The following is a 249,834-nucleotide window of genomic DNA, read 5'->3' as shown; positions in this document are numbered from 1 at the left end:
TTTGGGTAAAATGAGTGACTTTCTAGGCCTCCCAGCTTCATTAAGGGCCAGAGCCTTGCCAAGTAGAGAAGCCGTGGTCAACCATTTGCGAGGCAGGAATCTGGACCTGCTCCCAGAATTCCCTTGGGAAGCTTTAAACACGCACATTTCTGGGATCTTCCAAATCCACTCATTCAGAAGCCCAGGGGTGGGACCCAGCAATGTGTATTTAACAAACTCCTTGATGTCAGGATGCACTGGGAACATTGAGTTAGGCTGCCAAGTGTGTGAAACAGAGATCCCAATGCACTGAGAGCTCCAGAAGAGTAGGAGAGGGGCATGCTGGGCAGTGCTGGTCCCAGGACCCAGGAAAGGGGACCACGGGGTCAAAGAACACACCAAGCTCCCAACCTCAGTGTCACAAGGGCTGCACCTGCAGAGCCCTCTTTGGGTTCATCTACTGGGAGCCTGGTAAGGATCACCTGGCATCACTAACAGCTGGAGGCTGCACTACCGGGAGGAGACCCAGAAGGCATGGTGCAGATGGGATACTTGTGCCAGTAAGGGTTCAGACTGCTTCAGAGGTTTGCGAAATTGAAACAGCTGAGACTCTTCTGAAAGACTCAGTAGAAAACCATGGAAAGTCAGGCATGCTGTGGTTGGAGTGGGGAGTGAGGGTCTCGACTCTAACCAGATCAAGTCCTCCTCGTCTCCACCTATCTAGGAGTCCTAAGATTCCTTGAAACAGGAAAACTCAGCCCAGTGGCTTGCAGAGTTCCCGAAAGTCCTACAATGCTAATAGGTTCAGGGAATGAAAGCCCATCAGACCCTCCTTGTCTCTCATGGAGAGGAGTCCTCAGGGCTCCTGGTTCCCAGGAGTGGCTCAGGCCTCTAGAGTAGGCAGTTCCCTTGGAGAAACCCTGGATTGTGTGCACAGGGGGATATGTTTCATAAAAGCAAAGTGCTAGGAACAACCTGGATGTCCATTGGTAGGAGTCAGCTAAAGAACCTCTGGTATGTCCACATGCTGGAATATGATGATGCAGTTGAAAATAATTAGCCTGGTCTTCAAGTCCTGCCAGGGAAATTTCTGTAAGACTGGTCTGTATACTATGACCATTTGTGGAAAGAACACAGCACAGTACATATTTTTCCTGGGGATATAAATACACATCTCACATCAAACCAGTAACAATGGTTACTTCTAGAGCAGGAAGAGGACACTTGGAAGCTGGGTATTCACGGGGGGGGGGGGGTGTTTAATCTTAGCTGAAACTTAACAAACAAAAAACCCCAAGGAATATATTTATGTATCACTTGTGGTCTCAAAGTTAACAGAAATGGGGGAAGCAGGGAGGGATCCTCCAAGCAGCTGGACTTGTTAGGGGGATACCAACACTGTTGGCCTTCACTAAGCCTTTAGGCTAGGTCCTGAGGAGACCCAGGGTGGTAGAGAATTTCCTCACTTATCCTGAGCACTTGTCAAGACCCTCAGCCTCACTTTCTGTGAGGAGCAAGTCAGCAACTCTAGCTGACAAGTGGGGCAGTTTGAGTCAACATCACCAACGTTGGGACAAACTGACCCCATGTCTCTCCTGATGTGAGACATGGATCCAGTCTGTCTGTCACCTGTGAAATTCCTGACCAAAACATATAAATCTAGCCAGGATGAAATAGACATGTCCCTGTCAAGGGACATTTTTCCAAATAACTAGTCAGAATGCCAACAGTGTCAAGGTCACAAAAGATTCAGAAAGGCAGAGAAGTGGCTCAGGGTTAAAGGATACTAATGAGATGTGGTAATCAGTGTTAGGTATGGTCCTAGAGTGGTCCTGAATCAGGAAACAAATTAGGTATAAAGGACACCTTGGGGATAACTGGCCACTTGTGAATATGGAGTGTGTGGATTAGAGAATAGTAGTCTCTCAGTGTTAAACTTTATAATTTGATTACATTAACCAAAATTTAAATTATATAAGAGTTTATCATTGTTCTTAAGAAGTACACACCAAACTATTCAGGGGTAATGGAAGAAATGGAGCTGAATTTGGGGATAGGTACCTTGTCAGGTGAAGTGAGGGATGAATCCACCAGGGGGCACTAGCACCCCATCTTTTCTCTGGCTTGTCAGCCTGATGGAGGCTCCTCGCCAGAGACTGGGCTTGTAGTTAATGATGGTGAGGTAATAATGTAATAACATTGATACATTGAGTAAACAGGAATAAAGAATATTTCTCCCTCTGTCAGCAAGGCACTCTTTCTCAGGGCTGTCTCTCTCAGCTACTTTCACCATTCCCATTTTACAGAGGAGGAATCTGAGGTCCAGAGAGGTAAGGAAACTCTACCATGATCACAGGATGGAAGTCCTTGATCCTTGAGACGCTGCAGCCTGAAGTCCCCATGGGAATCGTGCCTCCCAGGCCTGAGGCTGGGAATGAGCCCTGGCTTTGGGAGCTGAGACAGGCCATGTCCATGGGGCAGAGTGGCATAACTCCCTGAGCATGGCCCTGCCTGCCCCCTTGCAGGACCAGGCACTGGTGGTCCTGGGGAAATACTCCAGGCACTTAAAAGTATATTTATCCATGAATCTACAACAAAACTGAAAAAGTACAACAGGGCATAGTGTGGAACATAAGTCTCCTCCCAGCTCCTGACTCTTGTCCCCCAGATCACCTCTTTAGAAGAAATCACCACTGTCAATTTTGTGAATCTTTCTAGAAATTATTTTACATGTATGAGCAGCTAAGTACACACAGTCCCCTGCTGATGCACACTCTGCTTTTTCACATTTGGCACATTTGATTGCTCTTCCCAGCACCCTTGGAATGGAAGGGTGGGTGACCTGGAACACTGAGGACCTTCAAAATACATATGCAACTGCCAATCCCACAGAAGGGAAAAGGAGCTTGAGAGACTGCTGGGAACTGCTGCATACCCTGAGCTAGAAAACTTAGATGAAAGAGGCAAATGTGAGAGGTGCACACACACCAACACTGACTCAAGAAGAAATAGACAACCTATAACCTCTGTAACCTATGGAGACCTGTAACAAGTCAGGAGATTGAATGACTGATCAAAAAATGCCCAGCAAAAAAGCCTACTGCTGAGATGGCTTGAGTGGTGAATTCTGCCAAACATTTAAGGGAGAATTAGCACCAGTCCTCAAATTCTTAACAAAAATTTTGAAGAGAACACTTCCCACTTTCATTATATGAAGTCAGCATTACCCTGACATTAAAGCCAGACCCTACAAGAAAACTATAAACCAAGATCATTTATGAGTACAGATGCAAAAATCTCTTAAGAAAATGTAGAAAACCAAATTCAGCAACATACTAAAAGAATCATATGCTGTGATCAAATGGGTTTTTAACCCAGTAATGCAAAGGTGGTTCAACCAATGGGAATCAATCAAGAAAGTATACCTCATTAATTCAATAAAGGTGAAAAAAAAACACCTGATCATCTCAATGCAGAAAAAGGGTGTGACAAAATCCAACAACCTTTCATGATAAAAGTACTCACAGTCCTGGAAGGACTGATACAGGTCATTACGAAAAACAAGTAATGCCTTTATGAACAGTGGAAAATTGTCCTTAAGATCATGAATAAGACAAGGATGTCTACTTTCATCACTTCTATTCCAGAACTTCTATTCCATATAGTTCTGGAAATTCTAGCCAGAGCAAGAAAACAAAAGAGCATCCAATTTAGAAAGGAAAAAGTAATACTATCTCTATAAAGAGATGTCATGATCTTATATAGAGTAAACCCTAAAGAATCTATACGCACACAAAAAAGTATTAGAGCTAATAAACTCAGTAAAGTTGTAGAATACAAAATCAACATGCAAAATCAGTTAAATTTCTGTACACGAGTAATGAACAACTCAAAAAGGAAATTAAGAAAATAATTCTATTTATAAAACTATCAAAAATAAAATGGAAAGAAATAATTTCATCAAAGAGGTGAAAAGATGTACTGAAAGGTACAAAACATTGCTTAAGAAAATTAAAGAATACCTAAATAAATGGGATAATATACTGTTCATTGATTAGAAGATTTAATATTGTTAAGTTTTTAAAAAAATTTCCTTTATTCATATGTGCATACAATGTTTGGGTCATTTCTTCCCCCTTCCCCCACCCCCTCCCTTTCCCCCCCTACCCCCTCGCTACCAGGCAGAAACTATTTTGCTCTTATCTCTAATTTTGTTGAAGAGAGAGTATAAGCAATAATAGGAAAGACCAAAGGTTTTTGCTAGTTGAGATAAGGATAACTATACAGGGAGATTCCTCGCATTGCTGTCCTGTACATGTGTGTTACATTCTAAATTAATTCTTCTCGAACTAATCTTTTCTCTAGTTCCTGGTCCCCTTCTCCTATTGGCCTCTGTTGCTTTAAAGTTTCTGCATTAGTTCCTTTGCATTGAGGACATCAAATGCTATCTTGGTTTTTTTTTTGGGGGAGGGGAGGGGTTCTTGCCTATCCTCATACCTCCCTTGTGTGCTCTTGTTAAGATGTTAATATTGTTAAGATGATTTAATATTGTTTTGATTCAATGTAATCCTTATTAAAATCCCAACAGATTTTTTTTTCCAGAAATGACATATTCATATGGAATTTTAAGAAATCTAGAATGGCTAATCCTGAAAACAGAGTTGGAGGACTTTCTGCTTTAAAAATTTACTACAAGGGTACAGTAAGCAAAATGGGGCAGTATGGCATAGTTTAGCTATATAGACCATATGATAGAATTGAGAGCCCAAGAAATAAACCCTTATACTATTTTCATTTGTTTTTGACAAAGATGCTAGCTAAGACCATTCATTCACTGGGGGAAAGAATAGACTTTTCAACCAATGCCACTGTGAACCATGTATATCATGTGCAAAGGAAGCAACTGGACCTTTATCTTACAGTCTGTACAAAAAGACACTCAAAATGGATCAAAGACCTAAATGTAAGAGCTAAAGTATAAACTTAGAAGAAAACATAGATGCAAGTGTCTATGGTTTCTTACTTTTTTTTTCCTTTTTTATCTTTCTCACTTTTGCTTTTTCTCTTTCCCTCCCCCTCTATTCCCCTCCCCTCCCTCCCCTCCTCTCTCCTTCTCTCCTTCCTTCCCTCCCTTCCTTCTTTCTTAAATCCAAAGGCATTTTAGGATTTTTTTTTTAGAGGTACTGGGGTTTGAACTCAGGGCCCCACTCTTGCTAGGCAGGTGCTCTACCACTTAAGCCACTCCACCAGGGCCTTTTTGTGTATGCTGGGTATTTTCGAGATAGGGTCTTTCGAACTATTTTGCCTGGCCTGGCCTCAAACTGCGATCCTCCTGATCTCTGCCTCCTGAGTAGCTAGGATTACAGCTGTGAGCCACCATTGCCTGGCTCTTTCTTTTTTTAGACAAGGTCTTTCTATGTAGTCCAGGCTGGCTTTGAACTCTTGACCCTCCTCGTCAGCCTTCCGAATGCTGGGATTACAGGTGTGTACCACCGTGTTCAGTCTGGTAATGGTTTCTTAAATATGACACCAAAACCATAGGCAACAAAAGAAAAAATAAACTGCTTTTCCTTCAAATAATAATTAATAAACCTCTTGTGCATCAAATGACCTTGTCAAGAGAATGAAAAAGTACACAGAATGGGAGAAAATAGTTGTAATCATATGTCTAATAAAAGCTTATCATCCAAAATAGATAAAGAAAAACAACAACAAATGGGTAAACAAATCAATTAAAAAATGGGCAAAAAGGCTGGGTGTGGTGGCTCATGCCTGTTATCCAAGCTAGTCAGGAGGCAGAGATCAGGAGGATCGCAGTTCAAGGCCAGCCAGGGGAAAAAGTTAGTGAGATCCCATATCAACCAGGAATGATGACACCCATCTGTCATCCCAGTTAAGCAGGAGGCTGTAGGTAGGAGAATGGTGAACTGAGGCTGGCCCCGGGCAAAAACAAATGCTACTTGAAAACTAAAAAATAACTTAAACCAAAATGGGCTGTTGGCAAACAAATGGTTAAGTACCAGCCTCGCATGTGACTCCTAGTTCAAACCCCAGGACTGCCAAAAAAAAGTGAATGACTTGATATTTCTCCAATGGCAAATATGTGTGAGGAGTTGCTCACCATTAGTCATCAGGGAAATGCATGCAAACCAAAACCACTTCACACCTAGAACTTCTATTTTTTTTTTTTTTTGAGACAGGGTCTCACTGTGTAGACTAGGCTGGCCTTAAACTCAAGATCTTCCTGCCCCAGCTCCTGAGTGCTGGGATTACAGATATGTGCTACCATGCCCAGACCATAACTTTTTTTCTTTTTAAAGGAAAGTAAGTTTTGGCAAGGATTGAAGAAATCGGCAGATACTGCTGCCATCGAAAACTGGTGGTTCCTAAAAACAGTTTCCAACAGCCAGAAGCTGGAAACTACTCGAGTGTCCAAAAACAGATGAATGGATGAACAAAACGTGGCATATACATTCAGTGAATATAATTCAGTCAAAGTATGACGTTCTGATACATGGTACAACTTAAATTAAGCTTGAAGTCGTGCTAAGTGAAATACAAGATTCAGCTTCTATGAAATAGCTCTAGTAGGTAAATTCACAGAGAGAGGAAGTAGATGAGAGGTTAGCGAGCTCTGAGGGGAGAGGAAGGAAGGGGAGTTATTGCTTAATTGGTCCAGAGTTTCTGCTTGGGGTGATGGAAACCGCTGGAAAGAGATGGTGGTGACAGTTGTGACAGTTGCATAGGATTGTGAATGTGCTCAATGCCTCTGAATTGTACACTTCTCAGGGTTCAGTGATAAATTTTATGTTACATGTATTTTGCCACATAAAAATGCATATGCAGCATTCAAGGAAGCTTTATTTTCAAAATTGAGATGTAGCTAGGAGCATGGCTCAAGTGGTAAAGTGCCTGCCAGGCAAGCACGAGGCCCCGAGTTCAAACTCCAATATGACAAAAACAGAAATAAAAACTGAAATTGAGACATAACTCACACACGTAAAATAATGGTTTTGAGTGTATAATTCAGTGGCTATTTAGTAAATGCCCAAAGTTGTGCAATCCTCACCACTATCTAACTCCAGAATACCTCATCATCTCAGCAAGCCCGCCCAACATGAAACTGCTGTTTCTATGGATTGCTTATTTTGGAGACGTCACATAAATGGAATTTTACAAGTGGCCTTGGTGTCTGGTTTCTTTCACTTGGCATAATGTCAAAGTTCATCCATTTTGTAACACCTCTCTGTCTCTCTCATATATATACATATTGGTGGGACTGGGGTTTGAACTCAGGGCTTCATGCTTGCAAAGCAGGTGCTCTGCCACTTGAACCACACCTCCAGCCCATTTTGCTTTGGTTATTTTGGAGATGGGGGTTGTCCAAACTATTTGCCTGTGCTGGTCTCAAACTGTGATCCTCCTGATCTCAGCCTCTCAAGTAGCTAGGATTACAGAAGTGAGCCACCGACATCAGGCTCAAAACTTCATTTTTTAAAATGGTGGAATAGTAGTATGTCATGTTATGACATTGTAGGGCATAGTTTGTGTGCTCATTCATCAGCTGATGGACATTTGGGCTGTTCCCCTTTTTGGCTCCTGTAAATAGTGCTGCCATGAACATTCATGTGCAAGCATCTGTTTGATTTTTTGGGTATATACTTAGGAGGGGAGTTGCTGGGTCATAAGATAATTCCATGTTTAACTTTCTGAGGAGCACCACGCTGTGTTCCACGAGCAGTCAAATCAATTTGCCTTCCCACCAGCAATGCATGCAGGTTCTAATTTCTCTACATGCTCACCAAAACTTACTATTTTCCTTTTTTTTTCAATATGGCCATTCCAGTGGGTGTGAAGTGGTATCTGTTTGTGGTTTGGATTTTCATTTCCCCAATACCTAAAGGTGTTGGTCGTTTTTTGTATGTTTGTTGGTCATTGGTACTGCTCTTTGGACAAATTCTTTGTCTACTTGTGGATTGAGCTGTTTCTTTTTTTTTTTCAGTTGTAGAATTCTAAGAATTCTTTATGTATTCTGGATACTATAGAGTCTTATCAGACAGGTCATTTAGGTCTTTGATCCATTTTTAGTTCATTTTTGTATATGGTATGAGGTAGGGGTCCAAACTTTTCATGTGGATATCTAGTCTCAGCACTGTTCTTTCCCCTGTGAAAGAATTGTCATGGTGCCCTTGTCAAAAACAAATTGTATACTTAAGTAAGTACATAAATAAACTCTCAGTTCTGTTCCATTGATTTCTTTGTCTTCAAACCAGTTTCACACAGTCTTGATTATTGTAACTTTGTATTAAGTTTTGAAATTGGGAAATGTGAGTTCTCTAGAATTGTTCTTCCTTTTCGAGATGATTTTGAATATTTCAGGTTCCTTTCATTTCCATGTGAATTTTAGGGCCAACTTGTCAATTTCTGTCCAATGTTAGCTGGGATTTTGATAGGGAAAGTGATAAACCTATATTTCAATTTGGGGAGAATTGCCATCTTAACAATATCAAGTCTTCTGTTCCATGAACAGGGTATGCTTTTCCATTTGCTTATGCAACTGTTGTTTTCATGAGGCTTTGTAGTTTGCAGTGTCTGGGCTGGTTTTGATGTTTTTATAATCACATAGGAAATATTTAGAATGTAACAGGGCTGTGGGTAGAAATGAAATTGGAACTGAATTAGCTTGGAGAAATGTGAGCTGGGTCAAGTATGGTTTGGCCTCAGGGGCCTATCTGGAAAAAAGAGGGTTTGATTTTGGAGGCAGGGTTGGAATTTGCCATTCACCCTGCCCACACCTGCCCCATGGGACTCCAGAGGGGGAACAGGAAGTCAGGTGGGCAGGCTTGGATGAGAGTGAGAAGTCCACAGGTATGGGGGGAGTCCTAGGCTTGGGCTTTTCCTCTGGGAGCTTATTAGGGCAGCTGCTTATGATATGGGCAATGTGCTGCCTGGCCCCCGGGGCCCTGAGCTGTCCAGTTACTCACCGTTTCTCAGTGCCCAGCAGGGAAGGCCTCTGACAAACCACATGGCTAGAAAATGTCTGGACTGTCTATTCCTTTCCTGTTCATTCACCTGAATCCTCTCCATCCTTCAGGGCACTGCTCCAGAAAGCCGCATAGGCTTTGTTTTTATTTTTTATTTTTTCAGTCCTGGGGATGGAGCCCAGGGCCTCATGCATTCTTGGCAAGTGCTGTATCATTGAGTTACACCCCCAACTTCTTTGTGGTCCCTTCCTACTCCTGCTTCCAGGGGGATGCTTTCCCTCTCTCTGGTCTGTGTGGCTGAGAAGCCCCAGCTTTCAACATTGAGCTTAGATGGCCGATGTGGGACTCTGGAGCTCTCACTAAGTGATGAGCTTCCCAAGGGCTTCCAGCCCCATTAGGCTCCAAGCACAGGGTGGCTTTTGACTGCCTGGCAATGTCTGTGCCCTGTGGATGGATGATCAAACATGAGGCAAGATGTGAAAATCATGGCTGACCCCCTCTCCATACTCTATCCACACACCCTGGAAACTATGGGCCAGAGGTTCACCTGGTCAGTCTTGTAGCCTCAGAATCTGCCAGGCAATTATTAAACACTCAGGACCCAGGCCCTGATGCCCTAGATTCTGATTCAGGAGCTGTGGGAAGAGCCCAGGAATCTGTGTCACCACGTTCCCTGGGGGTTCTTTCTGTTGTATAGCCATGTGTAGGAGCTACTGGCTGGCAAGTCTTGGTCATTTTAGTCCAGGATGCTTGATGACAACTCCCCCAAACAGCTCTAGAAATCCCCTTCCTTCAAATATTTCCCTTCTCTTCTACTTGGGACATTCTGGAGGCCTATCAAACTCATAACCCTTAAATCTCTAACCTAGAAGAAACTTCCTGGCTTGCTTCTACATACTCTCTGATCACAGACACCCAGAGATGGTCATTACAAATACAGAAAGATAATATTAAAGAGTATGATGCAATAATACATAATATGTATTGCTTATATTATGTCTGTAATAGCATATGTTTACATGATCACATAGTATATATATTTATTACATATAGGTATATAAATAGATATAAGTATAGATTTATGAATTAATCAAGATATGGTAGAGCTGAGAAGGCCCAGTTAGTCTATTACTTCCTCTCTTCCCCATTTTATAGAGAGATACATTGGGGCCCAAGTGTATAGGTCATGGCGCTCAACTACCGAGAATCCTTGGCCTCCAGTCCCCACTCTCTTGGAAGTGAGCTCACCCAGATTTGTTTAGCCTTCTCTCCAGTGCTTAACTCTTGCTGTCTGCCCTGTTCATGGAGCTTATGGTTTAAGGAGGAGGCCAAGGGCAATGCTTACGGTCAGCCAGTCTCCTCTGGCCCCAGCTTGAATAAGGGCCAGAGCCATCTGCACAGCTGGAGTCACTTACCCAGCTGTTTATAGGTCTCTCCCTCTGGTGTTTATAGTTTTGCCTTTGGATCTGCTTTGAGTCCCCACTAATTGGAACAATACCCCAAGAGGCGACATGAAGTGATGGGGGCCATTGGATGGGAGTGGCAGGCTGGGCCTGTGGCCTGGCTTCTGCCTTGCTTTGTCCCAATGAGGACTATGGGCCTTTTACAAGGACACGGGAAGGACAGCAATATGGCACAAATTAAAATCGGGTGAGAAAACAGATACATATGGATAGGGAGACAGTGACCGCAAAGAAAAGGCTAAAAATACAGTCTACCATGACTGAGGCTCTTAGGATAGGCGAAAACGTGGACCACCACTTTCCTTTTAAGAATACATGTGTGTATATATATATATTAATCTCAAAAGTTAGAAATATCCATCGTGGAAAATTTAGAACACAGAGATGAATAAGAAAATATAAATGTTTATATTCCACCTTGATATAACCACTGTTCACATTGTAGGACTTTTCCTTTCTGTCTGATACATAAAGTTATTTTTTTGAAGAAAGGAGAATATGTGCTCTTATTTTACAAACCTCTTTATTTTTATTTATTTTTTGAGACAGGATCTTGCTATGTTTCCCATGTTGTCTGTAATTCGCCATCTTCCTGCCCTGGGTTCTGAGTGCTGGGATTATAGGCAAGTACCACCACACCCGGCCTGCAAACCTCTTTCTAATTGTAAAAAACCGAGAATATTTTTATATGCTATTAAACATTTTCTACTACATCAAATTATTTCATTTTTTTTTTTTTTTGGTGGAGATGCCGGGGAACGAATATTTCATTTTTTATTACAATACAAACTCATGTGTAAGACCTGCAGTCATTGTAGCAAAGTGCACAAAACCTAAAGTACAAGTGACCCCCATCCCCATTCCTGGGGCAATGCTTCAAACATTTTGGTGGATATCGCTCAGACATTCTTCTACACACATTGCAAACACACACACGTGGTCCAGCTGTGCCAAGGTTTATTGAAACGATCCCCTTACATTGGGCATTGAAGTTAGGTATGCGGCTGCAGCTGAAAACTCACAGGAGGCCAGTGGGAACCACTTGATACCAAGAGCAGATCCCAGCTTCTCCCATCAGTGCAACGTAATCAGCAATGTCCTCAACAACGTGCAGTAAATGCAGGAAGGCATTTCTTTATGAAACCTTGTTTGCTTTTTGGTCGTTTTATTTTACTTTCTTTTTTCTTTTTTTGGTGGCACTGGGCTTTGAACTCAGAGCCTTGCACTTATGAGCCAGATGCTCTACCACTTGAGCCACACCTTCAGCCCTTGTTTTACTCTTGATTCTTCTGCTTCAGCTTCCTGAGTGCTGGGATTACAGATGTGTGCCACCACACCTGACCCATGTTTGCTTTTGCTGTCATCATTATTATGTATGTGTGGCGATAGAAATTGAACCCAGGACCTTGCATATGCCAGGCAGGTTCTGTACCACTGAGCTGCATTCAGCATCCTGCTTTTATTTTTAAAATGAAATCCTTGGCCTCCATGCTCCACTCTCTTGGATGTGAGCTCATCTAGATTTGTTTAGCCTTCTCCCCAATTCTCTGACTCTTGGTGTCTGTCCTGTTCATGGAGCTCAGGGTTTAAGGAGTGATACACATTCATTGCAGACAATTCTAAAAATACAACTATAGCAGACCTAAGGCAATGAAAATCACCCATAACATGGAAGCAAACATTGCCCACATGTAGTGTGTTAAGGGGTCTTGGGCTGTGCCTCCCCCACTGTGCTCAGTGGCCAGTGTACCTCAACAGCACAGTGGTCCCCACTTGCCACCTCTGCCTCTTTTACAGAGCTGCCTGGAGGCTTTTCTCTTCCAACATAATATTTTACAGTCTACTTTTTTTTTTTTCACTTAGAGATACACTGTGACCATATCCTGGTATCACTGAATATCCTTCATGGAATTCAGTTTTATGAAGGTACCATACTTTAACTGTTGAATTTGTGGTTTGTTTTAGATTTTTGGTATCATAAACAAAGGCATGCTGAACATTTTTGTGGCTGAACCCTTGAGTATGTCCAGTTATTTCCACAGGGCGGAAATCACTGATCCATTATGCTAAGAGGCAAGGGAGTAGGGGAGACTGCCCCACACTCCTTGAGATGTACATGCCCAGTTCTCCGAGGGCAGCTCAGCTTAAGGGGCATTCCTGCTGTGTGTAAGATAGCAAGACAGCTTGTTCTTTACATGGCCCTCCAGAAACAATCTCTTGCAGAGCTCACAGACTCCTGAAAGTCAAAGAGCTAGGAATGAGCCTTCTTCCAGATAGCACCCAAAGTGACGTGCGTGTTAGAAGAAGAACACGAGAAAAGTCAGCATCCCATTCCCAGAAGCTCCTGTCTCTGCAGTGATGGATTCTCAATTTGGGACAATTCCCAGAAGCCCCTTGGCTCTGCTTCCAGAAGCAGGGGGGTAGATGTTCAAGAGCTCAGGGAACACAGAGGGGCCTAACCTAGTCTGAATCATCAGACTAGGCTGCACTTCCTCCCCAGTGACAGGACCCCCACCCTGGCCCAGTAAGGAGAGATGTGGCAGGGTTTGGGCTTTCCCAGACATACCCTCTCTCCCTTCCTGCTGCTCTCGAACACTCAGAAGCCCCTTCTCTACCAGGGTATGGGGTGTTGGGGTAAGGCAAGGAAGATTCAGGTCCTGGGTCCTTGCTCAGCCTGGGCCTGGGAAAGTTCTGTGGGCAGGAAAGGAGGTGGGGCAGGGATGTCAGTGAGCAAAACAGCCATGTCACTGGAGGCCTTCAGAGAAGGCACCCTCACCTTTCTCCTGCAGGCTTCCCTGTGTCGGCCCCCAGGTGAGACATGGTGCTCCCAGGACATGTTGGCAGGGCTGTTACCTGTGTGTGTAACTTCACAGCCCAGCTCTGCCTCCTCTGGCAGAGCTATGGCTTGGTTGCTTACCCTTTCTGAGTCATGATTTTGTGACATGTAATTGGTACCAGTAGTCAAAGGAGGAGGATTACTCGGGATGATGCATGGGGCACCAGAGCACCCAGGAGGTACTCAGCAGACAGTAGTTACCTCATCTGAAGCTCTGGCTACAGCAGAGGAGGGCAGTGGCCCATCCCTGGCTCACTCTGTCCTGATGCTCAGATGAGGCTCCTTGAAGAAGATCAGAGAATGGCAGAGGCTCAGGCCCTGGCACTGATGGAACCACTGATGTGGATGAAGCCTCCCTTCCCTCACAAATGCTACTCCAGCATCCTAGAGGCCAGCCCCTTGCTCCAACTAGGGTCCTCTCCCCTCTCTCAGTAAATCAAGCTTGTGAGTCCCCTGCCCCTGCCTCCAACAAGTTGGAACGGACTGTAGGTAGGTGCCAAGTGCTCCCTATGTGTCAAGTGTCATTTCATGGAGTTCTCAAAGTCTCATCTGGAGCTCTCTTACCCCATGTACCTAGGGTGGGGCCCAGACTCAGGTTTTGTGAGCTACCTCCACTCAGACTATGGGTGGCAGAGCCTGGACCCACCCCTGTCTGTCTGAACACAGACCCTGGCTCATAACTGTTGTGCTGTACTGTGCTGCCGCCCTCCCCACCCCAACACTTCAGTCTGGGTTCCCCAGCATGCCTCCCTGGCTGCCCCACCTGGTGCTCCCTGCCATTGAGGTGAGCCCTGTGGCTCTTGCACAAGGCACTATTCATCCAGGCGGGCTGCTGATTAAAACCATGTGTGGTGTGGCTGGCCAAGGTGGCGGCAGCTCCGGAAGCCAGGCCTGGCCTGTGGCCTGTGGGCTCTGGGAGGGCTGGAGGAAGGGGCTAGCTGACCCACAGGTTTACCAGGTTGGGAATGCTCTGGGACAGGACTGACCCCCAAACCATAGACACACACCAAGGGTACCCTGCGTGACTCTTGGGCTCAGGCTGAGAATGTGGGAGGCAGAGAAGCCCCTTCCAGGTAAGGGTGGAGAACCAGGCTTAGAATATCTTAGGACCTTGCAGGACTCTTTCCAAGGCTGCCTGGGAAGGGCAGGTCCTGCCAATAAGGTTAGGGAGGGGTGTGTACGTCTGTGAAATCTATGCAGGGTCTCCGGAGCCCTTGGCCTCATGATCCCTTCAGGACAAGTTTCCAAAGAGTGCCCTGGTGCAGTGGTTAATAGCCCAGGTTCTGGATGCTCCCAGAACAGAACTCCTGCTGTTTCCAAGCTGTGTTAGTAGAGGCAAGCTGCCCCCTGAGCCTTCTCCCTTCATTCACCCCTTGATGACTGAGGCCTGGTCAAAGTACCTGAACAAAGGTGGAGCCGAGTTGGCTGGCCTGGGTCTTGGATGCTCATGGCTGACTCTGCTGGTATACCAGTCCCAGTCCCCAACCGTGGCCCCCTGGCCCTGATCTCTGAGTTGTGGCCTGTTAGGAAGTGAGTAGTTGCTGACACATGGAGCATCTGGGTTTCTTCCAAGGCCCAAAGGTGTTAGTGCCGGTGAGCAGGGGAGCATTGGATCCCCAGCGTGAGAGGCGTAGCTGAATTAGCCACCCACCATCCAGGCCAAGAACAGAGTGTGGCATTGTTCACAGGGCCACCTCCCCTGGCACTGAGGCACCCACAGGAAGGGGTAGGCAGGTAGGCTAGACCACGGCAGGCATTGACCTCAGGGTTGGCTGAGGAGGGACCCTTCAGGTGATTACCTGGTCTCTCAGAAGGCACCCTGGTTGTCCAAGGAATGCAGGTTCTACTGGGCCACTCAGCCTGTAAGCCAAGAGTTTGAGTTTGGGTCCCGATGGAGCATCTCCCTCAGCAGCTACTCCCAAGGGTGGGACTAGCCCCTAAACAGGAGCTTCCTGGAGCCATGGTTCTTGGACTCTACCCTGTGCTCCAAGGCCAAGCCTTTCAAAATCCAGCCTGACAGAGCTCCACCTCTCCTAACAAAGGGTGAGGCTCAGGCCAGGGAGTTTGTGTGACCCACATAGCTCAGGAGTAACGCCTTCCGTTTGATGGGCCGCTGAGGTGAGTGGGGAACAAGCAGATGGTGGGAACAGCTGTCCATCTCCCTGCTGTGCAACTGTGGCAGCCCCCTGCCCACTCTGAGCCTCCACATCCTCTTGAGGCAGAGAACAACATTCCACCTACCATGACGACAGTAGGAAAGAGACCAGTGCAGAGCCTCCTGTGGTTAAGAGTATGCCCTGAAGGCAGTCTCTTTCAGACCCCAGCTCTTCCCTCTGCCAGCTTTGTGACCTTGGACATGTCATGTTCTTCTAGAAAAGAGAGTTTTAAAAAGCAACCTTCCTCAGGGGATTGTCAGGCAAACAAATCAGCTGTTAATGAGCTTGGACATTTGACATCTTTTGTGATGGTGCATTTTCTGTGTCAGCTGACCAGGCTGTAGCCCCAGGTCTTCAGTCAGCGCTAGTAAGGGAGATTACCTTACTACTAGTGGGTAGTCTGGATGGGCTGACTTAGTCAGTGAGAATCATAATTGGGCTTTTCCTTGAAGAGGGCAGTTTCTCTATGGGTGCCAACCTCAGGCCATGTTGTGCCCAAGAGTTCCAGCCTGTCTTCCTGGTGGCCTGCCAGGGTTCTCCAGAGAAGGGGAACTGGTAGGATGCGTGGGTGAGGGAGTGCGTGAGCTTCTATGTAGAGAAAGAAAGAGGTTTGCTGTAAGGAATTGGCTCATGTGATTATGGAGGCTGACCAGTGTCACGAGCAGCAGTTGGCAAGCAGGAGATCCAGAAGAGCCAGTGGTCCAAATGTGAGTCTAAAAGCTGGAGAACCAGGAGAACCGATGTTTTGGTTCCAATCTGAAGGCAGGAAAAAGCTGATATTCCAGTTCCAAGTCAGCCAGGCAGAGAGAATTCTTTTTTACTCCCAAGGGGTTTAGCCTTTTTGTATCTTCAACTGATTGGATGAGGCCCACACATGTAGTGGGCAATATGCTTTACTTAGTCCAGTGATTCAAGTGTTAATCCCACCCAAAAACATCCTGGAAACACCCAGGATAAGGTTTCACCAAATATCTGGGCATCCTGTGGCCCAGTCAGGTTGACTCATAAAATTGGCCATCATACCTCTGAATGAGGTCTCACATTTTTTGCCTGGGCTGGCCTGGACTTCAATCCTCTTATTTATACCTTCTACATAGCTGGGATGATAGGCGTGTGCCGCCATGCCCAGCTATTGTTTGAATGGGGTCCTGGTTAGTTTTTGCCCAGGCTGGCCTTGAAACTCCATCATCCAGATGTCTACCTTTTGAGTAACTGGGATTTACAAGTGTAAGCCATGGCACTTAGTCAGGTCTCTTAATAGGTTTGTCTTATTGGTTGTGTTTCTCTGACTGAATCCTGAATGGTACACATGGTAAGTTGCAGTAAGAAAAATAATTGTGATTATTATTTTCTTTGTGAATTTCCCAGTTGTGAGTCTGTACTTAGTAGGCCTGTGGCAAACACTAATGAGTCGTATCTTAGAAGGGAAACAGAAGTTATGGCAGCATTTTCTTCTACAACTCTAAAGGGGTCCAGGCAGCAAGGAGAAGCCCATTCCTAAGCCCTCAATATGAGCAGTCTCCCAGTCCCATGCAGACTCCCACCCCATAGCCAGGCTGGCTCCTCTGGGTGCCAAATGTGCAGAAGGAGAGCCATTTGTATGTCACCTATAACTAACTTGATTCTCACAATAACCCTCTGGGTGGCTACTATATGTCCCCCCATTTCACAGAAGGACAAACTAAGTCACAGGGAAGTTTGTTATATGCCCAAGATCCTACAGCTGAGAAGTGAAGTATCAGAGGCTCCACCAGAGCCTCTTTACCCTGCTGGCCCTGACAGCTGTGGTTTGTGCCTTTCAGAGAGTGAAGGAGGGTTTGGAGTAGCATTGATGGGTTCCTTCTGTTTTACCACTTTACAAGATTGAAGGGTGGATTTACTTGAGCTTTGATCTCAATTCAGATTCCAGCTTTGACTCTTGAATGTCTCATTCATCTTTTCATCCTGAGTACTTGACATGGAGTAGGCATTTGAGAAATATTAATTGTCACATCTTTCTTTCAGGTCCTCAGTTTTCTCGGTTTTATGGGGATCCTAATATAGTCATTATGTTAGTTAGCTTTTTGTTACTGTGACAAATATCTGGAAGAAACAATTTAAAAGGAGAAAAGATTTATCTTGGCTCATGGGTTTAGAGGTTTCAGTTCATCATGGCAGTAAGCAGAGCTACTCATGTTATAGCAGCCAGGAAGGAGAGGGAGAGGGAAAGGATGCCTTCTTCAGTGATATTTCTTCTTTTCCCCTTTTATTCCATCTGGGCCCTCAGCCTATGGGATGGTGCTGCCCATAGGGTCTTCTTCCCTTAGTTAACCCTCTCTGAAACATCCTCACAGACACACCCAGAGCTGTGCTTTACTGATATCCTAGGCATCTCTCAATTCAATCAGTTGACAAACAAGGTTAACTATCACAGTTCTTGAGCTTTTTGGGTACCAATAAATTGATTTCCTTCTTCCTCACCTTTCTTTCCTTCTTTGCCACTCAACTTGTATATACTCTCTTCTTTTCTCATACCCTCCCCATCCCCCATGGAGATGTGGGGAAGGAGAGGAACAGAAGCATTAGAAAGGAAGGGGAGGAAAAAGGGCCAAGACAAGGAAGCCTACTCTTGCCTCTTCTACTTAACATTGTCCTGGAGATTCTTCTCAGGGTGATTTGGCAAGAAAAAGAAATAAAGGGTATCCAGATTGGAAAGGAAACCATTAAGTTATCTCTGATCACAAATGACATGATCTTAGGATGAAAATCCTAAGGAATCCGCTGACTACTATTAGAAGAAGTTCAGCCAGATTGTAGGGTACAAGGTCAGCATGCACAAACCAGTTGTGTTTCTATACGTGCGCAATGAGCAATCAATCTGTAAAAAAATTCAATTAAGAAAATAATTCAATTTACAATAGCATCAAAAAGAACAAAATACACAGAAATAAATTTAACAAAAGAGGTACGGAACTTATACTCAGAAAGCTTTAGCTGTAGAAAGAAATTAAAGATCTAAATAAGTGGAAGAACATCAGATATTCATGGACTAGAAGACACATGAACACAGTAAAAATAACAACGCTACTCAAACTGATCAACAGGCTCAACACAATCTCTATCAAAATTCCAGCTGATTTCTTTGTTTAAATTAACCTGCTGACTCTGAAATTCATATGGAATTCCAAGGGAATCCAGAACAGCCAAAACAATTCTGAAAAAGAATAACGCAAGAGGTCTCACTTCCCATTTTCAAAAATTACTACAAAGCAACAAGTAATCGAGACAATATGGTGCCAGCACCTCAATGAACTAAAGGTGAGAGTCTGGAAATAAATCCATACATTTGGTCAACCGACTGTCAACCACGGTGCAAGAGCATTCGGTGAGGAAAAGATTAGTCTCTTCAACAAGAAGAGAAGGACAAGGACTTGGGTTGAGCATCAGGCAAGCCTGCCATTGTTTCGCTGTGACTCTGAGCAAGTTTTCTCATCTGTTAACACAGATAATGAGGACATGTAAGACACCTTATGTGAACTGCTTAGCAGCACCCGTCCCTTGGCAAGCCCATAGACAGGGCTGGCCAGCAAGGTGGAGATGTTGGTGTCAATGCTCTTCCAGGTCCCCACCCCCCACCCCCCCACCCCCGCCCTGGCATGGCTTTCTCCATGAAAAGGCAGGGCTGGTGGGGCTTGAGTGTGCAGACTGGGCTTGGCGGAGCTCTGTGGGTCGGTAATAAATGAACAGGAAAGGAGATTCCATTACGCAGGAATGTCTGGGAAGGGGGTGGGGAATGAGCCGGCTTCTCTCCCAGCACCAGCCAGCCTGCAGCCTTGATTGATGTGCCTTGCACCGCGGCAGGCAGCCTCGGGCCTGGCGGAAGGAGGCCCCTCGCTCACCCCTCCTGGAGTGAGGCCAGCAGCCAGATGTTCTTGGCCTTTGGGGAGAGAGGGTGGGGGCAGGGAAGGCCGGCCATGGGCCAGAGGGCAGCAACCCAGATGTTGGGCCTCTCTCCCGCCTCCTCAACAACTGGGCTCAGGTGACTTTCATTCTGTGGCTGACTTTGGCCAGTCGCTGTGACTCCCTGGGGACAGTGATTCTCACTTACCTTGTCCTGCTGGGTGCAGCATGGCCAGGAAAGAGCTTTCAGCCCCAAATAGAATATCCCACCTGCCCAGAGCGCTTGAGGTATTCTGGCCAGAACACAGAGAGAGATGTGACCAGGCCTGAGTTCCCTGGGGGTGGAGAGATCCAGGTGAGGCCTCTAGATCTGTGAATTGGGGAGTGAGTTTGAAGGCACCAAGAAGGTCCCACTGCAGGTGCCAAGGCAGACCCAAGGTGCATTGCCTCACAAGGTCTTCTTGAGCACTGTGGTTGTAGCTGAGAGTTGTGCAGCCCCATTTCTGGGACTTCCCATGATTTTAGAATTAAACACATAAAAACTAGAAGAGAAACACACACACACACACACACACACACACACACATACACACACACACAGAGAATGACCAAAAAAAGGAAAACTAAATTTCACCCCAAGAGTCACCAGGTAGGACTGGACAAGCAGCTCAGGGGTACAGTGCTTGCCTAGAATGTGCAAGGTCCTGGGTTCAGTTCCCAGCATCAAAACAAAACAAAACAACCCTAAAAGAGAGATTCTCCATGTAGAATGATTAGCTGTTAACGTCTTGGTATAAATTCTTCTATTATTTAGACTCCAGGCCTACACATATAAATCTTTAGGTACGCATAAAACATGGCTCATCATATCTGTCTAGCCTCACAGCCTGTCTCTGCTCCATGGGACCCCATGAACATTTGGTCAGGGTAGCAAATGCACATCTACGCCGAGCTTTTCAGAGCTTTCCGTTGTAGCTGCCCTATTGGTGGGATTTTACTGGTTTCCCAAATTGCCCTAAATGGATAAGGCAGCACAGACTCTTTGAACCTACATCTTTGAACACCTGCGATTACTTCTTAGGATAAAGTCCATGAAGTAAAACTACCCAGGCAAAGAGTTGGTTTGGGTCAACCAACAGCACTGGCACATGCAGGCCCAGCCCCCAGGGTCCCTCCCCTGTGGCCACAGTGGCACAGGTCTGCATGGTACCCAGAAGCACATCCTTTCCCCACAGAGCACCCTGAGGAATGGGGAAGTCCTGACTTGGAACTGAAGAGACTATGAATGAGTCCTGTCTGCACTTTCCCCCATCGGGACCTGGGCCAGCTAGCATCACATTCTTTTTGGTTCATGTAGTCTGCAAATGACTATACAGTCCTGCCTGCCTGTCAATGCCCAGGAGGAGTGTGGTGGGCCTGAGGGCAGCCCATTCATGTCATGAGCACTTACCTGACACATGGTCTGTGCAGTAATAGACCAGCTGACAGATACCTACAAGGGAAGAAAGCTATGCAGCCTAGCAGTGAACAGCTAAGGAAGACCTAGTCTTCTTCATTGGGGAAAAGAATGAGTGACAAAGCACCAGGAGCGGTGACACTCAGAGGAGGCTGGAGGAAAGGCTTGGACTTGGAGTAATTTCTCAAGGCTTCCTGGAAACCAAGAATCCTGCCAACTGCATGGGACAAGCACCTTTTGTGACATTTGCCTGCACACGCCACATACAACCCGCTGGTCAACTACTCCTTGTAGCTTTTCTCTGCTTCCCTCTGCTTTGCCCCCACCAACTGAAGCCTGCACTTCTATCACCCCACATGTCACCACATTCAGACACAATGACAATAGAAGGATACTTTTAATGACACATTCATTGATTTATTGAGCATTTACTAAGTGCCAGGCCTTTCCCAGGAATTGTTTAATCCTTCCATTGTTAGCTCCATCAGATGGAGGAGGTGAAGTCACTTGTCTAAGGTCACAGAGGTGCCGAGCAGGGGAGTCCTGCCCTGCCCTGCCCCGCCCACATACCACCCTTCACCCTGTCCTGTTCTTTCTCCCTGCCTGCTGCTTTCCTGCCCAGGTTCAGTGGTGTCCACCACATAACTTCCCCCACCATGCTTCACCCAGCCCTTGGTACATAGTCAGACAGACCTGGCTTGTTCAGATTCAGGCAGCTGGAGACGTAGTAAATCCAGGCTATAAACCACCGTCTTAGTTTCTTGTGTAGACCCAGTTTTTCCCAGACCCAAGCTTCTTAATTGGAAGGTGACAGCAGCAGCCACACATTCTCCGTGTTACTGAGGCTTTTCTCTTTCCCTCCCTTATCCTCCCGATCTCTCCCCTCTCTCTCCTCCTTTGCCCTCTCCAGCTAACTTCAAGGACCTACCTAAAGAGTGTCTTGCCCCTAGGTCAATGCTGGGGCTGAGGTAGGGAGGTGAGCCAGGCTCCCAACCTCAGTGACCAGCAGCTCATCCACTTACTTGAGGCCCAGAAGGAAGGGCTTCCTCAATGGCATTCAAGAACTGAGTGGCAGGGCCAGCAAATACCTATGCCTTTCTCTACCTGGCCAGGGCTTCATTTGGGAGCCAGCACAGGCACAGCAGGAGAACCAGGGATCTAAGCAGCATCTGCTGCCTTCCAGCTTCCTGGCTCAGATGGGGGATGCCAAGGAGTTCAGAGTTGTCCTGACACTGCATCAGGTCCTTATAGGTGCCAGGTGTTTTCTATGCATTCTCTTCCTTACTCTTCCCAACAACCCAACAAGTGGGCGCTATGACACCATCTTCTGCCATTTTCCACATAAGAAAACCCAGGCTCACAGCCAGCCGGCCCTCAAAGCTAAGTCTGTTTTCTTCAAATCCAAGCTCTTCAACCAGGATGCACTGCCTTGGCTGAGGGAGGGAGAGGCTGGGGCACCAATAGATGAGGGCTTTATCAAGGAGGTGGAAGGTGAGTGGGTCTTAAAAAGAATGGCCTCCCATCTTCACAGGGAGGTACTGTGGGAAGTGGACATGGTTTGAACCAACGTATGGAGGCACATGTGCCTGGAGATCCTAGAATCAACAAGAGGACATTGCAGCCTATGGTCTATGGCTGAGGGAGCCAGATGAGCTTCTGGAATCCTTCAATTCTTTTTCAAAGGAAGGTGCAACAAGTGGGTCTGGCCCAGGTACCCAGGTCTGCAGGTTCCTGGAAGACTCTGCCAGGGTTGTTCTCAGAGGAGCTGTAAGAGGCCCTTAACTGGGCAAAGGTCTCTTTGGCATCATAAACCAGGCCCCATGGAAGGAGGAGCTAAGAGAACCTTAGTAACTGTGCCACCCTCAGAGAGAGACACTGCTAAGAGTAGACACAGGTACTAGATTCAAGGTCCTTGGAACGCATCAACTTCAAGGCTCCTGGTGTATGAGGTGGCTGCAGTCTTGTGTGCCAGACCAGCAGAGGTGAGTCCGAGCACAGGCTGGGGGAAGGGGATGGAAAACAGATGGAAGAAAGGAAACCCCACTCTCACCGGTTTTCTCTCTGTAGGGTGGAGTGTCTGAGGCTGATACTGTGATGTGCTCAGTTAAATCCCCAAATCACAGAGGTTGACTCAATGATACTATAACAGAACCAGTAGATGATCCAGGCAGGTGCTTCCTACCATAGTCCATGGGCTCATTGTGCTTCATTTCTCCTCTTCTAGTTAGACACCGCCTCAACCTTCGGTACTCCCCCTCCAGGAAGTCTGTTTTCATGTCTGCCTTCCCCTCACCACACAAGGAGATGGGGCTGAACTCCTCCAGAATAGCCATTCTCTAGAGCTGGACTTCTTCTCCTCTCGTAGTCATGATTATACCTCACTTGTGGGATTATTTGATTGCTATTATGCCTCTTCTGGCCACAAGCTCTGAGAAAGCAGATGTGCCTGTCACTAGAGTATCCTCAGGTCCTGGTGTATAGTAAGAACATAAGAAACACCTTGAGCAAATGGGTAGGCTGATGGACAGATATCTGTACGTATGGATGTGTGGATAGATGGGTGGATGGGTAAGTGAGGATGGGTGAATGGTTTAGTGAAAGGATGTACAGCTGAATGGATAGGTGGATGACTAGATGGGTGGGTGGATGGATGAATTGAAGGGTAAATATGGAGTAGAACTTTAGAATGTTAGATTTGTTAGAATGTTAATAATCTTGAAAGTCTAGACTGCTAAAATCAGATATTGTTTATTACATTGTTAGAATAAAACATAGTCCAGAATCATAATCAGAAGGGACAATTACAGAGCTCAGCTCCCTCTTATCAGAGAGGAGCAGATATGCTTTGAGAAGTGAAGTTGACTTGTCCAAGGTTACATGGAAAATTAGATGATCTCAAGTCCCTGTTTTCTCACCACTGTGTTGAGCAGTGTTTGGGGATGGGGTCAAAACCACTTCTTTACAGCCTTGTCTCTCCTGGGTTTCTGTGTAATCTGGAACAAGTTACTAGGACTCGATTTTCTCTTTTAAAGAAAAGCTTGGATCTCTTCCAAGGTCAAAATGAAGCACTTCCTTTGCTTTTTTCTTTTTTGATGGGGCTGGGGTTTGAACTCCTCTACCACTTGAACCACACCTCCAGTCCATTTTGCTCTTGTTATTTTGGAGAGGGGGTCTTGCAAAATATTTGCCCGCTCTGACCTCAAACCACAATCCTCCTGATCTCATCCTCCTAAGTAGCTAGGGTTGCAGATGTGAGCCACTGGCATTCTTGAGAAGGCTCTTCACTGGGTTTGTCAGACCTGAGTCAGATACCCCTCCCCACACTTTTCTGAAAGCTTTGTGGAGCTGTCACCATGGACTCCAGGCCCAGGGCTGGAGTAAAGCCCAGGTGTGGGGTGGGAGGATCAGCCTCCATCTCTCCTTTGAGCCAGCCTGGCCCCTTGCTCTATCTCTGTGTGTGACTTTCCACTCTCGCGCCTGGGAGCAGTAGGTTGTGGAAGGGCCCCTTAGTGAGTTTCTGACTCCATATATACTGTGCCTAGAGCGTCCTTACTGCCCTGGACTCCTCTTGTCGCCTGAAACTGGGGGTGTGTGTTTGACCAGGGACAAACAAATGGGTTTGGGGCTGCTTGCATTCCATCTGTGTTGGAGTTGTGGGGTCATGCCACGTGACAGAGGTGGGGACTGGGGTGCAGGAAGGGGCAGAGATCGAGGAAGAGGCAGGCTGGCACTCCCAGAGGCCATAAAATCAGGTTGAAACCTTTGGACTTTATCCTTTACAGAGTAGAAAGCCATATTTTTAAAAAGGCTTTCATATGCTTTTGACATTTAAAAATTCCTATCACATGCTTGTTGTAAAAAAAAAAAAAAGCAAACAGTGTAATGGAGTATTTAGTAAAAATATAAATCCCCCTCTCTCCTGCCCAGTTCCCAGTTGAGAAGCAACCCAGTGGCAGCTCTTACATATCTTTAGAAAGCTATTGTGAGCTAAATTGATTCGCTGTATCATCCACCTCTCCTTTCCCTTTCATTTATTTATAAAGCTTTGTGGTGCTGGGGACCAAACCCATGCCCTTGTGGATACTAAGCAGGTGCTGTACTACTGCACTGCATTCCCAGCCCGTCCTTCTTTTAATAAGTGGTTCAAACACTCACAGATTCTGTCCAATGTATGCTCTAGAGATCATTTCTTAACAACACGTAGAGGTCTTTGTCACGCATTTTACCTTCATGTGCTGGCCTGCTGTTTGGACGTTCTGCACCTCATTACTCCGTCATCACTGCTGCACGTTGACATCATTTCTAGCCTTTTGCTTCCGCAACAGTCCTGCAATGATCATATCCTGGGGCATCTACCTTCAAGCATATAGAGTGGTACTTGTACTGGATGACTTTCTAGAACCAGTACTGCTGATCAAAGGGTGTGTGCATCAAATCCAGTAGATGTCACCAAATGTCACCTATATGGTCTGGTTAATTGCTGCTAATACATTTAGCAGGGGGTAGAAGGAGCAAATTATTGAATTAGGGCCACCCCACCCAATCTCAGGGTCTGAGATGGGATAAAGGATCTTCTTCTGGGGGGCTGGGGATTGAACTCAAGATATTGTGCATGCTTAGTATGTGATCCATCCTCAGCCCAAGGCTCTTCAAGTGAGTTCATTCTACATCTCTGTGAGCCCTTTCCAGACCACCAGCTCTGCTACTCTCTGTAGTGCTTTCTGGATCCTGGGGAAGAGGGGTCCAGCAGACAATTTTTTTTCCTTTTTTGGCTGTTGGGGAGGCCCTCATTCCCTCAGTCATACAAGGACCCGTGTCCCTCAGAGGTGGCTGCAAACAGCCTAGTGGGGAGAGGACGGGCTGCCAGCAGCTACGAGGGGCTGAGTTCAGCCAAAGCCCGCGGAGGGCTGCCAAGAGTTTCTTCTTTTCATTTTTCCAAGCCTTGTGCTTTGGGCTGAGTGCAGTGTCATCCTCATGTTTCCTATTACTCTACAAGGCTGTCTTCAAAGCACCAGCCGCACAGGCCCTTTGATGTCTGGGCCGAGCCAGCCTCCGCCTTGGGGAGACACATCTTTGCTGAGGATCAAGGGGTGCATACAGCCTGAGATGGTCCCCAGGCCTTTCCCTGATGTGTTCCCTGGCTTCACTCCAGCTGGGACCACAGGCTCCTGGAGGGGGCGGAGAGACTACCACAGCTTGAACAAGCTGAAAGTCCCTATGATGGAGCCTAGAAAGGGATGCAGCGACCCAAAGAGGGCAAGGGGCTGCTCCAGGTCACAGGGTGAGTTGGTGGAGCACCAAGCTATCAGGATGACACTGAGCCAGCAGTGTTTGTTACTCTTCATCTGTCAGTTTCCCTGCCTCTCTTCCTGGAACTCTTGGTGCTGACACCCTACAAGCTGAAGGTGGTGGTTATGTGTGAATGTCTGCAGTAACCCAGCCTAGGTTCAAATCCTGGGCTCTGTCCCTTATAACTATGTGACTCTGGACAAGTTGCTAACATGGACAAGCCTCAACTTGCTCCTCTCTGAAGAAGGATAATGGCAATTCCCACTTCGGAGGGTCCTTATGAGGTGAAATAAGATTCATGGGAGGTTCTGAGCAAGTGTTTCAGGTGTGGAGAATCAAAGAACAGTTTGTTATTGATGAATTAAAAATATGGAGTGGGGAGGAGGAGGGGCTGCACCCAACTGTTTTGCTATTGCACTCTCCATCCTGCCTGTCATGATCTGGGGAGGGACTGGGACCTTTGCTGCAATCAGAAAATTAGCTCCTTCTCTGCTTGCCATCCCCCCAGCCCTCCTGAACATCCCACCTCTAATTTCAAGGCTCTTGTGAGCCCCAGGTTTGAAGTGGCTGGGGAAGGATGAGGCAAAGGTGCCAGGGAAGGGGTGGGGGCAGGTGCTGTCTGGGCGGAAGGCCTGGTAGGTGGCGGCAGGCGCCTAGAGGACATGGTCCTGCAGCCCTGACTCCTAGAGGCAGCCAGAGTGGAAAGGACTGGTGGGGGTGGTTTCCTGGCAAAGCTGAAAAGGTTTGGATTTGACTTGGAAACGCATTGAGAAGTCTCTGGCGGCTGCCTCCTCAGAAACAGCCCCTGTGAAGTCGAGCCCGGGCCAGGGAGGCTGTTTTATGTAAAGGGGCTCAGGGGACCTCGGTGATGGGGAGCAGGCTGAAACCTCTCCCCCGCAATTGCAGCGCATGTAGCCGAGCCTCTGGCACTTTCTGCAGGCTTGCCAGGTCCAGAACCTGTGCATTCACTGTGAGGGACCAGGGCAGGAGAGGAAGGAACCCTGGAGCCCAGAGGGGCAAGTTGAAGAAGCACCTTCTCAGACAGCCCAAGTCTTGGTCCCCTGGGCTCCACCTTCCTGTTTTTTTGTTTTGTTTTGTTTTGTCATTTCCTTGTTTAGCCTGTGACATTACTCACATAACATTTTTCTTTAAATGGAGTTTTATATTGCTACTGTAAATGGAAGACTCATATATTATAACCATATAAGTAGAATACAATAAAAAAAAGAAACAATGTTATTAAATTTTGCCTAGCACCAGAGATTCCTACTCTCTGTGATAAAAAGAAAGATTAATAAATTGAGAGCTGTGTTGAAGACAGGCTAGCTTCGAACTAAGACTTGCTTTTCCATTAGACCTGCTAGACAAAATGCAAGATGCCCAGTTAAACTGAATAACAGATAAACAAGGAATAGTTTTTACTGTAAGTATACCCCAAATATTGTATAGGCTATACTTATACTGAAAAAATAGCTTATCTGAAATTTGAATTTCATGGGGCATTGTTATTTTTATTTGCTAAATCTGACAACCCTACTCTTTCATTCTTGGTGAATGAAAGTTTTTATAGTGATAATTTTCTCTTCCATGTGATGCCCCTATGCCACCAAAAAGAATTTTGAGAAAGCCAGTTCTGATTCAAGGTTGGAATTAGACCAATGGCTGTGGGATTTGGAGGTAGGGAAGGGCAGTCCAGCTGGGGGAAATTCTGAAAGGCTCCATGGAGGGGAAGGTGGCACTGAGCCCTAGAGGTCAGCTGGCCTGAGGGGCACAGAACAGCCCTCAGGGATAGGGCCTGACCCTGCTGAAAGAGGACAGAGAGCTTGTGTCTGAAGGACTGGTTTGTGAACTCTGTGTGTTTGCTCCAGTCACACCCTCTCAGATAGAAAAGGACTTTTGAGGACATCTCTTCTGACGTTTCAGTCCACCCCTGTCCACTTCCCAGAGTCTTGTCTTCAGTGGCTGGAAGGTCACCACCTTCCAAGGCTTCTTTCACCCCTGTGCAGCTTTGATTATGCGGAACCTCTTCCTTGCACTGGACAGAAATCTGCCTTCAGTAGTGTCTCTGTAGTCTTAGTGAACAGAGTGCTCCTCTTGATTAGGACTGTCCTTCCAAGAGTTACCACCTGTGCTGGTAGCCCACCAGGGTCTGAATAGACCCAGTTTTTTGAAGTGGCCTTCTTACAGCTTGGTCTCAGGGCCACGACTGGGGGCAGTGCTGCCTGGTGTGCTGATTTCAGGCAGGGAGTGAGAAGAGGCTGGCTGTGGACTATGCTGGGAGCCCAGGTCAGGACAGAACCAGGACAGGGAGGGAAGTTCCTTTCTTGTGATCCTCAGTCTGCAGGATTTTCAGGAGAAGCCCTGGAGTCCTGGGTTCTGTTTGCTTGCTTAGTCCCTAATTTACTGTGTGACTTCAGGCAAGTCTCCTTTCCTTTCCTCTATTTTACGTACTGTGAGCGGCTTGAGTTATTTCTACAGGTAAAACCATGTGTCTGTGCTGATTGGTTAGTGCTGGCTGGGATCTGTGATAGGAGGGATCCTGGGGCAGTGTCTGAGTTCAGAGGGAAAACAGCCAATGGCGATCTGGGAGCCAAATAGGTGCCAACTTTGGCAGTGCCTGGCTCTGGAATGACAAACAGGACAAGTACAGCAGGCAATGAAGTCAGACATGGAGCAAGAGATGTCCCTTGTTCCCCTGGTCCTGTCTTTTGCCAGCCTACAAACCATCACATGTGTTAACTCTTGCACTGCTACCCCCATGGCCAGAGGACAGAGGCACTCTGTGGAATCCTGTGCTCATGTCAAGACTCGTGGCCTAAGATGGCATGGAAGGCAGTGGGAGGACTGACTGGCTGTGGCTGGGATAAGACTGGGGTCTCTCTGCCAGGAAAGGTCTTTAGGAAGCAAAAATACAGGTCAGAGCCAGGACATGTCTGCCACACAGGGCTGGGAGGCTAGATGAGTGAGCGGAGCCCAAACTCTGAGCATCTCAGAGGGGTCACACTGAATCGTCACACTGGACAGAATCCCTGAAAGCCAGCCTGACTTTCCCCTGCCAGCGGACATGTTCGCTGGCTCTCTCTTTGCCCCTGATTCTGTTTCTATCTCCCTGTGATCTTTGTCAAGTCCCTTCCCCTCTCTCTCCCTTGCTTTCCCTAACTGTACAAGGAAGAATTCAGACAAGGGGTCACTAGAGGTTCTCCCAGGTCTCATATTTGTAGACTCCAAGTTCTCTATCAACATCACAAGCTTTTAGGCTTACAGACCTTTTCTATTTTTTCCTTTTAATTGACACCTAATTATACATATTTGTGAAGTAATAGTGTGATATTTCAGTGGGTGAATACGTTGTGTGATAATCAGAGCAGGTAATTGTCGTATCCATCTCCTCGAACCTTTATCATTTCTTTGTGCTGGAAATATTCAAAGTCCTCTCCTGTAGCTGTTTGGAAGTGTGCAACTAACTGTTGGCAACCACAGTCACACTGTGCTGCCCTGTCTGCCTTCCTATTGGTCTCTCCGCAACCTAGGGGACGGGGCATGGCAAGCACTGTTCCTCCAACATTTTTCAGGGATAAAATTGGGCTCAGCTGGGCCTGGTTGTACACGATTGTAATCTCAGCACTCAAAAAGCTGAGGCAGGAGGATGGCAAGTTCAAGGCCAATGTAGGGTTACATAGTGAGTTCTAGGCCAGCCTGACCTACATAGTAAGACCCTGTCTCAAAAACAAACAAATGAAAAAATCAGAGCTCAAGTTTGCTGCTGCACCCAGACATCTATCCATTGGCTGTAAGTTTGCAAGGGACTTCAGTGGGGCGCTGGCCGCTATGTAGGTGGGTTGGGCATGGAGGGACAGAATATGGGAGAAGCGGGGGGTGGGTTGGAACAGGCTTAACCACATCACTAACCTATTTTCTGTATGGACATTCATATAGGAGGTATTTGGAGGAAACAAATTTGTGTTTAAGAATGTTGACAGCTCTGTCCTGTTGCAGGACTTTCAGATGGGAGCTGAGACAGACCCTCTTCTGAGCTACACCTGTGCTGGGTCCTGTCGCTTTCCCTGGGGTTTAAGCAAGCACTTGATGTGTCTCATGGAAATGAAGAGGATTCACACATTTTGAGTTAGAGGCATTTAGTGTGTGATGGCATTGGGTGGAGGCTGAAAAGCTTCATAACATATAAGTTCATAACACAAAGTACAGAAATGTCAGCATCCAAAGTGATAATGTTGCAAAGATCTCTAGAAACCATCTGGTCCATTCTTCCTTCTATGGCCTTTAATGAAGAGAAACTGAGGCCCAGAGAAGGGAAGGAATTTGGCTTGTCACAGGGCATCAGTGACAGAGGCAGGACTAGAAGGTGAGTATCTTGACTCTCCTGACAGTGTTGGTGCAGGCCACTTTCTGGGGAGGCAGCGGGTGAGGGGACAGGAGAGGGGGAAGGAAGAGAGGGACTGGGCCTGAGGGCAGGCAGACAGAGGTATGTGGGGCTCAGCTGCCTGCTGATAAGAGACCCCCAGTGCCATTCCAGAGAGACACTTTATCAAGATATAATTTTTCCTGCTGCAGACATTATTTTCTTTCTTGTGCAGACTGTGCTGGCCTTCACGATAAGGCGCCTAGACATGTTCACACTAAGGCAGCCAAAACATGAGGCAGGAGGCAAAAAATTCCCTTCTTAATCTCCCCCCACCCTAGCCCACTCCCCCCGCCCATTTCCTCTCATTCTCTCCAAGTTCTCATGCCCCCCTCCCCCACAGCTGGCTGGCCTCTTCCTGCCTTCCAGTAAGTCAGCCCAAAGGAACCAGGAAGGTATGTGGCCCAGTGGAGGTCAAAGGAGAGAAATGTGAAAGGGCCTCCCCTGAGAATAGAGGACCAGGCCACAAGCTACCCACACTGTGTGAGGGCAGAGCGTGGCAGTGGGGACATGTTTAGAATCTTACACCTGAACATCCCCCTCCTTACTGCCCCCATAACCTCTGCAAATAGACTACAGACTTTCTGCTTTGGGGGCTTAAGCTAGAGGTGATTAGCATCTCCACACACTCTACTTCCTTACCCCCAACTCCTGGCCACATAATCCAGGGCTTGATGGGGATATCAGAGGTGGGGAGGTGAAGGCTACCCTGTCTACTTCCATCCAAAATTCCCCAGATTGAAGAGATTTGGCCAGGTGGGAGATGAGGGATCCTGACCCAACAAATCTATCCCTCCCTATGGGACTAGTCCCTTCTGCTCTCCTGACCTTAGTTTCCCCTTCTGCTCAACAAGGAGGTTGGACTCAGAGATCTTGGCCTTGAAATTCCCCCTTTGTTTTTTCCAGAAGATGATGTTCTTTTCCAAGCTTCCTGGGCACTATGTATTGGTGCCCTGCCCTGCTCTGTTCAAGAAGTCCATCCTTTCCTCCACATCTGGATGGAATTTACCTCCATCATAGTGAGCTGATCAGAACAGCTTTGTGTCCGAGGGGCCCTGCTGAAGGCTGCTCTGCCAGAGATGAGGGTTCCTAGCCTGGGACTTAGTCCGTCACAGCCCAAGTGCCTTCCTAAGGCCTCTGAGGAGATGAGGGTCTGGGAATCAGTGTCTTGCTTAGCAATGGCAGGGACCTTAGTAGGGCCTTCCATCTCCTATCTTAGATTAGGCCCCTACTCAAAGGCCAGGTCATATGATAGAGGCTCCGTCAAGTGCCAGCCAGAGCGGTGTCTCAAAGAGTGGTGAACCAACTGTCTCCATTCACATCCTGAACCCAGCAGGGGACCTTAATGGTCTGGCTGGCACTTGCAAGGCTGTGACAGTGAGGGTTTGGGAACTTGGTGCTATGCCTTTTTTGGGAAATCAAGATAATCTCTAATGTCTTCTTGTGGCTTCTGCTAAATTGGCTAGTGGGGGACAGTGGGATTAGGAGCTTCCTGTTGCTTAAAGCCTCCAAATAACACCTTTTTGTGTGTGTGGCACTTGGGGTTTGAACTCAGGTCTTCACACTTGCTAGGCAGGTGCTCTATTGCTTGATCCACTCTGCCAGCCCCACTTAAAGCCTCTTATTCTGAGCCTATCACTTAAGGCCTGCCTGCTTTCCTGGCTGTGGTACCTTTTTGTTCCTCCTCACTGAGCCCAGGAGTTCTGGGCCACAGGGCACTGTGCTGACCCACTAAACTTGGCATCGCTACAGTGATTTGTTGCCAAATCACAACTTGCTGGGTGACCACCAGGTTGCCTAAGGAGAGATGAACAAGCTCAGATCAGAAATATCAGGTAAAAACCCTTATGATCATCAGAAATGGAGTCATGCCTGTGAATACCCATTGCCTTCCAGGCGACATCCCACAATCATGGGTTCCACATGGGGGCAGGACAGGGCTTGTCAAACTGCACTATCTCCTTCCATCTGGGAATCCAACCAGATCCACTGTAGTGGTTAGCTCAGCACTTATTCACCAATGCTGGTTCAGAGCAAAGTACCCTGCTCAGCTCTGCTGAGGCTGAGGCTCCCTCCCTTAGGGGTCAATGCTGTCACTGGGAATATAAAACACTAAAAGCCAATGTTGAAATCCAGTGGCCATGCTTGGATACCAGCTATGACATAGGTGGGTGGGTGGGTGGGGCCTTTAAGCCAGCGGTTCAGCCTCCTCCCAGATTCAAATGGTTGTCAGAATGAGGAGACAATGCACAAGAGTTGGCGCTCCACTAACGGCAGTATTACTCCTATTTTATGAAATGCTAACATTAAGGCAATCATCTCTCACCTGGGAAAACTTCCTAATGCAGAACCCAGCCCAGAATTTATAGGAAGCCCCATTCCAGAAAGGCCTCTGAGCTTCTTAACAGAGAATTCCAGGTCTGTGGGCGGGGGGGAGGGAGAGCAGGCCAATGTGGCTAAAGGGTCTGGGTAGGGAACAAGGGGGAAGATGAGATGGGGAGTGGGTTCACAGGGTCTTGAATGTCTCCCTGTCCCATCAATGGGAGCTGCCTGGGGCAATGGGAGCTGCCATAAATTCACTCGTGGAGTATCAGGTTGGAGGGCTTCTTTAGCAAGCTGACTCTGGGGGGTGGATGCAGGTTCCATTGAGGGCCATGCATGGGCAAGGAGGCTAGTTAGGGCCTGTTGGGACTCAGACACAGCTTAATGTGAGGATCCATCTGCAGCATGAAATTCTAGACAGGGAAATCAGCACGTACAGGGCGAAGCCCCTCTCATATCCCTTTTTATCATGTGATCTTCATCACTTAGTGAAATGGTTATCTCCATTTCATCCCTGAGAAAAACCATATGCTTAGAAAAGATCTAACAGCTCATTAGTTGCAGGAGGAGGCTGAAAAGCCTGGTTTCCAGCTCTTGTGCCAGTGCCCTTTATCATGGAGGCTCTGGAGGATGCGTTGCCTGGGGGAAGGGGGAGAAAGGATAGTGAATAAATATAGGACAGTAAATGAAGAGGTACTCAGTGGTAACACGGTGCTGTGCAGTCTGAGGACCAGGGATGGGGACAAGCCATGAGTGAGCCGCAGGAAGGTGGCAATCACCAGCTCTGGAGTCAGGAGACCTTGGCTGAGGGCCCAGTCCTACCCCTCACCTCCAGTGTGGCCTGGAAGCAGGTGGACATCTGAGCCTCAGTGGCCCCCAGAAGGGATGACTGCAGTGCCTACTGTAAAGTGTTATCTGTGAAGGGTGCCTGAGCAGACGCCTGCAAAGATAGAGGCCATGATTGCTGTACTGGGAACATGAGAAAGTTATGGGCCTGTGTCACACTAACTATTGCAGGACTTGGCAATGGCAAGAACTCGGTCAATACTGTCAAAATAAATTTGCATTCATTATGGTCACAGTGCTAAATGAGTGGTTAGACAGTTGGTGAGAAGAGGCTGGATTCTAACAGGAGTGGGGAGCCAAGGCCACCTGTGGAGAATGACTAAGCACTGTTGGGGACACTGTGCAGCCTGGGAGAGAGCTGGTGTGACCAAAGTCACACCAACCAGCACAGGCTCTGAAGATCTATATTCAAGTTTCTATCCTGTTGTTATCTTCTGTGAGACTTCTGCCAAGGCCTGGTCCTCTCTGAATCTCTGTTTCTCTTCCCAGAGGACAGACAGATGGAGGGCACCAGAGGACTGGGAGCTGAGCTATTGGGGAGGGAGGCTCTTGCACCTGAGGCCTTGAGACCTGTTGGGATCTGCCGGCCTGAAGGGGATTTCCTGGGGCCGGCCCAGTTCCCAGCCTTGCTGACGTAGTCCTTGGATGGGTGCCCAGAGTTGAGGGGTGGGTACCCAGAGCAGCGCTCCAGTGGGAAAGACAGAGACGGGCACACTCCCAGCCCACAAGCTGGCCCTCCCTCTGGGCACTGGGGTCTCTCCACCTTTGCCCCTGAGGCAAGGAAGTGGGGGATTCCTCCTGTTGAAAGAAGAAGTACTTCCCCTTGGCCTAGGATCCTGATTTGTTTGCTGTGTGACCTCAGGCAAGTCCCTGCCCCTTTTGGGGGCCTTGGCCCCTGTTTCTGGAATGTGAAGGGCAAGATTTCCAAGGTCTTTTAGAACTCGGACACTCGGATCTGACAGGGGGTAGGGTCCTGGAAAAGGGAATTGGGATGGGGCTGGATTCCAGGGACTTGTTTCCTGTCCTAAAGCAGGAGGTATGGGTCAAGGTATAGATGTTGTGGGAGAAAAGGAGCCTCCAGGCCTCCAGGTGGCTTCAAGAGGGGCAAGGCAAACCTGAGGGTTTGGAAACATATTTATTTTAAAGTGTCCTGTGTCACTGGGGCGTTTTCTTTGGGTTTTGAAATGCTCCAGAAGTCGACACTCTGCATGTGTGTTTGCGGAACAGAATATGGGCTGTATTTATTCATCCTTTAGCCTGAGCCCTTAAAAATATAGACGGCTAATGTCTTCAGTATGTATGAAATATCCCATATGCTCGGAAACAAAAGGGGCTCTGTTATTAAAGTTTCATTTCCACACGCCCCCTCCCCTCCCTCCCGCCCGCCCCCTGACACCCTGCCCTCCTCCCATCCCGTTCAGCCTGCTGGAGACAGTGAGAGCGAAGAGGCAGGCGGGCAGGCAGGCGGCCGTGGATAGAGGCTGGGCATAGCTGGTCCCTGCTCCCGTGTGCGTGGAGTTCGGCTCCAGGTGAGAGGAGATGGTGAGGAAGGACAGCAGGGTCTTCCACGGGAGAGAGGCCTCTGGGCTTCCTGGGATGGCCAGTTGGGAATGAGGGCTTGAGGTGGCCCTTCTTGTGGACTCCTGTGGGGCTGGGGCCCTGGCAGGGCCCCACTGTCTGGGACGGAAATGCCCACTCTGCCGCTAACTGAAACCACATGTGTCTCCCAGGCAGCGGGACAAGGATGCCGCCAAGCCTGGGGCTTGGGACGGGGGTAGGAAAGATGCTGGCTGTCCCTGTAGTGGGCCCTGAAGTGGGTGAGGGGCTACATGGAAGGCTTGGGGTTGTCTGCATCTATGTAAGTGAGTGTGTCCTCTTGTGAGTGGATGTTTGCGTGGCTGCTGTGTGTGTGAGGGGCTGTGTGTACATGCCCATCTGCAGGTTGAGTGTATTCCTACTCGCAGGGCCAGTGTGGCCTCCCTCTTGGCCTCCTATGGCTTGAGTCCTGGGCAGACTCTTACCTGTCACTCACAGCATGGGAGTCTGTTGGCTTCCTCCTGGGGAGGAGCTGCTCTGGCCAAGTGGGTGGGGGGTCTCATCTGCTGGGCTCCCTTATGCCTATTGCCCTTCTTTGTGCCTTTTTTCTCCAGCCTGTTTCAGTCTTCTCACACCCGCACAACCTCTACCCACTTTCCAGAGGGAAGAACCAAGAAGTAGAGCAAGAGAATGATTATCCCTTCTCCACATCTGTTTTCCTATTCTTCAGAGGCATTTCCTGTCCTCCAGGAGCTTGGCATTATCCCCTATATCCCCGGAAGGTGAGGAAATCAAGCATCAGTGTGAAGACAGCTTGCTAGCGGCCATCAGGGAGGCTGTGGATCCATCAAGGGGTCAGGGGACCACTGGAAAAGGGCCCAGCCTTGGAGAAAGGCTGGGTCTATGTGCTCTGTGGCCCACCTGAGGGCCCAGGTGACCTGAGTCTGGGGACTAGATCTCTCCCTAAAGAACGGGTCTTTACTGGGAGCCAGCCTCCCCACTCTGGTGATGGTCCTGTCACTGCCTTGCTGAGGCTGTTGAACGGTCTGCTCCCGTCACCAGACTTTGGTTTTCCTGTCCTGATGATAGCAGGCTTGGGCCAGGATGGTGTTTCCAAAGTCTGGCGTGCATACCTCTGGTAGCTCATGGCACGGTGCCTGTGGGCCGCCTGTCTTCATCTTAACAAGGAATGAGTTACTTTTACCAACATTAGGGAAGATACACAAATAGCATAGCAAGCCAGTGAGAAGATATAAGTAACTGAACGAAAACTAGGGACCAAAGGAAGATCCTTCAGTTCCTGTTCTTTTGGGCATTGGGCTCTTTCTATGCAGCTGCCATTGCAAATGCTTTCAGGAGTGTTGGTTCTGGCTATCTACAGCCAAATGATGTGATCTGCTGTGTAGACTGTCTTCTGGTCCCCACAAATTAGCAGCTCTATAATTCTGTGATTACAGAGCAAAAAGCCCAGTTGCCATCTTGTGTGTGTGTGTGTGTGTGTGTGTGTGTGTGTGTGTGTGTGTGTGGTGTATGCTGTGTGGGAAGGGGCAGGGGATGGCCTGGGTAGAGCTGGGGAAAAGATCAGCCATGATGGAGGCTGGGTGCCCATGGTTAAAGCCAGGGAATTGGGGAAAGAGTGTCTTCTGAGTGGCATTTTCAGGTGCTTCATTGAGCTTCAGCCTTGCTGTGAGTTGCTGGGGTAGATGGGTGCTTCCACCTTTCTGGCCATTCAGCCCCAGCTCCCTGGCCACTTGGTTGCAATTTATCTGCTAATTCAGGACTGGTCCAAGTAGATTACTCTGGGAGGGTACAAGGGTTCTGAGAGTTCCCTGGCAGCACCCCAGTTACTTCTCTGAGGGGTACTCTTGAGGGTACGCGCCTCTGCCTTCCTGCACAATTAACTGTTGCTGTTATTTCGATTTGATCTCGCTTTCATGTGAATCTTCCCTGTGATTTGTCTCATCACCAGCTCTTGGGAAAGCCCTACTGTGCTCTTCTGCAGAAAGGGCAACTTCTGGGACTGTTCTTTCTTAGCTCATTCTCAAGTAGGTAGAGGGCTCCAAACTGTGGCTCAAAAATATGGACAGCTTCCAGCTCTTTACCCTCCCTGGCACTTTTCTCCCATGACCGTAGAAGTCATTGTCTTCTGAAGTCATCCTCTAGTCCTGCTCTTGGGTGAAGAAACAGCTTACTTCTAAGGGATTCTTATTTATATAGAAGTGCCTTCCCTAGGGGAAGAATGCTTTAAGCTTTGGAGTTGGGCTCCATGAAGCCAGGATGGTCCACATGGAGTTATACACACTCCTAAGGCCAGTTTCCTTGAAGGCCAGTGCCTGCCGTTTCAAACCCTAAGGAAGCAGCTGGTCAGGGTCAGGAGCACAGTCCCTGTTGGCAGAACTTAGCACATCTAACTGGCCTTCAGTGGCCTTGTGAATGCTGAACCACTAACAGCTGCACTGAAGGGCAAGGACAAACAGAGATCTGCTTCAGGATGTGCTGGGCAACCTGGAGATGTGCTGGAACCATTATGGAGATCAGCCTGGCTAGGGGGTGGAAGGAGACTCAGCTTAGTTGGGGAGGATACGAGCTGAAATTGTCACTCCTTCCCAAACACTGTCATGTAGACAGAAGGGCTGTTCCTGTTACTCTGGTTCACTTAAGTAAGTCAGCCTTGGTGGGCTGTCATTGGTTCAGATGGAGGCAGAAGATTCGTGTTCCACTTAGCTCACCCATCACAGTGATGCCCAGACTTGCCATGTCCTCACTTTCACCTTGATTTTTTTCCCTTGGATCTGGTAGAGGCTGTGTGGAAGTGGGAACAAAACAGTTTACCTGTAGAGTCACGCCCAGACTACTGGTGACATTTTCAACCTCGGGCAAGGAGAAAACAGAGGGTTGCTGTTGGGTTAGGAAAAAAGAAAAAAGATGAAGTCAGGTGAATCTGCACTCCACATCCTCCTGCAGCAGCTGTGGGAACTTGCCAGGTCTCTGTGTGTCTCTGGACTCCACTTTCCTGTTCTGTAAGATGGGACCTGTGCTGAGGTGACTGGACAAAAGAACTGGCACATACTGTGGGTGGCACTGGATGCAGAGTGACTCAAATGTGTCAGGCCATCAATAACTGTGTTGATTTAGGAGGGATGTCATCATCCTGTGATAGAGGAGAGAGCATCAGTTCTTTCCCAGGCTCTGTCCAGTACCAGCCCTGCCCCTCTGGCTCTAGGACTTTAAGCAGGTCACTGAACATAGTGGAGTCTCAGTTTCCTCATCTGAACACAGGGGCAGGAATAGTAATCTGCCTCTTGGGGAGTGGCTATAGAGGCTCCATGAATCCCCTGAAACTCCTGGTACATAGTAAGTGCTCAGTGAGTGGGGACTCCAGTGGCATAGGCCCTCAAGTCAATCCCCTCCAATAGTCCCTCTTGTCCCCTCTTGGTCTACAACCCTGAAAAACAGTAGAGCCAAGTGGCCAAAGGCTTCAAGAGTTCCTGGTGGAGCTCTCCCCCAGGGGTGGTCTCACATCTTGCCATAAGCACCACTTAACCCCTCCTACATCTGCCTTAAACCTCCTGGATGGCTGGTGGTCAGGACTGGTGCTCTTGGTTACTTTGAAAACAGAAATCATGGGATGGTTTCACACCTGAAGGACATTCAGAGGAATGGGGAGACTCTGAAGATTGAGAATGAGAGAGGGAGAGACTAGAGAGGTGGAGGCAGAGAGGGGAAGGGTACCCCTGGTGCATCCTTAGCAGGGCCTCTTTCCTTATTCCACTGGAAGCAGGAATGGGTTAAAGGAGAGCCGGAAAGGAGAGGAAGAATGCAAACAGTCAGGAGAGAGCCTGGAGCCAAGCTCACTGGGGTTGTTTGGTCTGGCTGAGCCACCCCCTGGGCCACTCCCAGGCTCTGCAGGCCTACTCCATCCCCACCACACACACACACACACACACACACACACACACACACACACACACTGACCAGCATGCACATCACACACAGAAACACACAAGGACACAAACATACAGCTACACACAGGCATACAAACAAACAAGCACAGATACATACATAGATGCACACACAGATACACACATAACCAGAGGACAGTCATATGTTCATACACACATACACAGATGCACATTAGGTACATGTGTATACACATGCATACACAGACTCATACAAGTAGATGTGCACATATACAAGCAACGCACATATACACATATAGATGCATACACAGACAGACATATGTACGCGCACAGACACATAGCAGCAAAACTGCAAGCTAAGTGGGTGTCAGGTAGGAGGGTTTCCATAGCTCCTCCTCCTCTCCCCCACCCCCAGCCAACCGCTGATATCAGATGAACCCCTCATACTGTACTAGTAACGTCTGCCATCATGTATGGAGCACTTACCATGTGCCAGGCTCTGCTCTCATCTCCTTCCTTATATTAACTTATTAAATCTCTATGATCCCCTAAGAGATGGGCACTATTAGCCCTGACTTGTGATGGAGAAACTGAGGCTCAGTGAGAGAGAGTAACTTGTATGATTGCACAGTCTGTTTGGTAGCCCCTTCTGAGTAGGCCACAAGAGTGCAGAGTCACTGACTGACTGCTCCCCCACTGTCTCTAAGACATTGGATTCTTGCTTTGGGCCTGGCACTGGAATAGGCTCCTCCCCTCTCCTCTGGCCAGGCCCTGTGCAGCCACAACAGGATTTCACCTTTCTCAGGCCCCGGGAGGGGAGTGATGTGCCCCCTGCCACAGAGCAGGACTGGATGTCTCCATTCATGCAGAGCTGAGGCTTTGGTGAAAAGCAGAGGCAGGGGGCAGGCTGGCCAAATCTTCAAACCTGCAGATGCGGACTCTGCACCATTAGCTTCCTCCCTCAGCATCTTCCTTCCCTCCACCTGCCTCACCCTGAGGCTGTGTCTCTCTCTTCCTGACCTCGCCTGCCCATCTGTTCCTCCAGCCAGTTATTGCCTCAGCAAGCCCGCCCTCAAGTTTCCTTAATAACAGTTTTGGATAGCTGTTGACAAAACATATTTCCCTTCCATTATTTTATTTCAGACTGCATATGTGATGGGGGAGGGGTTCATTAACTCCTTTTGATGGGCTGGAGTCTTGGCTCCACCTCTTACCGAGAGTTCTCACCAGCAGAGGGCCAAAATAACTAAGATATTTATCTGAGCTCCATTGGGCTCAGAATCCTGATTGCATAGGTGCAGAATGTGGGAGAGATGGCATAAAAGTCGTGGTTATACAGTGAGGTCTTTGTAGAGCACGTGCATGATAAAATCCAGCAGAGCTGTTGAAAGAAAACAACAACAAAACTAATCTGATGTTACTGTGTATTTATAAATGTAGAAGGACCCAGAATGTGGGACATGATGGTCTTGCCACGTTCTGTGTGAGAAACTGACAAAGTAGGCTGGCAGCAGGGAGGGTGAGGAGGAGGGCAAGGGTACGGGATAGTGGAAGTTTCTGAGATTAGCAAGGGGGAGAGAACAGAACAGAGAGAAGATGTGCTGTGAGCATCCTCAGTGGCACTGGTGGGAGGAGCTCCAGGAGGGAGGCTTCACTCTCTAGCAAAGGGGTTCTAGAGATGGGACAAATAAGCCGGCTCTAGGGAGATGTTCCTGGCACCACAGATGCACACGCTAGGTCTGGGTGCTCCAGAGAAGGGGGACTCACGAATAAGAGAGGGGCTGTAGTCTCTTCTGTGCCCAACATTGGACCACCTTGGGTCAGTGTCCCCTGACTCCTGACACTTGGTGTGAAAATGAAGGACATGTCTCAGGGAGACCTGGACATGTCCTCTCAGTTTCAGTCTCTCATGCTGCAGTGTCATCGCCTACCCCATCTCACTGTCTCTCAGGACCAGAACACAGGGTCTTGGATAGCAGAGAGCCACAGACCTACCAGAGTTGGGGAAACTCTTGGTGAGCACCTGCTTCAACCCATTCATTTTATGAAGGGGTAAACTGTGGCATGTGAGCAAGTCTTGCTTGGAGTCAATGGGTTAAAAGGAGGTGGAAGCCAGTCTCCAGGCCTGGACTCCTGTCTGCTCAATACACTAGATCAGGGATGGGCTGAAAACATGATTCCCCTAACAGAGAAACTTCCAGGAAGAAACAGCCCGCTCTTTCCCACTCCCCATGGTGTTCTTGTTGGAGATCCGTCCACATACACTTATCGAGCACCTGCTAGGTCCCTGCCAGGCATCAAAGTAGGTCTAGGGGCATAGTAGAGGAGGCAGTGACGATCCTTTCCTGTCCTGTCACCTTCAGAGTACACTTCATTTTCTGAAGTTACCTGGCATATTTCTTGGTCTCCTAGCTCGCTGCTCTCTCACCCTGCCCTCTTCTCCATCCTCCCAAGCCCAGGAGAGTGCCTGGACTCCCAGCTCTCAGAGAAGTCCTGGCTTATGGCAGGTATGCAGAAACTACTTGTTGAATGAATGAGTGGTAAGGAAAGCTGTCCCTGTAACAACTCAAGAGGAATGGAACGGCCACCAGGCACCTGGCATAGTGCCAAGAACTTCTCATTTCATCCCTACAATAATACCTAGGCAATGGTACTAATCATCGGCCCTTTTTACAGATGGGCAAATTGAGGCAAAGAGGCTGTGCAGCTTCTCACAGCCCTTTCACCTCCCACCTTATATGACGGACATTCAAGCCCCTGCCTCAGGCCCTCTGTCCCTGCTAGATTTACTGAAAACAGGAGCCACATCTGCTTTTCCACCATTCTCCTCATAACATCCTGCAGGACACAGACACAGGCTGGTGGCTCTGTAAGTGTCACATTCAGTAGGATGGTGTGAAGACTGGGGAAGGAAAAGGGCATATGAAGATAAAGGACCATTAGTGGAGTATACCAAACTGGGACAGATGCTGGCATTACCTGGTGCAGACGTGGGCTCCATTTTCAAAGACCCTCCCTCACCCGCAGCTGACGTTTGCACTCCCTCTAGAGATGACTGTTGAGGGCTTCCCAGGTTCCCACTGGTGATGGGAGCCCAGTACTTACTGAGGTATGTGATATAACAAACAAATCACTTAGCCCAGTGCCAAATAGTCCAAGGGTAGCTGATCTTTATTGAGTGCTTTGTGCAATGAACATTTAAATCCCCCACTGCAACCACGAGAAGTAGGTTCTATTATTATTCTTGTCTCCTCCTCCTCCTCCTCTTCTTCTTCTTCTTCTTCCTCTTCCTCTTCCTCTTCTCCCCCTCCCCTCCTCCTCCCCTTCCCCTTCCCTCCTACTCCCCTTCCTCCTGGTGGTACTAGGGCTTGAACTCAGGGCCTTGTGCTTGCTAGGCAGGTGTTCTACCACTTGAGCCACACTTCCACCCTTCTTTTTCTTTTCTTTTTAAAAACAGGGTCTCATGCCATAGCCCAGGCTGGTCTGAAACTCACAGTCCTTTCTCTACCTCTTGAGTGCTGGAATTTACAGGTGGGTGCCATCATGCCTGGCTCATATTATCCTAGTTAACTTAGGGACAGAGTCTTAGGTAATTTGCCCAAGTCTCTCAGCTGGTAAGCAGCAGACCAGAGTGCAATCTGAAGCCCAGGGTTGTGGCCTCAGAGGACATGCCCTCCTGACCTCTCTGCCAGGGTTGCCCATGGAAATATAATGTGAACACACATATGTAATGTAAGATTTCTAGCAGCCACACAAAGAAGGTAAAGAAGAAACCAGTGAAATCAATTTTAATAATGCATTTATTTAGAAACCAAATAGCATAATTTTAACATGCAAAGAATGTTTTTTAAAAACATTATTCATGAGACACTTTCCATTCTTTTTTTGGTACTAAGCCTTAGGCACATATTCTTTATTTACAGCACATCTCAATTCTAACTGGCCACATTTCCAGTGGTCAGAGGCACACGTGGCTAGTGACTGGCTGCACGTTGGACATCGAGGTTTGGTACTCTACTGCCTTTCAAGGGCTGACTGTGGAACATGCTAGGGCATAGCATGAATCTGATAAGTGTCAGCCACTAGGATGCTTATTTTTATCCCGAGTTGTTATTGATCCAGGAGGAAGCTGAGCCAAGGCCACAAGCCTTTGGCATAAACCTTGTACTTATGTCGCTATTTCTAATCCTCCAAGCCTGGGAGTTTGATGTCTTCCAGGCTTTGCCAACTTTGTGACTCTTTTACCCGTGGGTCAAGAAGAGCTGGCTCTAGGAGGGGAAGAAAGGCTGGCTGAGGCCCCTCCATCTCCCTGGCTGGCCAGCTGGGTACCACATGAAGCGAGGCCCCCCGGGGGCTCTATAATCCTGTCCCATCTGCTTTGGGGGACGTGGGCAACCGGGCTCACAGCTGCTCTCTTCCCAGGTTCCTGCATGCTTTCAGCTGGCTAGACCCCTAAACAGAACAAATGAAACCCACCATCCTTAACACACGTTTTGCATGAAACTCCATGAATTAATAAATGAAGCAGGGAGAAGGGTCTGTACTGCCTCCTCTAGGGTCTGGGGACAGCTAATGAATGCTTGCAAAGAGCAAACCTGTCTGCACATAGGAACCACTGGAAAGCATCAACAGATGCTCTGACCCGCAGAGGTTGGGATTGAATTTCTGTGGGATGTGGGTCGGGATATGGGACATGTAAAAGATTCTTGAGTGAATCTAATGTATAAACAAATTTGGGAACCATGTGCTACCCCTGGGGAGAGGGCATGTGCTCAGGAAGCCCTCACAGTAGCTATGATGCAGGCGTGGGTAGGGTTCTCACTACCGAGGAAAACATGGATGCTCATTGACGTAAGGGAACCAGCTCAGCCGGGACACAACGTGGTTGGGATTCACTGCCTGTGGCTTTAACCAGTGCTGTGCAGTACTTAACAACTAACTGGCTTCCTGGGGTTGTTGGGGGAGAAGACCTTGATTTGTAGCATCTGCTCATTTTTATGGTGGAACTACTCCCAGCATGGCCTATTTCAAGCTACCAACTGATGTCCCTGGGTGCAGAGGTGGGAAAAGATGCGTACCTTTGACTATGGAGTCAGTAGGGGTGTGGCTTCTATACCCAGCAGACCACTCTGCATGGAGAAGAAGGGTCGATCAGGTGGCAGGGAAGATAATTAGGAATGTTTAAACAAAATTTATACTGCAATGCTCCTTTTTCAAACTGGGTCTTTCCCTTTTTCCCTTTCTTCCCTTCTCTCCCTCCCTTCCTCCCTCCCTCCCTCCTTCCTTCCTTCCTTCCTTCCTTCCTTCCTTCCTTCCTTCCTTCCTTCCTTCTTTTCTTCCTTCCTTTATGGTACTGGACATTGAACCCAGTGTTCCATGCATGCTAGGCAAACACTTAACCACTGAGCTACATCCCCAACTTTGGTTCCTCCTGCTTGTGCCCTCAGGACAGGGTAAGGGTGGCCAGGAAGAACAGCCTTAGGGCCAGGAGCCTGACCTCACTTGGCTGTCACTGGCCAAGTGGCCTTCGGCAAATCTCTCCCTATCTGGGCCTCTGTTTCTCCTATAGCCAGAAACACACTAGACTGCATTTGGGACCTCTGGGTGTGGTTTCCCAGGCTGGTCTGGGACCTGCCACACACTGACAAGTCCCAGTCAGCCTTGACCCTGTATTTATAGCCATGACTTCAGCCTCTCCAGTACTGTTGGAGCTGGTTCCCTGGCCCAAATTTTTGTAAACCCAGCAGGGCAGAAATAGATGTGACATACAGGGGACTTAGCTGATTTTGTGAGCAGGCTGGATTAGGAGAGTCCATTTGGAACAGCTTGAGTTTCCCCCAGTGTCCTGGGTGACAGGATCCATAGGCAATCCAGAGCTGGAAGGGAATTTTGAGACCCCCCAAACCCAGCCCTGTGATTATACAGTGGGGGTCTCTGAGGCCCAGGAGTAGAGGGATATGACTAAGGTCACAGAGGGCTTGGAAACCATGGTCAGAATGAAGCATTTTGTTTTTTGTTTGGTTTTTTTTTTTGGCAGTACAAGGGTTTGAACTCAGGGGCTACACCTTGAGTCACTCCACCAGCCCTTGTTTGGGATAGCGTTTTTCAAGATGGGTCTTGCAAACTATTTGCCCAGGCTGGCTTCAAACTACAATCCTCCTGATCTCTGCCTCCTGAGTGGCTAGGATTATAGGTGTGAGCCACAGGTGCCTGGCTCGAATGAAGCATTCTTTTGTGCTGTGTGAAATGGCCTCTCTAGACCCTCAGAGATTCCCCAATGACCACCATAGGCACCTGCCAGGTTTCAGCTTCATTATTTCTCTACTCCGGCATCATGGGTAGAGACTCACTTTCTCCTAAGTCTCTGCTTCCTTACTTGTTAACAGGAAATAGTAGTAGGTGCTGGCCTTATACTGTCGTTGTAAGAAACAAACAAGATGGCAATGAACACAGTGGGCAGTACATGCCCAGCACACAGTTAGTGTTCGGTACCTGCTGGATCTTGTTCTTATTAAGCCCTCAGACATTGCTTACAAAAGAAAAAATTATAAGGATAATAGCAGCCTCTTCGTGAGCCCTTACACAAGTCATTGCATTTAATCCCCCCAACAACTATATGTTGTCATATTATCTTCAAAGTCATCATGTAGTGGGTGTGTCCCAGTATTCTGAAAGAAATCATTGGTAGGTGAAGTCATGCATTTATCTACCGCTTGTCAAAAATATCCTGTCCTAAATGGTAGACATATTCGTATTCATAGTGGAGTAAGAAGGGCCCAAAATGGTGAGTCACTGCATAATCAGAATATTACCATGAGAAAGACATCTCCCAGGATTTGGAGGGCTTCTGACCCTGAGTTTGCCACCTAATGTTGATTTTATGCTTTTTATAAGGGAATATGATAATTTAACACAATAGTGAACTTGAAATACAGATGCCATATAAAATAGAGGATGGCATCTGTCAGGGTTTCTCCCTGTTTCCTCTACCTCAAGGCCCTCTTTTCTGCTCAATTATTTTTCCATCCCATTTAGCACCATCTGATATGCTTTCTTATTTATTTATTATCTGTCCACCCCAACTAACATGTGAGCTCCACGTGGGCAGGGTTTCTCTTTTGTTCACTGTGTACCAGCCAGCGCTTAAAATAGTGGTGGCACACAGCAGGCGTTCGGTGAATTCGAGTTCAGTGAACAAATGAATAAATGAATGAGTCTCCATTCTGCCAAGAGGGCACCTGAAATTCAGTGAGATGAAGTGACTCATCCACAGTTACCCAGCCATCATGAGGCAGAACTGAGGCCTGGCTGGTGCTCATCTTTCTTGAGATCATGCAGCCTCTCACAGGTCCCTCATGCCAGGGCACCGCTCCCCACAAGCTTCACGTTATGCCCATACAACCTGGCCCCTTCTTCTCTTGGCACTGGGTGGGAATTGGGAAGTGGCGAGGACAACAGGAGGGAAAGAGGAGGAGTAGAAGGAAGACAGGTCACAGCAAGCTAGACCTCCAGACGTTGCTATAGAAGGCTGCTGAGAGCTGGGTACTGGTGGCTCATGCCTGTAATCCTAGTTACTCAGGAGTCAGAGATCAGAAGGATTGTGGTTTGAAGCCAGCCCAGGGCAAATAGTTTGAGAGACCCCCGTCTCAAAAAACGCTTCACAAAAATAGGGCTGGTGGAATGGCTCAAGGTGAAGGCCCTGAGTTCAAACCCCAGTATCACAAAAAAAGAAAAACAAATGAGCAAGCAAAAAAAAAAAAAGAGATGTAGCTTCAACCTTGGCTACTCCTGCTCCACCAACCACACTTCTCAAGGCCTTTTCCAGTTGGGGGAACTGAGACCCAGTGAAAGGAAGTGACTCTTCCAAGAACATATAGCAAGGCAATGACAAATGCTCAGTTCCCTCATGGCTGGCCCGGAAGTTCTGGAGTTTGTAAGGGTTTGGGATTCCCCTCATCCCCGCACCCTGTCTGGAACCCCTACCTTGGCTTCCATCCTCACCTGGAGAGAGGGGCACTAAGGAGGAAGACACTCTGAGCTCAGATGCCTGAGGACAGCACAAGCTGTCTTCACAATGGCAGGGAGAACTGTGCTCTAGACAGGCCAGATGCTACCCCTCATCCACCCTGAGGCTGACTGTGCTGCCAGACAGGGGAGGGTTGGTCAGGTTCACCCTGAGCCATCTGAACCTGCTCTGAGTTACTCCTTTCTCTAGGGTAACTCCATTTTGACCATAGGCTATGTATTGCAGTAACCTTAGTCACTCTACATTCAAGGCAATGTACCAGGTCATCTTTTTCCTTTATTCATTCATCATTTCATTCATTCATTCAATAAGTACTTATGCTACCCAGATAGTACAGGCTTGTGGATGAGAATGATGTTTGGAGCTAGTCTATCAGGATATGAACCCTGACTCAGATGCTTGTCAGCTGTGTGAGCCCAGTGGACCCTGTAAGCTCAACTGCCTTATCTGTGGAATGGGGATAAAAACAGCGTCTTCCTTCCAGCTGTGACGAGGATTAAATGAGTTATTCCATACTAAGTGTCTGGAACAGCACCTGACATAATAAACACCTCATGACCATCAGTTATTGTCACTGTTACTGTTTTAATGTGCCTGGAACTGTGCCAGCTGCTGAGGCAATTGTTCCAAAATGCTCCTCTCCCAAGGCTCCCTGCCTACCAGCCCTTGTTTCAGGTTCCCACCTTCAGCTCTGCCCTCATTGCTCTTGATCCCACTCCACAGAACAGGCCTTACAGTGGTTCCTCCACTCCTGTAGGGCTGCCCCTACATTTTCTCTTCAGCCAGCAGGAGCAAGTCCAGGCAGTTGAAGCCTGTTGTGATGGTCTGGCCCCTTTTTCTCTAAATCTTAGCTCCTTCTGCTTTTCCCTATGTGCCCCCAACCTCAGCCCATCTAGGCCCATGTGATTCTCTACATTCATCCCCAGTGGTCCTGCCTTCTTGCTTTCACTGGGCCTTGATAGATCACCTTCTCCATGAATCCCTCTTTCATTCCCCTCAGTCAAGAATCATGCAGTCTGCCTTTGAATCTGTATTTCTCTTTGTTCACAACTTTGCTTCTTTCTGTGAGCAATAGAGAGGTATGGAATGGTCTTGAGCAAGTGAGCAATACTTCGGAGTTGCACTTTAGGGAAATAGATCAGGCCCTATATAGTGTAGTGCAGGTGTGGGGAGGTCAGGCAGGAAGACATCTGGCAGAAATGCTTTTGAAAGAACGAGGGTCGAGTCTTTCTGAGCTACATCTGAACTCTCAACCTACTTCTCATCTTCTTCCTGTAGAATCAGGTGCTGTGAGCTGGGCATGGTGGTGCATGTCTATAATCTCAGCACTTGGGAAACAGGTGCAGTAGGATCACAGATTGGAGCCAGTCTGGGCTACATAGTGAGACTCTGTCTCAAAACAAAACCAAAACCAAAAACCAAACAACAACCACAAAAAACCCAGATTCTGTGATTTCCCTGGTACAACTCAGTGAGTTAATGGGAGAGTTACAAGGCGCCCCTGCCTTGATACCTGTCACATATCTTTGTATGCCCCGATGTTCAGCATCCCCTGTTCACCTTCCTCTGAAGCCACCAGCATGCTCTTTTAGCCTGTGAGAGGCTGGACTGTGCCTTCCACTCACTGCAGCCCGTGCACACCAAGCCCTGGGCCCTGAATGCCAGGTCCATCAAGTACCTGCAGCGCTCAGCAGGTGAGCTGCACACTGCAGTGCCTCCTCATTCCCTGCTGTGTAGAGCAATGAGTTTGTGTTTTTTCTATTAATCCCTACACAACCCTGGGAAGTAGGTTCTGTTTCAAGCCCTGTTTTGCAGTGAAACTAAAGCGCAAAAGAATAAGGGACTTGCCCAGGGTCAGAAGCCACTGGAGGTGGAGGTGGGGTAGAGGGTGGAATCAGAATTCGAATCCGGATCTGACTATAAGCCAGTGCCTGTCCTTCATCACATAGGCAGTAGCAGAAGGGATGTGAGGGTCCGGAGTCCACATGCCTGGACCCACCTATTTGGAAGCCAGCAATAGAAGGACCCTGGGGGATGTCTGGTCAGGTTCTCAGACAGTAGGGCATCTGAGGCTCAGCCAGGCTCTGGCGCTGGAGCTGAAGCATTTGGGAACCTGGGCTTCAGATCACGAGGGATGGCATAACCTGGACTCAGAGTTCCTGTCTGAGATGAGAACAATGGGCTCAGGGGGGTTATCAGCCCTGCCTGCCCAGGCTCAGAGCCTATGGCTAGATGGGGGATGTGGATGTGGGTGGAAATGGAGGACCCCTCCCATTTCTGCTGGGCAGTCCCACACACATGGGTCTGCCACCTGAGCTCAGCACACCCTGGGGCTGCAGGGTCCCTGGAGTCAGAGTCTGCAGCTGCTGAGAGCACTGGGTAAGGACACAGCAGCCTCTGTTCCTGTCTTGTTACCCCTCACCAATGACCCTGGGCCGGTGTTGGCCTCTCCAGCCTCAGGGTCCTTCCTGCCCCACTCACAGGAGTGTTAGGTAAAGGGCTCCACCTAACACCTAGTGGACCCTAGTAAAAGAAGCAGCCTTGTGGGTCTGGACCACGTGAGCATTCCAGGGCTCAAGCCTACCCAGCCCCTGCCCAAGCCCCCAGCTGGGTTGGGAGTCCTCTCTGCTAAGGAGGCAGCCTTGAATCGGAGGGCTCTTGCCAGCCCCTCCCTCCTGGCTTGGCAGCCTGAAGACAAGCCGCCAGCCAAAAATATTTGTGTGGGTGGCGGAAAGTTAACTTTTCCGCCTCTCTCTCCTTTCCTGGAAACCGTGGCCACCGTCAAATACAGCAAAACAGAAGCAGGGATAGAGTGAGGCGAGGCCCCCACGGGGAGTCAGAGAGCCCTGCCCCCTCCCTGCGCCCACTCCTTCTGCCTCCTGCCATCTGGCTGTGTTGGGGGGTGGGGGGGTGGCTCTGAGTGCTGAGAAGCATGGGATCCTGCAATGCCAGAGTCCAGTGGCCCCCTACAGCACCATCTGCCTCAACTGCGTTGTGCCCTGGGGAAACTGGCAACAGAGGGCAGGAGGCACCTGGCCAAGGTCACAGAATTCTGGTTAGAATTCTACTGGCCCTTAAGATCTTTGAAGCTCAAATAACAGAAACCTGGCAGTGCTGGTGACTGAGAAAGCTCCTGGAGAGAAGAGAGGGCCTGGGGCCTTCTGTTCTGTGTTCCTGGGTCCAGCCTTAGGGTCAAGGTGTCAGGAATAGGTGGGAGTCTCAGCCCTGTCACTTACTAGCTGTGCCACTTTACCTAACTGAGCCTGTTTCCTCACCTCTGAGATGGGATAAGGAGAAAGTACCTGTCCCATAGGGCGGTTGTGAGATTTTACCGCAATACCCTAGGATAAAGTAGGTGCTTAGTACCGTGAGTTCCCATTCATCCCCAAGCGTGAGGCTGGCTTCTTTCTCCTGACTTCCCTGCTGTTCTAACAGGTGCCTGGTTATCTTTCTGATCCTGAAGTATGTCTGTCTTTCCTCTGGTTGGCTCTGATTTGCCCTAGGGCCTGATAATGTGCTTATCTCTCTGCTCGCCTACCATACTCTCCTGGAACAGCTCCATCCAGAAGCCAGAGCCTCCACCCAGCCTGCTTTGCTGGGGGAGTGTCTGATCCCTGCCTGGGGCAGAGGCGTGAAAACTGCTGCTGAAATCAGCCCAGGCCCTGTGGTCATCTATGTCCACAGATTTCACTCCCCAGGATTCTTTTTTTTTTTGATGGTACTGGGGTTTGAACTCAGGGGGTTTTCCTTGCTAGGCAGGTGCTCTACCACTTGAGCCCACTCCTCCAGCTGTGGCTCAAGGATTCTTAATGGCTGTGGGTTGCCAAGTGTGCATGTGTGTTTCTCTCCCCATTTTGCAATAGGATTCATGAGATTCAGAGAGTTTGTACAGCTAAGTAGTGGTGGAATCAAGTCTTTAAACAAGACCTGTTTGTTCCAAGGTTTCCTCCCAAGCATACTTGGCCAAGGGTTCTAAGAGCTATCTGCCCAACCCAGGGGATCTGTCCATATCTACTCTATGTTGTCCCATAGGATTTCCAAACCTTTTCCCTCAGTGGGAACTCTCTCTCACGCTACGGGCCCCTACCCTTCCAGGGGGGATTGCTTATACCCTGGAAATCCAAAAATCAAAGTCATCTCCCTATCCCGCCGAACACCTGCTCCTTCCCATTTACTCCCGATCCCTATTCATACACTCTGTCGCCAGAGCTGGGAACCTATGCTGTATACCAAACTCACCCTCCCCCCAACCCAACACACCCACTCTCCACCTGCCTCCAAGCCCAGCCAGTTCTTCTGCCCAAGACTCTCTCACATCTATCCCCTCCTTCCATCCCTTATCGGGAAGCCTCCCCCTCCTGATTATCACCGTTCTTAACATTTATAAACAATCATACTATCATTATTATTGTTCTCATTATCATTCACAGCTCTCCCCACCAGATTTTAAAGTTTCATGAGCCACAGACGCGTATCTGCTTTATCCTCACTACATCCCAGGAGTTTTCACGGTATGTGAACTAGAATAGGGGCTTAAGAAACCTTTGTGGATTGAAAGAGAAGGCAACATGCACTAAGTTATGTCTCAGAGACTGCACAGTCCTCTGCAGGCACCTTCTCCCGTGATCCTCCATGTACCCTCAGGTGGAGTCTAAAATGCTTGGGATCAGATTTTAGAGGTTTTCAGATTTTTGGAATATTTGCATATACATAATGAGATATTTTGGGGATGGTATCTAAGTCTAAGCTCAAAACTAACTTATGTTTCACACATACCTTACACAATAGCCTGAATGGAACTTTACACAATATTTTTAAGTGTACTTATGTATTGACTGTGACCTATTCCATGAGGTCAGGTGTGGAATGTGGACTTGTGGTATCATGTTAGTGCTCAAAAATTTAGATATTGGAGTACTTTGTATTTTCAATTTTCATATTAGAGAGATTTAACCTTTATTACAATATCCATTTTACAGGTGAATAAGTGGAGGTTTAGAGACAGCTATGCAAGTGGCATAGCTGAGATTTGAACTCTGGTTCTGCGCCACACAAAAGCACACCATTGTTCTGGCTTTCACAACTTCCTCAGGGGAGCCCTGTCCCCAGTCTTGCGTCTCCACCCCACTTTTCTATAATTCCTGTGGTGTATGTACCTTTGGTAGGACGTGAGAGAATTTTTTTTCAAGGTGGAGCCTAGATAAGCATTTTTAAATAAATAGATATTTCTTTAATGTGTATTAGGAAAAAAATGACTTAGTACAATATACTTGTGGTTTTCCTGTAATTGTTGCTTAAGATACATCTAAAGTAAAACAGTTACTTATTTAAAGTGGATTGAAAAGAAAATATTAAGCAAATGAGTGTCAGGTAACATAAGGATATGGTGCAAGTCTAGGATGTTGAATGGTTGAAGCCTGGGAAACACTTCCCTGTGGAAGCATGAAAATTACCTCAAATCTCAGCTAGTTTTCAGGACCACCCAAGGATGGACAGGCCTCAGAAATTCAGTCCAGAACACTCAATGAGCTGTCTTGTGAGATGTTTCTTTTCTCCCTGTACAGAGAGATTGTCCTGAAGGGGCCTCATACACCAGAGGTCAAGAAGGGTTACGAAGGAGGTGTTGAGGGCCCACCACTTCACCCAGCACAGGAAGGACTTATCTTACACTCAGTCAAACCTCACTCCAACTCTGTGAATCAGCAGAGGAAGGTGGATCTGCAGAGAACCAGAGAAGATCCTCGAGAGGAATAGAGAGCAGTATTTGCAGGTCACACAGTAGGCCAGGTGCCATTCCTCAGAATCTCCAAGTACAGAAGCATCATGCTGGGTCCTCATTTTCCACAACCAACCCTCGGGCCCAGCGAAGGGAGGTCTGCCCCCTGCACCTTCCAGATCCCTGATGGCAACTACAGGTGTCTGGCTCTGGAGGCTGAAGAGAGCAGCAGTGAGGAGGGCCTGCAAGGAGAGGTGGGGCTCATGGACCTGGAAGAGGATGAGGTGACCAGCAGAAGCAGGGACAACTCTGCCTGCAGAACCATCCAAGAGACATCACAGCTAACCAGAGTCTTGAACATCCAGCCACCCAGCTGCTCTCAGGAGGCACGAGGTGGGGCCCAGCAAGACAATAGGGCCAGCCAGGACTGGGATGTGGTAAAGGCCCAGCAGGTGATGACAGCCAGCCTCAGCCCTGGCCCTGGACCCAGAGTGGCCCAGAAACCAGGTAAGCTTGTGTTTGTCCTCCCTAGAGTCACAGGAAACCCCATAGGTTCTTAAGCAGAGGGTCCTGAGAGTGTTTTCCCAAGATTCATGATAATCACCACAGGTCTGTGAGCATGCCCAGATCAACAGCTGTGGAGAGACAGGAGCGGCTGTTACATGTAATTCCAGCTGTTCCATATCTAACCCTGCTTCTTTCTCTGCCAAAGAGAGCACTTGAGAAGGCAGTGAGAGAAAGCCAGTATCATGCTTGGTTGAAAAAAAAAAAAAAACCTCATTTTCTCACTCTCATCTGCCCTTTAATCATTAGTGTGAAATTCCAAGCAACTAATGAGGACTTAATGTATGCAGCTCGGCTATTTGGGAATGCTGTGAATGCAACACGAAAGTAGTCTCTGCCCTCTTGGAGCTGGCAAGACAGAGGCTGAAGCCTTTGATCTAAGTTGACCCCAGTGGGGAAACTGGGACCCAGAGTGAGTGAGAGACTGCTGAGGTCACTTGGCATATTGGCAGCCCACCTAGGCCTCGGTTTCCCATCTGTTAGAGATGACAAAGGCAGAAGCCATGTTACCTGGGCTGCAGTGGGATCCAATGACAGCGTGTGGGGAGAACTCCGTGTGCGGCATGGCATGGTAGGAAGGAAGGATGGAGGATCATTTTCCCTGCAGGCGCGTGAGTCTGCAGAGCAGGGCGGGGCAGGGAAACCCACACTGAATCACCTCCGCACAGGCCCATGGAAACGCTGAAGTGGGTCCAGATGGGGAGGACGTGAGTCGGGCCATGCTTGGTGCAGGCAGGAGCTGCTGCCAGCAAGGCGTGCGGGGGACAGTTCTGGGAGGGCTTGTGCGTCAGGAAACTGAAGGAACACTTCATTTCTCTGCAGGCGTCACTGACACCCCTGCTGGCATCTTACCAGCCTTCCCTCCCACTCTGCTCCTTAAAGAATTCTCTCCAGGCCCTGATCACCCCTGTGGACTCAGTTCCCTCCCAGGCTTGGGTCACACAGGGAGCTGGGCAGCAGCAATGAGGAGCCTTCACCTCAGAGTCAGTCCAAACATAGGTGCCACAGAGCCAGAGGCCCCAGACATCTGTTGTCTCCCTTCACACAGGCCACAGCTGGGGGTCAGGAGGCAGGGTTGTGGGTCTGGACTAGCCAAGCCCTGGCAAGTTCCCCTGGTGAGTTTTGTGTTTTCTTTCTTTCTTTTTGATCTGTGAAAACAGAATAAAAACAGGAGCCATGTCTACCTCATATAGCTGTTGTGAACTTGTGGTGATGATCTGACCACAGTTTGGAAAATTTACAGTAACCTAGGTAGCTTATGAGAGATATTGAAGATAATTGAAATTATCGTCAGCTCAACAATATGACTACTATTTGTTGAGTCCTGTATATGAAGCCCACTGTGCTGGGAGCTTTCAGGTAGCACTTCATTTAATCTCACCACAACCTCCTGCCTCTCGGGCATAAGGTTATTATGTCCATTATCCAGTTGATGTGACAGCATGTCATTCTCCTGATTTTACCATAACCTTTCAGGACAGGTACACTTCTCCCCGTTTTACAGGTGAGGCACTTGGCCTGCAGATTTAAATAACGCTCGAAAGGTCGCATGGTCCTTGTGTAGGATTTAGGTTATGATTGTGGTTTTGCTCTGAACAATCTGACTCATTTCACTCTTTAATGCCCAGCTGGCTCTGGCCTAAGCAGTTTTAGGGACAAAGGGGACAGGAGTGATCTCAGGAGAATAGAATGGGCAGGGAAGACTTCTTGGAGGTAGAGGCAGAGACAGGAAAGAAGCTGATTGCAGGAAGTCACAATCTGGGAGGTCTTGGGTCAAAGCCACCATGGTCTTTCTGCTCCCTGGGAAGGGAGTGGCAGAGTTCCCTCCCTTTGCTTGAAATGCAGAGGGAAGAAGCCCATCGAGCTGCCAGGTTATTAGTGGATTAGGAATTCCTTTAAAAGCTTCCTCCTATTACCACCAGAGGGTTAGAAGCATCTTCAGATGATTACACCCATCCTTCCGCAATTATACCTGCCTCTCTGAAGTGTTCCCTGAAGTTTTAAGTATGGGACATGGCGTCTTCTGCCTTGGGCACTGCAGAGACCTTTATTTGGCACTAGTGGATACTGGTATCATGTCTCTAAGGCCTGTGTGCAGCTGAGCAGGGCAGGATGGGGTCCTCAGCAGTTTGGAAGGGGAAGGACCACAGAGAGCTGAGACGGCAGCAGCCTGAAGTTCAAGTTTCTTGCCACCAGCTGTTGCCACTTGGGAGAATATATATGGGAAGAAGAGTATAATATTGGAGTCATAATCAGACCGCCTCCAAACACTAACAGAGCCTCACACTATAGCTGTCCTCCCCACAAAGTCTCAGCTGATCACAGCTGGCAGGGCTCATTAACATTACTATATAGACAGAGACTGAAGCCCAAAGGGGACAAGCGACTGGTCCAAAGTCACACAGTAAATTGATGGCAAAACTCAAGGCTGAAACCCTGAGTTTCTGTCTTCTGGTTTTGCTGCCAGGCACTGTACTAAGTGTTTTGTATGGATGACTTCATTTCATCCTCGAAATAGCCCTATGAATTTCCTTCCTTCCTCCCTGCTTCCCTCCCTTCCTCCCTCCCTTCCTTCCTTCCTTCCTTCCTCCCTTCCTTTCTTCCTTCTTCCCTCCCTCCCTTTCTTCTTTCCTCCCTCCCTCCCTGCTTCCCTTTCTCCCTCCCTCCCTTCCTCCCTTTTTCCCTCCCTCCCTTCCTTCCTTCCTTCCTTCCTTCCTTCCATTTTCTTTCCTTCAGTATGGTGTAATTGAACTCAGGGCTTTGTGTGAGCTCTACCACTTGAGCCATGCCTCCAGTTCTTTTGCTTTTAGTTTGTTTTTCAGATAGGGTCTTATGCTAACTTTTCCCAGATTGGCCTTGGACCATGATCCTCCTACCTCTTCCTCCTGAGTAGCTGAGACCCCAGATGTGCACCAACAAGCCCAACTTGTTTTTGAGATAGGGTCTCACTAACTTTTGCCAGTGATCTTCCTATCTCTGCCTTCCAAGTACCTGGGATTACAGACCTGTACCACCACACTCAGTCTATAATTTTCTTATTTTTGTTTCACGGATGAGGAAACTAAGGCATAAAGAATTTAAGTAACTTGTTAAAGTCTCACAGTCTGTGGGTGGAGGACCTGAGGTTTGAACCCTGAGAAGTGTGGGCCCATGTTTTTAAACAACCTCTCTGCTGCCTCGTATCCATGGAGACAAGGCAGCAGGCTATGTTCTTCCACCCACCAGGGGCTGAAAAAGGTGTTCAGGCTCTGGGAGTAGTTGGGGATTGGGCTAAGCCACAGTCTCTTAGTTCAGATGTGCTGGGGAGACCTGGGACCTTCTGTGGCCCAGCTGCTCCATTACTCATGGCCATTTGTAATTGGGGCTGGGGGGAGCATCTAGAGGATTTGAAGGCCTTTCCAGCTGTAGTGGACACTGCTCTGAGACTTGGGAATGGCTTAGAACGGTGGTGTAGGTCTAGGATGTCAGATTAGCCTATCCTTGGCCACGTTCAATCTTGATTAGGCAGAGGAACCCACACTAGGGTTAAGAGCTTACAGTGGTCACTGGGCCACCACCAAGGCCCTTGGCCCCCAGGATTGTGAGAGAGACAGCAGACAGAGCAGGAAGCTGGGTAGAAAGCTGCTCACTGCCCTTCCCACTCCCCCACACTGCAGTGGCTGTAACAGGAGGGTGATGAGGAGGTGCATTGCTTAGTGGTTCACAGATACCCCACTGTGCACCCACACATAGACACCCATAAACACACCACACACACACACCATGACATGTGCACATCATGTTCTCATGCAAACATTTTCCCATGTATGAACTTACATATCTGCACACCTGCAATGGGTAGACACTGGTACACACCCTCTCAAAGGCCCCCTCATCCATCATATCTGTCACCTGTGCACACACAGCTCAGATTTACTTACAGCGCTACAGTCCTGCCTGAGAACACATAGCAGATGTGAACAATTTCTCATACACGCACATGGGTTCCCTCCCATATATACAGGTTAAAGGCATGCTCTTTTCTCCATTTTCTTTTGCTGCACACCCACACTTTGAAAGCTCTCTTGCATTCACATTCTGTCCTACAGACATATCCACTTTTGCACACCCACTGCTGCACACCTACATACAGATCGAACCACCTTCTCTCCTGCTTTCTTCCCCCCTCTCTTTCTCTTTCATACCCACCCACGCAGTAATCCTAGCCTCTCTCTCTTTCTCTCTCACCCACACAGTTTATTTCCTGGTTTCCCACAGGCTGGGCTGTAGTCATTTCCCCAAGCATGTGCACTCAGGATAAGCAGTCCCCTCCCTGCCTGGTGCCAGTCTGCAGGACCCCTCCCTGTCCCCCACCCTGCATAATTGGACAACAGCAGACACAAGCAGGGAATTCTCCAAAGCCTATGAGGCCAGGCAGAGGGATGGAGTGGCCAGAGAGGTTTTTCTCCTAGCCACCTGACCTCCTGTTCTGTGAACTCACCCACTGGGGGCAAGGAACATCACAAGGACACCTGTAGGTCTGTGTTTCAGAGGACCTTGAGTGAGGTGGGCATATGTTCACACATTTCTAACTAAACACAGCGGTTCTAGTGGACCCCCCTCTGGCTGAAGGGGTGAAAAATCCAGAGAAACTTCATGAAAACCCAGGTCAACATTCTCCTAAGTGCGGTCCCGACTCAAAATTGCTGGGGGTTTGGAGAGGCCTCCCCATAGCAGGAGTGCTGGAATGTAGGAATAAGGACTGTTAACAGCGTCTGCATGTGGCTTTGATGTACACTGACCCTTGACAAGCTCTGAAGAGCTCAGCACTAGCGGCATTTCCTTCAAGGAAAAGATGAGGAACCAAAGCCCCACGGAGGCCACACAGTATCAGTGCTCTTGTTAAATCATGAGTAAAGTCAGGGGACAGCAGCAGGCTGGTGGAAGGTGGCAACTCTCCTCAGCCCTTGTTTCCCCAAGTCCTACCACCCAGGGACAGTTACTCCAGTAACCGGGTCCAAAATGGGGGTGGGGGCTGGGCCTGAGGGGTACTGCATCTGGGATGGGAGATGGTGTCACGGAAGACAGACTCACAGAGAGTTTTTAAAGGGGATATTACTGGAAGGGACAGAGAAAAAAGTGGGAAATGAGATGGTGGCACTAAGAAACTGGGTGAGAAACAAAACCGACCAGACTGACAGACCTAGACATACAGAAAATGATGATGAAACGCAGAGGCAGGCGATCAGACAGCAGAAAGTGTGGCACAGAGAGAGGGAAGGGGGAAACGGGAACCCGACTGGAGTGAGCAGGCTGAGCCAGCGGAGGGAGGAGTCGCACCCCGAGGGCTGGGCTGGGCGGGGCGGGTGGGCTGGGCGGGGCGGGTGGGCTGGGCGGCGCTAGGGCCCCGGGGAGCGGGCGGCAGGAGAGCCACCCGCCCGCCTGCCCGGCGCTCGCATCTCCTGACTTCGGGTCCCAAGCAGCCCTCCGGGCGGTGGCGGCGACAAGGAAGGGGCTTCGGACGCGGAGCCGGCGCAGGGTGCGGGACAGGGGTGTGGGGATCTCGGGGCAGGGCGCACCGACGGACGCTGCCAGGTGTGCTGAGGCGGTGGCGCCCGGGAACTCGGGGACCGCGCGCAGCGGCTGGAGGTGAGTGGGGGGCGCTGGCCTGGCGGGGGTGCGGGCGCGTAGCGAGCCTCGCCCTCCCTACCTGCGCAGTTGCTGGCACCACCCTGGAAGAGTGGCACATCTGGGCTCCAGTTCCCCCATGCAGGGTGACCTTGGCCAAGATGCATCTACACCCTGGGCCTCAGTTTCCCCATCTGTACAGCGGAGGCTGGTGGGATCCCGGGACTCTCCAGCTTCTCTGGAGCGGGAGGACGCGGTGAGCAAGGAAAGCTAGTGTCCAGGACTAGCGCGAGGGCTGACGATCCAGCCCTCGCGCCTCTCTCCGCAAGCAGATCCGGAGGCGAGGCTGTCCCGAGGCCCAAGGATGGGCAACAGCCTGGGGTCTGCGCCCACCAGGCGGCTCTGGGAATGTCTGGCTGGCTTGATTCAAGAACCGGCGGGTGGGGCTCTGTCCGGGTGGACCCACATGGGCGCCTGTGGGGGAAGCAGAACAGCCTGTGCTGGGCCTGTGTCCCCACCTCCCGCGGGTGGGGCGACGGGACACCAGGGTCTGGCTGCAAGGGCCAGTGCTCAGGTATCCAAACCACCACACCGCTGGGATCACCAGGCCCAAGCACCAGTGGGGAAATCAAGGCCTTTCCTGAGTGCCTTAGGGGAGAGGGAAACTCCTAAGTTTTCTGTATCAAATGCTCACAACACCCCAACTATTGAACCTTTTGCTCCCAAAACGGGCTCAAAGTGGAGTGGAGGGTGGGGCTCATTTCCAACCACTACACTGCTGAGTGGGGGTGGGGGACTCTATCCAGGGCCCTGGCAAGAATCTGGGGAAAGGTCTCCCTTCCTCCCCCAATACCACCCCAAGTTATGGGCTTATTCTGGATGGGAGCAGGGACCCCTGTGCTCTGTGTCTGGGTTTTCTAGAAAGAACAAGAGCTGAGTGGGAAAGCAGTATGTGTCGGGCTCCCCATTCCCACCCTAATCTGAGTGGCAGGTAGCACCTTGCTGAGTGATCTTGGCACAAGCGCCCTGCTCTTTGGCTGCCCTGTGAGAGGATGGCAGGGTGGGCCCTGAATGGGTAACACCCTGGAGGCAGCAGTGCTGGTGGTGGTCCTAAGGACAGTCAGAGGGTGCAACTCCTGTTGCTTTGGAAACTGGAGGGTGGGATAAGGATGCTAATCAAAGGGCCAGGGGTACAGTGGGACAAGAGACTGGAATCCTACTGGCAGTGGCCTGTCCTGTCACTGACCTCAGGACTGGACCCCAGCCCATGTTGGGGAGCAGATCCACAAACTGAAACCCCCTGCCACTTACCATATTGCCTCCGGTGGTACGATGAGATCTCCCTCACAGGACTGAAAATGCCCTGCTTGCTTGGTAGGGGCATCCCCTGTCTTGGTCTCCACATGAAATCTTGGGCTGGTTCCTCTCTTTCTCTGTTCCTCAGTTTCTCTATTTGCATGAGAAGATGGACTAGGATCATTCAAGTTTAATATTTGAAGAACTCCTGTGCTTACCATCTTACAGACCCCACTTTTCAGACCTGTCCCACTTCACAAGTCATAGGCCAGCCCTCCAACTCCCCTCTTAGTTTAGCATTTACATTAAAGTGTGATTGGATCTGCGTTTACATGGTTAAGAGAAGGCCTTTAACTCTTTCCCTTCCTTCTCAGTCCTTGCCCTTCTATACTCTTCCACTGAGGTGAAAAAACAAAACAAAACAAAACAAAAAAAACCCCCAAACCTGTGGCATTCAGGTGCCTGGTTCCTGGCTTGCCTCTTCAGTCAGTATTTAATCTCCGATTTTCGAGTTATGAAGACTGATGAGACCAACAAGGGAAAGAGGTTTGCTCGGGGTGGTTCTATGGGTAGAAGGCAGCAGAGCCCTCTCTCCCAGGGAAAGAGTGACTCCTTGATATGTGGGAGGGGCACAGGTGGCCATGGAACATCTGGAAGGAGGGGAGAAGTAGGGCTTTTGTCTATCTCCCCTCTACCCCTAGTTGTTCCATCTCTAGGGTCCTACCTTACAGCTTCAGATGGTAGGCCAGGCTGGGGTCAGTTCACTTACTCCCCCTGCCAGGGCTATCCTTCCACAAAGCTGAACCCACCTCCCAGGCCCAGGGGCCTGGCCTGGGAGGCACCTTTTCCTTCAGGGCAGCTCCTAGGCTTCCAGACATGAGCTCATCAGAGCTACTGATGCCAGGAAGGGAGGGACTGAGGGGAAGCAGACAGGGCAGTGAAATGGGCAGTAAGGATCACAGTGCCCAGATTGGGGCACTGTGGACCCCTAGGGAAGTGGAGGGACACTGCTGGCAAAGAACTGCAGACTCTGGCCCAATGTAATGAGGAAGCAAGGGCAAGACAGACCACCAAAGGGTAAATGAGAGAGTACAGGGACAGGCCAAGTGTCTACACTGCAATGCTAGGCTGACCTCTGCCACCTGCTAGCTTGCTGCGTTACCTTGGGTGAATTCTTTACCCTTTTGGGACTTGTGTGTCCCTAGCTAGCAGTGGGGTGGGATGGGTGCTTAGAAACTAGGGTTATAGTAGTAAACAGGACAGCCATGTCCCTGCCCTCAAGGAGCTTGCATTTTAATTGAGGGGATAAAACAAGAAAACAGAAAACAAAGAAATCAGTGAGCTAATTTCAGATCCGTAAAGGTAGCATGAAAAAAAATGAACCCTGTGAAGATGGAGAGCAACTAGAGGGGCTACTCTGGGTGGCTAGGGACATTCTCTCTCAGGTGGCAACGGTGGAGAAGAATTTGAATGTTATTTAAAGGGTGGTCAGGGCTTCCTGGAGGAGGTATGAGCAGAACACGGCCCAGAGGAATGGGAGAGGTTTGGTTGGAATGGTGTTCCAGAAGATGGTAAATGGTCCACACTGGGGCATGGGAGGGGGTGTTGGTTGTAGGTTGCAGTTCCCCCACCGCTAGGAGGGTTTAAACAAAGGTCCTGAGATCTGGTCAGAGGGAAAGCTGGGCCTGCCTGAGTGTGTGTGTGTATAGAGCCCTTTGTGAACGGTCCCTGGACATTGGGGCTCAATTGCTACTCAGTGTGGCCAGAGGAGGAGTCAACATGCCACCAGCCCCTAGGCCCTGCAATTCCAGAGGCTTACAAAAAGCCCTCTCTTTGGAATGAAGTCTTTACCAACTGGCTGCTGCCTGACATTCCACCATACTGGCTTCATCTTTTCCACTTGGTGAGGCAGGCTGGTGTGCAACTGTGCTGATTGGGCCCTGCCTCTCTGGGCAGTGCAGGCGGAGCAAAAGTCAGTTTACCTCTGTGTCACCTGCTTCCTGCACAGTTCCCACACAGATGCTGTGGTTGGATCCTGGCTGACTCTACTCCTGGCTGGCTGGGAGATCTTACCACATATTATGTAACCTCTCTGGACTTTTTCCCCCTCATCTATAAAATAGAGGCAATAATAACCCTTGTATTGTACGAAAATGAAATGAATTGATGCTTAAAAAATGAAACACTACTTATTAGCAAGCTTTGTTAAAATAGCAAGCTGTTGAGGAGATGGCTTCTCTCCCAAGACTCCTCATATCTCTGTGTGAATTATTTTTTGGTTCTTGGTCAGGAGCAGGTTTTGATTGTGGAAGGAGGGGGACAGACTCAGTGGGAAGGGCCCTGGACTAAGCTTCAGGTCTTGGACAAATCATTTGCTTCCATTCTGAACTGCTACGAAATGGGCAGTAAGGATCTGAGATGCTCATGGATGTGAAAGAGCTAACAGACCCCCAAAACATTTGGTCCTATGGTGTCAAAGGTAGAGGAAGGGGCAACTAAATGAGCCCATGGATAGAACAGTGAGCTGAGACCCTTGCATGTAATCTTCTAGAATAAAATGACTTCAAGACTTAGAGTGCTTGATAATTTATTGTTTCTACTTTGTGCCCTGAGTGTTCTGAGTTCTTTACATGTCAACATATGTATTGGATAAGTCCTGTTATTATCACCCATTTTATAGATGGGAAACTGAGGCACAAAGTGATTGGTTAAGTGAGCTCCCAAGGTCACACAGCTTTAGATAAGTGCCAAGATGCAAACCCAGACAGTGGGGTCCAAAGACTGTGAACTTCTCTACTGCATAGCAGTCTTTTTTGCTTTAGATGGTGTGCCAGAGGCTCAGAGAGGCCAAGCCACTTACTCAAGAACACACAATATTTCTGTTTGATTCTCACCATCTCTGTCCCTCTGGTCTTGGAAGGAGGAACCTGACAAAGTCTGTGATCTAGGGCTCTGAGATCAGCATTTGAACCAGCTCAGAGTCTTTTCTTCCCTTTCCCTCTTCCCTGGGAGTAGGTCAGGGAGGATTAAGTGTGCCCTGTGGGCACCATGGACATGGGAGGCCCTGCCAGGGCCTCATGAGTGAGCATTGTTAATGTTGTAGAACTTGAGTGGATGCCAAGTGACTGAGTTGTAATACTCCCATAAAGTCTAGCATGCCCCCATCATTGTACAGATAAAGGAAACTGAGGCCAGAGATTCTAGATACCAGCCCCAGCTCATATAGACAGGGGGTAGCCCTTCATCCCTGAGCCTTCTGTCCTGCCTTCTGGGCTGTTTATCCTTGGGGCTCCATGAAGAGATGGGACTTAGAGTACCCTTCCATCCATCCCAAAGGTGGCCCTGGCCTGACCAGGACAAGACTGCTGATATAGGGCCCTTTGGGAGGACACATGGAGTTGGGGGAGGAGAGAGGACTGATTAAAAAATAGACTGTCACGCGCATGGGGAACAAGCATGCCACCCAGCCTGAGCCAGTTGGCTCCCCTGTGCCCAGCTGCCAGCCCCCACTCAAGTCCCCTGCTGGGGGCTCCACCCCCACCCCCACACTCTGGCTCTGTGCCTGAGTCTGAGTGCTCCCCAGCCACCCTCTTCTCTGCCTCCCCCTCTCTTGCCCAGCCTCTAGGCAGATGGTGCTCTCATTGAGCTTGGGTGGGCCTGAAGCTCAGCTGTTGGCTTCAAGCTGTGCCCGGGAGGTCTGGCATCATCACACACTGGCTGTGTGGCCTTGAGCGAGGCTCTGTCCCTCTCTGGGCGTCAAGCATTGTTGGACTGGTAATATCAGTGAAAGCTCTTTGCAGCTTTCAAAGCCTTTCCCAGGTTCCTTCTTTCATTGGGACCTGATGAGCAGTGCTGAGACCCCACTCAGAGAGGTGACGTGACCTTTGAAGGCTGCTCAGCTGGGGAATTGCAGAACAGAGTCCTGACCCAAATAATCTTGAAAATCTCAGTCTTGCGACTTCTGTGGTCTTGACGAGGTCACATGGAGCCGTGGAGAAGTTTTGCAGTGGGGATGTGAGCAGCGTTTATGCATCTCTTTCAGTCAACAAGTCTTTGTTGATCCCCAGTTATAGTCTAGGCATGGGGGCAGGGTCATGGCCAAGGTCCCTGCCTTGAGAGGACAGAGCAGCCTGATATTAAAACAAACACTGGTGGAATTACAAATCTAATGAGTTTGGAGGAGACGCTGAGGGTGCTGTGGCTGGGGAATGTGACCTCTGAGGACAGAGGAGCCTCCTTGAGACCTGTAAATAGATCCAAAGAATGAGAAGTGTGGTCAGAAAATCTCAGCTGAGGGGGTAAAGGAAGGAAGACTAACCAAAAGGAACAGCCAGTGCAAAGGCCCTGAGGTGAGAAAGTGCTTGACACCTTGTCTGAGCATGTGAAGGTGGGCCAATGTGGTGGAGTATAAGAGGGTGGGGCACCCCAGGGGAGTAGAGCTAGCCTGGAGACCCAAAGAACTTTACAGCACTTGCGGGGAAGGACAAACATCACTGGCAGTGATCAGGAGGCTGGCCGTGCTTCCTTTCTTCTCTCCCTTGGTTGCCTATCCTGATAGTGCTATCAGTGGCCCTCCACACTCCAGCCTCCTCATGGATGACTGTGTGCAGAGCACCGGGGGTCACCTCTTCCTCTGCCCATCGTTGTGTTTGCATCTTACTTGTTTTATCTGCAGTCACTCAAAGCCCTCTGAGGGCAAAGCCATGGGATGGTAGTCCACACTTACATTCTGAGCTAAGGAAAGGGCACATCCCTTTTCTTTGGACGTCGTGTTCTCCATCTGAGTAATAGGAAATATGCCAGTTTTTCTGTACTTAAAGTATGACCTGTGGATACAGTGCCATTGTCATTGGGAAACTTGCTAGAAATGTGAAATCTCAGGCCCCGCCCCACCCTCCTGAATCAGAATGTGCATTTTAACCACTGCCCTGGGTAGTGATCCCTATATATTTTAAAGTATGAGAAGCACTCTTCTAAGTCTGCTTTTTATTTTTTTGTGGTAGTGGGGTTTGAACTCAGGTCTTTGCTTACTAGGCAGGTGCTGTAACACTTAAGCCATGCCCCCAGTCATTTTTTGCTTTATTTTTCAGATAGTCTCACTAATTTTACCCTGACCTGCCTGTACTGTGATCCTCCTGTTCCTGCCTTCCCATAGGAAGACACTACTAACAGTCCACTGTCAGCCATTTTTAAACTTAAAAAAAAGTAATTAAGACCCATAGAATCTTCTTGCTCCAAAGTTTTCCGTGTAAAATACATAAGCGGGACCCATCCCAGGAGTGTGGAGGGGCGAGTTAGAGGCACAGGCATTGTTAGCGTGGGCATCAGGAGAGAAGGAGAAAATACAGACCGGTGGGAGGCGGATGTTCCCCAGCCTCTACCTTACTCCGGGAGAACTCCTGGCCAGGTGGCCTCTAAGAGTCTTTCTGCTTTGTCATTCAGGGTCCTCTGTCTTAGGAGTTTGGAAATGTGGGCTTGCAGGGAGGTTCCTGACAGGTCACAGCTCAATGACATCTTTACTGATTATCTCCATTGGGTGTCCTGTCCGCTTCCTTTTGGAATCTTTGAAACAGTAGCCACTGCTATTCTTAGCATGACAGTATGGTGAGGAGAGAACTACCAGTGCATTATTTATGCCTCTGAGTCAACAGGATTACATTCAGGGATCTGGGATATAGCCCTCCTAGTGTGGCCTTCCTCACTGCCATGGCAAGCACGTCTACTATGTGCAGAGCAGAGAGCAAGTTCCCCGTATTCATAGCCCATCCCGCTGGCCCTGCCATCCTGGCAGGAGAAAGTTGCTTTGGTGAAATCATTTCATTTTTTCCTTCATTCAGGACATATCTGTTGAACACATGTGAAGCAAGGTTCTTCCCTTCCCAAAGCTCACACATTACCAGAGAGTCATGGTGCCCCATCAGCACCCGATGCTGTCTCCCTTGCATGTGTGAGCTGATCAGTGCAACAAACCAGCAGGGTAGGAATCGGGAGACTCTTACAGAGGAGGAAATGAGATTCAGCAGATACAAGGCTTGCTAAAAGTCACAATAGCTCATGACCAGATTAAATTCTGATTGGCTAGATCAAATGACCATTTTAGATGAAATGGTAGCAGGTAGCACTAGGGCCCCTTGGGGATCCCCTGCACTGCTTAGTGGCAGCAGGGGGGAACCTTATGCTGGAAGGAAGTTAAATGATTGAGGTTGTCTATTCTTAATCCTGAGATGCTGAGGAAGTCATAAGTGTCAAGAGCTTTCATGAACCTAGAATGAAAGTCACTTACCCTGTGGGTTGGGAATCATATGGGGGTGAGTGGATCACGTCCTGAGGTGGCACATCTCACAAAGCTGGGCCGAGGTCTCTGGCTGGCAGCCAAAGACCTGTGTGCTGTGAGATCCTGGGCAGGTCCTCCGGCATTTATCTACTTCCATTTTCTAGACTGTAAAATGGCATGAAAATCCCATTCTACCTCTATTTCTGATAAAGAAAAGTGCCAGAAAAACTACAAAAGTGTTGTGCATATTCCAAGGATGGTTTGTAATTACTATATGTAATTGTGCAGATAAATTTATCTTATTACATGTGTATTGTCAACATTATGGAGCCTTGCTAGTTGCCAGACCACATCCCAAACACTTTCCTATGTGCTCACTATGAACATATGTATATGATCAGGTGCTGCAAAGGCCAGTGGGTCCCAGTCTGTGCCTCAGACCTCCTAAGGAAGCCTATGCGTATTTTGTGACCCCATGGGTTTCTAGGGCGGAACCCAGGAATTTGCATATTGAACACATTCCCTCAAGGATTCTGGGGCACCTGTAAGTTTCTGATGTGGGCAGGAGAGGGGAAGGGATTTGTGTGAGGTCCCACATGGAATAGATACCAGGCTGTGGCCTTAACTCAGGCCTCCTGCTCACAGTCTGGTCCTTTTTTCCTACTCTTCAGCTATCCCCAAGCACCCTAAAGGAATGGAGCTGGAATGACGATGATGATGAATGGCAATGCTGCTTGAAGCTGCTAGCTTGTCCAGTGCTGACCCGGGTATTTTAACCTGGCGTATGCCATTTAGTTGCTGTAGGAAAATGGGACATTCGCCACACATGATCCCCTGGGACACTTGAGTATCAGGTGGTAGATTTTAATGTACCTCTGAAAAAGGGAGACTATGAATACAGAGATACTGGAGACATGGATTTGAAACAGACCATCGGGGCACTTACCATTCTGCGGTAACAGGTGCTCTCAAGCTGAAGCGCTACCTACTAACGAAGTTACCTGAGACAGACACCCTCCCACAAGGTGTATCTGATGCAGGTACATACATGCCAGCCTGTCACATGAGCATCATATGGACACCTGCAGATGCTCCATGTCACATACTCTCCCGAGCTCTCTATGGAGTGCATGCGTGCCTGGGCATGGCCTGTCATGTGTTACACAGGTTTGAAGCAGGCAGTGCTTCTGTGCGTGGGTATGTGTGCAGAGGAGGATGTGCTGCTACCAGCTGGGGTCTCTCCAGCATCGTGTGTGTGTGTGTGTGTGTGTGTGTGTGTGTGTGTGTGAGAGAGAGAGAGAGAAATAGAGAGAGAGAGAGAGAGAGAGAGAAAGAATCCTCAAACCTGATAAGTACAGGACCTTAGTACTAGCTGCTCCTTTGCCAGGCCACTCTTCCTTACACAGTCCTATGCCTCACTCCCTCATCTTCTTCATTTCTTCACTCAGATATGCCTTCTCACTGCAGACAATTTTGGTTACCATATTTACCTTACCAAACCACTCCCTGCCCCATGTATTTCATATCTCCTGTGCCTGTTTAATTTTTCTCCATAACATTTACTCTCTGATTTATATGTATGTTTATTCCTTTTGCTTCCTATTAGCATGCAAAAAAGAGGTTTTCGTCTTCTTTTCTTCATGGCTGTGAACAGTGCCTGGCCCTTAATTGGTGTGCAATGAATATTGGCTAAATGAATGACTCCATGTACCATTTATACTTATTTTCTTTAAATTGTCTCATTTTGTTACTGAAATATCCACTCTAGCCTCTCCCTAAGCAGTAATATCCTCCAGATCACAGGTTTCACATTTGAAAGTTATGTAACTTTTTAAGATGTTAAATATTAGGGTGCCACCTGAAATCCTTTTGCTTTCACTAGAGGCGGGAGAGCACCATACTCTGGGACCCATTGGTCAATCCAATCCCCTCGTTGAACAGATGGGTAAACTGAGGCCCAAAGAGGTTCAGAGAATAGCCTAATGCTATTCAAATTGTGACAGGTCAGATACTGGAGCCAAATTTCCTGACCTCCAGGCTTCTTTAGTGGTTTGAGGGAAACAGGGAGGGCAGGACTGGATGACTCAGCCTCTCTTCTGGCAGGAGACTTCTCCTGCTGGAGGGGACCAGCCGTGCCAGATAATTGCTGTATGGCAGTCTGGGAGACACAGCGGGGTCAGAGCCTCCAGGACCCCACAGCCGTGGTGCCCTTCTGGCTACACAGCCAGCATGGGTTGCTTTCCGTCCTAGAAGCCTTGGATCTTCAGTTAGGGGGCGTAGGATTCAAATCCATTCTCTGCTGCAGCACAGTGGCTAGAGGTAGGGGTGCTGTGGCAGTGGGGTTGGGATTGGGGTTGGACTGTGTTTGACTGTGGGCAGAAGTGTGAGGCCCAGAGGGGACTGGTGAACAGAGGGAGAGATGGAGAGAAACAGTTAGAGCCCTAGCCTTTTAAGTCACACAGAGATGTCAATGGGCCAAAGATAAAACCCCCTTCAGGTATGTGCAGTGTTTTTTGCTTGATACTGTTCTGCATCTTATTTGCTCAGCTGTGTTTTACATCCTGGTTTTACTAGTGAGGAAGCTGAAACTCAGAAAAGGGAAGCGATTTACTAAATGTGACTGAATGGGGTGCCCTGCTGAGCAGTGGACAGGAGGCGAACAGGCTGCACCTTAGGGTGGGTTTGGTGAAGGAAGGCTGCCTGGGGGAAGAGCAAGCTGAATGGATATGGGAGTGGGGGGCAGGCCCTGGAACCTGCAGTTCACTCACTGGCCAATACCTTGGCGAATCCCCTTTCTGAGCCTCAGTTTCCTCATCTGTAAAGTGGAGATAAGGGACCTTCCTTATCCTCCCAGCTTGTGTAGATAAAATAAAACACAAAAATGATAATACTTCCAGGAGGAGCTCATTGCACATTGATGTGCCGAATAAGTAGCCCCTTGAGCAGTGAAAACAAGTGTGCCCCGCCCCTGGCAAGTTCACCATGGTGACCACTACCCACAGCCACCACTGAGAGATTCTAGCACCTTCTTTGGCAGATGTGAGCAGGTCTGTCCTCCCAGAGTTCCAGGTTGGCTCTGTGCCCCCTGGGAGAAGCAGCAGCTAATAGGTGTGTCGTCCCGGGAAGGGCTCCTGGCCCATGCTGTTTATCCCAGCATGTGAGCCTGCACTCCAGCGTGTTTGGGCCGTCATCATCATTCCTCCTGCGCTTTTCCTCCTGGGTTATTTATTTTTCTGTGTGGAAGGAATGTGGGGAATTTACCACAGGGCTGGCCTTCGTTTTCGGCTGCACAGCGGCCTCTTCTATATGAAGGAAGCTGCAGAGACAGATGGCAGATGACAGGAGAGGCAGAGGAGGTGGAAGGTCCCAGCTGGCTGTGGAGCCAGAGCAGTGGGGGTTATGTAACCACCCAGAGGCGCAGGGCAGAGCCTGTGGTGTGCCTGGTCCACAGCACATGCCTTGCTCCTGTGGAACCCCACCTGAATTACCCTATACAGCCTGGTGGGTGTGTTCCTTGGGCAAAGTTTCATTCTCTCCAGCTGGTCTTTGAGCCGTGGGGTTGGCTAGGGAAGTGGGGATTACCTTCAACCTTGAAGTGTCTATGAGCTGTCCTCATTGCTTGTCATATGTCCTCATTTCCACCTTTCAAGACCTAGAGTAAAGGCCATCCCCTCCAAGAAGCCTTCCAGATTACTTCATCCTCATTCATTTCTCTCTCAGGCTTTGTGTCCTCCTGGCACTTCATGGAACATTGTACCTCTCAGGTCATCTCCTTTTCCACCCACAGACTTACTGTTTTCTCTTTTGCTTTCCTCCCTTCCCTTAGGGACCATCCTCAAGATCTCTGATTTGGAATATATATGAATCCAGAATGTATCTTGGGGGATGAACAATGGAGCAAACGTGAAGGCTGAGGTTTTGAAATTTTTTTTTTTTTGGTGGGACTGGGGTTTGGACTCAGGGCTTCATGCTTGCAAAGCACGTGCTCTGTTGCTCAAGCTACACCTCCAATTCAAAGGCGGAAACTTTGGATGTGGGAAGCACATCCTTCAGTGATGGATTTAGTCAGAGTTTACTAAGCACCCCTTTCCCCGGCAATGGCCTCTGCTGGTCTGGGAGCACTTAGGGAGGATGGAGACAGGCCCTGGCCTCAGACTAGCACAGATAGCTAGGTCACATCTCTGTGCAGGGCCTAGAGTATGCCAGGCCCTGGGATGTGTGGTGGGGACTCAGAGATGGCTTAGGCTCATCCTGCCCCATAGAGCATGGGTTAGGGAGACCCCTCTTCCCTACTCTGGTTTGCCACCTTTTTGTCTCCTAGTTTATGTGTACAGTCCTTTCTGTACTCCCAAGGTTTTCAGAGGGAGGGAGAAGGGGTGACACAGTAGAAGGGGTCATGGAATATGCAGGCCAAGCTTACCAGGGCTGACTGGTAGTCAGGAGCCTGGACTCTGACCTTGGCCCTCTGTGGCTCCTCCAGCTTGCTGTCCACATCGGCCTGAACCTGCCTCTCTCCAGTTGTCATTTTGAAGTTTTTCAAATCTGCTTCTGGTAGACTAGTGATTTGGCCAGTAGACTGGGCAGAGGCATGCCATGACTGCTGGGTCCTGGCCAGTGAGCAGCTCAAACAGTGGTTGTGGCCTGCAGGAACAGCTGCCAGCCCAAGCTTCATCTTTTTTTTCTCCTCTCCCCCATCTCTGCCCTGCCCGATCCCCACCCTCTGCCAGCAGGAAGAAGCCAGGAGTTTTACCAGACTTGGCCTCTCCTGCTGTCTCCTCTGAGCCCCACTCCCTCTCTGAGGTCTCTGGATCAGGTTGGGCAGGAGAGGAGAACTGATCTAGGAGTCTAGATGGATTGACAAGGGCTTCATTGAAGAGGTAGCAGCTGGGCTGGATCAGGGACAGTGGTTGAGGAAAGTGAGTGGAGCCTTCCAAAGGAAAGACACTCCAGGCTTGGGACCAGTCAGCCTGTCTGGCTCCAACTCTGTTTTGCCCCTTGCCAACTGTGAGACCCAGAATGAGTAAGCTGTTCTTGACATCTCATTTTCCTTATCTCTGAAATGGCCATCAGGAAACCTCTTTTCTGAGTTGGTGTGAGGATAGAAGAAAGACACGGGCATCTAGTATGCCTGAAGTGTTGGCTTTTGTCACCCTCATGGAGGACTGAAGCAGTCCTCAAGGCTTTCGCAGTCTACAGTGGTGATGTGGGGAGGATAAGACCCAGACAAGGATTCCCATGAAGCAAAGCATTGAGGGGGACAGTGTGGACTATGCAGCAGACTCTGGGCCCAGCTGTGCCTCTGACTGACTGTGTGACCTTGAGCAAGTCACTCCCTCCTTTTGAGCGATCTGGTGCAAATAAAACATTGGGCAGATTGGGGGAGGGGAGGGAGTGCATACTCAGATTTGACTTCAGGACCTCATGCTTGCTAGGCAGGCCCTCTACTACTTGAGCCATATCCCAGTCTTTTTGCCTTAGCTAATTTTCAGATAGGGTCTTGTGCTAACTTTTTCCCAACCATTCTTGGACCTAGGTCCACCTATCTACTTCTGCCTTCCAAGTAGCTGGGATTACAGGTGTATACCTGATCAGTCTGACTCATCCCAAGCCTGGGGTGCCTTTTCTTCTGGAAGGTTCTACTCACTTTCCCCACCCACCATCCTGGATCCAGCCCAGCTGCCACCTCTTTCATGAAGGCTTAGTCAATCCATCCAGACTCCTAGATCAGTTGTCCTCTCCTGCCCAACCTAATCCAGAGGCCTCAGAGAGGGAGTGGGGCTCAGAGGAGACAGCAGGAGAGGCCAAGTCTGGTCATACTCTCGGCTTCTTCCTGCTAGCAGAGGATGGGGACCAGGCAAGGCAGAGATGCCTGCTAGGAAGGTTTTTTTGGGGAAGGGGGTAGCATTTGAACTAGGTGGGAGGCTGGGGGATGAGGACGTACAGAAAGGATGTGAAAGTTATGGGCAAGCCAGGCTCTAGGCAGGAACTTACCCAGCAGCAGTGGGAATCGTGGGCTTTTGAACTCCCTCACCACTGCCAAGGGCACAGGGAGAAGGGTGATGAGCCCTCCGGCAGACCCTGGTGCCAGGGGCTTTGAACACCAGGATGAGGAGGAATCTTCTTGATCCCCCATGTCCTGGGGAGACAGCACAGGGTTTTGATCAGGAGAAAAACACAATTGAAGCTGGGAGGGAGGATGGTGAATCTGGCTGCGTGGGGTGGGTTGATTGGCGGGGGAGAGACTGGGGGTGGAGAGGCCATTTAAAAGGCTGTTGCAAAATCAGTTTTCCTGATAAAGAGCCGGTTGAGTCATCTGTGGAGGAGCGGAGTCATATCCAGCTCTGTGTGCTGTCGAGGTGGGATTTTCCTCTCTTCCACAGCCAGGCAATTGGCTGCATTTCCCAGAGGCTTTGAGAACTGAGGCCTGCAGCCGAAGCCAGCAGGAGCATCCTGGGGAAGCTAGGCTGCAGGGAGGACCCAGCCAGAGTGGAGTGAGTAAGAGGAGCACTCGGTGCCTTTGGGGCTCGGGGGTGGGGGGGGGGTTTGTGTGTGACTCAGGGCATAAGGGCATCCCTTGTCTGGTCTGAGTTTTCCCTCTGGGCACCAGGGGAGAGGCATTTGGTGATGACTTCTGCCAGCCTGTTAGCAGTATGGCGAGGTCTGGGGCTCCCCACTCCTCATAGTCCTACCCACCTGACTGTTTATTGTTCTCCGGAAAGGAGGGCTGGAGGTCTGTGGGCCAAAGCCAGGCTGCACTTGCCATGTCTCCGGCATGGCGGGAGAACTCCCCAGGGTCTGGGCCTGTGTCATTTCCTCCTGTGTGTGTGTGTGAGGGGTGGGGAGAGGATGCAGGGCAGGAATGGCAAGGTAGCCAGGCCATTACTCAGCCCTCTTCATCTTCCTGCCCCAGCCAAGCCAGAGGTTGTGTAGCGGCCAGCCATTGGTTCCTTCCTGGCCCACCAGGGGGGCAGTTTACCTGTCCTGTTGCCAAGTCTCCTGGCTAGCCACAATGGAGTGCTTCACGCCATCTGTGTTCCTAATCCTGGCTCCCCATTCCACCTCATTCCTCAGGCCTGGACACTCCCATGACGGCAGCCGTAGCCGTGTGAAGAAGCATTTCCTTGAATTCTCCCTGTCCTGACCTTGTGCTCTGGCCTCCCTTCCCCTGCCCCACCTCCCTCCTTTGGATTCTTGGTCCAGACAGGCCTGGTGATGGGCAGAATAGGCAGCTGCCCACACAGGGTGATAGAGATGGGAGAAAAGGCTTGTCTTTGCCCAAGCAAAACTAGAACTGGGGAGTCTCATAAACCCTTACTTCATGACTCTCACTAATCTCTCACACACTATCAGTCATTTTTACCTTAGTAAGAATGAGTTCATCGGCTCTTTCCCTGAGAGGAAGAATGGAGATCAAGTATGAGTCGTAGGCAGCTAAGGGCATTGATCATGGATGAGAAAGCAAAGAGCCCTGCAGACCATCATCCAGGAGCTCTGGAGCCTTTCTTGATGCCCCTCCCTTCGCCTGGAAGGCAGAGTAGTTAGGTGTTAAGACTTTGCAGCCAGACTTCCTGACTTGATTCCCAGCTCTGCCACTTACAACTTATAGCAAGCACCCTAGGCCTGGGTTTCATCTACAGGATGGGAGAATTAACAGTATTCTCTTTTGCGCTTATTGTGAGGATGAACATAAAGTGACAGCATAAAGTGCAGAGCACGACACCAGGGCTGTGTGAAGTTGGGGCTTCACAACCTCCCTACCCTTTGCCATCTGCCCTGCTGGACCGAGTATCCTGACCCCAGGCAGTTCTTCCTGTGTCTGCCCTCATCTCCTGTCTCTTGTGAAGACAGCTTCAGGGCTGCCGATCCAACGTGCAAGGTGGGGTTATCACTTAGGGCAGGAATCGTGACCAGCGCAGGTGTAGGTCACAGCCAAAACATGAGCTGTAGGTGCCCTGTGGCTCTTGGCCACTTCTGTCTCTCTGATTCCAAGGACCACAATCTTAGCCCAGTTGCCATTGTTAGAGGTGGCAGCTCCCCAGCCTGAGGAATTTTAGGTGGTGCCCTGTGACAAGGGACATTGGAGTGCCTGTGGTTGGTCACAGGCACCCCAGCTTTGTTTGTGTAAGGTGGCAAAAATTATGGGGATTGTTGACCTGGGTCTGGTCCAAACCTCCTGCTGAATTCCTTTGCTGTGGAGTCACTGTGTGCTGGGGTGGGGGTGGGGGAGCTCTTGTAGGAGGGCAGAGCTCACTCCCCAGCCCCTTCTGCCTGTCCTCTTTCCCCAGAACAGGAACTTGGAGGGCAGGTCAGGCTCAGAGGAGTGGGAGAGGGTTATCTGCTGGGAGTCAGCAGACCTGGGTCCTGGCCACATCCTATTTTGTGACTCAGCTTATCTCTGAGGGGCCCTTCACACTCTGGCATTTAAAGATTTTCTAAATCCATGGCCTTTTAGCCAGCCTGGGAATGGGATTGATGCAGGGACATTGACAAGTCTGAGCACTTTCCTTTTTTTTGGCAGTACTGGGGTTTGAACTCAGGGCCTTGCACAAGCTTCTTAGGCAGGCGCTTACCACTTGAACCACTCCACCAGCCCTTGCAGGAGCCTTTTTCATGAGCATCTAGCTGTGGGAACCTGCTAGCCAAGAGGCTGGCACCCTGTGTAGTGAAGGAGAGCCAGGTATGAAACCAGCCAGCTCCACTCCTTTCCAGCTCTGTGATGTTGGGCAGTCCCCCTTATCTCTCTGGACCTTGATTTCTCATCAATAAAGCATGCACAGTAGCAGTTTGTGTTTTGTGGGGTTGTTGTGAGATTAAATACTTTGTGTGAAGTACATGTATAAGTATGCAGTAAGTGCCCAATCAATGTTAGTTACGATTGCTGCAGTTGTGTTCTAAGAAACTTTGGTGGGACTTTGTTGCATCGGATGTGATTTGTATCTATACATCTTTGCAGGGTTGTCAGGGTAAAAGGAGAAAGCCATTCATCTGTGTGGCCCCAGGAGGGAGAACCGCATTGAGAAATGGAAGGTGTGCTGGGCATGGTAGCTCACCCATGTACTCCCAGCTACTCGGGAGGCTGAGTTGGGGAAGATTGTGGTTGGAGCCCAGCTTGGGAAAATAGTTTGTGAGACCCCCATCTCCAAAATAACCAGAGCAAAGTGAACGGGGGTGTGGCTCAAGGGGTAGAGCCCTGAGTTCAAACCCCAGTCCCACCAAAAAACAAACAAGAACTGGAGGTTAATGTAAAGAGGGAGCACTTCATGGCAGAGGGATGAATACCAGTGGTAGGTAGAGCACTCATATCAGTGGGGTGTGTAAGCAGAGGCCTGTGTGCGGAATCGGACCCAGCGAGAACCCTGAGATTCTGGGGTTCTGTGACTTGGGGCCATACACTTCCCCATAACTCTGGGATCCCCTGCTGTGTTGTCTTTGGGACACTGATCTGTGCAGTGAGTCTCCTTTGCAGGGAACAGAGTGGGATCACCAATTGCCAGCTCTTCCCATGGTAGCATGAGTCCTCTGCTCCGTCCCTAGGGCTTAATGACAATAAGCCTTTGGCATTCATGACCTCATTATGGCCTCTCAGCCCTGACATCAAGTGCTTTTACCTCCCTTCTCAGCTGGGAAGAACTATGGCCCTGGGAGCTGCCATTGCTTGCCAAGGTCACACAGCTAGCCAGTGACAGCTTGGATTTGGTCCAGGAGGGCTGATTCTAAGCAGAGCAGAGGGGACAGGCACTGCATGGGCTGGCAGCTCCTCAGGGCCTCCTGTGTGGCTGGAGACCCCACTTGGTTCCCTTATGGGAGCAATCTAGCTAAGCCCTTCATTTTTTACAGATAAGGGTGACCTGGAAGGAGAGGAGGTGTCATGGTGGGTAGGGCAGGCTGTGTGCTGTGTTTCCAACACGTGGGGCAAAGTCAGACCTGATGGGGGAAGTGAAGGAACAGGTGGGGGCCAAAAAGCCTGTGGCTGCTTGGTCTGGATCTGATGTAGTTGCTGCGTGTCCTCTATTGGCTGAGTCCAGTGTGGGGATCAGTGGATTCCACCCTGGGCTACTCTCTGACCCTCAGTTTCCCCATCTATAAAGTGGGGTGGCAGTGGAATGAACCTTTATAAGGGCCCTTCTAGCTCTGAGAGTCCATGAATGCTGAGCCTGGCTGGCGGGATGCCTGGAAAGACTGTCCCAGGAGACTCATGTCACGGCCAGTGCTAATGAGGGCAAGGTAGGAGGAAGGCAGGGTCAGATTCCTCAAGAACTAATTAGCTTCTCACAACAGGGAGAGGGCCTGATGGAGAGAGGAATTTTCTCAGCCACTGACTAAGCTGGTAACCTTAGCCAAAGACTGATCTCTCCAGCTGCCTGTCAGTTTATTTGTTCATGCAGCCATTTGTTCATTCATTGTTCAACAAGCACAAATTGAACACTGCCTGTGTACCAGCTGGGCACTGTGGATAGAAAGAAAAATGGTGGAAACTAATACTGACCTGATCCCTGACCTCAGACTGAACTTGGATAATCCCACTGACCCTGTTTCCTACCCCTGCTTCTCAAAGGGACCTTGAGCATGAATCCTGGACTGACTCCAGCTTTGTCATCCTTAGCTGTGTGACCTTGGGCTGGTTACTTATGAGTCTCTGAATTTATTAGCAGGGGTTTACTCTTCTGTCAAATTGGGTCTTGTGATGCTATCTCCCAGTGCTCTTGTGAGGATAAAATGGAAGACTCAGTGTTCTAGCATAGTCACTGCTGAAATTAGCCCAACTTATTACTTTTCTAAAGTAATTCTAAAATGTGTGAATTTTAAAATTATTATTTTTCTTCTTCTTCTTTTTTTCTTTTGATGGGACTGGTGTCTGAACTCAGGGCTTTAAATTTGCCAGGTAGATGCTCTACTTTTGAGCCATGCCTCCAGTCTTCTGATGTGGTTATTTTGGAGATATAGTCTTGCTTTTTACTCAGGCTGGCCTGAACTGTAATCCTCCTGTTTTAAGCTTTCCATCACCCAGCTTTTTTCTGTTGAAATGAGGGGTCTCGTAAACTTTTTTGCCCAGAACTTTGACCTGTGACCTTCGAGATCTCAGCCTCCCAAGTAGCTAGGATTACAGGTGTGAGTCGCTGGTGCCCAGCATAAAAATGCCTATTTAATAAAAATGGGCCAGGTGCCAGTGGCTGAGTCTTGAGTTGTTCTCAAGACTCCATCTACAAAATAACCAGAGCAAAATGGACTGGAGGTGTGGCTTAAGCATGAAGCTCTGAGTTCAAACCCTAGTCCCACCAAAATTTTTTTAAAAATTTAATTAAAAAATAAATAATAAATAAATGAGAATAATAATGGCAAAAAAAAAAATTCAGGAGACATGTAGAAAATGACAACAGCAGTTTCCTGATTGTGATGTGGAGTAATTAGCAGCAAAGGGACACTTTTCACTGTATGGCTTTTTAATTTATAAATGTGGATGCATTACCTATTTTTAGTGGCAGCTCTCTATAAAATCAAAGCATTATTAAACAGTGAATTTGAAAGTATAAAGTATCTTAAGAAAGCCAGTAGAAAATGTTCTGGGGTTCATTTGTGCATTCACTGATCTTCACTGAGCACCCACGTTAGGCCAGGCACTATTCTGGGGGCTGGCATTAGTGTGCTAAATAGGTTGAACAAGGCCATTGCCCCCTTAGAGCTTCACTCTAGGTGAGGACCCAAATATAAATGAGGAATATAAAGAAGATCATTTCAATTTGTGGTGAATGCTGTGAGGATAGGAGAAGTGAGAATCACTCCAGAGAGGCAACATTCAAGCTGAGACCTGAGCAGCAAGAAGGAACCAACATGGAATGCCATCCAGGAAAACATTTTTCCAAGCAGAGGGAATAGCAAGTACAAGGGCCCCGGGGCAGGACTGAACTTGGCATTTTCAAGGAAAAGAGAGAAAGCCAGTGTGGCACAGCCTAGCAAGATTGGAGAAGGTTGGTGAGAGATGAGAGGGGGATGTAGCGGGCCTTGAGTTCTAGGGGGAGGTGTTCAGACTTAGTTTGGTGAAGTACTGTATCCTTCAAGAGCAGTCCAAATGAAGGGCCAGTTAATCTCGGAAAGCTAACCAGAGAATGCTTCACAGAAGTGGTGGCTAGACCATGAGCTGATTCTTGGATACCCTGAGTAAAGGTCAAATTCCAGGAGAAAAGATGATCATGGTGACCATCTGTATGTCTGCCTGTCTGTCTATGCACCCCTGTGGCACTGCATTCCCCTTTGCTAACCAGGCCTCTGTCCCTTCCCACAGCATTGGGCCGGAATACTAGTATCACTGAGAAGGATCTGAAAGAGGCCAAGGCGCGGAGCCAGCAGATCGCAGCCCAGCTCACCACCCCTCCCAGCTCCAACTCCCGTGGTGTCCAGCTCTTCAATAGGCGCCGGCAGAGGGTGAACGAGTTCACCTTGGAGAGCTGTGGCCAGAGGGGACTGAAGCCCAGCCAGGAGTCCCTCAGAGTGCACCCTGCAAGCCCCACAGGCCATGCACCAGGGCACAGCCTGAGTTCTTCCGCCCCGCCCAAGTCAGGTCCTACAAGAAACCCCAACTCCCAGAGTCTCAACAGAGGGCTCCCAGGCCACAGCATGGAGGGGTACTCAGAAGAGACCAGTTTGCTGCGGCACCTGGAGAAGGTGGCCAGTGAGGAGGAAGAAGTGCCATTGGTGGTTTACTTGAAGGAAAATGCAGCCCTGCTGACAGCCAATGGGCTCCACCTGTCCCAGAACCGTGAGGCCCAGAAGTCCCCACCAAGCCCTCCTGAAGCCGAGGTACACAGCCCAGATGCAGATGTGAATGAGAACCTTTCCTCACCTAGTGCCACACTCACCGAATCAGCTTCTAATAGCCATAGCAACCTGCCAGCCAATGATGTCAGTCAGAACCCCCCCACAACTGTCACTCCACAAAACCCACCACTTTCTGTGGCTCAACAGAATTCTTCTGAGACTCAGCACCCCACGAATGGCATAATGCCTGATTCCAAACCCAGCACACCGTGCGCTGATGGGCAACCCCAGGCTCCAGTGGTGGAGGAGATTAGGTCCAGTGTACTCCTAATCGATAAGGTATCAACTCCACCTGCTGTCACCAGCACCTTCTCCAGAGAAGCTACTCCCATCCCCAGCTCTGGGTCCCCAGCCTCAGAGTTCACGTCCAGCTCTCTGCTCATCGATGTCCATCCCAGCGCCCTGGTGACATCAGCAGAACAAGAGATGTCTGGGAGGGCACCTGCCACCACGCCCACCAAGGTGTACAGTGAAGTCCACTTCACATTGGCCAAGCCTCCATCGGTGGTCAACAGGACAGCCAGGCCTTTCGGGATCCAGGCACCCAGGGGCACTAGCCAGATGGAGCGGAGCCCCATGGTAGAGAGACGATGTCTCGGGGAGAAGGCTGCGGCCCTCCAGCCCTCCACCATGGCAGACAGGAGTCCCCGACCACAGAGACACGTAATGTCCCACAGCCCCATGGTGGAAAGGAGGCTGGTGGGGCAGCGAAGTCCAGCTTTGGAGAGACGCCCCTTGGGGAACTTCACTCCACCTCCCACCTATGCTGAGACCTTGTCCACGGCCCCCTTGGCTAACCGGGTTAGGGCTCCCCCCTCTTATTCTGCTCTGTACCCCAGCTCCGACCCCAAGCCTTCTTATGGGAAGGGCCAAGCAGTTCCTGCCAGCAAGACAGGCATTTTGGAGGAGTCGATGGCCCGCCGGGGTAGCCGGAAATCCATGTTCACCTTCGTGGAGAAGCCCAAGGTGACCCCGAATCCAGACCTGCTGGACCTGGTACAGACAGCCGACGAGAAGCGGAGGCAGAGGGACCAGGGGGAAGTGGGCGCAGAGGAGGAGCCCTTCGCCCTGGGGGCCGAGGCCTCCAACTTCCAGCAGGAGCCAACATCGCGGGGGAGGGCCAGCCCTGCAGCTGAGGAGGCTGTTCCCGAGTGGGCCTCCTGCCTCAAGTCGCCCCGCATCCAGGCCAAGCCGAAGCCCAAACCCAACCAGAACCTCTCAGAGGCCTCTGGGAAGGGGGCGGAGCTCTATGCCCGCCGCCAATCACGGATGGAGAAATATGTCATTGAGTCTTCAGGCCATGCTGAGCTGGCCCGCTGTCCTTCACCCACCATGTCTCTGCCTTCATCATGGAAATATTCCACTAATGCCCCCGGGGGCTTCCGAGTGGCATCGCTGAGCCCAGCGCGGACCCCGCCTGCTTCCCTCTACCATGGCTACCTGCCTGAGAACGGGGTCCTGCGCCCCGAGCCCACCAAGCAGCCACCATATCAGATGCGGCCCTCGCTGTTTGCCCTCTCGCCCATCAAGGAACCTGCCAAGGCCTCTCCACGCACTGCGTCATCCCGAGCTGCCTCATCACGCACTGCCTCCCCACGCGCTGCCTCCCCTGCCAAGCCAAGCTCCCTGGACCTGGTGCCCAGTTTGCCCAGGGCTGGCCTCCCGCCGTCTCCTGCCCTGCCTCGGCCCTCCCGCTCCTCACCCGGCCTCTACACCTCCCCTGGCCAGGATGGCCTCCAGCCCTCTGCTGTGAGCCCCACCTACAGCAGTGACGTCTCCCCAGTATCTCCCTCTCGGGCGTGGTCTCCCAGAGCCAAGCAGGCCCCCAGACCTTCCTTCTCCACCCGAAACGCCGGAATCGAGGCTCAGGTGTGGAAGCCTTCCTTCTGTTTCAAGTAATGGATCCCGCGGGGGCCCCACTACCTGTCATCTGATGGCCAGATGGACAGCAGACGTGGCAGAAAATGGCATGGGGTGTAGTGAGGAGAATGAGTCTATGGCTCAAGGTCTGGCGCTGCCACCAACTAGCTATGTGACCTTGGGCAAGTTGCCTTCCCTCTCTGAGCTGCAGCGGCCTATTGCCCCGATGATCAGGGAGCTTGGACTCCATGTCTGGGTGGGGAGGAGGATACTGGAGAAAGAACTCCTTCAGCAGGCTCTGATGCAGCTGAGGGAGCTTCCTCTGGCCATGTGAGCTGGAGGAATGCCAGCGTCTTGCTGGAGGACGGCCCCAAGGGGGTCCTATTGGGGCTTCTGGAGCAGACAGAGCCTGCCAGTGCCTGTGGAATCTGCCAGCCAAGAGTCTGCCTCCCTCATGGGCTCATGCTCCTGATATCTTTCTTCCTGCTGCTGGATTCTCACCTCCACGGGCCTGTCTCTTCCTCCTCTGCCCTTCTGGACACCATTTCCTCTTCACTGCTTCAGACAGCTTTGCCTTGCTCCACCTTTTCTCCTCTCCTGGGTCCTTCTGCTGAATGTGGATTTAGCAAACTATTACTGTCTGATGCTTCCCTTCTTGCCCTCTCTTCAGCTGCCTCCACACCTTCTTCAGGACCTGGCTCCACTTAGGAGATTCCTAGGCTCCTGGCTTGCCCTCACTGTTTGGGGGGTAAGGGGTGTCCCTGGAGATTCCTGAGAGAAGTTGGACCCCATAGATGGCTATACAGATGTGGATATGCTGTTAGGAGAAGGGCCCTTTAGTGATGTATTGATGGGTTGTTTGGCTTCCTCTTCAGAAGCCTGATTAAAAGAAGCCACCTCAGGGCCATGGTACAGGTTTCAGGGACAGAGGTAGGGAAGGAGGGCTCTGGTCTTATCTATACCTCCCACTTGCTGTGTGACTTTGGCCAAGTCACTTTCCCTCACTGGGCCTCAGTTTTCTCATTTATGCAGAAACCCTTCTAGTTGGATAATCTGCGAGGACTGAGCGTATAGGCTGGTGCTTTGAGAGAGATGCCTTGTAAGTGATGAGAGAGTCCCCTGAGAAGAAAGGAAAAGGGAATAGATTGAGGAAGGACAGATAGAGCTAGAGGTTTGTGAAGGTCACCTAGTGAGGTGTAGTTGGAATGAGCTGCTGCAGGAGGCCCAAGAATCAGAAGCCTGGGCTGAATAGCTCTGGCTCAGAATTGCCTAGAGGCAGTGTAAGTGTGGAGAGGACTGGGGCAGGGCACAGCTGTTTAGGGGAAAGCACAGAGGAGACCCTAGTGTTCTGAGGAGAAGTCTGAGACATAGACCTGCTTTCTAATAGCCTGACTGTAAGCTCTCTTTGGATCTCACTTTCCCCATTCATACAGTGAGGGTGTTAGGTCAGGTAGCCTGAGATTCTCCCATTCCCTTTGATGGGAAGCAGCCCCACCAGCTAGGCCTTGTGGGGGGTGAAAGAATACAGATGCAAGAGGCAGAATTCAGATGGAAGCTTCCCAAGACTGGGGGTGAGGACCACCCACTTCCTCTTTCCCAGCCCTATTTCTGGGCTCCCAGAGGGGCGAGGGTAGTGGAGGCGGTGCCCATGCTGGGCTGAGCCTGCAGTTTTCGTGAGCTCAGGGCCCGTCTCCATGGGAACAGGGGTGCCTTGTCAGTGAGCTCATTCCACACAGAAGAGGAGAATGCGTGGGGAGCTGTGAGCGAGATCAGCTTGTTCACACCAGGCCTTCCCAGAACAGAATGAGCCCCTGCCTGGGACCCCAGCCTCTTCAGCCCTGGAGGGCCAGCAGTGGAAGAGCCCACCCTCTGTCCTGCAGCTCCCAAGGCCAGGCTGAGCTCTTCCCCAACTTTGTTTTCTCTCCTGTTCTCAATACACTCTGCCTCAAATCCGTCTTGCTTCTTTCTTTCTTCTGCGCTGCTGCTGCTGCCTCTGATTCAGGTGTGGAAGTGAAGCGGGACTGCTTAGCTGCTATGTATGACAGTAAGATTGTGTCCCCACGTGCTGCTGTGTGTATCCCACACATGCTGTGTGTCTGGATCTGCCAGGGGACAGCCAAGTGCTGTCTTGGAAGCGAGGGCTGTTCTCTCTGTTCTCAAGGGAGGCACTCAGGGACCCCAAACCCCCAGGACAAATGACCTTCTTTCATTTTCATCTTCCCCCAGAGTCTGGCCAAGACCGGGGGCATGTGGGAAACCTGCTGGCCATAGGGCTAGGGTTGAGTTCTGTAATAGTGGAGTTGAAATGTCTTTCACCAGAGCGTTCACTTTCCAGTTCCCTCAGGTCCCCTCCCCTTCTTCCTATTACCTAAACTTAACTATTTCCCACATTCATCACTGCCACTGCCTGCCTCCCAAATGCACCAAGTTTGGAGAGAAAAAACTGCCAGATCGCACCTGGTTTCTGTGTGACTTTGCACATCCCTTCCTGTGTCTGGCCTCAGTTTCCCCTTCTTTGCAATGATGGGATTGCAGAAGGTGGTCTGGGAACTTCAGTTGGACACTGATAGTTCGTGGCTGACTCTGCTTTGCCCAAGCCTTCACCCCATAAACTCACCCTCGGGTGCTGCTGTGGGGCTGGGGCTGAGTTGACTGTGTAGTACTTTCTGAATTTTCACTCATTGCATTTTCAAGGAGTTCAGTGTGTATGGTGCATTGAGGTCTTCAGCAGAAAGTGAACAGTGCTGATTTTCTGAAGCCTTTTTTTGTTGCACACCCCTTTTTCCCCTCTCTCACATATAGAGTTAGTCCCCAGACATAGCATTTAGGATGAGGTCAGGCCTGGCCCACCTCCAAAAGATGATATGCTGCTCACCACTGCCCCCAACATTCCAACCCGTGCTTGAGCCATTCCATTTCATGGTCATGGCTGGATTCCATTACTCTTTTCACTTGTTGAATCCAGCAATCCCTGTGACCACTACAGGCAGAGGACAACACTTTAGATATTTTTAGACGGCTATCATAGCTCCCTCAGAGCTCTTGTCCCCACCTCCCTGCTTAGGGTAGAACTCTAGTTGGGTATTGGGCTCCCCTGACTTGGCATTTGGCCCCAAGACTTTGGTCTCAACCTTTAGTCCTTCATGTCTGGTCAAGAACAGGATCTCCCTCTAAGCTCTTCTCCCTAAGTTGTGGGGTCTGCCTCCCACAGGGGGCCTGACCCCAAGCTTCCTGGGATGTGTTGCAACCACAGAGCAGCTTGAGAGTGGTTCACATATACTCAACTCTGATCCTGAGAATAAAAGGGGGGTGTCTCACACTAAGCTTTTTTAACTTCCCTACTTGATGGTTGGGAGCTTAAATGTCCCCACAAGGTCTCTAAAGGTCACTGAAGCATTACCATCCCACAAAAATTTTCCTCTGCAACCTGTTGCATAATATTCCTCTTTAGGTTAAAGGGCTCTGATTCTGAGTCTGGGCTCATCTGGTAGCTGCCACATTCTGTTTGGAGAATACATTACCATCTGCCTCTATTGCTTCCTTTTGTTTGGGAGGAGCTGGATTCTTGATTGGTTGAATGGAAGACTGGCTTGTGATGGCAGATCACTGACTGGATGAAAAAAAGGATGGATGTTCTAGACTTTGATTGGGTAGTAGGTATTGAATGCAGAACTTAGGATAGATGGATGATTGATTGCTAGTGAACTTGGGTTGGTTTAGGAGTCCATGTAGATTGCTTATTGCTGACATCTGATTGGATGAACAGTTGGATGTTTCAGGAGATACATGCTAGGTATAGATTACCCATGCCCTCAATTTTCTTTATTTTGTGGTACTGGGGGTTGAACTCAGGGCCTTGCACTTGTTAGGTAAGCGCTCAACCAGCCATCCTCTTTCAAATCTGTTAAAACTGCTTAAACATGGTGTAGCCTTTGGACAGCAAACACACACACACACACACATTTCCTAGTGGGGCAGAATACACTGGGCAGTTATTTATACCCCCGAGATTCATCTTCATCATGAATTAGTGGGCATGATAATGCCAGCAATCTCACCAGCGCCTTGTAAAGAATCAGTGAGAGCTAAAGGATGAGAATGAACCTTGTAGACTGGAAAGTCCTTAAATAGGGAGGAAACCGGTATGGCAGTGTGCAGCAGAGGCGTGCTTTATAACCTCAAAGATGTTCACCATCTTGGTTTCTTAGAGCCATACTCCCTCCTATGCTGGCAAAAAGTGCAGTGAGGAGAGAATGCTGGCCAGAAAAAAGTGACCCAACTTCCTTTGTGTTTCCATCTGCCATTAGGAACTTTCTCCCTACTCAGGCACCAAAGAAAAAAAGTGAGGAGGTGACCGGTGCCAAACACAGAAGGGGTGAAAGGGTCTTTCACTAGGTTCAATCTTAAGAGTAGTAGTTAACAATTTTACATTTAAACCTTGGAATACATAATACACACATGATTTTTTTAAAAAACCCAAACATATAAAGTAGTACCTTAGAAAGCCTTGTTCCCACCCCCTGAGGCTGTATGCCTTGTGTGCCTGTTCTCTCCATTTCTTAACAGGTAACCACTTTGGTTACCTTCATGTTTATCCCTCCAGTCTCTATGGTAACCCATAGAGTGCACTACTGAGCACTTTCCTCCAAGGAATATGCGAACACACGCAATGCTCTTTTGTAAAAGAGTTATATCCATCCCTCACGACTTTATAGCGTATCAATTTTACAGAGGAAATGAGCCCGAGGGAATGATTGCTTGTCCACTTCACTCAGTAAATTGAGTCTGTCTCCAAAGCGAGTATTTTTAATCCAGAGTCATCTGCCTCGCTGTTAAGCGCAGGGGCTGACACCAGACAGCATAGGCTTTTTAAAGCTGAGTTTGTCACCTGCGTTTTATTGCGGGCACTACCTGACTGTCGTCAGTGCCTTACCGACTATGTATAATGGACAATACGACTAGGTCCCTTCCGAAACCCTGATACAGAGGACCCACCTCTAACACCTGCCCCCACCCTCTCTGCTTTCTCCCCAGGATCGCCAAGAGAGCCTGCCCACCTCCCCGCCCTGGACTCCGGGCGCATCCCGGCCCCCCAGCAGCCTGGACGGCTGGGTGAGCCCCGGGCCGTGGGAGCCAGGTTGCGGGAGCAGCATGAGCAGCCCGCCGCCGTTGCCGCCGCTACCGCCCATGTCCCCCTCGTGGAGCGAGCGCTCCGTGTCCCCGCTGCGCCCCGAAACCGAAGTACGCCCCCCGAGCCGCCAGCTGCAGGCGCTTCTGGCGCGCAACATTATCAATGCGGCCCGGCGCAAGAGCGCCTCCCCGCGGCCAACGGGCGCCGAGAGTCTTCGGCCCTTCTCTCCGCCGCGGGTGCCGCCGCCGCCGCCGCCGCCGCCGCGCATGCGCTCGCCGCAGCCCGCTCGCCCAGGCCCCGGGGCAGCGCGCGCCGCCGCGTTCTCCCCGATTCCCCGGAGCCCGCTGCCGCCCGGGCCCGCGTCCTGCCCCAGTACCCGCAGCCCGCAGGCCGCACCGCCCAGGTCTTTCCCCTACCGCCGCTCGCCCACAGACTCCGACGTGTCCCTTGACTCCGAGGACTCCGGGCTTAAGTCGCCTGGTATCCTAGGCTACAATATCTGTCCCCGCGGGTGGAACGGCAGCCTGAGGCTCAAGCGTGGCAGCCTCCCCACCGAGGCCTCCTGCACCACCTAAAGCTCCACGCGCAGCGCGGGAAGGCCGAGCCAGGAGAAGAGGCATCGGGCTTAGGGGACCCCAGCATCGAGACTCCGAGGGGATGACCTCAATGGACAGACCCAGAGATAGGGGTAAAGGGGAAGGAGAGCTCTGGGCTTGGGAATGGAGTAGCCACTCAAGCTCGGCTTCTAGCCCTTGCCGTTGTCATTTAATGTGTAACCCTGGGCAAGACCCTTTCTCCGTTTGCCTCTCAGCTTTTTCATCTGAGATGTGGCTTTGGCCAAGATAGTCTCCAAACGTCTAAATTTCCCTTCCATCATCACACACGTGCCTTGGAGGAGGCAGCTGTGCAAATGGCCCTTGGCATCTCAGGATTCCATGTTCCTTTCTCCCTCTGGGCTTTGCTCTCTGGAGTCTGGCACATGAGGGGTGTGTTCAGAAAAGCCTAGGCCATGTCCCAATCCCAGCCCCTGGCTTGACCATCCACCTCCTTGGCACCAAGTCCTAGGCAGGAGCAGCTGTTTTCCATTTCTTCTCAGACAAGCTCTATTTTTACCCAGTGACCTTTAGAGAGCTCTCCCAGGCCAGCTCAAGGTGCCCTGCTGGCCCCTGTGGAGAGAAGGGGCAGGAAGATTCTCCCCAGGCCATGTCATGTTGCTTTCCCCACCCCAGCTCAGGGTGTTTAGGGTATCTTCTCTGTAGCCAGAGAAGAGCACTGTAGGTTGATGATTCCACCAGGCCTAGAACCTGTGCCCCTTGCCCATCTATCCTTCTGGGCCTATTCATAGCAGGTTCTGGGTTCAAGTGGAGCTGGAAAGAGAAGAAATATAGAGCTACCCCTTGGCCTTACTTGACTGCCCTCAGTTTGGGTTTGCCTGTTTGGAAAGAGGGAGGCAAAGAATTCCTTGTTATGGAAAATGCAAGCCATGTCCAGGATGCATAGCGGAGATTCTAGCAGGGGATGGGATTGGCTTCAGTAACCTCTGAGGTCTTTTCTGGTCCAGCAACGCATTCCATAGTATTAGGAAGTGGGGAAGAGTGGGGGTGAAGAATTGTGGAGCTTGAATTCAGGGGCAAATGAGCTTAAGTAGGTGGGTGAAGGGTTAGGCCAGGTTGGCCTGTGTTTCTGGCTACCTATAAAGATTCTTCTTCTTCAGTTTCAGGTCCCAACCCCAGTGTCATACCATGCCCAGAAGAGTGGTCACTGTTCTGTCCATTTCTTTCCTATTGCACTGTGGCCTAGTTCATGCCTGTTGCCCAGTGATCTTGGGGAGCCTGGCTGGAGGCTCTAGATTATCCCTTAAACCTCAGTGACTCTGATTCCAATTCACAGGGGAGGGGGCTTGGGGAGGAATGTGGCTGAGCTCTGCAGTTTCCAGAGTTGGGGCATCACTGCAGGTGATGCCCCTGGAGGTTCAGAAAATCAGCATCAGAATATTCTGCAGAGGGAGGGGGAGAGGGGATGAAAGAGGGGGCTGGGACAGAGTTGGCATTGGATTAAATGTATGTAGGTAAAAAAATATCAGGATGGTGCCAAAAATATCAGGGACAGAGTATAATTTTGGATTTACCCACCCATCAGGGAGACCTGGAACCCTTGTGTAAGGCTAAGGAAAGCTAGGGCCAGGATGAGATAAAGTTAGGGTCGGGATGGCATGTTCTGGAATAAAAGAGTGATCCCAGAGGGTTCCTAGGGTCTAAGGATTGCAGATCAGGTCCTGTTGGTAGGAGTATGAGAGGGTACTCCACTTAGTTAATAACGAGTGACTACATTTACCAAGGCCCCTATCTGCTGCGGGGTCTCTTACAGCAAGGGAGACTGTGGCTAAGGGAGCCTCCCAGAAAAGACACACTGAATGCAGTGGCATGGAGGGTCCACTTCTACCTGCATTTTCCCAAAGAACCAGGAGGAGGCAGTCTTGGGAAGCTGCAGCTCTATCTCTGGCTGTGCTCTCACTATGACTGCCTTCTCCCCCACCCTCTTCTCTAACCCACTAGAGCTTGCCTGTGTCCTCACTCTTGGCTCCAGTAGAATCGAGCTCAATAAATGCTTCCTGCATTCTTCTGCTTCTGGTGTCATTTTTGGCTGATCTGAAGCCCTTCTTTTCTCTGTAAGCATGGGGAGAGTCCATAGAATGCTGGCTAGATGAGAATATCTGAGACACTTGGGCTGGGGGCTTGGGAATAAGCAGTCACGAGGAAAGATAGGGAATGATGGAAAAACTTGGGACCATAGAAGAGGTCCTTGGGTTGAAGCCTAGGTGTATCATTGACTAAGTGGCCTTGGGTAGCCCACTCCTCCAGGCCTCAGTTTCCCCACGTGTATGATGGAAGAGTTGGTCTAGGGAATGTCTCCAGGTGCTATTGCCCAGGCCTTGCCACATTGTTGCATTGTCTCTGGAGAGGGCAGGGCCAAGTTGGGTCAGGGACCAGTCTGTGGGGTGGCTTCCTCACAGAAAGTCAGTTCCAGGGTTGGAAGAGAAGCCACAGCGGAGGCCATGTCTTGAGTCTGGCAACCCTAATGAGACCAGAACTGAAACCACCAGTAGCCCTCTTCTCCTGATGGGGCAGCCTTTGCCCAGGGAAGGAGGCTGGGTCCCTGTTCCCAGATAAGAGCAAGCCTGTGCTGGGAACATTTTTGCCCACCTTCTCTAGGCACTCGAGCCCTGCAGAGACTGGGCAGAGGAACTTGAGAAGTGGGAAGCTGAGCTCAGGGTAGACCAGATCAGAGTGGAGGCTGCTGTCCTAACTGGATATCAGAAATGTGCCCTGGGACTGTCTGCATTCACACAGGTACCCCCCACCCCTGGCCCAGGGTGCCTCTGATCCTGTCATAACTTCAGCTACAAACCTCTCCTGAATGCAGTATCTAACTGCCTACTGGTGATCTTGCCCCAGTGCCAACACCTCAATCAAGTCATCCAGATGGAGCTTGGCATTGACCCCCACCCCACTTTGTTCCTTCCTTTGTGGGAGTCATGGGCTCCTTTCCCACCTCCCTCTTTCAATCCCTGGGGATTTTCAAGACCTGGGGATTCTTCAAGTGCCCCTCAATTACCTCTCCTCCTCTCTACCCCCCCAGCCCCTACCCCAGGCCAGTAGCTCCCATATCTCATTTGGCTACAATAAGTTCCTCCTGCCTCGAGTGTGGCCCCCTGCAAGTCTTTGGCAACCAGAGGTATTTTTGGAAAATACTAATCTGACCATTCCACTCCACCATCTGAATCTCTTCAGCAGCACTTTGTGGAACAGTTTCCTTTTGGAAAGCATGGGGGGCTCTTTCCCTGTTTACCTCAGCTCAGCACGGCCCACAACTCCCAGCTCTAGCCCTACCTGCCAGCATCTTTTTTTATTTTAATTTTTGGCAGCACTGAGTTTGAACTCAGGCTTGCTCTTGTTAGGCAGACAGACACTCTACCACTTCAGCCATTCCCCCAGCCCTTTTTTGCTTCATTGTTCAGGTGGGGTCTTGTGTTTTTGCCCAGCCAGTCTCAGATCATGATTCTCCTACCTGCACTACCTGAGTAGTTGGGATTACAGGCATGCACCACCATTCTGGGCCCTAGATCCTACCTCTTCACAGGTGATATATCTTCTGCCTGTAATGCCCTTGCCCCCCTCTGCCTGGTGACCTTTTACTTATCCTCCAAAGCCCAGTTCAAACACCTCCTCATCCTTCCCAGTCTCTAGACTGAGCTGGTCCCTGGCTCTCCCAGAGTATTTCCCATAATTACCTCATGAATACTTGCTTACTGGTCTGAATTTGAGCTGGCTGAGCAACTTGAGGTCAGAATCCTAGCTAATTTATTTTCAGTCCATGGAGAGAGGCTCAGAAAAAATAAGAAGGTAGAAAGAGGAAGGGGAGAGAGGGAGGAAAGGAGGAAGGGAAGAAGAAAGTAGGAGAGGAAGGAAGGAAGGTCAAGCAAACAATGTTGGGGAGCAATCCATTCATCCATCCATTCATGCATTCATTCATTCTACAAACATCTATTGAGTTCCAATCAGGCACCATTCCAGGCACTAAGGACAGAACATTTAATAAGCTGAAGTGGCCAGCAGTTGACTCAGTACTTCCAGGTGACTTTGGTGTATGCTTATGTGAATGTGTGTGTACCCGTGGGTGAAAGCCTTTCTGTTTGCAAGGGCCTGCTGCCGGGGCACCTGTCTTCCCCAGGGCCTGGTGCTTTTAGCATCTGGCCCTGGTTCCTGTTGCAGCCCGAAATAAGGCTGTGACCCACGGCAAGGCAAGAATGATGCTGTCAGCTGAAGCCAGAACTGGCTGTAGAGAACACCCTGCTCATTGACCGCTGAGACCGCCGACTGAGACAGACACTGTCTACACAACTTCCAGCTTTCCAACAGAGGTGTTAATCTTTGAGGGTCTGACACTCCTTCCTGCCCACTGTGGGCTCATCCTCACAGGTACGAGGATCCTAGGGGAGTTTGGGGGAGCTGTGTGGAGAAGGCAGAGGAGACTATGCAATTCCCAGGGCACCCCCACCTCCAGCAGAGGCAGAGCTCTGTAGAGGATCTGGGGAGATAGGGCTTCAGGGAAGCCTGGGTTCTGGGTTGGGAGGAGGAGAACTGTAAGATATAGGTCACTCTCCACTAAACAGGAAAGGAGGGAACATGCTTGAAGGTGGGGGGTAGGTCATGGCTCTCTGATTAGGACTTGAGGATCTCTGATTAGGACTTGGAGGGAGGAAAGCAGCTTCCTGCCTGTAAATCAGGGACCCTTCCCAGCACCTGTGAATTTCTCATCATCTCCTGACCCTTGCGGGAAAAGCACACAGATGCACTTGTGCTTACAAAGCATTAGGGTTCATGGATGACCGAAAGCCCATTATGGATGCCCAGCCCTCTTAAGTTAAGGGGAGGGAACTGAGGCATGGAGCTGGAAACCAACTTGTTCACACTTGCAGAGGAAGTCAAAGACACCAATCGGATTCAGGTTGTCCAGCTCAGTGCTGACCCAAAGCCCTATGTGGGTGTGGGTGATACAGATGGAGACTGTCTTCTGAAGGAGGGAGTATGGAAAAATCTGGAAACGAAGGAGAGGATCACTGGGATCTGGGGGAGGCAAGGAGCCCAATGGCTCTGCCTCCTCTCCTGATGAAAGATAGGGAAAGTGGACTGGGGACCTGCAGTGGTTCTCTGGGAGTTTGGAGGTTTATTTGTAAAGCTTCTCCAAGATTCCTGGAAAGTGCCATGAGATGGAAAAAGGGAATGGAGGATGAGGAAGAGCAAAGAAGGGGTGAGGGAGAAAAGAACATCATGAAAAGTAGCCCACAGGTGCGGAGACAGGAGGATGGGTGATACTTCTCTCAGCCTTGTTGAAGCAGGCCCAGGGCCAAGTGTTTGGGGCAGGAGAGAAGTGCCAGCATGCAGGCTTACCAGGGTATCCCCAGCTTGAACCATGCTTCCTCTTCCCCAACCTCTTTCTCCTCCTGGGTCAGAGGATGACAATCATACCTGAGACCCCATCTCCCCCATCCCTGATGCCCCAGGCATGGGGACAGGTCAACACCCATAGAATGTTTCTCTGGCAACATGGCCCCTGATTTGTGTGACCTCATGTGGCCTCAAGTACCTTCCTTTGCAAAGAGCCCTCAAAGGCCCTTTGGCTCAGAAAGCCCTTGCTGGTGACTCTGGGATGAGTCAAGGGTATTCAGGACTGGGACTGGGTGGATCAGGGGCTTGGAGGAGGTCTGGGGAGGGAGAGGTTTGGGAAGAAAGGGAGGCAGCCTGGGCCATTTGTGGGAATCTCTCCTCCACAGGATGATCCCCAAGGAGCCGAAGGAACCAGTGGTGGCTGTCATGGGGGACCTCACTGGACCAGGTAAGGTGGATCCAGCCTCTTCTCTTTGTTCTAGATTATGGCCATTCAGGCCTGCTGGCCCTGGGCCTGACAGAAGGTGTGCATCCCAGAGCAGCACTGACAGTGTCTGTGGAGCCTGCCACCTGGCTGGAATGCTTCTTGAGGCTTTGGAGGGGTCTTCCCTATGCCCATATACCCAGAAGCTGAAATTTGAGTGCCGAGACACTGGCTCTAAGACCACTCAGGTCCTCGCCCCACATAAGGCCTCACTTCTTCCTCAAATTGAGTTCTGAGGGCTCTGGTCCCAGATCCAGCCCCAACTGTGGTCACAGGCCCCCAGCACACTCACCTTTGCTCATTGTGACTGTAGGTCTCACTGAGGCCTCAGGACAGCCCTGGCAGCCCAGTTCCACAGCTAGAAGTTAAAGGGAGAGTGGGGAGGGGAGCAAGAACAGGCTACTCCGTTGGACTCAAACCATTTCACTTAAAAGTACACTTGTTTATTGCTTATACTCTCTCTTCAACAAAAGTAGAGATAAGGGCAAAATAGTTTCTGCCTGGTAGCGAGGGGGTAAGGGGGGAGAGGGAGGGTGTGGGGGGGTAAGGGAAGGGGTGGGGGGAAGGGGGTAGAAATGACCCAAACATTGTATGCACATATGAATAAAAGGAAAAAAAAAGTACACTTGTAGAGCTGGGAGCTGGTGGCTCACACCTGTGATACTAGCTTCTTGGGAAGTTGAGATCAGGAAGATCTTGGTTCAAGGCCAGCACAGGCAAATAGTCTGCAAGACCCCATTTCCAAAATAACCAGAGCAAAATGGGCTGAAGTATGGCTCAAGTGGTACAGTGCCTGCTTTGCAAGTGCAAAGCCCTGAGTTCAAGTCCCAGTCCCACCAAAAAAGCATGCTTGCATAATAAATAAAACACCTAAAATTCATGCTTATCAACTTTATAAGACCTCTTTGATATAATTTTGAAGTCTGTTTATTTGATTTGTGTTAGAACATTTCAAATATTTTAAAAATTAATTCAACTAAGCTGGGGATCTCAAAGGTTTATTGTGAATCACAGTGGTTCTGTGTGGTTGGTTAAAAATACAGATTCAAGGCAACTACCCCCCCAGGGACTCTGGTTTGAGGACTTGAAGTGGTGCCCACACATTTGCCTTTTGAACAAGTGCTGAAGTGACTGTGATGCAGGTGACAGTGAGCACGCACTGACAAATGCTGTCCAAGAGATCTTCTGCAGTTTGGCACCTTCAGCTTCCTAAGAAAGTCATTCATTAATTGTGTTGTATGGCTTTGTATGTGAGCTAGCCTTTTAATCTGTTTTACTTCTTGCTTCTTTTTGTTGCTCTCATGTTTCTTTTTTTATCTCTCCTCTTCCCTTTTTTGGTGCTGGGGATTGAACCCAGGGCCTCACACTAGCATGGCAAGTTCTGCCACTGTGTCACACCGTCATCACTATCCCCATGATTTTGTTGCTGAAATATGCAAACTGTGAGGTATCAATTCTTTAACTGGAAGAACTGGGCAGTGCATTCTCATTTCCCTTGTTTTGGTAATTAATTAAAGACTCCCAAATATTGACACACACCACTTAGGCCAGATGTAAAATATATAACTTGTTGATTATTGCTAAAGTACTAATTAAAGACAATTTTGAAATGAAAGAAAAGTAGGTAGGAAAAGTAAATCTCATGGTCTTGCCACCTAAAAACAAGTAAAGCAATAACAATCAAAGCACTTATCCTTATTCCTGGGTACTATGAGTAAGACGCTGTGCTAGGAGCTTTGGTGCCTTATGTCTGTTGAGCCTCACAATAACTGTAAGCTAGATGTTATGATCCCCATTCTTCAGATGAGAAAAACTGAGGCTTAGAGGAGCGAGTGACTTATCCAGGGAGAGAAGCAGGGTAGGACAGGGGAATTGTTGTCGTCAACATCTGGTAGGGTGTAGAGCTGGGGTTTGACTTGAGGTCTCTGTTTCTCCAGAGCTGTTTCTTCTATATGGTTATGCAAATAACAAATCCATTTACAAGATATTCAAGCAAAACACACGGGAATGACTTTGAAAGTGAAAGCTCCTCGTAATGGAACCATTTGGAGATAACCACTGTTAACATATTTGTTCAAATTCTTCTATTCATATGTAATACTTTTATAAAAGCACATGTACACGTGGGCTAAATACCATATACCATTTCTTCAGCTTGCTTCCTTCTTCACTTAGCAGCATGCCACAGACTTCTTTTCATCCTAGCATGATTTCTCTCACTGCCCCCTCCCCTCTGCATCCCCAGTGAACTGTTGTTGGGACGTGCCATAAATTATTTAACCAACTCCAATGGTGGTCGATGGCTCATCTTGGGTGGGAGTCTTAGAAGCAGAGCCTGAGCAGTCTTGTGCAAGTGACCTATTCGGGGAGAGAAGCAGAGTAGGACAGGGGAAATGCTAAGAGGGATGTGTGCTCAGCTCTAGTTCAAGTTCAGTCTGACCCTTTGTGGGGCAGGGGATGCTTGAGCATGAATTGTTCCACCCAATTCCTCCTGCCTGAGCAAGGGGACCTGAGGTAGCTTCCATCCTGAAGACATTGTGAACAGTTAGCCACTAATAGCATCCCAAGGCTGATCCCCTAATTTTCATAATTTTAAACCCCATGCAATAAACATCCTGTGTATATGTCTTTGGACGTGTTTATTCAACTCTTTCCCTTAGAATGAATTCCTAGAAATAGAATTAGTCAAGTAGGCTTACCTTTTTCTTAAAAAAAAAATTGAGTTCAGTTCATTTGCATAGTATTTGAGAATATCATGTGGGGATTTATTAAATATTTATGTATAAATAGTCTTTCATATTCTTGTTTTTCCTTGCCTTGGCAGTACTAGTGTTTTAACTCAGGGCCTTGTGCTTGTAGGCATGCACTCTACCACTTGAGCCATGCCCCATCCCTTTTTGTTTTAGTTATTTTTCAAATAGGGTCTCATAGTTATGCCCAGGCTGGAAGAGACCCAAGGCTCTCTAAGTTTTTGCCCAGGCTGGCCTTGAACTGCTGTTCAATCTCTGCCTCCCAAGTAGCTAGGATTACAGGTGTAAGCCAATGTATCTGGCTGGTCTTTCATATTCTTAAGAATTCAGTACACTTTCTTGTTAACAACAACAGAGTAAACAATTTCCAGTCCTTGTCCTTCCTACATCCCATAAGTAGTCAGTGTTAATATTTGGCATGATTCCTTGCAGATTTTTCCATGCATACACAGACATTAACTATTTTTAATAACACACAGATGGAATCTTAGAATACATATTCTTCTGTACTCTACCGCCTATACCTTTAACTTACAGTAGATTTTATTCTGTTCTTAGCATGTAGAAAGTGCTCTTTATATATTTGTTGACAGAATAGAAAAAAATCTACCTCCTTTTCTCAGGGGCTGTTCAGGATTCCATTGAATGGAATGACTGGCACCACCACCCCCCCGCCCCGCCCCCGCCCCGAGCCCTCCAGTCACGTCCATCTGCCCAGTCTGGCTGCTCTCCCATGCTGCTCTCCTGCATGACAACTCCTCAGTCACCACCATCTCCTCCCACATCTCCGTTCTCAGCTAATGCCCTTGCTTCCTGTTTCATGAAGAAAAGTGAAGCAGCTAATGGAGAACATCTGTAGACACCCTCTGAGGCATCTGTAAACTTACAGCTGTGCCCATGCTCCCAGCTTTCCTTCCTGAGAGGCTGGGTGGGCTCTTCATACCTGTCTGCTCCAACCCTGCCAGCTGGGCACTGAACACCCTGCTCTGCCCCTCCTCAGGCTCAAGGACATTCCTTGGACAAGTCTCCTCTTGCATTGCCAAGTGTCCTCTTGAGCCCTCAGCTCCTCTTGTACAAACCAGCCTCTCTTAGTCTTGGTCCCACTGCTGCTGCTGCTGCTGCAGTCCCTCAGGGCACAGCTCCTCCAAGCTCTAGCTGGTGCTTTTCTTCCCATCCTTTCTTTTTACCATTTTATTTTGCTGATCTCCAAACACAAACAAAAGTAGAGTACAAGTTCCCACTGTCCCTCCAGGGTTGGGGGGGACCTAGAGCTAAAACCAAAGAGCATGTCATTTTACGACCCCTCTGGGCTTCATGCTTGTTAGGAGGTGCTCTACCACTTGAGCTATGTTTCCAGCCTTTTTTACTTTAGTTATTTTTCAAATGCAAGTAGGGCCTTGCATTTTTACCCAGGGCCGGCCTCAGATCCAGATCTTCTCAATCTGTACTTCCCCAGTGACTCAGATTACAGGCCACTGGCGCCAGGCTCCAGCTTGTCTTATCTAGAGATTCAAGCAAGGGCCATAGTTCATATTTGGTTGCTATTTTTCTTAAATGTCTTTTAATTTAAGACAATCTCTCACACACATATTTTTTCCCCATGTTGTTCACTTGTTTAAAGAAACCAAACCAACTGCCATGTAGAATGTCCTGGCTTTGGCTCATAGCAATTAAACTTGTTCCCCTGTCCATTTTCTCTTGAACCCTCTCCAGTCAGACTTTCCCACCCAAATGCTCCCTAGAAACAGCTTTAGTGAAAATTAGCAATGACTCTGAGTTGTTAAATACGGCAGGCAGTTTTCAGCCCTCACCTGACTTAACATATCAGCAGCACTTGACTCAGTTGGTCCCTCTGTCATCCCTGAAATCTTTTGACATTTGGTTTCCAAGATACCACCCTCTTTAGATTTTCTCCTACTTCACTGGCTGCCTTTCCAGGGCCCAGAGCTAGTTCTCCTGTCTAAATACTGGAGGCTCCGCACTCAGTCTTTGGCTCTCCTTATCTATTCTCATTTCTTCCTGGCCTCATCTAGCCTACCAACTCAAAATACTATTTACAGAGCTGGCACAGTCACCTATCTGATTTTATTGTGTTTATCTTTTTTTTTTTTGCAGTGCTAGAGATTGAACCCAGGACCTTGTGCTTGCTAGGCAAGTGCTCTCCCACTGAACTACATACACACTGATGTTAGGGATGGACAATGCTGGCTCACATGTAACCCTTTCCTGCACAGTTCTCAGCATTCTGTCACTTCTGTCCTGCCAAAGGCTTCCTTTCTCAGTCATATGTGTTGGCAGGGAAGGCACAGAGGATGGGGATAGATCTCAAACTACTAAGGACAGTCATCCGTCCTGAAGATCCTCTAAACGGCTATAATGACTAATCCTAACTGTGAGAAAAGAAATAAATGAAATGTTCTCCATCATAAAATAACAACGAATCCCACTTACAAGCTTATGATGCCCCCCAATTTGATCCTCAGGTCAGTTTTCTTCCATTAGTAGTAGAGTCACACATTCAAGTTCTCCTCAGCAGCTCTACTTGGATGTCTACAAGACTCCTCAAACTAAATATGCCCAATTTTGAAGACAATTGGGAGAGTTTGAATATGGACTAGATATGCTAAATAAAACAAACATTTGTTTACTCAAAAAGGTGAAGCTTAATTGATGAAAGCAAATTCTGAAGCCTGATGCTATGAGTTCATTAAAGCTCACACATAAATATATAGTCACTGCAAAAGACAGGAAAGGACATACACTCTGGTGGTAAGAGTGCCAATCTCTAGGTGGTAGATAATGGTTTCACTTTTTTCTGCTTATGTCTATATTTTCTAACTTCAATATTTATGCTGGTTTTTAAAAATAATAATAAAAGACTTTCAAAATTAAAAAGGCACATTTCTAAGATCAAACTCCTGATCTTTCCCCAAATTGTCTCTTCCCTATCTTTGTGGCTGGCTGCTCCATCCTTCCAGTGGCTCAGGTCAGAAACCTTGTAGTCACCCTCAACTCATCCCTTGCTCTCATCCTATATTAGCCGTTTACTTTGAAAGAATGTCTAGAGTCTGGTCATTTCTCACTAACTTCACCTCTGTGGGCAAATTGCTGCCTGGGACAAACAGGGAATAAGTATGAATAGCCAAAGAACTTCTGAAACAGTGTTCAACTTCACGAAGTATCAAACACATGCCAATGAAACTCTTTGCCCATCAAATAGGTAAAGGCTCCAAAGAGTGATGACGCCCAGCATTGGCAAGTGGGGGGAGAAACAGGCATTCTCACATACGACATGCAGTGCTGTGATAGGTGCCAGGAGTGCATCAGGGAGTTGGGTAGCAAAAGCCCTCTCTGGCTTCTTCTGCAGTCCCTTCCCTGGATCTGGGGAAGAAGCTGAGTGTGCCCCAGGACCTGATGATAGAGGAGCTATCTCTGCGCAACAACCGGGGGTCCCTCCTTTTCCAGAAGAGGCAGCGCCGTGTGCAAAGGTTCACCTTTGAGTTGGAAGCTAGCCAGCGGGAGGTAAGACTCCATTGTGCTGACCAAGGGAGAGCCAGTGGTTAGCCTAAAGACAGGCTGAGGACCTCTGACCCTTGGAGAGTCCCTCATACTCCAGCTGGGGAGACTGTGATGCTCCCATCAGATTGAGCTCCTTCTTGCTTGAGAAGGGTTCTACCTTTAGGCACCTGTCCCAAGACACAAAACATAAAGCCAGGAGAGGAACTGTACAGGAACTGGACTCTGGCTCTTACCAAATATGGGAAAGAGTATCCATGTGCTCTGGGCTAAATTTGCAGCAGGCAGGATTTAGTTCAGACTACAGCTTGATCTAAGAGGGAAAATTCAAAATGTCTTTTGTTTTTCCCGCGGGAAGAAGGAAAGGAACATGGAGCAATCTGGTAAAGAAAGAAGGTATGAATGGTTAATTCCCAGGCGTTGAAAAGGCAGCAGGCAGTGTCAGGTTCTTCTAAAGAAATCAGAGCTATTGAATCCATACATCCCTCAATTTCTGGGCTACCTGGGAGGCAACTGAGGGTGACAGAAAAATAAGAATGGTAAAAAGTACCTGTGTAACATGCCCGAGACAGTGCTAGCATGAATCCTTACATAGAGCCCTGAGGTAGATCCTATCATCATTCCCACTTGAGAGACAAGAAAACTGAGGCTGGGGAACATTGGCCGTGGGCGGTAGGATTCTCTCTCCTGCCGCCTTCTTCTCTCTTTCCCCATTCTCCCCCATCTCCCATTAGGAGGACCCTGACCCCTTGCCCTCTGAACCATTCTGAAGTATATTTGCCCCGACAGATCCTGGCGGGAAGCGCCAAAGGCAAGGTGACTGGAGGAGTGGCGCCGGGGACCGGGACAGGGACGGTGAGCGTGGGAACCCCACGGAGCGGAGCTGCGGGAAGGGGCGGGGCAGCTGGGATGCGGCTTTGCAGCGCCTTTGAGCGTCACCATGTGTCCAGGTTATCAATGGCCCCGAGGGGCAGAACTACCGCTCAGAGCTCCACGTCTTCCCGGCCTCGCCTGGGAGCCCCGAGGCCGCCCACCTGGCAGCCGCCCCGGGACAGTGCGCGCGTAGCCCCAGCGCCTTGGCTCCAGGTGAGTGGCTGCCCTGAGTCCTGGGACCGGGGCTGCGGGATCCTGAGTGCAGGTGTGCGTGACGGTGGGACAGGACGAGCGCAACACACACACACACCCGACCCAAGCTCAGAGTCGCAGCAATGTGCCCAAGGTCGCACGTCAATTCAAGGTTCTTGCTCCAATCTCAGTTTCCTGGGAGCAATTTAGTCATCCCATTCCTCCACGCCTCTCCTAACGGGCTTTCCCCTCAATCTCGTCCACGGGTGGTGGGGGCTGGGGGAAGGGGCCGAGGCCTCCCTGCCGCCCGCCCTCCACGCCCGCTGCTGTGTCCCCAGGCTATGCCGAGCCACTGAAGGGCGTCCCGCCAGAGAAGTTCAACCACACCGCCATCCCCAAGGGCTACCGCTGTCCGTGGCAGGAGTTTGTCAGCTACCGGGACTACCAGATCGATGGCCGAAGTCACACCCCCAGCCTCCGCGACCGCCGAAATTTCAACAAGTAACGTCGGGCGGGGCTGGGCGGGCGGTGTGGGCGGAGCCTGAGGCTGGCGCGCGTTTCCCGCCGGGTGCGTGCCGGCGCCCCCACCTGGTGTGTGCTTATGGAGGTCTGGCTACAACAGTGCACCGGCGCCTAATAGATGCTCATTAAACGTGGGTGCAGTGAAGGGCGGCGAATGTGCCACACATCCTGCTGCGTCCCCTACACCAGGATGGGGCAGACAGCAGAGTCCTGCAAATGAAGAACAGAAGCTCAGGAATATGAATAACCTGCCCAAAGTTTAAGATGGAGGAGGAAGCAGCAGGGCTGAGATCCAAGGTTGAGTTTGTCTGACTTCATAGCTGGTATCTTGTTCTCCATCGCTGTTGTGGCCACCTCTGTGATGGATATCTCGATGTCCTTCCCTGGGTGGGGATCCCGGAGCTCACCAGTCCCAGGACCAGAAAGCTTCTCCTTACTTTCACCAGTAGTGTGAGGCAGGGGTGAGGGTCACTGAAAAGTGATAGTGTATGGCCTTAATGTGTACTTAAATGTAGACTTGAGGCCTGGCTATGTGACTTTTGGTCAGGTGACTTAACTTCTCAGAGACTACATTGTCTCACCTATAAAATCGAGTAGCATTTATATCATAAGGTTGCTATGGAGATGACATGGAAGCCATAGGCAAAGTTTCTGGCGAATAATAAGCTCTCAATAAACAGTATCTTCCTCTGGTACTACTATGATGATGACTACTACTATTTATGGACTGAAATGATTGGAAAAACTAACAGGGGTTGGAGAAGTTGAAAGGGATAAATTTAACATTTTGTCCTGTCAGCCCAAAAACAGACCATAGGAGTCCAGGCTGCAGCTTGGCTCTGGAGGAAGGCTCCTGCTGGGGACACATTTCTGTTGCAATTGGCTTCCTTGGTCCGATGCTATTCCTGAATATGTACTCTGGCTTAGGCTGATAAAATGAGGGCAAGGAGGATCCACAGAGAGGGGCCCGTGGTCCAGCTGTCCTGGCATTTGCTCAGATCACACATGGTGGCTGTCTGGCAAAGACAGATGGATACGTGCCAGGGTGAGGCCTGGAGATGAAGTCCTCTGAGGAAGGACCGAAGGATGGGGGTGGAGGCAATCAGCTTGAGAAAAGATGGCTCAGGAGGGATGTGACTGTCCCAAACAGCTAAGTATCCAGGGAGGGCCAAGATGGGAAGACTTGGGCCCAATAGGCTCTGTGTGAGCTGTGACCCATTGGCAGCTCCATCAGGCAGGACTGCCTGTCTCTCCTCCTGGGCCCTCAAACCCTGCCTGCTCAGCTATTTCAAATCCTCAACAGACATTCAGTCCAGGCAGCCAGTTCAGGACCTGTCTCCCACTCATGTCATGCCTTAAAATTACAGCAGAGGCCCATTCTTGCCAGTAGAAGGGAGAACCCTTCTAGGACAGAAGAAGCAACTGAAGCATGGAGAGGAGGAACAGTTCTGTTGGTGGCCAAACAAGGCTCAGAATCCAGGGGTCTGGTCTCCCAGTCAAGGGCCCAACTATGAGGCCTGCTTGGCTTGGCCACTGCCCAGCCTGGTCCTGCAGGGCCTGACTGCTGTGGTCAAAGCTGGGGTGGTCTAGGCAGCCACAATTTCCTGGCAGAATCTCAAGCCCTGTTGCAAGGTTTGCTTTTCTATCCTGAGGCAACTGCTTTTCTCTTTGTATTGGTCCCTGATAGAGGAAAAATGCTAGATGAGCAGTACTTTTTATTTTCTTTAAAATTAAAAAATATTAATGATGTAGCTCAGTATTAGAGCACTTGCCTAATATGCCAAGGCCTTGGTCTTGATACCCAGTCCTGCAAAACAAACAAACAAGTAAGTAAATAAATAAACATAGAAAATAAAAAGTATCGCTTCGATAGCACATATACTAAAATTGTAGTGGCACAGCAGAAATTAGCATGGCCCGGTGCAAGGATGACAGGAAAATTCGTGAAGCGTTCCATATTTAAAAATAAGTAAAGTCAGGTGGTGGCTCATGCTTGTAATCCTAGACGCAGGAAATAGAGATCAGGAGGATCACAGTTCGAAGCCAGCCCAGGCAAATAGTTCACAAAACCCTATCTCAAAAAACCTCATCACACACACACAAAGTGGGGCTGGTGAAGTGGTTGGAGGTGGGAGGTGTAGGCCCTGAGTTCAAGTCCCAGTTCTGCAAATAAATAAATAAATAAAAGAAAAATAAATACAAGAAAAAGTAGTTTACAATTATACATAGCCAGGCATTGGTGGTTTCTGCCTGTAAGTCTAACTACTTGGGAGAATAAGATCAGGAGGAAATGGCTCTAAGCCATGCTGTGCAAATAGTTCCCGAGACCCCATCTTCAAAATAACCAGAGAAAAATGGGCTGGAAATGTGGCTCAAGAGGTAGAGTGTCTGCTTTGCAAGTGTGAAGCCCTGAGTTCAAACCTTAGCTCTAGTTTTTTATTCATAAATAAAATGAATAAATACAATAAAAACCATACATTCTCTTTGAAAAGAAAATAGGCAACTACAAGTAAAGTCAGGGCCCCTTTGTTCACCATTCTCTAATCCAAGGTCCCTTCCCATAGGTAACAAGGTTGTCAGGATGGCCCTATGTGTTTTCAGAATATTTCTGCAGGCAGTGGCATATGTCTACAGTGCTTATGGCACTGTTTTGTGGGTGTGCACATGTGTTTTGATACTTCGCATTTTATTCTGTAACTTGCTTTTTTCATTCAACATTGTGCTTTCGAAATCTGCCACCCTAGCACATCTAGCTCTGTTTCCTTCCTTTGAACTGCTGTGTCATGTCCTGTCATGTGAGACACCATCTCTGTCTTGTGCATTCCTCTGCAGTGGGCGTAGGGACTGCTTCTGGCTTGTCACTAATGCACTGCTGAAGTCTGCTTGCTTGTGCATAGGTGCATGTGCCTGCCTTAGCCGCATGCTTACAGATGGAGTTGCTGGGTGACAAGAGGTCACACATTTTCAGGTTAGATCCTGCCAAGTTGTGCTCCAAAGTAGCAGCACTAATTTACCCTCTAATCAGCAGACTAGGAGCGGAAGTTTATTCCTGCCACCTCATTAACTTTGACCCATTATCAAATTCTTCCCTTTTGCCAGTCTTATAGGGGAAGTGTTGTACCCCTTCATTTCCCTGATTCTCAGTGCTCTTTCTAATCCTTTGTGCAGTGTGTGGGTACTTTGTTCTAAGGACAGGTGGCAAGAGTAAGGAAAACCTACCTCCAGTGCTGATGTCTTCTGGAGCTTCCTGAAGAGGAGCCTAGAGTTTTGCCTAGGACAAGACAATTCTGATCTGGAAACTTCACTCCTGCTCCATCCCCTTGAGGGGCAGGCTTGTGAAAGGGCAAAGCTGGAAATAATAGTACTATTATTTAATTATATGGAAGGGGATATTGAGGCCCAGAGAGAGGCAGGGAGGAGCCATGTGTGGTGACCTGCTGACATGGTCACTTACTGGTCTCCTATACAGACCACCTCTCCTGTTGCTCTTTCCCTAGGACCCCGGTGCCATTTGGAGGATCCCTTCTTGGGGAGACCATTCCCAGGGCAGGCACCCCCTTTGTGCCGGAGCCTTTCAGTGGCTTGGAACTCCTCCGCCTCAGACCCAACTTCAACAGGGTGGCCCAGGGCTGGGTCCGCAACCTCCCAGAGTCTGATGACCTGTAGTCCGATGGCCTGTAGTCCGATGGCCAGCCTGAAGCCTCAATTCCCCAGTCTCGAGACTCAGGTAACATCTGGAGCAAGACTTGTGGACTGAACTTCACAGTTTATGAAGAGCCTACACACAGGACATTATCGCAAAAGGTCTCAAAGATGACAAAGTTCAGTAGCCCCAAATGCAGATGTTCTTCAAATTACCTGGGGCATTGGTTCTAATATGGATTTCTGGCCTGTCTCAGACTTGCAGGGCTGGGAATCTATTAATAACCAGTGCTCCAGGTGGTTCCATGGTAACTTGCCCCCAGTGTGTGTCTTTAGTAATCATGCCCATGCATCTGTACCTCCCTGCTACTGTAGCTGACCCCATCCCCGCCATGGTGGCGAGCTCACTAGCAGCCCATTTCCTGTGGATCTCTCTGATAATTAGACAGGTTTTCCTTTACTCAGATGCAGTTAGTCTTCACCTATTCAAGATGTAAGCATTGGCTAAAAACCTACTATGTGCTAGACTCTCTACTAGGTCCAGGTCCCTAGGAGTAAAAGATGGTGGGGAAGAGAGATTTTTCAAGCAGTGAATCACCTTAATCTCCCTGAAGCCTGCTATGTCAGGGAGCAGAGGGAGGGGGTTCCTAACCCTGAGTGTGGGGTGGGATTCCAGAAGCTTCGCAGAGGATTTGAGTAGGACGTTGGAAGGAAAGATGATGTGGTGGGAGGGCATTTTTGGCAAGGTGGACTAGCATGTGCAGAGGTGTGGAAGTGAACCCAGGGGCAGGGTGTTTTGGAGAAAGGAAAAGCTGTTAAGAATCTCTGAGGTCCAGAGGTGGGGGCTTTATTGAGGAAGGGGAGAGGTTTTGGTGATGGCTTTGCTGGTTGTTGCATGGGGCACAGATCAGAGAGGAGCAATGCTGGAGGCCAGGAAGTCTGCAACGGGTGAGGCCTGCAATAGGGGACAGCCATGAGGATGGAAAGAAGGGACCACCCTGTGGAGGCACCTTACAGGATAGGTGCAAACTGGGGCACATATAAGGACTTCTTTCTCCCTCCATTCTGAGAAGGCCTATTAGTTCAAGTGGTGGTGTGGTGATAGTGGTGTGGGGGGCAATTGCTGCTTTTTATTAAGTGCCTCAGGGATTGGACTGGCAGAGCTTCTCTCCATATCCTATTCCTAATCCTTAGTACAACCTGAGAGAGTCTTGTCCCCATTTTACAGACATGGATATACAGGCTCATAAAGAGGGAGGTGAGTCAAAGGGGCAAGCTGTCTGATTCAGGGGATGTCTCTTTCCACTGCACTTGGTGTCAAAGCCACTGCCCACTCACTTTGGAATCAATGATCATGGCACAATGCTTTGGCATTTGAGTTGAAAAGTAGAGTTGGGGGCATCCAGTTGCATGGAATAGAGTCTAATTCCATTGCTGTGAGCTGGGGAGAATTTGAGCAAGTCATTTCACATGCCTGAACCTCTTTTTCTCCATCTGTAAGATGAGGATTAGTATAGGAGATATTATGGGGCTTTTGGGAGCACAGTGCAGGAAACATTCTTAAAAGGCTCAGTGTTAGGTTCTTGCAACCACTGCTTTTGGCTGCAATAGATGTTTTTACAGTGGCTGTGGCTTGAGAAGCAGGCTACTGGGCTGGCATTAGGGTGCCTGAAGGAAAGCATCTTGTCACTGCCAGATTCCCTTTGACAGGAATCCCTGATGCCAGGCTGGGTGGCACAGTGGTTACCCTTAACATTTTGCTCTGGTGTTTTTACTCCCCTTCAGGGTGCCAAGGGGCCAGAAGCCTGAAGTTTAGGATTACTTGCAGTTGGTGTATACTCTTGGATTTGGGGGATTTGTTTAAAGTCAGCTTTCCATAAGTTAAAAGTCAACCACTAAAGTGTCTAGAAAGTAGAAGAGAGGACTTGGATTGCCTGAGCTGGCTCTGTAGAGCTCTGGAAGGTAACTGCAACTGCCATGTACAGGAGAGAACCTGGGGGGATTTCCTGAACCAAAAGGTGGGTTCTTTTTCCTTTCTTTGGACAGTGTAACTTTTGCTGATGTAAAAAACAAAAACAAATGCTTACTATAAAAATAAAAAAGTGAGAAGTAAAATGTAAAAAGTATTTGCCAAACACAAACGCTCCAATTTCTGGGATTACGCACATGCCTGGTAGGCACATTATTCTTTTAATTAATTAAACTGAAGGTCATAGAAATCAAGCAATTTATCCAACATCAAACAGCTAATAAATCATAATGCAAGAACCATAATATGGGGCTTTTGGCTCTAAATCCAAGGCCTATGCTATAGCAACACAGCTGTAATGTATAGATTCTTCCCTCTCCTGCATTCTGCTCCATTCCTGCATACCAGGAGTAACCACTGGCAACAGTTTGGTCCTCCTACAATTGCAGAATTCTGTGAATAGATGAATATGAACATATAGACAGATAGGTACATTGGTATTTGTTTTCATGGAATCATACTACATGCATTGTTCTTTATTCAGTAAGGAAAATTTGGATCCAGAAAAAGCATGTAATTGGGGGACCTAACACCAACTTCCTTATATGAAACTTTGTACTTGTTTTTGTTCTTTATATAAGTGAAAAGTGCCAAGACTAGCCAAACATCAAGAAGCCTGGCATTAGATACAGCGACAGTGAACATGAATGAATCACACTACACCACATGAATCCATCTCAGAAATGTAACAGTAAAGAGGGGAGGGCAAGTAAATACATATTTGGTTACTGACACAAGGACTCACTTCATACAAAAGACAGAATAGTGGTAACTCTGGAGGAAGAAAGGTTTATGAATGTGAAAGGACACATAATTGTCGCTGGGTAACGGGAAGTTCTCTTCTAGGTCTGGGTGATTGCTATATAGGTGTTCACTTAAAAATACTTAAGTTGACTTTGTATGTGTTTCATGCACTTTTTTGTATATATTTTATCAAAATAATCTCTTATTTTATAGAAGTTAATGTTTGATTCCCAGCACTGCAAAAATGAGATTAAAAACAGATTAGGCACACTTGAAGAATTAGTGAACTAAAGGTGTCTACAATACATTACAGAGAGATGGAGAAATGAAAAATATGAGAGACAGCAGAATACAATAAAAAATGCTAACGCTTTCCAGCAATACTGGAAAACAATCTTCAAGGAGTATGACAGCTAATCTTGGTTGTCAACTTGTCTAGATCAAGGGATGCCTAGAGAACTGGTGACGCACACTTGGTGTGTCTGTGAGGGAGATTTTTACGTGGGTCGGTGAACTGAGTGAGTGGCAAAGAAACCCCCTTGCCCCGAATGTGGATGGGCTGAAAAAGAGGGAAACTTCTCTTACTTGTCTCCCTTCCTGAGTGGCATACACCCATTCTGTAAGTAGACAGTTCATATAGTAACACAGAATTGACTTCAGGTTTATAATGACCTGAACAAATCATTTTAAAGCTTTTAGTTACCATTTAGCAAGTTACCAGTTATCAACCATAACATGCCATGCTCTGCGTTAAGTGCTTTCTGTGCATTATTTACTTTCAAGCTCTCAACCAACTTTTAAGGTACTAAAAAGGCCGGGGATTTTTTTACCATCATAGAACAGATATAAAGATAAAAATCAAGATAGTCTAAAGATTTTTAAATTCACATTTGTAACTTGTTTTTGACTTCCATTGACCTCAAGTTCAACTACCAAAGAATAAAGAAAACAGAAATCCAGAAATAAGCCAACATTTGGAAAACTGACCCGTTTTAATCATTTAAAAACAAAAAATACAATACAACATCAAATTTCCTTTACCATCTACAATTCAGTTATATCCAAACATTCTAAGACCAGAGTCCCCTGCCCAGAAGCAGGGAATTACAAGACGCTGAAGACACACGAAGGTGAATGCTGAAGATCAGAGTCCAGCTGTAGGTCATAAGTCTTCCATTCAAACACACTCCAAGGCTCTTCCTTCAGTTTGTTAAAGTGTTTTATAGGAAGTTCTTTAAAACAATTTCATCTCAGACACCAGTTTCTTCAGTAATACACAGCTCCATAAATTTTTGTTTCCATCTGACTGACAGGAATAAAAAGTAATTTTTACTTTTGTTTTTTTCTGGTGGCATAGAGAGGTAAAACTGTCAAGATGCCTTTATAATTAAGGAGGAAAAGGAAAGAAAAGATCTGAGCTGTGTTGGGTGCTGGTTTCTGCTTATCTCTGAGGGTGTGACTTCAAGAGTTAAATCACACTTATGCCACTACAATGATTAGTATTAATTTTTTTAGATGATAAAAAAATTTCCAATAGACAATAAAAATGGTCAAAAGGTTTTTTTAACCACAGGTCAATTTTTGCGTCCCACCCAAAAAGATACAAAGTGAACATATTGGGATGGTAAAGCCGTTGGATATTCCAACTCACCCATCTGCTTGTTCCCCATACAGTTTTAAGAGGAACAGGCGTTAGGTTTTCTTAGTAATATTATAGTAGTAACCAGCTGTGTTCATGGCAGCTTATTTGAGGTCCACTGATCCTTTGAATATGTGTAGGGAAGCATGGCTATTATTCTCCAACTGCCTATATCTGAACACATTTAGCTACCATGGAAACTACAAAGAAAGGAAAAATATATTTATTCCAAGATTCATTTACTGGGATTTTTAAAGCGCCCTTTCTTCCACAGAGCCCTGAGTGGTGATACTGTGCTAGGGGCTGCTGTGCTTTCCAGCATGAGCTCCCATCCTCTGAGGGTCCTGAGAAGGATAGTGGATCGGTCCTGGAGCCCTCATGAAAGGAGGAGGTGGTCCCATTGGGTGGAACATGTGTGGCCCAAAACCTGCATATGGAAGAAAACAAATTTGTTAGGCTTGTAGTTCCCCTAACAACTTTCAAACCTCCAAATCTTTCTAAGACCAAAACCACCTACTTTTAAATCAAGACTGACATGGGTTTAAATAAATGTCAGTTCGTAAGACCTGCTTAGGGTATTTACCTATATTATTTCCTTGGTTTTAGAAACCTTCTACCTCAGTCCAAAAACCTCTCTCAGTCCTTCCACGGGACTCAGGGGACCTGCTAGTAAGACATGCGAGCCTCTGCTATGCATCAAACATACCAAATCATACCAGACAGGACTTGGTGAGGATGTGGGAGGAGAGGAAGAAAACAGGCCCCATAGCAAGAACCTGCCTGTCATCATTAACCTCAATGCTTGATAACAGAAAGAAGGGTGTTCAGGCTTTCTTCAAAAGTACAGGCTCTCAATCATGGAAAAAACTGGCTAAATGTGATTACCTTATACTACTTACAATCACTGACATTCTCTGGAGTAGTGCTATACAAAGTGCTAGTCCCTGAATTGTTTGCTATTGAACAATGAAAAGATAAGAGCTTGAGCCAAAATGTAACTCAATTACATGGCCAAGCACACTGTGTATTCATCTGACAGTTTTTTTTGTAACACGACTTTCTAATGAAGGAAATAGTTCACTAATTTACATGCTGGCACAAACTCCATATTTTGTAGATAGGTAATACTCTGTGAAATGACACCTGCTCACAGCCCACACTTTGAGCAATAGTGTTCTAGGGCATCAGTTAGGATTTAGTTTAGGGAAGGAAGCTGCTGCTATTGGTGGCAGGTCACTGTAGTCCAGTAACTTCCACCCTGATTATACATATACTCAGATCTTCAGAAAACTGGTGCCTGTTCTCTCATTGGCAGACGAGGAGAAAACTGAAATATCAGAAATCTCAATCTATCAGCTTCGCTTGTGCACTTCTAAAAGGAAAATGCAAAGGACTTGGCTGCCTTAGACAGAACGGTGCAGGACTTTCACAAGGATTTTTCTGGGCCAGGAAGGAAGGAAGTTACCTGGCGGTGGGGGTGGGGCAATTCCAGGGGGTGGTGGCAGGGCAATGTTCACCACTGCTGGAGGACCACTTGGGGGCAGGTTGAAGTAGTTGGCTGAGGCTTCTTCCTCTGCTGCAGGAGGAGGAGGAAGAGCTGGAGAAGAAAAAACAGCCAACACTCAGAGAAGACGGCAATCAGCAGCACTATTTCTACCATCTTTAAATCCAAGGAGGGCTTTCAGGGAGACAGAGCTGCTGCAGACCTGGTCTCTTCTAACAGACGAACCTCAGGGCAGACTGAGCTTCTGAATTTAGCCAGAAGTCTGCACTCACCTCCTGGCAGTCCTGGTACAGGTTCTAGCTTGATCCCAGAATCTGTAGTACCGTCCTTCTCTTTTTCTTTTCCTCTGGCTGCTTGGGATCTGGGAGACACACATGCACCAGGATATCAGCACCCTGTCCCATCTCTCTCACACCTCTGCTTGTCCCATTCCCCAAATGAAGCTCATTCACTCCTTGCCTCGTCTTCAGCAAACATCTTTTCCCATAAATGTCAAACTGCAGAGTGGTACAAGCAAAGGATTTGAAGGCAGAAGGATTTAGATTCAAAATTTGCTAGAGCTGTTGTCAGTACTAGAAGAGGCAATATATACGTGTGTACAAATATATGTGCTTATTTGGCTACTTAGAAGAACAAATGTGCTTGGCACACAGGAAGTGCTCCATAAATGGAGCTGTTGCTAGTAGCCTGCTCCTCCCTGGTTCCAAGATAGGAACATGTTCCTCTTTGAATTTAAAATTTAGGGCATTTTACCTCTCTTATACAATCATCAATTTCAATTTAAAATAGCTATTCTTCTGTTTTATCTTCTTCCCAGACAATCAGCCACCAAGGGCAGAATCTAGGTCTAATTCTATTATAAATCCTCAAAGCCACATTTCATACCCTTGCATTATACTTAGCCTATTAAGAGCTGGTATACAACAACAACAACAACAACAACAACAACAAATTATAGACCTTCAATGGAGATTATAACAAAACTGTGAATACATTTTCAAGGTAGTACTTTTCCAACATTCACAGGACTCAAGTACCAGATAGAGGAGATGTCTAAAGATATTTTAAAATACTTTACAGTTTTAAGCCTATTTATCAAGAACTCCCCATCTCCAGATTCCTTGAAAATATCAACAAAGGTATTTGAAATTGTCTCTTTCTACAAGAAGAAGGAATAAAAGGAATACAAATAGGTAAAGAAACTGTCAAAATATCCCTATTTGCAGACGACATCATCCTATACCTTAAAGACCCAAAAACCTCTACTCAAAAGCTCCTAGACACCATCAATAGCTATAGCAAGGTAGCAGGATATAAAATCAACATAGAAAAATCACTAGCATTTCTATACACTAATAATGAACAAACTGAGAAAGAATATATGAAAATAATTCCATTTGCAACAGCCTAAAAAAAAAAAATGAAATACCTAGGTGTAAGCTTAACAAAGGATGTGAACGACCTCTACAAGGAAAACTATAAACTTCTGAAGAAAGAGACTGAGGAAGACTATAGAAAGTGGAGCAATCTCCCATGCTCACAGATTGGTAGAATCAACATAGTAAAAATGTCGATGCTCCCAAAAGTAATCTACATGTTTAATGCAATTCCCATCAAAGTCCCAATGACATTCATCAAAGAGATTGAAAAATCTACCATTAAATTTATATGGAAACACAAGAGGCCACGAATAGCCAAGGCAATACTCAGTCAAAAGAACAATGCTGGAGGTATCACAATACCTGACTTCAAACTATATTACAAAGCAATAACAATAAAAACAGCATGGTACTGGCACAAAAACAGACATGAAGACCAGTGGAACAGAACAGAGGACCCGGATATGAAGCCACACAACTATAACCAACTTGTCTTTGACAAAGGCACAAAAATATACGATGGAGAAAAGACAGTCTCTTCAACAAAAACTGTTGGGAAAACTGGCTAGCAGTCTGCAAAACACTGAAACTAGATTCATGTTTATCACCCTATACCAATATTAACTCAAAATGGATCAAGGATCTTAATATCAGACCCCAAACTCTAAAGTTGGTACAGGAAAGAGTAGGAAATACCTTAGAATTAATAGGTATAGGCAAGAACTTTCTCAATGGAACCCTAGCAGCTCAGCAACTAAGAGAGAGCATAGATAAATGGAACTTCATAAAACTAAAAAGCTTCTGCTCAACAAAAGAAATGGTCTCTAAACTGAAGAGAACACCCACAGAGTGGGAGAAAATATTTGCCAGCTACGCATCAGACAAAGGACTGATAACCAGAACATAGGGGGAACTCAAAAAAACTAAATTCTCCCAAAATTAATGAACCAATAAAGAAATGGGCAAATGAACTAAACAGAACTTTCTCAAAAGAAGAAATTCAAATGGCCAAAAAACACATGGAAAAATGCTCACCATCTCTAGCAATAAAAGAAATGCAAGTTAAAACCACACTAAGATTCCACCTCACCCCTGTTAGAATAGCCATCATCAGCAACACCACCACCAACAGGTGTTGGCGAGGATGCGGGGGGAAAAAGGAACCCCCTTACACTGCTGGTGGGAATGTAAACTAGTACAACCATTCTGGAAAAAATGTGGAGGCTTCTTAAAAATCTAAACATTGATCTACCATATGATCCAGCAATACCACTCTTGGGGATATACCCAAAAGAATGTGACAGAGGTTACTCCAGAGGCACCTGCACACATGTTTATTTGTAGCTCTAGCCAAGTTATGGAAACAGCCAAGATGCCCCACTACTGACGAATGGATTAAGAAAATGTGGTATTTATACACAATGGAATTTTATGCAGCCATGAGGAAGAATGAAATGTTATCATTCGCAGGTAAATGGACGGAACTGGAGAACATCATTCTGAGTGAGGTTAGCCTGGCCCAAAAGACCAAAAATCGTATGTTCTCTCTCATATGTGGACATTAGATCAAGGGCAAACACAACAAGGGAACTGGACTTTGATCACATGATAAAGCGAGAACACACAAGGAAGGTATGAGGATAGGTAAAACACCCAAAAAACTAGATAGCATTTGTTGCCCTCAACGCAGAGAAACTAAAGCAGATACTTTAAAGCAACTGAGGCCAATAGGAGAAGGGGACCAGGAACTACAGAAAAGGTTAGTTCAAGAAGAATTAACCTAGAAGGTAACACACATGTACAGGAAAGCAATGCGAGTCAACTCCCTGTATAGCTATCCTTATCTCAACTAGCAAAAACCCTTGGTTCTTCTAATTATTGCTTATACTATCTCTTCAACAAAAGTAGAGATAAGGGCAAAATAGTTTCTGCCTTGTAGCGAGGAGTTAGGGGGGTTAAGGGAGGGAGTGGTGGGGGGAGGGGGGAGAAATGACCCAAACATTGTATGCACATATGAATATAATAAAAAAAAGGAAAAAAAAAAAAGAAATTGTCTCTTTCTTACCTTCCCCACTTCACATTGAGTCTACGGCCATTGACAATTAATTTATTAAAGGACTTCTCAGCAGCCACTTCTGCAGCCTGCCTCGTGGCAAACTGGATGAAAGCACACTGCTGTCTCTGTACAACTGTGATTGTCCGGATCTCTCCGAACTGGTAGAAGTGATTTCTGCAGGGACATAAGTATAGAAACACAGGTTAGCAACCCAGATGTGCCCTGGGGAATGAAAATGGATCATGAACTTGTTCTCCATGGTTATGTACTCAACTACCTATTGGTGTCTCCCATGTCTTGCCTTAATGTGGGTGTTGCTTATTGAAAGATGGAGAAAAATGAGTAAATAAAGGCTCTCCAACACTTTTCCTGTGGAAGAAAAGTTCCCTAAGGACCCTAAGTCCTAACTCCTACATAAGGCATTAGTAAACTTGAGGCACACGAAGCTAAGAATGTTTTGTTTTTTTGTGAGTCTCACTGTGTTGCTCAGGCTGATCTTGGAACACTTCTAGGCTCAAGAGATCCTCCTGTCCCAGCCTCCCAATTAGCTGAGACTACACATGTATGCCACCCTGCCTGGCTAAGAACCAAGAATGTATGAAAAAATATTTATGGGCTGGAGATGTAGTTCAGTGGTTGAGCACTTGTCTAGCATGTGTGAGGCCTTGGGTTCCATCCTCGGCATGACAAAAATAAATAAAATTAAGGTTAAAAGATAAAGACTAATAATACTGTTATGTGAGAAAGACTGTACCTGGCCTACAAAGCCTAAAATATTTACTCTTACTCTCCAGCATTGTGTGTGTGTGTGTGTGTCTGTGTGTGTTACTGGGGTTTTGAACTCATGGCCTTGAGTAGCACCTCCAGCCCTTTATGCTTTTAGCTATTTTTCAGAAGGGTTTTGCACTTTTTGCTTGGGTTAGCCAACCTGGGATCTTGATACTCCTACCTATACCTCCTACATAGCTCGGCTATCAGGCATGTGCTACCATACTGGGTTTATTTTTAAGATAGGGTCTTGCTAACTTTTTTGCCTGAGCTGGCCTCAAACTGTGATCCTTCCATCTCTGTCTCCCAAGCAGTTGGGATTACAGGTATGAACCACCAAGTTCAGTACTCTATAGTCTTTTATAGAAGGTCTGCTAAACCAGGCACCAGTGGCTCATGCCTGTAATCCCAGCTACTTGGGAGGCTCATGGTTCAATGCCAGCCTGGGCAAATAGTTAGGAAGACCCTATCTCCAAATTAATCAGAGAAAAATGGACTGGAGTTGTGGCTCAAGTGTGAAGCCACAAGTTCAAACTTCAGTTCCCCAACCCCCGCATCCCCCCCTCCCTGTAAAAAAAGAAAGTCTACTAGCCCCTAGGAATTACCTAGCGCACTTAGATAGGGCTGATGGACACAGGCTACCAAGGGTAGGAGTTTCTTCTCCCTGTTATCTCTTTGAAAGAGGTAATTTCCATTTCCTTTCTGTCCAGATGTTATATTTGCCAAAAATACAAGTCAAAAACAAACAAGCAAAAACCAAATTTTTCAAATACCAGTCTCTTTTAAAAAGCCAACAATTTAAAGCATACGTTTTAGAATCATAAAGCTCTCCTTCCCTTACATAGTTAATCGTACTTGGATGTGTGCCATCCTTTAAAAATTCTAATTGGCTAGTACATCCCATGTAGTTATGACCTTATGCGAGGATAGATAAGTACTATTGATGAACATTACTACTCTGGCATCGTAAAGGACAATTTTATAAAAGTGTGAGTCAGCATGATACCAAGTATAGGCTAGCTAAAGAAAAATGTACTTTACTTTGCCTTTGTTTTTGCAAAGCAAAACAAGCTGAAAGCAAAAAGAGCTCTTGAAATTATACCCACAAACCTGAGATCTGTCTCAGTAATAGTATCGCCCAGACCACCAACATATAGTGTGGTGATAGTCTTATCCTCTGGGGGGTCCAGACGAGGCATGGTTGAAGCCCGCTTTAGAAGCTTATCTGCTACAGGGTCATTGATTCCATAATACCGGTCTTTAATATTCTGATCTGCAAGGGGGTCATCAGGATCTGTAGGCTTCTCGTGTCTATGATTCATGAAAGAACAATGCGTAAAGGTAAAACGGGAAAAATGTTGGTATCACTCTATACTAGTTACATAGTGAAGCCCCAAATATATATATATCCTGAAATGCCTTTTAACTAGAAACATGTCCTTACCAAAATACTATCATCAAAATGGAGCTAATACCAAGAAATTTATTGTATCACACAGTCTTCCCAGCTTTCTAAAATCCATTTAAAAGGCTATTTAGTGCAAGATTTTCCTTAGAAAGAAATACTGACATCATCTACTCCAAAACAAAAAGGGACACATGGTTAACCCTCTCTGAGTCAATGGTTCTTAAAATATTTGAAGTCTTGCTTTCCACTGAGAATCTGATTAAAACTATGGACCTCACTCCAGAAAAAAGGCATATATTATTTTTTGGGTTAGGGGTTGGGAGAGGTTGAAGTTAACTCTCAGTTAAGAACTCTTAATCCAGATACCTGGCAGTCTTGACTGAAACATACACAGCCTTTAGAAGTCTGGCCTTGTTCTGACTTCAACTACACACTGAGATTCACGCCATTTATTTGGCAAGAGTGAAGACTTACTTCTCAGGCAGAGACTTTAAGGTTAGCATCTACATTATTTGGCAAAGCAATTTAGTTTCCCAAGGATCAGCTTTAAGAAGTATAATTTAATCAAGCTCTTCTAAACTGAATAGTTCTGTGACATGAGATACACTATATTAATTGCAAGAGCTTTAGATTTTAAAGCACAAATATTTTAAGCTAGCATTTCCCACTTTTTAGATAACTAATCATCATCTAAGCAAATACTGAAAGTGTAGCTCAGCTCTTACCTGTATGGACACTCCTCTCCTCTCTTACATTCTCCTTTCACCCAGAAGGAGCAAATGTGGGGCCGATTCCTTTTGTAGTAGGGTGTGGTCCGGGCTAGTTTAAGCAGCATGTCACTGGTGGATGTGGCTTTCCCCAGCATGCCAACTGGCCGTGTTCCATCAGAGTTAGAAATCTACATAAGGATGACAAATTTACAGATCATTGACTCATCAGGATTTTTAGCAAATACAAAAATACATAAATTGCAAAGCCCTGAGTTCAACCTCTCGCAACACATACACACTCATGGGCACACACACACAAAACTCCAGAACCCCACCCCTCCAAAATGACATGCAGAAAGTGGCAGCATACTTCTCTCTCCATATTTTGCGTGTAGTATTCTTTATTGACATCTGACTTTGGCATGTCATCTTTAAAAGATAATCCTGCATCACGAACCTGGATGGGCAGGCCTGTCACAAAGGAATGGAGAAAAACCTCAGATATATTTAAAAACATATCTGTATTGAATATGCAACACAGAATACAACATTACCCTTCCCTTCTCCTCTTTCCAACTTGATACCAGACACTTTACTAAATTTTTACTCAAACTCTTTAGCACCATCAGGTTAATACTGCTATATAGCATTCTAAGAAACTGTCCAAATCACTGAGCTGCCACGAAATTTGATGAAATTAGTGTTTTAGAAGATCTTATAAGGAAACATTTTATTGACAGACTTGACCTGTAAATTAATAATGTATCTAGCTTTTACTATAACAATTTATTTAAAATAAATGTACAAGTGGTTTATTTTTAGGCTGGTCCTATACATCCTATGGACAGTCATGTAAGGGCCACTGTATTCTAGGACCAGATTTCTCCTTAACAAATATACAAATAATATTAAACAATTTGTGGACAAGACCCTGATTAGCAGAGTAACTGTCTGAACTTAACATATATACATTTACACATTTTCCCTTTCTCTTTTATTATATAGAAACTCTTTTTGGTAAATTACTTTTTTCAAAAACACCCATAATTAAAAACAAAACATTCTCTGGATTTCTTCTACCATTTTCAGAAAGGTGACTGTTTTATCCTTACTGTACTTAAAGAGTATAGTGAAAGGATCCCACTTTAAGAATACTGGCCCAAGGAAGTTTGTGTACTGGAATATAATAAAATGGAAATCAAGTCCAAAAAAAAAAAAATCATTTCCTAACGGCTCTGAAACAGTAGCATTATTTCAGTCTAATAACACAGCTAAGACAAAAGCCGAATGCATAATTAAACTAGGTTTTTGGTTGAGATTGTGGAGAAGCTTTGGATCAAGAAGAAAGCCCAAGGCAAAGAAATTTCCTATCATAAGATTAATGCCTTTTACTTCACTTTGGGTAGAGATGGAGGTATAGGCCAGTTCTGATTATTTCTCAACTATTCCTTAAGTCCCTTCTATTGCTCAGAAAGACTGTAGAACAGCCTAGTTATGATCTTTTTCCTGGGTAAAGCAGACCACAGCAGATATTCCAAAGTGGGATTAGAACCAGAGACAGGGAGAGAAGTATGAGACAAAAGACTGGATTGTTGTTTATAGCACCTGCATACTTTTAGATATATTAGACATGGCAAACATACCATACTCCAGGTCTAAAAGGCAGGTCTGACAAACATTCTTCAATTTACTGCAGGTTTGGCACACTTCAGTCTTCTTGAAGCGCATTCGGACCCCAGGGCACCAGCGAAACACTGTGAATGGCCTGGCACAGATCTGAACACACAGCAAGAGCCACAGAGTGTTAATGATCCTGAAATGCACAATCAATCCAGATTTAATAACAATGGAGGATTCAAGAAAGGATCTCCAAATCTAAGATTCAGAAGACATCTTAGCAATCACCTAGTCCAAATGCCATCAGATGTTTCAATCCAATTTACTGTACCCTTTCCCAGTAGTTAAAAAACTGTATAGTTCACAAATGAAACATTTGAAAAGTTAGTCCTCCTACTCTAGAGGTAAGCATCACTAACAATTCAGCCCTTTATTTATTTATTTATTTATTTACTGATTGATTGGGAGGGAGGGAATCAGGAAATATCATATAATCTGAGAATTTTAATGACAGCTATGACTTTCTTCCTCAGCTGAAATGCTCACATGCATGGTCATACAACTTTAGCATACAACTCAGGTGTTTACTGTCAATTCACCTACATCAGGTTAAGAATTTCTATTTTAAAGGGGTCTTTTCTTACCTTCCACTATAAATAGTTACCAGCCAATAATACATCAACGGTATATGAAAGCTTGCAGCAATGACTTTTACCAAAGGGGGAGGGAGGAAGTAAAAAGAAATCATTACTTCTTGGTCAAGCACCAGTGGCTCACTCCTGTAATCCTAGCTATGTGGAAGGCTGAGATTGGGAGCACAGAAGTTTGAGGCCAGCCTGGACAAACAGTTTGTGAGAACCCCCCCCAAACCCCCTCATCTCCAAAACAACCAAAGCAAAATGGGTTAGAGGTGTGGCTCAAGTGCTAGAACGCCTGCTTTGTAAGTACAAAGCCCTGAGTTCAAACTCCAGTCTCACCACAAAAGAAAGAAAAGAAAAAAGAAATCATTACTTCTTAACAGAGATACTTACTTTACATTCTTTCCCATACTTTTCTTTGGTCTGAAATAAAAAAGAACTGAAGTTACAGGAACAATAACAACAACAAAAAACCCAGAAGTCTATTTTTTCCCATAAGAACAAAACAAGATATATCTTGAGATCCCTGACATTCTAAATTAGAAAAAAACAAACCAAACCATAATTAAACAACTTTATTTTTTTTGGGTGGGGGGACAGGGCAGGGTATATATTCTAACAACATATAGTGAGTTACAGCCTTGAGAATCTTTGGATCTAATACCACATAAGTAACTTTCCACAGTCACAACTCTTAGGTTCACTTATGGCTCCCAAGAACTAAAATTCCTAACATTTTCCAGTTCCCAAATCAGACAAGATGAAGCAATGACCAGTCCTTTTGACAAAGTGTGCTCACAGGGTAACTAGTCTATACTCACCCTGTGCTGATGTCCTGTATATATTAGACATTCTGTTCCCCAAAGCTATTCAAACATCTTGAATATTACAACATATAAAATACCTCTGAGACTGACCATAACAGCTCTAACCTAATCATTGCTGATTGTTGCAATTTTACTTGTATTTTTAAAGGACAAGGTGTACCTTACATTAAAGAGACTGACTACAAGGTGCAGTGGTTGAAAGGTATTTGACAAGGATTATCACTGAATTGCTAAGTGAGAGAGTAAGCATGACAGTACTCTGAAAATCGTCCTGCCCTCTGGGCTAATACAAGACAATACTTTCTTTTGATGGCTAACAAAAACACTAACAGAGGTGTGCAAGTACCACAGTATGAACAGAACATGAATGATATCTCCCGTTTAATATGCAATCACTCACCATTCGGATATAAGGGTTTTCTCCAAGACACGTCTGGCACAGGATGGGGAAGTCCTGGAGAAAATGGGAAATCTGGTTGAAGATCAAGCTCCGAAAACCCTGTCACCTCATCACTCTCCTGGGGGCGGGGGGAGGGCGGGGAGTGGGGACACAGGCCGGCAGGAACCCCAGGTCCAGCACGGGCCGCGTCGCGGGAGGGGGCGCTGTCTGCATTTCCGGCAGGCAGCGGTAGAATAGATAACCAGCTGGCCAAGGTTGGAGACAGCAGGGAGGGAAAGGGGGCTGGTCCCAGGACCCTGGCTAAACCCTCTTCCTCCAAGCCGCCGGAGGGCCGCTCTCCAGCCTCCTGCTCCCGCCTTGCTAGGCCGCAGCGCTGGCTCCTCCCCGGAATGCCCTCGACCGCGCCGCAGCCCTAGTCCTGCCCGCCCGCATGAGGCCCGCCTCGCCGCCTCCCGCCGTCCCCCTCCTGCCGGCGCACTCACCGCATCCTCCCAGTTCTGCCTGTTGTAGGTGTTGGAACCCAGAGAGGTCGCCATCTTGAGAGTCCCGAGGCAGCGGTAGCTTCCGAGTAGGGAAAGAAGACCGCCACAATCCCGTCAGGCCCTGGGGCTGGCGCCGGGCTCGTTTGACGTCTTATTTATGCGTCGAGTTCCTCCCCCGGGGTGGGGCCTCGTGCGTCATGACGCCGCCCGCTCTTGGAATGCTTTCGTTTAACCGTTGGGGTTCTGGTGTTCTACACTTTCTTGCTGCTTCTTTGGAGTCTGTCTACTCGGGATGGAAAGACCACAAGTACAGATGATTTATTTAAAAGTCGTGCGAAAGAACAAAGGGACAAGTAACGAATGAGGGGCTGGGGTTAAAGCAGCACTAGCCACTACTAAGCGCTTATTGTACGAATGGTGGGCGGACGTCTTGCAGTGCCAGTGTCTCATTTAATTCTCACAATAACCTCTCTGTAGAGTTGCCAGTTGGCAAACAGAATTATGAATTAAATTGAATTTGAGAGAAACAACGAATCATTTTTCAGTATAAATATATTTGGAACATACTTTATGCTGAAAGGATTCGCTATCAAAAATTCACATTTAACTAGGTGCCCTGTATTTTATCTCGCAACCCCGTCCCTTAGGCAAGTATGTTGATCCCTTCTTTATAGAAAAAGAAATTGAGGTTTAGAGAGATTAAGTAACCTATTCTTGGTGTGGAGCTTAAAAAAAATGGTGAAATCACCAATCCAAAGACATTATGTTTTTCCAGTTTCTGACTTAGGGATCAACACATAGTTTTTTTTCGTTTTTGGAACAACTCATAACCGTTCTGCCGAAATTTGTATTAGAACTTCTTTCTAATACCACCTTCATATTTGACTTAATCATTTACCAGCATACTTAACAGGTTTATTAAATTTCTCCATTTTAAAATGTTTATTGAAAGTATCATACAAGTTTACTTTTTGTATGAATTTTTACATTCACCACAAGTATAGAATAGAGCCATCATCCAAGGAGTTCCCTTGTGCCTGTAGACAATCCACTTATCTCCATACTCAGCCCACAGCAACCACAGGTTTGTGTTCTGTCCCTATTCAGAAGCTCCTGAGCTTGGTTTCCCAATAAACCCATTATGTGGGGTTTGGTCTATCTAGTCAGTAACTGATCAGGTTTGAATCTTGTTATTGTGATGATTGCCTCAATGCACCACAGATTTCATATCCTCTAGCATTGTTTTATGCGTTAGTTGGGCTGAAAAACTTTTCTCAAGTGTTCATGCTTCATCCTTGCCTATTGCATGGTAAGTCTCCTGTTTCCTTACCCAGACTCCAGCATGCTTGAGTCTTTAATAGGCCCTGTGTGCCTGGGCCTGAGGAGTGGTTGCTTTCTTAACATTCTTTCCCCTTTCCTGTAGCAGTTAAACTCTGACTTGTATCCGTGACTGGTTTTAAAGGGGAAAGAGTTCCTGTCCTTGCTGCAGTGGTAGGAAATTTTTTATGGTCTCGGTACAGAATTGTTGGTTCAGAACTGAATTTTGTTCCTCCCAGGGGAAGAGGTTTTTCTTACCTTGTCTCAATAATGGGTTGTTACCTGGGGAGACAGCATTTTGTTCTTGCTTCAGTGGCTCAGGCCCTTCACTCCTAAGACCAGGCAAGGAGGCAAAGTTTCATGCCTTTCCATATGCATGCCTCCTGTATTCCTCCAAACCAAGCAAGATTCTAGACCTCCCACCCTATGGAGGTTTTATAGAGAGCTTGTGAGTGTACACCGCTACCTCCCTTTATGGCTTGGGCTCCCAAGGTTTTATACTATCATGCTAGCTCTTATTTGGCCTTTAGCAATTCTTTAATATTTTAGTTGTCTTCCTCTTACCTGCTTGTATAGTGGCCAACATTCCTTACTCTCTTCTCTGCCACAGGTAAAGCAGGTATGTCTTCTCTCCTTAGATGTCTGTCTTCAGAATTTGAACTTTGTGACAGTTCTGCCGCATTAGCTCTCTGATGTTTATGATTTTGCCACCTGTCCACTTTTTGTTTTTGTTTGAGTAGGGTTGACACTCTGTAGATACCTGTGTCATAGCCAAAAATTTCTGTAGCACTCCACTCAAACCGTTTTTCTTAAATTTATGAGAAACATTTCTAACACTTCTGCAAATGGAAAATTGTATATGTTTAGATGTAGCCTTCAAAAGTACAAAGAAAATGGAAGTGTTATTTAGAAGTGATGTTGTTGTCTGTGAAAACATGTTAAAAAATGAGGCCATTTTAGATGTTATAAACATAATAGTACTGGTACTTTTTCCTTGACTTAATCAGAAGGGGAGGGGTGTGAGAATAAGAAAGAAACAACTTTCCCATTGTTTCTGTTCTATATTATTTAATGTTACTTTCATTTAACACTTAAAGTTGTTACTTTGTGTAAATGTTGCACAGTGAAATATACTCACTGTACTATTAATGTCCCTGACCACCAGAAAATGGTAAGAGTACAGTTGGGTTGCTTAATGACAGGGACACACTCTGAGAAATGCATTGCCAGGTGATTTCATCTTTGTGCAAGCGTAACAAACTTAAGATGGTCACAACTTCACTGGGCTATAAAATCTTAATATATATTGCTCATTAACTGAAAATGTCATATGATGTACATGGCTGAATTGCAACTCAGTAAACAACTTAGGTCTGAGTTTTAAAATTTGTTCTAGGTTGCTCTTTAAATGGAGTGTAAGAGAAACAAGAGCCTGGATTTGGCTCTGATCTGGAGTTTGCAATTCAGTAAAGGAATAGCTATGCACACGCACCTCAAGAATGCAAGGAAAACGGAGGTACCACCCCGGAGAGGTACAGTGTTGTGAGTTAAGATCACATTTAGGTGGGAGCAGAGAAGTAACCCTGATTGTGAAGATAGGGAGAGTATTTTAGGTGGAGAAAATACCACAAGAAAGCACAAATCAAGTAAGCAGGTGTTTGGCTTCTGACAAGAGGCATAGTATATATGGAAAAAATGGTATAAAATCATCTGCTACAAAGAAATGTGCTATCAAGCCATGATAACATGTGGAAGACCCTTTAATGCATATTACTAAGTCGAGAAGTTAGTCTGAGAAGTCTGCATACTGTCTGATTCCAATTATATCATTCAGGAAAAAAGAAAACTATGGAGACAGTAAAGGATACTAATCTTTGCCAGGGGTTTGGGATATGGAAGGGATGAAGCAGAACAGAGGATTTTAAGGGCAGTGAAACTATTCTGTATACTATAAAACTATTCTATACGATACTATCAGTTGTCATTTAAACCCAGGGAATGTGCCACATGAATGACTGCTAATTCAAACTATGGACTTTGGGTGATAATGTGTTATTATAGGCTCATCAGTTAGAACAGTGTACTACTGTGGTGCCATATGTCCATAGTGGGAAATCTCTGTGCTTTCCCGTCTGTTTTTTTGTGAACTGCTTTTGAAAAATTCTAACAGAAAATCAGGATCTATGTAAAGGAAAAAGATAGGGTGCTTACATTTGCTAGATGTTGTGGGCTTTGCAGATATAGCAATTTTAACATAGGCGTGGTGGTGCACACCTATAATCCCAGCTACTCAGGTGGTAGAGGTTGGAGGCTCATGAGTTTGAGGCTAGCTTGGGCAGCTAGAAGACCCTATCTCAAAAACAAAACAAAAAAACCCCAAAATACTCAAGGGGCCAGGGGCATAGCTCAAGTGGTAGAGTGCTTGTCTCGCAAGTGAGAGTCCCTGGGTTCAATCCTCAGACAGAATTGGGAAAAAAAAATTTCCGTCCTAGTGGAGCTTATGTTTCAGAAGGCTGAGTCAGAAAAGGAAGTAAGTGTACAGTATATTGGATGGTGATTAGTGCTGTGGTGGTAAAAGGGGGACAGGTAGAAAATGTGTTTAGAGGAAGGCAGTTGACATTAAGTGGGATGGTCAGGGAAGACATGAAGTTAGTATCTGAACCAAGACCTGACTGTGGTGAGGCCGTGAGCTGTGTCTCTGGGAGAGCTTTCTAAGTAAATGCCATGACAGGCAACCTGCCCAGGTGACTGAGGAAGAGCAGGGCAGCTACTGTGGCTAGGCTGGACTGGGTATGAGGAGGAATAAGATATGGATTTGGGGAGGTTGAGGTCAGGGAAGTTTCAGGTCCTCTAGGACCTTATACACACATGCTGGCAGAAGCCACTGATGTGATGTCCTTGAATAGGTAAGAGGATGAGACTGATGGTCAGAGGTGGGGCTGGTTTGGACAGGAACCCCATAAACAATTCATCTACAGCAACAAGAGGGAAGAGTTAGGTGGGTACAAGGCAAGATGGATCAATGTCTACTTGTGCAGGTTGTACCATTTTGTGTATTTGAAAGGATAACTTTGTAAGCAATAACCCAGGAGAAATAAGATGGTAGATATGTAACAGTTACATAATGATTCTGAGAACATGTATATAAAGAGCTCAGACAATCACTACCTATCTGATGTTACAGTGAACTGTAAACTGTAACCTGGTGTAACGTTTTAGCTTAGTTCATGTAAAGAAATAGAAGGGAAGGGGGAACAGACATATAATGGGAGAGGGTGAGCATGTTCAGCATACACTGTATGTATGTACAGAATCATCACAGTGAAATCCCCTTGTATTATTAGTGTATGTTAATTCAAAAATAAATGGAAGGGAAATCGCCAGTTGATTTGCACATTACTAACTTGCTTAATTAACTTCATGCTACTTCCAACCAGTATTTGTGAAATGAAATAAAAGACACTTAAGGTTTGTCTGCTTTATTTCACTACACTAAGCAATAAGGCAAAACAGAAACCTGTTATTCATAAAGATCAAGGAGTGCCTCTCATTCCCAAAAGGGACCAAAAGGATGTTTCTTCACAAATATTTACGACATTTAGTTTATTATGCCTATAATATGCACTATAAACAAAAGAAAACTTTGGTTGTGAATCAGATTACAAATCCAAATTAATTTAGCCTTAAAGTTTCCAAAAGTATAGTTTCAAGTGCTAAGGATGTCTAACTCCACTGCTGTAGTGTACTGACTAGCATTAAAAACCTTATACCTGATCTAATACAAAAAGGGTAACAGATACAATTCCTAATTCACCAGCTGCAGGTGTTGAACCATTTCTACAAGCACACATAATAACAGCTGCACTAAAACCTGTCTGAGGAAACATTAAACCAATGGCTCTGTTATTCTGTAAGTTAATTTGGCTTCTGATAAAAAAAAAAACAAATCTATGATCAAAAGTTTTTGTGTTTCAGTATCACACAGGAGTCATGAAACCCATTACTTCAACATTATTACTTTTAGGAACAAATATCAGTTATATGCCATAAAGGCATACAGCCATACAACTGTGTAGTCCACACAAATGTGTAAATGTACAAAGTTATTCTCTGCTCTCATGCCCATTTTCTCTACTGGCAAATATCAAACAGTGGTTTCACAGCAGGCTGTAGCAGGTAGTGAAATAAAAATGTCATACTCTATGGGGGTCACAAAAGGTTAAACCTTTCTACAATCTCCAAACATGTAATTATCTCCCTGCCCCAACTCCTAAGAGGCTACAACTTAGTTATTAACCACCATAATGTTAGAGATGAATTTTTTTTCCCTCACACTGCAGCACATATATTACTCTGTGGGAATATCACTTCATAAAATGGGCTTGAGAATAGTTTAGTGTCTTTCAAAAATTTTTGCTGGGCACTGGTGGCGCATGCCTGTAATCCTAGCTACTCAGGAGGCAGAGATCAGGAGGATTGCAGTTCAAAGTCAGTCCAGGCAAACAGTTCACGAGACCCTATCTCGAAAATACCCAATACAAAAAGGGCTGGTGGAGTGGCTCAAGGTGTAGGCCCTGAGTTCAAGTCCTGGCACCACACATATACACAAAAAAGTTTCTTAAATAGTTTCATCTTTCAAGTGAGCAAACAAGGACTGTGGTACTATCTATATTGTCGATTATATATCTGATTTTTTTTTGAACTAAAGACTTAAAACCGAGGTAAACAGGAAATTTTTCTTTCTTCCAAATCTGTTGGCCACTAACTTTTAAAGAGAAATGGTGCAGCTGGTGGTCTACTTTGTCAAGTTTCATGTTAGAAAACAACACAGAAATTAAGATTAGCAACTCAGCTCCAGTTGTATCCAAGTACAGCGTATCTGTCAGTAGGTCACCTGGCTACTGGCTACTGGTTCTGGGCTACTTGCTGAACTGTTGTAATTTACAATCAAAATGGTCTTACTTGATACACCATATGATAAAAAGTTTTGGACTCAAGAGAATATTTCCCCTTCAAATCAGTAGAACATTAGTTCAGATCATGCTAAAAAACATCTAACCTTTAAAATGTTTTCTGCATTCCAGAAGTGAACTTGTCCACTCAGGTTTTCTTTGGGCTTCTTTCAGGTCCCAAATACTCAGCACAAATTCTTGAGTTAAAGAGCAGAGCAGAGGAGAAGAGGTAGGGAGTAAGATATATGAAGACTGCCTCCCTGGCAGCATTAACCCCCCAAGTAGTGTGGCAATATTTAAAATGAATGGAATTTGATATGACATGTAATTACTTGCTTTACATATTCTTCCTAAAAGTTTGAGAATGTAAGAGCAAATAATAAATGTCCTGTATTCACTTAGAAGAGGGCAAATGAAAGTGCCTTAAGAATTTCACGTTTTCCCCATCATCACAAAACTGAAGACTCTGTGACAATTCTATTTTTCTGGCAAATGGAAATCTATGGCAAAATGAGAACCATAATGACAAGTGAAGGGATAGGTTTCAGACTGCTAGATTACATTTAATGGAATGCAGAAAGCAGTTGGTACATTGAGACCAGTACTGGATCATTAAGGGCAGGTCCACCTTTGGGTTGTTACTTTATGTTTTGTCTGTCAGACTGTGATCCTTTGTGAGGTCAGATGGAGAGACACATGGTCAGTTTCTTAGGTGGTAAATCTAATGCCACTCTGAGGAACAGCCATCCCCTTTACTGGGATGGAGCTATGTTGTTATTCAACATGCAGGGCTCAGAGAGGGAGACATGGGTATCAACAGAGGTGAGAGCAAGAGGAACAGCAGTTACCCTGTGTTCCCACTCCTGTGTTCCACTCCTGGGAACAGGATTCAGTAGTGCATGGGTACATCATTATAAACAAGGCCTAATGAAGCAGTGTCTTCCATATTTTAACATGGTTTGTGGTGATACAGTCACAGCTGGGATCTGTCCAGGGGAACCTTTTAAGGAAGAAGCGGGCCCAAGCTGAGTTCCACATGCTGGGTGAGCCAGATGACTTCTGTGCCCTGGTCACTTTCCTCAGTGGGGCGGATGGGGGCAGCCAGGTTTTTAAAATCATGCTTCATCTTGAAGCACACGGTCACTTCACCCTCCTCACGCTGTGGGGTAACTTTGATGAAAATGCCTACTTTGTTGGCTTTTCTGAAGGCTATAATGCTGTGGAAAGATATGCACAATATTAGGTAAATCACAAGTCAGCCAAACCACTAAGATTTAATGATTTAGTCATTTTATGGCACAATGGGAAATCTCTTATATAACCACCATCCTGTTTGTCAGCAATGAGTAGTTTCTCCAAAATATATTGATTTATTTTGTTAATATTATAAAAGTAAAATACTATCATAAAAATTTTAAGTTGGAAAAAGTTAACTCTTTCCCATTATTATGCTCATAAGCACACAGAGACAAACTGTAAACACTCTGGTGTGTTTATACATATTTTTCTATAAGCTTACACTTTCTGCTTTTTAACAGACAAAAATGAGACATGCTATTCTGTAGCATGATTTTCTTCACTCTGTTCATCATAAAACACCTTTCCATATTGGTGTATATAAATATATAAATCTTCCACATTCCATTTAATGGTTGTGTAGTATTCAATCATGAGTTTACCACAATTAGCATATACTGAGGTTGCTGCAAACATCCCTTTACATTTACCTTTGCATATATGTAGAAGCTTTCAAAAACAAATTCTCTGCTAGAGATCATCTGGGAGTGGGGGTCTTGAATACTACAGAATAACAAAACCAAGCAGCTGCCCTGGTGTTTCCTGAAGTTAACTGAAGTTTAGTAATCACTGAACTAATTTTATCTTTACCTTCACTCTATTTTTCCACTCCATCCCATGTTATCTCTTCTCTGTAAATATCCTGCTGTGGGAGCTTTTCATCTATTCTGTTAAAAAAACTTAACATGTTCCCTTTGTCAGCTTATTGAGCTATTGCTTTTCAGCTCCAAGCCCACCTTTCTCTTGCTTTGTGACATAGGAATTGTACTAAACCCACCTCTGCTCTGTAGGCTGGCTCCCTATCAGGTTCTGTCAATGGGGAACTCTAAAGGGAGACAAACCCGGAAGAAGAACTGCTTTGCTCTTCCCTTTCAGCTTGTTTAGTTTGTGATTTGCTTGGGCATCCATCACTCCAGCCATGTCTCTTCTCCCAGGAACTGCCACAATCCAGTTGCAGTGGTCCAGTTCTTGTATAACCAGTTGTATCATGCCACCCTCCTCTACCACCATGAGATGCCAGCACCAGGCATCTTCCTCACTTCCTAGGAGGTCTGAGTTTCACCTCCATGGGGCTCTTTCAAGTTTCTGAATTTTGATAGCTCTTTTCTTTATTTTTAATCAATTATTTTAATAGTACATTTTACAGGAAACAGTACAGTAATTTAACACATGTATACAATATATAATGATCAAATCAGGGTAGTAAGAATTCCCATCTCAAACAGTGTTTTTTTTAAATTAATTTATGGCAACACTGAGGTTTGAACTCAGGGCTTTGTACTTGGTAGGTAGGTGCCTTACCACTTGAGCCACACCTCCAGCCCTATTTTAGAAATTTTTTGATTTAACACATAATAACTGGTACATATGAATGAGGTACAGTGTGAGAGCTTAATACATGTGTACAAAGTGTAGACAAAATCAGGGTAATTAACACTTTCATTTCCTTAACATTACTTTGTTCAAATAATGGATGTAATTTCTGTTCTTAGACTAGATCCTAACGGATAGATCTCTTTACCTAAGGAAAAGCTTGCTTTTTTAACATCTTGATTTTTAAGTATGATAAAGTGAAGTTTATTAATTACCCTGAAGGGATGAGAGTGTGGGCAAATTCAGTGATAAATCTACAGGTACGGAATACTATTTCCTGTCAATTAGCCATTAAAATTATGCCCTCAGATGGAGCTACAGCTCGAGTGCAGGGCCCTGAGTTCAAATCCCAGTACCAACAAAAAAATCATGTATTCAAAAAATAAAATTAAATAAAATACTTGAGAAAACATATTTAAGTTAAAAAAAAAGGCTAAAAACTATTTGCAGAATGATTCTAATGATGGAAGAAATATCTGGAAGGACAGATAACAAAACAGTAATGATGCTTGTCTCTGTTGGTGGGATAATTTTATTTTCTTCTTCATGGTATTAGATATACTTCCCAAATTTATACAGTAATCATTTTTATAAACCAGAAAAATGTTATTTTTAAAAATCCAGATAAAACTGTTGAACAATACAAGGTATAGGGGGAAGGGTAAGGAAGAGTAACAGAGAGGGTTTGACTATTAAAGTAAAATATATTTACAGGTAAAATACCAAGGCAAACCCTAACGAACAATGAACACACACTTAAATAATGAAGGGCAGGAATGTAAAACAGGTCATGTTAAAAGAAGGTAATAGTGGGAGAAGGAGGGTAAATAAAGAGGGTAAAGAAGGGCGAACATGGTTGAGATACTGTCTATTCATGTATGAACATGGAGCACTGAAGACCTGTTGAAGTCATTTTAAGAAGGGGAGTAGGGGGAAGAAGGAGAATAATAGAAGAGATGAACCAAACCAGGGTACAATGAATGAATGAATGAATGAATGAATGAATAAATAAATGTCAGAACAAAACCCCCTGTATAACTATCATATAGTAGTAAAAACATTTAAAAAAAACCAAAAATCCAGATAAGAAAACAAATATGTAAGTGGTCATCCTAAATCAGCCAACTGTGGTTGAAAGGTCACAAAAAGCTCACTCACTCAGGATCATCCTGAAAGTCCTGGGGTTCTGCCAGTTCATCATATTCTGCTGCTGCATCCTTGCCAGCTAAAACAAGCTCTTTGGGAGGCACCACCACCTGGAGAATAGACAGGTCTGTTTCAGCAGGGATTAGTGTGTAGCAGGACATTCATTCAACATAATATGGCCAAGTATTACACTGATCAAGACATTCAGAAGTAAGCAGCAAGTTTCAGGACACATACAGCATCATTCTCCTTATGCAGAGTCTAAAAACATTGCCTAGCAATACAGATATTTCTAACAAAAAGATACGCACAAAGAAACTTATGGGAATGATAAAGTCAAGTGTTACTTCACTGAGGCTGTGATGGGGAATTCAACCAGAGAACATATGGCACTCCCATTTTATCTTTAATGTTTCTTTTCTCCTTTTCTTTGTTTCCTTTTCTAAGGGGATGAAGAGTACATTACTTTTTATATTTTCTGGACTATTTGAAACAGTTTATCAAAAGAAAACAAAAGAGTGAAACAACAGTACTAACATACTATTTTCTGACACAGGGACAACTATGGTCATGGAAAATAGTTACACATTTTTTTTTTCTTTTATTATTCACATCACATTCTTAAAACTTATTTTTATGTCAATTTGGCCTTAACTTTGCTATCTCAGAGGCTAACAGAAACAACAGCAACCACATTTCTGACTGCAGATACAAATATATCAGGAGTGGTGTAAAGAAAGAAAGACAGCAAATCTTTAAGCTGGATAGATGTACCAGGCACTTATTTCTGTCTCTGTCTTAACTGGAGCTGCTTATTTGTGTTATTTAAAAAAGGAATAAGGACAGATAAGTGTCATCTCTCTTTAGAGGTGATACTAGTTAGGTGAAATCATTAAAAACCAAAGGAAAAAAGAAAAAGATATGGAAATTCTCCAGTAATATATATTTATAATATTTATAATATATATAAATGAATTAAGTATATGTGTAATATAATTATATATATATATATTATGTTTAGTGATAAAAATAAATTTAGGAGGTGGAATCAGAACTTGCTGATTAAATATGGAAATGAGAGACACTGTGGAGTCATTCAAGCCAGGTCAAATGAAACCACTGAATGCAAAGCCCAGGGTCTGTCAGGATGACACAAAATGCCCCTACCTTAGCAGTGCTGTTGATATTATCAGGGTCCCCTTCCTCACACTCCAACAGAGTTACATGGGTAAGATTCTCCACTGGATTTGTAAGAGTCAGGAGAACCTGGCTCTCCTACAGAATAAGAAAAGCATCTCTTAGACATGTGCCATGCTGCTGTCAAGCAATATAACTACCATCTTAGCCACTATACCAGATATTTCATAAAATTCTCCCCCAATTACTCCAGAGCAAAGACACCTATCAATACTTCTGCATCACTGAGCCCTATTATCTCTACTAGGTTATATACTCTCTAGAGTTGCTATTTCACTGAAGAAAGGAGACAGAGCCGATAAAAAGGGTCAGTTACCAGATCCAGAAATTCTGAGGAATGTATATAAATATTATTTAAGTGACAGTTTAAAGTTTACAATTCTTGTCCCACTTAGGTTGGCACTGAGGAATAAAAAGAAACCCTTCATAAACAAAACACAGGAACCACTGGCTAGCCAGATATATTAACACAGAAAACCATGACACATCAAGACTGTAAAAATCTTTTAAGACTTTTTAGAAAAACATGGCAATTTGTCCTTATTTGGTACTCTCTGAGACTAGCAAAATACTCTTTCAAATGTTATTTGCTCTTGTTTGGTACTCTCTTGAAATCAGCAAAATATTCTTTCAAATGGAATAGGGACTAGATAAATGCTTTCATGACAGCATGAAAGGAAAAAGCTAAAGAGCTGCTGTAGAACAGTCCACGACTTATTAGGGTATGTGTGTCTACGTGGGAGGAAGTGGTATAGATGAGGAACCCAAGGAAGAGAGGAGCTGTGGTGAAGAAGAAATCTAGCTGATTCCTGGTACTGATGTATAGACACACATGAGACCATGGAGAATCTCTAGGCTGGAGAAGAGACAAAATTGTCTATGAAGTCCAACATCAGCTTTTCTTTTCCTCACCTATAATTCCACCTTTACAGACGTGCATCCTGTTTCTTCTTCTACAAACATTTTAAAGGTGATGATGGCAAGAATCCTAGCTTAAAGAAACTTAAAAGTCTTGATTTCGTTATCATTTCAAACTGTTTGCTTTGCTGTATCTTGCTCACTGTATCCCAGGCCAAATATATACACACAGTCACCCACTGATATACATGCATATATCACTGACCAGTCAATGCCTTTTGATAAAAAGCATGTACTAACCTTCATGTAGCGAAGGTTGGGAATTGACATGATTCTCACTTCTGGAATATAATTGCTACCAATAAATAAAAATATGCATTAATGTTCACAGAAGTCTCTTGAAATATTATTACTCTCTAAAAGCTAATATAACAAACAATTTATGTTAATTAAAAGATAAGAGAGAAGAAGAATTTTAAAGAATCATCACCACAGCATAAGACAAGATAAAACCAAAGTGGCAACAAGTTCTTTCTAACATCTTAGGTACAGTACCTATATGTGTACAGAGCGAGTTTAGAGCTATATGTTTGTGTATGTATCATGATATATGTTATCCTTACACATTTATTAGATATATTTATGGGGATCTTAATTGACTTGGTAATTCTAGAAGGCAAATGATTATAAAATCCAAGTCTCAATAATATATTGTTGGGCTGTAATCTATTCTTATAAACACTTGTATATCAGTGCCAGGAAATGTTCTAAGATTATTCCTAAACTTAGGTGTTTTATAATTGTAATGAACCACTAGTAACTTTCTACTTAATAATCAATATACTACATGTCACACTGTATCATCATATCCCTGCTACACTTTTTTTTGATGGGATTGGGGTTTGAACTCAGGGCTCTCGCCCGCAAAGTAGGCACTTGACTGCTTGAGCTACACCTCCAAGTCCATTTTGCTTTGGTTATTTTGGAGAAGGGGGTCTTGTGAACTATTTGCCTGGGTTGGCCTCGAACCATGTTCCTCTCAATCTCAGCCTCCCAAGAAGCTAAGATTATAGGTGTAGCCACTGGTGCCAGCCCTGAAACACTACTGATTATTCTTTTTTTTAAAAGATAAACTTTTATTTATTTATTTGTTTATTTTGAGGTACGTTATCCCCTTGTTGCCCAGGCTGGCCTCAAATTTGTGATCTTCCTCCCTCAGCCAACCAAGTGGCTGGAACCTCAGGTATAATCCAAACATCCTTGATTCTATGTCTATGATTTACCTCAAACTTCATGGTATATAACTAAGTTTAAAACCGGAACAGAACAGCAGGATCATTCTGACGCAATTTTTCTTTTCCTTTTTTAGGCCTAGAATAAATATACTTTACACTGGGAAAAAAAAACCCAAACACTAACTCCAAAATACTCACACAGCAACCAATTGGATTTTGAATTTGATAGATGTTGGATTAAATTCTGGCTTGCTCAAATTATGTTCACATTTCTAAAAAGAAACATACACGTATCAGAGGAAAACAAGAACATACATTGCTGATCTTTAGAGCTACTAAATTCAGAGGGATAGCATTTACTAGAATTTTGTGGTATTGTGCCATGTTTTGAAATAGAATATATACTACTGATAACTGAAATTTATAACAGATGATCCTTGGATTTCTGGATATATGCAACCGCACTACCAATTATTATAACCTTAAAAATTAATGAAATAACTACATACACTGAGTACTTACTGAACGTGCTGAACCATGTGCTCACTGGCTTCAATTGATTTGGCCATCACATGAGGCCATCACTATGAGGTTAGATGAAGGTACATAGCTGCTAATGCTCCCACTTTACAGGTGATTAAAATGGGATACCGGAAGGGTAAATAGCCTGTATAACTTCACAGAGTCAGTAAGAATGGAAGCTAGGATTTAAATCCAAGTAGTATAATTCTAGACTCCATGCTTTAAAATACAGTAACAATTGTTTGCTACTTTCTCTTTTTTTCTTTTTTTTGGGTGCTATTTACTAACTTTCCTAAAAACAAATCACACACATAACACATACAGCCACTACACGCTGGGCACTGGCGGCTCACGCCTGTAATCTTAGCTACTTGGGAGGATGAGATCAGGAGGATCATGGTCTGAGGCCAGCCTGAGCAAACAGTTTTGAGCCCCTATTTCCAAAATAACTACAGCAAAATGTAGTGGAGGTGTGGCTCAAGTGGCAGAGTACCTGCTTTGTAAGCACGTAGTCCTAAATTCAAACCCCAATTCCACCAAAAAACAAAACAATGTATTACATAAAACTGGTTAAGATTTTTTTATTTAACATTACAAAAATAGTGTCCACTGTAAAGATTACCATCACCTGTGTTCCCCCCTTGGTTCCTCTCCCTAGAGTGAACTATACACAGACAGGCTATTCACATAAAAGTATAAGCATTCACCATCTTTCTTTTATCACAATAATTCAAAAGGGAACATTTTATCCATTCTTTTGCCCTTTGCTTTTTTCACTTAACTTATCTTGGAACTCCATTCAAGCACACACAGGAGTCTCTCCATCCCATTGTAATGATTTCTGTAATTTCTTTAACTAGATACAAACTGATGGACATTTAGGAGATTTCCATGATTTTGCTACTACAAATAATGCAGCAATGAGTATTCTTGTACATGAATCACTTTCTAATGTCTAGCTGCATCAGTGAGATAGTTTCCTAAGAACAGATCAATGGGTGTATGCATTTATTACTTTGAGAAATACCAAACTGCTGAAGTCTGATTATGAAATGGCATCTCACAGCAGTTTTAATATACATTTCTGTGAGTACTCTGTAAGTTTGAATGAGTATCTTTTAGGTTTATTGGCTGAGATTTTTTTCCATCGTGACTTAGATATTATTATCTTATCTACTGGCTATTTTCATATTGAGTTTCTTTTGTTTTGAGACAAGATATTGCTATGCAACTCAGGCTGCCCTTGAACTCATGATCCTTCTGCCTCTGTCTCCTGGGTGCTGGGATTACAGGCGTGTACCACTGCACCTGGCTTTATATTGGGTTATCTTTTCCTTGCTGATTTGCTAAAGTTTGTTATATATTCTAGACATTAATCCTTTGTTAATTATATGCCTTACAAAGTACTCTTCTCACTCGATGACTTTTCATTTATTTATAGGTTTTCTTTAGGATAAGGGCAAAAATTTTACTTTTAATGTCAAAAATGTAATTTTTTACTTTATACTGTGTACTTATTTGTCTTATTTATGTACTATTCTCCTATATTTTATTCTAGAAGTTTTGCTTTTTGTATTTGCAATTTAAGTTTATAGTGTTCTTGAAATTGACTTTTGTGTAATGTGTGAGGTAGGGACTCAATTTTGTTTTTTTTCATAAAATTGTTTGACCAAGCAAAATTTAATAGTTCATTCTTTCCCAAATGACCTGCAATGCCAAATCTTCTTATATGCATGGATATGTTTCTGCTTTTCCTAATCTGTTCCAATAGCTGATTATATGAGCTATTATCACCAATTTTTTTTGTATTTACATGTCTGAATTTTTCTTCCTTTCTTACATAAAAAGTTATGTAACTGCCATGCATTTGTTTCTTGCACTTAAAAACATGTCTCATTAATACATCATTTTAAATAAATTTATAGTATACATTGTGTGTATACACTGTGATCTCTGTACACTTTTTCTTGGTGGTACTGGGGTTTGAACTCAGGGCCTCAAGCTTGCTAGGTAGGCACTCTATTACTTGAACCACTCTGCCAGTCCTTTTTTGTGTTGGGTTTTTTTGAGATAGAGTCTCATGAACTATTTGCATAGGGTGGCTTCAAACATTGGTCCTCTTGATCTCTGCCTCTTCAGTAGTTAGGATTATAGGCATTAGCTACCAGCACCCAGCAATCTCTGCACACTTTGGTTTGCATTTGTGGAAGTGCAGAGAAGACTACTAGAAGTGAGGTTGATAGGACAGAAGGTAACTGCTTTATTTTTGGTAGATATTATTATATTAAGGTGTATTATATAACAAGTGCTGAGATTATAGATAAGCATCATTACACCCATCTTACTTTGTTGCTACTTAAGGTAAATACTGAAATAATTAGGTTTAAATCTATCTTTCCACATGCTTTCTAGCTGAACCACCAATTCTATGTTCTTTTTCCTTTTTTTTTTTTTTTTTTTTGCTGCGCTTGGGTTTCTTTTTTTGACAGTACTGGGATTTGAACTCAGGCATTATGCTTGCTAGCCAGGCACTTGACAGCTTGAGCCATGCTCCTGGCCCTTTTTGCTCTGGTTCCTTTGAGATAGGGTCTTGCCTTTTGTGTAGGCTGTTCTGGACCCCAACCCTCCTATTTTTAGTTTTTCAGCATACCAGATTTTTCTGTTGAAATGGAGTTTCACAAACTTTTTTCCCAGGCTGGTCTGGAACTGTGATCCTCCTGATCTTAGGCTCTCAAATATTAGGGATGCAAGTGTGTACCACCATGTCCAGCTATTAAGATGGGGTCTTGCGAATTTTCTGCTTGAAGCCAGTTTGAAACCATGATCCTCCTGATCTCAGCCTCCAAAATACTGGCTTTGAACTCAGGGCCTGTGCCTGCCACAAGAGCCATGACCCCAGCCCATTTCTTTTTAAGAAGGGTTTTTATTATAGAAATTTTCTAACATACAAAAATACAGTTGGTATTATAAATTACTAGGTATTTGTCACCAAATTTCAACAGTTAGCAGCTTGTTAGCAAACAATGGCCAACCCTGCTTCTCTTACACACTCATTCATTCCTCATCCCTGATTATTTTGTGATATACATCATAAATTTTATCCATATATTTTTTGGCATGTATCTCCATGAAATAAATAAAAAATAACAATACTATTATTGTCCTTAAAAAAAGAACAATTCTTTAATAACATCAAAAATCCTGCCAGTGTTTAAATTTCTCCAAAGATTTCATAAATTTTTCTTTCCTTTTTTGCCTCTTCCTCTTCTCCTTCCTGTTCTCCCTGGGTCTCTTTCTTTCTGTGTTTTGTATGGATTAGCTCTACATAAAGGCTACATATTGCATTTGGTTGGTATACCTCTTAACTCTCTTTTAATCTAGAGTTGCATTATTGGGCAACATTAGCTGCTAGTGACCTGGTGATTTAAATGAATTAAAGATTCAGTGCCCTAGTCATATTTATTGCATTTCACGTGTTCAATAGCCACATATGACTAGTGGATTACATCCTATGCTGTTTAGACACAGTCACCATGGAAAGTTCTGTGGAATAGTATATCACTACAAAAGATTTCTTTTATATTTGTTTGTTTAGTTTATTTTTACAATTTATTTTTTGATGAAACACTGTGGTTTGTTCTATAGAATACTAAGGCCTGATTATGCTGGGTTTTTTTTCCTCTTAAGTTGCTTATTTTGTGTTAGTTTTTCACACCTCTCTACTTGCCTAAAAAGTATATACTCTTTTCACTGTTCTTTTAGGGACTAGCAGGTATGTATTTGACCTTCAGATACCTTAGTTATACCTCTGTAAAACAGGGATGACAACAGTACCTACCCTCCATAGGGTTATGAGGTTTGACTTTATAGTGAAAGCATTTAAAATAGTGCCCGGGCTCTGTTACAGTCTCTGTGCTTTTTATATTTACTACACTGGTCAGATAACAGGCAGGTTTACATTATTTTTGCTTTCCTTTTGTATAAACGGCAACTCTATGGGAAAGAACACTTACCCGGCAACGCAGGGACCGTTTGATCAGAAGATGCTTATGGCGAGGATACAGCTGTGAAGCACAGACTGGTTGGAAGTCAGGTTGTAAGAGGCGCTGCTGAAGGGTGGTGACTAGCGTAAAGGGCAGAAAGGCCAGGCTTAGTTCATAGGAACTTCAAAACCAGACTTACATGTGGGCAGCAACATGCCACCATGAACAGTGTTGTTCAAAAAAGTGTAATACAGAAATTTGACAGATAGTTTAAAGTTCTTTTGGGTAGTACTGGGGTTTGAATTCAGGACCTTGAGCTTGCTAGGCAGGTGCTCAACCACTTGAGCTATTCCACTAGCCCTTTTCGTGTTGACTACTTTTATGATAGGGTCTCACTTATGTCAGGTCGGCCTGGACTGTGTGCTCCTATTTGTGCTACCCTGTGTACCTGGGATGACAGGTGTGTATCACCATGTAGCCACTGGTTGAGATGGGGGTCTCAATAACTGGGTATCATTTGATCCATGATGCTCCCAATCTCTGCATCCTGAGTAGCTAGGATTATAGGTTTGAGCCACTGCACATGGTCTTATAAAGTTCTTTAAATAAATAATTATATCTACTTTATTTTCAGTGTATCATTTTACTACTAACTATTCCAGTAAACATCTCAAATCACAATGCATGTAACAAAGTAGAAGCAGATGTAGAATGTAAAAACTTACCCTCTGTTAAATTTACTGGTCTTGTGTAATAGTCTTCAGGTAGAGGTTCCACTTCATCCACAGCCTGAGCGGGCTCAATCTTTATCTCTTTCTGGTCCTCTCCTTCTTTAAGGCTAAAAGATAAAATGTAGTAACTTCCCAAGGATCCATCCAATTATCCTCTAAGGCCTATGATATCAATAACTGAAGTATTCCCCTATCACAGAATATTCACTCAGTTTTGGTCTTTTTGAAGTATAAGAATCTTTTTCCCTATTGGCAACTGTTTTCTTCCCTCTTTCTTTAAAAAAAAATCATATTCTTTAAGCATTCATTTTGATATCTGCTCTTCTCAAAGTCATTTCATGTCCAAACTTACGAAAGTCCAGCAAGGGTACTAATGGATGCACCAGCTCGTGGTCGCTGAAGCCTGGTTCCAAGACCATATTTGTCCTAAACAAAGTTCAGAAATTTCTGTTAGAAAGTCCATTTTATACATCCATTTATTGGAAGAAAGAATTTGGGGTGGAACAGCATGAGACGCTTAGGGAAATAAGCAAAAACAATAACAATAACAAAACAAAAACAAACCAAAATAAAACCAAAAAGCTACTTAAAAGCTACTTTTCATTGTTTTATTCTTAATAAAAGCACCCAGCATGAAGACTGAAACTACAGTGATACAGTAAAAGTGAGTTTTTACTACTGATCTAAAAATGTCCACGCTTTGGCTCAGGCAGGAGCTGTGCGGAGGGCCTAAGACACATGATGAATCTCATTCTGGAACACTGTGACTGCCTCCTAACTTCTTCAGGGTCAGCAAGAATCAGAAAAGAGAACTTACCACTACATGAATAGTATGTTGCTGTAGAGCCCCCAAATAGCAGCAGGTTGCAACAGAGACAAAAAAATGCAGCATAAGATAGAAGCAAACTCATACAGCAGGCAGGATATGGGAAAGGTGCAAGGATGAAGTGTTTAATTCAAATACTTCTCCTAAATATAATACACAGTAATGTATGTGCTGATTATACTGCTCGACAATTTGGAAAAACTCATTTCTTAGGTAAACGTACGTGTTATGCAAGTGTTAATGTTTTATTAAATTCAAATCTACATATTTTCATATGGACCCTACCAATCTTCAGGGTTTAATGCTTAACTCATTCTAATGTGGATGCAATATGACAAGTTATTTAACCTTCCTGGAAGGTAAATAAATAACTCTGCCACACAGAGTTATTGTAAGGATTAAATAAGATACTACTACTACTACTACTACTACTACTATATATATAATAATAATACTATAATACTATAAGATAATAATAATAATATTGTAAGGATTAAATAAGATAATACATATAAACTACTTAGCACAGTGCTCAACGTATTTATTAAATGTTAACTTGTTGGGACACAAGCAAGCACAAAGAAAACAAATTGTTCTGTGAGAGCAAAAACAAAAAAAACCTTAGGTGACAGTAACAAAAATTCAAAATCCTAATCTCTTACTTCTGTTCAGTATTATAAAAACTGGTAGAGAATGACATCCACAAATAATTACTATCAAAAATTCCTCTGGCATGTATCACAAATTATTTACTACACAGACACACACACACACACACACACACACACACACTGTGTAAAAGTCAGTGTTTTCATCCTGGAGAAATATGAAAAGGTGTTAAAAAAAATTATGATGACTAGAGCTGGGAAACAACTACTACCAGGTTGTCAAAGGCAGGCTATGTGGCTAATATGAATGAAAGCTACCACTTGCCCACATTCTTTTCAGATTGTAATATTTAAAAGCTGCAAGCAGAGTTTGACAGTGCCTAGAAAATTAAATAGTAGCTTTTTGGGGCAAATAATCAAAACAGAAAGGGAAGTGACAGAGAAAGAAACACAGCTCTCCTTACTAAAACACAAAGAATTTAAGTAGAACTAATGACACGGCCAAAGCATAAATGCTGGGGTTATACATCTACAATTCGAGAGACTTCTCTCCTACCCACCATTTAGGACTCCAGAACAGTGGCCACTTTCTCAAATGGTCACTGCCCCAGAAGTCTTGCAAACTCCTTTTTGTACCAAACCCTCACCGAAAAAGCCAGGGGCATATAATTTCTACGCCGTGCCAGTTTCTTGCGATCTCGTTCAACCTTTTCTTTCTGAGCAAGCTGCTGGTAATATTCAATCAACTTGTTCATCTGTAAGAAATCAAAGACTCAGTATTTAGTTCATGAAAAAGCTAACAGTGAATACATAAAATTAATCAATTATACCTACTAGAAACAAAATGAATAGAGAAGAGAAATTATTAAGGTGGGCAAGTTTGCCCTTTTTCTTTAAACAGATTTTTTCTTCATCATATGGTCTGTTTTCAGAGTTGAAAAATTAAGTTCAACAACAAGGAAGAAATGAGCAATGAAAAGACTTTGAAATTATATGCACTTTTACTTCATTACTTATTTCTCCTTAGAACTGCTCATAGTTCTTCTACAATACCACAGGACTACTTATTGCTAAGAATGTGACATTTCATATTCTGTTTTTCTCCCTCACTCGATCACACTTTTTAATTTTTAAACTATTTTTAATCATAAAAGAACCATGTTAATTTAAAAATCCAAGCAATATATAAAGAATAAAAAAACCCTCCTCTTTTTATCCTTTGTGCCTAAGTTGACCTCCACTCATCAGAGCATCCACTATTATCAGTTTATCATTGCATTTTTGTGTGTGGTGTGTGTGTGTGTGGTGCTGGGGTTTGAACTCAGGGCCTCATGCTTGCAAGGCAAGTGCTCTACCACTTGAGCCACTCCACCAGCTATTATCAGTTTAGATCTCTTTCTTACACATTTAGAAACACAAGTATATTTTACACACATTTTTAAACACCTGAATATAGACACACAACTTTATATATAACAATGCTTATCTTTTCATTTTTCATGTAAAAGGGAAAAAAATTACAAGTATCTTTTTCATTGTTTGGACTTCCCACCCAGCAGGAACACATCAGAAGTATCTTCTTCAGCTTTTTTTTTTTTTTTTTTTGGTGGCACTGGGGTTTGAACTCAGGGCCTCACACTGCTAGGCAGGTGCTCTACACTTGAGCCACTCCACCAGGCCTTAAGTACATTTTTCTTTTTACACCTTTTTTTTTTTTCTTTTTGGTTGGACTGAGGTTTGAACTCAGGGCTTCATGCTTGCAAAGTAGGCGCTCTACCACTTGAGTCACTCTACCAGTCATCCCATTCAGTACAAACAGATCAACCTTGTTCTTTCTAAAGGCTGCACCTTTTTGCACAGAACAGATATCCTATAAGGTATTTAACCATTTTCTACAACAGGACTTAAAGGGTCTTGTGGTGACACTCTTGTCCTCTCAATTCAGCAGCTTTTTTGGAACACTAATTAAACTGATCCTGTCATCTATCTTTTTGCTTAAAAACATTTAAAGTCTTCTCGTTTTACAAATCCTGCAGTCAGATCCCCAATCTTTTTCTCCATTAGCCTACTACCACACTCAACTGTAGCCTCATTCACTCTTTACCTACTGCATGTTTTGCTTTCTCCATTTACTAGCTCTTTGCATATGTTCTTCCCTTGCCTTGAATTCTTTCCCCTCTGTGCCCATCATCTCAGCTTTCAGCATAATATGCAGATGTGGACCTAACTAGTTGAAACTCCCCTCCGAGGAATGTTTGTATGACACAATTTCTCTCTTTCACATTACTTATCACACAATTTTTACTTTATCTGGAGGATGATTTCTTCCCCCGATCAGAGTCAAGCTCTGTAAGAGTATCCCTATTGTTCAGCACAGTCCTTGGCACATAGTTAAGTGCTCAATAAATGTTTGAGATTTTACACACACACACACATACACACACACACACACACACGTGTGCACGCGTGCACATGCACATTTGTGCATACATGCAAATATTTGAGAGTCCAGAAAGCAGATACAGGTAAGAGTTTAAGAAACCTGTAACAGGGCTGGAGGTGTGGCTCAAGTGGTAGAGCGCTTGCCTAGCAAGTGTGAGGCCCTGAGTTCAAATACTACTACTGCCAAAAAAAAAAAAAAATGAGTCAACTAAAGGGGAAAAGGAGATGTAGTTCAATGGTAGAGTGCATGCCCACCATGTACAAAGTCTTGGGTTTGATACCCAGTACCGCCAAAAAAAAAAAAAAAAAAAAAAAAAAAAAGCAAAGAAAAAGCTGGGCATGGTGGAACACATCTATAATCCAAACTACTTGGGAGGCCAAGGGAGGAGGGTCCTGAGGTCAAGGTTACCCTGGGCAAAGGTGGCAAGACTGTCTCAAAAACAAAATTACAAAACAAAAAATCAGCACTGTGGATGTAGCTCAAGTTGTAGAGTACCTGCCTAGCATGTGGAAGGCCCTGGGTTCAATCCCCAGTATCACCAAAAAGAAAAAAAAATCTGTACCAACAAACACATATGAGAAAAATCCACTTTCCCGGGCTCTTACCCAAGATATTTTTAGTATTTCTAATTTTTGTTGAAGTCATAGGTGAATAACTCTAAATTACTATTTAACTTGCACTTTGACGGAAAGTACATTGCTCATTTCTATAGCACTTACCACTGTTTCTTAGTTTATTCTAGTTCAAGGGATAAAAACATCAGCTATAATACATACTGCAGAGATCGAGTCATCATGAACTACTAAAGGACGCTCAAGTTGTGATCCTATAAACAACCACTACTGAGTCCAGGAATCTCTTCTAAGTTACTAAAGTGTTTCTGGGGTTAAAATATCTAAATATTTGTATTTTCAAGATTATTTGAGAACAAATGAAACCTTAATTTGTTGGTAGGTGTTTGATGAAAAAAATGTGTACCACGATGTCTGGCTTGCTCACTGAGATGGATGGCAAAAGATGCTAATTTTTTTCCAGGGCTGGCCTTGAACTTGTGATTCTCCTGATCTCTGAATCTTGAGCAGTTGGGATCACAGGCATGAGCCAGTACTCCTGGCCTTACACTTCGGTTTTTTATTAACTTAAGTCAACAGAAAAGAAGTGACAGTGTGATTTAACATCTTACAATGTGACGCACTTTCTATGTGTAACAGATAATAAAATACATATCATGGACGTCTAGGCATAGGTTATATCCACTGACAAAATGGAAGACCATTAGTCTTTTACTCTATCATTTTGTATTTCACTGTCTGTATTCTATTATCTTTTACTTACCCGTTGCGTGTAAGGGTTTTCTGGTTCTTGCCAACCACCACTAGCTAGAAAATAAAGGTTAAATAATAATTTTATTTTCATAAAAATAGGGATCTGTAGGTCATAAAACTTTAAAACATAACAGAATTTTCAAAAAATAATCCTAAAAATTTTAAAGACCATTATGCCCAAAATAACATTTGTTTTTTCTTCTTTTTCTTTTTGGTGGGAATGGCTTTGTGCTTATCTTGTGTTGAGAAAATGAAAAAGCAAGCCACAGACTAGGAGAAAAATATTTGTAAAACATATACATGGCAGATACTGATAATTAGAATACAGAACCCTTACAATTCAATAAAAAGGAACCAAAAGAAAAACAAAAGTTAAAAAATGGGCAAAAGATTTGCAGACACTTCACCCAAGATGCAATATGGGCAGGAAACCAACATATTAAGAAAACTAAAGCCATCATGAAGAACTACACGTGCACTAAAATGATTAAAAAAAAAAAAAGAATGACAGTATCAGGGACTAGAATGCTTCTACTTTTCTGGCTATGATCCAAAATTATACAGTCACTTTGGAAAATAATTTGGGAGCTTCTATTTAAGTTAAATATGCATTTACCTTATGACTCAGCAATTCCACTCCTACATATTTACTCAATAAAAAATGAAACCATGAATCTACACAAGGACTCATAGGCAAGTATTTATAACAGTTCTATTCATTTAGGCCAAAAATCAAAAACAAGCCACATAGCCATCAACTAGAGAATGAATGAACAAACTGTGGCATAGTCACACACTAGAAACAATGAAAAGAAACACTACTAAACAGGAACATGAGCAGGGTGTGGTGGTGCACACCTGTAATCCTAGCTTCATTGGGAGGCAGGAAGATCACAAGAGTTTGAGGCCATCCCTGGCAAAGTTAACAAGACACTATCTCAAAAACAACACAAAAAATAAAAGGTCTGGGGATATAGTTCAAGTGGTACAATGTCAAAGTGTCATAGAGCACTTGCCTAGCAAGTGCGAGATCCCAGGTTCAAATTCCAGTATTGCAAAATCAAACAAACATGGACAAACCTCAAAAGCATTATGCTAAAGTTAAAGGAGCTAAAACACAAAGAACAATGTACAATTCCAATTATACACATTCTAGAAATGACAAAATTAGACAGGCACAGTGGCTCAAGTCTGTAATCTTAGTTACTGGGAAGGAGGAAACTGGGAAGCAGGCAGTCTGACCCCAGCCCAGACAAAAAGTTTGTCATCTCAACCAATGGCTGGGTTTGGTGGCACACACCTGTCACCCCAAGCTATGTTGGGAAGCACAAGTAGGAGAAATTTATCTAAAAAATAACCAACACAAAAAGGGCTTGTGGAGTGGCACAAGTGGAAGAGTGAGTCCCTTCCTTGAAGTGTGAGGCCCTGTGCTTGACCCCCAGTAGCAAAAAAAAAAAAGAGAGAGAGAGAGAGAGAAAATTACAGTGATAGAAAGCCTACTGTGTAGTCAGGGTCATCTGGGGAAATGATGCATGTTATAGCTATAGGGGTGGTTACATGATTACACATTTGTCAAACATCATAGAATTCTACTCTTAAAATAGGTGAGCTTCATTATGTGTACATTGTATCTCAATAAAACCAAAGAAAGGGAAAAAGCCAATAATGAAATATCATTTCACACCACTGTAAAGAGCCCAAAATAGTAGGAACTACTAAGGATTTAGAGAAATGGGTAGTCTAGCAGGATCAAAAGTTGATAAACCAACTTATGATAGGTGATTTTACTTCTAGTTATAAAGAGGACTGCTTATTTTTGTGCCTTAGGAAACACACAAAAGAATATTTCTAGCAGTACCATTATTAGAAACAAAAAACTGTATCCATCAAGAGGGGACTAAATAACTACCCTGTTGTAAGGCATGCATAACTCAACTACGTATAAGAAACACAATGTTGGGAAAGAAAAGTGGTGGCAGGATACATATGTTCCCATCTACTTAAAACTGAAAAATACCATTTGTTAGAGGTTATACATAATTGTGGAGAAGTATAAAAACACACATGGACACTAGTAAACACTGAATTCAGGATTGTGACTATTACCTGGGGTGGTGGACAGAGAGGAAGAAGGATGCAGTAGGGTGAAGATTACATGAGTCCATAAAACTGTTTTGGTTATGTTTCATTTCTTAAGCTGGGTGTCAAGTACACAAATATATAATTTAGATAACAGTACAGTTTGAATCTGAAATGTCTCCCAGAAGCTCATGTGTTAAGTGTTTGGTTGTCAGCTGATGAGGCTTTTTGAAAGTGACTGGATAATGAGGGCTCTGACTTCATCAATGGATCAATCCATTGAATCATAACTTGATGAGACTTAGGAAGTGAGGTAGAGACTTAGGAAGTGAGGTCTAATTGGATTAAGTAGATCACTAGGGTATTTTGTCTCTGGCCACTTCCTGTCTGTCTCTGCTTCCCATCTCCATGAAGTGAGCAACTCTGGGTTACAAAATGCTTCCCACCACCCTGTTCTCCCTCACCATCAGCCCATGGATCCAAGGGAATCATGGACTGAAACCTCTGAAACTGTGAGCCAAAATACATCTTTCTTCCTTTAAACTGCTTCCCTCAGGTACTTGTTACCAAAAACTAACGTTAAAAAAAATGGTACTGAGAAGTGAGTGCACCCCACTACCTTATCATGTGGTTGAGAAGCCTTTGGAGTTGGTTTTTGGGAAGTCTGGAAAAGTTTGGAGATGCAGGCCAGAGAATCCCTGGAGTGTTATAGGCAGAGCTTAATCCCTGGTGGGAGGGAGTTTACAAGAACAGACTATGGAGAGGAATGCACAGAGTAAAGACTGTGCTCATGAGATTTCAGATGGGAACAAGAATTCTATGGGTAATTGAATCAGAGGCTATTGGTGTCACATTGTGGCAAACAACTTATGTACATTTTGTCCATGTCCTAAAACTTTGTGGGAGGCTGAGTTTAAAGGTGATAGATGAATTTATCTGGCAGAGGAAATATGCCTCGGGGACATCCTAGGAATTGAGAGACCTAATCCAGACTGATTTAAGACTCATCTAGACCCACACACCTTCTAGGACAATCTCTTGGTATTCTGCAATTCCTCCCTTTTGGAGGAATAAATCCCAGGAATCCAAATAGAAGTCTTAGTCTATTACTCTGTAAGTGAATACATTATGCCTTCTGGATTATGAGCCATTAAGATTAAAGAATTTATATTTCAGAATTTAAAAACCTACAATGGATTATAGAAACCTATCTCCTCTACGGTAGCTCAAGAGTAATAATTAAATACCAGAAGCTCTTAAACAATACAGATAATTTCTATTTCCTCCATGATATCATTGGTGTCTAAGAAGCCCTAAAACCACTTTCGTTAGACCTGTTTGCTTATTTATAAGTACTTACCCATAACAGTCAGATAAAACCTTGTAAGACCATTATGTCATTCTCGCAAATTGCTTTTTAGAATAAATTACAGTTCTAAAGAAGCAATTAGATAAAACAGTCAGACTTTGACTTAAGGCCCATGGCCTTACTTAATAGGAATGTACATCTATATTCATCAATTAATGAATAGTGTAATAAAAGGTATTATTTCAGCCATTTCTTGAAAGAGAAAAATGTTACCTTAAACAATGTAATTAAAGAGTTCATTTTTCTTTTGGGAAAAAGGTGTTTTTTTGTTTGTTTTGGTTCTTTGGGAGAAGGATTTTGGTTTTTTTTTGTTTCGTTTTGTTGAGATGGGATCTTACTATGTAACCCAGGCTGCCCTCAAACTCCTAATTTTCTTGTCTCAGCCCTCCAAGTACTAGGATTTTAAGTGTTTGCCACCATACCGAGCTTTTTTTTATTTATTTATTTTGGTGGGACTGGGGTTTGAACTCAAGGCTTCATGCTTGCAAAGCAGGCACTCTACCACTTCAGCCACACCTCCAGTGCATTTTTACTGTGGTTATTTTGGAGATGGGCTCTGGCAAACTATTTGCCCACGCTGGCCTTGAACCGTGATCCTCTCAATCTCAGCCTCCCAAGTAGCTAGGATCACAGGCATGAGCCACCAGCACCCAGCTCCCAGCTATTTTTAATTATATATGTTAGTTTTTCATTGCTGTGAAAAAACTCTTAGAGAAACAGTTTAAAGGAGGAAAGATATATTTTGGCTTATAGTTTCAGATTTCAGTTCATGGTCACCTGGCCCTATTGTTTCTGACCCATGGTGAAAGAGAACATTGTGTTGGAAAGAATGTGGCAGAGCAAAGTTGTTCACCTCATAGCAGCTGGGAAGCAGAGACAGACAAACAGGAAGGGGCCAGAGTCAAGATACCTTCAAAGGCAAGCCTCCAGTAACCTACTTCCTCCAACCAGGTTTCACCCCCTAAGCCTCCACCTCTCAAAAATGCCATCAAATTAGGACTCCGTTCACTGGAGTCTGAGTGCTCATGATCCCGGCATTTTCAAAAAGCTCCATCATCTGGCAACCAAGCCTTTAACACATGAGCCTTTAGAGGACATTTCACATTCAAGCCATAACTTTCTTTCCCTGACTTCTAAAGCTTCATATCCATCTCAACAGTACAGACTGCATTTAGCCCATCTCCAAGAGCCCTCAGAGTCTCAACACTTACCACATTGCTCAAAATTCCAAGTCCGAAGTCTCAGAAACTGAAGGCAAATTCTTAGCTTTGAGCTTCTAGGATGTAAAGACTTTCCCTTGAGAAAAGAAACAGTGTGGGGGAGGTGGGGGGGGAGAGGGGGGCTGCTAAAATATAGCCTAAGAAGGTGTTTCCCCAGGATTAGTTTCATTGTACTCAGAAAAATGGACTCTTTAATTACATTGTTTAAGGTAACATTTTTCTCTTTCAAGAAATGGCTGAAATAATACCTTTTATTACACTATTCATTAATTGATGAATATAGATGTACATTCCTATTAAGTAAGGCCATGGGGCCTTAAGTCAAAGTCTGACTGTTTTATCTAATTGCTTCTTTAGAACTGTAATTTATTCTAAAAAGCAATTTGTGAGAATGACATAATGGTCTTACAAGGTTTTATCTGACTGTTATGGGTAAGTACTTATAAATAAGCAAACAGATCTAACGAAAGTGGTTTTAGGGCTTCTTAGACACCAATGATATCATGGAGGAAATAGAAATTATCTGTATTGTTTAAGAGCTTCTGGTATTTAATATTACTCTTGAGCTACTGTAGAGGAGATAGGTTTCTATAATCCATTGTAGGTTTTTAAATTCTGAAATATAAATTCTTTAATCTTAATGGCTCATAATCCAGAAGGCATAATGTATTCACTTACAGAGTAATAGACTAAGACTTCCTGGGATTTATTTCTTTTACTTAATAAAAAGAAACAAAGCAAAAACACAGAAAGAAACCTGCTTGGGAGGCACATTATTATACCACTTGTAGACTATTTTTAACATTAAACTTAATTTCCTTGCAGACTCTAACAACTTACCTGCAATACTGACATCAACACACACAAACAAATATTTACTGGAAATCTAAAAGGATGTTATGGAATCTTTCCAGTATCAATCACAAGGGCTAGGGGTATAACTCAGTAGTAGAGTGTTTGTCATGTACATATGAGATCCTGGGTTTAATCCCCAACATTCCAAGAGAAAAAAAAACCACCACCACAAATCACATTTAAGTAAATATCAACCCACCAACATTCTTAAGGAATGGTGACCTACTTCACTTTTTGTTGTTGAAAAAAAGTATGTATCTTACCAACTCAATGTACAAAACCAGAAAAATAATCAAGAGCTCAAGTATTGTAAACCAAAAGGACACTCAACAGAACCAAGAATTAAAAATTTAACAGAGTTGAATTGAAAGAACTATCATACATGGTTGGGTTTGGTGGCTCACACCTGTAATCCCAACACACAGAAGGCTGAGGCAGGAAGATCATTAGTTTGAGGACATCCTGGAGTACATAGTGAGACTACTTCACAAAATTAAACAAGGAGGAAATTTCACCCATATTCACTTCCAAATTGTGTAAATAAGAATCTAAAGGAAGTTGTAGGCAATTTCTGTCTTCATTTTAGTTATGTCAATTGACATACAATGAATAACACTTTATGGGCTTCTCCATTTATTAAGCTATAATTTTTGTGAAAATTGAAACATGGGAATTTTTTGCAAGTCTAAAAGTTTTCAGAAAAATTAAACAGTGAAATTTCAGAAAGAACAAAGACAATGGAAAATAGTGATGTTAGTATTTATATAAAGCATAAATAAAAGCTCAGGATTTTGAACTGACTGTATAGTGTTTTCACTCTCTGATATTAACCATGGAGTACAGACAATATAAAAACAATGGAAGTTTTCTGACAAAGCTAAGCACAGTCTCTGCTTTGAAACCCTCATGATGGAGAAGTGGTCATTAAGTCCAAACACACAAAACTTTGTATGTTTTGTTGATAAACATATAAAAGTAATTTTTTTTTTAACATTTGGATGCTCTAGGATAGACACTTGGGTACAGAATTGCTGAGCAGAAGGATAAGAGCAATTTTAAAATTTAATATATGTTGTCAAACTGCTCTCCAAGATGGCAATGTATGAGGAGAATTATTATCCTATGTTGTAACAACAGGTGATATATCCAGATTTAAAAACGTTTGCCAAATAGATAAAACTTTAATTTGTACTTTCATAATGACTAGTGAAGTTGAATATAACATTTTGCATATTTTTTGACCATTGTATTTCTAACTATGAGAACTGTTGTTCATAGCCTTTGACAATTTTTCTTGAGTCTTTTTCTTATTGATTTATAAGGATTTCTCATTTTTGCTTAGTCTATCTTAAGTCTTTTAGATATGATCCAACTGTTTTTCTTTTTTTTTTTTTTTTTTCATTTTTCTTTTATTATTCATATGTGCATACAAGGCTTGGTTCATTTCTCCCCCCTGCCCCCACCCCCTCCCTTACCACCCACTCCACCCCCTCCCGCTCCCCCCCTCAATACCCAGCAGAAACTATTTTACCCTTATCTCTAATTTTGTTGTAGAGAGAGTATAAGCAACAATAGGAAGGAACAAGGGGTTTTGCTGGTTGAGATAAGGATAGCTATACAGGGCATTGACTCACATTGATTTCCTGTGCGTGGGTGTTACCTTCTAGGTTAATTCTTCTTCATCTAACCTTTTCTCTAGTTCCTGCCAACTGTTTTTCTTAGTTTATCACTTTTAATTTTGTCTCTGGTGTATTCTGACGTCAAGAATTTCTTGGGCTGGGGGTGCAGCTTAGTGGTAAAGTGAGTCAGACTTATAAAAGCTACTTTACCAATGCTAAGAAAACTAAATGGTATTAACTCTGTCTCAGAGGAAACACCATGGTCCACAACAGTGAGCATGTGAGTATACAGATGATTTAATGCCAACACATTCTGAATCTAAGTTCTATTGCTCTGACAGGTTACAGAAATAATACTGTGTGGCAATTAGAGCACTGACAGCTGCATAAAATCTCACGTTTAAGTGTACATCACTCACCTACAGATTTATCTGCCATGCCCACATCTCTAGACGTCCAACGACAAAACCCACAGGCCAAGTAATAGGCTTTCTTCATGGTGGTTTTGGCTGGGTCATCTGGAAGCTGTGTGGAGATGCTTGTTGCCCGGGTGGAGAGTGTGTGCATGCAGCCAGGACAGTCAAAGCAGTTGGCACATCTGTGACATGACAAACACAACCATCCATTCATTCAACAAATACTTACCAAACAACTACTATGTACCAAGACATTGTTCTAGAAGTTAGAAATTCAAGAGAACAAATAAAAGGAGTGACTTTTAAGAAAATAGAAATAAAAAAATATTCCTGGGGGCCTCATGTTAATTTTAACATTTAAAAAGTATTGTATGTTCATTATTTTCTAAAAAATATACCATTATTACCAAAAGTTGTGAAGAATTAGAGCCCAACCCAATCCTACCTCACTGAGGGAATCACTTTTAACAGGTGGAGTTTACGATTCCAGACTCTTTATACTTATGCAGGTCACAGAGATTTCTAACGAAAAGACAATTGTAATAGTTTATGTCTTTAGAGAGGACAGACCAACTGTATCATGGAAAACTGAGAATCAAAACTGGATTTGGAAAATAACCCTTCAACTGCTGTGACAGAGAGGTGAAAAAGATACCAAACAATGCTATCAAACTGTAATGGTTTAGAAGTGGTACACTTTCAGGGCTTTCTTTTCTCTCCTTAGATGCTACTCTTTTTAGCGCTGAGCTAACATTTCCCTTTTAGGGTCCTGGGCCCTGGTCTTTTAACTCTCCTGCTACCTGAAATTACCAAGATTTTACCTCAAGTCTTGTACCACTTCCATTATCTGTGATATTTTATCATCAAATCAGGGTAACAGTATTACCCACTACACAGAAATTCTTCAAGGATTAAATAATAAAATTAGTATGTGGAAATCATACAAAACAGCATTGGCTTATCAGGAGCCACTAGACAAATAGTGGTTCACATCCATGAAGATGTAGGGGTGTGACTGGTTGTACATTCACACAACCTAAAAACTAAATGGCATCCAGCAGAAATCACATCTAATGACTAGATCTTCTCCAGTAAAAAAAGGAACCAAGGCTTCTTTGAGAAATTGCTAATTCTAAGACTGAGGCAGAAATATACAAACAGTTTAGAGTACCTTACAGTACTGGTAAGAAAGTGCTCAAACTAATGAACAGAACAAGGCTACTCCCTTACCCCCAATGATAAGGGTATGTTAAAAGGTTTCAGGAGTAAGCTGAAAGAGCGCCCACTGACCAAAGCTGGAACACTGAGCATAAATAAATGAATAAATAAATAAGGCAGCATTGATTATAACCCAAAATACAAAATAAATATTTACGAGTCCACAGTCTTATAAGTAAATAATTAAGAAATAAATGGAGAAGAGAGGATGTTCCATGCAAAAAAAATTCTTAACAATTTATGTAGATAATTTTCGAAGACAGGGGAGCCTAACTCCCCACTCTTTCTATGTAGACTATGATGATTTTCTTTCTGAAGTGTACAGTTTAGAAAAGAAGGGGAAAAACCAGGTATGGCAGTATATGGCTGTAATCATAGCATGTGGGCGACTGAGGCAGGAGTTTGAGGCTATATAGCAAGATCCTGTCTCAAAAACCTGAGTGGGGGGGAAAGAGGATGGGGAACAAAAGGAATAACTTCACAGTGGAGAAATCTTATGACATTAGAGCCAGTCATTATAATCAAAGAAAAATTCACATTGATAAATCATACTGACAGCATTTACACCTGACTACGATGTGATGAGAGATGACATTTTACCTCTGTGGTCCTGCTCCCCAAAAAAGTCAGATGAGAAAAACATCATGCAAATACTAATTGAGGAACATTCTAGAGTATATGCCTTAAAACGTTCAAGGTCCAAAAACCCAAAGAAAGTCAAAGAAACTGTCCCAGCTATGAGAGCCTGAGTCCTGACTAGTATAAAGTAGTTTCTTTTCTTTTTAGTTTTGGTACTGGGGATTGAACTCAGGGCCTTGTGCTTGCTAGGCAAGCACTGTACCAACAGAGTCACGTCTCCAGTACGTTATGTGTTTTCTTTTTTTTGTTGTTCAATATGGAATGTTTCAGAAATTTACGTACCATCCTTGTGCAGGGCTATGCTGATCTTCTCTGTATCATTCCTATTTTAGTATATGTGCTGTTGAAATGAGCACCATTTGTGTGTTTTCTTACCAGCTATTTTTAAAAAAAGAGAGAAACTGGTCCTGTTCTTACCTATTCTTTTTAAGTTTGGCTTCAGCTGATGGCATATTTTCTAGGCAACTGGGACAGTAATGAGAGTCCACCTAGGAGGAAATAAATAAAAAATCACAGATAGAGAAGAGACTCAGTTTAACTTGTATAAATAGCAAACAGAGAATTTAAAATATATTACGCTTCAGCAGAAGGTGAGAAATCATTGATCCAGAAAAACACTTGGAGGTTTTCAGCTTAGGATTTATTCTTCAGTCACTTGTGGGTTTTTTTGCTTTTATTCCTCCAGGTTTTCTAAAATTCTTCTATTTGTCCTACCTGATAGTTCCTGTTCCCATTTGTTAGGATTTCATGTGTCAGATATGTCAAAAGTTGTCTATATGATAATTTAAAGTTTCCAAGAACTCTATAACCTAATGATAAAACCTAAATGATAAATTAATGAAATAGCACATATGTAAAACTGTGATCAAATATCTTCTTATTTAGTTTAGCATTATTTAACTATAACTTGACCACACTTTTAATTTTTAAGGGAGTTTTATTTATTTATTATTTTTTAAGGAAAGCATTCTACCACACCCCCAGTCATTTAAAGTTTTTTTTTTTAAGTTTTCTTGTTAGTAAAGTAACAGATTTGCTAAGCCTGAATTAATACTGACATAGTCAGCTACAGCCAACCAACTGGAGATTTTTAAATACCAAATTAAACTAATAGGATAATCTCTTTTAGCTAACTCAAAACAGTTTAAAAACTAAATTCACTGTATTTTTTTAAGGTCTGACTATTTTCTTTAATCTACATAGATCCTATTTGACAACTGTGGAACTCTAGTCACCTGCAAATGGAAAGACATTCACTAGAACATAAATACCATGCTAGAAACTGGCTTCTTTGTTCACCATCTGCTATAAACAGGACCAATTTGAAAAGATGAATAAAGGTGTTACTCAAAATAGAACAGTATTACTAATATTTGCACTGACATGTCATAAAAGGCAAATAATATAATTCATTTGTTCTTGTCATCTTTCCAAATTTTGCTTGTCCCTTCATCTATAGCTTCAGATTCAGGTTCTCCATTAGAATTCTCTGGACTGCTCCAGTCCTCAGTAGCTTCATCCTTCTCAGGCTCTAATGGCCAATCCATCACAGGTATACACCATATGTGAAAGATGCGGCCACAGACTCAATGTGCTAGCCCAAGAGGTTCTTAGAGACCATGGAAACTGAGCTCCCTAGTGCACACCACAGGAAATCTGGTCCAATAAGTTCTGGGGGTCAAACAGGAATAGGGAAACATCTAAAACAGAAAGGCAGCTTGCCTGTAATTCCAGCTACTTAGGAGGCAGAGATCAGGAGGATCAAGATCTGAAAAATAAACTAAAGCAATAAAGGGCAGGGGTGTTCTGGTTTAATAAAAGAGAAAGGATCTGCCAAGGAGATACACACAAAGTACTAATGGAGAATACAAGAAAAATTATATATAAACATGATATACATAAATATATAAGCATAAATATATGGCACACACTTTTCTTGTATTCTTGAACTGCTTTCCTTGACTATTCTTGGTACTTGAAAACTTTCTCCAATAATTACCAATGTGTAAAATGGTTTATAGAATAATGTGTAAAATGTGTTTTCACATGCATTTTAACAATCCAGAGACCTTTAGTAAAATTCTGAGGTTTAGATTCAGATCCCGATTCCCCTTCCCACCCCCAAATTACTTTCTGTGTGACCTCTGGCAAACACTCCGTATCTGTTTCCTCACCTGTAAATTTTTTTTTCTTTTTTAAAGCATTCACCTTTATTGTTTGGAAAGAGCAGTATGTAAAGTCCACGTCATTTAGCAAGTACTGAGTAAACCTATTACTACTGTAAGCTTTTTCTTCACTAGACTGTGAGTTAACTCACAGTAGGGTTTATGTCTTACTCATCTTAAAAGATTAAAATCCCTAAAGCTTACTGAATGAACAAATAGCGTCGAGTGCTGCAGAAGTTTGGGGGTTTTGTTTTTTGGCTTGTCTACTTCTGAGCAATCCACTTCCACGCTTGTGAAGGAAAGAAAGCACAAGTAGTCCAGGAGAAGCACCATAAATATAACTCTCTGAACTTCGTCAACGACAAAGTCTATCGTAAACGGTTTTAACTCACCCGCCCCAACCTCTTCCCTGCTGCAGGCCTTGGCATGAGCCAGGAAACAAGCCAAGCCTTATGGTGAGGGCCCAGTTTCTGGCAAGTAGGGGCAGAACTTCCAAGATGGGAGGGCCGTGAGTGAGAATGCCTGCCTCTCCTGCATCAGTCCTGGAAAGACGGTTATCTCGCCCCTCGAGCGGCATGCATTAGTCACCTGAAGCCCACCCAATTAGCAAGCCCCAGAGGAGACCAAGGGTCTAAAGTCAAATTTGTCCAACTAGAAGCAAGTCTAGAACAAGAAGATCAGATCAGCCCCACCCAGGGTCGCTTCTCTTTTCCAAGTTGACAGGTTATAAGCAAATTAAATCGCAGGCAGACTAAGTGACTGGAGACACAGCCAATCAGCAAGCTAGGAGAACGACTCCCCGCCTTCAACCGGCGGAACTTCCCCACGGCTCTCAGTGACTAGAGTGAACCTCCCCACCCCCAACACACATCCTCCCCATGAGACGGTTCCGTTACCTCGTGAGACACACATTCCAAAGACCTCAGCTCGCTACAATAGCGGCAGAAGTAAAGCTGCGACAGCGGGGCCCGAACCTTCTTTTCTCCCTGGACAAGATAGAGAACCCGTTCAGACTGCAGCAAAGACGCCATCTTGAAGAGGGAGGAGCCAAGGACCCTCCCGCCGCATCACGTGACCCAGAGCTGGCGGTTTCTTACCGCCTTCCCTACGCCTTTCTACGTAACTTTGACGTAAGTTTCCGACCAAGCGGAGCTTTGTGCAGAGGGTTGGGAGTCGGGGCGGGGGGGGGGGGGGAAAATGTCCAAGTGCGCATGCGCATCTGGGATCCCAGGTTATCTCTGATTTTCCGTGGGTCGCCTTGCATTTTAATGAATGTTGCTTGCTAGAACCCAGCTGAGTCCTTTCTGTTATTAAATTCAGACTCGCAGGCCAAATCCAAACAGGCTTAGTGCTCTTCTTTTCTTCCAGAAAGGAAGACTGCTCTTCTGTTTATTTACAGTGGCCTCCCTTTTACCTTCACCTTCCAGGCAGTTGGAAAATCTCAAAGGTACAGTTTCCAATAGAACTGGAAAGCTACAAATGAGACAAACATTGTCTCATTTAGTTTTCACAAAAGCTCCAAAGGGCAGGTGCTAGCATTATTTCTGGTTTTTCAGGACAGGAAGCCAAGGCTCAGAAAGTGCAGTGATTTTTATCTAAGGTTTCATAAATAGAGGTAGAGCCCTGTTCTGTATGACTCCAGGGCTTGCATGCATTACCCGATGTATAATGCCTCTAGCATGTTTTCTAATATGATGATGTTAGTGATGCCTTACATTTATATAATGATTTTCAATTTATACAGTGATTTCTTATATATCATCTCACGAATTATGTCACACTTTAGTAATTTAAGCCTGAAAGTCACTAAATTCCATTTACTCTGACTTCTTGTTTACCCAGCAACAGAATGGTACTTAGTTTCATAGATAGATTTTTCTCTTAGAAGAAAATATATTATCCAACTGACTTGGGAATGAATTCTTTGGCCTGATGGTTTACCAGTCATCCTCTGTTCAAATCTCTTTTCCTAATCTCCCATAGTAGAATGAAGTCCCAGAGCCTGCGGTTATAGAGAAGCTCAGACTTGAGCTGATCCCACGTGAAACAGACTTTTTAGAGGACTGGTTTTGAACAATTCATTGGACAATTAGGTAGTCCCTGGGATGTGACAGGTATTGGGGGAGAGAACCAGGGATAAATGAGACAGGGTTCTCCTCTCACAAGGCTCAGGGTATATGCCCCAGGGCAGTGTTTCTCAACTGTGGTTCTGGTTCACTTGCATAAGAATTACCATAGGGATTTAAAGTGGGAGATTATAAATGTAGAAGATTTTCAAGACCCAAATGGGAATTTCTAGGATGGAGCCCAGTAATTTAAATTTATAGCAAGTTTCCAGAATCCTATGCCCGCTAGCTTGTAGAAGTACTGCTTTAAAAAAAAGAAAAAATCTTTCGTTTAATTTGCTATATTTGGCCTTGAGACAGGGCCCGGAAAGCCTTGTCTCTGCTGCCTTTGCTCATTGCCTAGGAGGATGGCAGATGATCTGTGGCCAACGTGCTATGGAATGCGAAAAGCCTTCCGTAGTAGAAAACTAAAACACTTTATCTTTTGCCAGGCTTTTCTCCCCACCTCCAAGAGACTTGGATTCTATTCTTAATAATTCCAGTTCTACCAGACTGAAAGTTAGACTTGACATTGGAGATCTGTGTTTCAGTGCCAACCCTAGTCCCCAAGACCAAGCTCATCCCCAACCTTTTTATTGTTAACTATATAATTAATACTCAGGTACATGTTTGGGATATTTCTAGGAATTCACTTGACAAATGTGGAAGTATGTGTTTATATTCTGTGGGTAACCTTTGACTAATGTAGGGTGAGAATCTACAAATAAATATCTGTCTTCCTTCTTTCAGACATTTTCTGTGTTTCTGAGAGGGTTCCAGCAGGATCAAACCATCATGGCACACAATGGCTACCAGCTTGATAATGTAGCTTTGTATTGTTGTTTCACTCTTCCTGGCCATGAGCTGACTGTAGGTCACTGGGATCACTTCTTACTGTGGGCTCCCTGCCTTCAGGTTATTTCCAGCTCTGCTTTCTAAGGTGAGCTCAGGCTAACACAGAGACCAAAGAGTTGAACTGCCAGATCAAAGGGTAATCACATTTAACAAATATTGACACTACTTGTTAAAAGTTGGGTCAATTTACACTCTCATCTAAAGTGTATAAGACATCCATTTCCCTATTGTTTTGCCAACATGGAGTATTATTAAATCCGGGTTAATGTTTTGGTACTTTCTAGTTCTGCACTCTTAAAAAAGCCATTTACAACTCTGATTTTTTTTTCATAACATAAAGAATAATCCCTGTCTTGGTGAAAACAAAAATCCCCATAGCTGTGAAAGCACTTTGTAAACTATGAAGCACCAGACACATGTAAGAAATGGTTCCAATTATCCCAACTATGAAAAATCTACAGTAGTTTTCATTTCTCCCCAAAGACCTTCAGAGTAAATTCACAGCAACAACTGATAAAAAAAAAATTGGGAGGAGTTAAGCTTTGATCAAATGAGCTCCCACGACAAAGGCTTGGGTCCTGTGCATCTTCAGAGTCCTGGAATACTGCTCTGACCAACACTGGACATCTGCCAGGCTGCCTTCCCTGCTTGAAAGCTGCATTAATCACAGGTTGTGGTGCATTGATTCTGTAGTTCCAGCATAAAATCATAATATGGAAACAGAAGGGAAAGACAAAAACAGCCATCCATTCATCCTGCCCCTCCTGAAGCCCTGCCTAGGAAATGTGATGGTGGTGCTGTCTAAAGCCTATTTCCCAAATATTAACATGGGAAAGTGCTGCAGGCAAGCACTTTCTAGATTTCTAGGAAATCTTATCCATAGACTAAACTTTGAGTTTTTGTTATTATTATTATTTTACCACCTTGTTCTCTTTCCTCATATACCTACCTTTCCTATTGTAGTTACACCCTTACTTGAACCTACCTGCCCCAGCCAAAAGCCTGATTCTACCTTCTGAATTGCTTTAACCCATGCCTCTCTTCATTCTCACAGCCATTGCCTTACTTCAGAGTTGTATTGTTTTCCTTTTGGACTTACTTTAGCTAATCAACTATTGTCTGATTTGCTCTCTACAATGCGCCAGAGTGGTCTTTCTAAAAACAACATTTTGATCTTGATCCTTTTTTGCTATTGTTTGGCTTCCTTCAATGACTTGCATCACTTAGAGGACAAACAGCCCATGCCTTGGGATAGTAGATGAATTCCTCCAGAGTCTGGGACCTGCCTGGGTTTTTAGCTTCCTCACACTGCATTCGAGGCCTATCTAAGTGTTGCTGCCCCACTAACGAGAATATACAGTATCCTTTTATCTTTCAGAACCATGCACACGCAGTTCCTTAGACAGGAATAACCTTTTTATCTGCTTATTTTTGTCCTCTATGAAACTTTGTTAAACCTACAGCAAGGGAATTGACCATGCTTTCCTAGTTCCACAACTGTGTCCTATTAAAGCATCTCGCATACTGCATTATCCTCATTTAAAAAACAAATCTGTTTTCCTGCTACAGCATGGACTGTGTAGGGGCCTGGTCCAGAGTACAGTAAGTTTTGTTTGATAACTTATATCTGAGCATATTTATTTTATGCACATGTCACTGAATTTTCAAACATTATCTGGTAGGTATATATACAACCAACCCATGAGACAGGCACTATAATTATTAACTCAATTTTACAGGCAAGGAAACAGGCACAGAAATATAATTTGCCCAAGGTCATACTAATAGGTGTCAGAGTGAGCATTTGAATCCAGGCCATTTAATTATTCCATATCTTACTCTCTAACAAATTATGCCATAGCCAATGAGTTGGATTTTTTTTCTGTAGAGGACCAGATAGCAAATATTTTAAGTTTTGCAAGCCAAGGAAAAACAAGGACATTATGTACTTATGTAATCAGAAAGAAAACTTGTGTCCCATCCCTATGGATTGTTAATTTCCTGGTGGTGGGCAAACTTTGTGCTCAGTTGGAGAGAAACCAGTTGAAAGAGAAGGGCTAGGGACAAGTGGAAGAGGAAAGAGAGAGAGAGAGAGAGAGAGAGCGAGAGAGAGAGAGGTCAGTTTAACATTCTTCTTTGGTGACACTAGCTCCCAGCACCTTTCTATTCCTCCCAGATAGCCTAGCTGTCTCAACTTGGGCAGGCTGAGTTCCCATTGCTTGGTGACCTGCAGTCACCAACAGTGGAATTCTCAGTGTGTAGATGGCAATCAGCATGGGCAGTGGTGAGCCACAGGCCATGGGCAAAAGAGCAGAGGGAGGAACAGGCCCAAGAGGATGCCTAGCTTGGTTTCTGAGACTCACATGCCAACTTCTTCGGTGGTGGTTGCATGCTGCACAAAAAGAGGCATTGGTCAGATTTGGCTATGAGGTTGGCGTTTACTGATACCCTCCTGGTGTAGCAGGCTGGATATGATATGACTAAGAATCAATATCTACAAGCAAGATTCTAGTTCAACTTCTTTATTTTTCACATGGTTAAAATAAGGTGCAGAGACTCAAAGGGATTTGCCCATAGGTTTTCTCTCTCCTGATACAGCTTCCTACTTTGCAGTTCCATAAACATAGCTCCTCAATTCATACCACATCAGCAAATTCATGTCTGCAACAGAATAAGAAACTGGTTGTTATTTTTACAACACTTAAAAAGAAAAGAAAACGAATGCAAGGGAAGCTTGCATTCAAATACTAATGGATAGCTTATTCATTTTACTCTGGAAATTTGCAGAATGACCTCACTGCCACTTTGGACAACAAGAGTTTCACATCTCTCGAATGATCTCCTCTTGGCTTCAACAGGAGTTTCCCAAGCGTTCCTCAAACCTTGTCAAATCTCATCTTCTTTACTCTTCTCTGTGCTTGGTAGACTCACAGAAAGCTAATGTCAATTCTGTGTGATCCTGGGACAGACACTTCCTCTGTCTCTGCTGAGGTGGCAGGGAGCTGGGTTGAGCATCTTCTTTCAGTGGAAAATGACCTCAGGTTAACTGTTACCTAACAGCTGTTAGTGCCTCTCAAATGATAGATCACAGGGGGCAGCTCACAGGGGCCCACATTTTCTGTTCCACCTATCTTTTGAGCTCTCACTGACTCAAGGGACTATAGCTCTCAGTGAAATGAGGGTGAAAATAATGAAAGAGTAGACCAGAAGTGACTTTAAAGATAACTAGTACTTTCTTATTTTAAGATAGAAAGGAGTTAGAGATGAAGCTAGGGTTTGAACACAGGTCTTGGTTCCAAGTTTCTAGCTTTTGTTACACTTGGCTGGCTCTCCATCTCTACACAATTCACTACCCAACCTCAAAGTTTGCTTCTAGGGAACTACCCCAGTATACTGCTTGCTGGATGGAGTAAGAGAACCGAGGACTGAATTCCTGCCTAACTCAGTACCTGGCACAGAATAGGCATTCAGTAAGTGTTTATCAGAAAGGTTAATACTATCTTCAAATATCTGGAACTTGCTGGAAGATTGAATCCAGCAACTAAAACATTTTTTCTCTCTCTCCTTTTGTCTGTTTTTTGAGACAGGTCTTGCTATATAGCTCAAACTGGCCTTGAACTCATGATTCTCCACCCTCAGTTTCCCTAGGTTGCTCTACATGTCCATCAAAAGTTCTTTTTCTTTTTGATCTTTAAGCAATTCATTCTTTTAGAATGTAGAACAAGAAATGGAGAAAGGGGGAAAGCTTGAAATTTTAAACAGATTGACCAGGTAGGCCTCATGAGGCCAGATTTGAGAAAAGATTGAAGGAAGCCAGGAGAAAATTAAGCAAATATCTGGAGGATGGGCCTTATAGACAGAGGCTGATCAAAGTCTCGAAGGCCCAAAGGAGGAACAGCAGGGTGGCCAGGGGCTGTTAAGGAGAGAGCAAAGGGAGGACCCTCAGAAATGAGGCACAAGAGGTAATGGGCAGCTTATGTGGGATTTTGAAGGCATTTAAAGAACATTGGATATTGCTCTGTGGGGAATGGGAGCCAATGCATGATTTCAAGTAAAGCAATGACGTGACCTAACCTACATTTTGCAAGGTTCACTCTGGATGGTGTTTTGGGAATGGAGAGATAGGAAAGGATAGAGGCGGAGGTTGGCTACGAGATTGCTATAGTGATCCAGGCAAGAGGTGACAATGCTGTGGACTAGGGATTCTGCCATATTTTGAAGGTAGAACCTACAGGATTTCTCGAGTTAGCTTTGGGGGTCTTATGTACATAGACTGCTATGTGAAGGGTGCAGCTTAGAACCATACAACAGGGAGGCTGAGGTTGAGCCAGAGGCAATTTGTTTCAAGATTTGTCTGAATTTAATCATTGGGGATTTATTTCCTCAGAAATCACTACTAATAATATGTTTTGTCTTCCTGAGATAAAAAGTGCTAGGAAAGAACCAGGCACTTTTAGTTTGAGAGAAGGAGATGAAGCTGACTTGTTCAGTTTCTCATTTACTTTTTTCCAACTCAGAAAGCATTATGATTACCACACAGGAAAACATATTTCACAAGAGGTCCGGAGAAAGAGCCAGTCAGTTGCTAAACACATTAATCAGTTCTTCAGAGCTCCAACTCAGGCTGAGAAGGAGAAGCTGCAGTGCAAGAGCCCAACCCATTTGGGATGGTGCCAAGGGCTCTTCCAAACAAGCTTTGCTCCTTGCTGAGAGGGTAATATGAATTAATTAAAGTAAAGTGGGTAAAGCCTAGCACACCACCATTGCTTTGAAGGGATTTGTTATTAAGCCCCCATTGTGGTCCATCCCCCTGTTTTACAAGTAGAAAACAGGTTGTGAGATATCAGTGATTTGTCTAAAGTTATACTGGATCTCCAGATTTTTTTCTGGAGCACTAAGTTGACTTCTTTTGTTATTTTGGATGATTGGGATTTCCCATGTTGTCCAAATCCCTATCTGTTCATCATCGGTGTCTCCTTGCAGTTAATTTCTGTGAAGTCCTTTTTAGTGTTTCACCTGTCTCATCTGAAGAAATTTCTATCTTCACAGGGATTTTCAGTGGGATTTTGTTATTCATAAGCACCTGTGAAGCCAGCCTCCAAGTTGACCATTGGTGGTCTTTGCCTAGTAGTATTCACATCCTTGTGACTTGTAGCATACAATGTAAGATTAGGTATGACACTTTTAAGAATATGTTATAAGTATCTGTCATTCTTTGTTGGCATGCTCATGCTAGCATGAATGCATGCATGCATGTAAATACACACCACACACACACACACACACACACACACACACACACATTCACTTTCTTTTTCTCTTTTATCATCATCTCTTGTTTGGGAAAAGCCAGCTGCCATTTTATAAGCAGCTCATGGAGAAGCCTATGTGGTAGGAAGCTGAAGCCTCTGGCCGAGAGCCAGCAAGTGAGCTCTGAACTAAATTCTCCAGCTCTAGTATTAAGATAATTACAGACCTCGTTGATTGCCTGACTCAGTGTAAGTGACCTTGAGCTAGATTCACCCAGGACCCTCAGAAACTGTGGGATCATAAATTTTTAAAGCTTTTACAAAATTGGGTTATATTAATTGTTCAAAGAGGTTTCATTGTGATCTTTTCATACATGCATGTAATATACTTAGATTAAATTCACTCTATTACTCTTTTTAAATTTCCCTTCCTCTCTTTTTTGTAATTTTGTTTTAAGCTACTGACTTTTGGGATGCTCTGTGAAGCATGAGCAGGTAACTGACTAATGAACCCCCTTCCCTTTCAGCCTCAAAGCAATTTACCTGTGTTGTGCTATGTCCTTCTTCCATCTCTACCCCTTCCTCCATCCTTGTCATTACATTGTGCCCTCTCTGTGTATCCTCAAACTAACTATCCTGTCTGAGGTCAAACCCAGAAGTCATCAAACCTGCTAAATCAGTCACAGTGCCAACAGGAAACAGATGGTGGGCTAAAATTGACAATTTGAGAAAAGTTTGATGTAGAGACTGCTTGCAAAATTGTGGGTAGGGTGGAAGATAATCAAAAGCAGTATTGTAGTACTTCAGGACTAGGAAAGGTGAGGTGCAGGTTGGGGCATAGCTCAGTGGCAGAGTGTTTGCCTAGCACACTCAAGGCCATGCTTCAATCCCCAGTGTGTTTATGTGTGGGATACTGTTAACATGGCCTAAGACCTGAAGGGGCTGGAGAAGGAGCAGGGTCCAGTGACCCTGGGGACAAAGAGAGTTTGGAAAGCAGCCTCTTGGCAAGAGTTAGGACCTCTGGGTCCAGGCCACAGTCGGACCCATTCTGAAGGCAGAATGAAAAGTCCCTCAGCTCCTGCTGATGTTTCCCTTTTAGCTGAATGCAACAGGAAGTCCAACATCAAAGAAACCTATTGTTGTCTGGGTTCCCTCTAAAGCAGTCTGTAGGATGAAGGTTTAACCATAAGTCAGAGTAGTTGAGAGGTTAAGACTTGAGGAAGTGTTACTGGGAAGAGAAGGTGGCCAATCTAATTGTGCTGTCAAACAAACCATAATAGTGTGTCCACTGCAGCATAGGTCCATAGAGGAACTACGGGAAACAATGTAAACACACTCCCCAGAATTTATTCCACCAATAATAATTGGTGGCAGATTGGAGTAGTTGTACCCCAAACTCCTGGACTGTTTCTGGGCAGGGGTTAATTCTTGAATATATCTCAACTGTCAAACTGGCAGACAGCTGTTCTGCGGCTCTGGGAAAAACCCTCCAGCACAAAGGTGCATGATTTAGTAACTGAAAGTCTGTGAAGCACTGGAAAGGATAAGGCCCAAGGGAGTTAGGTGACGGTTGGCAGGGTCTGCTCTAGGGCCTGTTGGTAGAGGAAATACAGCAGGAGGGAAAGTGTGTGAGGGTGAATCTGGAGGCACAAGTAAAACTTAAGTGCATAGTTAAAGTAAATAAGTAAACTTGACTAAAATTTAATAACACTCAGTAGGCCTCAAAACAATTTTTTTTCTTTTAATTCTCACAATGACAATCCTTCACCTTCTACCACAACCATCATTCTAACTGTCTGATTCTGCCTATACATTGCGCATTCAGATTGTGTGCATGTGTATCTGACTGTGCAATATAGGTCAGGAAGGAGTCCATTTCACAGAGCAGAAAGCAGAGGCCCAGAGAGGCCTAACTTAGAGCCAGTCAGGTGCAGAACCAGTTCTGCCACTTCCTGACTGGGCAATCTTAGACAAGTTAACTTGTCCTCTTCAGGCCTCTTTTCTCATGTGTAAAATGACATTAAATAACTTCATGGCATTGTAGTATGGACTAAGAGGTATAATTCAAGAATGAATTATAGAACTGTTTTTAAAAGGAAATAAACTTTTATGAAAAATAATAAATGCAAGTGCTTTTATTACATATATTTTTTTCTTTATACCATGGTTTACTTCAAAAATTAGACTGGGTAAACTGAGATATGTGCCAGTAACAGTCTGTTATTCCCTTTTAGCTAAACAACTGTGTAATTGAACACTTTGGAATTAAGCCATGAGAATTGATTCAAATAATTTTAATCATGCTAATGAAACCACGTGACCATCCCTCCACTTCAAAGTTATAAAATGGAATCCTTCTGTTTCCTTTTTTTCCTTCCTGTCTGCTCAGCATCTTGTTTCATCTCAGTTCAACTGTGTTTGGAAAATCTTATCATTTTATCTGTCCTAATTGTTAATTTCTATTTTTTTTTTCTATTTTTTCCTTTTTTTTTTTTTTTCGGTGCTGGGGACGGAACTCAGGGCCTTGCACTTGCCAGGCAAGCGCTCTTCCACTGAGCTAAATCCCCAACCCCCTAACTGTTAATTTTATGAGCTCTTTTAGCTACCATAACAAGTTTTAATTAAAATTAAAATTCCTGCATGTAGTTTTCAGGCTAAAAACTTATTTCTTTTGAGAGTTAACAAGTGAGTGGAGCTTCTCTTCAAAGAGGAAATTTTATCCAAGAATCTATGGAACAAAAAGAACCTTGGGAATTTTCCAGGATGAAAAGGGGGCAGGGACCAGTAATCTCAGTAGTTCTAGTGCCCAGTGTCTTACTTTTTTGGAAGAACCGAGCTGTTTAGGGGACTACTGGGGGGGAGCTAATGTCTGAACGAGGACATATTTATCAGTGGGACAAGATGGATTGCCCCAGACAGAGAAGCTTTTAACTCATAATTGTAGCAATCTTGAGATCCTTGACCCTTGACTTTAAAATAATTTTGGAAGTCCAAGTAATTTTGGAGAATATCTAGTTCAACTTCTTTGTTTTCGTTTCTGGAGCCTAAAGACCTAGAAAGGGAAACATACTCACTTTAGGTCACATCGCAAACTAGGGACAAAGTCAGGACCAGAAGCTATGGTTTAGTACTGTTTGGTGCCACTATATTGTGCTAACGGCCCTGCAGCACTTCACCATCCCAATGGAATCCCTGTGCAACATCACTCTGATTGCATACCTCAGTGTTGGGGTGCACATGACATCCTAAGAAAGCCCATTCTGTCCATTTTCAGGGGCTTTCCTAGAAAATTCTTTCTTAAGGTAAGCTGAGATCTGCCTCTCCTCAACTGACACTCAAGACACGAGAAAAGAAAAAAAAGAAAAAAAAAAAAGACACGAGGTCTTCTCTTCTTGCTCCAGAACATACGTTAGAGGTTTTCTTAGCATCCCCACAGCCTACACCAGTCCCCCTGTCTTCAGACCAGACATCCTGTTTTCTTACAACTCTTTTTTCTTCTGGTTTTAGAAGCACTTTATATTCTAGATACCCCATCACTTAGTTAAGGTTTTCTTCAGATTGTGATGGACGGAAGGAGACATAGTGTAATGATTCATTTTATGTGTCAGTTTAGCTAGGCTGTAGTACCCAAGTTATTTGTCAAACATCTAGATGTTGCTGTGAAGGTATTTTTTAGATGAAATTAACATTTAAATTAGCAGGTTTTGAGTAAAGCAGATTACCCCTCATAAAGAGGCCAGGCCCCATCCAATCAGTTGAAAGCCTTACTTAAAAAATAGAGCTTCCCTGAGAAAGAAGGAACTCTGCCAGCAGACTACCTTTGGACTCTAGCTGTAATATCAGCTCTTCCTGGGTTTCTAGCCTGGTAGGCTACCCTATAGATTTTGAACTTGCCAGACTTTCTCATTCTCTTTTCTCTCTCTCTCTCTCTCTCTCTCTCTCTCTCTGTCTCTCCCCCTCCTCCCCACCTCCTTCCTTCCTCCCTCTCTTCTTCCCTCCCTTCCTCCCAAACCAAATATACACATATATCTTATTGGTCTGTTTCTCTGAAGAACTTTGGTTTAATATGCTGAGTTTTCAAGCGTACAACTTTGCCCTAGACACAACCCCAGAACTGGAAAGAGTGATTTTGAGTGACCTCTTCCTCTCAGTGTCCTATCATTAATTTATTTATCTATTCAAGGAATGGAGCATTTATTTTGCTCCCAAGTGCTGGTGAAAGAAAGGAAAATATTGCAACCAGCATTTGAAGTGTAAATAATCAGACTGTGTTCAAAATTGTTATGCAAAGAGATGTGGAATTTAGGCTCAGTAGTCAGACAGTCCTGGGTTTATGTTCTTGCTCTAATAATTGCCAGCTGGTGACCATGGGCCTCAGTTTCCCCATCTGTGAAAGGATATTTAATTTTTCCTTTAATTTTGGACAGGAAATAAAGATTTTACGTAATATGTAAATAAATAAATAAATATGAAAAAACTTACAGATGAGTGTGCTATTCATATATACTTTGTACAAAAATAAATATTATTAACCAGTTACATGCTCTTTTACGTTCATGATTTTACTTGGTCCTATTTCATCCTCACTAAAACTCCCTGCAGCAGGCATTAGCATTCACATTTTATGAAAGGAAAAACAGAAACTCATGGACATTAAATATTTTACCCAAGGCCACATTGTTAGTAAATGGCAGAACCAGTGTTCAAACTCAATTTTCAAAAATTCTGAACCACATAATCTTGCTTTACTTAGTTTTGTTTGAGGATTCTTGGCATTTGGGAAGAATAGCCTAAGTTCAAGAAATCTGGGATCTGTTTCAGCATTTATATTCTCTTCAGTTTGTTAAGGGATAATTTTCAAAATTATATATATATGAATATATATCACATTTATCAAAGGTTTTTTTAGATGTTTAGTGAAGGAATTAGTAGGATGATTAAAGTGGAAATAAAATTGATGAATTGCATGCAATATTGGTTAATGACCTATAGAGCACTAAAACTTAACCCCTGAGGTTATCTTTTCTATCAGAAATCATTTATATCTATATTGGAGAAACCAAACCAAACCAAACAAACCAAAATCCATTTGTACTATATTAAACTATCTGCAAGTTAATATCTGACTTTATGGGTTGTAAAATGTCTGGACCCTAATTAATAGTAAATTGTAAATCAAACAAAGGGCTGAAGAGTCAGATGGTCTTCAGCCCATGTGCTAGTATGATGTAGATAGGACAGCTAGTTTTCCTTCTAGATTATTTCCAAGTTCTGGATAATTTTTCTCAGCAGTCTATCATTATAACCACAAACTTCAAAAATTATGATTATTATTATTATTTTAGTCAAAATAAAATTTATTTTCTGATTTAGCATCACATTCCACTCTTTCCCCCATTAAAAGCAAAAGGAAATTTCTGTTCCAGAGAAGAGTTTGGAAACATGAAGAACTGTGCTTGAACTTTCAGAACTAAAGCAACCTGTGTAACTGCTGGCCCTGTTTTATCCTCATCACACACCCAGGATGGGGAGGTCAGATTCCGGGGCATCTGTGAAAGTCACAAGTCCTATCCCGTGTCTCCCAAAAGGATTTAACCCAGGTGGCTGGAAGCTTTGTCCACACTTGCTGTCTCCAGTGTTTATAAAAATCTCCCTTTGTTTTGCATATTTTGAAGACCTCTCTTGGCTGCCTCAAATTTTGCATCCATGTTCATAACAAGGTATGCTTTTATTTTGTTTTGGGGAATCTTTCCGCTGGGTGTACTTTTTTGGCAGGTACAGTTCCAGCTTCCAGTCTTTGCTTCAGTGATTATACCCAGTCAGAGAAACAGAACCCAGAAGAAAACAAAACCACTAAGAGATTTTATGCTATATCTATATCTATATCTATATTGTTCTTTCAGTTTTTAAAAAATATTTTATTTTTGAATTAGCATACATTAATAAAACCAGGGCATTTCATTGTGATAAATTCGTACATACATGCATGCAGTGTACTTTGAACAAGTTCATCCACCTCCATTATATTCCCATTTTCCCTCTGTCTTTCTCCCTTTTTCAACAGTGTTTGGTAGGTTTTATTATGCTGTCTTCATATATATTTGTATGTGTGTGCATATATACATATATATGTATATGTAACATACTTCAATCCTCTTCACCCTTCAGCATCCTTTTCTTCCCCCCTTCTCCATCACCCCCCTAGACAGTCCCCAATTTACATTCATGTCCCATTTTTATTATTATTATTATTATTATTATCATTATTGTTCTTTCAGTTTTGCTCCCAAAGGGAAAACCACACTGTCTGTCACTTCCACATTTCTTTACCTTGCTATCAGCAATTGGTGACACAGGGATCAGTAACTTCTCCAGTCTCAGATGTGTGGAGCAGAACCAATGTGAGATTTCTATGCTCCTTCCTGGCCATAGTGGAAACTGAATAGAAGATAAGAGTGATACTCAGATTTCTGTAAGCCTTGCTAAAAGTTTCAATTATGTTCTGAGGTTTACCTCTGGCTAAAGAATTCCTTTGATTTTGTTAGAAATTCTGTGCAAACAGTGTCAGCAGTCAGTTGAAAGACAAACCAAACCAAATGGTACTGGCTTGGTGGCCAGCATCAAAGCTCTGGCCAGAGCTCTGTGACTGTGTTGTTGATTACTGATTATATTGTCTCTCAGCACATTAGCAATATGACGGCCAATCAGGTAATACTGTTTTCCGATTTTTTATTTAAATCATGTATTAATGAAATAGATGCTGCAAAAATTATTTATGATCATAGGAATGATAATTTCACTTTCACTTGGTGTTATCTGGCTTGACTCATACCCACAGAAATCTTATTGTTATATGATTCTCAAGCCTTATGGTGCTGAGCAGCTGCCATAGCCAGCAAAGTTAACTTCTGCTCAGAAATCTCAAAAGGGATTAAAACTGGATTTTGATTTCACTGTCATTCCAGATATTTTCAACTTGTAATTATATTGAGACATGTCATGTACCATATATTCAATTTATTTATTTAAAGTATACAAGTCAATTCAATGAGTTTTAGTTTTTTCACAAGTTGTGCAACCATCATACCAATCAATTTCAGAAGATTTTCATTATGCCAGAAAGAAATCCCACACTCTTTAGACATTACCCCACATTCTCTTTACCACCTCCAGTCCTAGGAAATTATTAATCTTTTCTGGGTCTCTATTGATTTACCTGTTCTGTATAGTTCATATAAGTGGAATCATAGACTATGTTGTCCTTTGTGGATGGTTTCTTTCTTTACTTTTTTGTGGGATTAAGGTTTGAACTCAGCGTTTCATGCTTGCAAAGCAGGTTCTGTATCACTTGAACCACAACTCCAAGTCCATTTTTGCTATGGTTATTTTTGAGATGGGGTCTTCCGAACTATTTGCCTCATCTGGCCTCAGACCATGATCCTCCCCTTCTCAGCCTCCAAAGTAGCTAGGATTACAGGCATGAGCCACCAGTACCCAGAGATGTTTCTTTTATTTAGTGTAATAAATATGACACTAAGGTTGATCCATGTGGAAGCCTGAAATAGTACTTTATTTTTTTTCTGTGCTAGAGATCAAACCAGGACTTTTAGTATACTAGGCAAACATTCTACCATTGAGCTACAACCCCAGAACAGTACATATTTTTTATTGGGGGTAGTATTCCATTTTATGGTCATGAAGATATACTTCTGTTTTCTTACAGAGTTTTCTAGTTTTAGTTCTTGGATTGATTTTGAGTTAATTTTTTTATATGACATGTGGTAAGAGTCTAACTTTATCTCATGGATATCCAGTTGTCCCAGCATCACTTGTTGAAGGGACTACTTTTTCCCCACTTAATTATTTCGGTACCCTTGTAAATGAATTGACCATAAATGTGAGGTTTTATTCCTGAACTAATTCTATTTCATTGATCTGTGTGCCTGTCATTTTGCTAGTACCACACTGTTTTGATTATCTATAGCTTATAATAAATTTCAAACTTAGAAAGTGTGAATCCTCCAAGTTTGTTCTTTTTTAAAGATTATTTTGGCTACTTAGGGTTCCTTGAATTTTCATATAAATTTAATTTATAAGCTTGTCCATTTCTGCCAGGCAGTTAGGTTTTTGATAGAAATTATATTCGATTTGCATTTATTGAGATGGTCACGCTAGTTTTCTCCTTTATTCTATTGATGTGATATATTACATAGAGTTTTGACTATTAAGTCAACCTTGCATCCTGAGATAAGTCCAAGTTGATCAGATAATCTCACTTGGTCTATAACCCTTATGTAATTTCTGGATTCAATTTGTTAGCAGTTGTTGAGGAGTTTTGTGACTATATTTATAAGAGACATTGCTTTACAGTTTTCTTGTGATGCCTTTGTCTTCTTTTATTATAATTTTCTTTTTTAAAAATATTTTTTATTTTCTTATTATCATATTATTGAGAACTGGGTGTTCATTGTGACATTTACAAAAGTGCTTATAACATATTTGAGTTAGATTTACCCCCTCCATCATTCTCTTTATCCCTCTTCCCCCATTCTTAGAAGAGTTTCAACAGGTCTCATTTTTCAATTTTCATACATGAGTACACAATATTTCTACTATATTCACCCTCCTTCACCTTTCCTTATATCATCCCTCCTCCCACCAACCCCTAGACAGGACCTATTTTACCTTCCTGTCTTTATCTTCTTTGGTATCAGGATAATAGTGGCCTCACAAAATAAGCTGAGAAGTATTCACTTCTCTTCTGTGTTTTGGAAAAATTAATGATTCTTTTCACTTATTTATTTAATTTGTTAAACGCTTTTATTAGTACATATAGTTATACAGTTGGTTTCATTATTACATTTCCATATGTGTATACAGTGTACCCCTGTTTGGTTCATCCCCTTTTCCTCCTTTCCCTTCCTAACATGACTTTGCAGGTTTCAGTGTTCCATATTCAGGTGTAGAAAATGCATCAACAGTATTCACCTTCCTTTTCTCTTTCACTGTCTTCCCTTTTTTGATAGTACTGAAATTTAAACTCATGGCCTTGTACTTGCTAGTTGTACTCTACCAGTTGAGCCACTCCGCCAGCCCCAGTATTCACCTTCCTTTATTCTCTTCAGTTGGGATTAATTATTTTAAACTACTTGGTAGATTTACCAGTGAAGCCATCTGGTCCTGGACTTGTATTAGAGGGGTTTTTTGTTTTGTTTTGTTTTTGATTACCAATTCAACCTCTTTATTTTTAGGGGGTTATTCAGATTTTCTATTTATTCTTGAGTCAGTTTTGGTAGTTCATATCTTTCTAGGAATTTGTCCATTTCATCTAAGTTTTCTAATTTGTTGGCAAAGAGTTGTTCATAGTATTTCCTTGTAATTCTTTATATCTGAAAGGTCTGTAGTAATGTCCCATCTTCCATTTCTGACTTCTGTTTCACAAATTACTTTTAGTAATTTGGGCCTTTGTCTTTCTTGCTCTGTTCAGGTAAAGGCTAGTCAATTTTGTTTACCTTTTCAAAGAAATGATTTTGATTTTGTTGTTCTTGATTATTTTTATATTCTGTACTTTTGTTATTATCCATTCTAAGCCTTATTATTTCTTTCCCTCTGCTTGATTTTGGTTTAGTTTGCTCTTTTATTTTTCACTGTCTAAGGTAGTAGGTTAGGTTGTTTGATGTGAGATTTTTTTTAATGGAGACATTTATAGCTATTTTTCCTCTATGAATTTCTTCTATAGACTTTTGTATGTTGTGTCTTCATTTTCATCACTTTAAAGTACTTTCTAAGTTGGGTATGGTTGCTCACACTTGTAATCCCAGCACTCAGGAGGCTAAGGCAGGAGAATCATGATTTCAAGATCAACCTGGACTACACAGCAAAATCTTGACTCAAACAAATGAATAAATGAACAAACAAGCAAAAAGGTATTTTCTAATTTTGTTGGTGATTTCTTCTTTGAAGTACTAGTTATTTTAAAATAACTTCATTCTGTTAAAGTAAGGTTTCAGGTTATTTAAATTTACTGAGACTTGTTTGATGGACTGGCATATGTTCTATGTGCACATGAGAAGGATACGTTTTCTTCTGTTCTTGGGTGGAGTGTTCTGTAAATGAGTTTTAGGTCTGGCTTGTGCACAGTATTGTTCAATTCTCCTGTTTCTTTGTTGACCTTCTGCTTAGATATTCTATCTGATATTGAAAATGAGGTACTACAGATAATAGAATCTCTGACAATTATTGCTAAATTATTTATTTCTTCCCTCAAATCTATCAACCTTTGCTTTGTGTTACATTTTTCTCTGTTAAATGATTTGTTTTTAATTCTTACAGTGTTCTCCCATAGCATTGGGGGTTGAATACAGGAACTTGCACATGCTATGCTAGGCAAGTGAGGGTGAACTACACCCTCAGTCCCTGTTTTTTTGTTTTTTAAATAATAGGGTCTCACTATGTAGCTCAGGCGGCCTTCAAATTCACAATCCTCCTGCCTCCGCCTCCTGAGTGCCAGTATTATAGGTGCATGTCACCAAACCTGGCTGGGTATAACCCGTTGACATTGTAAAATGTACCTTTTTATTTCTATTTGTTTTATACACTATTTTTCTTGCTATGGATGTGGCTATTCCAGCTTTCTTATGGTTGCCACTTGCTTCATTTATACTTTTCCATTCCTTTACTTTCAATCTATTTGTACCTTTGAATCTAAAATGTGCCTTACATTACCAGGACACCACAGCCAAGAAATTCATTTCCATTAGGTCTTACATGCAGTACCTACAAGTGAAAGACTTCCTCTTTTCTCCAGGTCTCTACCATTTTCTAAAACATTGCTCATCTACCTGCAAGCGAACTTCCTTACTGTCTTATTAGCATAATCTTGGGACTTTATAAACTAAGGAACAGATACCAGACTAATGTCCTCAGACAGCTTTGTAGCCTTGCTTCTACATAAGAAGAACCATTCTTGTTCTTATTGGTTATGCAATTATAACTGATTAAATGACATTTATTCTCAAGTACAAAGCTCTGTGGAAGCTTTGATTGTGTAATAGATTTGTCCATTATATCCTGGTAAAGAGGAGAACAGATTCTTTGAATCTATTTATATAGCTACATAGCCAGGGACTCAGTAACAGTATTTACTCCTGAATTCTGAGGGGTCAGTGGGAACAGGTATCATTAAAAAATATTTCATTACAGTTTGCATAAGCATAGTTTGCTAAATTGAGGATTACAAATAGATCAAGAAGAAACTAAATAATTAAAAATGAAAGAAAAAAGGACTTCTTCCTCATGCACATCAGAAAACAATACAACAGGATTCCAAAACAAATAACCATGATTAGATTTCCCTTATTGGCTTATTAAGCTTATGTGATTTATTTGTGACTCACAAATCTACAGAGTACTTCCGTGGTCATTTGCTTCTGAACTAAAAGCCCTGGGCTAACAATTCTGATAAAATCCTGTGGGTTATTCTATAGATGTCTGCTGTGGTCAGTTAATGTTGAGAAGCCTGGCTCTATAAGTCTGTTCCAGTTTTGAGTACCCAGTGCAGTTCTTTCTGCCTAGGCACTGGGAGTGTCTGTCTTTGTTGAAGACTCTTTAGCTTATAACAGAGGTCTTCACGCAAGCATGGAAAGAAAGTAAAAGCCATCTGCTATGATTAAAACAAAGGTTCTATTATTTTATTGCAGTAGTCAACTATATTAGAAAAGGAGAGAAACATTCTCTGTTGGGTTATGGATTTTGTCAGCATTTCCTCAAGTGTAAGAGTGTACTGTAAACATGGGGACAATGACACATTTACTTTAAGAAGTAATATAAGAAAGATTAACTTTACTTTTTTGATTGGACAGCTTATTCCATTTTGAAGGCTCAATATATAATGCAATTCATACATTATTAAGCCAGTTAAAATATGAAACAATATCAAACATACCTAATTAATTTTAGCATCCTTTCTGCTTGTAAATGATACATTTTGTGTTATAAGGTTGAGATACTAAGCCTTCAGTAATTTATCCATTTAAGAAGGACCAAAGATGGTTTGGAATGTAAAAACACATGAATAATTACATCTTTCTAAATTCTGGAAACAAAGTTTTCTTTTCCCCAAGCTTCTCACCTTGTACCTTCAAGTTTTGTCTTTTCATGGTCTTACACATTTGGGCACATTTATTTGTTGACAAAATTGCTCATTTTTTTCCCTTGATAAATCAAACCACACTCATAATTGAGGTTGGGAAACATAGCATTCATGTTTTTTGCTACTTCAATTCTTAGCATAGTATCAATGATCCATACAAATCACAACTTTTAACAAATCAATGTACATTCCTCCTGTTTTCTCAAAGAAATAACTTTGGGAAGTAACTGAGGATGCTCTGAAATATGGAAGGATTTAGCTGGAAGCACAAATCAAAAGCAAGCTGGGCCTAGTGGTACACATTTGTCATCACAGCACTTAGGGGGCAGAGGCAGGAGGACTTCAAGTTTGAGGCCTTCCTGGCTACACAGCAAGACACTGTCTCAAAGAAAAGAGAAAGTTAAAAGTAATCATTATAAAACTTCCTATAGCCACACATCCCTTCTACATTTCTTAAGGTGACAAAATAGAACATATACATTAATGTAACACAAAGGTTTGTCTGCTCTAAACATAAAAATAAGGGACAAAGGTATGTGCAAACATTGGTGAGCACTGTTTTTGTAGTCTAACTTTCTAAGAGATAAATAAGCAAAATGGTATCAGTTTGTGAAACCATGAAGAACATAAAACAAGATGTGAATAGAGTGATGGAGGCTGTTTTATCATCAAGATAACACTTAATCTGTAGGTTCTAGATGGAAGTGCAATAAATAAAGATAATTTGTTTTCTTTAGGACTAGAATGTGAAGCTATTCAATGACTTTCTTTTTTTGACATAGTCTTACTATGTAGCCCAAGCCGGCCTCCAATTTGTGATTATCCTGCCTCCACTTTGCCAGTGTTGGGATTACAGGAGTGTAACACTATGACCAACCAATGAATAATTTTTAGTAGAGAGATACATGAATGAAATCTTTAGTCATGATAATTCTACCACACAGGAGGAATAGTTCTCATTTTACTATTTTACAAGCGAAGAAAATGAGACAATAATGATTCTTTAGCTATTGAGTGACAGACTCAGAAATTTGGTTTCCTAATTTCCAATTCAACATAACTTGTTATTCTTCACAACTAATAAATATACTTGTGTAACTGAAAAGAAAAAGTCTTGTGTATTTATGATTTAAAATCAGTTCAACTGAGGCAGCAGATGATGCTGTATGCTTCCTATAGGGCATTCAACTTTTTGTGGGGCTTAGTTTTTGGGTCTCAGAACGAATAAATATTAAAGATACTGATACCCTGCTAAGTGGAAAAGACACAAAGCCTTCCTGATGCTGGCTTTAGTCCTGGGGGTCTGCATTGTCTCCAAGGGAAGCCAACATTCATGGTAGGGCACATTCAGTTATCAGTTGTCCACTCAAATGACACCCCCCCAGTCCCATTCCATTAACCAGGGAATACTTTGTATTAAATTAAGATTGTCTTGTAACATATTTCCTGTTAAAGAAGAGTGTTGTCTTAAAGCATTCAGAATAGGGTTGTGCATATTTTTAGCACCCTGCATTTTCTCTTTTGGTCAAAACACGCTGTTGGGTGATAACACTTAAGAATTTTTGTTGAATCACTTCTCATGTCAACCCCTCTCATCCTCCTTGCCCTCCCTGTAAAAAATGGGTGTCTGGTAATGATGATTTGATGTCATTTCTGCTGATCTCATCCCTGAGTCAGAGGAAACAGTAGGGGGTAAGTTCAAGAACTACAACATATTATTGGCAGTCAAGAGAGCTAGAGGAATGAGAGTCTTCCCTTATGCCATTGATCTCAGAGGGGAGAAGGGGATTGCAGAGTTAGCATTGTCCTGTGTGGAAGTTGGACCATGAACAAAGAGGATGGGAAGCCGCTCAGAGGCATAATTCTAATAGGCCGCTGGTCACCGCGGACTTCACGTTATCACAAAATAAACAGGATGCTTAGAGGCTTATTATGCCAACCAACCAGCTTCACACTGTTCTTCTAAGTCAATCCTCAAGAGAGGGCTGAGTTCTCCCTTTACAGACAGAATGAACAGATCCTACACTCAGCACACTATAAAGCAGGAACCTTTCCTGGCTCCTCCATCCAAACCCACTTTCTGGATTTTCCTCTGTCTAGACAACAGCTGGAAAGGATCCTGCAGGACAGGTAGTAGACCAACCGTCTCAGTTTACAATACAGAGTAGAGACATCCCACCCACGCCACCCCCTGAGGCGAAATGTGTGCCACGCACATCACGAGTGTGTGGCACGGTGAAAAGGGGAACCCTAGACTCTTTGGTTTCTTTCCCTTGCAGGTTCCTTTTTCCCCAGCAGTCCGCGAGGGAGGCAGGGGAGGAGCTGGACATGGTTTGCGCGGAGGCTGGGGTCTCGGGCTTGCCTGGGGGAGGAGGGGAGCGGTCCCCAGCGGCCGCGCATTCCGGAGCCACCAGAGCGCGGCGCGCAGGGTGCTGAGCCACGCGTCCCAGACGCTCCTGCGCACTCCCGGGGCTCGGAGCAGCTGGGGCACGTTCCGGGCGCTGGCTGGGCTCAGATTCCAGGGCTGGGGGTCGTTTCCGGCTGCCGGATCCTGGGCGATCCTGGGGACTTGGAGAAGTTCCGACTTGCCCTTGCGCCGGGAACTTTCTCTCGACCCGCTGGGGGACCGCAGGGTTTCAAAGAAGAACCGCGGACTCGGGGTGAGTGCCGGCCATCGGGTGTTGCTTGTGGGGCACTGGTCGGGCGGACGTCTTCGGACTCGTCTAACTCTCGCGCTACCCCTACCCCAGTGCCCTTCCAACGCTTCTCTTTGTACCCTCGCAGCACTTCGGCGTTTATTTCCCCCCACTTTCTTCCCTTCCCTCCGGATCTCACCCCTAAGTTCCAGACACGTTCTGTTCACAATTTTGGGCCTCGAGAGGCCCGGGCTCCATGGGTGAGCCCCAGCCCGGTTGCACACCGGCTTCTCGGCTTTGCCTCTTTCTGCCTTCGGGAAGCGCGCCCCCTCCCCCAGCTGGCTTTGGAGCTCTTGGCTCCCCCGGCCCGACGTCTTTGAGCCCGGTCGCGCCACCACGCTGCGCTGGGTTTGAGTCTTTGCAGCATCCAGAAAGCAAGCTTGTTAGCAGAGCCCCACATAAAAGGCGCCAGGACTTTGGAGTTAGGATTGATGGGTTCTGGTCCTGGTTCTGTCCTATCCTGTTTTATCATCGTTTCTCTGAACCCGTTTCTCTGTCTGTGAAATAGATACAGAACGCAAATGCGAAAGGACATGTGAAAAGTGTATTGGAGAAAGGCCTTGCTCCCTTCTCCCGGCTGTCTGCTCCTTTTTTTTTTTTTTTTTTTGCAGTACTGGGGCTTGAACTCAGGGCCTACACCTTGAGCCACTCTACCAGCCGTTTTTTGGGTGGAGAGTTTTTTCGAGATAGGTCTTGCGAGCTATTTGCCGGGGCTGGCTTTCGGCCGCGATCCTCCTAATCTCTGCCTCCTGAGTAGCTAGGATTACAGGCGTGAGCCACTGGCTGTCTGCTCCTTTAGTTTTCCAATTGCTGATTCTTTTCCGCCGGGCTCTCCACCTCCATTCCTTGAGTGTAGGGACTGCGTATCTGTCTTCATCTCTCCACTTGGCACAGGGTCTGGCAAGCAGTAGGTGCACAATACATGCTTTGTGAGTGAAAGGATGAAAGGCATAAACCATAAAACCTGTGCCAGGGTTGTTCTGATTGAGTGGTTGGGCTGGGCTCCTGTTTATGCAGTTCCACTCTGTTTCTTTTATTTATTTATTTCCTTTATTGTGCTGGGTGGAGGTACATTGAGGCATTTACAAAGGTTCTTATAATGTATCAGATATATCATACTTGAATTCATCCCCTCCACCCTGATTGTTTCTTCCTGACTGGCAGAATCCTGTAGGCACCTGGAGGCTGATGGTTCTCCCCATTGTCTAGCCAATGGATACTCAACTCCTCACAGCTTCAGGATGCAATGGAAGCTACTCAGTCATTCACCCATCAGAACTTGCTGAAGCATCTGTGGTCTGTGGTACCACTGCAGAGGGTAAATAGATCAGAAGGAGTTGTGAGTGCCTCATTGGGTTGGGAGTGTGGTGAGGGGTGGGAAGAACAGTTCTTGGGGGGGGTCTGGAGAGCCTCTGAGTTACCACAATGGAGGCATTTCCCCTCTCTGGACCCTATCTGTGAAATGAGGAAGTAGGAGTAGGGCAGGTACATGTTTGTGGGTGAGCATGGCCTGCTGTTTGGATTGTACAAGGCACTCCCCAACTGTCTGAACACACAAGAGACAGCCCAGCTGAGCTTTTCAACATCACGTACTTCTGCGGTGAGAAACAAAAAAGCCATGAAATGTTCTCTGTTCCAGTGGAGACCTCCTGTTTCCACCCGTCCTGGGGCTGTGAGTCATACTGTGGGGTGACAAGTCATGATCCATCAAATCTCCCACAATGACCTCTCTGAACTGCCTCAGGCTTGATTGCACAAAGGGTCTGGGGATTCCCCTCTCTGGCCCAGCCAGAGAACTCAGTATGGAACTGTAGTCAGAGACTCAGAACTAATTAGAGATTCTAGAGGATGTGGTTGGGTCAGGCCAAGGGCCCAGGGAGTGACAGACCAAGGGATATTCGCAAACTCAAATGTTTTCCCTGCTGTATTCTGATTCTTCTCTTTAAAAAAAAAAAAATGCCCTGTTTCTTCTCTGTGAATCAAAACACACAAATGAAGGGGATATTTCCAAGGAAAGAGGATCTTTATTTTGCCACTATTGGCAATGCAAAGGTTCCCCTCCCCGCTTTATAGTTTATAGGAGTAAATGCTGGCATTACACATCACCACACCCAGACTGGCCAGGTATGCTGGACTAATAATCCTACTTGACATTAGTTGAGTGGTTACTGTGAGCCAGGCATAATTCTCACCATTTCACATGTATTCATTTAGTCTTTACCACATCCTATTAGGGAGGGGGTCATCATTCCCTCCATTTAATAGGCAAGGAACCTGAGCTCCAGAGAGAATAACTTACTCACAATCACACATAAAGTAAGTGGCAGAGTAAGGTGTGATCCCAAGCAGTCTGGCACCAGAGTCTCTCCTCTGATCTATATTAGAGTTTGGGAGAACTAGGGTTCAGATCTTATCTTATTTGCAGGATGGCCTGGGGGAAGTTAAGTGAAAAATTGACAGCCAGTATACTGGTGGATCACTAGGGACTCTAACCCTCTTACCTTCATTTAGAAGACAGAAGGGGTACCTCAAGAGAGAACACAGCATTAGAGGCAAAGCTTTAGGTAGCAAGGAAGGAGAAGAGGCCAGAGTTAGAAGTGCCTGGCAAAACAACGTCAAGCCAGATTCAAATTGTGCACTTTAAATTGCTTAGTTGTGTGTAGATAGAGCTTCCTTATTTTATTGATTTGTATTCTGATTGGCAGATTGGCAGGTGACCCACTATATAAGATTAGGAGAATGAAACAGAGGAGGGAGAAGGAGAAACAGAGAAAACTAAACTGGCTTTCCCAAATTAGTTTCAATTAATGATGACAAATATCTAACAAATACGTCACTACTCCTGATCCCTGCCCCAGGCAGACATCACCAATCAGTACTTTGCATCTCACCTCCCCAAGGTTCCCAAGTCCTAACTCAGTGTTCTGGAGAGCCTCTATCAATTGGTCCCGTTGCTTTCTTCTTGCTTTCCCAGGTTTCCCACTTCATTCCTCTGGGGTATGCCTTAGGAGGTATCTTAGAAAATACTTTGTGACTTTTTAAAGATTACTTTTCTCTTCATTTCACTTCTTCTTTTTGTTTCCTTTAATGGTCTTCAACCTGAGTCCATCATGGCACTCAGGCCAGAGCTGTGGGGAGGTAGAATATCTTCTAGAGTAAGCCAGACTCTCGGAAATCACCTTATCCATTCCTTCCAACTGACTGACAGCAAAACTGATGTCTAAACTGAGGTTTTCTCAGGATCACACCATGTATTCATCATCTAATGCAGCAGTAACAGTTTACCATGCTTAAATTTAAGGGCTTTAAAAATTTTTTATTTAGTTACAGTTCTGTAGGTCAGGGGCCAGTGTGGGTCCCACAAGAATAAATCAAAGTGTCATTAGACTGTTTTTCTTTCTGGAAGCTGTAGGGGAGAACTAGTTTCCTGCTTCAGTTGTTGGCAGAATTCACTTCCTTCAGTTGCAGGTCTAAGGTTACCATTTTCTTGCTGTAAATGGAGGACCATTCCCTGCCTTTGGTAACTGTTATACTCCTAGGCTGTCAACAACCATCCTCCATCCTAAAACCAACACCAGCAAATCAATCTTTCCCATGTCCTGTCTCTCTGACCCCCTCTTCCGCCTTCCTCTTCACTTTTAAGGTCTCATGTAAATGGGTTGGTTCCATTGGGTAATCCAGGGTAATCTCCTCATCTCAGAGTCCTTAACTTTATTTACATCTGCAAAATCTCTTTTGCCTGTGTTCTCATGACTCCGCCCTTTGAGTCATGCTTCCTTTTTCACATTCAAGGTTCTGGGGATCAGGACATGGACTTTTTTTGGGGGCCATTCTGCCTGCCACATGTGTGAGGCCCTCTTTGGGAGAGCAACTTGTTTTGGTTCACACAGTAAGATGGGGCTTAGCACCACCACTCCAGTGCTTCTGCAGCTCTTTCATAGAGCCTCCCTGAAGCTCTCTCACGCAATGTCTTTTGTCAGTTTAGTGCACTTCAAGCACGTTGTTACTTAGTCACTCGTAAATAACCATAGCCAATAGTGGCTTAAACAGGATGCTGTGGATTTGGCCTGGGTTTTCTCTTCTGCTGGCTCTCTGTTGGTTTTCAAGACTGATTGGCTACTCACATGCAGTCTACGTGCAGTCTCAAACAACTCTGGCTGCCTTTCTGATCTCTTTGAAATAAATATCCTAGTGTTTTTCCAGGCACAGAGGAGCAGACAGAAATTCAGGCAGGGAATAGGTCTTTAGCTCATTAGGAATTTTGGAGAAGATGGGTCAGTTGTGGTGAAATGAGAACAGAATGCTCCACAGGGACCTTGGGTCATCAGAGAAAAGCATCTATTTTGATTCATGTCATATTATTGATAGTTTGTGTGTCTTGTCCATTCCTTCCTCTGGCCTATTTCTTTGGAACAAAAGTCTCTGGTGAATGACTCCTTGCTGGGTTTGCAAATGTTTGAGGCTATCTATTACACAATGAAGGACAGCCATTTTAAGAGTAAATGTGAGGCTGGGATGGCCTCATACTGGACTTGGCATGGGAAACCTGTCTCCTCTTTCATCAGCCTCCCAGTCTCTGCCTGGTACAAACAGGGTGGACTAGGAAAGAAGTCTCCTATAATGCTTCTTGGATGTACAGAGTCCAGAAAAGGTGAAATCTGAGGATGTCATTTTATTTTGGAGATATGGTTGTGACTTTTAGGATTGTTTGGACTTCTGTAGGAGTCAGGGTTCTTTTTGGACACAGTCAGCAAACTAAACTATGAATTGAGCTCACATCTGAATTACCCAGTCTTCCCATATTCATCCCTTCATTGTTCTTACATTGTTGACATTTACCCTGATAGGTGTTGAGGATACAGCAACAGACAAAACCCAGGTTTCTGCTTTCATTTGCTTGCATTTGTGGGGTCAAAGGAACAGAACCTTAGCCTCTTGTGAATAAAAGCCAATGGAAACAAAAGTGACAAACTAATTTTAAATGTTAAAAGTGTACGAAGAAAACAAAACAAGAGATAAGAGACAAAGAATGGCTGGTGTGTGAGAGTAGTAGTTTAACAGGATGTGTCTGAAAAACTTCTAAGTGGTAACATTTCAGTTGAAGTCAAGGACAGTGAGATAATGGGCAGGGGGCCTTTTCCAAGCATTCTTAGCATTCTAAGAAGGGGGAACAGTAAGCTCAAAGATCTTCAAATGAGATCAGTTCTTGGGACACAGGTCATTAGGTGCCTTAAGCTGAAGGTAGCCACTGGGGCCCCTTCTTGGCACTTGGGCTACCCTTTCCAACTGTTCTGAATGTTCTGTTCTTAGCTGGCAATTCCAGCAGCTCCTTTTGAGAATGAAGCCTTAGAAAGGGTCCTGTAAAGTGAACAATAGTTGCAAACCCTGAGTGGAGGCCTGTGCCCTGAGACCATCAGCCTCATGGTTTCCTTTCTGCAGAATGCTTGAAGAGTCACACATCTTCAGATACCTTCAGCATCAGTGACTCAGAGCTCGTTCCAGCTGCCTCCTCTCTGGCCTTTGTGTCTGGTGGAAAGGAAACAGCAGTAGCACTCTATGCTCAGAGCTCTGGCAGTGCTGGACTAGGGCCATACCTACAGGATGCCACCTGCCTCTATCTGCCTTTTCTCCTACTTTGGGGTAATTAAGCTTGCCTGCTAGCAGGAAGTCATGTCTGGAGCAGTGAGCTCCTTGGTGGCAAACTAGTTGGATAACGTGTATTGGCAGTCTCTCAAACAATAACTGTTAGCTGCAGTTCAATGTGGAGGGTGTGGTGCTTCCAGTGGAAGGTCAAATCTGGAACAGACCATCAAAGGCCACTTACTTACGAAACTTACTGCTATGGTATTTTACACTGGATTCAGATCAGTCTTCGTTAGAGCAGTTGTAGCACCTTAATTAATAGTAGGGCCTCTGAACTCTTTTCTTGAGCTCTTTTTAAGACTTCTTGTTTTTTCTCTTCCTATGCTCGCTACCTCGGTTTAATTCTATGAAGCCCTTACTGCGTACCAGACATTGTCCTGAGTGCTTATCATGTTAGTCAGTTTTCTGTTACTATAACAAATACCCAAGGTAACAACTTATAAAGAGAAAAAGTTGATTTTGGCTCACAATTTTGTAGGTTCTAGTCCATGATTGACTGGCCCTGTTGCTTTTGGGTCTGTAGCAAAGAAGCACATCGTGGTGGGAATGACTGGTAGAAGAAGCTGCTCTCCTCCTGGCGGATAAGAATCAAAGAAACAGGAAGAGGAAGGGGCTTGGGTCTCTATCCCTTTCAGGGGCACACTCCCAGTGCCTCCCATTAGGTCTTCCCTTAGCACTAAGCTGAGGACTAAGGCTTTAACATGTGGGCCTTTGGGAGACATTTCAGAGATAAACGAAAGTGATATTTTATGACCTGTACTCATTTAACCTCACAGCATCCCAATGAAGTAGTTGCTATAGTTGTTATTATTATTATTATTATTATTTGACAAATGAGGAAATGGAAGCTCAAAGAGCTTAGCCTCTTGTGAAAGTTGTCAGGGCTACATATGTCTCAGCATATCATGTACTCTTCACTTCTAGGCTTTGTTGATGGTGTCTGTCCTGTGCAGCCTGCCTTTCTCCTCACTTCTTCCTTTTGCATTCCGGCTTATCTTTCCAAGCCCCCATAAAAGGCCCCCTTCTTTGTAAAATCTTCTATCTTACTTAGGCAAAACAAAGGAATACGGATTAATATCTTTTTGAGAACCTTTATGTTCTAGGAGTCTGCATATTTCTGAGATGTTTTGATATAGTGCTTTTAGTATTCCTCCTTCATGGACGAGATGATTGAGGGTTAGAGATTTTTAAATAATTTGGCCAGTCTCACCTCTTATGAGGGTAGAAGGCAGGATTCAAATCCAGATTCCTACCTCCAGAGTCTGTGTTCTTTCTACTTCCTCCCTCATTCCCACTTGTGATGGGTTTAATATCATCAGTGTAGTGCTTCTCTGCTTTTAGTGGTCTGAGTATTTTGCACGTCTCTGCAATTAGCGATTATAATTGAAGTCTCTTTCAGAAGGCCAAAAACTGTATCTCCATCTCCACAGATCCACTCCTCAACCTCCAGCGTTATTCACAGTGCCATACCATAAATGTTTACTAAATTAGATTGAATTGCTAACTGTACCATTTCAGACTTGTACAGTAGGAATAGGTCAGTTTAATCACTGTGCCGGTTGATTTAAAAAATCATTAATACGGGTTATCTGCCTTAGTCTGTTTTGTATCGCTATAACAATATCTGAGGCTGGGTAGTTGTGAAAAGAGAGGTTTGTTTAGGTCACTGCTCTAGAGATTGAAGAGCACTATATCGGCATCCATTTGGCCTCTGGTGAAGGCTTCGTGGTGGTGCAACTCATGGTGGAAAAGCAGAAAGGGAGGTATGTGTAAAAAACAGTCACATATGTGGGAGAACTTTGTTATATAATAACCCATTTTCATGGTGACTAACCCACTCTTTTGATGTGGAAATTAATCCCTCCAAGGGTGGTGCCCTGTGACCTAGTCACCTCTTACCAGGCTTTGTCACCTCTCAGTAGTGTTACATTTAAACCTTTGGGGGCAAACCATATCTAGACTACAGTATCATCCATCATCCTTGTTGCTAAAGTAAAGCCTTGTTGCCAAGGCTGGGATGCTAACAAACCAGCTGAAGGAGGGGATGATATTTGCTAGGAATTTCTAATCCTAAGAAGTATTAACATTTGTAGAGCATTTACTCTGTCAGTTGTGATTATCTCATATAATTCTCCTAGTCCTAGGCAGATGTTATTTTCCCATATTTGGTTTTGTTTTCAGCTGAGGAAGTTCAAGTAACTTATTTAAGGTTGCTCAGCCAAAAAGTGGGGGAGCCACATTTAAACACAAGTCCACTGGCCTCAGAGTCTGGGTTTTTAATACTGTTTTGCAGTGTGAATGTAAAGTGAAGGATCTCTTCACACGTTTCCTGTTTCTAAATATTCCTTCTACTCGGAAGAGTTTCCATGGCCTTATCAGAATATAAGATCTTGAAGATTTGTTGATTTTTAAAAAAAGTTTATTTAGTACCCACCATTGAGCCGAAGGAGTGTTCTGTACAGAAGCAGATATGGGCTGTGTTGGTAAAATCAGGGGTGGTCCAGAGTTGGAACAGAGGCACAGTTGTTTCTGTCATTCCTCTTCTAGTCCCTCATTCTGTATGCATGTGGACTTTTTCCCCCTATTGCTGGAATCTTTGCAAAAAGCAGGATTCTGTTGCCTTTCTTCTCTGATGTTCTTACCCATAGTGAGGAATAAATAACCTACAAGGTTTACTTATTATCATCTTTAGAAGATTTATTTGCATTTGGGATTTAACTCAAAGAGATGAAACCCAAAGGTGAGTTTACCAACAGTGATTCTGATAGAAACTTTCCTTCCTCCCTCTCTTCCTCCCTCCATCCCTCCCTTCCTCCCTTCCTTCTTTCCTGTCTATCTTGTGTGTTTGATGCTGGACAACCACCGGCCTCACCTTTTCTGAAGTTGCTCTGGACTGGAAGGAGCCTCATGTAGCAAAAACCACGGTCAAGAAATCTGCCTGGCTTTCACTGTCTATTTCTGTTTATTCCAGCACCACTCTACCACGTTCTCCAACTGGCTTCTCACTTGAGTCTCTCAACTCCCATCTCAAACAAAACAGTAGTGGAAGTCACCAGGCCCAAGTTCTCACCTCAGTTTTGCCATTGACTTAACTGTGTGTCCTTGGTAAAGTCTTTTCCTTTCTTTGACCACATTTCCCTCATGTGCAAAATGGATAGTAGCTTACATGGTGTAAACTGGGAAGTATCTAAATTCTGTGCAGATTTCTAGAACACCATTTGTTTTGTCTCTATAGAACCCAGAAGGATATAGTATTATAGTGTTAATTTTCTAGTGAAAATAGATAATTTCTATCGATAATAAAAAATTATCACAGACTTAGTGGTGTAAAACAATTGAGTATCTTACTGTTTCAACAGGTCAGGAGTCCTGCACATCTAAGCTGGGTCCTCTGATCAGTGTCTCACAAAGCTGCATTTGAGGTGCTGGCCACATTGCTTTCTTGTCTGCAAGATTAGCTAGGGAAGAATCTGCTTCAAAGCTCATCCAGATTGTTGGCAGAAGTTGTTTCCTTGCAGATGTAGAATTCATAGTGCCTTACTTTCTTCAAGGCCAGCAAGAGAGTCGCCCTTAAAGAAATACTTCTAAATGACTTTCAACTAAGTCCAAGATAATCTTTTTATTAATCCTAAAGTCATCTAGAACCTTACCCACAATGAGAACGAACAATTCTAAAGGTTTATTTATTCCCCTTTTCTTGAGCTTTATTTGAATCTGGGCCTTAAGCCAAAGGGATGAAGTACAAAGGGTGGAATTGTGTACAGTAGTGATTTTGACAGAAACTTAGATCACATCTGTAAAAGCCCTTCACCTGTGTTGTATATCTGGGGTGCACTGGGGAGCAGAGTTCATGGAGGCAATCTTAGATTTCTGTGTCAAAAATGCTTTCCAGTAATAGCCTATTTATAGTTGTACCTTGGAATATACTGGAATCAGATCCCTATTTTCTGAGTCTGGCTGAATAAATTCATTTATGAAATTCGTTCCAAAAGTTACCTGTTCCTAGACTAAACTATTCTACTTTGAGCTTACATTTTAAAAGCAATGTGTTGACTGTGCTTCTGTCCCTTGCCATCTAACACCCTACACTGCCTCAGGACTCTGACAGCAAGAAAGCCGTTATCAAACGTAGCCTCTCTACCTTGGATCTCAGAACATTGAACCAAAATAAACTTCTTATCTTTAAAATATAAAAAAAAATAATAAAAGCAATGTGTTATCATTCTTTTATTTTAATGTAGTAATTTTTTCACCATTATTACGTGAATATGTAGTTATGTGAATAAAGGAAACAATTTGATTTAAAACCACGTAAATGTCATCTTTTTATATCTAATTTATTTAATTAATTAATTTATTTTTTGCTGGGCTGGGGATCAAATGCAGGGTCTCACACAGGCTAGGCAAGTGTTGTACCACTGAGCTTACCACCTCTACCCCAGCCTTGTTTTTCTACTTGAAATCATATATTACAGAAAATCATTAATTTAGTAATTATGTTCATAGCTTATTTAAAAAACCTTTTATCAGTAGCTGAGAGAGATTTATTGTAACCTCACTATAATTGGATTTGACCATTTCTCCTTGTAATTCTGAGAGTAAGTCCATAAAAGTTAAAAATCATTTTATCTTTCTGGTTATACTTTTTGCCTAAAAGTTCCCCTTCTCTGATAGTAGGGTACCTCGACTAGCTTAAGTTAATTATGGCTGTGTCATTTTTTTTTCTTGTGCCTTTTATTTTAGCTTTTATAAGTGTCTGTGTCTCTTGTAAAAGATACAGATATACGTTTTGTTTTTTATTTTTATGTACTCTGAGTTTTTGTTATTTTGGGATTAAGTCTACCACCTTTCTATATGCTTTCTATTTGTCCTAAATATACCCTTTACTATTTTTCTTGATGAGTGCTCTGAAAATTACAATATGTATCCTTGACTTAACAAAGACTAATATTATTTATTGTTTTGCCCTTTCCCAAACAATGTAAGAAAGCCAAAATATTTTAACTCAGTTTCTTCTGCTATTTGTTATTCTACTGAATATTGTTTTTTCCGATATTTTTGGCTGAAAATGTCTTATTTCTCCATAATTCTTAGCAGTTATTCCTCCTCATCTTTTAAAAGATATCATTCTATTTTTTTTTTTAATCCTGTTGTTTCTGTTAAAAGTTGTCTGTTGTTGCTGGATTCAGTGCTTGTGCTTGTTGTCCCAGTTATTTAGGAAGTGAAGATGGAGAAGATGGAAGTTTGAGGCCAGCAAGAAGTTAGTGAGACTCCATCTCAACAAAAAAGTTGAATGTGGTGGTACATGCCTGTGATCCCTGCTACATGGGAATCATACATAGTAAGATAATAGTCTGAGACTAGGCAAAATGTGGGAGGTCCTTTAAAGCCAAAAGGGCCAAAGATAAGACTCAGTGGTAGAGAGCCTATCAAACACACAGGGCTGTGTTTAAACCCCCGTGTCCCAAAAAAAAAAAAAAAAAAGTTGATATTTGATACAAATGTTTCTCATTTGAAGTTGACTCACCATATTTTTCTTAATTTTTGAATTTCAGATTTATTACAATTTTCTTTACATGCTTCATTTATCTTTAGTCATGAATTTATGCCTTTACTCAGCTTTGAAAAATTCTCTGTTATTGTTTATTACAACTTTTTAGGGGACAGGTCTTGCTGTGTTACCCAGCCTGGCCTGGAACTCATGATCCTCCTCCCTCAGCCTTTCAGTGTTGGGATGATAGGCATGTGCCACCCTGTGTAGCTCTGTTTTTGTTTTTGCTCCATTCTCCTTTCCTTCTGGTGTCCTAATTACATGTGTATTGTATCCTGTTACTGTTTTCTCCATGTCCCTTATCCAGTTTTTAGTATTTTCCATCTTTTTGTTTCTTCTTCCTTCATTTTAGGTAGTTTTCCTGATCTAACCTTCAAGTCACTTCAGACTTCTACTATGTCTATTATGCTGTTAAACCTATCTCTTGAGTTTTAAATTCCTAATACTATCTGTTTTAGTTCTTACAGTTTGATTTGGCTCTTTAAAAAAATTTGATGTCTTTCTTGTAGTTTCAAGTTCCCTGTCAAAATTTACAATCTTGGATTTTGTTCCCCTAAACATAGTAAGCAAGGTTATTTAAAGTGTATGGTGAAAAAAAAAAAAAGTTTATGGTGTCTGATAACTCCAGTATCTAGAGTCATTGCAGATTTTTCTATTTTCTGCTGTTTCGGATGTTTTTATTTTTGGCATGTTGTCTTTTTTATGTTCCTGATTATTTTTGGTTATGTACTGATTATCATATTTGAGAAAAAAATGTTGAGGTTTATCATGATAATTTTACCTCCAGAGAGATGTATGTCTGCTTTTGCCCAGAACCTGGAGATACCAGAAATGTGAGCAACCTAAATTCAGTTTTAGGACTGTGATAATTCAGAGTGGGCTGCAGAGGTGTGGCTCAAGTGGTAGAGCACCTACACTCAAACCCCATTCCCACATATAACTTAAAAAACTGGCTGTGATCTCTGGGAGGACTGGAATATTTCCGGGTCACAGATCATCCTTAGCACTAAGGGTGCTCTTGAGGTTCCAGCTCAAAGTACAGAGACTTTACTGCTCTCACCCCGCTGTCTTGGCAATCTTGTGCTGCAAGGTTTGCTCCCTTAGTCTCTTCAGCCTGTTAGGAGCACTATTCACTCTCTGTTTTCCACTAGGGGAAACGCCGCCCTAAATGCCAGAATCACCTCTCTGGATTCGGCCTTCTCCCAGGTAGGGGGGCTGGCAGTTCTTTATTATTTTGTTAGTTCTCAGTACTTTTAGGCAGATACTTTACCTACTTTTCTAGTTGTCAGTAAAAGACTGATGCAATTGTCTATTTTGCCATTATCAGAATTCAAAGTTCTGATCTTTGTGAATTAAGTAATTTTCTAAAACTGAAAAGGCCTTGGGCCAAAACCAGTAAGAATCTGACCTGACTGAGAAGAGAGCTGTAGGTTTGGTATACTCCAAGCTCATTTGCCTGGGTCTGTGTAGGCTCTGACGTAGCTGTACCAGATCAGGAGACCTGAGTTTGAACGCCATTAATTTAACTTTGTGATTGCTGGCTGGTTAACTTCTCTCTGCTTTAGGGTACACAGCAGTAAAACAATATATCCCTCTTGATCTTGACCTGCACCACCAAGCTTTCCTACCCAGCCACCTTCAGGTTGATGTGGTTGTTCTCTGTGTCCACTCTTCCCCTTGGGCTTCTCCTCGGACATGGCTGTGGGTTGGTGGTAAGATGAGTAGCGGGAACAGGTGGCGCTGAAGTAGGCAAGTCATGCTGTCCTGCCTCCTATGCATTTTATTTATTTATGTATTTATTGCAGTACTATGGTTTGAACTCAGGGCCTTAAGCTTGTTAGGCAGGCACTCTATCACTTGAGCCGAGCAAGCTGAGGAAGGCCTACTGTGAGAGACAGGACTGTCTAAGTGACAGATTAGATTTAGGTTTGATGGGCAGCCAGTCTCTGTGGGAGACAGGCACTCCCACAGAGCTGGAGATGGAAGGTGAAGACCCCTTTGATTTGTTCCAACAGCAGACTGGAGGCACAGCTTCCTGAGGGACCCCATCTGCACTTCCTGTCACTGTCCCTGCATTTGCTACTGAGGGATGAGCGTGTGACCATACCAACCACAGAAGAGTCTGTGGGAGCCAAGAATAGTCTCTGAAATGATTCTCCTCTCTCTGAAGCACTTCGAGTACAACTCAAAACTGTATCTTCAGGGATGAGGCTACAGCTTAAGTCAGGCCAATCAGATTGTTTTCTTAGTTTAGGTAAAATGAATTGTGAGGTTTTGGGTTTGTTTTTGTTTTCATTTTGTTTCCTTCTTCTCCCCAAATATTTTTTTCTCCCAAACTTGGGACTGAATGCTAGCTGTCATTCTGTGGCTAGGTTCTAACTCCAGGTAGTGTCCTAAATACACAGAGAGCTCATGTTCACTGTAGGCATGTCTGTGGGACAGGTAAAGGAGCGGAATTCTATTTACTATTTGTCAAAGGCCCAGGATGGTAATATGCTAAATATTGCACATTGAAGCATTGTCAGGCAGATGGTAAAGTTAAAGGGAAAACACCAGATGTTTCTTCAAAGGTAAAAAAAAAAAACCAAATCCTTCAGTAATATGGTCTGAATGCTCCTGCTCTGGAGTGGGTTTCCCAGGGCCTGAGGTTCAGGATATCTTCCTCTACTTAGTACCTTGGGGTGGGTGGGTACATAGGCAGTGATTGGCACACCAAAACTCAGCTTTTTCCCTTTTCACAACATGGAAGAAAGTAATCACCACATTTCTCATTTGGTAATTGTATTGTGGTCTCAGATTTCTTCTAGTATTTGCTTCTGATGAACAATATGATCTCTCTAAGTATAATTGAATTCACAGTTATGTTTTTGTGTAAAAGAGCTACTTCAAAGTGTGGTTGCCAAAGAAGTCCACAGAAAGGTGACTTTGGGCTCTTACAGATTTGTGCTCCTTGCTTTCCAAATATGTACTGAAGCTGTGCTTTAGTATGGTGACTTCAGTTCTGTGAAATATTCTGGGGTCTATACCAATTAAAATGTGCATAGTTCTGCCTGTTGTCCTTCTGTAGGGATCTATTGCTGCTTGATGGCTGTTCCCTGCTTTTTATAGTCACCTGACAATGGCCTACCATTTCTTGCTTGCTTGAAACCTTGCAGAAAATGTTCTTGTTTCCTTTGTCTTGCTGTGCGGGCTCAGATGGAATGTTTGTTGGCTCTATTGTGTTCATTCACCAATTTGTACATTATTTGTTGTCCTTTACTACTGTAAACAGTAAATATAGTTTGGTATTCTTAAAAGAAAAAGAATATATCCCATATGGGATTACTGTGATGGTTTATTAAGTATGGGAGAAGATTAGGTAGTACCTAATATTTGTATTTGTTAAATACAAATAATACAAATTTGTTAAAAAAAATTTTTTTTTGTAAGACGGGGGCTTGAACTCAGGGTTTGCACTTGCAAAGTAGGCACTCTATCACTTGAGCCATCCCTCCAGCCCTTTTTGATCTAGTCATTTTGAAAATGGAGTCTCACCAACTATTTGCCTGGGCTAGCCTTGAACTGCAAACCTCCTGATCTCAGCTTCCCAAGTAACTAGGATTACAGGTGTGAGCCACCAGCACCTGGCTGACAATTAAAAAAAAAAAGTTTAAATAAATACAGTTTATTAAACAAATGTTTTGTGTGATCCTGTGTTTGAGGGAACTAGGATAGGGATACTTCACTTCTGTGCGATTCTTGGGAGTTAAAGAATCACAATGAGTAAGTAGTAGTATTCATAAGAGAGCATCTTGCTTTGTAGCAAGTCCTTGAAAAGTGAGTAAATGAATGAATATCCTGGGCAGAATTACTTGTTTTGATAGTATTCAACCAAAAATAGAAACAATATTGCCAGAGAGGAAAAATTTGCTTGCTGGGGAATCTCACTGCTGAAAGGTGAATAGGTGGCACTGGCTGTTTTCCTTAAATCCAATTATTCTGAAACTACTGATCTATGAGAAAATTTAATTTATGAAGTTTAGATAATTTTTCTTATAACTAGAAAATTTGCTATATGCTGATACTGACTGGAACATTGATTCTTTCTTTTGCAAAGGCACTTAGTTTCTTAACAAAAATAGTCTCAGCTGGGTGCTGGTAAGCTCATACCTGTAATCCTAGCTACTCAGGAGGCAGAGATCCAGATGGAGGCTGGAAGCCAAGCTGGGCAAATAGTTCCCGAGACCCTGTCTCCAAAAAAAACCCATTAAAAAAAAAAGGGCTGGTGGAGTGGCTCAAAGTGAAGGCCCTGAGTTCAAGCCCCAGTAACACACACACACACACACACACACACACACACACACACACACAAGAAAGAAAAGAAAGAAAAATAGTCCCAGAAGTAGAATGAGTAGGGCATCCATTCCCCATTTCCACCTGAAGGGGGTCAAGTCAAGTGGTAGATGGGACAGAGTTTCCATCTTTGAAAAAAGTACTTTTAACCCCCTCCTTTGGAGGAATTACATTTGTTAAAACCTTTACACTCGATCTTGTTAATGCATACAAAATTCAGTAGTCATTTTGGAGTTACTGAGTTTTCCATTAAATTGCTTTAGCCTTTGGACTTATGGGCAGCAACTCACAGAAGCAGTGGTACAGGGCCTGCCATCTGATGGGATGGAATATCCAGTACCAGTGGCTTCTCTGCTGGTGTGCTTAAGGAGGTGTTATTGCCAATCCTTACACAAACATATGTAGAACATATGTCGAAGTTTATTATTCATTAATGAGGTGACTAGCAGATAAAAGTGTGCCAGTTCAAAATGAGTTTAGGGCTGACTTCTGTTTTACTTCCCACGGTCAAAGAAACATCATATTCTTATCAGTGATAGGGTTAAATTTGTGACGTGAATGGTTGGGTTAAATTCCAACATGAACTATTAATCATAAATAACAAACAGTTTATCTGTGAAGCAAATGATAAGCAAATAGATCTTTGGCTATTAATTAGATGTGCCAAGATACAAGTTTTTATATAGTGATAAGGTGCCAAGGCACCCGGATGCCAAATGAGGTCAAACAGAAGTCAGCTGGCAGAGCTTAGAGTCTTACTTTTTTTCATGCGAAATTTTCTAGCATACAATTAAAGATGTTGAACATATTTACTTAGTTCTCACTTTGGGGACAAAGTTTTTCTTTCACAGCGTCTGTATCGCCTGTTACATAGGGAGGAACAGCCTGCCCACAGACACGTTTGAGGACTGAGAAGAGTGAAAGGGATGTAGAGTCCCTGTGCTCCGTGAGCCCGTGTGGCCAGCCTGGAACAGTAGCTCTGGAGGGGCCCTTGGAGAACATTGCTCAAGGACTCAGGGGAGGCCCAGCAGCTGTGCCAGACCAAGTAATCAGACACCAGAAAAATAAGTTGAAAAAGTTGTCTTCTCAGATATTTTCAGTTGGAAGAAGAAAACTACTTTAATTTCATGCCATGTAAATTCGGTGTGTTGTGGTTTAGTATTGCTTTTAGTTTGCAGTGCATATGTGGAGGGATGGGTACCCTAATTTCTGTGCTTAGGGTCTCTAATCATATTTATCCAGCCCTGCTGAGCAGACGTTAGGAGCACAACACCTTGCCTTTCTTCTTGTCTGTCTTTATCTGTTTTTGTGATTGGGGTGTTAAATACAGTTTCATTTGCATAAGAGTAAAATTGGTACAGTCTAGGACATAGGTTACAGGAAGTGTTTCATGTATTCATCTACTTGCTCTGTTTTGTTTGGTTTTAGTTAGAGGTAGTGTCATGGTCCAAGTATGTGTTTGAATGATTGTTCAGGAAGGGGGTAGGATTGAAAATGGTGGCGACCCTTTATTTCATACTATCTGTGAAATAGGAATGGCTCTAGCTTTTACTATTCCATGATTTGTGATTGTGGGTGAGCCCTGAGGCCTGAGTTCCTGTAAATGACAGGTTTTGCTTATGAAAATCAGTCAGGGAGATTATGTATCCTGGCATCTGAAGTCCCAGAGACTGTTTGATGTTAACAGGCTTACTGGAAGGGCTTTTGTGGGGTTCTTTTGGCCTAAGGCAGGCTGGTTGTTGATGCAATCGGAAGACCACAAGAATTATTTCTCCCACCCCTGTGCCTCTTTAACAGTTTGTGTCTCCTGTGACTCATGCTTCTGTGTGTCAGACCCTGGAGAAAGTGACTCCATCCCTGGCTGAATCAGGGCCAGCCTGTGCCTCTCTCCTCTGCAGGCCCCAGCCTGATTGATAAATCTGTGGCTCTTGGGAGCCTGGCCAGAGGCTGCCTTCATCTTGGAGCTTGCACAGTTCCAACCAGTGTGACCACACAGCACCTTAAATCTTAGTGCTAGGAAGAGTCTGAGAGACCTTAGAGACTGTTGAGTTCAGCAGCTCTCAAACCTGGCTGCACATTCCCATCTCCCGGGTGATGGGACAAAATGCACCTTTCCATCCTTTCTCCAGTCTTCTTCAGTAAGTCTGGATTGGGACCCAGAAATCAGGATAGAACTACTGTCCTATCCTATGGTGATTTACATTTACTATGGTATACATGGCATACATTTGGTGACCCTTGATCACTTCAGATCATAATTTTATTTAAAAAGTATACAAATATTTGCCATTTTTAATTCAGAGAATGATAAAGAAAATAAATCCCAAATCTCATTTTCTCCTCAACCTAGTTGGAGTGAAAGGACTAGACATGCAGTCCTCAATGGGGCTGTCTGAGAACCTCTTTAGAGGACCAAGTGGGGGGATGAGATATGAATCCCTTACTCCAAATTGACTGTTTCATGTTTGAAAAGTCATATGGTATAAAAACATGAAGAATGAAAAGCCAAACCTCTTATACCAGGTTCCCAAAAGATAACTATCATTAACCCTTTCTTGGGATTATTCTCAGAAACTATTTTTCATGAATAAGTCCTTTCCTAAATCTACTTAATTCTACAAAATCTGATCAAAGGAATCATCCTGTGTATACTTGTGTATCCCTTGCTTATTTTTTTCCACTTAAAATATTTGGAAGTTGCCAATGTCAGGCTCCTTTTTTTTTTTAATGGATTCTTTTAAAATAACTAGTACATAATTTATTTTTTTAAACTCAAATGCTTATCAGTTATTTCTCCTGTTTAATTGAAATATTGTACCGTTTGGCCAACATCTCTGTACCATATGCCTACTCCCCAGTCATCCTTTTATTCCCTGGTGGCTGAGGAATAGGGGGATGATACACTCCTCAAACACGGAGTCTGTGTGTGGTTCTCTTCTGATCTCTCTCCACCTTCTTACAAAGTTACCAGGATTCAGTCATGGGGGTTTCTCATCTGATCCTAATCTCCCCTCAAAGGCCCCACTTCTAAATACCACAGTAGGATTAACTTTCTGCCCTCTTAATATCTCATAGTAGGGATTAAATTAACACTTGAACCTGTAGAGGACACATTCAACTCATCTAAATCATGACATATGGATATACCCTACTTTATTTTACTATTTGTGGACACTTTTGTTGTGTTGGTTGATATAACAAAAGAAATGCAGTAAATGCTTATATATATATCTTGGGCACTCTACTTTGGATATGGTGAAAATACCTTATTTAGTAGCAACAGTGGGCATCCAGCCAAAAGAAGGAGAGAAGAAAAGCTGGTGATCAGATTAGAAAAGGAAACAGGACTGGAACTAAGAATTTTACTTGGGGTTTAGAGCACAGAATTATAGTTCTCAGATTCAGGTGAAACCAGAAAAGATTGTTTGTTATAGTCTCATGCCCTCTGGGCAGGAAATTTACTATATCTTTGGTTCTTAAGCTGTGGGCTGAGGTGCCCTGGGGAGCCAAAGTGAACTCACTGAGGAAAGAAGGTGGGCGTTGCATGATCTTAACATTTTTAACAGATTAGTGATAGTGGGCGTCTGTTTTTCAGACATGGTGAGAATTGCTAGATCAAGCTACTTTGTAGTTTAACGTTGTACCCACTACATTCCTTTTTGTGATGTTACATTTTATGAAGTTAAGCTTTTGATAGTTGCCATGGTATGGCAAGTACTGGACAAAAAAATGTGGAATAGGAAAAAAGGATGCATTGTCTAATCTTATTCCAAAGTTTGAAAAGTTGTCCAGTGATTGCATTTCATTAGTAAGAAACTGGCTAAGAATGAAATAATATTTTTGTCTTAATTTGTATATATTTTTCAACACCTACTAAATTGTTAGGACATAAATACTTATTAAATCGTTTCAGTTTAATTATGTAATTTACAGACTGCTAAATATTTCTTTTGGCCTAGGGTGCTGTGAAAAAATTACCAAGACACTAAGGTTGCTGTGAATCAAAAATCACAGGGAACAACTGATTTACATCCTTATCTATCTGAACTCTTTTAGCTGCAAGGGGAGACACCAAATGGATACTGGATTAAGCAGAAGCAAATTATTTTTGGCCTCTATGTCTGAACTATCCAAGATTATAGAAGGCATCAAACTTGGCTGGGTTCAGCTTACTCACATAAGCATCAAGGCTTCTTCTTTCTATGTCTAAGACATGCATATGAGCAAGATAGCCCTGTCCTTTTCAGATTCACATCCTTTCAATTTAACCATTCCAGCAAAAAGAATCCTCTTTTTCCAAGAGCTTGTACATATAAGTACTAGGGAGGACTTTGTTTGGCTAGCCTGGGTCACTTGCCTGTCCCTGAATGTGGTTATGGAGATTTGTAATGGGTAAGCCTAGGTCACAACTCCATTCTTGTGCTTAGTTGAGTGCCTCAAATAAACTACACAGAAAAGGTAGTTTCTCCTTAGAAAAGAGGGAGTTTTGTTACCAGGAGAATAAGAAACAGGGTACAAGACCAAAAACAATGAGTTTCTCATTGTTACCAGGGAAACAACCTTGTAGAAATAAAGCATGGAAGCTCTGGAGTTCCATCCATCTGGCTTCACTCCCTTGGTCAAGTTAATGACATCTTCATCTTTTAAGGCATTGACTCTTTGTCTGTAAAATGGGCGTAAGGGCCAAGAAGCAAAATCAGACAGTTATTAAAGTCCCTCCCTCATAGGGTTAGTGGTTGGAGGAGGACTGAATGAGTTGCACAGGCCTATAACAGAAAGCCCCTAGGAAAGGCAGCCACTACTATTCGTGTTCCAGGAACCTTAATGATCAAATAAAAGGGAAGTAGCTCAAGCTTTTGACTTGTGGAGGTTTTCTTCCAACTAAGGAGGCAGAGAAAGAGGGCACACCAAGCTGACTTTTCTTTTCTGTCTATTGCAGATTGAGTCAACATGGAGGCCATCAGCCACCCCTCTGTGGAAGTGGAGCTTCCCAAGCACATCCTGGATATCTGGGTCATTGTCCTTATCATCCTGGCCACCATTGTCATCATGACCTCCTTGTTGCTGTGTCCAGCCACTGCAGTCATCATCTATCGTATACGGACTCATCCAGTCCTCAATGGGGCTGTCTGAGAACCTCTTGAGAGGACCAAGTGGGGGATGAGGATATGAATCCCTTCCCTCAAACTGACTGTTCTTAGAAAAACAATAGGAAAGACTTTGGAGGTTGGACCTGTGTTTCACTTTTTATTCTGTGGCTGGCCAACTGTGAATTTTGTCAAGATAACTGAGTTCCAGGTTCTTTATTTTCAACTAGGGGTTCTGATCCCTTTCCTTCCTACCTCATGGGATTGTGAGAATCAAATGACTTAGTGGAGGTGAAAGCTGTTTGTGAACAGTGAAGCCACCACAGAGATGTGTATGTGTTATGCCAAGTGTTGAGAAGCTTTTTTTCTTTTTTTGCCCTACTGGGGCTTGAACTCGGGGCCTACACCTTGAGCCATTCCACCAGCCCTTTTTCTGTGATGGGTTTTTTGAGATAGAGTCTCGTGAATTATGTGCCAGTCTGGCTTTGAACTGTGATCCTCCTGATCTCTGCCTCCTAAGTAGCTAGGATTACAGGCGTGAGCCACTGACGCCTGGCTAAGAAGCCTTGAAGGACCAAAGAACCTACAAGCTGGTGATGGCATTAAAGCTGGTGAGATTGATGCTGGGGACTGCAGTCTTTGCCATTGCCCCTAAGGTCAAACCAGGCAAAGTGCACTCCCTCCACATTCCAATGGGCCAGCAGCATACTCGCTGAAGTTATTTTATTTGAAGTAATTGTTCTTCCATTTTTTTTTTTCAGTTAGGGTGAAGGGGGTCTGAACATGACAGCAGGAGGGAGACTGGTAGAACTTTCCAGAATCTTCTCTGTGCCAGAGTCTCTGACCCTATGTAAGGTGGGAGAGGGCTGGGCCATTATTTGGCAGTGCCAAGGGAGTTGAAGTGAAGGGCTTCTTTCTGCACTAGAGTCTTACGTCTCTGTTAGCTTTCGATACCTAAGCAATGTTGGGAAATGCCGCGAGGCTGAGTTCCCTGCCCAGCTTTCAGGGTCTTCTGCCCCCACTGCCTCCTGTGCCCCCAAGTTAGAGACATTGTACCCTTCTGTCCCAGCTCCTGCTATTATTAGCTCTGGGTAGACTCCCTCCACTCCCTCCCACCAGGATTGCAGCCAATGTAAGGTAACTATATTTTAAGAAATATTCCCAGGACTTTTTGAATCAACTCAAAACAGTGATGGTTATTTTAGGCGCTATGATTTATATATTTATATAGAGATATTTCTGAACCACTTAAGCTCTTGAATACCCAAATCAGGAGCGTACTGAGATTTATTAAATTATGTAAGACGATAGCCTAGATATTAGGATATGATTATATGGAAATCATGCTTTTACTTTGATCTTATTTTGTTAATGTACACAACCAATGTCCAATAAAATGGTAGAATGAGCATCTCTGAGGTCTTTCTTTAAAGAGCACCTATTAAACTCAGAACTCAGATAAAAGTATTCCACTGGATTTATGGGTCCTAGAGGCAGTTTGAATATAGGAACAGAAAGGGAAACAGAAGAATCACATTGATTCCAGCTCCAGGGTTCTAGCTTCAGCATATGGGTAAGGTTGTACAGTTTACACACACACATAATAAAGGGAGGAAGAACAGATTTTTGAGGTAAGGTAACAGTGTTAGACATGTGCCTCAGGCGCTTGTGATGTGCAGGTGGACACTTTCAGGATGTAGTTGTTTCAAAATCTGGTTCTGTTTTTGGGAAGGATTTTATGATTGGAATTATGGTTTGGGGATTATAATATATGGTAGATATGCTACACAAGAAGATACCTGCCAGAGAGTGGTATAGACAAACTATATGGTAATTCTATTTTCAGTTTCTTGAGGAATGTATGTATGGATTTAGTGGCTATACTAATTTACATTCCCACCAAGAGTATATAAGGTTCCTTTTCTTCTCACATCCTCTCCAGCATTTGTTGTTTGTTTTCTTTTTCTCTTTTTATTTTATTGTTGTGCTGGGTAGGGGTACATTGTGGTATGTACAAAGGTTCTTATAGTATATCCAATATGATTGTACTTGAATGTTTGTTTTCTTGATGATTGACATTCTGACTGGGATGAGATGGAATCTCAGCATAGTTTTGATTTGCATTTTTTTTATGGCTAAGGTTATCGAACGTTTCTTCATGTGTTTATTGGCCATTTTTACTTCTTTTGTGAACTGTCCGATTTGATTACTCATTTATTAATTGGGTTAATTGTTCTTTTGATGTTAATTTTTTGAGCTCTTTATATATTCTTGATATTAATCCTTGGTTCAATGAAAAGTTTGCAAAAATTTTTTCCCATTCTGTGGGTTTTCTTGATTCTGGAAATTGTTGCCTTTCATGTGCAGAAGCTTTTTAATTGACAACTCCATTTGTCAGTCCTTCTTCTTATTTGCTGAGCTATTGGAGTCCTATGCAAGAATTTGTTGCCTATACTGTGGGCAGTTTTCTGACACCTAGCTTGCAGGTATGGTAGTCTTCCTGCCACCCACAGCAGCTTCCCAGTTATACTGTTAGCTGGCTAAGTTAGCAGTGTTGATCTGGGAGGAATTCTGTCTGTTTCGCCTTCTGTGCTTCTACCCAATCCTTTTGATGATTTTAAGCATGTATTTCCTTATATTGAAGTTTTTTTTAAATTTAGGTTTGCTAGAGTGAACCTTGATTGGTCCACTTTAAAAAAAATAACTATTTCTATCAATTAGTGACCTAGCAATTCCACTTTTTTTGGCAGTACTATGTTTGAACTCAGGGTCTTGTACTTGCTAGGCAAGTGCTCTGCCACTTGAGCTGTGTCTCCAGCCTGTTTTGCTTTTAGGTCATTTTTAAAGATAGGTTCTCCCCATTTTTGCCTGGTACTGACGTGGATCATGATCTTCCTACCTACGTCTTCCTGCATAGCTGGAACCATAGGCATGTGCCTGTGATTAAAGTGGGATCTTGCTAATTTTTGGCCTGGGTTGGCCTCAAACCATGATTCTCTGGTTTTCACCTCCTGGGTAGCTGGGATTACAGGCATGAGCCACCACCCCCTATCTAGTAGTTCCTCCACTTTTCCTCCCCCACCTCTTACTCCTTCTCCCCTTCCTCCTCCTTCTCTTCGTTTTTGCTTTGTTCTATTTATTTCCTTGGGGTGGTAGTGGAGAAAAGGTTTAAAAAGTTTGTTTTCTACTGCAAAGAGCTTTTCCCAAAAGTGGGGATTCATTTTCACTACACATGAATACGGATGAACTCTGTTATGAACACACTGTTCTGACTTTGCTGAAAATCGGAATTTAAGGTAATTGTATAATATGTCTTTCTGAAATCTAGTGAATTCATTTGGACAAATGAGTGTTCCTTGTGTTCTTGTTTACACATGAAAGGAACTGGCACTTTGGCTTCAAGAACAAATTGAAAAGAATCAGAAAGCCAACTTGTCTTTGATTTGAGTCTGGACTATGTTATTGAGGAACCATTCCTCAATAATGTCCTCAAACATTAAGTATTCAGTGAAACTGCAATTAATTAAAGGACTGTTGATTCTAAGAACTATGATAACAGAAAGGGAATGAGGGAAGAATTCTAAGTCTGGAAACTAAGTTCAGAGCAAATTATCAGTAATCTCATCATTTTCACAAAATCCGTAAATAAAGTAGTGGATGAGAATTATATGGATAATGTTAAATAAAAAGTGCATATAGAACTCAGAAATAATTTTTCATTAAATTTGCCACTTATTTCTAGTTCAATAAAATGTTCATAAGGAAAATAACCACTTAATACAGAAGAGGCATTACATTGTTGCTGTCAGAACTTCTTTAGAACAAAACAGTGGCCACTAATCAACTTCTCTGGGTTACATTGAATTATTTGTTTTGAAACAGGTAACTTTGTAAGTTGAACATTTATGTTGTGCCTTAAAAACTCAAGGCAGAAAGTAAAATAATAGAAAGCCAGAAATGTCATCAATATATCTAGAAGAAGTTTGCTTGTAGTTTTTTTGGTGTCTAAAACCTTTTGCCACACATGGCACAGATGAACTTTTTGTAGGCACAGTCCTGTCAATTATGAGAACCCTGTTGATTTATGGTGCTTTTACAGATTTCAGGTGGAGAAATTATTCTTTTCATATGCATCAAATCTTGCTTTTTATGAAGTCAAAATTTTATTTTCATTCAGCTTTCTTCCACTACTACTTTCTATGGTGTTTCTCATACCATCCTTCCATGTATCTGGAGTGACAACAGAACCAGGTTTCTTTTCACATTTTTTACACACCATCCTTCTGCCAGCTGTTCCTCAGCCACAGAAGCAACAGCAGTTTGAAAATATCAACACTACAACCTCCTTTTTTTTTTTTTTTTATATAGTGAAAGTGATTGTGACGTCTATTAGGAAAAGAATACACTTTCAATAGACAGAAAGCAGGTTGTCTGTAGGGTGAGAATGATATTAACCTTTGGGGTTTGAGTATTTATTGAGAGTGCCCATGAAGAAAGTCCTACCCCTAGGTCCGGACTGTAGGACTGAGGTAACAGGTAAGCAACAGGGTCACGAGGCCAGGAGAAGTTTACAGAATTGCAATATACAAATGATTATTGGGTTCACCTTACCTGTAGTGTATGGTTTATGGACCTGGGTCTTTGTGCTAAGTTAAAGAGACCCTATCTTAGGTTTGAATAAAGTCTTTTACTAATCTTTAGGTGGGTGGGGACTAAAAAATATCTTGTGACATCCCATGATGTTGGTGGGCTTTTTGATCTTAACAGAAGTTTGTCATGTGTAAGGTGGGAAGTTTAATTACAATGTTTTTTCTTAGAGACCTTGTGGTCTCTTTCACCCATCCTGGAAGAATCCTTCATTTTAGGTTCCCTTTTCATAGACCCATCACTCATAGCTAACTACTACCTATCATTCCCCTCTCAAGAACTCAAGACCCTGAAATATTTTAGGGAATTGGAAGTTGAAGTCAGCCTTTGGCTACTTTCTGCTGGTATGGGGCTTAGGCCTAGGTCAGTAGTCTCTTGCCATTGCTCTCTGTCAGTGGGGACAGAGATGGTCATGGATGATCCAGGGGGGCCCCCATAGAAGGTGGTGTATCCTTTGAAGATTATAACCTGCAGTAGTTGTTAAGGAGGAGGAGCCATGCTGTGGAAATGCAGAGTAACAAGTTAGGGTCGGTGTGATACAGCAATAAGCACAGCAGCAGAGTAAGAGTCCCTCACAAGGTGATTATAACCAGAAGCAATATTGCATTTTTCACCACGTGAATCCAGAGGAGCAAGAGCACTAGAGATCCCCAATCTTACAGCAGAGTCAGACATTGTATTGATCTGAGAGTAGAGGTCTTTTAGTGCCTCAGATGTACTGGCCAAAATGTCTCAGAGTTTAGTAGAGTTAGCCTTTGAGCTGTATCATTTGTAGTTTTATGGCCTGGAGACAAGAGGAAACAAATTTGGTTCAAACATTAATAATATAAGATTTACTAAGCAACTGGAGCATCCAGGTTTCTCCTGGAACTATAGAAATAGTGGGTGATAGACAAGGGTGCAAATTCCTCTCCAGTTGGAGCATAGACAGGCATTGGCATCAGGTAATCATGGTTGTAAACCATTTCTTTTTGACCTCTCAGCTTTAGTTACCTTTGGAAGGGAGGGCACATTTTCTCCTCTCATCTGAGCAGTTTTCTTCCAAAGTGCCTCTGACTGGTTCCTTTTCACCAGGATTTTCATGGTAGGCTTTTATCATGGTAGGTCTTTCCTCATTGCCAGGATAAGATGTCCTGATTGGTTTGATCTGATCCCTCATTGGGTAGGAATGACAGGCAGGTCAGGGAAGAGTTCAGTGCTAATAAGACCCTGTTCACCAAATTTAAACAAAGAGGTTTAGAAGAAGTGGTTTTTAGACTGAGCTTACCTAGAGTTCATTATGTTCTACTTGTTATAATTAGGAACACATGAGCACAAACCCATAAAGGGCTAGCATTAACCATTTTAATTTAGAGGTCCTGGCTTGGTAAAGTGTTTTCCTAAGCTTTGCATTCTAGAAGACTTACGTACTTGGAGAACATAAATACATTTAATATGTAAAGGAGCTAGCAACAATTAGCATCACAGCTACACAGATGTAAAGTACTCTTAATCTTATATCTTAATGAAGATTCAAGAAGAAAGCAATATTAAACTTTTTCTATACAATAGTAATTTACAAAATACATTTGTTAATAGACCCATATATTATAAAAGTTAAATCCAGATTCTGTTTGACAGAATGGAACATATTAAGATCATTTGTCTAAACAACCAAATTTCAAGATCCCTTTTAGCAATTCCACTTCTAAGTCCACCATGTTATCCTGCATTAGTGGGGAGAGAATTCTGTAAATGAGAGGCAAATAGTCTTGGAGAAAGAGATGCAAAGGAACTGGTGATGTGAGGTCTTCAGAGACCTCTAGTGAAAATTCAGTAGTGACTGAATTTTGCAGGGCAGTTTTGGAAAAACCCTTAAGAATAGTGGGATAGTTACATGAGCATCATCCAAAGGCGTGAGACAATATATAGTGATTTTTCAAAAAGAATGAAAATACAAATTCCAAATCTAAATTTGTGGGCCACTTGGAGAAAGAAAGGATATGGTAATAAATGTTTAAAAATTTATACCTACTGAAATTAATGCTTGCCTTGCCATTTGTGTGGAATGATTTACATTTTTTTATTTTTAAATTTTTATTTTGAACTGACATGTATAAACACAAAATTGTACACATTTATAGGTTAGTATGTGATAGTTTGGTACATGTATATATTGAGCAATATTTTATCATTTTTACATTCACTCACATGTGTATACATTTTGTAGGCCACCTCACCCCACTCCCCCAAAAACTTTTTTTTTTTTTTGTGGTACTGGGGTTTGAACTTGGGGCCTCACCCTTGCTAAGCAGGCGCTCTGCCACTTGAGCCACTCCGCCAGCCCAGAATGATTTACATTAATAGAAGTAAAGAGAATACATGTGTGCTTTTACGTAAGACTTAACTCATGAACATAATTTCCATATGTTGTCAATATGTCAGTTCATATTTCCGCATTTCCTTTTTAACATCTTTACTGAAGTTGGCACAAATAGTATTTTAGGAGAGAAGGATGTTTGACAATTAGAATATTATTGCGTGTTGTAATTAAAGAACCTTACTTCTAATAACCTTTCTTCTGCACTACCCCCTCCTCAACCCCAACTCCAGAAATAACCAACTAATTTGAGAATTATTAGAAGAAAAGAAGAGAAACAGCTGCAATATTTAGATGTACATAGAGGAGTGGTCCAGTGAATAATGGTACCAACAATGGAATAAAATGTGGTGATTGAGCACTAACTGACCATGGTGAGCAACAAAAATCAAAGCACAAAATTGTATGTAGTTCAGTGGCATCCCTAGAATTTTCACATAATGATCGAAGAGATGATAATCCATTTGGGCAATGCAACATGAACTGCTACAACTTTTCACAGACATTTATGTAAATCCGAGAAAAGACTAACTGCTCATAGAGAAGAATTTTGAAGGGTTGCAAATAAAGATAATATTTACTATATATAAAACCTCCAAACAAGGATGGGAAGGAGCACAGAAAAGATTAGAACTTTACTGGGGGCAGTGAGATTATGGTGATGGTTTCCTTTCCATTTGATTCTTCATTATAGTTGTCTATAATAAATTTATGAATGCATGTGTTAACAATTTGTCACTAACAGAATACTTCTGTGACATTCTGTTCAATTTCTTGTTACAGGGTAATTTCTGCTATTATACTTCAAATGTATCTGTGGTCATTAAGTTTCTTTTTTCAACCAAAACTGTGGTTCCTTAACAGCAAAAAAATTCTCCAAAACTAAAAGTGGACTTACCTTATGACCCTGCCATACCACTCTTGGGTGTATATCCAAAGGAGTGTAAATCAATGGACAAGGGAGATACTTGTATACCCATATTTATTGCAAATAGACAAGTTGAAATCACCTGAGGTGCCTGACAACAGATGAATGAATAAAGAAAATATCTTGGAATATTACTCAGCTATAAAGAGAAATGCAATTATGTCATTTGCAGAAAACAGATGGAACTGGAGATCATGTTGAGTGAGATAAGCCAAGTTCAAGGGGCAGATATTGCATGTTCTCACTCACTTGTGGAACTTAGACCTAAAATGATGGTGGTGGTGATAATGATAATGGGACATGAATGTAAAATGGGGGACTGCCTAAGGGGAGATCAGTGGAAGGGGGAGAGGGGGAAAAGAAAGGATACCGAGGGGTGAAGACGATCAAATCAAAGTGCAATTGTATATATGGAGAGAGAGAGAGAGAGAAAGAGAGTAATGAGACCCACCAAACACTTTGAAAAAGGGGGAGAATGGGAATATAATGGAGGGCGTGACGTGATAGACCAAATGGACTTGACAGACATCTACAAAGTATTTCATCCAGCAGCTGCACAATACACATTCTTCTTAGCGGCCCATGGAACTTTCTTCAAAAGAGATCATATTTTAGGACACAAAGCAAGTGTTAGCAATTATAAGAAAATTGAAATAACTCCCTGTGTTCCATCAGACCCTAATGGAATAAAACTAGAACTCTAACAGCAAAAGAAGCTACAGAAAATACCCAAACACATGGAGATTAAACAACACTGTTGAATTATCAGTAGGTCATCCAAGAAATAAGGGAGGAAATCCAAAAGTTCCTAGAATCTAATGATATGAAAACATAATTCTGAGTTTCAAAGCCTGTAACCTCATGTATAACCCTCACCACAAACAGGTTACAAAGCACTTCTATCACTCCCACAGTCATTTTTAATGAAATAAATCCCCCCACCCCTAACCCCTGGAACCACCGATCTGCTCTTTGCCACTATCGTTTTGCTTTTTTTACAAAATGCTATGAAAATGGAACAAAAAAAATTTGCCTGTCTAAGCCTGGCTTCTCTGGCAGCGTATTTTCTTCAGATGCATCCTCATCAATACTCCATTTTATGACAGAATTGCACTACATATTAACTATGTGGTTCCAGGGGTTAATTGCTGGACATATGGGCTCTTAATTTTTTATTATTAGAAATAAAACTACTATGGTTATATGCATATAGGGTTTTCTGTGAGCATACACTTTGATTTCTCCTAGGTAAATATCCCAGAGTGGGAATGCTGGTTCATGTGGTATGCACGTGTTTATGACACTGCCATCCATTTTGCAGAGTGGGCCACCATTTTTGCATTCCCACCAGCATCGAGTAAGGGTAACAATTCTGCTATTCTCATGCACGCTTGGGACTAGCTTTTCCCCTTATTCTAGAAAGTGTGTAGTGGTAGCACGCGTACTTTCAGTGTGGATTTCCCTAATGTCCCACTTATCTTCTGCTTATTTGGCATCTGCATTATTAGTAGTATTGGCAAAATGCCTATTTAAATTTTAGACTATTTTTTAGAATTGGGTATCTTGTTTTCTTACTATTAAGTTTTAAAAACTCTCTATGTATTGTGAACAAAGTTTTTTTTGTCTGAAACTTAATTTGCAAATATTTTCTCCTAGTCAGTAGCTTGTCTTTTTCATTTTATTAACAATCTTTTTTTTGCATGGCTAATTTTATTCTATTGTTTTTTTCTTTTTCTGGGGATTAACAATGATTTTTGTGGAACAAATTGTCTTTTCTCTTGTGAGATTTTCCTGGTTCTTCACATGAATGGTATTTTTTTTGGTGTTTCTGAGGTTTGAATTCAGGGCCTTGAACTTGCTAGGCAAACACTACCACATGAGTCATACCATGCTTCCAATCCCCTCTCCCCCTTTTTTGCTTTAGTTATTTTTTAGACAAGTTCTTGCCTTTTTTCCTTGGGTGCCTTCTGGCCACAATCTCCCTATCTGCGTAGCTGGGATCACCGGCATGTACCATCACTCCTGACTTTGAGATGCGGTCTCACTAAGTTTTTTTGCATGCTGTCTTCCAACCGAGATTTTCCCAGTCTCCACTGCGGAATGAGCCACGCGCTTGGTATTCTGGATGTTTTCAGTATTATGAGACCCCCTATGGAGAATTTATTTCCTTGTTTCAGCTTGTATTTGACCAGGTGAGGTTCACCCAGTTCCTACCTGACGTCAGTGGGTGGTTGGCGTCAATGTCGATACATTTTCAAAGCTTTTACTGTGCTATTTGAAGCTATTACACACCTGCGCCGCCTAGTGGGCAGTTTGGTACCTGTAAGACCGCCTGCTTCGTATTTCCCGAAGCTTTTGATATGCTGGTTTATGCTTAAGGATCATGCATCTTCAGCTTGGAGATGAACCCAACAGCCCACAGACAACTTTATGGGATTGTTGCCTGGACCTCCCTTCTAGCAGCCAACCCCCCAACACCTTCCTGCTTTCCTTTCCTGGTTCTCTAAGTAGAAACTTAGGTTTTAGGTTCCTCCTCTGTTTTGTACTTTGTATGAGTGCTTCTGACTCTGTTATTAAAATGAGAGCAGAGGGAGGGGTGGGGGCGGAGAAAATCAGTGGGAATGCCTGAGCCCCACATTCTTGGCATCACAATTCCTATGGTCAGAGAGAAGCGCTATTTTTCCTTCATAGCTTTGGTGTCTGCCTAGTCACTGCTGTCAACTGGGCTGGGACAAGGAGAAAAAGTAAGTTTCTCAAACTTTTTTTTTTTCAAACACATAGGTATCTCTTGCTTCTTGATCTAAAATAAAGGGCTTCTATTAAAGGTCTTTCTGTCAGCGAATGTTTGGCACTTAGGCCACCTTTGAGACCGAAAGAAAAAATAAATAAAAACAGAAGCATACTCTGTTCAGTAGTACTCAAGATCTATTTTCCAGTCGAGGTTAGTTCCAGCAAAGGTAGCAGTAAGATTCTGGGTTCAATCCCTGTATCAAAAAGTTTAAAAAAAAAATCTATTTTCCTTTTGTTATACTTTTCTTCCAGAATCTTCAGCTATTCCAGGCATTCTGTTTTGTTTTTATTTTTTTTAAATGGTACTGGGTTTGAATTCAGTGCCTTCTGCTTGCCAGGCAGGTGCTGTACTACTTGAGCCACATTTACATCCCTTTTCACTTTTAAATTGGGTCTTGTATTTATGCCCAGGCAGGCCATTCTATGTTTCCTATGTACCTGGGATGACAGGCATGCGCCGCCCTGCTCAGCTTTTTTTTTTAATTGGTTGAGATGAGGTCTTTCTTTTTTTCTTTTTTTTGTTTCCCCATACTGGCCTTGAACCACAATCCTCCAGATCTCTTTGTCCCTAGTAGCTAGGCTTACAGGCCCTCAGGCATCATTCTGTTTACAGAGTTTGCTTACATTCAGTGGGTGGGACAGGGTGGGTATTCCTACCCTACCTTAACTGGAGCAGGAACATTGACCCTTAAATGTTACACTTTCATTGTGGGACGTTTAAAACATATGCAAGTTTATAGAAACTAGTGAAATGAAACTCCATGTATTTATTAGCATGGTTTCCTATCTCAGTTATTTCACAAACAATGTTCAACTAGTCTGATTCAAGCTAGTCTGATTTCATCTATACTGACTCTCATCTAGCCTCAAGATGAGCTATTTTAAGCAAATTCAAGGCATAGCACCATTTTCTACACAAATGCTTCATTATCTGTCTTTAAATGATACAGATCTTTAAAAGGAAACCATCATAATTGTTCTGATACTGGAGTGTTGTTCCTGAGTTCGTGTCCTGGTATAGTCAATGATTAAAGACACCAGACCAGGAGTTAAGAGTTAAGGCAAGCACAAAGTTTATTGAAAGGATAGCAAAGCACCCCAATGGGTAGGACTTAGTGAAAGAGCTAAGCCAAAGAATGGCTGAAGTCTAGGAGGTAATAAAGGGCTCGGCCTGACTTATGCACACCCTACTCTACTGTGAAGCTGCATCTATAATTGGCTGTCTAATTAACTTGTTGTTGACCCCATCCTTACTAGACTGGACACTGCAGAAGGGCCTTGTTAGTCCATCCTACCCTTGAGACCCACCGTACTCATTTTATGACTGCTGCTCATGATTTTGATGAGACCCCCTTTTCGTTTATCTTGGGAAAGTTTTGCTGTGCTATCTTCCTTAAGGGGTCTGTTTCATCTCTTTAGATGTTTGTTTTTAAGAATCCTTCTTTGTCTCCCTTACCTAGGCAAAAGACCACTGTACTTTATTATCTGGGCAAGAAGCCCGCTTTTTGCATCCTCTTAGATATTTGCTTTTAAGGATGCCTTCCTGTCTCCTTTATTACTTCTGCCATCTCTTCCCTTTACATACCCAGGGTCACTTATGCATTTTATTCCCCATCATGTCTGCTTTCTTCACAATTCCTTAGTGTCATTTCAGTAACTATGTAAATAGCCTCAATTGTAGGCATTGTTTTACTGAAGGTTCTAGTTAATATGATCCAAATAAGGTGCTTACCGTATGTGGTATGCATAAAGGTATGACTTGCAGTTAGCTGAAATGTCTGTTAACTTCATGAAACAGAATGTAGTCTATCTTTGTAAATGATCCAGTTACACTTGAGAAAAATATATATCTCACTTCTGTTTTGTGGGGTTCTATGAGTGTCAGCCTGAGCCATACTTACCAAAGCTTTGGTATACCTTTTATACAACAGTTCATGTTGTCTTCAGCCAGGGGATGAGCCCAGCATCCCATAGACAATTGTGTGACGTCATGGAATCATATTTATAGCTATTAAATCCTCACTGGTTTTCTTTTTAGTAGTCCTATTATCATTGAGATATTGTTATTGAAATTTCTGAATATCTTGTACATTTTTTGACATCTCCTTGCAGGTCATCATGTTATTTTTCAATTCATATGTTTTGAAACTCTGTTATTTGATTCACAATAAGATTGTTTTACCTTCTTAAATTATCCTTTATCTCTGGTGATTTTCTATACTCTATGATCTGATTCAGTAGATATTAACATATCCACTTCTGCTTTCTTTAGATTAGCATAAGCAAGGCATATTATTTGCCATCTTTTTAATTTTCAGCAATGTTTATTTATGCATATAGTGAGTTTATTATGGATAGCATACGGTTGTGTCTAGCTTTTTTATCCAGTTTGATAATCTCTTTCAATTAATTGGCTCTTTTGATCCTGACAAAATATGTAACAAACACTTAATAACCTAAAGATCCTTCACTACCGTAATCTCCATTTTCCCAAGAAATTCTTACTCACACAATTCATTCAGCAAATATTAATTTGTTGCTCACCTTCTGTGTGACTTGCATTGTTCTAAGCCTCAGAGACAAAATGTGTTTCAGGACCAGTAACAAGGCCAGTGTAAGAATTTTCTTTTTCTCTGAAAGCACTCCATTTATTTCTTATACCAATACAGTGAAGAGACAGTATAAGGCTTTCTGTATGCCCATATAGCTATAGTCATAAGAAATTTGTATATGACCATGCCCAAGATATCTCATGTATACTGCAAACATTCCAAACTCTGCAGTGTGAAACATTTATTGTTATAGTTTGAATGCTGAATGTCTCTTGAAGTCTCATGTGTTAAAGGCTTGGTGCCCAAGATAGCACTTTTGGGGAGTGGTAGAACATTTAGAAGATGGGATCTAGTGGAAGGTACTTAGGTTACCTCGTTGGGTGTGTGCCCTTGAAGGGGATTGTGGAGCTCTGTCTTTTCCTCTTTCACTTTTGCTCCCTTACCAAGAGGTGAGCAATTTGCTTGGCTATGTGGTACCACCATTGCCATCTAGCCATTATTGTGTATGCCCAATTATGTGATGGAATGGAAGCTCTAAAGTAATAATCTTCTTTTATAAATTCATTATCCCAGGTAGTTAGTTATAGTGATGGAAAGCTGACTAACACATTGCTCATCCTAAGTATTTGGATAAGGGATGCTCAACCTGTATCTAAATTTATGTTCAGAATATTTTGAAGTGTTTGGTGTTGGTAGAGCAGTGCTTCATAGGTGCAAATAAGAGAGCAACTAGACCATATAAATAGCTTACATAATCCACCTGTTATGAAGAAACTGATGTCCTTTGTGACAGTAAATCATGATTGTTGACTTGATTGGATTGACAAATGTCCAGGAGATTAGTAAAACACATTTCTGGAGTGTCTCTGAGGGTATTTCCAGAGACAATTAGATCTTGAGGGTTGTGACCAAATGAGTACTTTAATCCATTTTTGGATTCAAATTTTGAATAGACTGTTGGGAGATGGTGGATCTGTGGAAGGGGAGGCCTGGTTGGAGGAAGTAGGTCACTGAGGGGCTGTCCTAGGTGGTTAGATCTTGCCCAGGCCTCTTCCAGTTGCTGCTCCACAGTGCTTCCTGTTTGCCAGAACGTGGGCTGTTCTGCTAAGCCTTCCCTTCCATGAGGGACTGACACCTCTGAAACCATAAGCAAAAAGAAAACTTATCCTTCTTCTTTTAAGTAGTTTTTGTCAGTGATGAAAAACTGACTAATATCCCTTATGGAAAAAGGAGGAGACAAAGGGACTCTCTCTGCATGCATGCACCAAAGAAGGCCATGTGAGGATGTGACCATGAAGAATGCTTTCCTCAGGAACCCAGCTGCAGGCACCTGGATCTCATACTTCCAGTCTTCAGAACTGTGAGAAATCAATTTCTGTTTTTAATCCACCCAGTCTCTAACATACCATCCCTCACCAATGAATCATTTTACCCTTCTGTGTTTCTCTGTCAGTCTTTCTTCCTGTATTTTATTTTGAGGAAAAAGTGAAGGGCCAGGGAATGGACAAGAGTTCAGTAAATAAAAGCAAAACTAACAGCAATGAATATGAAGTTATCATGGGTGTATTGAGATTTCAAATACCAACAGGAAACAACTTTTTTATCAATAATTTATTAAGTACCTAGTGTTATCAGATACGAATTAAAGCTATTTTTTTATCGTCAGGACAATCAAAAGACAAGTAATGCTTACAAACCACAGTGATCTCATAGAGTTCCCCACTTCTCCAGCATGGAATTATATATTTTCTTTAGTTATTTTTTCAAGAATTTTTCTGACTACATAGGATCTTTAGGAATTGGTTAACTTTATAAAAAAAAGCTGTTGTGATTTCCATGGTTATGTTTTCTTTCCCCTTTGGTTTTGTCATCTCCCTATTGAAAGTGGCCATAAGCCATGACAGTTACTCTCTAAGACAACCTTAATGGGGGAGCAGAGAGCAAAGTTTAGGTGTGTGTGTGTGTGTGTGACTGAGAGAGAATGAGCATGCTGTGGGATTATGCCATAATTAAGGTGCCTGGGCTTTCCATGGGGGTTGTGGATTGGCTACTATAACAAAAATATGTGGGAAAGGGAACTTATGTAAATGACTCTGTTGTTGATCATGAGGTGGTGTCATTGTCAGCAGCTGTAGACAGGTTGGTTTTGAATTGATTTCTTGAACATGCCTCTTTAAGGAGAACTTTAGCATCATTGGTCACCGTGTCAAGGAAATGAAGTTGCAAGTAAAAGTTTTTCCTAAAGTAAAGCCCTGTAGCAAGGAGGCCACCATTAGCTGAAGCGAATATCTCCAAATATCTCAACAGCTTTCCCCCTATGGTTTCTTCATTCTTAGTTTTCAACAAAGTTGGGGATTTAATAATTTTCTTGAGTTGTTTCACAGGCACTTGCAAATCCTTTGCAAAAACTTTCAGGGATACATCATCCACTCCAAAGACGGTTCGATAGTGGTTTAAGTTTGCCTCCAGCTTCTCCAAATCATTGTCCTTGAAGATGCCTACTGTAGGGAAGGTGGCCAGTGTCCCAGCCTTCAAGGCTTCTAGCCAGATAAACTGCCTCAGAGACTCCCTCTTCCTGTCAATGGCTGCCTCAGTAACATTAAGCAAGGAAAGCATAAAAATGTGGCGCTTTTGAGCAGGAAGATCCTTTATTAGGGTGTCCATTAGGATTGGGAAATCATACTCAGATGAATTATTGTTAGAGATCAAGAAGATTTGTGGCTCATCAAGTTTATTCTTCTTAAAAGAATTCACACAGTGGTTTCGGATCTGCTGCAGGACCTTTTCTCTATCATAGGTAGATGGTTTGCAGTGCTTTTCATTCCATAAATCAAAGTCCACCTTGCTTCTCACAAAGTAGAAATTCTTCTTCATATTTCTGATTGCTTTGGCAAGATCTACATCATTTTTTGTGAAGCGTGTAGAAGAAATAATAATGAAGAAGTCATACTCACTGAACTTTACTTTCTCCAGATAATCTTTTGGCTGGAAATGCATGGTTCCAATGCCAGGCAGGTCCCATATGATCACATTGGGAATGTTTCGGTGTTTGTATGGCACTCTGTGCATAGTTGTTTCCACTGCCCCAATGGGAGCCGCATCTTTCTCTTCATGACCAACCCCTCTCAGGGCATTGATGAAACTGGACTTCCCTGCGCCAGACTCCCCTGTCACAGCAATGTTGAGTATGGTGGCATCAATTTCTTTTAATGCAGCATTGATTACAGAGTTTGCTCCCTGGATGTTTCCTTTCCTCAGATGTAATTCAATCATATCGATGGTGTCTTGTGAAATGATTTTGCTGTCCATCTTGAAGTTCTTAAAATATCCATTAAAACTGGAGGCTAAGTCTTGGTTTTGTTTATCATTAGGTGTATCAGAGAAGAGCTGACCCATGACTATGAGCAAATAAATTACCTGAAAGGAAGAAGGGACAGGAAAATTGAGAGATTGCTGTGCCAGAAGATCTTTGTGCTTTGTTCTATCGAATAGTGCTCCTGTCTCAGTTCTGTTTCCCTTAGTTAGCCCCTTACACAGATCAGTTTTCACATTTTTCTGTTTAAACTCTTTATCATGGACAATTTCAAAGTCAAAGGTTAGGGAAAATAATATAAAAATGCATAAATCCTTTAGTCGCTTTAACAACTGTCAAAGCATGACTATTCTTATTTCATTTTATCCCACTGGAGTTAGCCTATAGCAGATCCAAATTTTCCTAGCATTCAGGGCAAATGTTCTTTAGTATGTGCCCTCAAAACCTACAAAATTTAATTAACATAAATGTAATACCATTATCAAGCAGAAAAACAAATGATAATTCATAACTGCCATAAATGACCACCAACAAATAACAGCTACATACACTCTTTTTTAAATTTTTACACTACTGGCTTGAATCAAGATGTCAGTGAAGACCAAAAAAAAATTGTACTTGGCTGACATAATTCTTATGTAGTAGTTATTTGCTTCTCATGTTTTTTTTCATGTATTTGGAATGCCTGTCTGTGAGCCATTTTCCATGAGGAATATTATTAACTTGCGGTAACATGAGGCTTCTCTATCCTTCACGTCCAAGTTTAAACTAATTTAGTTGATGAGTTTACTCAATGTAATATTTCAGCACACTCACGGATTTGTTTACTTTTCTTTTAAACCTTTTGTTTAATGAAAATAATCTAATTGTATGGAAATATTTTTTTGAAAAGCAGAATTTGTTAAGAAGGAGGTTCAGAAGAGTCCACACAGAAAACGGCTACTCTAACATCACCACATGAACGTCATTTCTTTTAATAGATATATGGAGATGTCATTGGCATATAAAATGTCTATGTTATTAAGGTGTAAAACTTGATGTTTTGATAAAGGAGCACTTTGTGAAATTATAATCACAATCCAGCTAAGTATCATAGTTATCACCTTTGCATCGTTACCATTTGTGTGTGTGTGAGTGTGTATAAAGAGAATATTTAAGATCAATTCATTTAGCAACTTTCAGGAATACAATATAGTATTATTAATTATCAGAATATGCTGTGCATAACTTACACTTTCTATCTTTTGTCCAATATTACCCCATTTCTTCTTCCTGTCAGCCTGAGCAACCACAAACCTATTGTTTGACTAATTTAAATTCCATACATAAGTGAGATCCTGAAGGTTGTTTTTTACTAGTGTACATTAATTATATAGAATAATTGGTTTTAGTTTGACAATTTCATACATGGATATAAGCACCCACTCCTTACTTGGGTCCAAACATTGAAAATATGGAAAAAGCTTGGCCTCCCTGCCTCAATTTTGCATCTGTCTTTGTTTAAGCTATTCACCTTGCAGTCACCTTGGAATCTACAATCCAGGAAGGACAGGATTTACCAATAATATATTTACAAAGAGGAATGGAGGCAAATGTCCCAAAGAAAGAGAAATCAGAGTTTCCCTAAGACAAGTGATAACTTCTGCAAAACCCTTTCCCAAACAAAGACTGAGATAATGACCAGCCAGCCACACCTGTGAGTGTGAACAAGAAGATTTTCTCAAGCAGACCATAGGACCTGAGAAATTGCTAGTTTAGCCATAAAATGAGTCCAGGGCCAAGACAAAAGGCCTCATGTAGAGATAACTGCCCAATCCCACCTTCCTTTGTCTCCTTCTGTAGACAAACTTTCCAAAGCAGACCTCCCCAGCTGCTCCTATCTGAACAACCCCGGGTCTCTAACCCACCACTGGCCCACCTATTAACAAGTAACACATTCCTTATAACCTGATGCTCTGCACTGCCCTTTAAGAATCCCATGAATTCACAGTTGGGGGCCCAGAATTTTGAGTGCGAGCTCATCTGGGACTGCTGGCGTAAAATAAAATCTAAGTTGTTCACCTCTCTGAGTGTTGGTTGGTTTCTCATCTGACAATATTCCACAACATTTCTGGAGGACCCAGTGAGACACCAACCAGTCTGACCCCTTGAGCCACTGGCGGTCGGCTGGACTGCACCAAGTAGGGAGGGACTTGGGACCAAATGAGATGTTGTGCCACCCGATGGTATTCCGGGTCCTCCTTCACCCCAGAATTCCAACCCTCTGAGTAGTCTTGACCCAACTGGACTCCATGGAGAGGTGGACCAACTAGCCTGGCGTTTTTGTCTGGACTTGGTAAGTCTCTCCTTGCCACCCCCAGGAAAGTCAGCCCTCAGTCAGGTCCCATCCCACTGGGTGGAAGTGGAGTTTGATCAGCTCCTGGGAACCTCCGAGAGGAGTTCTGCAGGTCAGGGACTTCCCCAAAAGGGGTGAAGGAAAACTGTAATAACTTCGGTGTGAATGTGTGTGTGAATGAGTGGCCTGATTTGTCCTTGCTTCGGGCTCGAGATTGTGACTCCATGGCTGAAAAGCTAGAGTCTGAGTGGATTGGTCCTGTGGTTCTGTGGCGATCCTCTTAAGGCTTAGAGTAGCGTTGGGGAAACCCAATCTAGAGTCACGAGGCTGACCTCGCCATTGATGCTAAGAGGCACCCAAGTGCCTTCGGGATGCAGCCAGGCAGACATTTGATTGGTCTCTTCTCTTGAAGGGGCACCCACCCTTGTTTGTCTTTGCACACTGACACGGGGGAAATACATAGGGTGGATATAGGAGACACCCTAACTGCCATGGTGGAAGTTTCTCAAAGCCCATGGTCCTAGAGTGTATTTTTAAACATTTTAAGAAGGGATTTTCAGGAGATTATAGGATCAGAATGTCTCCCAGAAGGCTGTGCATGCTGTGTGAGTTAGAATGGCCCACTTTTGGTGTGAGATGGCCCCACGAAGGTACCCTAGATCTGCCCACTGTCAGGGCTATTTATTAGATCATAATAGGAACCCCTGGACATCCTGGCCACTTCCTCTGTATTGACTCCTGGCTTCAGGTAGCTCAGACCATGCACCCTTGGGTCTGATTCTGCACAAACAAAAAGAGAAAGAGCAGAGTTTTGGTGGCCCAGGAATGAAGCCTAAAGACCAGAGGCTGACCAAGCCTGTTCTGCAAGAACAGAAGATGAACTTCCTGTGCCTCCACCATACATTCCTAGTGTGCCCCCACCATTACAGCAGCCAGTGCCACATTTTCCAGACAACCAGCCACCTTCAGTGAGTCCCCCTCAGCGTGGTCAGCAGCCTTCTAGTCCCTGTGAATTCCCACACCCATCCCCGGCTTGGAATCTGAGTCCACAGTGCCTGAGTTGTCGCCTTCACTCAACCCAGGCACCAGTCAGTCCCTCAGGACAAGGCCCTGTAAATTCTGCTCCATGAGATGCAAGGGCCCCAGCAGATTGGTGCTGATGGCACGGTCCAGCCCAGACACTCCATCCTCTATTACCAGCCTTTGAGTACAACTGACCTCTTAAATTGGAGGAACCACACATCGCTGTATTCAGAAAAACCCCAGGTCATGGTCGACCTCCTAGAATCCATATTTCATCAACCCACTTGGGATGACTGCTGGCAGATCCTCTTGACATTTTTCAACACAGAAGAGTGATGGCAAATTCTGACAGAAGCTTGCTGCTGGCTCCAAGGGAGGGACCAGCAAGAACCCTAGATGCAGTAGCTTGGGCAAGAGACATGGCCCCTGTTGCTTGGCCCAGCTGGGACTTCAATACAGCAGAAGGACGAGGAGTCCTCGCTCAATATCACACCGCCCTCCTACACGGGCTCAGGGCTGAAGCTAAGTGACTTATCAACATGTCCAAAATTGCAGCAGTTATCCAGAAGCCAGAGGAAACATCAATTGATTTTTATGAGTGACTCTGTGAAGCCTTCTGGGTTTACACCCCCTTCAATCTGAAGCATCAGAAAAACCAGTGAATGGTCAATACCGTGTCTGTGGCTCAGTCATATACCGACATTTGCCAAGAACTTCAGAAACTTGAAGGCTTTGCTGGAATGAATACCACCCAGCTGTTAGAAGTGGTAAATAAAGTCTTTGTAACTCAGGAACATGGGGAAAACCAAGAAGCCATTAAAGAGTGAAAGTCAAGGTTTCTTTATTGAGTGCAGCACTGGGGAAGCCAGACCCAACCATGCAGTCAGCCCCGCCATGGAAGGGCAGACCCGGTGTAAGAACCCCACTCCGATGAGACCAATATGCCTATTGCAAGGAGATTAGTCTCTGAATGCCCCCGCTGCAAGGGACCAGCATCGGAGTCTAACATAATTACTCCAGGAAAGAAGACAGGATGGCAACCCCAGCCAGAGGACCAGGACCTCATTGGCCTAGCATGAATTGAATCAAACTAGGGAAGACCAGGCTCCTTACTACTAGGCCCCCAAGAGCCCACAGTTGAAACCAAGTGGGGGCCAACCACTGATCTTCATGGTGGACTCAGGTGCTGATCATTCTGTGGTCACTAAACCTATGGCCCCACTCACTGAGCACAGGGCCACAATATTTGGAGCCACCAGCACCCAAACTGCCCAGCTGTTCTTCTGATGCCGGACATGCCAACTAAGAAGGCACAAGGTGACTCACAAATTCCTGTATTTACCAGAATGCCCAATTCCTCTGCTGGGAAGAGACTTACTAACAAATCTTGGAGCACAAATCACCTTCACTCAGGGAAGGCCTACAAGCCTTACAGTGAGAGGACCAAATGCCCTCATCATGGCAGTGACCATGTCTACAGAAGACGAATGGCAACTCTACTGCCAGGAAAAGGGGGACCTGGCAAAGCTCATCTGCCTTCTGGAGGAGTTTCATGATGTCTGGGCTGAAAAACGGCCCTGGAAAACTATTGGACAGATATTATTTCATTCCCAAACTCCCCACCCTGTGTGCCCAAGTAAGTGCTAGATGCATTACATGTGCACAAAACAATGCAAGTCAAGGACCTAAGCCAAGCCCTGGGGTAAAAACAAAAGGCACCATGCCTTTTGAGGACCTGGGAGTGGACTTCACAGAGGTCATGCCCTGTTGAGGATACTGGTACTTCTTGGTTCTTGCCTGCACTTACTCAGGGTGGCTTGAGGCTCCGCCCCCGATAGAAAGACCATGAGAGGTAGTAAAGTCCCTTTTAAGAGAAATTATCCCCAGATGTGGGCTCCCCCTTTCTATTTCATCAGATAACAGACCAGCCTTCATGGTGGAAATAGTCCAGGGCCTGGCTAAAATTTTAAAAATGACATGGAAGCTCCATACAGTATACAGTCCTCACCTACATGCAGCACATCAATTTCTGAATGTACCAGAGGAGAGACAATTTACTATAAAGGAAAACTGACAGGCCTGACAGAACAAAGGCACTATAGGCACTATAGGGCAGATTTTTTGATGGCAGAAAGACAGGGACCCCTTAGAGGCATGGAATGATGAAATGACAGGGGGAGGAAATAAGCCTCGTTATGTGTGGGCATCCTACCTGTCCACCCTGTCCCCATATCAATTTACAAAGGGAAAAGCTGAAAATATAGAGAGGTCATCCAGAGGTGATTACCTAGGCATCTGCAAGCCTCTAAAAGACATTGATCTGCACCACCATGACCCCATTAAGGCTTCCTTCTGGGACAGGGAACTTTACCTTGGAACCCCAACTGTACAACCTGTTAAATGCAAGTCACCGCCTCCTTAATCTTATGAACCCACTGTTGGCGGGTGATTGTTGGCTTTGCCTGTCCTCAGATCCCCTCCATTATGTAGTGGCCCCAGTAAGCCTCCTTAACCAGAGCATGCATGATGCTACTCTGAACTCTACCAGCATGAAACCAAAAGTAAGCAATATATAGCTATCTCAGAGTGCCCCTAATTGCATCTACAACTCAAGAGGATACATTCCAGTGGGGTAACTGGCTGCTAGCCAATGTGCCCAAATCCAACTCTTCAGCTACCACCATTAGATGTACAGTTGACAGACTATAGTGCAGCAGCCCAGGAACCATCTTTGTATGTGGGACTCTTGCTTATCAGTAGTTGCCTGCTAACTGGAAGGGCATTTGCTAACTGGAGTGCATTAGCACTCCTCACTCCCCAGAAAAACATAGTGCCTAACAATTAGACCTTCCCTGTACCTTTGATAGCCCACACATGGTCAAAGAGAGCTATCCAATTCATATCTTTATTAATTGGATTAGGGATAATGGCTGAATACAAACAGGCATAGGAGGAATTGCCTCATCAGCCTCATACTATCAATTATCTGTGGACCAGCAAACAACATAGAACAAGTGGCTAGGTCCATAGTGACCATACAGGACCAGCTAGACTCCCTAGCATCAGTGGTCCTCCAATATTGGAGAGGGTTGGACTTACTCAGTGCTGAAAAGGGAGGCTCTGCCTTTTCCTAAATGAAGACTATTGCTTTTATGTGAATCAGTTGGGAATAGTCAGAGACTTGGCTTAGCAATTATAGGACTGAGTCACACAGGAGACAGGAATTAGCAAATTCCTAGAACAGATGGAGCAGCATCTGGAATTAGGCCTCATGACTACTCCCCTTGTGTGGTGTTCTATTCATGCTTTTACTGGCCCTAGGATTTGGCCCTTGCATTCTCAACCCCATAACTTACTTCATTATTGCCTCCTTCACGAATGGAGGCAATAAAGTTGCAGCTCTTGGTAACCCAATATAGGCCTTTGGGACAGGAGGAACCTAATGGGATCCCCGATATTTAAGGTTGATGCTTGTCCACAAGTAGGAAAAGCATCAAAAGGGGGATGAAGAAGAAGATTTTCTCAAGCAGGCCGTAGGACCTGAGAAATTGCTAGTTAAGCCATAAAATGAGTCCAGGGCCAAGGCAAAAGGCACCATGTAGAGATAACTGCCTATTCCTGCCTTCCTTTGTCTCCTTCTGTAGACAAACTTTCCAAAGCAGACCTCCCCTGCTGCTCCTATCTAAACAACCCTGGGTCTCTAACCCAGCACTGGGTCACATATTAACAACTAACACAGTCCTTGTAACCGGATGCCCTCCACTGCCCTTTAAGAATCCAGTGAATTCATTTTTGGAAGCCCAGAATTTTGAGTGTGAGCTCATCTGGGTGGGTAGCTGGCATAAGATAAAATCTGAGTTCTCCACTTCTCTGAGTGTTGCTTGGTTTCTCCTCTGACAGTATTCTACAAGTGGAATTATTTATATACACCTTTTGTCCCCTTTCTTAATTTTTTGTCTATTTAAGCTAAAGCTCATATCTGCACCCCAAAGATGGCTAAGGATGGGCTAAAAGCTTACTTTGCCTATTCCCACAGTGTGTCCCAGGCCATGTAATAAATCTCATTTATCTGCTCTTTAAAAAAACTCACATAGAGGGTTTCTAGACTCATCAACCTAGAAATTGGTGAGATCTTGTCAACTTGCCCTTGAGAACTGAGCTTGTGTATACATATACAGTATATACCTATTTGAGGTGTTTCTATATAGTGTGGAATTTAGCAAAGACTCCTAAGTGTGTTCTTACTTCTATCCATGAAAGAGGTAAGGTATGTTGCACTTCAACTGAGCCCAGAGGGCTCCATGAGAACCACCTGTATGGAATAACAGCTTTCAGCCTGAAGGGAAATGAAATCATTGCACCACATTTTGTTACTGAAGTAGCCTACAGTTCCAAAGACTTAAGGGACATGGTTGCATGCTTTGCAAGAGCCCAGTGAATCTCATGATAGGTGGTTAGAACTGAATCATCTCAATGAACTATGTGCAAGGGAATGTCCTGCAAAAAAAAAAAAAAAGTGAAAGGACAGGGAAAGAGGACTTTTGACTACATGGCATTGTAAGAAATCTTAACTACCTTGTCATTGCATAAAAATATTAGAAACATAGATTATGGAAAGTGGCTCAAATGGATATCTCCAGAGAATACCAACATTGCAGTTAAGACTTGTGAACAATAGAAGGCAAAATAATATTTTTGGGTGGAGTTGTGGAGAAAATCATGAAGCAAGAGTAAAATACCAACACATAGCCTCCTGACCCACTGAGGCTTTTTCAGATCAGCTTAGTACAAGGCTTTAGAGAGGGAAGGCACATTATTTGGATGTCGTACTGATTTACTGATATGTATGAAATTTCATCATGTAAGCCTCAACACAAAGTTGTTTAAATACACAAATGAAAAGGAATGGTGGCCAAAACTAACATTTTTGGATGGGGAATAGAAACCTAACAGAACAGACTGAAAGGGTAAGGGGTTTAAACCCAGGGCCTCTTGCACGTTAGGCAATCATTCTGCTGCTGAGCTACATCTGTTGCCCAGTAAGTTAAATTTCTTCTGACTTTGTAGCAGACTATGTGTGCCTTATTCAGTAAGCTGGCAATCTTTCTTTTAGATTTTTTCCTTAAGGAAAATCCTGCCTATTGTAATTTTGAATGGTGAGAGAAGATTGTGTTTAGTTGTTTTCCTGGACCACCAGCTCTGACTTGATGCTGGCAAAACAAGTCTAGGAACTCAGCCTCTCTGTTGTCATTCTGCTTATCTGGTCTGTTAGTCCCTTGGATAAAGTGAAGTGGAAGTGATAACAACTCAGATCTGTGAGCAGGTTTAAATACGCCATCTCTGTGAATTTCTGATTATTGCTCTGACCTCCTGACTGTATTGGGAAGCAGCACTATAAGAAACACATAGGCATTACTTGACAGTTTTTCAGAAAATGGAGCAAATTTGAAACTCCTAGTCTCTTGATATTCTAAATTATTACCTCTTTCTGGCTTTAGAAGAAAGCACAGCGATGAAAGCTGTTTCAAGTTTTGAGTAAATCTTACAAATTTAATCATGAGGAGGTAAACACAAGTCTGGGTTCAGTTTATTGCACAGACCTGTATAATTCAATCTCCTGGAAAAATGAAAATTGGGGTTCCTCCTGATGAGTTTTTAGGAGATAGGACTCAGGCCTTCCTGAGACTTTTTGTGTGAGAATGAGACTGCCTGTATTTACAAATTGCTGTCAAGTGAATGTCTCTTCTCAAAAGCATTTGAATCACTGCTTTGCATATATTAGCGTGGACTGGGAGGTATTAGTAGTTTCTATCACTGGAGGAAATGATAAATGAAGTAGAGTGGATGCCTCCAAAGGGTACAAATGTACAAATGTTCAAGTAGGAAGGGTTATGAAAAAAAAAAAAAACCCAAGAGACAATTGTGTTAGGCACTATTCTCAAATTACCTTCAACCATCCCTGGCTTCTTTCCTATTCATTTGTGCCATTCCCAATCCCTCAGTGCTGGCAGACCTGCATCTTGCTTCTGAGCAACAGAATATAGCAAATACTGGGTGTTCCTTCCTTGATTCTGTTAAGAGATTGTGCTTTCATCTTACTAACTGACTCTCTCTCTAGCTGACTTTGAAGAAGTAAACTAACATTTGGCAGATAACCCATGGTAAGGATTGAGAGCAGTCTCCATCCAATAGGTAGGAAGGAGCTAAAATTCTTATTCAGATGGTCCTTGAGTACCTAAATCATGCCACCATCATGTAAATAAGCTTAGAAGCAGGTGCTTCCCCTCAGATGAGACCTCAGCCCTCTTCCACACCATGCTTTCAGTCCTGTGAAAAAAAGGTGAAAGGGAGCATCCAGAGAAACCATGTCTATATTCATGGCTCTCAGAAACTGAGATAATAAATGTATGTTGTTTTAATTATTTAAACAATTAAAAGTATTTAAATTAAAGTTTAATTTGTTGAACAGAAAGAGATAACTAATGTGCGATGAATATATCCTAAAAATATACAGAGAAAGTTGAACTAAAGTAGGGTCTGTGATCCAAACCCGTTGTATCAATTAAATCACAGAAACACAGGTTGATCCTGTGTGTGTTGCAAACATATGTATACATACAAGAAAACATGTTAAAAGCTTTGGAATAGTTTGGTATGGGTACTGATATTGAATGAGAGTAGGATATAGATATAAAAGGGGTAATAGAATGAAGAAAGAAGAGGCATGAACTACAAAAGATCGCAGTTCATACAAGAAGTGATGGAATTTATTCCACCTCTGTAACTGAAGATTCAAAAAGAGCAAAAGGCGAAAAAGTCTCGGTGACATTATTTTGTGAATATAGTGTGACATGGTTTACTTTTCTTCACAAATGTAAGAGAAAGTTATGTTTTTCATTGGATATAATAGTTGTATAGGTGGGATACATTCTGATATTTACCTATGTGCTTGCAATATATTTAGAGTCAACTTCTCTATCATTCTTCCTCATCCCCTTTGCACCCCTTCTTAGAACATTTCAACAAGTTTCATTGTTGTATTTTCATGCAAAATATATCCACCATATTTACCCTCCCCTCTCCCACTGGTACTCATATGACAAGTTATTACTATTTCTACTTTACAATTAAGAAATAAATGAAAATGAAGAAAACTCAGAGCTAGTTAAACAGAGCGGCATGCAGAGTGTATCTATTTCCAATCTAGCTTCCTCTAGAGTTAGGAATCAGTACTAAATAGGTTGGAAATGGGTGAAAATTATGACAAGAAAGGAACAGGATGGAGATACAACAAAGTTCATCTATTCAGTAATAATATTTCATAACATAATTCTGATATATGACTTTTCAACCATTCTAGGGGAGGCACTAGAGGCAGGCTAAAACAATTGGGTAAGTTTTATCCAAATAATAATCTCTAAAACATTTGCTGTAGACTACCTGAACTTAAGTGACTAGCTACAACAATCCATAAGTCTATCCTGTCTCCCTTCCACCAACTTCTTAGCTTTCAAGTAGAGGATCCTGGATCCTCAGTCCACTCTTAAATGTCCTGGTAACAAGACATTCCTCAGGGAAAAGAGAATTTTTAGGCCAGAAATCAGCTCTCAATGCTCTTCCTGTATTACCAGAAAATCCTGTGTCTGGCTGACGTGCTCGTTGTTGCTCAAGGCACAGGAATTGTCCCCCACAAGGCTCCAGTCTCTTTACTTGAAATCCACCTCTGCCTCACTCTTGAAAGCAGATTCAAGGCAGCTGGATAGGACTTCTGCACCCATCAGATTTCTGTCCCACCCCTCAGTGTGCTGTTGACCAATCACAGAAGAGTGTGGATCCAATGACATTCCAGAATCTATTGCATTTTCACAAACAGGAAAGTGAAACCAAATGAGCACTTTTTTTTCCTTTCCTGTAAATCAGTCAGTTCCAAGAAGAGAAAGTTGAACTATCCTTTTCAATAAATAGGGTGTCTTATTTGTTATCTTATGACTTGGCAAGTTAGGAGAACACTGAGAAGGAACGTTGTAACAAGGTTAGAACATCTTCTATGACACCCAAAGGTCTTTTTATCCTAACTCCTGACTTTACAACACATCCTGAACAAAGATTCAGTTATGACAATTCCTGGGTCCTGTGAAAATGCCAATTTGTCTCACCCTAGATATTCCCCACTTTCAGCTTCTGTGACTGTATTTCCTCTCACGTGTATATTTATTTCCCACAAACTTAGTACTGTTATAAGACAGAGGGAGAGTTACACCATGGGTTTGGAAATTTTGATGCAGCAGTGAGAAGACAGAAAGGATTGAAAAGTCAGTATGGATGGTCCCACATAGCTGTGTAGGTCTGTGTACATGCAAAACCCTCACTCCCAACAAATGTCCTCAGTACACAGTAGCTCTAGGATTGGGTAGAACTTATGCACATTTTAGTCAAAACAATTGAGACCCTAGCTAGCAGACTTCTCTAACCACTTTCTAAATTATTGTTATCAGCCAATAGTTAACTGAAGATGGCCATAAGTTAAACTATGCATGGTGATGGTGGTCCAGAGGGAAATAAACCCCTCATGCCAACCTATTTTCATTGACCTTGAAATTTCATGAGGAAGGACACACACACACACACACACACACACGTCATTGATCACAACTATTGCATGATTCCAACTACATCTCATGGATGCTTTGCTGGCATCCTTGTATAACCAGGTGATAAAGATTGTAGAGATCATCTAATGCAGATAAAAACACCTGCTGTGGCCAGATTTTCATTTGTCTTAGCCACTGAAGATCATTTCAGCATTGTGGTTCAGGTTGTTTGTTTTGACTCAGGGTTGTGTCAGGCCCTGCAGTTCTGTCTGTATCCAGCACTTGGAGAAAACAGAGGGCCCATGACAGTGGTAGGAACTCATTATCTCTCAGTGGTCTCTTGTCCAATGTGACAAAGAGGGCTGCATCTACAGGAATTGATGGCATGGCTGGAAAAGTGAAAGAGAAAGCATGTCACTCTGCTGCTTGCTAGGACAGAAGTATATCAACATGAAATGAAGGGAGAAGTAACAAAATTGAAGGGAGGCTCGGTGGACACTGGATGACAGGGAACTAGCCTCCCTGTTGAATCTATCCGTCTTTGATTCCCTTTATGTGGCTCTCCCCATCTTACTAAAGCACCTGACCTTTAGCCTCTCCAAATACATTCATCACCATTTTGTTTTTGAAAGCTAAATCTTTAATTTACTAAATGTTAGGTCCCTGGCTTTCTTGGGGTGGGCAGAATTTCCCACGTTTAGCACTGAAACCAGACTTCCTGATTTATGACTGCTTGTTTCCCTGCATGTTTCTCTGTTTGAAAAACACCTCAGGAACTTCCAGTTACTCAACTAGCCAGGCATGTCGACTTTTTCCATCTGGTGATCACAGATAATCAGACCAGAGACTGTCTCCCCCATGGCTTGGCCCCTCCTATAAAGCCCACTACCCATTTCAGCTAAGCTTCTGCACTCTGAACAGTCTGGTTCCCAATAAATCTTTCTTTTCTACACGTGGTGTGGCCTTTATTCAGCAGTTCCTTACATCTGGTGCCAAAACCCAGGAGAGGTTAACAGGATGCTCTGGCCCTGGGCTGCTCCCTTGGCCTTCGTGTCCTGCCCTCTCCCGAACCCAGACTGCTGAATTGACCCTATGTGTCACCACACTGTGGATTTCGTATCTTACTGCCTTGCCGGCTTTCCCATCCATCATTAGCCTCTCCCTTCCACTGCTCTCCACCTGACCTACTCCTCTCCTCAGGCTCGGTAAGTGTCACTCTCTTCAGGGTTGCCTGCTCTGTCTGGTCTGGTAGTCATGGTGCCTCACCAGGTATACCTCATATGGCCACTGGGGTGCCCCTCCACTTAGCATGGGCACTCCTGGCTAACAGTTGGGCATTTTCTATGAATGGTGACCTAGGCCGGGGATGTCCACCCTTGGGAACCCATTTGGGTGACACTTACCCCTCTCTCTCACTCCCTCACTCTCTCTCCCTCACTCTCTCTCTTGCTCTCCTTCTCTGTTTTCCTTCCCTCCACCTAGGGTGGGAGCACAACAGCCCCTCCAGCTTACTTTGAACAAATGGCAACTGGACAATTCTGCTCTCCTTGCCTGAGTCATGTAAGGGAGGCTAGATCTTGACCTAGATCTATATTGGCCTGAAGAGTAAACTCAACAAAGCACCTGCCTCTCTCTCTCTCTCTCTCTCTCTCTCTCTTTCTCTCTCTCCTTTTCTTTTACATTATGGGGACCACACACTCTACATTAGACGCGTCCACTGGGATGCCTTCTCTGCACCCTCCCCTTGGTCTTCAAGAGGATATAAAACCTAAGTGACTGATTTTCACACACTTCTAGATCTTGAGAATTTCTCCCATCGCAATGGCAAGTGATCCGAAATTCCATTCATCCAAGCTTTTCTTTCTTTCTGCTCTCAACCCTCCCTGCCCCAATCTTGTAATGCTGTTAAAATTCCCCTTGCCAGTGACAACCCCTCTTCAAAGTCTGTGTCTCACCCTCCCACTGAACCACCTTCAGAAGACTCTTCTTTTACTTGTGACCTCATGTCTGCCCACCTCCCAACTCCTCCTGCCAGTCCTCTACATCAATCTCTTCTCCCACCTTATCCTCCCATGACTCAGACCCTTCTTCTTCCACCCCTGCTGGCTCTCCCAAACATCTGCCACCCTATTCCCCTTCTACAGTGGTCACAATTGACCCTGAGCCATCGGCTCCCTAGGAACCAACACTGCCAGCATTGCCCTCAGCCCCTGCTACACCCTCACCCTTCTCCTCCCCACCTGCATCCCATACCTGCTCCCATACCTCCTCCCAAGCACACCCAGTCCATCTCTATCCACTCAGGGAGGTGGCAGGAGCTGATGGCATTATCAGAGTCCATGTGCCCTTTTCCATGACTGACCTCTCTCAAATTGAAAAGAGGCTTGGCTCCTTCTCTAATGACTCAGCCTCCTATATTAAAGAATTTAAATCCCTAACCCAAGCATATGATATGACTTGGCACGAGACCCATCTTCCAAGGATGGAATAATTATTCTCAACTCTCATTTTATTTCCCAATCCTTCCCTGATATTTGAAGAAAACTTAAACAGGCAGAGGGTGGCCCTCAAACCCCCCAGTGAGATCTTGTGAAATTGGCATTTAAGGTATTTAATAACTAAGATGATGCTTGAGACCAGTGAAAGGCCCAGCTCTTGACGGCTGCCCTGAGGCTACCTCCTCCAACTTTGAGACGGGCCAGACAACAACACACACCTCCAGGGGACTGCTTCAAGTTCAACCAGACTGGACACTGGGCAAAAAACTGCTCTTCACCTCACCCGCTGCCAGGACCCTGTCCACAATGTGGTCAGAGTGGACACTGGAAGGAAGACTGCCCCCTTTTGTCTCTGCAAAGTAGGTCAGTATCCCATTCCCACTCTCAACAGAGTGAAGTCCTCACAGACCTGTTGGGCCTGGCAGCAGAAGACTGATGTGGACCTGGGAACTTGGCCCCCTTCAAGATCACCTCGGAGGAGCCCAGGGTAACCGTCCAAGTAGCAGGTAGGCCTCAAACACCTACTTGGTGCTACCTGACTTCTCAGGTAAGCTTTATCCTTCACAGATCTCCATAGTGGGGGTGGATGGTCTCTTCCACCAGCCAAAAAGGAAAGACAGTTTTATTTAAATTTAAAATTCTTATAAAAGTTAATTTTAAAATACAAGTTACAAAGTAAACTACTGTAAAGGATATAGATAGGTAAACTTCAATGTATGACAAAGTTAAAGTTGACTATAATCTAAGAGCTGCCTAAAAGATTTTTAAGGTCATGCCAAACTAAAATCAAATGCTTTATGTCTATAAAATAACAAAGTTATCTTAATATTGTTCTGCTCTGAGTAACATCTACAAAAAACTGTTATAAAGAAATATTTTATCAAAGAAATTATTTGTGTTTTCTGTTAACCTTGTCAAGCTTTAAGTACTACTAAATCAGAGTTCATTTACATATTTGCTCATGTGTCTTAAATGACCACCTTGTAACAGTGTTGTGTCTATACTTTATCTAAATATGGTACAAACATTTACAAAGTTAAAAATGTAGATTTATATAAAACAATGAACTAAAGCTGTCTTTTATCCAAAAATGTTACATTTAACCTGCATCCTGACAGCCCCTGTTTGCCTTTACAGATTCCACAAACCCTTCACAGCAACTAACCTGGACAGTTTTGCCACAAGAGTTTAAAGACAGCCCTCATCTTTTTGGACAAGACCTAACCAAAGACTTAGGCTGGCACTACCCAGAGGCCACCCTTTTTCAATATGTTGATGACATACTTCTGTGAGAGCCTCAAGCCCCTCATCTGCAGGGTGATTGAGTCCTTTTTAAAACTTTCTGGTCTCTGGGGATATAAATTCTCTAAGGAGAAGGCTCAATTATGTCTCCCACAGGTCACCTACCAAGATGTGGTCTTAAAGGGACAGACTCCCCAAAGCCCTTCCTTCTTGAGCCCCTTTGAAATAATGTATGGCTACCCATTTCTCTTAGGAAACTTGCTTCCAACAGACCCTGCTCCTTTGGCTGACTATCTACCTTATCTTAACCTCCTCTGGGAACTTCTCAGAGAGCATGCAGACCAGATTCTGTCCCACCTCTCAGAGGGCCCTATAACAATTTCTGTTAAACCAGGGGATCTTGTTCTCCTCAAGGATCTTTGATCCTCTCCATTGGGACCTTGGTGGACCAGACCTCATCTCATCATCCTCACAACATCCACCACTGTCAAGCTCAATGGAATCCCCCAGTGGCAGCACCTTTCAGGGAAAAAACATTGCCCACCAACTTCAGGCTCTTCCACTACAGCAAGAGATGAGTACTCTTGTGTACCGCTGGGCCTCACATGGCTACACCTCTCCTGCAAACTCTCTCCCTCTTCCACTTCTGCATAAGCTCTTATTCCTCATCTGGCTCTCCATCTGCTTTCCCTTCACAGCCCAGAAAACCTCCTCCTGTGACCCATGCATGCACATTGGGTGGGCAAAAGTATTGTTACTAAGACTTTACTGTTCCACACTCACTATTCCTGTGCAGGCTCTGTTATTGGGTCATGCACTCACAATCACACCATCTATCAAGTGTGCTCCCATGATAATCAATTTACTTGCTTCAATCCCACTTATTGCCCTGTGGAGCAGTGGTTAGAACTCAGGAGTGGCCACCTCACTGGGAACATTGTTACTCAAACCTAGGTGTTAGATCCTGAAAAACCAGTGTCATTATTGTTTGATGCTTGTGCAGCCACAGACAAACTATGTGGAGGTACAGGCTGTGACTGTGGGGACCTGGGTTGGGAAAGGACCTATACATCAAATGAAAAATATATGTGCTGGGGAGACAACTCCTGGCCATGTAATAATGAAGGTTATCATTTTTGCCCTTATTGGAGTTGTGTTTCATGGGCCACATGGCACGGGGCTACACATTTAGCCCTCCTTCAAAAAAGCACTACTACCCCTAACTGCAGTCAAGGCAGTTGTAACCCTGTAAATTTCACTGTACTTAAGCCATCTGATTGGATGCAGGGACAAATAATTAGCGTAAGGATAGATGGCCAAGGTTTGACCCCAGGACTCTGTTACATCTTAAGTTAACAACTGTTACCCACGAGAGTTCCCAACACCAGGTCTTCCACTCCTTTTATGAGGAAATGCCAGATAACTTCCACATTTCTGTTACAACTTAAAACTTGTTCCTCACACTGGCCAAATCTATAGCCCAGACACTAAATGTCACTTCATGCTATGTGTGCAGGGAGCCAACATGGGAGACCTCTGGCCCTGGGAGGCAAGGGAGTTAGACCCACGAGTACCTTTCAGTGAAAGTGCCTTCCCACAACACAGGACAGGCGTCTGGCTCCTTAAAACTTCCATTATTGGGAATTACTTTATCTCCCACCATGGAAAACAATTCTCCACCCTAGTGGGGGACCTAACTTATCTAGGACAAAAGTTTTACAATGACACAGCCCAAGAGACTCATTGGTGGGGTACCCCAAACCATACAGAACCCCAGCCTCATCCTCTGGCCAATTTTTCTAATCTCAAAACAGCATGGGACAATCTTACTGCAGATAGAAACTGGTAGGCTCCCAGGGGGCTATATTGGCTCTGTGGAAGGCAAGTCTATACAGTGTTGCCTAGAAACTGGTTTGGGTCTTGTGTGCTGGGCTCCATCAGACCATTGTTCTTCTTGCTTCCCCTCAAACAAGGTGAAAATCTGGGAGTCCCCACATATGAACAAAGACTAAATAGAAAAAAACAGGGAAACTTACAAATAGGCACTTGGAAGGATGACAAATGGCCTCCTGAGTGAATCATCCAGTACTACAGTCCTGCCACCTAGGCAGAGGACAGGTCTTGGGGCTACTGCACCCCTACATATATGCTCAATTGCATCATCAGGCTGCAGGCTGTTGTTGAAGTTATTACTAATGAGACTGCAAGAGCCCTCAATTTGCTGGCAAAACAAGACACTAAGATGGCAATGCTATCTATCAAGACAGTTTGGCTTTGAGCTATTTGCTTGCCTGAGGGAGGAGTTTGTGGAAAATTTAACCTGAGCAACTTCTGCCTGCAGATTGATGATAAAGGAAAAGCCATAGAGGAGATCACTGAGGGAATGACAAAGCTTGCCCATGTCCCTGTCCAGACTTGGAAAGGATGGGATCCTAATAACTTGTTTGGAGAATGGTTTTCTGCCATAGGTGGATTTAAAACACTGGTAGGGGGAGTGGGCCTAATTCTGGGAGCATGCACAATACTACCCTGCTTACTTCCCTCAGTTATATGATCTATTAGGTCCATTATAGAGGCTACTATAGAAAGAAAAAGAGCTGCACATGTAATGATGCTATGGAAATACAAACCCTTAAGCCAGGAAAATGCTCTTTAACCCTAGATGCCTCCAGGATCATTCAGGGAACTCAGCAGACAGACTTCCCACCAGATGCTACTACAACCTTCTCCCAACAATTGGCCTTGTCTGCAGAAGAAGCCTGGGAAAAACCATCAGCCTCTGCTCCCAGGGACCTCACAAATTTCCAATTCCAGCTGAACTCCCCTTAATGATGCCCCCACTCAGCATGAAGCAGCTAGATCGATTGGTACCCATAATGCCAACAAAAGGCTGGAATGTTAGGTCCCTGGCATTCTTGGGGCAGGCGGAAGGTCCCAAGGCTAGCACCGAAACCAGACTTCCTGATTTATGACTGCTTGTTTCTCCCCTGCTTGTTTCCCTGCATGTTTCTCTGTTTGAAAAACACCTCAGGAACTTCCAGTTACTCAACTAGCCAGGCATGTCGACCTGTTCCATCTGGTGATCACAGATAATCAGACCAGAGACTCTCTCTCTCCCCCATGGCTTGGCCCCTCCTATAAAGCCCACTACTCATTTCAGCCAAGCTGCTGCACTCTGAACCCGAGAGTGACAGCCCTATGGTCTGGTTCTCAATAAATCTTTCTTTTCCACATGTGGCATGGTCTTATTCAGCAGTTCCTTACACTAAATAGGTTACCATGTTAAATAATAGGTTTTTGTAGAACTATAATCAAACAGAAGTAAAAAGACAAGTTTAACAAATGACATAAAAAGAAATGGATTTCAAACCTTTAAGTCTGATTTAAGTCTAAAGACTACTTGGTAGGAATTAATAATCTACATATTCTTATACTATTTTTAGAAGTTAGTTTCAAATGGCATATTTATTTAGTTATCTTTTTCCTTAGCCCTCTTTTTAAAATTTTTTTTTATTTTATTATTCATATGTGCATACAAGGCTTGGGTCATTTCTCCCCCTTGCCCCCACCCTCTCCCTTACCACCCATTTTGCCCCCTCCCTCTCCCCCCCACCCTCTTTATACCCAGCAGAAACTATTTTGAGAGAGAGTATAAGCCATAATAGGAAGGAACAAGGGTTTTTGCTGGTTAAGATAAGGATAGCTATACAGGGCATTGACTCACATTAATTTCCTGTGCGTGTGTGTTACCTTCTAGGTTAATTCTTTTTGATCTAACCTTTTCTCTAGTTCCTGGTCTCCTTTTCCTATTGGCCTCAGTTGCTTTTAAGGTATCTGCTTTAGTTTCTCTGCATTAAGGGCAACAAATGCTAGCTAATTTTTTAGGTGTCTTACCTATCCTCACCCCTCCCTTGTGTGCTAAAGCTTTTATCATGTGCTCAAAATCCAATCCCATTGTTGTGTTTGCCCTTGATCTAATGTCCACATATGAGGGAGAACATACGATTTTTGGTCTTTTGGGCCAGGCTAACCTCACTCAGAATGATGTTCTCCAATTCCATCCATTTACCAGCGAATGATAACATTTCGTTCTTCATGCCTTAGCCCTCTTTTGACAAAGGAATTTTCAGCCTGCATAGAAAGTTAATGAAATGACCTCAGCACTTTCACAGCTGGCATTTCTTTATGCTAGATTACAAAACCAATGAAACCATTCAGGAGACAAACAGCCTCCATGCCCCTTCCCTGTCTTCAGAAGCTGTGAGCCATTCTTTTGCTGGATACAGAGATGATCTGATTCTAGGTATAAGTGATTCTAGTGAGTGACTTATAAAAGGCATACAAATGTTGGCATGTTTTTAGCACATTATGGAAATATATTGGAGAAACGTGGTACTCAATGTAAAGAACATCTATCTATCTATCTATCTATCTATCTATCATCTAAAACTACATTGACCACCTTCAATCAAGGACATCATAAATTATTCCATTTTCAAACATTGCTGTAACCTCTCATATTTTACACAAGGTAAGATCATAGCACATAGACTTAAGTATCATTGCAAAGACACATATAGATCGATATAGAGATAGTGATCCATACCTATCATAAATAACAGTGTTACTACCTCTGTATCTATCTATGTATTCACAGAGAATTATGGCTTCCACACAGAAGAAATTACTTTGTAGTTTCATCAATATTTGTAGCATACTGTGGACCCCAGATGCACTGAGCTGCAAGATTAGTCACCTTTACTCCAGGAGGAGACAGAGTTGAAACCCAGCTTGTCACTGTCGCCATCACCTTGACAGTGAGCAGCGAAGCCAAGATTCAGTGGCAGCCCCTAGCACTTACCATGAACAGACAATTTAACAGAGAACAGTGGCCCTAGAGGCCTCACAGCAATACTGTGTACTGGCAGGGACAAGGAGGTCATTCCAACAATGGTTTGGGAACACTAAAATTGTTCAATGTTAGAAAAGGATATGGTTTGATCACTGGGAATGACACTGAGGGAGATGTACTTTTACAGCTGACTGCCACAGAGAAGATTAACCTACACAGTGTAGGAGATGTAGAGACTGTGGAGTTTTCTGTTGAAGGAGAGAAGAGTGCAGAGGAAGAAACTGTGGAGATCCAATTCAAGGCAGTAATTGTGCAGCAGATTGTAACTATTATAGTTGCGATTTCCTAATATAGATGCAGAAATAGGCAAGTGCTAACAATATTACCAGAATAGTGAGTGTAGAAAAGAAGGAGGGAGTGCACTGTGCTCCTGAAGGCCCATCAATGCCTGACCTAACATAGGCCAAGTTTCCTACCTTACTCCATGCAGAAATACTGTGGGCAACAACCACAATATTCCAACTCTCCTGTACCGGTAGAAGAGAAGTAGGGCACTGGCCAGCAGGGTAGAGGAGAGCAAGATAGAGCACTGAAATAGAATTGTTTCAGGGCTATAGCCCATGACTCCATAGGGGTCTCCTCACCAAACATGGCCTAGATGGACAGCAATGAAGAGGCTAAGGAAAATCAAGGTGATGAGAACTAAAGTCAGCTGTCACCTAAGTGTCAGTATTCCTACAACTTCTGTTACCCACTCAGACACCCAGGAAACCCTAAGCCACAGATGTCAAAGACACAAATCAAACCATTCCCCAATTGAGAACTGGTTCATGTCAGAGGTTGAGCAAGACAGGGCTAAGGGAAGGCAGCTGACGATCTCTACATAAGCCAGTTCAGTCATCTAACAAGACGTGAATATAAAATTGGAGCAATAAGAATGAAGAAAAGAATGAAGCTGGAGATCTTCATCGCTTCAGTCAGGCATTGAAGAAGGTGATTTTATTTATGTACTTTTTTCACAACAAAAAATATAAGCTTTTATTCATTGCAGTTAACCTGTCAAAGAAAACCATGGTGCAATATTCTATGTGACTTTCTGTGCTGTGATTGACCTCTTTATACATAGTCAACATACACTTCTGTGATTTTACTTGATCAACTTCATTAGAATAGTTTTATATTGAATAAGCTGTTAAACCAAATTTATTTAAAACAGTAGGTAAACTGCTATTAAGATTGAAAGGGAATGATACATTTTAAAAATATGTACCAATTTCCTTCTATTGTTTCTACAATGCATGTTTCTTTTCCCAGGGGATTTTGGAGCCTTTAAGTTTATTTAGAATTGTCTATTAGCATACATAATAAGTATAAGGGAGTTTCATTGTGATAATCTCACTCCCTTTGAACTGTTAAATTTATCAATCTAATCAAACATTCATGAAAGAACAAGTCAAAAGTGTTCTAATTTTAATACAAAGTATTAAGATAAGAACTGTGGAAAACTGATTTTCTTTTCTTAGATGTGGCAGCAAAAGAGAGGAAGAGAGAAAAGAGAGAACAGAAGCAATAATTTTGTTGCATTAACTCTACAATAATAATCATCCTAAAAATGTTCACATACACATGCATGCACACAGCAGCCCTCTTTGTAATGCAATTGGTACCTCTTATGTCCAGTTCACAAACAATAGGAAAACTTTCATTTAACAGGCCATCACATAATCAAAAGTATGCTTGGATTAGAGAAAATTTATAAAGAATTTAAAGGGATAACATCATTTATAGTGCTCTTCATCTTCTCTGCTGCCCAAATGAAAAATAGGCTTCTTTTTTTCAGACTGGGGTTTGAACTCAGGACCTCACACTTGCTAAGTGGGCGCTCTATCACTTGAGTCACTCTACCAGCTCAAAATTGATCTCCACGGGAGACTACTAGAGAAGAAGGTGATTGGGGGAGGGAGTAATGGAGGGTAAGAGAGGGTAAGAGGGATGGATATGGTCAAGGTATGTTATATGCATGTAGGAAATTCTCACAATGAAACCCATTCTTCTGTATAATTAATCTGAGATAATAAAAAAAGACCCTTCATGATGTCACTTGTTTACGGAGTTTAAATAAGTCAAAAAGTAAGGTGGTAGTCGCCAACATTAGAGGAGGAGAAATGGGGTAATGATGACAGAATATGAAGTATAAATTTTGCACAATGAAAACAATCTAGAGACCTAACATACAGCATATTATGATAATTGACAATATAATATTGCATACATAAAATTTGATAAGTGAATACATCTTAAATATTTTCATTATACACACACAAATGATAACAATGTAACAATGTAGAGTGATTATGATACTTAGTTGGATTGTGATTATCATTTCACCATGTGTTCCTCTATCAAAACACCAAGTTGTATATCTTGATGCGGAGAGATTTTATAGGCCAATGAAATCTCAATAAAGCTATTAAAAGAAATGAGCTCCATGTGGTAATGAGTAGCAGCTTCCTGTGGGCTTTTCTGAACCTCTTCTCTAACAAATGCTGCTTTTCAAAAATATTCCATCAAATAAAAGGTGTAAAAGAAAAGAAAATAAAGCCTTGAGTGTGTTGAAATATTACATGGAGTAAATGAGCTTAAACTTGGACTTGAAGATTCAGCCCAATGACAACAATGAAGACAATTATTACAAATAGTATTATTAATAACAGTAATTTGGGTCTCTTCCTAGAAATGAGCTTTCTGTGTCCAGTTTATCTGAATAGAAAATCATATTTCAGTTTTGGTGAAGCAGGTAATAGAAACAATGGTGTAAGATCCTCAGTAATCACCACTCTGATACCAATATTAAAAAAACATACTACATGTTGGAGAGATTTGTTATTGGTCATTGATGACAATTATGAATTATTATTTACTTTTCAGCTTCGTAATAATATTACATTTATGTTAATTAAATTTCCTATGTTTGGAAGACACTTACTGAAGAATGTTAGGATATTTTGAATCTGCTGTAGCTAACTCCAGTGTGATTAGCTTTACTGGATATGTTAAGAACTTCAAGGTGGACAGCAAAACCATTTCACAGAAAACCATTGATATGATTGAATTACACCTGACAAAGGGAAACATCCAGGGAGCAAACTCTATAATCAATGATGCATTAAAAGAAATTGATGCCACCATACTCAACATTGCTGTGACAGGGGAGTGTGGATCAGGGAAGTCCAGTTTCATCAATGCTCTGAGAGGGGTTGGTCATGAAGGGAAAACCTTGGCTCCCATTGGGGTGAAGGACACAGCAATGAACAGAACTCTGTATGAACACCCAAACTCCCCAACGTGATCATATGGGACCTGCCTGGCATTGGAACCATGGAGTTCCATGGATTTACTTTCTTACTGGAGAAAGTAAAGTTCAGTGAGTATGTCTCCTTCATTATCATTTCAGCTACATGCTTCACAAAAAATGATGTAGACCTTGCCAAAGCAATCAGAAATATGAAAATGAAATTCTACTTTGTGAGAAGCAAGGTGGGCTCTGATTTAAGGAATTAAAAGCACTGCAAACCATCTACCTATGATAGAGAAAAGGTCCTGTAGCACATCTGAAACCACTGTGTGAATTCTTTTAAGGAGAATAAACTTGATAAGCTACAAATCTTCTTGATCTCTAACAATAATTCATCTGAGTATGATTTCCCAATCCTAATGGACACCCTAATAAACGATCTTCCTGCTCAAAAGTGCCACAATTTTACTCTTTCCTTGCCTAATGTTACTGAGGCAGCCATTGACAGGAAGAGGGAGTCTCTGAGGCAGTTTATCTGGCTAGAAGCCTTGAAGGCTGGGACATTGGTCACCATTTCTACAGTAGGTATCATCATGGACAACGATTTGGAGAAGCTGGAGACGATCTTAAACCACTATCAAGCCCTCTTTGGAGTGGATGATGTATCCCTGGAAGTTTTTGCTAAGGACTTGCAAGTGCCTGTGGAACAACTCAAGGAAATTATTAAATCTCCAACTTTGTTGAAAACTAAGAATGAAGAAACCATAGGGGGAAAGTCTTTTGAGATATTTGTTGATATTTGCTTCAGCTAATGATGGCCTCCTTGCTACAGGGCTTTACTACAGGAAAAACATTTACTTGCAACTTCATTTTCTTGACACAGTGACGGATGATGCTAAAGTTCTCCTTAAAGAGGCATGTTCAAGAATCCATCTCAAATCCAACCCACAGTTGGTGACAATGACAACACCAAATGGTCAACAACAGAATCATGTGGATGAGTTTCCTTTCTCACACTTCTTTTTTGGTTTTTTAGTTTTTTGGGTTTTTTGGTGGAACTGGGGTTTGAATCAGGGCTGATACTTTCTATGCAGGTGCTCTACCACTGGAAACACTCCTCCAGCACTGTTTTGTGTTGGGTATTTTTGAGATAGGGTCTTTGAAACATGATCATCCTGGTCTCTGCCTCCTGAATAGCTAGGATTACAGGTGTGCGCCACCAGCACCCAGCTACATATTTTTCTTAAAGTAGTCAATCCACAGCCCATGCGAAAGCCCAAGGGATAAACCCTATGGACCTTAATTACAGTGTAATAGCTCACTCACACTCTCTCTCTTTTCTTTCTCTTTTCCTTTTGCTCTCTCTCCTCTCACTCTCTCACCCTCTCTCTTTCTCTCTTTCTGTCTCTTTCTCTCTCTCTACCCCCCACAAATACTCACGCATATGTTCAAGCTCCCTACCTCCTTTATGCTTCTTACCACTGTCCTTTCTTGAACCTATGTTTAACCAGTGTCTTCTATTTCCTGCATTCAAGTTCTCACTGTGTGTCAACACACACACACACACACACACACACACACACACACACACACCCCTGAACTTTGCTCCCTCCTCCCCTATTAAGGCTGTCTTAGAGAGTACTGTCAGGGCTTATGGCCACTGTCAATAGGGAGATGACAAAACCAAGGGAAAAAAATAGCCACGGAAATCACAACAGCTTTGAAAAAGATTAACCAATTCCTAACAATCCTATTTAGTCAGAAATTCTTGAGAAATTAGCTTAAAAAATCTATAATTCTGTTCTGGGAGCAGAGGGGAACCCTATGAGATCACTGTGATTTATAAGCGTTACTTGTCCTTTAGGACACCTGCATGTATTTGTGGTAGAGCAGTTGCTTGTGAACTAGCTCCCTCCCCCCGCCACACACACTGTCAGTGTCAGGCAGATGATGCCACCATTGCACAGACCCAGTAGGCCAGGGAGCAGCAAGACAGAAGGGATGGCAAGGGCACATCCCAGCTATGTGACTTGCTTGCCTTGCTGGTTTTTGTTGTCTGTTTCCTTATGTTGACTTTGTCCCTGGCATAATTTCCAACTCTAAGTAAATCAAATCTCCCTCCAAAAAAATAAAACAAAATAAAGGCTGGACATGGCACTCAAGAGGTAGAGCATGTTCCTAACAAGGGTGAAGTCCTGAATTCAAATCTCAGTATTGAAAAAAATAAAAATACAATAAATAAATAAAGCCAATGGATGCATTATTATCAAGATCCCAGTATCACAATAATAATAATAATTATAATAGCCAGGCTGGGATTAAACTCCAGCATTTGGATGGGACAGGAGAGTGTTTCATGCTACTGTGGAAGTTCCTATTTCTTTTTTCCTTCCTTTGTTCTTTTTTCATATCACTGTCTTATTTGGATACTATTCATATAGGTAAGTTTTTCCTCTGGATGGCTGTAAGACAGATATGTACTTATAATTTAAACTGTACATAAAACTTCTATGTACTATTAGGTAATATTAAATAAGAATATTTCCTAATTATTAAAAAATAAGCAAAATAATTTTTAGAGAGTTCTTTATGTAATGATACAGAACAACTATCAAAACACTTAAAAAAAAAACAAGTTGTCAGGCATTATTTAGGGAATGCTATCTTATCAATAAAGTAGAGGAATAGTGTGTTTATGTACATTTGCTCCCACATACATAATACAGCTTTGTAAGGACAGCATGGTTGTTCCTGAAGGAGGAATAAACAGATGGCTATGGCTTGTCATTTGACACCCTTATGCACATCTTCAGTTTGAACACATTAGTATACATTCTATTAAAAAAATGAATTCATTGAAAAAAATGAAAGATATTTTTAAATGACTGTCAGATATACAAGGTCATGACCATAAATGCTGGGTTCTAAGATTAACTTGAAAAGCTGAGTGTCATTTGTCAGGCTCTTAGCCTTTGTCTTCTCTGACTCCTGGTAGAGATTCTTCGGCCTGTAGCCTAGGTCTGGCTGGGTTGACCACTCAGGAGTCACTGGGAATCCTCAAATGCCCTGCCTTGTCCTCACTTATCATCTCAGAAAAAGGGGATCTCCTGATGTGGTGTCATGTCAGTTATCACTTCTCTTTCCTGCAAATGCCTATATTTGGGGGAAGATGAGCCTTAGGGACTATGGTTTAACTTTTCTGTCCTAGGAAGTGCCAGACCCTGCAGTGTACAGACCTTCTCCCTTCTCTGCTCTTGCTCAGCTTCATGGGGGGAGTGGCAATGATCAGATGATTTCACGGTCTGCCTGATGCCTGACACTTGGCAGGATTTCAGGGTGACACCCTGTCCCATGTCTGATATACGGGAAAAAACTGTACAGGAAAGAAAGGTTACAGAACTCTGTTCAATCTGACTGTAGACACAAGGTCCTTGTATTCCAAATGCAGGGCTGAACCCTCATGCACACAACCAAACATAACTGCTCAAAAAACTAAACCAAATAGAAAATGAAATGCATGTAATGCAAAACCTTTGCAGATTTCATGAATCATATTAATTGAATTTTGAATGGCAGCCACCTCTATATTTATCAATCATTCCATTAATATCTTAATTAAATTAACTCCTTAATAATACCAATTTCTAGTATTCTGATACAAAATGCACATGTGCCAGGAAAGGGAAAATATTGATTGGTAGGCTAAAATGTACATTGGGCCAGCGTTGGTGTCAAGGCAGGTATAGAGGCCTGGATCTTGGATCCTTGAATAAGATTGCAGGATGGTTGCTGGAAACATATCAATAGAGAATGACAGACCAGACCTTCAAGAGGATGAAGCAGGTCCCAACAACTTAGAACCAGTGACAGAGAACATGGTCAAGGTGGAAGATATGCATGTGCCTCTGGTAATGATTTACACACAGGGTAATTTTTCCCTCTGGGGACATATGTCCCCTCAAGACACATCTGGCTGTTACAACTGGGAGTTGAGTTTTATGTAGAGAGCTGAGGTTGTTACCATCTAATAATGCATACGACAGGAACTTCCTCCCCTATCATATTCCTCCCCTCCCCTCCACAATACAACGTCTTTTAGGCCCAAATGTCAGTACTGCCAAAGTTAAGGAACATTGGCTCCTAGAACTGGTGACAATTCAGTCTTTACTACTGCAGGGACCTTATAGCACAGACATCCTCTAAGTTGTATGGGAGAGAAGGACTATTTTGGAAGATGTTACTTTTATAGTTATAAGAGATCTGTTTTGGGGAAATATATTAATGGTGATGCCAATTTTCTGCTTGAAGAAAATGCACATTAATTTGAAGGAATCCATCCAGTGTGTTGGATAGCAAGGAGAGGGCTGGGAGATAGACAAATATTTTCAACTGGGATTACACTTCAGTAGGTCAATTAAGAGTTTTCATCTCAAATCAGTCCCCACAGAAGATTTGATGATGGTTAAGATGATAAAGAACACAGGCACCTGGAGAAGCACAAAGCAAGCAACATGGGAACTCATTCCTGAATGGTGCTCTAGTGAGCTGTGCAACCCATAGTAGACTGAGCCCAGATTGACCCAGAAAATCTTTCTGGGAGAAGCCCCAGAGCACCAGTCACTGGGGCTGGGAAGCAGCATTAATGGCCAAAATCCATGGTGAGATCATCACTGACTATTTGTCATGGAGATATGGATAATGACATATAATAAAAAAAATCAAAGGTGTAATTGGCACAGAAAGAAATACTGCAGTCAGGTTTACTGAAGAAGCACCTGGACCCACCAGGCATGTATAGAGCGTTAGTGAAGAAAGACATGTTGTTTTAAGCAGATTTTACCATCTCAGTTTTTTCTCTCATTCTTTCAGTCCCAATTCCTTGTTTGTAATGATGCATGCACTAAAATTTGTCTTAAATGTCTTGTCCACTGAGTTTGAGTACAATAAGAAGAATTTGAAATACTAATTATTACAAAAGGATGCTTGTCTCAATGACATTATTTTAGCAATATATCTTGGCATAGTTTACTTCTCTTTACAAATATAAGAGAAAGTTACTTTTTATTTCCATGTAACAGTTATACAGGGGAGGGTATATATTCTGATTTTTACATATGAGCGTACAATATATCTTAATTAGATTCATCCCCTCCATCATTCTCCCTCATCCTCTCTCCCCCCTCTTAGACCATTTCAACAAGTATCAGTGTTTATTTTCATACACAGTACATCACCATTTCAGTGGAGGCACTAGAGGCAAGCAAAAACAACTGGATAAATTTTATTGAGTAAATACTATCTAAAACATTTGCTGTACATCTACCAGAACTTAAGTGATTATCGAAGACAATCCATAAGTCGACACTGTCTCCCTCCCACCAAGGCTTCCTAGATTCCAAGTAGAGGATCCTGGATCCGCAGTCGACACTCTTAAATGTTTTGGTAACAAGACATTCCTTAGGGAAAAGAGAACTTTTAAGACAGAAATCAGCTTTCAATGGTCTTCCTGAATTACCAGAAAATCCTGCGTCTGGTTGATGTGCTCACTTTGCTCAAGGCACAGGAATCATCTCCACTGTGCTCCAGTCTCTTTACTTGAAATCCACCTCTGCCTCACTCATGCAAAACAGGGATAAGAGAGCTGGACAGAATTTTTACATTTATCTGATTCCAATCCCATCCCTTAGCATGCTGGTGACCAATCACAGAGGAGTGTGGGTCCCATGCCATTCCAGAATTGCTTGCATTTCCATGAACAGGAAAGTTAAATCAAATTGCCTTTCCAGTAATTCAGTCAGTTCCAAGAAGAGAAAGTTGAACAATCCTGAGATAATAAATAAGGAGTCTGGAATTTATGACTTGGAGAGTTAGGGGAGCATTGAGAAGGAACTTAGTGATAAGGTAGAACATCTGACATCTAAAGATCTTTTTTTCCTAACTCCTGACTTAACAACACATTCTTCACAAAGATTCAGTTATAACAATTCCTGTGAAAGCTCACATATATCAGAATTATGTTATGAAATAACATGAGCTTTCTTGTGTCTCAATCCTATTTCTTTCTAGTTGTAACTTTCCCCCATTTGTAAAAAATTTAGCGCTTATTCCTTACAGTACATATTCCAACTCTCCTACAGGTAGATGTGAATTGGGGAACTGATTACTAGCGTAGAAGAGAGCAAGGTAGAGCACCAAGACTTATCCTCACCAAACTTGGCCTAGATGGACAGCAATGGAGAGGCTAAGGAAAATCAAGGTGATGAGAACTAAGGTCAGCCATCACTAAGCGTCAGTAGCTCTCCAACTTCAGTTACCCACTCAGACACCCAGGAAACCCTAAGCCACAAGATGTCAAAGACACAAATCAAACCATTTTCCAATTGAGAACTGGTCCATGTCAGAGATTAATCAGGACTGGGCTGAGGGAAGGCAGCTTATGATCTCTACCATAAGCCAGTTTAGTCATCAAACAAGAAGTGAATATGAAATTGCAGCAATGAGAATAAAGAAAAGATTGAAGCTGGAGATCTTAATGCTTCATTTTTGTCTGTTGACCAGATATGCTGCATCATATGTACAGCATGGAATTTTTACTCTTTTTACCTAATTTTGTCTTTATAATAGTGACAAACATGTTTTTTAAAAAAGCCTGATTCTTTAAAGCCTTTAAAAGCTTTATATTGTTTCATGTATGCTGACCTTGATTTTTTAACGAACTCCATTGCAAAATTATAATTATTCAATCACATTAATTGTACAAATTAATGGTTTTACTATGATAGTCAATACATGATTGAATCCTGCCTCGATCACATTCATCCTCTCTTCTATCATCACTTGCTCTCTAATCTCTCCCCCACACCCTTCCTTTTTCCTAATAATACATAAGAACTTCAGGTTTAATCGCAATAAGAGTTTACAACTTGAATTTTTCCAAAAAGTCCAGAACCATAAGCTCCACTTAATAAAGTTCTTTAATGATAATAATAATAATAATATATTATAAAAGATTATATTCCGGTATTGAAGAAGGTGATTTTATTTATGTACATTTTTCATACAAAAATATAAGCTTTTATTCATTGCAGTTTACCTGTCAAAGAAAACCATGATGTAATATTCTATGTGACTTTCTGTGTTGTGAGCCGACCTCTTTATACATAGTCAACATACACCTGTGTGATTTTACTTGATCTACTTTGTTAGAATAGTGTTATATTGAACAAGCTGTTAAACCAAATTTATTTAAAACAGTAGGTAAACTACTATTAAGATTGAAGGGGAATGATACATTATAAAAATATGTTCAATTTCCTTCTTTTGTTTCTATAACGCATTTTTCTTTTCCCAGGGGGTTTTGGAGACTTTAAATTTATTTAGAATTGTCTATTAGCATACATTAATAGAATAAGGGTATTTCATTGTGATAATCTCACTCCCTTTGAACTGTTAAATTTATCAATCTAATCAAGCATTCATGAAAGAACAAGTCAAAAGTGCTCTAATTTTAATACTAAGTAAAAAAATTCATCCTACAACATCACAAAATGTATACGTTTTATAAAAAGACTAAATAGAAGTTAAAGTATTCTAGCTTTAACTAACTGAATAATAGTTTAGAAGCAAGCATCTTTAGTAATCCTTCTTACAGATGAAAGATAATCTTGTTTAAAAAACCCTGCTAATTACAAAGTGACTGGTGTTATGGTAATTTATAGATCAGTAGTAGTGGCCAAACCAAGTCACACACTAATGGGATACATTAAAAAGCCTGAATTTTTACCTTTGGGAAATTTCTAAAGCTTAATTTTCCATAAAATCTGTCCAATCTGATAAAAATAAATCATTGCTTTATACCATTAATTGTTAAAAATCAAGACAGGTCAAAAGTTTTTAATGAACATTATCCATTGAAACTAGGTAATTTTTCTTTGAGGTAGGATAATTAAAAAATTACATCATCTAGAGGTCACACAACTTTCTGAGGGTGCCTTTCTATGTACTTTTGCAGAGTTTCACCAGATCTCACTTCTAATTATGCAGATGGTGAAAGATGTGCCACAGTCTACCTTTTATTAAGAACATATTCTCTGAGCAAGGATTAAATAGAAATTGAAAGATGAGGTAAATTCAGTGCAACTAACAGCCCTCTAATTAGGTAGATCCTCTAGCTCCACCTCCAAATGGTCAATACTCTGGCTTTATAGCATCAGCATTACTCTAAGCAATGTAAATCCTTCTCTCATCCAACCATTCTTGGTGGGTTGGACTCTTTTCACTCTTTTCAGCCCGCTGCTCCCATCCTTAGCTTGTTTGTTTTTAAGTGCTAAGACATTTGCCCTTAAAGAAGCATTAAGGCAGCAGACATGGCATATCTTCTGAGAAATGTTCTATTTTTCCACTAGAAAATGAAATCTAACTCTCCTGCTGGTTTTTAACTCATGGAGAACTGGTTTTTATAGCTTTGCACTCAGGGCAACAATAAAGGACCTTGTGTGGGTGGCAAGGACTGCTACTCCAGAGGACCTCCATGTTTCAGACTTTAGGTGCTAGGCAGCAGGATTGAAACTGCCCCTGCTTCTTTGTCTCTCACACTTCAGGTGCCCTCTGCTGCCTTATGTGCTATGGCAGGCAGAAAGGCTGCCCTTTCTTGTCCTCTGTGTTTCAGGGGAATGCCACATATGCCTTAGGCACTCATTAATGATAGAAAAGGCTCATGTTCTGCTCTTGCAGGAATACACAACTGGAAGGGGCAGAAGAACACGGGAGGAGGGTGAGAAGGAAGCTGAATTCTGTACAAACACCTTCAGCTCCAATCTGGTAGATACTGCAGAGGAATGATGGCAAGTCTAATTTTGTGTAAGGCTCTCTCTGTGGGAAATTCTCTCAGTGCTCCAAAACTGTAACCTGATGAATGTGTAAACACAGTTGTGTTATGACCTCAAAACCTTAATGATGTTAAGAAATATAGAATAATGCATGAAATGATGCATATAAATTCTTATATAGTACAAAAGTAGAAAAGTGTTCAATGAGATTGACAATGCCATCTGCTTTTTCTGCATGTGGATTTAACTGTAGAGAGAAACGTATTATTATAGGTCTACCATGTTGACCTCAATATAGCTTTCCTTTCACCCTCCTGTGGGTAGAAAGACAGCCCAGCCCCTCCAGGCTACTTCTCACCACTGTAGCTGCTTACTGAAGGAGACACCTACTGACACGACTAAGGGCCTTGGCACAGAGATTCAAAATTTGCTAAGAACAAGGAAAAAAGAGTCAGCTGACTCCACAGATTTAAACATATTTGAAGTGTTTCTGTGAACTGTAATTATCTTCCACATGGATTCCCAAATTGTCCCACTTTTGTCCAGTGGGAATCTTCTGAAATTATCCTCTGGGTCCTTCAGCTATAATCAAATGTGGATTATCAGTCTTTTCCTTCTCCAAAAAGTGCCAGCTTTAGGCACAGTTTTCTAATTTTTGCAAGATGTCATTTTGTATTGCCAGAGGAATACATGACAGTATTTGTCTGCACTTTTAAACTGACATACTTTGCATTTTTCAGGTTCAATAGGTGAAAATGGGATCATTTCTGATTTTTTTTGTTTTATTATTCATATGTGCATACAAAGCTGGGGTCATTTCTCCCCCCTGCCCCCACCCTCTCCCTTACCTTCCACTCTGCCCCCTTGCTCTCCCCCCCACCCCCTTAATACCCAGCAGAAACTGTTTTGCCCTTATTTCTAATTTTGTTGTAGAGAGAGTATAAGCAATAATAGGAAGGAACAAGGGTTTTTGCTGGTTGAGATAAGGATAGCTATACAGGGAGTTGACTCACATTAA

The 249,834-nt window shown here is 43.7% G+C and overlaps 6 protein-coding genes, 1 long non-coding RNA gene, 2 other non-coding genes and 2 pseudogenes across 16 annotated transcripts; 5 read left to right on the top strand and 6 right to left on the bottom strand.

The window, feature by feature from the left end:
• The first annotated feature begins 52,935 nt into the window (after nt 1-52,935).
• Nucleotides 52,936-88,991, top strand: Synpo (synaptopodin). Of its 4 annotated transcripts, none has more exons than XM_074076638.1 (3): nt 52,936-53,335; nt 78,850-81,251; nt 86,277-88,991. In XM_074076638.1, the coding sequence occupies exons 1-3, from the start codon at nt 52,936-52,938 to the stop codon at nt 86,946-86,948; spliced, it is 3,474 nt and encodes a 1,157-aa protein (XP_073932739.1). In that variant the 3' UTR covers nt 86,949-88,991. The 4 variants fall into 4 exon arrangements, 3 of the variants coding, with proteins under 3 accessions (XP_073932739.1, XP_073932740.1, XP_073932741.1); XM_074076639.1 differs by lacking the exon at nt 52,936-53,335 and adding an exon at nt 58,754-59,020; XM_074076640.1 differs by lacking the exon at nt 52,936-53,335 and adding an exon at nt 72,884-73,064.
• Nucleotides 53,329-61,159, bottom strand: LOC109702151 (uncharacterized). Of its 2 annotated transcripts, none has more exons than XR_012448998.1 (5): nt 60,741-61,159; nt 60,311-60,448; nt 59,082-59,473; nt 53,903-54,540; nt 53,329-53,463 (listed from the first exon to the last, which is right to left on the bottom strand). It is a non-coding gene; the product is annotated as an uncharacterized lncRNA (long non-coding RNA). The 2 variants fall into 2 exon arrangements; XR_012448997.1 differs by having other exon boundaries at nt 61,020-61,159.
• A 1,988-nt stretch (nt 88,992-90,979) lies between the features above and the next one.
• Myoz3 (myozenin 3) lies at nt 90,980-106,426 on the top strand. The gene is made up of 7 exons (XM_020180225.2): nt 90,980-91,352; nt 92,708-92,769; nt 98,923-99,077; nt 99,861-99,926; nt 100,022-100,157; nt 100,475-100,637; nt 104,156-106,426. The coding sequence occupies exons 2-7, from the start codon at nt 92,709-92,711 to the stop codon at nt 104,322-104,324; spliced, it is 750 nt and encodes a 249-aa protein (XP_020035814.2). The 5' UTR covers nt 90,980-91,352; nt 92,708; the 3' UTR covers nt 104,325-106,426.
• On the top strand, nt 102,517-102,621 carry LOC141424467 (U6 spliceosomal RNA). The gene has a single exon (XR_012449385.1). It is a non-coding gene; the product is annotated as a U6 spliceosomal RNA (small nuclear RNA).
• Nucleotides 106,427-108,036: 1,610 nt separating the features above from the next.
• On the bottom strand, nt 108,037-120,658 carry Rbm22 (RNA binding motif protein 22). Of its 2 annotated transcripts, XM_074076636.1 has the most exons (11): nt 120,502-120,658; nt 120,020-120,073; nt 119,186-119,215; nt 118,181-118,313; nt 116,908-117,008; nt 116,553-116,725; nt 115,530-115,730; nt 113,661-113,825; nt 110,489-110,577; nt 110,178-110,309; nt 108,037-109,139 (listed from the first exon to the last, which is right to left on the bottom strand). In XM_074076636.1, exons 1-11 carry the CDS (start codon nt 120,553-120,555, stop codon nt 109,009-109,011), a joined length of 1,263 nt encoding a protein of 420 aa, XP_073932737.1. In that variant the 5' UTR covers nt 120,556-120,658; the 3' UTR covers nt 108,037-109,008. The 2 variants fall into 2 exon arrangements, with proteins under 2 accessions (XP_073932737.1, XP_073932738.1); XM_074076637.1 differs by lacking the exons at nt 120,020-120,073; nt 120,502-120,658 and having other exon boundaries at nt 118,181-118,350.
• A 4,623-nt stretch (nt 120,659-125,281) lies between these two features.
• On the bottom strand, nt 125,282-156,969 carry Dctn4 (dynactin subunit 4). 2 transcript variants are annotated; one of them, XM_074076635.1, is made up of 14 exons: nt 156,791-156,969; nt 154,147-154,217; nt 151,876-152,054; nt 144,325-144,368; nt 141,194-141,301; nt 139,930-139,950; nt 139,465-139,538; nt 139,107-139,219; nt 138,412-138,521; nt 134,075-134,148; nt 132,942-132,996; nt 131,754-131,861; nt 130,599-130,696; nt 125,282-127,987 (listed from the first exon to the last, which is right to left on the bottom strand). In XM_074076635.1, exons 1-14 carry the CDS (start codon nt 156,923-156,925, stop codon nt 127,774-127,776), a joined length of 1,404 nt encoding a protein of 467 aa, XP_073932736.1. In that variant the 5' UTR covers nt 156,926-156,969; the 3' UTR covers nt 125,282-127,773. The 2 variants fall into 2 exon arrangements, with proteins under 2 accessions (XP_073932736.1, XP_020035809.1); XM_020180220.2 differs by lacking the exon at nt 139,930-139,950 and having other exon boundaries at nt 156,791-156,967.
• On the bottom strand, nt 153,980-154,085 carry LOC141424410 (U6 spliceosomal RNA). Its single transcript, XR_012449347.1, has one exon. It is a non-coding gene; the product is annotated as a U6 spliceosomal RNA (small nuclear RNA).
• Nucleotides 156,970-178,225: 21,256 nt separating the features above from the next.
• On the top strand, nt 178,226-200,972 carry Smim3 (small integral membrane protein 3). Of its 2 annotated transcripts, none has more exons than XM_074076634.1 (2): nt 178,226-178,384; nt 199,416-200,972. In XM_074076634.1, the coding sequence occupies exon 2, from the start codon at nt 199,427-199,429 to the stop codon at nt 199,607-199,609; it is 183 nt and encodes a 60-aa protein (XP_073932735.1). In that variant the 5' UTR covers nt 178,226-178,384; nt 199,416-199,426; the 3' UTR covers nt 199,610-200,972. The 2 variants fall into 2 exon arrangements, with proteins under 2 accessions (XP_073932735.1, XP_020035811.1); XM_020180222.2 differs by lacking the exon at nt 178,226-178,384 and adding an exon at nt 178,545-178,914.
• A 2,514-nt stretch (nt 200,973-203,486) lies between these two features.
• Nucleotides 203,487-204,012, bottom strand: LOC109696927 (cysteine-rich PDZ-binding protein pseudogene; annotated as a pseudogene).
• A 7,865-nt stretch (nt 204,013-211,877) lies between these two features.
• LOC141424123 (interferon-inducible GTPase 1-like) lies at nt 211,878-227,274 on the bottom strand. The gene is made up of 2 exons (XM_074076633.1): nt 227,139-227,274; nt 211,878-216,256 (listed from the first exon to the last, which is right to left on the bottom strand). Exon 2 carries the CDS (start codon nt 216,233-216,235, stop codon nt 214,943-214,945), a length of 1,293 nt encoding a protein of 430 aa, XP_073932734.1. The 5' UTR covers nt 216,236-216,256; nt 227,139-227,274; the 3' UTR covers nt 211,878-214,942.
• A 12,411-nt stretch (nt 227,275-239,685) lies between these two features.
• On the top strand, nt 239,686-248,829 carry LOC109696924 (interferon-inducible GTPase 1-like; annotated as a pseudogene).
• The last annotated feature ends 1,005 nt before the right edge of the window (nt 248,830-249,834 follow it).

Source organism: Castor canadensis, chromosome 6 (assembly GCF_047511655.1).
Source record: "Castor canadensis chromosome 6, mCasCan1.hap1v2, whole genome shotgun sequence".
In the NCBI taxonomy this organism is placed as follows: Eukaryota; Metazoa; Chordata; class Mammalia; order Rodentia; family Castoridae; genus Castor; species Castor canadensis.
Note: the sequence above shows the minus strand (reverse complement) of the source record. Positions and strands in the feature narration are given on the sequence as shown.

What these genes read in the sequence shown, in the direction of transcription:
- Synpo (XM_074076638.1), top strand. Translation starts at nt 52,936, where the DNA reads ATGCTGGGTCCTCATTTTCCACAACCAACCCTCGGGCCCAGCGAAGGG. An exon ending in CAGAGTGGCCCAGAAACCAG is followed by an intron (nt 53,336 to 78,849) that starts GTAAGCTTGTGT and finishes CCCTTCCCACAG; the next exon opens with CATTGGGCCGGAATACTAGT. An exon ending in ACGCCGGAATCGAGGCTCAG is followed by an intron (nt 81,252 to 86,276) that starts GTGTGGAAGCCT and finishes CTTTCTCCCCAG; the next exon opens with GATCGCCAAGAGAGCCTGCC.
- Smim3 (XM_074076634.1), top strand. Translation starts at nt 199,427, where the DNA reads ATGGAGGCCATCAGCCACCCCTCTGTGGAAGTGGAGCTTCCCAAGCAC.
- LOC141424123 (XM_074076633.1), bottom strand. Translation starts at nt 216,235, where the DNA reads ATGGGTCAGCTCTTCTCTGATACACCTAATGATAAACAAAACCAAGAC.
- Rbm22 (XM_074076636.1), bottom strand. Translation starts at nt 120,555, where the DNA reads ATGGCGACCTCTCTGGGTTCCAACACCTACAACAGGCAGAACTGGGAG. An exon ending in AGTATGGGAAAGAATGTAAA is followed by an intron (nt 118,314 to 119,185) that starts GTAAGTATCTCT and finishes CTGTGTGTTCAG; the next exon opens with ATCTGTGCCAGGCCATTCAC. An exon ending in CGCAAAATATGGAGAGAGAA is followed by an intron (nt 116,726 to 116,907) that starts GTATGCTGCCAC and finishes ATCCTTATGTAG; the next exon opens with ATTTCTAACTCTGATGGAAC.
- Myoz3 (XM_020180225.2), top strand. Translation starts at nt 92,709, where the DNA reads ATGATCCCCAAGGAGCCGAAGGAACCAGTGGTGGCTGTCATGGGGGAC. An exon ending in GGGGGACCTCACTGGACCAG is followed by an intron (nt 92,770 to 98,922) that starts GTAAGGTGGATC and finishes CTTCTTCTGCAG; the next exon opens with TCCCTTCCCTGGATCTGGGG. An exon ending in CGGGGACCGGGACAGGGACG is followed by an intron (nt 99,927 to 100,021) that starts GTGAGCGTGGGA and finishes CCATGTGTCCAG; the next exon opens with GTTATCAATGGCCCCGAGGG.
- Dctn4 (XM_074076635.1), bottom strand. Translation starts at nt 156,925, where the DNA reads ATGGCGTCTTTGCTGCAGTCTGAACGGGTTCTCTATCTTGTCCAGGGA. An exon ending in CATGGCAGATAAATCTGTAG is followed by an intron (nt 144,369 to 151,875) that starts GTGAGTGATGTA and finishes TTTATTTTCTAG; the next exon opens with CTAGTGGTGGTTGGCAAGAA. An exon ending in AGTACCCTTGCTGGACTTTC is followed by an intron (nt 139,220 to 139,464) that starts GTAAGTTTGGAC and finishes TTTATCTTTTAG; the next exon opens with CCTTAAAGAAGGAGAGGACC.